Source organism: Sorex fumeus, unplaced genomic scaffold, assembly GCF_029834395.1.
Source record: "Sorex fumeus unplaced genomic scaffold, SorFum_2.1 ptg000081l, whole genome shotgun sequence".
NCBI lineage: Eukaryota > Metazoa > Chordata > Mammalia > Eulipotyphla > Soricidae > Sorex > Sorex fumeus.
In genome coordinates, this window is record NW_026606138.1 from 5,489,080 (window position 1) to 5,777,437 (window position 288,358).

Genomic DNA, 288,358 nt, shown 5'->3' on the forward strand with positions numbered 1-288,358 from the left:
GGAGAGAAAGGGGGTGCAATGGGGTGGGGAGAATACTAAAAATGAATGTAACTAAATGTATTTAAAATTTTTAATCTACAGGGGGAAAAGGGTGCTGTCCCTCCACCTGCTCCCCCTTGGTGGCTCGGTGGCCGCCATCCGCCAGAGGCCATTGGACAGTCAGGTTTGGGCCCACAGTGACGAGACATGCGGGGACTCACAGGATGAGGGTGGAGCCGGCCCTTTCTTCCCCACCCCAACAAGACCCCAGGTCACAGCCACCTATGGCCCCTCTGGCTCCTGATCAAGCTGCTTAATGACCATGATCCCAGAGACTCAGAAACAAATCTCAGAACCAAGCAGCTTTTGGCAGAAATGCATTCGAACCCCACGGTAGGTTACTGTCGCTGGGCCATTCCAGGGGGGACATGGTGCTGTCCCTCCACCTGCTCCCCCTAGGCAGCTCGGTGGCCACCAACCTCCAGAGGCCATTGGACAGTCAGGATCGGGCCCTCAGTGATGAAACACACAGGGCTCACAGGATGGGGGTGGAGCCGGCCTTTTCCTCCCCGTCCCAACGACCTCGAGTCACGGCCCATGAATAACCTTTCTGGCTCCTGATCAAGCTGCTTAACAGCCATGATCCAAGAGACTCAGGAACAAATCTCAAAACCCAGCAGGTTTTGGCAGAAATCCCTCCAGATTTAAGTGTTAAAATTTCAAAATTTCAAAATTGCAGTGCAGCCACGTGACATCATGTGTAATTCTTAACCAGAATAGAAAACAACTTGTCTACTGTTGCCTTTTCAGCAGATCTGAGCATTGGGGTAAAATCCCAAATTATAATGGTGGGTCTGGTGTCAAAATATTGAATGTAATCAAATAGAGAGTAATGTGGAAATCATCTGCTCCACAGGTAGGGGGAGGGTGTGGGTTGGGGGGCATACTGGGGTTTTTGGTGGTGGAGAATGGGCACTAGTGAAGGGACGGGTGTTTCATTGTATGATGGAGACTTAAACCCTAAAGCTTGGTAACTGCTTTCACGGTGATTCAATAAATAAAATTATAAAAAAATTTTTTAAAAAGGTGGAGTTCATGTCCAATTCAATCAGCTAATCAGTGGCTGAATAAATAGCAGTACTCCTACATTAAAAAAAAAATTCATCTAAGGTAGACTCCAGAGATATGAGTCAGTGAAGAGTGCCTGTCTGGCAGGAAGATGCCCAGTTCGCTCCGAGGCACCTCACCCAATGCCAAGTGTGATCCTCAGCACAACAAATGCAACCCATGGTGCACTACAACCAAGTGTACTCGTGCCAGCACAGTTAAATGTGACACCACCCCCTTCAGGTTCCTCACTAGCACATCTGTGAACACAACTAAAGGAGTGCAACACCACCCGTACCCCCCCCATGCACAAATAGGGACCCTAAATATCAGTAGAGAGAAGAGAGTATCAGAAAATAATTTTTAATTTCTTTTGCTTTTTGGGTGACCCCCAGCAATACTCAGGGATTACTCCTGGCTCTGCACTCAGGAATTATTCCTGGCGGTATTCAGGGAACCATATGGGATGCCAGGGATTGAACCCAGGTTGGCCACATGCAAGGCAAACACCCTACCCATTGTACTATCACTCTGGCCTCAGAAATAAATTACTAAGTATATAGGTCTTCGATGTGGTCTCTGAACTGAACATATAGACTTCCTGTCATTCCCTAAACATCTTAGCGACTCTTAATAACTCAGAAAACATATCAGGTAGGCAATTGCCTTGCATGCTGCTGACCAGAGTTCAATGCACAGCATCCAATATGTACCCCTGAGCTTTATCAGGAGTGATCGCTGAGTGTGGAGCCAGGAGTAAGCCCCAAGCACAGCAGGTGTGGCCTCAAAACAAAACAAAACAAAAAAATAGAGGAGTTGTGATGCACAGGGGTTACTCCTGGCTCTGCACTCTGGAATTCTCCTGGTGGTGAACAGGGAATCATACGGGATGCAGGGGCAGCTGCATGCAAGGCAAACACCTTACCTACTGTACTATCTATCTATTACTCCAGCCCCAGAAATTGCTTTCTTAAAAAAAAAAACCTTCATCTTAGTAACTCCTTACATAGCATTTAAGTTGTATTAGCCAAGTAATCTAAAAATAATTGAGAGGGAACCTGGGAGATCAAAAGTCTGACCCCTGGAATGCACTGCCTGAATATGCTAATTACAACAATAGTCTTGCATTTAAGTGTGACTCCAGAGAATGCCATAACCAACAGGTGACTTACAAGCACACCACAGCCAGGTATGAGTGTGATTCCTTGTCTTTACAACGAAGGGAAGGCAGAACGAAAAAAGGTACACGAAAAGATTTGTCACAGATGATAGGCACATACGATGACATTTAAGGGCTTTTAAGCATCAGTAGATTTTGGTACGGTGGGAGGTAATCTTGTACTGAGACTCTAAGGATACAATGTTAACTGCTTGCAGTACAGACAGTCACAGCCATCCAAAGAGAGAAACACTGGGGGCTGGAATGACAGTACAGCAGTAGGGCATTTGCCTTGCACGCGACCGACCCGGATTCGATTCCCAGCATCCCATATGGTCCCCTGAGCACCGCCAGGAATAATTCCTGAGTGCAGAGCCAGGAATAACCCCTGTGCATCGGCAGGTGTGACCCATAAAGCAAAAAACAAACAAACAAAAAAGAAAAACACTTCTAATTGCCCATTTGCCTACTTTAACAAAACTCATGAAATATCAGATGTTAAGATTCAATAATCTGGGGCTGGAGAGATAGCACAGCGGGTCAAACGCCTTGCACGCGGCCGACCCGGGTTCAATTCCCAGCATCCCATATGGTCCCAGGAGTAACTCCTGAGCGCAGAGCCAGGAGTAACCCCTGTGTATCACCGGGTGTGACCCAAAAAGAAAAAAAAAAGATTCAATAATCACATTCCTTGAACAATTGTTAAATATTTAATATATTCTTTATTTGCAGATCAGTTATACTAACCCTAAAAATTTAGACATCCAAAGTTACATTAGTAACGCACATAAACATGCTAAATGAGATTTGCAGTTTTGAGTGTTTTATAAATAGTATTACTGCATAACGTACCTTGATGTACATACAGAGTTTAGACATATATTCACAACTAATTCTCCTCAGAAAGATGGAGTCTGTTGAGTTCTGTTTTAAGTATTCTAAATCCCAAATTAATAAAACCTACTTTTAAGGACCATTCTATAGCTAAGGTACTGAGCCCTTCAGCCATGTTTCCTTTTTAAATATGCATATGTAGTAAAGTATATGGACCACTGCTTTTCTGGTTTAATACAATGAATTGTTAGTGACTGACACACAAACTTGCTGTGTAAAATCACCTCACAGTTCTAACATACACTTACCCCACAGATAAGCTGATTTTATGTCCTAACCTCAGTTTGTGTAATTATTAAATGAGCAAAAAACAATGGACCTAACATCAAAGTAGTTACTGTAGTGATTTTGCTAAATGTACATATTTAAGTATAAATCATAATGTAATCTATGCAGTGTGAAAGATATTTTAGAATCCTATGCTCTAAACCTATCGTTCTTAAAAGTGTGCATAATTTCTGGGCAATTTAGTTAGAAATTATTAATTTTCATTTAATTTAAAATGAAATATCCTGCTATACTTATTAGATTTTTTAAATTAATCTTTCTGGACACACTGGTTCCTAATACAGGCCTGAAAGTAAAGGTCTCAAATCTACATAAAACCAAATACAAAGTAACTCCAAGGTCTTCAGAATTATTTTTCTTTTCTTTTTCAAGAAATGATTCTATATTCTATATGCTAAAATTCGGTGTGAAAAATGGCCTAGTATACAGGGTAGACCTTTAGGACAATTCCACATTCTATTAAATGGAGACTTCAAGAAATATTGTGTTGTGGATAAATGGCTACTACTCTCAAAGACTTCTCAAAAGACACCACACCACCTCCAAGCCCTCACTCTGCCAAAGAGGTGGGAGAATGGCCACATTCTTATTTGCACAATATCAAATGAAACTACCAAATTCTTTTTTATCTGGAAAGGATATTTTAAGAGGTTCTGACTAAGAAGAGAAACTATGACTCAAAGGTTTAAAAGTATCTAACTATTAAATCTTTCACACAAACTTCTCCTTAGATGAGAGATATTAAAATAAGCTACATGTAAATTCTCATTTTTAGAAAAGGCGGAAACGTCTCAGGTAAAGTGGGAATTATTTAAAATATGAGGGCAGGAGTAACGTATTAGCTACATATTCAATTCAAAGTACATTAAAACCCAAACAGATTATAAACAGGTGACACTTTCATAAAACGTAGTATTTACTATTAGCTTTTCCAATGTAGGCAAATCACACAATGGAACTCTACATAGATTAAGATACTCTTTTAAATACATGTTAAAAAAATTTCATGTCTAAATTTTTAGGGTTATATAGTTAGAAATATATCATTCTACTTTTATAGACAAGTCAAGGAAAATAAGTTAGCACAATCATTTGAATTGGTTGTCGACATACTGGGCAGGGCTTATTCCTTTTCTTTAGTTTCTTTGCACAAGTAAAACACGCCATAAGATGTCCTGTTTTGCCATGGACAATGCAACCATTTTTGGGTCGACCCTGACATATCACACAAGGTTCAGTGGCATTAAGGGGAAAACTAGACTCCAAATTTTCTTCTTTGTCTTGTATTTCGTCCTTCTCAAGCTCTCTGACATCTTCTCGGCTACTATAAATTATACTATTAGAAGTTGATGGTTGAGAATAGTCCTCACTTTCTTGTGAATTAGAGGCTTGTGCAAGTTGATCATCATTTTCCTCACCACACGATTCTTTAGAATCATTCACCTTAGTTTTTTTACAATCAGGAACATCAAAGCCCTCTTCTACTTGTGTTGAGTTCTCTAGTTTGGCTTCCTCAGACATTTTCCCTTTATCTTTCCCTTTATCTTCAGGAAGCCAGTTCTCACGAAGAGCCCAACATCGGTTGCAATGTGATGGAAGGGGAGGATTCATTTCATTGCATGAAGTACACTTCCAGTAGTCCTTCAAGAAAACAAGACAGTTTCTGTAAACCTTAATAACTATTAGAAACTTCAATGACTAAGACAAAATGTATGAGTTTATGTTTTATATAAAATATACTGAGTGGCTTGGGAGGGGACCTTGAAACAATGCTGGAGGGAAGCAGATACTCTGGTGAAGGGGTTTTGTTACAATGTTGCATGCATGGAACTATTAAAGCAGTACTGTAAATAACAATACTTCAAACTTTTAAAAAATTCAGCACATCACTCTTTTCTGAAGAATTTTGTTTGGGAGCCACACTCATTGGTTTTCAGGGCTTACTCCTGGCTCTGGCTCACGAATCAATCCTGGGCAGTGATCAGGGGAACACATGGGGTGTAAAGCATCACACCTGGGCTGGTCATGTGCAAGCAAGTGCCCTACCAATTATATTCTCTCCCCATCCCCTCAAGTACAAGATTTTAAATATACATTTTATTTTCCCCAGCTAAACTGTGCTCAGAAATTCTTAAAAAGAACTTGATCATTATTTTACCCATTAACTATAGTTCCCTGAGGATACAAATATAGCGGGTTCATTTTGGTATAGCAAGTGCTGAGGTCTTTATACTGTAATGAGACCTATACCTACTACACTTACTTAAAGGCTCAACCCTAGATACAGAATACAGTGTTTAAGCAATGAATCTAGACAGAATTAGATCCCTCAGTGCCTGAAGCATGTGCTTTACATGCAGAGGTCTATGTATGATCCCTGGCAGTATACCGTTCCCTAAGCACTTCCAGGAGTCATCCCAGAGCAAAGACTCATCAGTCCCTAGGGGGTTAGGGAATACAGGGGTTTGGACAACTGCCTTGCACATAGCTCAACCAAGTTTAATCACTAGCATCACATAGGGTCCTGCATCTTGCCAGAAGTATTTCCTAAGTGCAGAACCAGTAGTAAGTCTTAAGCACAGCTCGTTGTAGCCCCCAACAAACAAAAAATAGAATTAGTAGTTCCTGAGCACTACTGGTGGAAGTGGACTTTGGATTTGGCCCAAGAAACAAAAACAAAATATGATTCACAGTCTGCCATTAACTAAGATTCCTAATTAAGTGTTCTAAACTCAGTGTTCTTTAACTTCATCTACAAAGGAAATAAAAACATTCTTAGCAATCAATGCCAGATATAACCTATCATCCTTGTCTCCACACTGTACGCCCTTTTGTGATCCTTTCCCATTTTCTCATTTTTGTTTCTCGTGTCTTCCTCATTTCAACTTAATCTCCCTTCCTACCATGCAACTTGAATAATAAACTTTGTGATCTTGTCATCTTCCTTTCTGAACTTATTTTTAGCTCCCTGCCCTAACTGAAACGAAATTTTTTCTGAAAACATGTTACATAATTTTCCCCTTTTAAAATTTTGTATCTGAATAATATTGCATCCAGCTCAAAAAATAAAAAAGAGACATCCTGATATAAACAGATCCCACCACAACTCCTGACCTTCTGCTTGCTGCTCCACCATTTCTGGTGAGGCTTGTCTCCAGCTGACATCACTAGACTTAACCCACAATGGGCGGTGAGACCCTCCCTTCCAGCTATCTTCCCTTCTGCAGTCTCCACACCAATTTGTAACACATCACAGCTCCTTAACTGATGGCCACTTACAAGGCATGCATATCTACTCAACAGATCACATGCTGCTCAGGTGTTCTTTCTATCACTTGGTGAAAATAGGCAAAGGAGAACCAGACCAACTCCAACCTAATCCCTACGCATCTTCCAGGGCATCTAACTACAAAACTCACTACCAGCACAGCAAGAACACTAGAAAAATCAATGGGGAAAACATAGAAACCCACCACACTCAATGAGTGAAAACAGTATCACCGAAGACATAAATATTAGTAATTCCTCAGACAATGTCTTCAGTAACACAATAACAAGGATGGTCAACAAGTTCAAAAAACAATAGCACGAATAGTCAGCAAAGCACAAGAAAGTGTAAGAGTCAACATGAAAATACTACAATCAGAAATGAGAGAAATGAAGACCATGGTAGGTGATACAAAAGTAAGTAGAAGCTGGGGCCAAAGCAGTAATACAGCAGGTTAGGTGCTTGCCTTGCATGTGGCTGACCTGGGTTCAATCCCTGGCCCCCACACATGGTCCCCTGAATCCCAAAAGAAGTGAGTGCTGAGTGTAGAACAGGAGTAAGTTCTGAACAATGCCAGGTGTGGCACCAAAACAAAACAAACAAAAAAAAGTCAAAAAAAGCTCTGAAAAGAATAAGAGAAGCTGGGGCTGGAGTAATAGCACAGCGGGTAGGGCATTTGCCCTGCATGCGGCCAACCCAGGTTCGATTCCCAGCATCCCATATGGTCCCCTGAGCACTGCCAGGGTTGATTCCTGAGTGCAGAGCCAGGAGTAAACCCTGTGCATCGCCAGGTGTGACCCAAAAGAAAAAACAAAACAAAACAAAAAACCAGGGAGTGGGAAATAAGTCTAAAATGAAATGAACAAGAATACTAAAGAATTATGGGATGAGTTCAAGATGAATATAAGACTCAGTGGAGTCCCAAAAGAACAGAAGGCAAATGTGATGAAGAAATAATAGTTAAAGAAATCATCAACAAGAGTTCCCCAATTTGGGGCTGAAGAGATAGCACAGCAGGTAGGGCGTTTGCCTTGCACACGGCCAACCAGGGTTCGAATCCCAGCATCCCATATGGTCCCCCGAGCACCGCCAGGAGTAATTCCTAAATGCATGAGCCAGGAGTAACCCCTGTGCAATGCTGGGTGTGACCCAAAAAGTGAAAAAAAAAAAAAGTTTCCCAGTGTTGAGAAATATAGGTACCAAAATCCAAGAGGCCCATTGGGTACCAGAGAAAACAGACTCAACTAGGGAAACTCCAAGATACAGTGTACTCAATATGACAAAAATCCGAAGATAGAGACAGAATACTGAAAGCAGCAAGATCAGAAAAGAAACTTATATACAAATGAAAGCTCCTAATGTACAGCGATCTAAAAAATGAAACCCTGTAAACCAGGACACTATGGAGGGATATAGTACAAAAACTCAATAAAAAGAACACCTCACCAAGAATACGCTATCCAGCTAGATTATCATACAGATTTTAAGGATGCTACAGAGATTCAGACCAGGCTACAGCTTAGGGAATTATAGCCTTGAAGTCAATTTTGCAAGAGCTTCTTTAAAGGACAGGACAACTCCATGGCCTGGAGGCCAGCCACACACTCTAGGAGTAAAGGCAGCTCAGATAGAGAAGGGAGCACCAAATAAAGGGTGTTGGGAAGATCCGCCCAGGATGGGAAACACATGCTGAAAGTAGACTATAGACCGAAATGATTGCCACTCAATTCCTCTTTTGCAAACTACAGCACCCAAAAAAAGAGATAGAGCAGAGGGGAGTGCCCTGCCACAGAGGCAGAGTGGGATGAGGGTGGGGGGTGGGAGGGATACAGGGATTAGTGGTGGTGGAGAGTGGGCACTGGTGGAGGGATGAGTGCTCGATCATTGTATGACTGAAACCCAAGCACAAAAATTTGTAAGTCTACAACTGTATCTCATGGTGTTTCACTAATAAAAATTTAAAAAATAAAATAAAATAAAATAAAGGACAGGACAAACTTCCCAAAACATGGTGTTGAATCAATGTCTTTGTAGCTAAAGGCATCTTCAAAGATGAAATACCACTGACCATATAAGTGGAAGCAAAAGTAAACAAATGGGACTACATTAAACTAAGAAGTTTCTGCATCTCAAAAGAAAAGGTGATCAAGATACAGAGACAGCCTGTGGAATGGGAAAGATTATTTACCCATCTAATAAGGGGTTAAAACCAAAAACATATAAAACACTGATAAAACTTTAGATGAAAAAGACATCCAACCGGATTTAAAAAAAAAATAGAGGAAATGGACAGAAACTTCCTCAAAAAAGAAATTCAAATGGTCAACACAAATCAAAACAACAATGAGGTATCACCTCACACCACAGAGACTGGTACACATCAAAAAGAACAAGAACAAGAAGTGTTGACACAGATGCAAAGAGAAAGGGACTCTCATCCATTGTTGGTGGAAATGCCAACTGGTCCAGCCTTCTTAAATAACAATATGGAAATTCCTCAAAAAACTAGAAATTGAGCTCCCATTTGACTCAGCAAAGGCACTTCTGAGAATATACCTTAGGAGCCCAAAAGCACACAGCAAAAATGTCATCTGCAGCACTATTCACAATATCCAGAATCTGAAAACAACCCAAGTGCCCTAGAACAGACCACTAGATAAAAAAATTATGGTACATCTATCTACACAGTGGAATACTACGCAGCCAACAGGAAAAATGAAGTAATGAAATTTGCTTATAAATGGATGGATATGAGAGTATCATGCTGAGTAATATGATTCAGAAGGAGAAGGGCAGACAGAATGACTGCACTCATTTGTGATATAAAAAAACATAGCATGAGACTAATATCCAAGTACAGAAAATACAGGGGCAAGGTACATGGGGGAAGAGGGCAGTTAGGATAGAGAAGAGACCACAATGACAGTAAGTTGGAAATCATCACTCTCAATAAGAACTGAGTGCTGAAAGGAGGTAAAGGGATATACATAATAATTTTTCAGTATCTGTATTGCCAACCATAGTACTCAAAGGGAAGAGAGATGAGAGAGAGGGAGGAGAGAGGGGGGAAGAGAGAGAGAGAGAACGCAAGCACACACACCCGCCATAAAGGCTACAGAGGTGGGAGAGGGGGGTCGGGAGGGAAACTAGGGACACTGGTGGTAGGAAATGTACACTGGTGAAGGAAAAGGTGTTGGAAACATTGTATAACTGAAATCCAATCATGTATCTCACAATGATTCAATTCAAAATAATAAATTAAGATATTGAAAAATAAACTCTCAGGACCAGAGACATGGACAGTGGACAGTGTGTTCGCCTTGATGCAGTCGATCCAGGTTCAATCCCAGGGACCCGTATCACCCCCTGGCTACCACCAGGAGTGATCCCTGAACAAAAAAGCCAGGAGCAAGCCCTGAGCACCAAGTGTGTTGTTTTAAACAACAGTTTAAAAAAAAAATTAAATGTAATAAAAGATCTTAATACTAGAAAAATTCTTTAAAAACAAAAATGTTAATTCTAAAAATTATCTCATGTCATAAAATAAACTTAACCTAAGTTTTCTAATCAATCTCAATGTTATTTTTGATTTCTTGAAAAAGGAGAATTTTTACTTACAGCCAATGAAATTTCAGGATCTTCTTCAAAGGAATCTGTATCACTTTCCCCTGTCTGGTACACAGTAACACGATATACCTAATAAAATTAATTCATTAATATCAATTCATCATCTTTTAACTTTAGCATGAAATTTTAAGTGTTAAGATTTAAAAAAAAAACGATTATATGAGATTTTCTAAGATAAAGACCAAATGAAATAGTATAGCGAGGGAATTAAAAAAAAAAAACAGTGAAATCCTCATCTACTATGCCAACAAATTTAAAATGAAGCAAAAAATTCAGTAATATTAAGAAGAAATATTAAGTAACATTGAAAAGCATTATAATGTTAAAGTCTGTCAACTCCAGGACATACAGAGGTAGTATGTGACTGTTTTTTACTTTGTATTTTTTGAAGGGGCCCTGGGGCCACTCCAGGTAATACTCCACCCACCCAGTTGCATGACTGAATGCTGAGTCCACCATAAAGTATGTTATTTAAACCCAACGATACTGGGAGCTGCCAAGATCAGACCTGGTGATGTTCTAAAGCCACCAGGGCTATACTGGATAATGTTCAGGGAGTTCACTTACTCCAGTATCACGTGGTGCCAAAGACAAAACCAAGGTTACATGTACCATAATCTCTATACTATTTCTTCAGCCCATATTTTTTTTTATACTGGTGCTAATGTTATTCACCACATCCTTGCCCGCCTTCCAATTATTTGACTGCAACTTTATGCAAGCTTTACTTTTATAAATATTAGGAGAAATAGTTCAATGGCAAAGTACATGCCTTACAGGTAAAAAGCTCTGGGCTTAATCCCTAGGACAACCCCGAAAAGGGTTAATATTAAAAGTGGAGAATTAAAATTTGCAAATGGAGGGCCCACATCTGACTATGCCGAGGGGCTATACTTCTGCCTCTGTGCACAGGGGTCACTCCTGGAGGTGCTCAGGAGGTCAAACCACGGTCAGTGATTCACAAGGCAAGCACCTTAATCCTTGTACTGCCTATCAGGTCCAGAACTGAAGAAACTATTAAAAGAATACTCATTCAAGCATACCGGTTTCTTGGCATAAGCTGCTATCTGAATGTAACCAGGCTTAATAAATAAACTACAAAAGCCAAATCTATAAAATAGTATTTTAATCTGAACAGATGAAGAGGCAAACCTTTCAGGTAAAATCTGAATATATTTCAGTCTCACCAGTCAATGAATATTAGAAATAGATAGCAATCTTGGAAAATAATGAGTAAAAACCTTTACCTCATCATCATCATCTGAGAGTTCTTGTCCTTCTTCACTAAGACTATAATCTTCTGAATCTAGAGACTCAACTTCAAATTCTACACTGAATTGATCTGAAACTGAATCCTGATCCAACCAATCACCCGAATGTTCACTTACACCAGTATCAAGATCCTGCATCAGGAGATAAAAAGAAAGAGTGACAATGAGCACCTACTGTTCTATTACAGTTTGTCCCAAGTCATCTCCTCATACTCATTCTGCATACTGTATCAATCGTATTATTTTTCCCTGTTCAAAAGCTTTTTTGCTAGTAGCTGCAATAAAGGCATTTTTAGGGCAGAGTGATAGTACAGGAGATAAGGCCGTTGCTTTGCACATGGCTAACCCTGGTTCAAATCCCTGGCACCAGATTCCCTGATTCCCACAGCATTGTCTAGAGGTCATTCCTAAGCAGAGCCAACTTCAACACAACCAAATGTGAAACAAATTCTTCCCTCTCCTCCAAGAAAAAGGTATTTTTAAACTTCAAGATAAATTTGCCTTAGAATCCCAAAATATTTGAATTAAACCAAATTTTTATTAGTTCCCCTCCCCACTTTTAAGAAGTAAAACTTCTAAATTCTCAGGTTATATATATTCCAATTGATTTTAATCTACGGTCCACAAAAATTAACAATATGCAAAGTGACATTAAGTATTAATTCTGCTAACACATCCGAAACAACTGCACTATCTTCTATCCTTCTCCCCAAATCTGGAGTTAGTAGATGGGGAAAGAATCTATAGTATCATTTGAAAGGAAAATTTACCAATGTGTTTTAGTAATCACCTATCATACATGTGCACTTTGTCTGAATGTTTTAGAACTGTTTGGTTTAAAATAAGATTACCGGATTCGATGGAGTTCCTGTCGATTCGTTGCTACTGCTTCTTTCACAACATATCTCCCTTATTACACACAGAGCAAGGCTTTCATCAAAAGAAAGGGAAATATTATCAGATTTGTGGCGTTTTCTTTGTCGGTCACCAGGTAATTCATCTGAATTTTCTTCTGGATACACAAGAAAAAAACAAGTTAATTAAAATGCTATTTTGCAATGTCTTTAAAATTAAACAGACTTGAATATTACTCACATACATACTAACACCATTCTAAGTCAACACTTTTCTTGGATCTGTTGTATCAAACATTATAAGAACACTATAAAAGCTTTTTATTTTCCAGTTTGTTTTTTTGGACCACACTCGAAAATGCTCAGGGCTTACTCTGGCTGGCTTTGCACACAGGGATCATTCCTGGTGGGGCTCAGGGGAGTATACTTGGTACCAGAGATCAAACCAGAGTTCCTTGCATGCAAAGTTAAGTGCCCTACTCACGGTGCTATGTCTCCAGCAAAAAAAATCTTTTTAAACTTTAAGAACTTTAGCTCCATGAAGTCACAATGTAATCATCTGAAGCTTTTATTAACCAATATTTTGCTCACCCTTTTATTTCCTTCTGTTAGCTTTCCTAGTCAGAAGTTAGCTCTCTTTTCTCTAAATTCCCAAAACAATTCTTAAGTGATAGCTATTTATCTCCATGACTAAATCACAAGGCTGTTCTGAGTTTTTTTCTTTTCTTGGATTTTTGGGCCACATTCAGTAGTTCTCAGGGCTTACTCATGATTCTGTGCTCAGGGGTCACTCTTGGAACTGCTCAGGTAACCATATGTAATGCAGGGAACTGAACTGGAGTCAGCCGCATTCAAGATAAGCTCTGTAATTACCGCGCTCTCTCTGATCCATAGATCACATATTCTTGACTTAAGTTCTATTAGACATGTTTGTATTCACTGTAAGAAAGATAAACGGGCCAAAGTGATAGTACAGCCTTGCATGCAGATGACCCACGTTTGATCCCTGGAATTCCATATGGTCCCCCATGCAAAATGACAGGAGTAATTCCTCAGTGCAGAGCTAGAAGTAACTCCTGAGCACAGCTGGGTGTGACCCCCCCCCCCCAAAAAAAAGGATGAAAATGGAAAGATAGCACAGGATTGGTAAAACTCTTGCCTTACATATAAGTAGTTGTGGTGGAATGTCCAGCACCATACAGAGTCCCTTAAGCACTGACCAGAGTCACTCCTGAGCAGAAACTCAAGGATAGCCCCCGAGTGCTAGCGGGTGTGACCCAAAAGCACAAAACAAACCAACTACCAACATAACCCCCCAAAAAGTGATCTCGGTTGAATAATGGAAACTACAAGTCTATACCCTATTGATTAATATTTTTTAATTTGAAACTTTATTCTAGTTTATTGAAGTACTCTATTACTCACAGCAAAACAACTTTCTTTTGAGGGAGTCACCCAGCAGTGCTCTGGGATTACTTCTGGCGGTTCTCAGGGAACTATGCAGTGCCGGGGATCAAAGTGAGGTCAGCAGCACTCAAATAATGTGTCTTAACCCCTAATCTATCTCTCCAATCACCCCCACACCCCAACACAGCAGAACCCTTTTTTATAAAGGAGGCATGATGAAGGGGCAGGGAGAAGGCTTAGTGACTAAAACACTGGCCTCACAATGGATGAGACCAATCCTCAGTGTGCTACATGTGTCAAGCCCATCCTGGCAGCTCTGCCATCCACATGATCCCTGGCATCCCTGTCACTCACCAGCCAGGAGTGGATGCAAGCACAACTAAAGGATGCAAAAAGTGCAATACCGGGGCTGGAGTGATAGCACAGTGGTAAGGCAACTGCCTTGCCCGTGGCCGACAAATGATTCGATTCCCAGCATCCCATATGGTCTCCTGAGCACCATCAGGAGTAATTCCTGAGTGCATGAGCCAGGAGTAACCTCTGTGCATTGCTGGGTGTGACCCAAAAAAGCAAAAAAAAAAAAAAAAAAAAAAAGAAAGAAGTGCAATACCCCTGGCCCCAATATGAAAGCTACATCCTGATTATGCATAAACACAACTAAGGAGTATGACCCCCAGGCCCACCAAGTGGGCCAAGTATCACAATCTGATGTATGATTCCCTGTCAAAATTCCCCCTCTTTCCCTGTTACTGTTATTACTTTGACTCTGGTGTTTGCACACTTAGCAAAGTTTGCCTGAGGTCACATTCTGATTCTCCAACACACTTGGTTTAGATATGCTACAGATTCCACATTTATAAATAAATAAAGGCGCAATGGATAGCGCACTGGACTTCCACATTTATGGTGCCAGCAATTTCAAAAGCCCCCGCGCCCCCCACACACACACCCTCCACACACACACATTTTTTTAATGTAAACCATCTGTAATGATGCCATTGATACCTACTCTTAATAATTTTCCAGTTCTTTAATTTCCTCTTTTTAAAGAACATAACTTGAGTCACACATGTACTATTCAGGCATGGCTTTTCCTTATTCTTTTTTTTTTGTTTTGGCAGGACCTGGAGACTACTCAAATGGTGCTTGGGTAACCACATAGTGCTGGGGATGAACCACAGGTCTCCTTCTTCAGGCAAAGTGTGTGCTCAAGCCTTTGAGTTACCTCTCCCTCTCTGACTCTCCAACTTAGTTTCATATACTGTTGACCAAAAATGAACAATCCAGTCAACTTTTTTTTTCTTTTTGGGTCACACCCGGCAATATACAGGGGTGTCACTCCTGGCTCTTTCACTCAGGAATTACTCCTGGCGGTGCTCGGGGGACCATATGGGATGCTGGGAATCGAACCCGGGTTGGCCACGTGCAAGGCAGACGCCCTACCCACTGTGCTATTGCTCCAGCCCCTAGTCAACAATTTTGAGCATCACTGTCAGGTGACAAAGAATATACTTACTCTCTACTACCCTAAATAATAGAGAATTAACTATATATTCCAGTGGGAGATGGGAGACAGAGGTCAACAGGTGGATGTGATTTGCAGGGGGAGGCTTATGTAGGATCCCTGCACTTCATGATCTCAGAACTACACATGGCTCAAAAATTTAAGCCTGAATGAATGACTGAATCCAGTGGAACACAGAAAACTGTGCCTGTTATAATCAACTACAAAGAAGTTGCTAAGAAAGCAATTTCTCAGGGGTATGGTGCTACTAGCAGGTCAATCTGTACCTGTGAGCAAGAGCATCAGCAGCCTGATGGCACCTTCAAACTTTCAGATACCCCAAAATTGCTACTGTGCCTTTGGCCAGATTCCAAAAACTTGGGGCAAAGTTTATCAGGAAAGTAAACGGCCAAAAGTTAGGTATGTGGGAGACACACCCACAAACCAGCTCCGGCTCAGCTATATAATTGGAGGCATGGCCTCTCTGGTTCCTGATCGAACTGCTTAATGGCCATGATCCCAGCAACTCAGAGACAAATCTCAGAACCCAGCGGCTTTTGACAGAGATGCATCCGGTCCCCACAATGGGTTACCAGTGCCGGGCCACGAAGGGGGAAAAGAATGTTGTCCCTCTGCATGTTCCCCCCTGGCGGCTCAGTGGCCGCCATCTGCCAGAGGCCAATGGACGGTCATATTTGGGCCTGCAGTGACAAGACACAGGGGACCTCATGGGATGGGGATGGGGATGCGGATGGAGCCAGCCCTTTCCTCCCCATCCTAATGAGACCGTGAGTTGTCGCCCACGAACAGCCTCTCTGGCTCCTGATCAAGCTGCCATGATCCCAGAAACTCAGAAACAAATCTCGAAACCCAGCGGCTTTTGGAAGAAATGTGTCCGAACCCCACAATAGATTACTGTCGCCAGGCCACTCCATGGGGGAAAGGGTGCTGTCCCTGCACCTGTCCCCCGCTTGGCGGCTCGGTGGCCGCCATCCTCCAGAGGCCATTGGACAGTCAGGCTTGGGTCCGCAGTGACGAGACACATGGGGTCTCGTGGGATGGAGTGGAGCCACCCCTTTCCTCCCCACCCTACTAAGAACCTTGAATGGCCTCTCTGGCTCCTGATCAAGCTGCTGGCCATGATCCCAAACACTCAGGGACAAATCTCAGAACCCAGCAGGTTTTGGCAGAAATCCCTCCAGATCTGATTGTTGGAATTTCGGAATTCCAAAATCGTGTGGCTACTACTGTGGCCACACAACATCATGTTATTCATGATCAGCAATAGAAAACAAATTGCCTACTGTTATCTTTTCAGCAGATCTGAGTGTTGGGGTAAAATCCCAAATTAAATAATGGTGGGTCTGGTGTTGAAATATTGAATGCAATCAAAGTAGAGAGAGAGTAATGTGGAAATCATCTGCCCCACAGGTAGGGGGAGGGGGTGCAATGGGGGTATACTGGGGTTTTTGGTGGTGGAAAATGGGTATTGGTGAAGGTACGGTTGTTTCATTGTATGACCGAGACTTAGACCCGAAAGCTTTGTAACTGCTCTTACGGTGATTCAATAAATAAAATTATGAAAAAGGAAAAAAAAAAGGTGGAGTTCATCCCCAATTCAATCACCCTAATTAATGGCTGAATAAATAGCAATACTCCTACATTAAAAAAAAAAAAAAAGCAAGCAATTTCTGCAGGGGTGCAGGGTTTGGGACACACCTGGCCATGTAAGCAGGCTTACTCCTGGCTGTGCTGGAGGACAACATGCATGCCAGGATTACACCTACGTCGGCTGCATGCAAGGCAAGTACCTTACCACTATAGTATCTTTCTGGCCTAAGAAAGCAATTTTAAACCAAAAAATACATAATAAGAAACACAAAAATTAATTTATCCAAATCAAAAAAAACAATTTCATTGAAGCTAAGTGTGCCAATTTCACTAGAAATGCATCACTGAAGGGTGGCTTGAAAAAACTTATTAAATATCCTATATACCTGTCTCACTCACTGCTCTCCTTCGAGATGAGGTAGATGGTCTAGAAACCAAGTCCGAAGATGAAGGCTTCTCTTCCTGTAGCTCTTGCACAGCTTCCTAAACATTACAGGGGAGAGAAGAACACCCACAAACTTAATTGTAACAGCAGGGAGCTAAAAATTATATGTTCTAGGGGCTGGAGAGATAGCACAGGGGTAGGGCGTTTGCCTTGCACGCAGCCGACCCGGGTTCGATTCCCAGCATCCCATATGGTCCCCTGAGCACCGCCAGGAGTAACTCTTGAGTGCAGAGCCAGGAGTAACCCCTGTGCTTTGCCAGGTGTGACCCAAAAAGCAAAATAAATAAATAAATAATAAAAATTATATGTTCTAAACACCCTTGCCAATTTTCAAAGACATCAAACTAGAATGAGTTAAAGATTACCTTTTCATCACTCTGATCTTCAAGGTGACACGTGGGTTCACTTAAAGATGAGCCTGAATCTGAGGTTTCTGACAGAAAACAAAGGCAAAGAATTACAACAACAAAACTATAAAAAAGTTACTCATATCTGAATCTGGAATATCCCTTACACACAATTTAACCTTTCAACAAGCATTAAATCTGTGTCTCCCAGCTGTCATCCCCATTCTAAAACTTGTCTACTGGAGAGACAAGTAAGATAAATTAATGGGGATAGAGAATATGAGGTAAGGCACTTGCATTACATGCAGCCGACAACAGTTTGAATCCCCAATACCTATCAACACTAGGGGTCACTACTGAGCTCAGAGGCAGTAGTAACCCCTGAGCACCACTAGGTGTTCCCACAACCACAAAAAAAGGAAAAAAAAATTTTTTTAAAGACAAATTAGTGAGGATGGAGCAATGAGCAATGATTATGTAGGTGTAGGGCATGAAGAACAGTTTTCATGGTTTCCTAATAGAACATATCAAAGTAGAACTAAAAAGGTAGCCCAGAGGGTTAAGGCCAGTAACAGAAGTGAATAGGCAAAGTGGACAGGATCATAAAGGACCCTGTGTGTCTTCCTGTGTGTCCAATGTAAGGATGTCAGCACTCAGGCCAGACAGCATAGTGGGTAGGGCACTTGAATTGCATGCAGTGCACCAATCTCCAGCAACCTCAATATTCCCTGGGCACTGACAGGAGTAAGACCTGAGCACTGCTGGGTACACCCACCTCCACCCCCACGCCCATTCTCCCCACAACAACAACAACAACAAAAAAAAAAAAGCAGTGTTCATGTACATGCCAACTCAGCTTCATAGCAGTTTTACCCCAATTGATACTAGAAAATCTTTCCTAAGGCACTTATAGCAACCATTCATCAATAAGGTATTATCGAAGAGTTAAAACTGACTTTCTGGTTTCACAAGAATTTCACTCAATCTTAATCAAAGGCTGAATAAATAGCAGTATTCCTATATTATTTTAAAAAAATTCTGAGATAAGGAATGGTCATCACAAGCAGAAAAGACCATGATCACTAGCAAATAGAAGAAAAAGTAGACAAAACTAGTATTAGAAAAGTAATGATTTAAAAAAAATGAAAGTAACATAGCTAAACTAACACACAGAAAAAAGATCAATTCTAAAGAAATAAAAAAGATAAAAATCAACCAATATTTAGTATCCAATATATTAAAGGAGGAGAAAGAAGTAAAGACAGATTGCGGGGCTCGTGCGATAGCACAGCAGGTAGGGTGTTTGTCTTGCACGCTGAAGACCCAAGTTCTATTCACAGCATCCCCTATGTTCCGCCAACCACCACCAAAATTCCTGAGTACAGAGCCAGGAGTAACCCCTGTGCATTGACAGATGTGACCCAAAAAGAAAAAGAGACGGATTTCAATATTACACCATATGTGAATAAATGGGTAGTATCACTCACCAAGAGAAACTTCAGAAAACCAAAGAACTTGTATGGGAAGAAAATAAATTTATGGGAATGAAACTCATGTATATATAGGAGGGTTTAGTTCCTAGTTAGGAATCTAGAATGTACAAATCTAGAGATCTATAATGTCAAAGTTTTGTGCTGCACAGATAGTTCAGAGGACCAGAGTGTGGGCCACGCAGATAAGGTCCCAAGTTAGCTCCCTGGCACCAGCATTGCATAACACCTAACAGTCCCAACGAGGTCACAACAGTGCCTCAATAATGGACCTGAGCACCAAACTGTTGGGCGCACAGAGTGGAGTCAAGTAACACAGGCGGTATTAGCCCTAGGCCCCTGAAAACTAAAAATCATCATTAATATCTTCAAGGGCTGGAGTTATAGCACAGCGGGTAGGGCATTTACCTTGCACACAGTCAACATGGCTGACCCAAGTTTGATTCCTCCCCGCTCTTGGCGAGCCCGGCAAGCTACCGAGAGTATCTCGCCCGCATGGCAAAGCCTAGCAAGCTACCTGTGATGTATATGATAGCCAAACACAGAAACAAGTCTCACAATGTTACTGGGCACACTCAAGCAAATCGATGAACAGGAGGACAATGACAGTGACAATATCTTCAAAGATGTCACGCCACTGGCCAAGCAAGTGAAAACAGAGATAGACAAATGGGACTGTCTTAAACTAAGAAGCTTCTGCACCTCAAAAGAAACAATGACCAAAATACAAAGACAGTCTACAGAATGGGAAAGGATATTCACCCAATACCCATCAGACAAGGGGTTGATATCAAGGATATACAAAGTACTGGATGAACTCCACAAGAAGAAAACATCCAACCCATCAAAAAGTGGGGTAACGAAATGAACAGAAACTTTCTCAAAGAAGGAATCTAAATGGCAAAGAGGCACATGAAAAAATGCTCTACATCATTAATCATCAGGGAGATGCAGATCAAAACCACAATGAGATATCATCTCACACCACAGAGAATGGTCACATCCAAAAGAACAAAAGCAACCGGTATTGGCATGGATATGGTGAAAAAGGGACCCTCCTTCACTGCTGGTGGGAATGCCAACTGGTTCAGTCCTTCTGGAAAACATTATAGACGATTCTCAAAAAATTAGAAATTGAGCTCCCATTTGACCCAGCAATACCACTCCTGGGAATATATCCCAGAAAGGCAAAAAAGTATAGTCGAAGTAACATCTGCACTTGTTTGTTCATTGCAGCACTCTTTACAACAGCCAGAATCTGGAAAAAACCTGAGTGCCCAAGAACAGATGACTGGTTAAAGAAACTCAGGTACATCTACACAATGTAGTACCATGTAGCTGTTAGAAAGGATGAAGTCAGGAAATTTACATACAAATGGTACTACATGGAAAGTATCATGCTAAGCAAAATGAGCCAGAAAGAGAGGGACAGATATAGAAAGACTGCATTCATCTGGGGAACATAAAGTAACAAAATAGGAGACTAACTTCCAAGTATAGCCGAGGTAAGTACCAGGAGGTTTACTCCATGGCTTGGAGGCCAGCTGCACGTGCTAGGGGAAAAGGCAGCTCAGATAGAGAAGGAAGCACCAAATAAAGGGTGTTGGGAGGATCCTCCCAGGATGGGAGATGCATGCTGAAAGTAGACTATAGACTGAACATGATTGCCACTCAATGCCTCTTTTGCAAAACACAGCACCCAAAAGGAGAGAGAGAGAACAAAAGGGAATTCCCTGCCACAGAGGCAGGGTGGGATGGGGGGGATGGGGAAGTGGGAGGGATACTGGGATTAGTGGTGGTGGAGAATGGGCACTGGTGGAGGTATGGATACTCAATCATGTATAACTGAAACCCAAGCACAAAATAAAGTTTACAACTGTACCTCATGGTGTTTCACTAATAAAATTTTTTTAAATAAATAAAAAAAAAACCACCATTAAATATTCTTTACCACTACTTTAAAAACAATTTCATTTTAGTAGTAAGGTCAGGCCTGAATATTAACTTTCGGAATTTTATGTGATATTGTTGTGTATTTCTTCTTTGTATTATAAGGCATTGATTTCAAGTCATACCTGTGAAATTCTGTTCTAGCATAACAAAAAGGATGCGAAAAAATGGATGTGATAAAAACAAAGTACTAGATGTTGCAAAACTAGCACTACTAATACAGGTGGTCTAATGTTTTCAATTCTACTAAAATAAAACCTGAACAAACTCAGAAATGAGATAAATAACCTACATGCAAGTAGATTAATAGTTTCCTAGTAGTTTACTAAGATTTGTTTAAATGAACAGGATAAATACTTCAGAGAACTCAAACTACTATTACAGGTATTATATTAACTACCATCATTTAATTTCATAAAAAAACTTTTTAAAAATAATAAAATACCATGTCATCATGGCATTTTCAAGGTGGTAGCCTTGCAAATATAATAAAAATATAATAATAATTACTTCTGGGACTTAAATACTAACTTTGGAAAATTAGCATTCAACACATTTATTTACTAAAAAATCCTAAAAATGCCTCAAAAATTCTGCACACAAGAAACCAAAATAACTACTAAGCAATCTAACAAAATCTAAATATGGAACAGAGGAAGCACAAAGGAATAGTCGATTTATTCTGGAATTAAACAAGCCTCTAAGAACAGATCTTAACTGTCAAGGATGAGTGTTAAAAGGTCTGTGGTGGGACAGCCATGTTGCTCAGCAGTAAAGCACTGGCCTTGCTTATGTGAAGGTCCTGGATTTGATACCTGAGAACATCAAAGAAACGTAAAATGTCTGTGGCTACCAACTTGCAAATCGTGTGCATCTCTCCCCAACTTCTTTAAAGGTTGAAAATAGGCATGACAGAGAAATGTTTACAACATGTAAACCAACACTCATTACAAATCAAGGCTTTCCCCCTGAAAAATGTATTTTTCTGTACTGTGTGTATTTTCCACACTGTGTGTATCTTTCTGGAATAAGAACACAGTCAGTACTTTCATCAGATTATCAAAAGGATCTGACCCCAAAATACCAGTTAAGTACAGGCCTAAAGGCAGGGAAGCAAAATGCCATTTATGTATCTAAATTGAGAAAGTCTGGGGCTGGAGCAATAGCAAAGTGGATAGGGCGTTTGCCTTGCACGCGGCTGACAAACGATTCGATTCCCCGCATTCCATATGGTCCCCTGAGCACCGCCAGGGGTAATTCCTGAGCGCAGAGGCAGGAGTAAGCCCTGTGCATAGCCAGGTGTGACCCAAAAAGCAAAATAAATAAATTGAGAAAGTCTGGTATTATGAACAAAATAAATCCATCTTCTTATGACATCCTACAGGTAGAAATTTGTGTTCTTAAAAGTCTTTCAATACAGGGGTCAGAGAAATTATAGTGGGTATGATGCTTGCTTTACATCCAGGTTCAATCCCTGGCATCACATATGGTTCAAGGAGAGATCACCATCAGGAGAGATCCCTCAGAGTACAGAGCCAGGAGTAACCTCTGAGCATTGCCAGATGTAACCACAAGCAAATAAACAAACAAAAAACCTTTCAGTACTTGCTTCAGTGCTTGATCATAACTCTAAGAAGCATGAACTCTTTCAAAACAAATTCTAACTCTAATATCCCAAGATCTAGAATATTTAACTCTACACATCATAAATCTGAATAAGAACCTTAGTATTATGCCATTTTCAGTTGACACACTCTTTCCTATTAAATTTAATAACTGTGTATCATAATTGCATAATTAAAACAACTTTTAAAAAGAATCATACTTATAAAATGACTGCATGGACACAAACTGTCTTTAGATATTTTAAGGCAAACTCTAGCAACATGTCAATGATCTCTAATTCAGGGGGCTTAATGGCTCCAAGAGGAGATTCAACAATTTCATACATTTTCCTCTAAGGAAACCTTTTTGGATCAATTTTTGTCGATTATTCATAACAAGTAATACAAAATAAATTATTTAGCATCTGCCTTTGGGGCAGGCTTGGGTGGTGGTGGGAAAACTCGAAATAAAGGTGATGGGAATGTGTAATGGTGCTGGAATTGGTGTTGAAACTTTGAACATATTCAATTATTGTGAACAACTCTAAGATAAAAATAGATAAATAAAAATTAAAACTAAATGTTTTATGGAAAGCAGAGTTCAGTGGGTAGGGCACTACTTGCCTTGCATACAGCTGACCTGGACTCAAGTCCTGCACCCCAATATAGTCCCCTGAGCCTCCCTACGAGTGATTCCTGAGTGCAGAGCCAGGAGTAAGCCCTGAGCAGTCAGGGTGGCCAAAATATTAAAAACTATTTTTATGAGCAGAGCTAACAATATAGTAGAGTGGAAAGCACTTGTCTTGCTGGCAAACAAACCCTGGTTTGGCATCACATATGGTACCCTGAGCGCAGAGCCAAGAGAAGCTCCTGAGCACCACTGGATATAGTCCAAAATCCCCAAGACAAATTATTATTCTTTTGGTATTCAAAATTAACTTACCCTGTGGGTTCACTACCACCAAATTTCTGTAGATCATTGTATATATTTTCCTTGTGGAGAAAAAAGAAAGTGTACATTTTTAAACTAAATGTACTAAAATACACTAAATCAGACTCTAAATGTGTATTAAATGAACTATTATACGCAAACAAGTATTAGACTGAACTCCAATTACATCTCTAGGAACTTCTAGAGATAAAGTATAATGGGGCTACAGACAAAGTACAGTAGAAAGTGTTTGTCTTGCACACAGCTGACCGAGTTTGATCCCAGGCACCCCATGTGGTTCCTAGAGCTCACCTAGGGGAGCAAAGAGCCACAAGTAAGTGCATCCCACCAGGTGCATCCCAAAACCAACTGTCACTGTCCTCCCGTTGTTCATCGATTTGTTCGAGCGGGCCCAGTAACGTCTCCACATGAGACTTTGTTGTTACTGTGTTTGGCATATCGAATACGTCACGGGGAGCTTGCCAGGCTTTGCCGTACGGGCAAGATATTCTTGGTAGCTTGCCGGGCTCTCCGAGAGGGGCGGAGGAATCGAACTCGGGTCGGCCATGTTGGCCGCTTGCAAGGCAAACACCCTACCCACTGTGCGGTAGGGCATTTGTCTTGTGCGCGCAGTCGGCCAACCCAAAACCAAAAATAATAAAAAATAATAAAAACCTCAATGGGACAGAAAAATAGCTCAAAAAGCAAGTGTCAATGTTTTGCATGCAGGAGTCCCATGTTCAATCCCAGCATCACATGGACAAACAAGCAACATACCACCAATAACCTCTGGTGGACAAGGCCCAAAATAAGTGAAACTACTCTTCACCAAAAAAAAGTAATTTCTCCTCCCCCCTTTTTAGTTTTTATCTAAATATTCAATAGTAAATTTATATTTCTATGAACTTATTTTAAATGTATAAACATCCTATTTAATTACCATCTTGCTAGCTAAATGTCAAATAGAATTTAGTTAACTGTTTCAAATGAGATATATTAAGAAACACACATATGGTTTCAGTGACTGTGTTAAACCAAATTAACAAGGAATTTCAAATACAAGACTGAAAAAAAAAGTCTGTAGTACCCAGCAGAATACTTCAAAAAATGTCATCAGAGTTTCATTCAGCTGATTATGTGCATTAATTGCACAGAACAAAGAAAATTATATCCAAAGTAACTAAGACTCAATCTTAAGTGTTTGAAAATCACTGTAATTACACAATATCTTTTAATACTGTGGCTAAGACTTGAATATTTTCTAAGTAACACACTAAGTTATATAGTTTCTTCATAACCTCAACTTGACCCCTAGTTTAACAAATAGGCTGGCAATAATATCACTAGTTCACAAACAGGAAACGAAGATTTAGAGGGCAAGTTAATTTACTTCATCACACATCTAGATAATGACTAAATTACATCTCAACCCACATTGGTCAGACTCCAGACTCAGACTCTCAACCAATATGCTATATGACTTTTGCATGCAAAAGTCCTGCATTCTATTCCTAAATGGCAAGCACCAAGAGCCATGATAAAGAATAGCATCTAAGCACCACTTGCTGTACTGGGGGCTGAGGAGATAGGCACTTGCCCTGCACACAACCAAACTGGGTCTGATCCCTGGTACTACATATAGTCCTCCAAGCCCCACCAGGACTAATCCCTGAACAGAGCCAGGAGTAAGCCCTAAGCACCATTAGTTGTGCACCCCCCCACCCCCCAAAGGAAAGAGCACCATCAGCTGTGGCCAAAAAAAAGGAAAAAATTGAATCTTTACACTGCAAATTTTTTCTGACAAAAAGAGAATTAAGGTAGGAGATGAACTGAAATGTCTGCCAAATGGCTTTTTACAATGAAGAAAACTGAAGAATTACCTATGTTCTTTCACAGAGAAGCTTGGTACTCCAAATAAATCCCCCAGAAGATCATTTGAACAATACACAATATGCTGTTGCTTCTCATCATATAATCGTTTAGCCATAATATATTGACCAAGATAAAATATAACCTGAAAGAGAAATAGGATTTCTTAGCACTAAAAAATAAATAAACGTTAACTCCAAGCACATTTAATATCACATTTATCTAACGCAACTATAATCACTACTATCAGGGCTTCTTAAAATTTTTTCCACTTACAACCCTTTGCACCAGAGAAATTATTCCATAACCCCAGGTATAGAGGTTATCAACAGGTATACAAATTCAATATTTATGGCTAATAAAGCAGGAAGTCAGAGAAAAAATAAAGTGGGTCAGGCTCTTGCCTTGCACACAGCTGACTCAGGTTTGATCCCCAGAATTATACCATTCATGCCAACAGTGCTGGGGGTGATCCCTGAGCACCAGCAGGTGTGGTCCAAAAAAGTAACCACCTAATAAATCAGAGAATTTTGCAGTGAGGGTTGCCAATCTTGCTCTGCTCAGGGTTTATTCATGGCTCTGTGCTCCAGGACCACTCCTGGTGATGCTCAGGGAACCATCTGATATCACATGGAATTGTAATCCAGAGTTTCGGAGGTTACAGATCAAAAGTTCCCAAACATATTTGGCCTACTGCCGCTTCTTATTTATTTTTTAAGTATGTGGTTTTTATCTGGGTATTCCCAAAAGTGTTGGGGGGTGGGGGAGGTACTCCAACAGTATTTGGGCGATCCCCTTTTAAGGAAAAAAACTTTACTCAGTACTCCCCAAGAAATCTACCTTCTTTAAATAAACAATAAAATATGACCTCTGCCTCCCACCCTGAACTGCAACAGAATCCCCCGGATCTTCCCAGTATCCTCCAGAAGCAATGATGGCCACTTTGAGAAATAACTTATAATAACTTATAATAACAATCATATAATACACTTTTTTTAAAAAAGGAAGCTGCTTTCAAATCTTTTTTTTATGGCAAGGGATGTAGCTCAGGAGCAGAGCACTTTGCTTTGCACTTATGATGCCCTGAGTTCAATAGTTGGCACTGCAAAAATAAGTCAGATCTTGGGCTGGAGAAATAGCTCAAAGGGCTAAACGCATGCTGTGCCTATAGGAAGCCAGGGCTGGAGACCTCAGCACCGCAAGACCCCCCACAAGCACTGATATAAGCAACCCCCAGCACAGAATTAGGAGTAGCCCCCAAGCACTGGTGGATGTGGCCTCCAAATTAAATATTTTCCTTCTGATTTAATGGAAGTAAAGAAACTGCTTTTCAATTAACCTAAACAAACCTAAATAACCTAACAAACCTAAACTTTTTAAAAAAAATTATCGATGATGAAATAATCAAGTGAATGACTATATGTTCTCAATAAAATGTGTCATTTTATTTTAACTTCACCCAGCTATCAAAGTGCAAAATTGTAAAACCTTTCATAGCACTAGTAACAGGATCAAAAACACTAAAGTTGGCAGAATCAAAAATACCAATTGAAATATAGCAGTGACCAGTAGATATTCAGGTACTGGAAAACAACTTCAAGCACCATACACTTTTGAGGTGGTCATGGATGAGCAGAACAGGAAAATGACCAGTCACATGTATTACACACACTTGGGATAATTTAGTGAATGAAATAAAATCTATACAACAATAAAATAATCTTGAATACTGCATACAGTTTACTTTCTGTGGTCCATTTAGTAGACAGTATATTTAACATACAAATTTGCAACACCTAAATGCATTCGTCTTATAGTTAATACTTATCACGAGTATTGTCTCATTCTCATTTAGTATTTCATAAACCATCCATATTAGAAACAAGGAAAATAACCCAGTTTTGACACCTAGCATAATGCTCCCTAATTCCTCATTCTAGTTTTCAACACTCTTTAATGTGCCACAAAATAAAAGTTTCTCCAACTGAAATCAAATAATATTTATTATTGTTAGGTGTGTTAATCCTAAACCTTCTCAGTCCTTTATGACCAATTTTATCATCTTTTTAAATTAATATTTTTAACTGAAATAACATTATTTTTAACTGAAATAAAATTGTTATTCATTATATATTTAACTTATAATAGTTTTAACAGTTAAGTTTATGGTACGGAAAAACAAAATTACTGCACCCCAACCACCACCAACGTGTCTAGGACCCTCCATTACTCCTTATGTTACCTCTGTTTTTCTCCTTCAATTTTTTCATTTCTATCTAGTTCTAACTTCATATATTGTTTCCTTAACTGACTATACAAAAAGAACGTATCTGAGTTAAGAGCCTAAAAACACATTATTTAACATTATTACTTCAGTGCGGTTAGCAGACTTGACTGCAGTGAAACACAGGTTTCAGATTAAAGAAATGGCTGACGGTGGGAAAGGAGAATCTGAACACCTACCAAAAACTTCAAGTTTATAACTGTGCATCTGGGAAAGAAAAAAAAGGAAGGTCCTCAATTTCTTCCTACCTAACTATTCAGATGTAGATAAGGCATTATTGTTTTGTTTTACTTTTGCTCCCCTTTTCAGGGCCACACCTGGCAGTGCCTGGATGTTGCTTCTAGCAGTAATCAGGGACACTGAGGTGCCAGGGCTAGAAGGAGGGGCTCTTTCAAGCAAAGCAGGAGTGCCGGTCCTCTGTATCATCTCAATGGCCCAGTGTTTTAATCAATCTGAACGCCATAAACCAAGGTAAAGAGGTAGAAAATTGGCACCGATCACTCAACTCTTATGAAGCCTATGGGGAAGACAGCTCAAAGGGCTAAAGCATATGTGAAAGCTGATGGTTTGATTCTCCAAACCAAATAAATCCTCCCCGAACTGCGCAGATTAGGCCCTAAGAACCACCAGGTGTGGCCCTAAAACAAAAATAAATTAAGAGCCTGAAAGACAGCTCAATGATCTGAACACATGCTTTGCAAGTAGGAGGCGCAGAATCAATCTTCTGTAACACATGGAGTAGTTGGAGTTCGATCCCCAGTACCACACATTGCCTGAAACAGCCATAGTACAGAGCTAGGAGCAGCCCCAGAGTATTACCAAGTGTAGCCCAAAAACCTAAACATGAAACAAAATTTTGTCCAAGATGGCATGATCTCTCACTAAAAATTATGTCTGCAGCTTTTTCTTTAATTATGGATGTAGGCAACAAATCATTAAGTATTAGCAACAGTAATTTTTGTCACAAAATAAAAATTCCCAAGTGTTTTTGTATATTACTAAGCTGGGTATTAATATCTTAAAATAATTTGATAATAATATTTACCTCACTACTTCAAAATTAGATCAGCTGCTAAATCTTACACATTAAATTAAAAAGCACATACAAGTTAACTGTTTTAATCATTGTATTTTAACATAATGTTTCATTTGTAGTCCTCGGTGTTTTATTTCATGAATTTAAAAATAGGATTCTGGAAGTGGAGAGACCGTACAGTGGATAAGGTGCCTGCCTTGCATGCACCAAACAAACAAACAAAAAAGTTAAATAGGGGAACCACAGCATGAGGCTAAGGGAACAATGGATAGGTAGGAGAGGAGTCCACAGGAAGGAAAAAGGCTGAGAAACACTGGTCTAAATTACCCTGTATGAGCCAGAGAGAATTCAGATTTGTTTGTTAGTTTGGTTTGGTTTTTGGTCCACACCCAACAAGCAAGCTCCTGGCTCAGGATTACTCCTGGTGGGGCTTGATGGACAATAACAGATGCTGCCAGGATCAAACCTGGGTCAGGCAGCAAGTGCAAGGTAAGTGCCCTACAGGCTGTACTATAGATCTGGCCGGAGCCAGAGTGAATTCAATAGGCTGGAGCACGTGTTTTGCATGCAAGAAGCCCAGATTTGATTCCCAGCAGAGCATGTTCACCTGAGCATCAAGAGACCCCCTGAGAACTGAACTGAGAACAGCCACTGAGCACTGGTGTATATGGTACCCCCCAAAAATAAAAAAGAGAATAACTGCCAGTTCTTAAGATTGCTGGTTATTAAAAAATCCCTCCACGACAAATTTCTACTCATGACCACACACACACACACACACACACACACACACACACACACACGCAAAATCTATATATATGGAGAGAAATTAGCTTAATTCAGCTTACCTCTTTCATAGTATAAGTGTCTTTTTGTGCACCAACAGACTTTAACAACTTCAAAAGTAATGGCTTTGGTCTAACCTGTAAGGAACAAAAAGTTGCTATTAAACTTTCAAAATTATTTCAGAACTAAAAGTCCCATAAGTAAGTATATTCATAAAGAAACTGAATAAAGGTAGAAGACATCAAAAATAAGTCGAATGAGTTTTTTTGGGTTACATTTTTTTGTTTTGTTTTGATGAGGGGGAGACCATACCAGGCAGTGCTCAGGGGTTACTTCTCCACACTCAGAAATTACTCAGGCATTGCTGGGGCACCACATGGGATGCTGGAAATCAATCCTAGTTGACTATGTGCAAGGTAAGCACACTACCCACTATACTACTGCTTCAGCAAGTCATATTTTTAATTAAGTGTAAGAGATTATAAACTCAGTGCCATAAACTCAGTTTACAGAACTAAGAAAAATACTAGGATTTAGTTATGGAGTAAATAATCACAAAATCATCCATATGTCATCTGTTGCAATCAATATTGATGTAAACGTAGTGAAAAAAAATTTTTTTTCTCCACCCATTCCCTCATGCCAGCTATTCATTTGCTTTACTGCCTCATAAGCCATATGTGATGGGGAGATACAGATAGTACAGTGGCTAGGGCACATGCCTACCATACACTGGACTGGGGTTCAATCACTGTGTACCACATGGTCCGCCAAGAATCATCAGCAGCCCCTCGAGGCCCCCAAGTACTGCTGGGATAGCCCAGGAATTCTTCAGCACCACAGAGCCTGAGCAGAAAGAAATCCCTAGGCCCTCACACTAAACCATTAGGAACTGAACAGAGAATCACTGGTGGAGTGCCTGGGGCCCTCCTGAGGACCAGCTGGGAAGCCCAAAAGTTTAAATCTTTACATGAATCCTTTTACCAATCTTTTTCTAAAGTTAGGTATCTATAACCAAGCTCCCAAGATTAATAAGAGATCTGAAACACAACTCATTTCCCTCATCTCCAATCCCAATATTTTCTTCATTTTCTTTCAGTCACATTGCTACTTTTAGTTGGTTTACATTTCAAAATCTACTAACATTTATGGGCTTCTATTATGCATCAGATAGTACTATGGGTTACCCCCCCCCCCAAAAAAAAAAGCACCTGTATCCAAGAGCCAGTCAACTAGCAATTTTTTTTCTGCAAAATGTCAGATAGCAAATATTGTATGCATTTCCCACTAAATGATCTGACTTAGAATATATTATATGTAAACTCATGGGCAAAGCAGCATCTCAATAAAAGTTTATTTACAGAAATAAGCAGCAAGTTGAATTTGGTCCTTGGACTGAGGCTTGCCTGAACTGGGCATTTCAAAAAAGTGACAAAGAAAATAACTGACATGGGGACAAGACTATAATGTGCTTATGCTCTTTCTCCTTATCTGTTTCTATACTGAAATTGTCGATCTTTACAGCTTGTCATTCCTAAGTCTAGTGTTGCTATCACTCTTTGACAAATTTAATAGGATCCAACTTGAGATCTCTCAAAAGTAAATTTAAGGGGATAATGTGCATGCCTTGCATGCCTATCCCCCATTAATTAACTGAATTATAAAATAGTATAAAAATTTAAATACACAATGAATGTAGTACTGAATCATTGCTCAGATCACACAATTTTTTTTTAAAAATACCTCATGCTGTTTAACAAAGTCAGAAAAGATAAAAGTATTCTTTTTCTTCTGAAGTGTTATTATATAACTATATTATTAAAATGCTGCACTGCACTGTAGCACTGTAGTCCTCCCGTTGTTCATTGATTTGCTTGAGCAGGCATCAGTAACGTCTCACAACAAATTGTGAGATTTGTTGTTACTGTTTTTGGCATATCGAATATGTCACAAGGAGTTTGCCAGGCTTTGCCATGCAGGTGAGATACTCTCAGTAGCTTGAGCGGCTCTCCAAGAGGGATGTAGGAATCGAACCCGGTCAGCCGCGTGCGAGGCCTTACCCACTGTGCTATCACTCCAGCCCATTAAAATGCTATTAACTTCAAGTTATATAAACAACTCTAAGTAAAAATACGTAATAAAAAGTCAAATTTTTTAAAAAAATCTGAACTTAGGGTTGGAGCAATAGTACAGCGGGCAGGGTGTTTGCGTTGCATACAGCCGACCCAGGTTAGATACCTGGCATCCCATATGGTCTCCCAAGCACTGCCAGGAGTGATTCCTGAATGCAAAGCCAGGAGTAACCCCTGAGCATCACTGGGTGTGACCCAAAAAGCCAAAAAAAAATAAGGGGGGTGGACTGAAAAGACAAGTATCAATTAAAAATAAAAACATTATAAAAAAGAACCATTCTTAGTAATATCTAAGAATCAGAATATAAGCTAGAAATAATGGAGGGTCAGTGCTTGGCTCGACAATAGTAAAGTGCATTCCTTGCATACATGACACTTGGAATCAACTCCCAGCACCATTAAAAAATAAAAATACATTTGCAATAATCTTAGAAGTTCTTGCAAAGTATAACGAAACTATAAATTTTATAAATCCAGGGTGAGAGAGAGATGATACAGCAGTGAAGACACTTTCCTTGCACACAGCAGACCAGTCAAATTCCCAGCACCACATATGGTCCCTCTGAGCCATCCAGGTGATTCCTGGGCACAAAGCCAAGAGCAAACCCTGAACATCTGGGTATGACTCAAAAAAAAGAAAGAAAAAAATCCTGGGTAAGGCTCAAGAGGACACAACACCCATGGTCAGAAGGATAGCGGAGGAAATAAGGTGTTTGCCTTACATCCAACCAACCAGGGTTTGAATTCCCGCACCATGAATGATCCCTCCTTGGAGAAAACACTGAGCACCAACAGGTGTAGCCCTAACTCACACACACACAGACACACACAAGACCCAGGAGTTCCACTTCTATAAAAACCTGTTTTTACAGAAATATCCCTGTAACATGGGCTATAATTATAGCAAAGCAGTACTCTTTGCCACACGGAAAAACTAAAGACAATTAAAATAAAGCTATCAGAGGGGCCAGGCATTCAGCTCAGTGCCATGGCATTTTTTTTTTTTGGACACAAGGTTCCATCCTTGGCACTGCATGTTCTCCAGCACTGCAAGGGCTACTCCAGACAGGGCCAGGGGTGGCCAACAACCAAACAAGAATTTTTAAATCAAGATTCCAAAAAAAAAGAAAACCCTAAAAGAAATAACAGTAAGCTAAACAGTGACAGCTCAAATTAGGGAAAAAAAAAAAAGCCTACAAAAAAGCCACATAACACTGGTAGAGGGAAGGGTACTAGATCATTGTATAACTGAAACCCAAACACAAAAATTTGTAAGTCTACAACTGTACCTCATGGTGCTTCACTGGTGTTAAAAAAAAAAAAAGCCACATATTAAGCATAAAACTTCGGTTTCCCGTGCTCGAAAACGGATCAAGCTATGGAACTTTCTATTAAAATGCAGTGTGGGACAGGGGGAAGAAAACACTATCCTTCCGGTACTCCTAAGCTTTCCAAGGAGCTCCGAGGAAATCGAGATCTTTGGGACTGAATCGATCAACGCCCCCCACGGAAACCAGTTTTCCGAAGTCACACTGTAGCACACCCCCCCTTCTCCCCACCACCCCCCCATTACCAACCAGGGTCTCCTGCTCCGAAGCTGGAATCTGTGAGGTGCTTACAGCACCGTCAGTAGACACAGACATGCTGGTATTGCACATTTGCCTACAAAGCAGGGATGGGGGAGAAAGAGGAAGAAAAAAAAAAGAGAAAAAACACACACGATAAAAACTTGCAACCAAACATTTGTGGAAAGACACAATCACGGGGGGGGGGGGGGGAAAGAGGGGAAGGGAGGGAGAGGGGAAAGAGAAAAAAAAAAAGACACAAAAGAAGAAGTGACCGACCTCGGTGGCTCCAGGCAGGGACGGTCCCCTTACCTGGCTGGGTGCGGGAAGCCGCGCATTTAAATAGCCGCGACCCGCAGGCAAGCCGGGGCTTAGCTCCCCGGCGCTCGCGCTCGGAACTTGTCCGAACTTGACCCGCCGGGGCGGAACAGCTGAGTCAACCTGCCCGGGGCCGCCCGCGCCCCACTCTCGTCCCCGACAGGCACCTGTCATTCTCCCGAGCCCGACGCCGCGCCCCGCGCCCCCCGCCCACGTGACTGCCCCCAGCGGCGCCGCCCCTCCCCGCGCGCCGCCGAAGCCCCCTCCCCTCCCCACCGAGCGCCGGCTCCCCCCCCCAAACCCCGCCCCCCGCCCGCCTGGGTGGCCACCGCGGAGCCACCCACGTGCCCGCCCCCCACCACCACCGCCACCGCCACTCGGACAAAGGCGAGGGCGCGCGCGGGCCACAGGCCGGGATGCCCCCCACCCCACCCCCGCCCGCCCGAGCCCTCGCGCCCCCCGACCGCGCGCGCCCCCAGCCCTACCTGCTCCCTCAGCCCGCGGAGCGTCGCCGTGTCCCGAGCGGAGGGCGGGGGTTTCCCTCGTCGCGTTCCCCTCACCACAGGCCGCGCGGAGGCCGGACGCCCTGGGCCGCGGCCATCGTCGGCGCCGGCGGGGCCCGGGCCGCGGGTTTGGGGCGCTGGAAGAGGCGCCCGGCGAACCGAAGCGGACGGATTCTCGGTCCCAGAGGGCCTAGAGATGACCCTCGGGCTCGGCTTCCGGCCCCATTCCCGCCCCCCGCCCGAGCCTCCGAGGCGCCCCAGAGGAAAAGAGGGAGAGGAAAAGAAAAAAAAAAAAAAAAAAAAAAAGGAGCTAACTCAGCCCGGCCGCCCGTTGCGCGCCCCCTATCGTCCGCGGAGCGCGCGCCGGAAGCCGCGACCCATCCGGGCAGCTGCGCGCACGCGCGCGCGCCGCCGGCTCAGCCAATGAGCGGAGGGAACTGGGCCCCGCCTCCGGGGCGCGCGCGGGAGGGCGGGGCGCGCAGCCGGCCTCCACCCCTCCCCCCATCCCTTCCATCCCCCCCCCCCCCCCCGGGGGCCGGGGTTTACTCCGGTGTGGGATTGGGCCAGACCCGCGACTTTTTCATTCCTTGTGCTGCGTGTGTGTGCTCACACACCCCTCCCCCGGGCCGCGGTGGAAACTGCAGGCAAATGCGTTTCTCGGTGTCGCGACCGAAACAAGAAACCCAAACCCACACCTGTGCTCTCCGAGGAAGCCCATCATGCCGCCAGCCTCTGAAGTTGTATATACGTGACTTCATCCAACGCTTTTATTTTCTTTCTTAATTCTTTTTCTAAAAGTACTTTTCTTAAGGCACCACGATTTACAAAGTTGTTCATAAGAGTTGTTTCGGGCACAGAGTGTTCCAACAACCCCTGCCCTCCAAAACCCCCAGGTTTCCCTTCCCCCCTGCGGGCTGGCCTGACGGCTTTGCAGACACGTAACAGAGTCATTCCATATAGCTGGCTCCAACCAAGCAAACGACGAATGGAAATTAGCAGAAAATAAATCAGTAAAAAGTCAATTTTTGATGATTGATTGCCTTATGAGTTTAACCTCCCATAACCTACTAGAGGGCAACCGTGAGTACCATGAGTGTCATACTCAATTCAAAGCTTATTTTTTAAAATACGGTTTAAAAGTAGCACAGTATTAGGAGCATTTCTCCTGGAATTGACTGGAACCCCGACTTGGGGTGTGTAATATCTTTTACTTTATGAGGTGCTCTCCTTTTCTCTCAGATTTCCTAATAAAACTATTTTACTTTTCTAAAAATGAAAGCAATGCCTAGAGCGTAGAAGAGTTAAGGAATTTTCCTATTGCAGTCGCAGGCAGAGAGATACGGGAAGATGGGGGGGGGGGGAAGGGGAGGGGCTGGTAATTTGTAATGGGAAAAACACCGTCTACTGCTTACAACAGACCAAAGACAAGGAGGCCTTTGAAACTGATGACCCTTTGGAGCAAAACCTTTAAAGCGAAGAATGAGGCACCCCAGAGAGTATAGTAAGGTGCTTGCCTTGCAGGAGGCTGACCCAGCTTCAGTCCCTGTCACCTGTATGTTCCCCCAAACCCTGCCAGGAGTGATTCCTGAGTTCCTGGGCAGAGTAAATCCTGAGCACCGCCAGGTGTGGTTCCCCAAACCGATAGCACAGTGGGTAGGGCGTTTGCCTTGCGTGGGCCGACCTGGCCAACAGGAGTTTGATTCCTCTGTCCCTCTCAGCGAGCCCAGCAAGCTACCAAGAGTATCCCGCCCACAGGCAGATCCTGGCAAGCTCCCCTTGTCATGGAGTATTCGATATGCCAAAAATAATAATAAGTCTCACAATGGAGACGTTACTAGTGCCCACTCCAGCAAATCCATGAGCAGCGGGAGGACAGACAGTGCTACAGAGAATGAGGGATTAGGAACGATCCTACAGCAGGGAGGGAGGGCACTTGCCTTGCCCCTTGTGGAGTTCGATCCCTGGCACCACGTAAGGTCCCCAGAGTGACGAGGAGTGACTCCTAAGCACAGAGCCAGGAGTAAGTCCTGAACATGGCTGCAAGTGGCAAAAAAAAAAAAGATGCACAATGCATGGCTCTCTCCTGCTGGTAGGAGTTTTCACTGCTGAGACCTGGCTAAGAATGAACGTCTAAGACCATCAAGAGCACCTAGCTTTCCCCTTGGCTACCCTAGCAATTGGGGGACATATTGGGAAACTATATAAACTAACTTGGCAAAGGAAAAGAAGCGTTTCCCCATCCTGGAGAAGTGTCCCATATCTCAACTTGAGATGTGTGTTCTCAGTTCTCTTCATGCTGTCTCTGGAGCAGGAAACTCTCTTCCCTTATTTTCCAAGTAACCTTTCTTTGTTTTTTTTTGTTTGTTTGTTTGTTTGGCAGGAATGGGGGGGGGACACGTAATCATACCTGACAGGGCTCAGGGCTGTTTGCTGGCAGGACTTAGAGGAACATATGTGTGTGTTGGGGGTGATAGGTGGGAGAGGTGGGGGGAATCGAACCCAAGTGGGCTGCTCACAAAGCTAGGGTCTTACCCTCTGTACTATCTCTCTGTACTATCATCTCAAATAAATGTCAGAAACACTGCTTCCTGAATTCTTTTCTTCAAGGGACCTGGATTGCCTGGGGAGAATTTTGGATGCTATTTTCCTTTCATGAAAATAGCAGTTCTTTGCTCCAGCCTGAGTGCCACGATTCCCCCAAGGAATCAAGTAGCAGAGATCATGTCTCAATTCAGGTAGAGCAGGTATGACTCAGATGCCAGCGGGAGTTGGTGAGACACTGTAAGGTCTGTAGCACGCACGTGCTCCTGCTTGGAGCAGAGTCTCAGCCATTCTAAACTTCCCCAGGTACTCCCCAGGAAGACCTAGGGGGATAAAGAGGAAAGGAGGCTTCCCTGAAGGATGCTGCCTCTTTCCTTCCCACTTCATGTAAGTTACCCCATGATACCGCCAGCCCGAACTGGATCACTGGCATCACCAAGCACTTCCAGGAGTGACCCCTGAATATTGCTGGGTCTTGCCTCAAAGTAGAAAATACAATTAAAAACAAAGATAATGTAATACATGTTTGTACAGGCATGGATACAAGTGTGCTAGCTGCACAAGAGTTATTTTTGCCTCTGTAATACTGATTAATATTGAAATAGTACAGAAGTTGATTTTCATTTTAAGTTTTTAAAATGTTTGAGTTTAGCAGGGATGTGGCTCATGATAGAAAGTCTGAATTTGTTTACTATCTATGTATCCATCCCCATTAAAAGTATGTAATTAGCTGGAGTGATAGTACAGCAGGTAAGGTGCTTGCCTCGCACACTATCAACCTGGGTTCAATTCCTGGCTCCCTCTCTGGTTCCCTGAGCCTGCCAGGAATAATTCCCTGAGTGCTGAGCGAGAAATAAACCCTGAGCACTGCTGGTGTGGCCCAAAGTATAAAATAAAATAAAACCAGTTTTTTAAGAGAGAGAGAGGGAGAGAGACAGAGACAGAGACAGAGACAGAGACAGAGTTTACTGGTCAGACTAAATCAGTGGGAGTCTCCAGAGAGAGACACCCTCTTACCCTCTTGATGCAGTTTGGGGAGTCTTATTGGATACCTCTGGGCTATGTATGGGGAAGCTTCAGCTTTCAACAGATTAATTCATTCTGGGTAAGCGGGAGACACACAGCCAATTCTGGGAAGGGAATGAGTGGAGTGCATATAAAATATTCCAAGCTGAGGGCTGGAGAAATAGTTCAGCGGGAAGGATGTCTGCTGCATGTGGCTGACCTGGGTTTTATCCCTGGCACCTTATATGTTCCCCCAAGTCCCCAAGTCCTCCAGGTGTGATCACTGAGTGCAGAGCCAGGAGTAAGCCCTGAGCACAGCTGGGTGTTGCCCCAAAACAAAACAAAACAAAATGTTCCAGGTCAATCATGGGAAGGGAGTAAGGTTGTAAAATAAATTGAACCTATTTCTGGAAGAAGAGACTGGGCCAATTCTAGGAAATAAGAAACAAAACTGAGTGACAGGGTGGCCCCTTGTATGTCTTGGGCGGAACTGATTATGTTGGTGGGAAAGCACAGCTGATGGAACTAGCCAGGGTGGTCTGAGCCTGTAAGGCATCTTAGACATGGGAACTAAATGAGGCGTCTTTTTAGGGGGTCATGCTAAGCCACTTCACATTGATTAAATTGTCTCTCTGGCCCTGGTTAGCTTTAAAAAAAATCAGATATTGTAAAGTGTCTGTTTATAAGAATCCAAGATTGATATAGGATAATAGAAAATCTCAAGAAGAAAATGAGTAGTGTAAAAATCTTGCATATATTAATTTATTAAGTGAACAAGGTCTTCACTGTAGGGGGTATGGCAATATTGCTTGTGAAGGCCTTGGCCATTCACCAAGGCTGAGGAGAGATCAGACAATTTTTACCTAGAAGAGTGATAGCTTCGGGCTAGCACAGTGGGTAGGACGTATGCCTTGCACTTCGATTCCCAGAATCCCATATGGTCCCCTGAGCACTGCCAGGAGTGATTCCTGAGTGCAGAGCCAGGAGTTAACCCCTGTGCATCACCCGGTGTGACCCAAAAAAAAGGGGAAAAAGAAGAATGATAACTTACCCCAAAAGTTCAGGAACCATAAATGGCTTTTGAGGAAAAATTTAAAAATCAGTTTAACTTAAATTTTAGAAAAAGAAAAAAAAATTAACTTGGGATTCCTAAATGCCAAATAAGAGTGTTTGGGTTTGAACAGAATTGGGCCGACTGAATGACAACTAATTTGTAGACTGAACTACAGACTGAACTACAACTACAACTAATTCAGCCCTGTCTGAACCAATTTGTCCCTTTCTCACTGGACATTTTGGTTGTTATTATTTGATTTGTTTGTTTGTTTGTTTTGTTTTGAGGATCATGCCCAGCAGTGATGCTGGCTCTTGGCTCAGTGCTCAGTCCTGGTAGGGCTAGAGGGACCATAGAGGATTCCTGGGATTGAAACCGGGTCAGCTGCATGTGAGGCAAATATCTTACCTTTTCCAGCCCCTGGACCTCTATTTTGAATAGAGAATGGGATGTTTTATCTTAGCAGAATTAGTGGAACAGAAACAAAAGACAGGACTGATAAAATGTGTCCTTTTCCTTCTTTTTTTTTTTTTTTTTTTTTTTTTGCAGGAGGAGTTGATCAGGGAGACTGTTGAGTCACATCTGGAGGTTTTCAGGAGTTACTCCTTGCTCTGTGCTCAAGAGTCATTCCTGGTGGTGCTTGGGGGACCGTATGTAATGCTGGGAATCTGCAAACTGCTGACAGCCATGAGCAAGGCACGTACTGTATCTGCTGTACTATTGCCCCAGCCAAATTCTTTTCTAATAAAAACAAGATAAAAAGAGACGAAGTAAGAGTATTTAGAGTGTTGAGGAAGCAAGACTTCTCTCACGGACTTGGTATTGAAAACCCAAGAGGCAAAGGAGATGGTTATACTCCTTGAGGTCAAAGAACTCAGCAAATGATTACATTTCTACCCAGTGAGAAAGATGATACTGGTGACAGAACGCCTAGAGGGAAAAGTTGAAAGGAGGCGGTACTCCAGAACATCCCGCATCCCATCTCCCTGTGCTCTAGAATGACCCGCATTCCAGTTCTGGGAGCATAATCTCTTCAACATTCGGCCCTGGGTTGCCCAGGTCTTTGAGGGCAGGAACTTCCTTTACTTTAAACCTTTCATCTCACTCATTGGAAAATCCCACATTCTCCTTGGTATTAACCTTCAGTAAGTATATTTTTACTTCCAAAAACACATTGCAAAGTAAAAGGTGGAGTGGTGGTTGTTGAGTTTGCGATGCTGATGCACCACAGGAATAAAAAAAAGTGTTAGAAAATGTGGAACTGAAACTCAGGCTAGAGACTGAGCTTTTTTTTTTTTTTGGTGGGGGGAGGGTGTCTGCAGGGGGCCTGAGGCGATCATTTGGGCTACAAGCAGTGGTGCTCAGGAGCTACTCCCACCTCACAGTTCACTACCTGCAATTAGTGGACCATGCAATGCCAGGATGGAGCTCCAGCCCCCAGCATGCAAACAAACCCTTAGCCTGTTGAACTAGCTCTCTAACCCCAACTAGTCTATTTTGTTGTTATTTATTGGTTTGGGGGTCACAGGAGCTACACAAACCTCTGAGCTTGAGGGTTGCTTCTGGGGGATGCTGGAGGAACCAAACAATGCCAGGGATCAAACACAGACCTCCTCCTTCAGGTAAAGCATGCTACCCAACTCCTTGAAACATCCCTCTGCCCCTGGAGAATGAGCTTTTGGAGTTCTGATTGGTTCAAGATTTAAGAACTAGTGGGATCAGATTAAGAGTAGAGAGGTTAAGGTATTTGCTATACTCAACCGATCTAGGTTTGGTCCCTAGCACCACATACAACCCCCGTGACCACCACCAGAAGTGACCCCTGAGTACAGAACCTGGTGAGAGCCCTGAGCACTGCTAGGTCCCAAACAGAAACAAAACAAAAGAGTTGAGAGCTAGCCTGGTCCCCAAAGGAAAGAGGAGAGCAGATTGTGATATGGGGCAGAAAACAGAAAACAAAACAAAACAAAACAGGAGAGGACTGACAAGACCAAGAAACACAGCCATATCGAAGCCAAAGGAGTTGGTAATGATATGACATGGAATACTGCCGAAGTCAAAGGAAACAAGAAGTGAGAAAACGCTGTGGTCTGCTTCCGGTCAAAGAGTTCCTCTTTTGTGACTTTACTATTACGAAGAAAAGAAAACCAAGACCAGCTGCTGTTGCTTTACTGCCTTCCAGCATTATCCCTGATGGAACACCTTTTTGCTTACTGGTGGCTCTTCTGGGGCAAACTTCTGTCCCTTTTGGGGCAGCATGGCAGTTAACATCCTCCTTTATTTTAAAAACCAGTGATCCCTTGAGCTTCTTTATATTCTTGGAGACCTAAACTCTGCAAATACAACCACTCGGGGCTTTCAACCTGGCCCCAGGATCACTTCGTAGTTGTATTAATGAAACCAAATTAATGTTTAAAGAATGGTGCAAAATAAACAAGATTTATCTCAGCAACAGCGTTGAGAATGTTTAGAATGCTGTGCCTTTCACAATGCTGGTGAGGTCATCTAGCATTACAGAAGTAGTTCAAATCCCATGTATGTTTCACAATATCCAGAGATGAATAGTGTTATTTAAAAAGGCAAAATCAGGGGCCATAGAGATAGTACAGCGGGTACGGCATTTGCCTTTCACGTGGCAACCTAGGTTCCATCTCCAGCACATCATATAGTCTCCTGAGTACTGCCAGGACTGATTCCTGAGTGCAGAGCCAGGACTAATCCCTGGGCATCACCAGGTGTAGCCCCCAAACAAACAAAAATTTAAAAATAAATAAATAGACAAAATCAGAACTGAAGAGATACTACAGGGGTTAAGAAACTTGCCTTGTATGTGACCAACCCTGGTTGACTTGATCTCCTGAGCATAGCTGGGAACCACCACTGAGCACAGAGCCTAGAGTAACCCCCAACTCCAACCAACCCAGCACTGCCAGGTGTGGCTCTAAAACCCAAAAATAAATAAATATTTTCTAAACTAAAAAGACAAAAAAATCAGCAAATGGTCAATGTAAAGCTTTCTGTTTATATTTTGTAGTAACTAACGGTTTTGACAAGATTAAAATATGAAGAAATGTTCACAGAGTAATTAGAGCATATTAACCATTGCCTATAATTCATATCTGTTTTAGATGTATATTTTAAAATTAAAGTCACAGGCTGGAGGGACAGTACTGAAGGGAAGGCATTAGGTTTGTGCTTTCTAGTTCCATGTTTCCTTTTTTTGAATAAACGCTTCTTGGTTATGCTGCAGTCTGATTATTTCTATGTGAACATACCTCTACCATGGAACCAGGAGAGATAGCTGGAACAGATTCTTCCCTAGAGCCTTTAGACGCAACACAGTCCTACCTGCACCTTCATTTCAGACTTCTGGCCTCCAAAAGTTGAATCGCTGTGATTGAGTACACGGTTACAAAGTTGTTCATGATTGGGTTTCAGTCACACCGTGTTTCAAGGACCATCCCTTCCTGTGTACATTTCCTGCCAACAGTGTTCCCAGTTTCCCTCTGCACCTCCCCCCTCATACTCTGTGACAGACACTTTTCTTCTCTGTCTCTCTTTGTCTCCCCCCAACCTCCCTTTCCTTTTAGGCACTGCAGTTTGCAATACTGTTGCTGAAAGGTTATCATGTATATCACTTTACCTCCTTTCAGCACTCAGTTCTTGTCCAGAGTGATCATTTCCAAATCTCATTGTCATAGTGGTCCTGTCTCTGTGCTAACTACACTTCTCCACAACTTGTGGCAAGCTTCCTACCATATACGTAGCTTCATACATATATATGTATATATATATACATACACACACACACATATATGTATCCCACATATGAGGGAGATCATTCTGTCTCTGATTCATTTCATTCTGTTTATATCTATTTTTTAATGTAGGAATACTGCTATTTATTTAGCCATTGATTAAGCTGATTGAATTGGGCATAAACTCCACATAGAAAACTTTATAATTGGGTTTCAGTCATACAATGATTCAGCACCCATTCCTCCACCAGTGTACATTTCCCACCACCAATGTCCCCTGTTTTCCTCCCATCATCCCCCAACACTCCACCCCATCCCCCAGCCTCCCTCTATGGGAGGCACTTTCCTTCTTGCTCTCTCTCTTCATTTCCTTTTGTGCATTATGGTTTGCAATGCAGGTGCTAAGAGGTCATGGTGTTTGTTCAGGGCATTTGGTATTTCAGTATTTTTATTGGGATGGTAAAGCTCAAGTAGCTTTCTTTTTTTGTGTGTTTTGGCTCACACCCAGCAATGGGCAGGGGTTAGTCCTGGCTCTGCACTCAGGAATTACTCCTGGTGGTGCTCAGGGGACCATATGGGATGCTGGGAATCGAACCCGGGTCGGTGGCATGCAAGGCAAACGCCCTCCCCGCTGTGTTATCGCTACAGCCCCTGGAGTAGCTTTTTAATTAGAGTGAAGCTGGGGGTATGGTGACGATTTTGGATTGTGGAAGCAAGCAGCTGCTGGGGCCTCTGCTTGGGTGAGCCCCAGGCCAATCTGCTCCCTCCAATTTACCCTGGTCTCTTCGGTCTTGTGCAGGTCTGAAATTAACTGTGGCTTTTGATCTCTTTCTAGATTTATTTATGGGGTCTCTGAAAGAAGGGCTGTCTGTCTATATTTTTATGTCAAGCACAATTTCAAAGCAGGTGCTTTAAGTCCCTGCACTATTCTTCAAGGTCCCTTGGTTCTTTTGATTTATATGTACACATTTTACGTGTGCTCTTTAGGGAACATACCACATTCTGTGGTGTCATTTATTTTCTTTTTCCATAAGAAGGTATCATAATGATATATAAGTAATTTGCTTTTTCACCAGAGAGTTTTCTGTGGAGACCTATTCCTGTTGGTCAGACCTACGCTAGTTTATATGTGTGCGTGTATGTATGTCTGCCAGAGACTGACCTAAGGCCTTAACCAAGCAAAGGTTGCACTCTACCACTGAGCCACATCTTTGGCCCTTACCTACTCTACCTTCCTTCCTTTTAGCACTGCCATCACTGAGGCTGACATAGATGAGAGAAAACACACACGCATTTGCCATTCTTCTTTTATTTTTTTTGAGCCACACCCAACTGTGCTCAGGGCTTACTCCTGGCTCATGGATCACTCCTGGTGTTGCTTGCAGGACCATCTAAGGTGCCAGTAATCAGACCTGGGTCAGTTGCATGCAAGGCAAACATCATACCTGCTGTGTTATTTGCCGTTCCTCTGTTTCATGGTTCAGTATTTCGAGTTTCCCTCTGAGGAACTCTGCAATAGACATGTTCAGACATATTTTCTAATGCACAGGTGCTAGTGTTTTTTAAAAGTACAGTGGTAGGGTGTTTGCCTTGTGCACAGCCAGCCCGGCCAAGCTGGGTTTGATTCCTCCACCCCTCTCAGAGAGCCCAGCAAGCTACCGAGAGTTTCTCACCCACACGGCAAAGCCTGGCAAGCTACCCGTGATGTATTCAATATGTCAGATACAGTAACAAGTCTCAAAATGGAGACGTTACTGGGCCCGCTCGAGCAAATCGGTGAACAACGGGAGGACAGTGACAGTGACATATTGTTATCTGAAAAATACTATTATCTGGAAATTTTTACTTATTAAAGGTAAAGGCCCTCCCGTTGATCGTCGATTTGCTCGAGCGGGCCCAGTAACGTCTCCATTGGAGACTTTGTTGTTACTGTGTCTGGCATATCGAATACTCTCGGTAGCTTGCCGGGCTCTCCGAGAGGGGCGGAGGAATCGAACTCGGGTCAGCCATGTTGGCCGCGTGTAAGGCGAATGCCCTACCCGCTGTGCTATCGCTCCATTATTGAATACATATCGCTACTTATTGAATACACTAATTTTTCTATTCCAATATTGCCAAGTTGTCCTTCAACACAGTGCATCCATTTTATATTCCCATACGCAGTATGTTTGCATGTTTTCTCTCAGCCACGTCAGTGCCTTTTATTAATGTGCTCAATTTTCACCAGTATAATGGTTAAAACTACCTCAGTGTTCAAAATATAATCAATTTTTCTTGGTAACTGGTGATGATCAGCTTCTATTTATATGCTCTTTAGCCAATTGTAGTTTTATATAAGTAATTAATTCTATTACTTTTTATGCTCCTATTAGTTTATTTGAACTTTCTTTTTTCATGTGTTAAAGAGTCCTTTATAAATATAATACTAATCTTTTGTGTTATGCATTTGGCAAGTATTATCTCCCAATCTGTCACTAATCTTTTAACTTTACTTAAACCTGTTCTACCTGTATTGAAATGTATCAGTTCTGTCATTTTTCATGCCATGCATTTCACCATCCTGAACTTTCACATGCTGTTCACATTAGGTCTTCCTCGTGATGATCAAGTATAAAGATGTCAATCTGTTCCTTAACCTCTTTTACAGTTAGGATTTGGTTTAGCTTGATTTCTGGTTTCCCAAAATAAAAAACATTCTTCTATATTTTCTTCTAATAGATTCACAGTTGATTTTTAAATCTTGGAATCAGTTGCCATTGTTTTGGGGGCCACACCTGGCTCTGCTCCGGGCAGCAGATGGAACCAGGGAAAGCCACATGCAAGGCAGGTCCACTGCAGATCTCTCCAGCCCTAATGTCTGAATCTTTAATTGCTCTAGAATTTATTCAGATGAATAGTGTTAAGTAGAAAATATAAATTATACTCCCTATTTTCTTGGAGGGGGAGGAACACCTGAAAATGACAGGACTGATAAATTTAAATACAGGTATAACAGGTTTAAGCAAAGTCAAAAGATTAGTGACAGATTAGAAGATAATAATGCTCATGGGTTATTACTGGTGCTGCTCCGAGGACCATGTGGTGGCAGATTGAAAAGTGTGTCCTTTGAGCTATCTCTCCAGCTCTCTAACTTTTCCCTCTCTTTTCTTTTTTTTTTTTTGTTTTTTGTTTAGGGGGGTCACAGCAGCAGTATTCAGGGATGACTCTTGGCTCTGTGCTCAGGGATGACTCCTGACTCTGCGCTCAGGGATCACTTCTAGTGGTGCAAAGGGGACTGTATGTGGTTCTGGTAATCACACCTCCTTTGTCCATGTGCAAGGCAAGTGCCCTACCCACTATACTAGCTCTTTGGCCCCTCCCTCATTTTTAATGTCTAGCTTTACTTTTGTTAAAACCTATGGTCAATTGTGCCAATGCTATTTACCTACTTGTTTTCAGAGAAGCACTTTTTCCACTGAATGGGAAATCCTTTATTTTGTTTATCTATTTCTTTTAGGGGCCACTCTCGGCAATGCTCAGGGCTTGCTCTGGGCTCTGCATCAGGGATCCTACCTGGTGAGTTTGGGGAACCATATGGGGTACCGGGGATCCAATCTGGGTCAGCTGCATGCAAGGCAAGTACCCTGCATACTATCACTATACTATCACTCTGGCTGGGAATCCATCTTTAGTTTTTTGTTTGGGGGGGGGGTCACTTCTGGCTGTGCTAAGGGCTGTACTCACGACTCTGCACTCGGGAATCACTCCTGCCACTGCTCAGGGAACCATATGAGGTGCTGGAGTTAGAACCAGAGGTCAGCCATGTGCAAGGTCAGCAACTTAACTCTGAAGTATCTCTCCAGCCCTAAGGGGATCTGTCTGTTTCATCCACAGCACCCTATAGCTCTCACTAATAAAGGCTACACATGCGCTGTTAAGATTAGACAAACAGGAGACTTATTTGAAGAGTAGGGCGTGTCCTTCAAATGAAACAGTTAGGGTAGAGCATGTGTGGAGCAGTTCATAGCAAAGGAGTGTGGACCCTTCAGTTAGGTGTTCAGGGCCAGTCATGCAGTGTTTTTTGCTGAGGCTTTTAGTGCTCAAGGCCACCAGGGCCAAACCCAGTGGTCCCTGGGAGGTCATGCCATGCTGAGATGGAATTCAGGGCCTCACACACGCAAGTATGCATTCCACCACTGGAGACATCACCCCAGCAGCACCTGGGTTAATGTTTTATTTTACATTTTTAATTTTTGGACTACCAGTCATGAGCACCCAATCCTTATTCTTGCTCAGAGACCATTCCTGGCAGTGCTCAGGGGGCCACATGCAGTGTATGTGTGTGGGGGGTCAGAGTTGGCTCCTTGGCAGTCAAGTGCCTTATTTCCTGTGCTGCTTCTCAGGCCCTGAGGTTAATACTTTAAAAGCTAGAAAGAAAAACCATTTCTCTACCCCCACTTCCAGTATTCTGTATAAAAGAATTTTTTTGAGAGAGGGAAACAGGCATACAGATTGAAATAGAAATGATCGTATTTAAGACAGATTACAATTTAGGGGTGGAGATAGCACGGCAGGTAAGGCACTTGCCTCGCACACAGCTGAGTCTGGTTTGATCCCCAGAATTCCATATGGTCTCCTGAGCACCACCAGAAGAACTTCTGAGAGCAGAGTCAGAAGTAACTCCTGAGCACTGCTGGGTATGGCCCCCAAACAGAACAAAAACAAACAAAAAAGACAGATTATAACTATCAGTAAACATTCTCTTTTTTGCCTCTGTTTTCTCTTATTTTGAGGTTGGAGGAACACATGGCAGTGTTCAGGGTTCACTCGTGACTCCATATTCAGGGATTACTCCTGGATTTTCTTGAGTGACCCTGTGTAGTGCCAGGGATCAAACCTTGGTAGGCCATGTGCAAGGCAAGTGCCTACTAGCTGTACTCTCTCTCCACCTCCCAGATTCTTTTTCTTTCTGACTAATGTTTTCTCACTCTGTGCCATACTCAGAAACTGCTGTGGTTTCACCTGTCTCCCAGTTAGTTCTTCAACTGGATGAGGCAAAAACTGAGTAACCCTAGAGAGGTAGAGGTTTAACATACCTTTCTGCTCCACATCACTGAAAATGGTCCCAAAAACAAATATCAGAAGCAAAACAAACAAATGAGGTGATATGTCATATACTTAAACTCAGTGAAAGGGAGAGGCACTTGCAATAGAAAATAGTTGGCAGTTCCACACAGCAAGTTGAAAACAGTAGAGAAATTTCACTGAATATAGTCAGAAATTAACTCTACAAATCACTGAAACTACAGGCCTCCTCCCACCAACTGACATTCAGGTTAATATCAGTTGAAAAGTGAAATTCCAGGCCTTTCTAGAAGACTGGGAAATCACACATTAGAAGGCCCAAACCCATTAAATACTTAGGTACTTTCCAATTTTTTTGCTATTTATCATCATCGGCAGAGAGCTAGGGCAACCCTCTGATGGTGTGCATTGACAAAAATACTGTCTGGAACCCAGACTAAAGACATGGAGGTCTTTGAAATATAGGATCCATCTGAGGAACTGGAAGGGCTCGGGAATGCAGAATTCCAGGCCCGCAAGGCTAGGTCTCTGCAAGGAGAGGACAAAGGCTGCTTTAAGAATATAAGACTACCAGAGAGCCGGCATAATAGTACAGCAGGTGGGGTGCTTGCTTTGCACACAGCCAACCCAGGTTTGATCCCCAGCATCCCAACTGGTGCCCCAAGCACCACCAGGAGTAATTCTTTACTGCAGATTTATCAGGAGTAACCCCTGAGCATTGCCAGGTATGGCCCTAAAACAAACAAACAAAAAATAATAATGAAAGTATATAAGACTACCAGAAGCTTGATGCTTTTGCCTAGGAAAAGTCTAATGAAATTGAGAACTCTAGCCACACTGGAGAAGCCCATGCTCTCCCTCGAGCAGGGAAACTCTCCTCCTTCCAAATAAACTCATCTATTTCACTATTCATCTCCTCCTGAAATTCTTTTCTGTGAGAGACAGCAATGTTCCCAGAAAACCTGGATAGCAGTTAGGACTGACTTTCTTTTCCTTGGTAAGCCATGTGCAAGGCAAGTGCCTACCCGCTATACTCTCTCTCTCCAGCTCCCAGATTATTTCTCTGGGAGGGTAGAACAGTGTGACTCAGGTGCATTTTGATGTCTGTGAAGCTGTACCGTGCAGATGCTTATTGACACTGCCCATATTTGACCTAGATATTCCAGATGCATAAATTAAACCTAAGAAAATTAAGATGTCCACAAGAATGCTTGCCCACAATTCTTTCAGTGTTATTAATAATGAAGGTGGCTTATGTGACTTAAGAGGGGAGGAGTGAGATGGCAGCCTCAAGAAGGGAGTCTACTGCTTCCTCCTGTGCCCACCTTGGTCACCCAGGGAAGTGCCCGGGGATGTTGAGGACTGAAGTAAATCTGCTCGGAGCATCCGGAGCATCCGCATGGTACAGACCTTACTGCTAACCAGCCCCACAAGATGGTCATCAAATGGCACCTGGGTTCTACCCAGGCTGGGAAATGGTCCCTGCCACCTGATTTATCAGGCAGCCCTGGAACCCAGGCTGGAGCAAGGAATTATTCTTTTTCAGGAAAGGAAAGTCAGTCCAAAATCTTTGGCTGAAGAGATAGTACTGTAGGTAAGGCACTTCCTTACACATGGTGACCCAGATTAGATCTCCAGCATCCTTTGGGCCCCCTGAGCACTAACAGGAGTAATTCCTGACTGCAGAGCCAGGAGTAACTCTTGAGCATCTTGAGGTGTGTCCCCAACTCAAATAATAATAATAATAATAAAAACCAACAACCAAAATCTTACCCAGGCTTTCCAGGAATGTCACCTTCCCTCATAAGAAAGAACTTCATGGGAAGATTAATAGTGAAGTAAGACAATTTTATTTGGTAAATAAGGAAAGAAAGTGTGTGTGTGTGTGGGGGGGGGGGGGGTTGGACAGACAGTCAGAGACACACACAGAGAGATGCTCAGGAAAGAACATGTGCCTCTCCAGAATGGTTTTGGGGAAAGGTTCCATATGTACATTTTCTGTAACTACTTTTGTCCCAAATTCTGTACACAACTGAGTTAATCCCCCCAAACTCATTCAACTTCTGGTGGTCCACTTGAAACAAGCAGGTAGACAGGGGTGCGCTGGGGGTGGCAATGAGGTCTCAGTAGGTAATAACAAAACCAAGATGAGTTTTACCAGCCTGGGTAGAACCCAGGTGCCATTTGATGACCGCCTTATGGGGCTGGTGAGCAGTAAGGTCTGTACCATGCAAATGCTCTGGATGCTCAGGCACTAGCCTTAAGAAGCCAAAGAACACTATGGCCAGACCCACTTTGTGGAGCTAGGACCTGAGGTCTGAGCCAGCACAGGCCTAGAGAAGGCTGGATCCCCCCCCCCCCCCCCAGAGAAACTCCAGCAGGAACAAAGGGCCATGATAGGACATGAAGATGGATACCGAAAGTTCCAAGCTCCTTCCCTTGATAATTCCATAGCAACAGACTCTCATCTCCACAGAAAGCCCCACACGGGCACCAGTTTGGGAGAAAAGCCTATAAAAACAACTCTGCAAAGATAAATAGGGTGTTTCCCATCCTGAGAGGTAGCTGCATCTCCACTGAGTTGTGTACTCTCAGCTGTCCCCTTAGGGTGAAGCCCCTCTTCTCGCTTGGATATGTGACTCTCTTTCTTTCCTTCCCTTCATCTCTGAGTACAATAACTGTTGGACTCGCTTTTCTTCTCCTCTTGAAATTCTTTCTTGTGAAGGAAGGTGACGGACCTGGAAGGTTGAGGAAAGATTTAGGACTGACTTTCCTTTCCTCCTGAGAGCAATTCCTCAGTCCGGCTTGGGTCCCACAACTCTCTGAGAGGCTGGGTGGTGGGCACCCCCCTCTCCTATTTTGGACCCAACTGGACCGCCCTGCAGGGTTGTTGAGACCCGAGGTCTGTACTGTGCAGGTGTTCACAGCAGACTCTCAGCAATCCTCAACCTCCCCAGGCGCTTTCCAGGTAACCAGGCGGGTAGAGAGGGAAGTGCTAGACTCTCCTCGCAAGGCTGCCTCCTCTCATCTCTGCACTTCACATACATCAACGCAACCCATTCTTGAATCCTGTCACATGCAGCCTCTGTTTGCAGACATTTGGCACTTGTGCTCCCAGGAATCCAGCGTCGCTCCTCTCAGGGACCCAGAGTGTCTCTCAGGAATGGCTCAATGCTTTCCCGGGCTCCTGAGGTGTGTGTCAGATGCTGACATGCCTTTGGACTGGCTTGAGTTCTGGGCTGTTTTTCCCAACACAGGCTACCCTTTCTCTCTCCCTGTCACAATACTGTTATTCAAACCTGCAGTTCTGTTTGTTACTTCTAGGCCACTCCTCGAGATGAAAGAGTTGGTGTGAGAAAAAGAGGTTTATTCAGGTGCTAGTAACATGAAAAGATGATAGTCTTCTCGTCCAAAGAAAAAATATCTCAGTCTGTGGGGTTTAGGACTTACAGAGGTGGGGGGAGGAAAATGGAGAGTGGAAATGAAGGCTGAGAAGCTCGCAGCTGTCTCAGAGGCTGGGTGGTGGGTGGCCTCTGGTAAAGGTTTTGAGGTAACAATCCTGGCCCCTAGGAGCTTAACCAGAGCCTCAGCTATCTCTTTCCAGAGAACCTGGTAATTGTCCTCTTCCATTCATCCATGACTCCCAGTTTAACATTAAGCACAATGTATGAAAACACTTCTTTGTATTAAGAAACAGACAAAGGCAGGGGCTGGAGAGATAGTACAGCTGGTAAGATCCTTGCCTTGCACATAGCTGACTCAAGTTTGATCCCCAGAACCCAATATGGTCCTCTGAGCCCCTTCAGGAGTTGATCCGGAACACAGAGCCAAAAGTAAGACCTGAGCACAGTCAGATGTGATAAGGAAGGAAGGAAGGAAGGAAGGAAGGAAGGAAGGAAGGAAGGAAGAGGCAAAGGGAATGAGAGATTATGAAAGCATATATGATGGAGCCCAGAGGATAGTACAGTGGGTAAGATGATGTGGTGTTTGTCTTGCATGCAACATACCTGGCTTTGATTCTGGTACCCCACATGGTTCTCTGAGCACCTCTAGAAATGATCCCTACGCATTAGAAGTGAGCCCTCAGCAACACTGAATATTCCCCAAAAGTACAAAAACAACAATAAAAAGGAAATATGAGATAGGACAGGAGGTAAGGTGTTTCTCTTGAATGCAAATAACCTGCTTCCAATCCCTGGCACCACCGAGCACAGAGCACAGCCAGGGGTAACTTCTGAGCACAGAGTCAAGAAAAGCCCCTGAGCACTTCTGGGAATGGTTTAAAAAAAAAAAGGTATACATAGAGAACAAGATGGAATCCCTAATGCTAGCTCACTTCCAATCCAACAAGATTATCCAGCGAGAAACTCAATGGGCTGGAACACATGCTTGGAATGCAGGAAGCTCAAATGCAATCCCTGATACCACATATGGTCCTGTGAGCACTTCCAGGAGTGAGTACTGCTTGAGCACCAAGCGATGAGTAGCCCCCTGAGTACCACTGGCTGTGGTCCAAAAAAAAAAAAAAGAGAGAGAGAGGGGTTGGAGCAATAGCACAGCAGGTAGGGCATTTGCCTTGCACACGGCCGACCAGGGTTCAATTCCCAGCATCCCATATGGTCCCCCAAGCACCTCCAGGGGTAATTCCTGAGTGCAGAGCCAGAAGTATCCCCTGAGCATCGCTGGGTATGATCCAAAAGAGCAAAAATAACAATAATAATAATAATTTAAAATTTTTTTAAAAAGGAGAGAAACAAAATCCCACAAAGAACAAAAATGATAAACGATTGAAAAAGAAATCAAGACAAAAAGAATAAAGACAAAAAGAGGGACCAGAGAGATATATGACAGATAAGGTGCTTGCCTTGCACATAACCAAGCCTGGTTCAATTCCTGGCATCCTGTAGGGTCCCCTGAGCCCTGTCAGGAGCGATTCCTGAGCGCAGGGGCAGGAATAATCATTAAGTACAACTGATTGTAACCCCTAGAACAAACAAAACAAAACAAAAAACCAAAGAGAACAAAAAAAGGAAAATGATGGAGAAACAAGAGATCGAACCATATACACTGCCTATGCTTGTCTATTTGTGTGAGTGTATGTGTGTGTGTGTGTGTGTGTATGTGTTTTCAGTTCAAACATTTAGTGCTGCAGTTTTCCTGCATTATTAGAGCAAATCAAAGATCAAGTGATTACTAGGGTCAAAAAGAGCATAGAATGGTGTGTATGAGTGTTGTGCATGTGTATGTGTGTTCCTTTCCTTAAAGCAAGCATTCATGTGTTGTAACTTTTTAAGTCACTACAATCTGGGGGCTCTAGCCTTCCGTTGTTACTCATCCCTTCCCTTTTCTTCCCCTTGAATCACACTCGGCAGTGCTCGGAGAGTACTTGTGGCTCAGCGCTTGGGGTCACTCCAGTCGTGCCTGGGGAATGAAGATTCAGGGTAGGAGAGGATGGAACCAAGGGTTCCCCCATACAAAGCATATTCTCCAGCCCTGTAATCACTTTCTTTAAAGAATTCCTCCCTAGTTTTCTAACTGGTCACAATGTTGTTCAGTTATATGTAGTTCCATATAATCCCCTTGATAAATCTAATATAAGTTCCAATTCCTTGGGAGGTTGAGTAACACCTGGCAATACTCAAGGCTTACTCTGGGCTCTGTGGTCTTGGATCACTGAGAGTAGGGTATGGGGCATCATATATGGTATTAGGGATCAAACCCAGGTCAGCCTCATGCAGTGCAAATGCTTTAACTACTGGACTATCTCTCCAGCTCCAGCTCTCTTCCTCACTTTGAAGTTATTTGAAGACCTAAGTCCGAGTAAAACACATAATAATAAGAACAATGAGTAATAGGGTTTTTTTTTTTTTTTGCTTTTTGGGTCACACCTGGCGATGCACAGGGGTTACTCCTGGCTCTGCACTCAGAAATTACTCCTGGCGGTGTTTAGGGGACCATATGGGATTCTGTGAATCGAACCCGGGTCAGCCGTGTGCAAGGCAAATGGCCTACCCGCTGTGCTATCTCTCCAGCCCAGTAATAGGGTATTTTTTGTTGATGTTGTTTTTTCCCTCTGACTGATGTCCCAGGCCCTATTACAGTAATTTTGTATATCTGTTTGGGTATTTTTGTTTGTTTTTGGCTATACCTGGCACAGCTCAGAAGCTATTCCTGGGTCTATGCTCAGAGTGACAACCCATGGTACTTCTGGAGACCATATGTGGTGCCAGGGATTTAACTGGGTTTAGCCATATGCAAGAAAAATAGCTTATCCCTACACTATCTCTCCAGTTCTAGAATAATTTTTTTTCCTTTTTGGGTTACACCCAGCGTTGCACAGGGGTTACTCCTGGCTCATGCACTCAGAAATTACTCCTGGCAGTGCTCGAGGAACCATATGGGATGCTGGGAATCAAACCCCAGTTGGCTGCATGCAAGGCAAACGCCCTACCCACTGTGTTATTGCTCCAGCCCTAGAATAATTTTTATAAGTAAATTGTAGTCTATCTTTATTTTTATTTATTTATTTATTGTTTGCGGGCCACACGCAGCAGTGTTTAGGTCCCATATGGTCCCCTAAACTCCTATTCTGTGCTTAGAGATCACTTCTGGTGAGGACCAGGCAACTGTATGTTGTACTAGGGATCAAACCCAGACCAGCTGTGTGCAAGGTAAACACCCTATCCCGCTGTACTATCTCTCTGACCTTTGTGGTCTATTTTTAAAAGTACAGCTGGTGGTGAAAGAATTGGGAAACTGGTCCAGGGTACAAACATGCAGTTAGGCAATAAGTGAATTATGGGAATATAATGTACAGCATTTGTGATTATAGTTAATAACAAGTGTTATATGCTTCAGAGTTAAGAAATGAGCTCTTAAGTGGTCTTACCTGCAAAAAGTGAAAAGATAATTATATGAGGTGGTGAAGATGCTTGCTATGCTAAAGTGGCAATCATAATAGAAGTGTATCAAATTAATATGTGTATCCACACTGTCCTTCTGTTGTTCATTGATTTGCTCGAGCGGGCCCAGTAACGTCTCCATTGTGAGACTTGTTACTGTGTTTGGCATATCGTGCGGGCAAGATACTCTCAGTAGCTTGCCTGGCTCTCCGAGAGGGGTGGAGGAATCGAACTCGGCTCAGCCGGGCTGGCTGCGTGCAAGGCAAACACCCTACCGCTGTGCTATCACTCCACCCAAATTAATATGTGTATACCTTAAACTTAATGCTATATGTTAATTATATGTCAAAAAGAGTAGAAAGTAAAATACAAGGTAAGCAATGAATATTTATATAACAGACTACAGATTTTCTTGCTTTTTTTTTAATTGGGGGGGCACAAACAGTGATGCTCAGAGGCTGCTCCCAGCCTTGTGCTCAGGGGACCCTGCCAGTATCAAATTGGAGCTGGCCACATGCAAGGTAAGAGTGCTTTAATCCCTAACTCTCCAGCCCAACTTCCTTGATTGCTGGGTGTTTTATAAATCAGTGAATATTTTATAAATTCATTCTTAAAATTTCATTAAATACAATATGTAAAAAATAATTTCAAAATTCAAAATGTGTAAATCATTTAAAATTAACGTATAGGGACCAGAGATATAGTTCAGGATGTAGTGCATTGCCTTGAATGCACTTGCATTGCTGCAATGCTGGTTCAAATCCCTGGTGCCTCGTATGGTCTCCTGAGAATCATCAGACCCAAGTATAGTACCTGAGTACTTCCAGGTGTGACCCCAGAACCCGCCCCCCCCCCGCAAAATAAATAAAATACTAACCAAACAAACAAAATGAACATATATATATATTTTCTTTTTGGGGGGGGTTCACACCCGGCGATGCGCAGGGGTTACTCCTGGCTCTGCACTCAGGAATTACTCCTGGCAGTGCTTAGGGGACCATATGGGATGCTGGGAATCAAACTGGGGTTGGCCATGTGGACGGCAAATGCCCTACCCGCTGTGCTATTGCTCTAGCCTCAGAACATATATATTTTAAAAGTCAGCTAGAATCAGGCTGGAGTGATAGCACAATGGGTAGGGTGTTTGCCTTGCATGCGGCCGACCTGGGTTCAATCCCCAGCATCCCATATGGTCCCCCGAGCACCGCCAGGAGTAATTCCTGAGTGCAGAGCCAGGAGTAACCCCTATGCATTGCTGGGTGTGACCCCCCCCAAAAAGAAGTTAGCTAGAATCTTTACCATAATTTAAAATAAATAATGAGGCCAGAGCGAAAGGACAGCAGGGAGAGTGTTTGCCTTGCATGCTGCCAACCTGAGTTCGATCCCTGGCATTCCACATAGTTCCCCTAGCATCGCCAGGAGTGATTCCTGAGTGCAGAGCCAGGAGTCACCCCTGAGCATCACCAGGTGTGACCCAAAAATAGATAAATAAAATAAAATTAAAAATAAAGAGATAAAATAAAACAAGATTTAAAAACAGTAAACTAGGGGCTAGAGAAATAGCTCCATAGATTAAGCACATGCTTTGCATATGGCAGACCCAGGTTTGATCCCTGGCACTGAATGATCCTGAGCGACCCCTGAGCACTTAGCTAGAGTAGTCCTCAGCAAACCAGGTGTGTTCTCCAAATCAAAATCATTTAAACAAAGAAACAAGCCAAAACACACTCCTGTGTCCACCAGAGGTCTCATCTGAGTATACCATCAGTTTCTTTTTATTTTGTTTTGGGGCTACACCTGGTGATTCCCAGGGCTTATTCCTGGCTCTGCACTCAGGGATCACTCCTGGTGGGGCTTAGGGAAACATATGGAGCACCAGGAATCCAAGACAAGAGAAACTCCCTAACCGCTGTACCATCATCTCTCTGGTCCCAGTTTCTCTCCTTTCTTTCCTTATTCCTTTCTTTTCTTTCTTTTTTCTCTTTCTTTCTTTCTTTCTTTCTTTCTTTCTTTCTTTCTTCCTTCCTTCCTTCCTTCCTTCCCTTCTCTTCTTTTTCTTTCTTTCCCTCCCCCCTTTCTTTCTCTTTCTTTCTCCTTTCTTCCTTCCTTTCTCCTTTTTTTCCTTCCCTCCCTCCCTCCCTTTCTTTCTTTCTTTCTTTCTTTCTTTCTTTCTTTCTTTCTTTCTTTCTCCTTTCTTTCTTCCTTCCTTTCTCTCCCTTCCTTCCTTCCTTCCTTCCTTCCTTCCTTCCTTCCTTCCTTCCTTCCTTCCTTCCCTTCCTTCCCTCTCTCTCTCTCTCTCTCTCTCTCTCTCTCTCTCTCTCTCTCTCTCTTTCTTTCTTTCTTTCATCAGGGCTTACTCCTGGCTCTACACTCTGGGATCACTCCTGGTAGTGCTAGGGGACCACATGTGTTGTCTGGGATTCAGAGCCAGCTGCATGCAAAGTGTTTTGTGTGTGTGTGTGTGTGTGTGTGTGTGTGTGTGTGTGTGTGTGTATGTCACACCCGGCAATGAGCAGGGGTTACTCCTGGCTCTGCACTCGGGAATTACTCCTGGCAGTGCTCAGGGGACCATAAGGGGTGCTGGAATTTGAACCTGGGTTGGCCGCATGCAAGGCAAACGCCCTACCCGCTGTGCTATTGCTCCAGCCCCAGCATGCAAAGTGTTTTAACCCTTGTGCTATCTCTCTGGTCCTAGCATCAGTTCTTCAATTACCACTTCAGTCCTTTCGGCTAACTATCAAAATACTTTTGGTGTTTTTTGTTTTGTTGTTTTGTTTTGCAGGATGTGGAGAAAGTCTCAGCTGAGCTCTGTGGCCCATGAGGTGCTGCTGAAGCTTCCACCTGTGAAGCACACACTGCAACACTTTGAGTTACAGTATTTTATGTAGTGATTTGGCCACAAACCTTAGTTCTTATAACTAAGAACTAAGTTATAAGAACTAAGTAACATACTTTATTGGCATAGTGCCAGGCATTTGGAAGTCAGCATGATCAAAACATGTAATCTTTACCCCTTTGGATCTGTAATACCGTAAAGAAGAAAGATAGGGAGGAAACATTTTCAAAAAGAACTGGGTTCTAGCAAGAGCATTTAACCCGAGAATAGACAGTCTTCCCAAGATTTGCAGGAAGAAAAATTAACCACAGGGAGGGAAAGCTTTGCTGGTTAACGGAAACTCTGAAACACCATGAGTAATGATCACTGGATTACTCAAACAGCTGCAGTGTTTTTGTATGGTTGTGGTGTGCTAAATGACACATAAATATATGTGTCATGGCAAAAAGAGTTTAATATTCGTTGTTCTCTGGCCTCTATATTGAGAACTCTGTGATGAAAGCAAATGTCTCTCATTTCTTTCCACTTTTCTCAGTCGAATGTAGTGTGCTGTAAAACAAAGACTCTCGATTAAGTATTTTCTTTAGTGTCAGAATACAGGGATTGAGACACTCACCTTGCATGAGGCTGAACCTGGTTTATCCCCAGCGCTGCAGATGATCGCCTGAGCACTACCGGGACTGATATCTGAGTACTAGCTAGGCGCAAGCCCCGAGCACTTCTGGTGTAACCAAAAGAAAAACACTACCTCCCCGCCCCCTGAAAAATGTGCTTTCTTTGAGGCTCCCAATTGGGAAAGTCCCCTTTGTTAAGTTGCTTAAGCCTTGGATTTTGTATTTCCAGCATCTTACAGAGCACTGACATAACCATGCTCAACACTCCTATGTCTGTTCCCAAGTGTCCATTTAAACAGCTCACTGAATCATTCATTCAATGCAAGCAGTATACTGGGGCTGTGCTCATGCTGGAACAGAAACAGATTAAGCTCTGCCCTCATGGAGCAAGCTCAGTACCTACCAGAAAAGTCAATTGTAGGATAGTGTATAAACGTATATTGTATCTTCTTTTTTCAGGAAGGGGGGTGGTTATATCCAGTGATGCTTGGGGGTGATTCCTGGCTCCGTGCTTGGGGGTTGCTCCCAGTGGTACTCAGGAGCCCATGCAGTGCTAGGGATCAAATAGGTGGGCTAAAGCTATCATTCTGGCTATTTTCTATTTAAAAATTATTTTAATTGTTGGGATTATTTTTAATGCATTATTCATAACAAGCCATACAAAGTGAATTATTTAGGACCTGCTATGGGGGGGGGGCAGATGGGTGATGGGAAAATTCAAAATAATGGTGGTAGGAAGGCATTTTGGTGGCAGGATTGGTATTGGTATATTGAATGTAATATTATAAGCAATGTTATTAAAATAAAATAAAATTTTAAAAATTATTATTTTTGTATTTGGTGCTCAGGATTCCTGGTTTTCTACTCAGGAATCACTTCTGGTAGGGCTTAGGGGACCGTATGTGATGCTAGGGATCAATTCAGATCAGCAGTGTGAAGGCAAGTACCTTACCCACTGTACGATTTCTCCAGCACCTATTAAAATTTTTTTATTATTTATTTTAAAAGTGCCACATCTAGCAGTTCTGGGGGTGAGTGGGGGGCGGAGACACAGTAACTGTGCCCATGTGAGGCCCGGGTTTGTAGCTTCTTTACTGTTAGGAGAGAAAGGACACCTTGATTTAAGCACATAACTTTAAAAAGATCAGAGGAGGGGATCTTGGTGAACAGAATTAAAGGCTCCTATTAGAACTGAGATGCAGACTATGAGTCTCTATGCTGGGGTATCTTTTATTAAGAAGCTGAGTTTGACTGCAGTTCAGACAACAGCCGGCTCACGAGCAGAAGGCTGACCGGAAGGGACGCCTACTTGTTGAGGAAATTTTGCTCCTTCACCCAGTCCTGCAGATAGGGGCAGGAGTGGGCCGAGAAGATGCAAAGTAGAAAAGATTCCACAAGGAGAAGATTAAAGAAATGCTGCTGGATCAGCACAAACATCTCAAGAATGTGACACGTCAAAACCAGAGAGCTGTCACCTCCTATCAGAGGGGTCTGTCATCAAGAAGACAAGAAATAAGAGTTTTCAAGAATATGGAGAGATTCTTTGGACATCATTGTGGGAATGTAAACTAGTGTAGTCACTATGGAAAACGGTATGAAGGTTCCTCAAAAAAAATTTTATCATATAATACAGCAATTCCATTCATTTTTGGATTCTCATCCAAAGAATAAAAAATATTAATAAAAACAAATACATGCATACCCTCATGCTTACTGAAGCATTATTTGCATACGTCAAGCTATGAAAACAAAGTACCCACAGACAGAATATGCATAAAGAAGATGTGATATAGAGAAACAATGAAACACTGCTCTGCTATTAAAAATAAAATGGGTGGGGGGCAGAGTGATAGTATAGTGGGTAGGGCGCTTGCCTTGTACATTGACAGTCTCGGTTTGATCCCTGCATCTACAAAATGTCTTCTGAGCAGCACAAGGAGTCACCCCCGAGCACAGAGTCCCGAGCACAGCTGAATATGGCCCCAAAATAAAAAGAAATAGGGTCAGAGAGATAGTATGGAGGTGAGGCACTTGCCTTGCATGCAGCTGTGTTGAGCGTGACCCTGGTTTGAATCCGCAGCACCACATATGATCTCCTGAGCATTGCCAGAGGTTACTTCTGTGTACAGAACCAGGAAAAGCCCCTGTGCACCATCCGGGTGACCCCCAAACCAAATAAATGGAATCTTGGAACTTAGGACAACATGGGTGAAACTCGAAGATTTTATGCTAAGTGAAATAAGTTAGACCAGTGTTTCCCCTGGGATTGGTAGTAGCCCTAATGCATTGGGGGGAGTGTATTCTGTTGTTCATTGTTTGTTTACTTTTAAAAGGGAGATTTCTGGGGCTGGAGCGAGAGCACAACTGTTGGGGCGTTTGCCTTGCATGCGGCTGAACTGGGTTCGATTCCCAGCATCCCATATGATCCCCTGCGCACTGCCAGGAGTAATTCCTGAGTGCAGAGCCAGGAGTAACCCCTGTGCATCGCCAGGTGTGACCCCAAAAAGCAAATAAATAAATAAATAATAAAAAGGGAGATTTCTGGGTAGATGTTATGAAAATAATATTTTTGCAAAAGGGGTGGTAGGTCAAATAACTTTGAGAACCTCTGAATTAGATAAGAAAGACAGATTTCACTCATTTATGAAAGATAATGAAAGAAAAGCAGCAAACAGAACCAAAGCAAACTTAGGTACAGATGAGGGATTGGAATTTAACAGGAGGGAAGAGGGTGCTGAATGAGAACTAGACTTTAGAAAAGAAAAAATTATTTTATCAAAGAACTGAATTCCTCGATATTCACCCTGGCCCTCTTAGAGTGTCCTGGAGCTCACAGAAGGTCATTTGGTTCTCTGTTGAGAAATGCTGTTTCAGGGAAGTTTGCTTTTCTCCTCTTAGGGAAAATTCCTGCTCATCCCAAGAGGCTTCAACTTGAGAACATTTAAAATTGGCAAGTGATTCCATCCCAGATACCCTACTTACAAATATGTTGCCAAAACAAACAAACAAACAAACAAATATGTTGTCAGATTTACAGTGAGAATGACTGAATTTTTATCCCTAGAGCGATAGCACAGCGGGTAGGGCGTTCGCCTTACAAGCGGCCAACATGGCCGACCCGAGTTCGATTCCTCCGCCCCTCTCGGAGAGCCCGGCAAGCTACTGAGAGTATTCGATATGCCAGACACAGTAACAACAAAGTCTCCAATGGAGACGTTACTGGGCCCGCTCGAGCAAATCGACGATCAACGGGAGGGCCTTTACCTTTACCTTAGACTTTTAAAAAAGAATGCTCTCTTAATTCTCAAGTCAATTAATTCTCTCTCACCGCCATCCAAAATACTCACTCCAGCCAGAGTTTAAACTGGACTTTTTGTTTGGGGGCCATATCCAGCAATTCCCGACTTACTCATTGCTCTGCACTGACTGGTCCCTCCTGGTGGGGCTCTTATATGGGAATCTAGGGATTGCTGAGTTCTCCACATGAAGGCAAGCACCCTCATCTGCTGTACTGTCTCTCTGGGCCCTAAAATTGGCTTTCTAGATAAGGGGTATGAGTTCAATGGGCTGGAGCACATGATTCGAATGCAGGAAACCTTGGTTCAACTGCCTGGTTCCTCAAATACTGCCAGGAATGATCCCAAAACAAAAAAAATAAACAAACCAACTAGAATTTCTCCCCTCCCTGTACGACTGTGAATATTCTGGGTCTGCTCACAGCCCGTCTGCTCCTGCTGAATCAGTGCTCTGTCTGAGAGGGTGAAGACAAGCCTCCTTTCCAAAGGCTAATGGCAGCAATCAGCATTCCTTCGACCTTAGATCTGATGGAGAAAATTCTCCAAATTAGGGAAAAAATAAGCCTCACAGCTTGGGGTGGGGGGCTGGCGTGGAGCCAGACCTTGCCTGTAGGAGCCCGGATTCAGCTTCTGGCACTTACTCATGATGCCCCAACACCACAAGGAGGGATCCTTAACCTCCCAGATGGGGATAGTGCCTGAGCATCGCCAGGGGCCACTGGGGTCAGCCCTTCAGACCCTGAACTGAAGACCAGGTGGGTCCAGAATTGCCAGGAGGGCCCCCCCAGGCCTCCTGAGTGACACACTGGAGAACTTTCCACCTCCAAAAGAGACTAAGATAAAATTCCAGAAAGTGTTTACATAAAAAGAGTCGCATTGTAGGACTATCAGCTGTCTTGTGCTGGGGACAATTTTCAAGAAAATGGGGCCAGAGAAGTGACTTGGGCTGAATATCCATTCACTCGTTCCTTCCTTCATCACGGCGCCCTCACTTTCTGAGAAGTGATGTAAATGGTTCAAGTTCGTCCTCTGAACTGTTTGTCTCTACTACATTCACATTCTCAGCATTGCTAAAAGGGTCTTGAACGCACAGAGCATGAGCTAAGTACTTTGAACCGTTTCTATAGAAGGAGGATGAGAAAAAAAATGGTATCTATAAGACAAGGCACTAAAGCGGGTCATGGAATGCACTCCCAGTGGATCAGAGGGGATTACTGTCATTAAACTTTGTGTATCTCTAAAGTCTTCATCTTTATCTATTTTGGTTTTGTTTTTGAGCCACAGCTGGCTGTACCCAGGGCTTACTCCTGTCTCTGTGCTCAAGGGTTTGAACTGGAGTCAGCCACTTGCAAGGCAAGTATCTTACCCCTGTGTTATCCCTCTGACCACTGAAGCCTGTCTTTAAATAGGCTAACAAGGGGCTGGAGCGATAGCACAGCGGGTAGGGTGTTTGCCTTGCACACAGCTGACCCGGGTTCGATTCCCAGCATCCCATCTGGTCCCCTGAGCACTGCCAGGAGTAATCCCTGAGTGCATGAGCCAAGAATAACCCCTGTGCATCGCCGGGTGTGACCCAAAAAGCAAAAATAAATAAATAAATAAGCTAACAATAATAGTAAAGTAAAGTAAAGTAAAGGCCCTCCCGTTGATCGTCGATTTTCTCGAGCGGGCCCAGTAACGTCTCCATTGGAGACTTTGTTGTTACTGTGTTTGGCATATCGAATACTCTCGGTAGCTTGCCCGGCTCTCCGAGAGGGGTGGAGGAATCGAACTCGAGTCAGCCATGTTGGCCGCTTGTAAGGCAAACGCCCTACCACTGTGCTATCGCTCCATGCAGTTATGATTATGGATACATTTGAATGTAATTGTATCACAACACTGTATATTTTCTCTTTGCTGAACTTTTTCTTTGCTTCCTTCAACGCTCCAATTTTTTCCAAGGGACACTACAATGCCTTACTCCAAATTTCTGCTCTGGAGGAGAAAACCCAGCCATTGTTGCTGGCATAAATGTACATCTTAAAAATAAATAAATAAGAGAACAGGAAGAGATAATACAGGAGGTACTGCATGCAGCAATTCTTGACATTTGGTCGGTCCCCTTCAAGACTCACTCTTGAGCACAGAGCTAGGGGCAGCTTCTGAGTACCACTACATGTGGTGGGCCTGAAAGTCATGAGAGGAAGGAAGGAAGGAAGGAAGGAAGGAAGGAAGGAAGGAAGGAAGGAAGGAAGAGAGGGAGGGAGGGAGGGAGGGATTGAAGAGATAGTACAGCGGTTAAGAGGCACTTGACTTGCACATGGCCAATCCCAGCTTGGCACCAGATACGGTCCCCACCCCCCATCAACCTCCCCCAGAAACTATCACTAAGCTCTGGGCATTGCCCAGTGGAGCCTAAACACCAAAAGCCAAAACAACAAAACAGGTTTTCATGGAGGCTTCATTACCTGGAACTGATTGCTAATTCACTGGTCATGGGAATTGATTCAGCCTCTAGCTTCCTTCCCCACTCTGGATGCCTGGGGGTGGAACTGGAAGTTCCAACCTCCTAATCACATGGTTGCTTTTCTTGGCAACCAGCTCCCTTCTTAAGGTACTTCCAAATGTCAACTGATTAAGAAGGAAAATTAATCAATCTCAACACTACGGATATTCCAAGGATTTGAGGACCTGTAAGTCTGGAACTGTGGATAAAAACCAAATTTCAAGAAATTGATTTGTTTTGGTCATGTGAATGATCAATTATTTATATATAAATTATATATTACATAAAAATATATAAATTATATATATTATATATAAAATATATACCAGAATATCAATCATATAGCTTTTGTTACAAACACAGTTTTGTGGTTGTAGGGCAGGGTGGAAATTTCAGAGTGCCGGAGTGTCAGTTCATCTGTTGGAACATAAAGATCACGCTTGGGGCTAGAGCAATAGTACAGAAGGAAGGGTGTTTGCCTTGCAAACTGGGTGGCTGACCTAAGTTTGATCCCCAGCATTCCTTATGCCCCCCCCACCTGCCCCCAGCACCACCAGGGGTAGAACCAGGAATAATCCCGGAGCATTATCAAGTGTGAGAAAGAAAGAAAAAAAGAAAGAGGGAAGGAGGGAGGGAGAGAGCGAGGGAGGGATGGCAAGGGAAAGAAAAGAAAGGAAAAGATCAGTCTAGAATGGGAGAGAAGATAGCTCAATCAACTGAACACAGGCTTTGTGTGCAGAAGTCCTGGGTTCGAGCCCCAGGACCACGTGGTTCTCTGAACACTGCCAGGAGCCACACCCAAGAAGAGTCAGAAGTAGCCCTTGGGGAACTGATACATGTGACCCAATAATACTGAAAGGGAAAAAAAAATACAAAACAACAAAGGTTAGGCTGTCTGAAAATTGTGATATATGAGGAAATCGTAAAAGGAAGTGAGTTAGCCACGACTCAGACCCTGGAGAAAGCTGCCCGGGCAAACTCCTTATGGTGGGATTACGCCTGGGAGCTCAAGAACAGCCTGTAGTCATGAAACATTTGTCAGTCCAGTGAGCCCTGGTAACTGAAACAAAGTCAGGAGACTGTCAAGGGCCTGACCCCAGGCATGCCCAGTCATGTGCAGGCATGTTCAGACATGCCTGCTTCCAGAAGAGAAAGCTTTACTAGAAATCTGCATGAAGCACTGATGGCATCATTGCTTTAGCAGCTCAATACTCTGGGGCAGGTTCTCCTCACTCTCCTTTCCTAATTACACATCATGTTAGCATTCCAGGCCTGAGTCAGCAGTACCACCCGCCACAGCCTCTCATCAGGAAAGCCCCAGAAATCCCTAGCAGATAGATGGCAATGGTGTTCACTGAGGAGGTTCACTGAGGTGTTATCTGACTGCCCCTGAGAGCAAGGCAAGACAGTAAAAAGATAATTCAGCCTTTCTAGTCTCTAGAGAAGAAGTGAACAAAGAATATGAATATGGGCATTTGCTTAGGAAACCAACCCTCTTCCACAGCATTTTGTCATCCCCCGCCCCCTTTTTTTTAGTTAAATAGCGTCAATGAGGCACTCCATTGGTTCTCTAACAACTCTAGAATAAACAGGCTTATCTTGATTCTAAACTCCCGGGAAGATCTAGAAAGCTTGGTAGTTTCTGAAGTAAATTTAAGCGCTTCTACCCAGGAGTGAGGCGGTGGAGGGACCCGCCCTGCATCAAACTGCTGGCTTTAATTTTACATTGAGAGAGACTGAGAAAACAAGAAACTGACTTTCATGAAGCGAATAATAGGAAAAAGAAAATTAAGACATTTTGTTGACATAGATTTTAAAAGAAAAAAGATCTCTTTTGGGCAACACAAATCAATTCAAAATTTAGGAAAGCATAAGATCATAAAACTGCTCTAGTTACAAAATCCTTTGAAAAAATAAACACATATTACTGACTGAAATAATTATGCAGGCCTATTCTTACAGTTATGTAGTATCATGGGACATTTATTTTCAGTTAAGTAGAAAAATATGAATGACTACTGCTTGAAAGATGTGCTATTTTCCAAATTGAAAAGAACACAGTGAGGGTCTGGAGAGAGAACAGCTATACTTGGAGTATCTATCACGCTTCACTCAAGTGAGAGAAAGAATCCGGAGTTCTGACCTCCACGGACAATCAAGAATCAGGGATGCTGTCTCATTTGCGAAGGCGTAGAAAATCAGATGGGCTGGACACATAATGCGATTTGGAGATGACCGCTGGACTAGAGCCATTATTGACAGGATTCAACGGGACATCAAAAGATCGCTGGCCACCCACCTACGAGATGGTCAGACTTCTTCGTCAAGACCCTGAGTGATCGGTTTGAGGCTCTTCGTGTTCCTAGAACGAGCAGATGCCATTGGACTACACTAGCATGCGAAAGGGACAAATGGAGACATTACTGGTGCTGCTCGAGCAAATCGATGAGTAACGGGATGTCAAGTGATCAAGTGATTAGTTGACATTAGTGTTGAATTGGCAATAACTCACCTTCCAAAGACTGCGTATGACATATAAAGTAGCTTTGAATTTCAAAATGGAAGTCTTCTGACACAATATGAAAACAAATATCATTTAATACTGTTGCATATATATTCTGAAATTAAAATTTTGTGAAAAAACAAATGTGTAAAAAACGTGAGCAGAATTTTGAGAAAGGATCACATCCAGCATTTCTCAAGGGTTACTCCTGGCAATGCTGGGGGAACATATGGGATGCCGAGAATTGAAGCACCCTACCCGCTGAAGTATAAGCAGAATTTTTTTTTTAAATTTTTATTAGTGAGACACCATGAGGTACAGTTGTAGACTTAAAAATTTTTGTGCTTGGGTTTCAATTATACAATGATCAAATACCCATCCCTCCACCAGTGCCCATTTCCCACCGCCACGGGTCCCAGTATCCCCCCCACCGCCCCAACCCCCATCCTACCCTGCCTCTGTGGCAGGGCATTTCCTTTTGTTCTCTCTCTCCTATTGGATGTTGTGGTTTGCAAAAGAGGCAATGGGTAGCAATCATGTTTGGTCTATAGTCTACTTTCAGCATGCTTCTCCCATCCTGGGAGGATCCTCCCAACACCCTTTATTTGGTGCTCCCTCCTCTATCTGAGCTGCCTTTTCGCCTGGCATGTGTGGCTGGCCTCCAAGCCATGGAGTAAAATTCCTGGTACTAATCTCGGCCATTCTTGGGTGTTAGTCTCCTATTTTGTTCCTTTATGTTCCCCAGATGAATGCAATCTTTCTATGTCTATTCCTTTCTTTCTGAGTCCTTTCTATAAGCAGAATTTTTATTAAAATTTTTTAGCGTTCTTAGCCAAAAGGCAGAAGAGTTGGCTTTTTCTGTTTTGGGGACACGTCTGGTAGAACCCAGGGCTTACTCTTAGCCATATGATCAGGGACCACTAGTGGTGCCAACAAGCAAAACCAGATCAAACCGGTGTGCACTGCCAGTGTCCTACCCGCTATACTACCTCTCCAGCCCAGTCTTCCCACCCCCCTCTTTAAAAAAAAAAAATCTTTGTAGCAACAGAAACAAGAAACTGATATCTTTAAATGGGGCTGCAAAAACTCTCTCAATGTATGCTGAGTTAGCAAAAGCAACTATAGATTTTATTAGTAACAAACAATATACAGTCATAGCAAAAAAATAAAACACCAAAACCAATCCACCCCCAAATGAAACACACCTTTTCAGACAAAAAGATCATCTCTATTTTAAGAAGCATATGTGTTTTCACCAGAGGTACACATGACAGAGCTTTATAATTATTGTTGGGATTCTGGATCACTCTGAGTGGTGCTCAGGAGATTCTTTGGGTGAGCTTTAGGGATCTTTAGGGATCATTCTTGGTCATGCTTCGGGAACATGCAGTACCAAGGATCAAACTTTGGTTTCCTTAGATTGAATGGAATATTATATTAGCAGGAGGCAAATATACTCATCTAGCTTTCTAAAGGCAAACAATTTTAAGCTGATATACATTATTGGTTAATACAATTTAGAAACAGAGAAGCAGTGCAGACATATGAGATGAAAACTTCTTTTTCAATAGATATGTATTGAACATATTTTAATTTAGAAGCATGCATAAATTATGCAATAAACCAATTATTTAATATGGGAGATAACGGGCTGGAGCGACACCACAGCAGGTAGGCCTTGCACGCGACCAACCCGGGTTCAATTCCTCCGCCCCTCTCGGAGAGCCCGGCAAGCTATCGAGAGTACCTTGCCCGCACAGCAGAGTCTGACAAGCTCCCCGTGACATATTCGATATGCCAAACACAGTAACAAGTTTCACAATGGAGACGTTACTGGTGCCCGCTCGAGCAAATTAATGAACAACGGGAGGACAGTGCTACAGTGCAAGAGATAATAAATTACTATTACAATAAGTTTTTCATTTTTAATCAATTTTATTGCAGTGTCATCATTTACAATAGTATTGAAGTTATTGTTTCATTGACTTTGCTGCCACACCAGTGCCTCCTGCACAGTCCCTCTGCCTCTTGGCCTACCCAGGGCCGTATTTTACCAGAAGAGTTTCAGATGCCAAAAAGCCTCTAGTCATGCCCCATATTCATTAAGGTGGTACTGCGAGTTGCAATAGCAACTGACTTGGCTGAGCTTTTGGGTTCCGTCCCCTTAGCTCTGGGTCTCGCCCTCTTCACTGTTTTTGTCTCCTCATCAGAGATACTGCAGTTAACTCCCAGTCTTTTTCTTTTGTTTTGGGGCCACTCCTGAAGACACTCAGGGCTCACGCCTGGCGGTGCTGGCCTACCATATGGGATGCCCGCAGTTAAACCCAGGTCGGCTGTGTGCAAGGCAAATGTCCTTCCTGCTGTATTATTGCTTTTGCCCAATCCCTTAGGCTTTATCTCCATTCTAAAAAATTTCCTGGGAGGTATGGTGCCACCCATCAGGTCAACCTGTACCTGCAGAGCAAGTGCATCAGCAGCCTGATGGTGCCTTCAGGCTTCCTGATACCCCAAAATTGCTGCTGTGCCTCTGGCGGGACCCCAACATCTTGGGATCAACTTTGTTCAGGAATTAAATGGCCAAAAGTTAGGTATGTGGGAGTCATGCCCACAAACACCTCCGGCTCAGCCATACAAGCTCATTTATCGACCCTGCTTCAGAGACCCACAAATAAATCTCGAAAGAGATCAAAAGGAGGCCATTTAAACGCATTAATGATTCAGTGGGCTGGAGCGATAGCACAGCGGGTAGGGCGTTCGCCTTACAAGTGACCAACATGGCCGACCCGAGTTCGATTCCTCCGCCCCTCTCGGAGAGCCCGGCAAGCTACGGAGAGTATTCGATAAGCCAGACACAGTAACAACAAAGTCTCCAATGGAGACGTTACTGGGCCCGCTCGAGCAAATCGAGCAATGATTCAGAGACTCACAAATGAATCTTGGAGAGCAGCACGCTGCAGAGATGTCTCCCTCCCCACTCAGGCCAGGCTGATTTCACCAGGGCACCTCAGAGGGGTCAGGTGTGTCCCTCGGTCTGCCCCATATGAACTCTGGCAGCCATAAATCTCCAGAACCCAATTGCTGCCAAGCTCATGGCCTACCTTCTCAGCCTCATCCCGACCCCCCTTCCCCCCCGCCGCCCCATACACACACATGCATCAGAACGAACCTGCTAAAAAACCCAAGTATGTGGTACCAGTGACTGAAAACTACAGGCTTCATGGCAATCTCCCCCCATCTCCCCACCATTCCGGTTCCCTGAATGTTGAGTATTAACGGCCATGATTCAGAGACTCACAAATGAATCTTGGAAGAGAGTAGCATGCTACAGATATGCCTCTAGACCCCAAATATTTAAAATTTTTAGAATTCCAGGAGCGCATGGTCACTTTCATGGCTGCGTGACACCTCATACTATTCATGGCAAGCAATACAAAGTAAATTATTTAGCATCTGCCTAAGGGGCAGGCTGGGGTTGTGGTGGGAAGATTCAAAGTAATGGTAGCAGGAAGGTGCAATGGCGGAGATTGGTGTAGAAATATTGAATGTAAACAATTACTGTGAACAACTTTATGAAAAATTAAAAATTTCCTGACTTCTGTGCTTTTCGTCTGATTATTTATCACCTTTAATAGGGTCTGGGGACCAATATGCCTACATGTGAGCTACAAAATCTTCCTCCTTCCCGTCTTTTTGTTTTCTATTTCAGGCAGTGGTACTTTTCGGGGGTGCTGAGCACTAAATCCAGAGACCAACATGTATGAGATATATGTATGCTACTGTTGAGTCATAGACCTGACCCTCAGACAATGGCTTGACTTCCTCCCTCACCTTCCATTTCCAGTTGATTCCATCTATTTAATCCTAGAGTTCACCCACTTTTTGTATCTCAAGGCCCCACCAAAACACCTCATTAGAGTTGTCTCCCTAAAAACCCACTAGTATCTATTTGGATCTTTCATTTGTTTTGTTGGCAGTGCTCAGGATCACTCCTGGAAGTGCTTGGGGGACCATGTGTGGTGCCAAGGATGAAAGTGGGATGGGTTTTGTGGAAAACAAGTGCCTTTATCCTTGCAATCTCTCTCTGTCCCATCTCATCCATTTATTGTGATATTCAAAACACGTCTTGCTTTTACCAGGATTTTAACATAGTTTACAAGGTCTTACCTTTCTTATTTCACATCATAACCTATCTCCTCACCTCCAAATAAAATCTCTAAGGTCTGGGCAGTAACACAGTGTGTAGGGCACTTGTCTTGCATGCAGCAGACATGGGTTCAATCCACAGCATCCCATATGGCCCCCTGAGCATCACCAGGTATGCTCCCCCAAAACAAAGCAAAACTAATAATCATTCTCTATACTTCAGGATTTTTATTTTTAAACTCATTGTAATTTCTATCACTAATGTGTCTGTATATTGGTAGTCACTCTTCCCAGAATGCAACCTGTTCCTTTTGCTTGGCTAACTTCATATATTGCAGTCATCCTCTCCCTGTGGGTACTTACTTGAGGTTGCTTTGATTTTTTTTGTTCACACCTGCAGCACAGAGTGATTATTTTTGGCTCCGTGCTCAGAGATCATTCCTAGAGGGAGTTGGGGGACCATATGGGTTGCTGGGAATCGAGCCCGGATCAGCTGTGCAAAGCAAGTGGCCTACCTGCTGTACTCTCTTGGGCTCCCTCATCTACCTGGACTGACAACCAACACTGTGAAACATTCTTTGTAATATACTCCCAGAGGCCATGTTCCTGATCTGTCAATGCAGACCATTCGCCTGCATTAGTGCTAATAAATACATCTTATTTTTATTTACTGTCTAGTTTTTTCTGCTATACTGATGTTTTTAAAGATCCTGGCAAACACAGGTTTGTCTTTCTTGGATATCTGCCATACAATGTTTTTTCTTGGGCCACACCAGGTAGGGCTGGAGTGGGGTGGGGTGGGTGGCAGCATGGGATGCCGGGAAAGCACCTGACCATTATGCTATCTCCAGTCCTGGCACACAAGATGTTTAATAAGCACGAATGAGGGCAATTACCACTGTATCCTGGAAGTCAGCAAGTTTAAATCTAATTCAGGCTTGGAAACTGAAATGCAAGACAGAATGTACCCACAGTAATCTGTTTTCCATTCTTTGAAACAGACTTTCACTTTTGGCCATTCTATGTACCCATTCACCCAACTATTTACTGGTGCGTCAATGCAAAGTGTTTAGTTTATGCTTTTGCTTTTAAATATTTTTTATTTTTGCTTTTTGGGTCACACCCAGCGATGCACAAGGGTTACTCCTGGCTCTGCACTCAGAAATTATCCCTGGCGGTGCTCAGGGGACCATATGGGATGCTGGGAATCGAACCCGGGTCAGCCGCATGCAAGGCAAATGCCCTATCTGCTGTGCTATTTCTCCAGCTCCTAAATATTTTTTTTAAAAATAAATGGTTATTTAAAACAGGTATAATTTTGTTGGTGGTGGTGTATGAAAGGCAAGTGCCTTACCTGCTGTCCTGTAATACCAGCCCCTCGTTATTTTGAAAGGAAATAGAAGAAATCCCACATTATTTCACAGAGAAAGATCTATCCTTTATGTTGTCAGAAGGGAGGTGAGGGTTCTGTTTCATGGGTTCCGGCAGATCTGGGATGGAGACAGGTCAGCAACGCCACATCTATACACAAAAGCCGGCTTTCTCCCCCCAATGTCATCCAAGCAGCATAAAAGTAAAAATATCAGGTTCTCTTTATTTGTAACAGACAAACCCTGAATTTTTCTCATCAAACACTGACTGAAAAACAAGTGCAGTTACATCCACAACAGACGTTGATCAAGTGTATGTCCGTAACACTTCTCCTGGACTTCTGTTTCATACTGGCTTTTTTTTTTCTTCTGAAGGAATTTTCTTTTCATTGGGATGATGATCTCCACAGCAAAAAAAAAAAAAAAAAAAAACAAAAAAAAAAAGCGTACCAGATTCTAGTTCTAGAAGTATGTATTTTACTCATTTCTATACACAATCTTCTTGCTGCATTCCTATTGATGTCAGTCATATATTATAACACCATCACCCTCATTTATACTAAGACTCCCACCCCTTTTACTTTTTTTTTGGTCACACACGGCTGTGCTTATGGCTGACTCCTGGCTCTCTGCTTAAGGATAACTCCCGGCAAGGTTTGTGGGGCCATATGTGGTGCCAAGGATTGAACCTGGGTCTTCTGTATGTAAGGCAAACACCTTATGCTCTGTTCCCTATTATAAACCCCTTCAAGCTGTTTTTACAATTAAGAATTTGCACATGGCACATACCAAACCCGCTAGTAAAGCAGACAAGTCCCATGATTCTCTCTGCACTGAAATACCTTCTTCCAGCTTTTGGGAAACAAGTATGTTGATTTAAGAGATACAGAAAACATTTTAGACCCCAGCACAATAAAATATATCGTTGAAAATGAAGAACCAAAGAATATTTGAAACAAAAACAGAAATTCACAATAATCACACAACAGATTAAAATCCTGTCAATGAGGCTTTTCAGAGAGTTTTTTAATTTCAAATATGCTGGAGGTGGGAGGAATAGAAATCCTAAAGGGCATATTTTATAAACATGTCTCTTTGTGCTTTTGTTTTGTTTTTGGATCACTCCTGGTGATGCTGAGGGTTACTCCTGGCTCTGCACTCAGGAACTGCTCCTGGCAGGGCTCAGGGGATCATATGGGATGCTGGGAATCGAACCCGGGCTGGCCGCATGCAAGGCAAACGCCCTACCCACTGTACTATTGCTCCAATCCCATCACTAACATTTTTTTAAAAGTGAATAATATGTTAAGAGGGATTATCTATTCAACTCAATGTATTGGAAAAGGGTATCAATAATTGCTTCTAATACTCAACTATTAAGAAGTCAAAGGGCTGGAGCTGAAGCAATAGCACAGTGGGTAGGCTGTTTGTCTTACATGCAGTCAGCCTGGGTTTGATCCCCAGCACCACACATGGTCCTCCATGCCTGCCATGAGTGATCCCAGAGCACAGAGCCAGGAGTAATCCCTGAAAACCTCTGGGTATGTCCCCCAACAGCACATACAAAAATGGCTGAAAGGCTGAAACACATTCTGTAAGTACATGTATGACAGTTTCTTAAGTGGAAACCAGGTATTCCCTTACAACTTAATTATCCCTTTAAAAATCATTAAATCCATTACATTATTTACTATTTTGCTACTTTGCTTCCATATTTGTACTTATATTTTCAAGGGGTTCTTCTTAGTGTTGGGCAGTATTTGTTCTTGCCTTGATGCCTAAGAACTCTTTCCAGACAGACACCTTGAAAAGGCTGGAAATAATTCACTCCAAATTCTCAAAAGCACAGATGCATCTTATGTGGGGAACAGCGTGGGAGCAGGGAGGTTGTGTTGAGAAATGACCTCCTCGGGGTGGGGTCTGCCTTGCTTGCAGTCGCCAAGCACCACAGATTCTGAGCACCACTGCGTGGGGGCCTTCGACAAAACTGAGTTGTCATTATAAGGACTGGAGTGCTGGCTCAAAGGGCTATAGTGCACGTGTTTCATGCAGGATCCCCCGGTTTAATCCCTGGCACCACACAGTCCCCGTAAGCACTGCCAAGTGTGGCACAAAAAAAAAAAAAAAAAGAAAGAAAGAAACAACAAGGAAATTACCAGCATGAAAGACTTTAAGAGGTCAGGAGAATAGTTATCCAATGTAACAGGAAATCTGTAAATTCAGTCTTTGCTTTGGGTCATTTGAGCAGAGAAGTTCCATCTTCTTCTTCTTCTTTTTTTTTTTCTTTTTGGGTCACACCCAGTGATGCTCTGGGGTTACTCCTGGCTCTGCACTAAGGAATTACTCCTGGCGGTGCTTGGGGGACCATATGAGATGCCAGGGAATGAACTCGGGTTGGTCGAGTGCAAGGCAAACGGCCTGCCCACTGTACTATCGCTCCAGCCCCCTAGAGTTCCTTCTTTTTTTGGACTTTACACTTAGTTTCTATAGTTCACTGAATGCTCAACAAAAGAATACTGACAGAAACTCTGGCTGCCCACAGAAACTATCACTTTTTTTGACACTGCATAATTTCTTTTATTTTCTACTAGAAAAGTATTTATAACTGGACTTTGTCTTTTCTTTTTCTTTATCTTGTTTTTGTTTCTGGGGGGCAAACCCAGGCATAGTTAGAGGCTATTCCTGACTCTGTGCTCATGAGTGACCCCTGGTGGTGATGGGGCCCATATGCGGCATGAGGGACAGGATTGAAGTCCGTGGCAGACAAAATAGCACCTTAATCCCAGTACATTCTCCAGCTCATATTTTGCCTTAGAGCCCATATTTTGTCATTTACTACACTATTTTCCATAAATAACATCTTGCTTCTTTATTTTTTTATTTTTTTTTTTTTTTGCTTTTTGGGTCACACCTGGCGATGCACAGGGGTTACTCCTGGCTCTGCACTCAGGAGTTACTCCTGGCAGTGCTCAGGGGACCATATGGGATGCTGGGAATCGAACCTGGGTCAGCTGCATGCAAGGCAAACGCCTTACTTGCTGTGCTATCTCTCCAGCCCCCATTTTGCTTCTTTAAATGAAATAAGTTCAAGTTACTTCTGAATAAAAATGAAATGCTAGAATCAGATTCCAACTTGCATGCTAAGATAAAATGATAATACCAGGACCTTGCTCATAACAACTATGAGCAAGGATGAGTCCCACGTGTCCCTCCTCAGCAAAGCACAAGCACTTAAAATCTGGAACTCATCTATAGGACATAGTATGAATTCCTTTGTCATCAGCCCAGAACTTTCATTTCCATACTTCACTTGCTATGAACAGACCATCCCATACACTTCGTACAATAGCCATGAAAAGCAGCACTTGTCTTTGTCTTAGAGAATTAAGCTTATGTTAAAAAAAAGGGTTTCTTGCCCTGCCACAGAGGCAGGGTGGGATGGGGGGATGGGGGGAGGGATACTGGGATTCGTGGTGGTGGAAAATGAGCACTGGTGGAGGGATGGGTATTTGATCATTGTATAATTGAAACCCAAGCACAAAAATTTGTAAGTCTACAACTGTACCTCATGGTGTTTCACTAATAAAAATTTAAAAAAAAAGGGTTTCTAAAAGAGGAAGCCATATATTTTTTATCAAATTTCCTTCGAGTTATTTCTTGCAGATCATCATGAATTTTGCTCAATTTTCTTTTTCTCCTTGGAAAGAAACTTGCACGCGGAGCTACTCTTCTTAAAAATAATCTTCTTGGGGCAACAGTCTTTTTCCCCACAAAAACACAATTAAGGACGCTGTACCAACTTACTCTTAGTTCCATCCTGTTCGCTGAGTTTAAAATGGGTATAGGCAAGAATGCCAAATAATGTACATAGCATGCCAAGACCCTGGTTAATTGACAGTGGATCCTTAAATAAAACATATCCTCCAAATAAAGTAATGCAGAACTTGAAGTGTCCAAACATGTTATAGCTGAGATTTTTAAGATAAGGAAAATAAAGAGTAACCAGGTAAAACTTTCTCCTTCCCACCTTCCCTCTCTCCCCTGCCCCCAGCCTGGTCTACTGTAGCACTGGGTGATTCTGAGGATATTGTGAGGAATAAGTAAGTTAATATAAGGAAAGCTTCTAGCATATATTGAGCACCATGTTTGTTACATTTAAATTACTCATGATTTGTTAAAAATATTATGCAGAGGGAAAGCACGTTTAAAACATTTTTTTTTTTTCCTGGACGAGGGGCAAACCCAGAGATGGTCAAAGCTTATTCCTGGCTCTGCAGTCAGCAATCACTCCTGGCGGTTCTCAGGGGACCATATAAGATGCTGGGGATCAAACTCAGGTTGGGAACATCTAAGGCAAGTGCCCTACTTGCTGTATTAACTCTCCAGCCCGTAAAGGCATTTTTTAATGTCTTAAAATTTTTGAGCCATCCCTAAGGTAAAGGTAAAGGTAAAGGCCTGAAAGGATCTGCTGTTATCAGGATTAACCACACCTCTACTTTATTGCTATGGATAACTGCTATCAATAACTAAGAAAAAAAAAAAAACCCTAAGAACTGACTGAAAAACATCCATCCCTTTATTCACTCAACAAATAATCATTTAACCCCATTATGCACAGACTGCTAAGGCTGACAAGGAAAAACACTGCTTTTTCTATTCCTTATGAAAATGCAGGAGCTGGCGAGCTCTGCAGGTAAGGTGCTTGCCTTGCACGCTGCTGACTCAGGTTCAATCTCTGGCACCTATAAGATTTCCCAAGCCCCACTAGGAGTGATGCCCGAGCTCAGAACCAGAAGTAAGTCCTGAATATTGCCAGGTGTGGCCCCCCAAGCCCCACCCCTCCCCCCAAAATTCATAAACATCATACAGAAAACTATGCCATTTCCCCAGTTTATACTTCTTTAAGTCTCTATGAACTCCAGTATGCAAGAAAATAGGAAACGATTAAAATAACTCACTCTACTCAATTTAGGCTATACAATTTAGAGCTCTCGAAAAAGGCATATAAGTTATAAAAGGATACGTGACTGGTGAAGTGTTCCCAATGATCCAATAAATCGATAAGTTCACCATGAAAGCTATTACTCCAGAGAGCAGCACCATAAGCTACAAATAAAATAAAAGACTCGTTAAGCGAAACAGCTGAAAGCATTAGGTATTTTTCAACTGAAATATTTAACACTAACCATTACAAACAGCAAGAACGGAGGACAAGAGAACAGAAGGAACAGTGACCAACCGACTCTCAACTTAGGGCAGAGTTGCTTCCTGAGAAGCCGGTGTAAACGGAAGTGCATAAAATAAAATATCTAACTTACCGAACAGCATAGGTTAGCTTTAGCCCACTTTAAACGTGCCCACTAGTCTTAGACTGGCCAAAATCATCTAACACAAAGCCCATTTTATAGTAAAGTGTTTACTGGCTCACACGTGGACTGCAGTTCTGAAGGGGAGAAACATTCTGCAGGCATCAGTCATTCAGACGTGGGACCTAGTGGCTGACTGGAAGACGCAGCTCACTAGCTGCAGCCCAATGTCACTAGCAAGTCTCATACCATATATCACTAGCCCCAAATACAAAGAAATCCAAAATAGTTTCCATTAAATGTGTATCACTCCTGCATCGTCATAAAGTCAAACAAACCAGTTATGTTGGCAGGCATAGGTATTCAGGAATTTAATTCTAGGGATCAGAGATAGCCCAGGAGTTACTGCATTGGCCTTGCGTGATTCTCACCCTTGCTTACTCCCTGCACCCCATCTGGGCCCCTGAGTATCACCAGGAGTGATCGCTGAGCACAGAGTCAGGAGTAAGACCTGAGCACTGCTGGGTGAGGCCTAAATCACCCTCCCACCCCTGCAAAAGGTAAATATGTTTACAAAGCCCAACGAACGGAAAATTCTACAGTATTATCCTGCTTCTGAAGGTAAATTTTCAGTTTCTTTTTTTCTTTTTTTCTTGGGCTAGATCAATAGCATAGCAGGTTGGGCTTTTGCCTTGCATGTGGCCAACCTGAGTAGATCCAGGTTCAATTCTTCTGCCCCTCTCCAAGAGCCCCACAAGCTACTGAAAGTATCCCGCCCACATGGCAAAGCCTGGCAAGCTCCCTGTGAGGTATTTGATATGCCAAAAACAGTAACAAGTCCCACAATGGAGATGTTACTGGGCCTGCTCGAGCAAATCGATGAATAACGAGAGGACAGTGCTACAGTGCTACATTTTTTCTTATCCAACTAGAAAAAAATCATTTTGCTAACAATCTTATTATAAAAGTCATGTATACCTACTGAAGAAAAAAGCAAATGAAATAATAAGGACAAAGAAAAAGAAATATAAAGAACTCTTGTAATCCCAAGCACTATTAATATTATTAAATATGTCCATTATTCACAGGTCTTATTGCTCTATAGCTCAGCCACATCCCTGACCACTCTAATTCATTTCTTTTTTTTGGGGGGGTGGGGAGTCACACCTGGCAGTGCTCAGGGATTATTGCTGGCTCTGTGCTTAGGGACTGTTCCTGGTGGGACTCAGGGGCCATATGGGATTCTGGGGATTGAATTCTGGGTGGCTGTGTACAAGGTTGGTTCCCTGACTGCTGTATAATGTCTCCAACCCCTCTAATTTATTCTTAATCACATCAATGTGCATTCATTGGATCCCCAGGTAATGAAACCAGGCCTTTAGGAACACATAGGTTCTTGTCCTCAGAGTTTGAAAATCATTTGAGAACATAATAAAAATCATAATAAGCACGGGTTAGATTTCAGAGTGCTCATCATTTGCCAAGAATTATTCAACATGCATTATTTACATGAACTCACGGAATCTCTCTGCTACTTCCGGAATTCCCATTGCTTATTCTCACTCTCTTATCTCTGACCACTCTATCGCCACATGTTATACACATTTCATATTTTCTCACATGCAAAACTGAGATGTCCTCAATTCTGTTTTTTGGCGCCACGTCTGGGGGTCAGTCCTGGCAGTTCTCAGGAAACCATGTGGTAATGAGGAACGAACCTGGGGCATCTACATGCAAAGCATACACCCCAACTCTCTATCACTCTGGTCCAAATACTGTTTTTTTACAAGACAAGAAGCACCTTCCCCGCTGTACTCTGTGGCCCTCAATCTGTTGGTGCTCGGGATACCATATGTGATGCTGGGGATTAAGCCTAGATCCAAAGTGTATATTCCTTCGGTTTTGTAGCATTTAATGACTTTTCCTTTACATGGCTTCAAGCTACTGGGACACTCCCACCCCCCACCTCCTTCACCTTCTCTCAGCAACAGGACTGAAGGATGAGGAAAGGCTGCTTCCCGAGCACGCCCATCCCCGCCACAGCACTGACGGCTTTATATATATCTTCAGGTGTCCACACAAAATGACTAGAAAGATTATTAAGAAGTAAATTTAAAGGGGCTGGAGAGATAGCACAGCGGGTAGGGCATTTGCCTTGCATGCGGCCAACCCGGGTTCGATCCCCAGCATCCCATAGGGTCCCCTGAGCACCGCCAGGAGTAACTCCTGAGTGCAGAGCCAGGAGTAACCCCTGTGCATCGCCAGGTGTGACCCAAAAAGAAAAAAAAAAACAGAAAAGTAAATTTAAGATGACCTTTTTAATGTATACAGACTAACAAAAGGAGAAATACAGCCTTAGATGAAATTTTGCCCTTGAGCAAATCTCCTAGCAGCATGAGATCTTTATCTCAGAAGACCTTCCCTGGAAGGAAGGGCTTTCACATGTTGACTGTACTACCTCACCTATGTGTAATTGCTATCTCCAATTCATGGTTCTCCATAACTGGGTGTGAGAGTGGGTTGGGGGAGAAGGAATATGGGCAGTGAGCGAGACTGGAAGGAGGCAGAGGAAGTCCAGATTAGAATAAATGGCAATTGATCACCAACCACCCTGGCAGTTTTCTCTTCCTTCTATCCACAGCTATCGGCCATGGGGGTGGGAAAACACAGCCTGACCACTGGACGCACGTGGCGGAAGCACGCACTTATCATGTGAGCGCACAGAGATCCATGAAATTATATTCACCAAAAAGGTAAAGGTGATCAATTACGATGGCAGGATTCCAGAGAAATAAAATTTTGCTTTCTTTATATTTCCATTTATGTTCAAAATCTATGCAATGAGCAGGTATTGATTTGGTATTAAAGCAAAACCAAAATTGGCCAGAGCAACAGTATAGCAATTTGGGCACTTGCCTTGCATGCAGTGGGCCCAGGGTTTTTTTTTTGCTTTTTGGGTCACACCCAGCAATGCTCAGGGGCTACTCCTGACTCTGCATTCAGGAATTACTCCTGGCAGTGCTTGGGGGACCATACGGGACGCCAGGGATTGAACCCAGATCAGCCGCATGCAAGGCAAAGGCCCTACCTTCTGTACTATCGCTCCGGCCCTGGGCCCAGGTTTGATTCCCAGCACCTCAAAAGGTTCCTGAACCCTCTGGAACTGATTCCTGAGCAGAGACCTAGGAATAAACTTTGAGTGCCAACAGGCATGGCTCCAAAATTAAAAAAATATATATATGTTTATAACAAAACAAAACAAATAACCCTATATTTGTATTGTAAGAGAAAAGAGAAAAATAAAATGCCTCAGGGTAGGAGAGCTAGCTCAATGTGCGAAGTACAAATTTTGTATGCTCAGGTTTGGTCCCCTAGCACAGCTGAGAGTAATCTGTAAAGGCAAAAATTCAGAAGGAACTCTCAGAACTACTGGGTGTGGCCCCCAAACCAAAATAAACACATGAAATTCATTGATGGTTAGAGTTACATGTGGACTATTGCTTAGGTAGTCAGAATAGTAACCAGGAGTCAGAAGACCTGTCCATAGTCCAGTTTTGTGAATCACTAGCTGTCCAATCCTAGGCAGTCCCTGAATCTTTATGAGATTTGGCTTTCTCATCTAAAAGGGAACCCTTACTTTGCCTTCCTTAAGGAGTGATCATGAAGATGACATGTAAGAGCAGATATGAGCAGCACTCTGAAAACACAAATACATTAACAGTGGATTATCATAATCTTGTCTCTTCAACACCAAAAGATCAGAACTTACCAGAGCAGACACTGACCAGGGACCAAAGAGTCCTCCTTCTCCAAAGACCGGCTCAAAAAAGGGCACAGCGACCAGCAACATGGCAGAAGACATCGGAGCCTGGTAGTACAGCAGCTGCATGGAGTTCACTTGCAATTCATGCTGCTTCGCTCCGACCCACTAAAATGAGACAAAAGGAGTGAGGCGGAAGCAAAGGTAATACATGAAAGATGCATCTCTCAGCCTAAACATGGGAACGTGATGCAGAGTGAGAAAAGGGAGTATCTACTTATCCTGGAAGTATCTACTTATCCTCAATGACCAATGGTATTAAAGTATCCTTCAAGCTCCTTGGAGGAAAGGGGCTTTGCAAGTTCAATTTCCAATCACCTACTTTCTTCTCGTCTACTTTTTATAAAAAAAAGAAAGCAAAAAAGAGAAAAAACAAGCAAACCTTCTCTCCTCCTAGTCCTCCTCCAAAAGCCACGGCCTATGGGGACCCACAAGCCTCAGATCTTAGAACAGGAAGGCAGGAGTGGAAACCTAAGCACTGTGTGGGAACAGAGATGCAGTGTCAGTTGTCTTTTTTTGTTTTTTTCCAGGACTACACCCTACAGTACTTGGGGGAACCTGTGGTGCAGGGGATCAAACTCAAGTCTCTTGAAAACAAAGTATGTGCCCTAATGTCTTTGAGCCATCTTCTCAGTCTTAGTCTTAAAATACTGCCCCGGCCCCCACCAAAAAAAAAAAAAAAGAGAGAGAGAGAGAGAGAGATTGGGGGGCAAAGCAGACTAGTTGGAGATTGAAAGAAAAAAAAAATCCCAATAGTTGCCAAAATGGATGACGAGAAAGGGGTATGAAATCCTTCAACTTACTTTAGAAAACTCAAATAAATGGTAGAAGAAATTTTCCACTTTGTGGAAAGTGAATTTCCCCTCTATACACTTCAGTGAATCAGATGACCACAAATCCTCACAATAATCAAGCATTCAGTAGGACCAACACCGCAAATCCCACCAACTCTCAAAATATCTTACAAATCAGAAAAAAGGGCCCTGACAGAAAGTCTGAGTGGACTGTTTGACTGTGGCGTGGCAAGACGCTAGGCTTTTGAATAACTGCTCCTATATAATTCTTTTCCCGGTAGGTCCAGGTATCCTGTTACATGAACTCCAGAGCTATAGAAATTCACGAAGGCAAAAATGAAGAACAAGCTCCTGAGATGAGAGGCTCCGGTGAATACGAAGGACAAAGAATCGATTCTTCTCTGCCTTCCACTCCGCACCTTTCCAGCTAGCTGCCAGCCACAGAATCGCCTGGAATGTTGGTAACTGCCAGGACCCCCATTTTCTTGGGTGTTGTCTCCTGGCTCCTGCCCAGCTGTCTGCTACTGAAACTGCTCTCCTGGGGGCTGGAGCGATAGTACAGTGGACAAGGCACTTGCCTTGCACAAGGCCAACACGAGTTTGATCCCCAGCATCCCATACGGTTCCCCGAGTGATTCCTGACTGCAGAACCAGGAGTAACCCCTGAGCATCATCAGGAGCGGTCCCCACACACAAAACAAACAAACAAAGAAACTGCTTTCCCAACAGCATGTCACCTCCATTAGCCACAGGCAGTGATTCCCCTCAGAGCTGAGTGCTCATCCCAAACACTTCTCCCATACACTTCTGGTTCCAACAGCTTCCTCTTCCTCCTCCTCCCTTTCAGAGTAGATTTCTGGCTGTCTCCTGTCCCCCAGCCTTCTACCAGCCTCTGACACAGACAGCTCTGACCTCCTTCCTGGGGCCTCCGGAGTCTCCTTAATTGAGCATTTACTAGCTGGCTTCATGTCAGCAACAGCAGGATGTTGAGCAACAAGCTTATGATTTCCTTCTTCTTCCAATTAGCTCCTCTGTGTCACTCCGGCATCCTTAGTGATACAGTCTCCTCCCAACGTCCAGCTTCTGCCTCTCCTCACACTCAGGCAAGTTGGACCAACTCTTGCTCTGAAAGATCTCTGGAAAATCATTTCTCTTCTCCAGAAACAGAAAAACAAAACAATTTCATTTTCATTACCACTGCCCTTGTTCAGAGCCTCCGTGTCTTCAGCAGAAACCTCCAAGAGGTTCCTGCAGCTCTACCTGTCCCCACCCCTTCCCTCTGGCCACCAATGTTTCTAGGACACAGTTCAGGTACATTTCCTTGGCATGGCCTTCAACACTCTGCTGTCTGGGCTCACCCACAAGGCTCCATCCTTCCAGGCAGTCACTATAGTTCGGCCTCACCAAAGAAACAAGTTCTCCTAACGTGCTTCATACTTCCACACACACAGCTCCCCGATGGCTAAGCAAGTGCTGCATCCTTCAGCTCATGCTGTCCGCTCTTCCAAAGTCTCCCTCACCAACCCTCTTTCGGAGTGGCCACTCCCCCCACAGTAGTCCCCAGAGCTTTGCTTACACCCTCTACACTTCCTCTGATGAGCTGTCTACACTGCTGCATTGCAGCTGCCTTTCATCTTTGTATCCTCACAGCAGATCCTAAAGCAGAAGAAAAGACTGTCGAATGAAAGTGTCAGCCCTTCCTGCTCAACAGTTGAGCACTCAACTTTTAACTTGTCCGAACACTTCTGCAGGATCGAAGATAACCCAGAGGCCGGGAGGACCGCTGAAAAGGCTCAGAGTGCTGCTGGGAGTGATACCCCCACCAAACTACGCGCAGGCTTGTGAGAAGCACCAGGTGTGCGCCGCGCCCCTCCTCCCCCGAAGAAAAGTAACTTAGAAATTATACCTGGGTGTAATGGGGAAATAGAACTTTCTTCAAAATAATTGAAGGCGGAGAGATGACTCACTCGTGTGAGCACATGCTTTGGAGGCCTCGGCTGGATTCCTGGCACAGCAGGGTCCCCTGGATGGAGAGTCCCTGAGCATCTCAGGGAATGGCCTCCAAACTAGCAAAGACGGGGCTGGAGAGATAGGACTGTGGGTAGGGTGCGTGCCTTTTCAACAGGCCGCCTGGGTTCAAGTGCCAGCACCAAAGATGGTCCCTCGAGCCCTGCAGGAGTGATCCCCAATTGCTGAACCAAGGAAGACCTGAGCACCACCAGGTGTGGTTCCCCCCAAAACAGACACACACTAGTAAAAACTTTGGTGAGCAAAAACATGAGCATTTCAGAAGGCTGGGGCGACAGTGTAGCAAGTTGGGCACTTGCTGACTCAGGTTTATCCACAGCACCCCACAGGGTACCTCAAGCCTGATCCCTGAGCAGTCAAGTGTGCCTTCCGCAGGTCCACTCTTGAAAAAAAGCAACCAAAGAAAAGTTGGTTCATATGCTAGTCTACAGTCATTCCTTGGATCAATTCCATCTCAAGTATTTAGCTGAGGACTACACAATCCTTTGCTACTAATCGAGACTTGTGTGAACAAAGGTGGACATACTGGTGTGGGCAATGAGCACTGTGAAGTGAAATATGTATGCGGAAATTCTCAGAATCAACCAATAATTCTTTTTCTATATCAGAACAAAAAATCCTGAACAAACAGTTCACTTAACAATTTGAATTCACTAAAGTATAACTAAATGCCTTTTAATTATTTTCAGTTAAGGGTCACACGTGGTGGTGCTCGGGGCTTACTCCTGGCTCTGCAGTCTGAGATCCCTCCTGCCTGGGGCTTACGAACCAAACGTGGTGCTGGGAATCAAACCTCGGTCCGCTGCATGCAAGGCCAAGTGTTCTACCCAATGTGTCCTATCTCATCAGTCCCTAAACCTTTTTAAAGGACCAATTTAAAAAAAAATAAAGAACCAATTTTTCTCTGGTACAGTCTTCTCTGGTTCTCTCTCTCTCTCTGTCTTTCTCTCTCCCCCCCCCCCCCCGTCAAAGGCAGAATATCTAAGAGCGAAGTGACAAAATTGACTGTTTTTTTTTTTTTATCCTTTCATGCCACTGGTCCCTGCTTTAAAATGCCTCTCCGAGTAAGAGGAAATGTGTCTGTCACAGAGGCAGGGGGAGTGTAGGGGTGGGGGTAGCGAGAGGGACACTGGGAACATTGGTGGTAGAGAATGGGCACTGGTGGAGGGATGGGTACTCGAACATTGTTCGCCTGAAATGTAATCATGAAAATTTGTAAGTCTGTAATTGTATCTCATGGTGATTCACTAAAATAAGAAAAAAAAAATTGAGACTTGCCCCCCCAAAAAGACCAAAAACATAGATATGCATAGGTATGCATCATACATATCTATATATATGTATGTTTATTTTAGAGTATATCATGCTTGAAACTTTCCCTAGAATATATAAGGGAAAAAAATCAAATATATTTAATCTTGAATAAATATTTCATTGTGTCATTAAAAAAAAGCCTCTCTGTCATTAAAAGTGTACTCACTCTCTGTCATTAAAAGTGTACTCAGTTCAGATCCGTCCCCCCACCTCCCATAATGTCCCTGAAGTGATCAGAACTAAAAAACTTAAGTTGCACAAGTTGTATTACTGAACTCCTAACACTCATTACAAGAATGACTTCATTTATAACCAGAGGATGTTTGTGAAAAAAGTAAAACTAGTCACACATTCTTGACTGTGTTTCCCCATAGACACACCCAGCGTTTCCAGGGCAAGGTTTGCAGTATAGAGAAAATACTATTTCACTGTACCCGAATGGAAGTTATTTTCTCCCCCACTATACAAGAAACAAAAACCTTATTTGTTCCTTACTGGTAATGAAGTGAACCCATGAACAAACTTTGAATGAATGCCTATTATAAGCAAGGTACTGTGGTAGTACAAGTGGAACACCACTGCTATAAAGTAGCACTATAGATAGACTATTACTAGAAGCTACCCAGTAAGTTGTAACACAGCTTATTTTTAAGCAGATTTATGGGTCTGGACATTTTCTTTCCTGTTCAACTTTTGGGAAGAGTATATACTCCCTTGCATTAATATTATAATTACAGAGCAAATAAAAATATGACAAGTGAACTCAGTCCTCAGGTGAAAAGCATCAGTCTTACTATTCATTTTGGAGAGATTTCCCAGGAAATACTAAAATGTAACCCCAAACTCAGACTATCACGCATGGGTATTATACACTTACAAACAGGAAGGAAGGTATTTGGTGAGCATCATACACCAAAGTTTCTCTGTCTCCTTTCTTTTCTTCACCTTGAGTCAGACAAGTTATGCAATTACGCTTTCTTCCCAACAGCCTATTGTCTCTATACTGTATTTTCTAAACCTTGGGATACAGCTTCAAAATTTACGAAATCTGCTAAAAAGGCACATAAGAAAAAAAAAGATTACCAACCACTTGATAAAGAGATGTAACTAAAACACCAAGAGCAGCAAACACCATTCCAAGGAAATTAAACTTCACATCGTAATAAGAATTTAGGATTACACCTAAGGTTATAGGAATCTGTAAAGAAAAAGAGTAAATGTTGTTCAGATTAAATCATAAGACAGACTTAATAATTCCTTTCATGGTGTTAAACACGGGTTAATCATCAAAGCATCGCTGGGAAACAACAACGAGCATAAAATGTTTTTCCACTTGAAAATCCTGTTAATCTTATTTGCTCAAAGTGAAATATAATTCTATATGTTCACATTTAATCCAATTAAAAATCTAGTTAAAATGAATTCATGTTCATTTTGCATGTGCATATAGAATTTAAAATTATAGAAGAAATATATATATACACACACAATCCTAGCGTTAAGATTTTTAAACATTGCAAGCTCAATATTGAGTGCAAATATTATTTTAATCCATCTCTTTTCAATGGAAAGATACAGAAATCTCTGCTAAACATGTCCCGGCAGACATAATGAGATATTTCTGTTCTGTGTTCCACCTTTACGGCTTTCAGGATTTAATCCCCCCTGGGGGAGGAGAAAGGCTTTTCAAGCTGGAGCTTTTGCAGACCTTCAGATCCAACTGAAACGGCACCAGCCCAACACAGACTTCTTGTCTTACCGACCCCAGCGCTTACTTAAGGAATCCCACCGAACAGTTAGCTAAAATCCACAAACACTCTCTCCTTGGCCAAGGGCCCAGAGTGACAAGATCCGTTTGGTCCCGCCTCCCCCAGACTAAAGTCCGCTCGCTCACAGATGAGTCACTCGTGGGTCCCAGGAGCCGGGAGAGCGCGGGGCGCGAGGTGGAAGCATTCGAATTTCCCGGGGAAGGGGGTGGCGGCGCGCCGGCCCCGCAGGACTCACCAGCGTGAGCTGTATCTTCGTGGAGAAGGTCTTCTTGTAGAAGAGGGTCTGGATGCCGATGATGACCGGCGTGGTCATGGCCTTGGCCAGCTGGTAGGTGCCGATGGTGTTGTTCTGCAGAGAGAGGTTGGTGAAAACCACGAAGCCGCAGAAGCTGAGCGCCAGCAGCAGCAGCCTGGAAGGGGGCAGGCTCTTGGGGGCGAAGATGTCCAGCTTCTGGCAGACGTACAAGCCCAGCCAGGTGACCACGAAGTGCACCAGGGTCAGGCTCATGTTGGGGAAGCCGTGGTGCACGTAGATCCATTTGTTGAGGAACACGATGCAGATGGACACCAGCAGGTTGAGCAGGAGTCCCGCGGCGATGCGCCCGTTGCTCCGCACGCGCTCGGCCAGCGACTCCATCGGTCCTCGCGGCGGCTCCCGGGGCAGCCCGGGCCCTGCGGCCGCCGCGCCGTACTGGCAGCTCGGGGCTTCACCCTCGAGTGTGGGGTGGGGGTGGGCGTGTACCCTGCGGGGCTCGCGCGAGCCGCAGGCTCCGCCGCGCACACGCGCCGCCGCCTCCGCCGCCCGGGCAGCGCGCGACGACGCGGCGGCTCCCGCGCGCCCCGCCCCGCCGCGGTCACGTGATGGGGCAGCCGGCGCTTCCGCCCGAGCAGGGGGCGGGGCGGGGCGGGGCGGTGGCCGCCTTGCGCAGGCGCGTTGAGCTCCGGGTCCTCAGGGGCTGTTTTCCTGCGCCGCTAGCCTTAGCCTTAGCCTTGGTCTAGTCCTTAACGCGGCAGGGGGTTCTTGGTGATGGACATTTCCAGCTGGTCCTGCCCTTGCGTTGATTGCACGTACTGGCCGGTTGACCTCCGGCGTGTGAGGTGGGATGCGCAGACTGTGGGGTTTGCTCTCCAGCGAGAGTTGGGTAAAAAGCATTGCTCCTTGAAGGTCTGTTTTATTTATTTTTTAAATTTTATTTGATTTTTATAAAGTAGTTCACAATATTTGATGACACTGAATATTCAAACACCAATCCCAACACCATTACACCTTCCCACCACCATAATTGGGATGTTTCCATCCCGAACCCCAATCGCTGCCCCAAAGCAAAACCGAAATATTTTGTATTGTTTGTTACGAATAAATCACCGAAAATGCTTCCCCAAAAGTTTCCTTAGAGGAAAGTGTGTGAAGATTGTTGTATTTCAGGAAGGCCTGTTTTAAAGCACTTTATGTTTCCAAATCCAAACTTAACAGAAAAGTAGGCAGTGCAGCGGACCCCCCATACTCATTATGGCTAGTATGGCTTGAACTATTGCTGACATGCTCTAACATACTTTGCTATTCTGCTGAAATGTTCTAACACACTTTGCTATTTGTATGTTTGTCGCAGGGGTGACTCCTGACTCTGCACTTAGGAATTACTCCTAGTGGGGTTTGGGGACCATATGGGATGCCAGGCATTGAACCCGTGTGGGCTGTGTGCAAGGCAAGAGCCCTACTGCTTATCACGCCAGCTCAATTACTGTTCAGAGAGTCCTTATTCCCTAAGGAGTCTGATGGTTCTAATTTTCTCTTTGACGGAAAATGATCATCTCTAAGCATCTGCTTTTTATTAGGCACTTGGGGATATAATGGCAAGTAAAATCAGACCAGATGATCTCTTTTCTGTAGAAGATGAAGAGAAGACTGGTTCTTCTTCTTTTTTTAAATTTTCATTTAGAAATAGAAAACACCTTGGAAGAGAAAAAGGAAAAGCACAAAATATATAGGGAATTTTTGCTCCGTGAACTTCTCAAAGTCTCATTTCTTCACCAGTCCCCAAGAGGAAAAACATTCTTCTGTTAAGGTATTCTGCCACCAACAATGTTGTTATTAAAGAGGTATGGATCAATTTTACCAAAAAAAGCCAATAAATCCCATTACAGAAAATCCAATTGCTCTTGCTCTGGCAATCTTCTGGAATTCTTTTTTTTTTAGGGGGGGTCGGGGACAGGGAGGCCACACACAGTGGTGCTCAACTCTGGCTCTGCAGGAATTACTCCAGGCAGTGCTCAGGGGACCATATATGGAATGGTAGGGATCGAACCTGGTTTTGGCACGTGAAGACAAATGCCCCACTCACTTCCTATCACACTGGCCCCTCTTCTGGAATTCTTCACAGACTGCCATCTTGGCTCAACAAACTGCATTTCCTGATCCATGATGCCTGTTACCAAACCAGGACTCATTGCACAACTAGGTCTATTTTTTAAGTCATTATAATTAGAACCATTAGAATATTCTGAAATGACAAAATATGGTCTTAGGAATATGTAAGAGAACCTGACCAAAACTCCTTAAGTACAACCAAACACTTTTGCAAAACTTGTTTTTATTTCTCTTGAGTAAATATGTAAGTGAAATTTCTGGGTGACTTCATAAGTCCAAACTTTCTCAAAAGTATTAATCACTTAATCACACTTAACTTCCCATTAGTCGTCGATTTGCTCGAGCAGGCGCCAGTAACGTCTCCATTTGTCCCTGTCGCATGCTAGTGTAGCCCAATGGCATCTCTTCGCTCCGGGAACATGAAGGGCCTCAAACCGATCGTTCATGATCTTGACGAAGAAGTCTGACCATCTGGTAGGTGGGCGGCCACACGGTCTTTTGACATCCCGTGGAATCCAATCAGTAACAGCTCTAGTCCAACGGTCGTCTTTAAATCTCATTACGTGACCAGCCCATCTGATTTTCGACACCTTGGCAAATGAGACAGCGTCCCTGATCCTTGATCGTCAATGGATATCAGAACTCCGGATTCGTTCTCTCATTTGAGTGAAACGTGATATTCCAAGCATAGCTCTTTCTATTCTTCTTTGGGAGACCTGAATAGCGTTCTCATCTTGTTTGCGTAGGGCCCAGGTCTCTGAGGCATATGTTAATGCAGGAAGAACAGTGGAATCAAAGAGATGTGCCCGGAGCCGGAGGTTCTTCGTCCTCTTAGCTATTTCTTCGACGTTCTTGAAGGCGTTCCAAGCCGCTCTCTTTCTCCTGCGCAGCTCGGGTGCCAGGTCATTTGTCATGTTGACCTCTCGACCTAGGTACACATAGCTGTTGCATTCGGAGATGGTCGTTCCATTGAGAGTGAATGGGGCGTCAGGAACAAGGCTGTTTCTCATAAACATTGTCTTCTTAAGATTCAGCTGTAGTCCTACCTTTCCACACTCACGGTCAAAGTCGGCCAGCATTTGTGCTGCTTGGCTGATGTTTGGTGTTATTAAAACAATGTCATCAGCAAAGCGGAGGTGGTGTAGTTGCCGACCATCTATCTTCACTCCCATTCCTTCCCATTCCAGTCATCGCATGATGTTCTTGAGGGTGGCACTGAAGAGTTTCGGTGAAATGGTATCACCCTGCCGCACCCCTCTCTTGACATCAACGATCACTTCTTTGTAGAATGGTGAGATCCTGGTAGTGAATCCGCAATACAGCTCACGAAGGATCCTGATGTATTGGGCTTGAATGCCCTGATTGGCTAGGGCTTCAGTGACCGCTTCCGTCTCAACAGAATCAAAGGCCTTCTTTAAATCAATGAACGTTAAACAGAGCGGCATCTTGAACTCCCGAGAAACCTCAATGAGCTTGGTTATCGTGTGGATATGGTCGATGGTGCTGAATCCTTTGCGGAACCCGGCTTGCTCGCATGGTTGTCCTTCATCTAGTGTTCTGCCAATCCTATTTAGGATGACTCGAGTGAACAACTTGTAGATGACAGACAATAGGCAGATCGGGCGATAGTTGCCAATGTCATGGATGTCTCCCTTCTTGAAGAGTAGTACGGTCCTGCTGGTTTTCCACTGAGACGGAACCTTGCATTCAGACAGGTAGCGAGTGAAGAGCCGAGCCAGTGTATTGATGAGTACTGACGGCAGGTTCTTCAGGTGTTCGGGTCTGACCTTGTCTGGGCCAGGTGCTGTTTGTTTCTTTACCGACGAAATGGCGTGTCGGATTTCGGAAGGGAGAACGTTGGGAACGACATATCCATCCTGTGGAATTTGGTATGTCGGCAAGTGGACATGGCTATCGAAGAGATTTGAGTAGAAGTCATGGATAATCTTCTCCATTGCCATTCTGGAGGATGTGATGGATCCATCAGGACGTCAGAGGGCAGTCATCTTGGTCTTATAGTTGGCGAAGGACAGGCGGGCGTTACGAATACTTTTCCCGGCTTCTGCCGCATCTACCAGTACTTCTGCTCTTCTCTCTTTGAGGTCTTCCTTGATCGCATCTCTGCACTGCTTTGCGAGCTCGGACGTTAGCTTGCGGTTGCCTGAGGCATGCGCCAAACCACGCTGGCGAATTAGCTCAAGAGTTTTCGAAGATAATTTCAAAGGCGATTTTTTGTGGCTATCTCTCTCTTGGCGTTCCTTGCACATTCATGGAGGTGCTGAACCAGTCGATCGTATTCCTCGTCAATGTTGTCAACAATGGCATCTTCCCATGTTGCCGCAATAGTACCAAAGAGTTCCCAGTTGGTGGTCATTCTGGGAGTTCTCTTTTTGAACTTTGCAGCCCTTTCTCCCCGCTCTGTGAAGTAGAATTTTGCACGAAGGAGACAGTGGTCCAATCCCGTTAGAAATTTTGGGACAACAGCGACATCGGTCAGGCAAAACCGTCGATTGAATATGATGTGGTCTATTTCGTTGTGGAATCGTCCACCGGGAGACTCCCATGTCCATCGTTTAGATTCTGCCTTCTGGAACTGTGAGTTACCATGAATGGTCTTGGTCGACACGATGAACTCAGACAGTCTCTCACCCTGTTCGTTCCATTCTAGGCCATGGGTCCCGATGTGAAGTTCTTCAGCTGATCTTCTCGGTCCTATCTTGGCATTAAAATCACCCACAATGATCTTGTAGAAGGTGTGGTCTTCTTTATAGAACTTCTCTAGCTCCATGTAGAACTTCTCGATTTCTCTTTCATCATAATGAGATGTTGGTGCGTAGACAACGAAGATAGAAACTGCAGGCAGTGAGCCACATCTATTCAAATGTAAACGTCTGATTCTGGTTGTTAGGCATTCGAATGAATCAATGCTCTTGGCCAAGTTTGTGTTGACAAGGACACCGACGCCTCCAACACCTCTTTTATCGCATGTTCCGAGGAACAATTCTTCTCCAGTATCGAAAACGGCATGGTGAGATTTGTGCCTTCTTGTCTCGGTCAGACCAATGATGTCGTACTTGATCATTCGCGCTTGTACCATCAGGTCCTCGATGGATGTATCTGATGCTAGCGTACGTGCATTGAAAGTACAGACGATCATTTTTGTCTTCCTTCGTTGCCACAACGAAGGAAGACAAAAATGATCGTCTCAAAAGTATTATTTTATATTAATGCCCAGCTGGAGACGTTACTGGGCCCGCTCGAACAAATCGATGATCAACGGGAGGGCCTTTACTTACTTACTTACTTAATGCCCAGCATTTTATTAGTTATTACCATAATACTCAAAAATGTTTATAGTTATTCTATTTTTTTAATCCCCTCTGTCCTCTCTGTTGTTGATGTTACCATATTAGAGATGGGGTGAGGGCCACATCAGATTGTAGTCTTTGACAGTAGGCCGTGGTCTCACTGAGGCGTACTCTCCTTTAGTTGTGCTGCTCAGCGAGGAGGTTGTAGGGGCTTGCTGAAGTTGCTGCGCTGTAGTTGATGCCCAGTAGGGGGCGCTCGTAGTGGCTCTGCTGTTAGCACAGTATTTTTTTGTTGTGAATCTCAACAAGACTCACACATCATTTTGTGATGCTCACACACACCAGGATGAACTGCAGCCAGAAATCACAGAGCACCAGGGATCAAGACAGTTGTGCACCCAGGCCCAAGGCGGGGTGGGGGGGGACTCCAGGGATTTGGATTTGAATTCATGTGACAATGTGACAAGGTTGATGTTCTAAGCCATTCTCCCAGCTCATTCTGATTTTAACTTGCTTTCCTCATTGACTTGAGCAGTTTTTTTCTTTTTGGGTGACACCCGGCAATGCACAGGGGTTCCTCCTGGCTTTTTACCCAGGAATTACTCCTGGCGGTGCTCAGGGGACCATATGGGATGCTGGAAATTCAACCCAGGTCAGCCGCATGAAAGGCAAACCCTAACCGCTCCAGCCCTGACTTGAGTAGTTAAAACAAATAAAAGATTTGTTTTGCGTTTTGTGGGGGGCTGGAGCAATAGCACAGCGGTAGGGCGTTTGCCCTGCACTCAGCCAACATGGCCGACCCAAGTTCGATTCCTCCGCCCCTCTCGGAGAGCCCGGCAAGCTACCAAGAGGATCTCGCCCGCACAGCAGAGCCTGGCAAGCTCCCCGTGACGTATTCGATATGCCAAACACAGTGACAACAAAGTCTCCAATGGAGACGTTACTGGGCCCGCTCAAGCAAATCGACGAACAACGGGAGGGTCTATTCACTATTCACTTTGTGGGGGACACAACCAGTGATGCTCAGGAATTACTCCTTGGGTCTGCATTCAGGAACTACTTCTGGTGGTGCTCAGCGGACCATATGGGATGCCAAGGATCAGACCCAGGTCGGCGGCTTGCAAGGCAAATGCTCTTCCTGCTGGACTAACGCTCTCGTCCTGACTTGAGTACTTTTTTGTTTTGGGGCTACACCTGGTGATGCTCAGGGGTTACTTCCTGGCTCTGTACTCAGCAATTACTCCTGGCATGTTCAGGGAACCATATGAACCCATCCGCTGGGAAGCAAACCCAGGTTGGCTATGTGCAAGGTGAGGGCCTTACCCCACCTACTATCTTCCCTGCCCCAATTTTTTATTTTTGGCCTTCTAAGAGGTGCTCTGGAGGCGTGGGTGTACCTGCTTGGATGATTCTCAGCTATGGAAGTCAGCCTCATGCAAGGCATGTGCCTATATCTTCAAGCCCGTACATCAGTTCTGCTCTGTGCTCAGGAGACCTGATGTGCTAGGATACAGCTATAGCATCCTTCATGCAGAGCATGTACTTGACCTTTTTTTTTCATTTTTTATTTATTTTTTTTGTAGGAGTACTGCTATTTATTCAGCCACTGATTAAGGTAAAAGGTAAATAGCCACTGATTAGCTGATTGAATTGTGCATGAACTCCACCTTACTTTTTTCCCCATTTTTTATAATCTTATTTATTGAATCACCGTGAGAGCAGTTACAAAGCTTTTGGGTCTAAGTCTCGGTCATACAATGAAACACCCTTCACCAGTGCCCATTCTCCACCACCAAAAACCCCAGTATACCCCCATCCCACACCCTCCCCCTACCTGTGGGGCAGATGATTTCCACATTACTCTCTCTCTACTTTGATCACATTCACTATTTCGACACCAAACCCACCATTATTTGAGATTTTACCCCAACATTCAAATCTGCTGAAAAGGCAACAATAGACAATTTGTGTTCTATTGCTGGTTATGAATATCATATGATGTTGTGTGGCTGCAGTAGGGCCATGTGGTTTTGAAATTCCGAAATTTTAACTTAAATCTGGAGGGATTTCTGCCAAAAGCCACTGGGTTTAGAGATCTGTTCCTGAGTCTCTGGGATCATGGCCGTTGAGCAGCTTGATGAGGAGCCAGAGAGGCTGTTTGTGGGCGATGACTTGGGGTCTCGTTGGAGTGGGGAGGACAGGCCCGGCTCCCCCACCTCCCCCCCCCATCCCATGAGGCCCAACAAGTTTCATCACTGCGGGTCCAAGCCTGACTGTCCAATGGCCTCTGGAGGATGACAGCCACCAAGTCGCCAAGAGGGAGCAGGCGGAGGGATAGCACCCATTCCCCCCTGGGGTGGCCCGGCGACAGTAACCTACTGCGGGGTCTGCCAAAAGCCGCTGGGTTTCGAGATTTGTTTCTGAGTCTCTGGGATCAAGGCCGTTGAGCAGCTTGATGAGGAGCCAGAGAGGCCGTTCGTGGGCGATGACTTGGGGTCTCGTTGGGGTGGGGGGCACAGGACTGGCTCCACTCCCATCCCATGAGGCCCTGCGTGTCTTGTCATTGGGGGCCCAAACCTGACTGTCCAGTGGCCTCTGAAGGATGGCAGCCACTGGGCCGCCGGGGGAAACAGGCTGCGGGGGGAAACAGGCCAACCCTATTCCCATCTGGGTTGGTCCAGCATCGGTAACCTACTGCAGGGACCGGACGCATTTCTGCCAAAAGACGCTGGTTTTCGAGATTTGTTTCTGAGTCTCTGGGATCATGGCCACTAAAGCAGTTCAATCAGGAACCAGAGAGGCCATGCCTCCAATTATATAGCTGAGCAGGAGGTGGTTTGTGGGTGTGTTTCCCACATACCTAACTTTTGGCTGTTTACTTTCTTGGTAAACTTTACCCCAAGTTTTTGGGGTCTGGTCAAAGGCGCAGCAGCAATTTTGGGGTATCTGGATGTCTGAAGGCGCCATCAGGCTGCTGATGCCCTTGCCTCACAGGTACAGATTGACCTGCTGGCGGCACCATACCCCCTTGTACTCGACCTTTAAGCTCTCTCTGGCTCACTTTTTCATTCATGGATTTTTATGATCATGTTTTGGTCTTTTACCCACTTTCCTTTTTTTTCTTTTTTTTGTTTGAGGACCACACCCAGTGGTGCACAGGGTTTATTCCTGGTTCTGCACCCAGGATCACTCCTGGTGATGCTCTGAGGACCATGTGGCGTGCCAGAGATTGAAAAGGGTCGACTGCATGCAAGCAAGTGACGTATAGATGCTATACTATCACTCCACTCACCACCCATTTTTTTTTTCTTTTTAAAATCTGGCATGTTTGTCTTTGTGCCCCAGGAATCAATTTTTGGCCTTACAAGGCATGTGCTCTGCCACAGTCCTACCCAGGCCTAGCCTTTATTATTGAGTTCAAAGAGCTTAACAATTCCGAATAAGGGGTTTTTAATGACTAGATGTAATTTTCAAGTATTTTCTCCCAGTCTGTGACCTTTTTGTTACTGTTGTCCAAGAGCTGCTTTGGGGCCTGCCCCATTCTGGTACTGGGAGAGGAAAGGGGCATGTGATACTGGGGGGGTCAAATCCAGTAAATGCTGTCACTAGAGCTACACCCTTACTCTTCATGAAGTCTTTATTTTTCCCACTCTGTTTTTGTAAAGTTGTTCACAATAATTTATTACATTCTGGGGCTGGAGTGATAGCACAGCGGGTAGGGCATTTGCCTTGCATGCGGCCGACCCGGGTTTCATTCCCAGCATCCCATATGGTTCCCCAAGCACCGCCAGGAGTAATTCTTGAGTGCAAAGCCAGGAGTAACCCCTGTGCATCGCTGGGTATGACCCAAAAAGAAAAAAAAATTATCACATTCAGTATTCCAACACCAATCCTGCCACCCTTACACCTTCCCACCACCATTATATCGAATTTTCCCACCACCCAAAAGCAGGTCCTAAATTATTTTGTATTGCTTGTTATGAATCCGCTAAAAATGATCCAGAAAATTTTCCTCAGAGGAAAGTGTGTGAAGATTGTTGTATCACACTCTGGAGCCATTAAGAACTTGTATAAGAGATTACTAACATGTCACAGGCTGAGCCTTGTTTTTATTTTTGCTTTTTGGGTCACACCCGGCGATGCACAGGGGTTACTCCTGGCTCTGTACTCAGGAATTTCTCCTGGTGGTGCTCAGGGGACCATATGGGATGCTGGGATTTGAACCCAGGTTGGCCGCGTGCAAGGCAAACGCCCTACTCACTGTGCTGTCACTCCAGCCTCAGCTAATATTTTCTTAATCAAGATTGGTTGCCTTCTACTTTACATCCCATCCAATGTGGTGTGCTACTCCTGGTACATCAAGGGTGTAACGTATGAGATGTCTCGCAACCGCCAATGTGGCTGTGCACTCCAGGAACTATAAAATTTTAAATAGGATGATACAGCTGGAGTTATGTTTTTAATTGGATAGTGACTTTGGAGTCCAGATCCATCATGCAGCGTGCTGCTCTCTTCCGAGATTTGTGAATCTCTGGATCATGGCTGGTTAATGAGTTTACATGGTGCCAGAGGCAGTGATTGCCAGGATCCCTGAAGAACAGGGAGGTGGGGGGAGGTTGCCTATTCTCGATTCTGTGAGAGCCTGGAGATTTTAGTCACAAGTCCTGCATACCTGGGTTTGAAAGCAGATTCACTCATGGATGAGGCTTGTCTGAGCCTGTGGAGATCAGTTGTGATCACGGCAGAGATTGAGTTCTGAAGGTTTTGGGCTGCTGGGGCTCTGTTGGGGCAAGTAAGTCCCATCACCTGCCTCCCTCCGGAATGCCCCGGATATGAGGTTTAGCCTGATACGGGGCCTGGAGGCATCTCTCATGAGGTCTTAGATGAGCCAAGTGTTCGTTTTCTTTTTTGGGTTTGTTTTGGGACCACACCCAGTGGTGCTCAAAGCTTACTTCTGGCTGTCCTCAGGGCTCACTCCCAGACACATGCTCAGGGGACCATATGGAGTACTAGGGATCAAAACTGTGTTGACCATGTTGCAAGGAAAGCACTTTACCTACTGTACTCTCTCCAGGCTTGAGCAAGTTTATTTCTTAATTGTAGAGTGCTGGAAACTGAACCATAGGCTCACACTGGACAAGGCATGCACTCGAATACTGAGTTACACCCATGGCCAGAAATGTACTTAAGTCTAATCAGTTTTTTTTTTAAATGGTTATTGCTTTTATAGAAAATCTTTGTCTACTTTCAGATATTATGAATACTGTTCAGGTCCAATTTCTTAAAAGCTTTACAGGTTTTTTTTTTGAGGAGGCCACACCCAAGGTGCTCAGGAGTTACTCCTGGCTCTGCAATCAGGGATTACTCCTGGTGGGGCTTGGGGGACCATATAGGATGCCAGGGATTGGACCAGGGATGGATGGCAGGTTTTTTTGGATATGCCCAGCAATGATCAGGGTTACTACTGGCTGTGCACTCAGGAATCATTCCTAGTGGTGCTTTGGGGACCATATTGGATGCCAGTGATGAAACAGGGTCAGCCTTGTACAAATGACCTACCTGCTCTACTATTGCTCTGGCCGACAAAATGTGTGATTTCTGCTGCCCTGAAATCGAGTGTGTGACCCCCTTACCCTCACTCATTGCAGCAACATCAAGCACAAAGAAAAGGAAAGGAAATTTTGTTTGGTGGGCGGCCACACCTGGCTGTGCTTGGGGCTTACTCCTGGCTGTGAACTCACGGATCACTCATGCTGGGGCTCGAAGGACCAAGGGGTTGAATTCAGTTCTCTACGACTTAATGTGTGTGTTCCTTATTGTTGAAATTTAATTCTATTGTGCAGCATCAACCATCAAAACTTAATTTTATAGTGTTCTCCCACAACTTACTGCTGACATTTAATTTTATTGGGGTAACATGGTCCACAATGTTAACACTTACACTTTGGACACAAAGTTATGGTAGCAGCAGCACCACCACAAAAGTGCCCAAAACTCCAGGGCTCTCATGTCACTTCTAGTCTACTCGCTCCCTCCCCAATCTCTGCTTGGTAACCTTGGTAACCTTGTCACAACACTGAGCCCCAAGTCTTATTCTGAAAATTTTAAATCTACAGAAAAGTTGCAACTTATACTGCTCCATCTGAACACTCCTGAGTCCTTTAGATAACCACTTATTAATATTTTGCCTTATTTGCTTCTTTATCGGGTTGCGCCCAGTGATATTCAGGGCTTGCTCCTGGCTCTGCACTCAGGGATCACTCCTGGTTGGGCTGTGGTCCCCTAAGCACTGCCCGGATGCCTAGTGCTGGGGATTGAACCCAGGGTGGCTGTGTACAAGGTGAGCACCGTACCAGCTGTATTATCATTCTGGCCCAGGTACATCTTCATTTTAAAGTGACACATTTCAAAGCACAACTTCGCCACCTTTCATTCCTTCATTTTTTGGATTGATAAAGAAGCCCCCATATCCAGCAGTGCTTGCAGGACCATATGGTCCCAGGACTGGACCAGGGTCAGCTGCATGCAAAGCAAGCACCTTACCCTCTGTACTATGTCCCTGGCCACTCCTTCCTATGTATTTTAGCAGGTACTTCCTAAGAATAAGGATACTCTCCCACCTAGCTACAATACCATCTTTAGACCTACAGGAATTAATTCTACCTGCTTCCCAGAGTCTTAGGAAGTACTGTTAAAACTGTGCCAATTTGGAAAGAACAATCATTTTTCACTATGTTGCGTCTTCCAATTACTGAACTCAATGTCTCCCCATTGCCTTCTTTCAATCAGCACCTTATGGCTTTCAACACAGATCCTGTGTATGTCTTATTAGAGTTGTACTTTTGCTCATACAAGTCCATTTCAATTTTGCAATGGATAGAGTAAGGTCTAAGAATCAAGAGATATTTTGGTTTATTTCATCGTATGATTATTTTTAGCTACCTTTAAGAAAAGCTTGAGATTGTCTATTGCTATATACCGCTTCCCAACTGCTGGATATCAAGACAGCCAATGGTACAGCAGGGAGGGCATTTGCCTCACACGTGAATGACCTGGATTCAATCCCCCACCCCATTTGGTTCACTGAATACGACCAGGAATGACCCCTGGGCACAGGGCCAAGAATAAGCCCCGAGCACGACAGGGTGCAACCCTGTTGGGTTTTTTGGAATTTGCCAAAAACAAACAAATCCCAACCAAACAAAAAACAAGCATGATCAACTGTAGCTGTCTGCTGTGGATTCAGAGTATGAATACCAACCTCTTATCTAAGCCACGTTGCACATGGAGCTCATTACAATTACCCAGGGCTTAATATACTTAGAAATACAATCCTATGATGTTCTGCAGACCTCTAGAGTCACACATTTTTTTTTTTTTTTTTTTTTTTGCTTTTTGGGTCACCTTCGGCAATGCTTAGGGGTTACTCTTGGCTTTGCACTCAGTGATTCTGAATCACTCCTGGTGGTATTCAGGGAACCATATGGGATGCTGGGATTCAAACCTGGGTCGGCTGTGTGCAAGGCAAACGCCCTATCCGCTGCAGAGTCACACATCTTTAATGGTATTATTTATAAAACAGAGTTAACAAATTCCTCAAGTGATTTAGAGAACTATAAAGCTCTAGGAGTTATAATGATTTGTTAGTAACATTCTCGCTTTTAGTTATTTCTCACTTCTAAATCCTACACTTTAAAAAATTTGACCTTACCTGCTATATTGTCTCTCCAGCCCAAGGCGCTTGCTTTGTACTAGGCAGACCTGGGTTCGATCCCCATCACCACATATGGTCCCGTGAACATGGCCAACAGTGATACACAGTAAGGTATGGCCCCCAAACCTGCAACCCCCGGCCCCCCAAAAAAGAATCTACTTCCCCCTCTCTTTATGAATTTAAGATATTGAAAGTACTTATGGTAACAAAGTAAAAGATAATACATTTAATTTTTGTTCCAGGACACATATGGAGTACTTAGGGGTACCTTTTGGTGGTGCTCCAGGAGCATGAGGTGCCAGGGCATAAATCTCGGCCTCCTGCATGCAAAGTATGGACTCAAAACCTTGAGCTGTCTCTCTGACTGAAGAAATTTAACTTGCTACTACAAAGAAATAAACAGATAATACTAGAAGTCTTAAGTACAGAACACTTTAATTTTTACATAATTTTATTTATAAACACAGGGAAATACTGATATAATACATTCATTTTTAAAGTGTCACCACTGTATTCTGAAAAGTACAAAAATTCTAATGTCTGAATTTTATAAATGTTTCAGCCCATGATAATGTAAAATAAAATCCTAGTAATTACAAATATGCACATTTACAACAACTCCATTTATCCTGACTAGTGAGATCACACAGTAGATGAATTATGACTGAATTTCATATCCTAAAGGATCAAGTCCTTGGTCGAGGAGCATCAGAGAGGATTCTCTTAACTTCTGTAGCAATTTTCTTAGTTCTTCCTTGGAAAATACCTAATTTTTCAAGAAGAGAACAAGAACGAAGAATATGAATTTCTTTATTAGGTTAACAAATAAACTGATTAGCTTACTACAAGAAATTCCTCTTTAGGGGCTGGGGCGATAGCACAGTGGGTAGGGTGTTTGCCTTGCACATGGTCGACCAGGGTTCAATTCCCAGCATACCATATGGTCCTCCAAGCACCGCCAGGAGAAATTCCTGAGTGCAGAGCCAGGAGGAACCCCTGAGCATTGCTGGGTATAACCCAAAAAGAAAAAAAAACCCTCTTTGGCTAGGTATGCAGCTCAGTAGTAGAGTAAATGCATTACTTTTAATGAAACACTGGGTTCAAACCCCAGCATCAAAAAACCCACCAAACTCCAACAGAATAAACAAGCTTTCTCTTGAAGATTTCTGTAGCCAGCTCTCGGTACTATTAGCAGGCTGCCTGCATCTCACTGCTTAAGAACATGTGCATATCTTGGAGGGGAAGCACAGGCAACTGGACGACTTTAAGAAAACCTAAGAGCTAAAAAGTGTCAACACATCTCACTAAGGCAAATTTACTACAGAGCTTATTTAATCACCAAAATTTAAAACTGCCCCCGCTCTGGAACTTACCAGGTATAGTTTGTGTCGTTCAGAGGATACCATATCTGCTAACTGGAGGCACTCCTGATACTGACCAGTACTATGTAATATAGTGTGAAGTAGAAAACAGAGCATTGGTAGACAAAGTTTCCTCAACAAAACCATCTGATGGGTTCTTTCAGGATCTTCTTCTGCATCCTACAGGTAGATATGAAAAAGTTCACTTTATAAGTTCAAACTAAACACTCTCATAAAGTACCGACTCAAAACCAAACACCAACATGTTCAAGCTAATGGATTTCACTAAATCTTTGTTTCTTCTAGTTTATGGGTTACATCTGGCAGTGCTCAAGGCCTACGCCTGGCTCTATATCCAGGTTTCACCGTTTGGGGGGGGGGGGGTGAAGGGACGATTGGGGGCAACATATGGGGTGGCAGAGATTGAACCAAGGTTGACTGGGTACACAAGTGCCCTACCTGCTATGCTATGTCTCTCAAGGAAAGTGCTTTACCTGACAAAAAGATTCTCTCAAAAAGATTCATGAAATCGTTCGTTTTGGGCCCACATCTAATGGTCCTCAAGGATCACCCCGGAAGGGACTTGGGGGACCATATGGGGTACTTGGGTTTGAACTGGGTGAGCTGAGTGCAAGCTGAGTGCCTTACCATTATGACCCCAAGATGTCAATTTTATTCTTTTTTGTTGTGTTTTTGTATTTTGGCCACAAAACCTAACAATGTTTAGGGGTTACTTCTGGGTCCGCACTCAGGAATCACTCCTGGCAGAGCTTGGGGGACATTATGGGATAGTGTGAATCAAACCTATTTTAGCCACGTGCAAGGCAAGCACATTATCCTCTGAGCTATCTCTCTGACCCCAGAACGTAAAATTTCTAAGCACCAAGGTTATATATTACGATCTGTAGGTAACTCTTATTCAGAGATAGAACATTTAAAAAAAAATATTTATTTTTTTAATTATTATTTTGCTTTTAGTTAGAAATAATGCATACAGCTTACTTCTCTAACATCCACCATCCATCCTCCATCAACAAACAATAAAACATTGTACATTTTCTCCTTCACATCAGCAGTCAGGGCATCCAAATGCCCTTTCCAAATATTGTAATCCATCTGCAAAATAAACATAAAGATAGCAATATAATGGGCTGAAAGCAGTAAGAAAAAAAAAAAGAATTGACATTCAGTGACTCAAATACGAAAATAAATTTTAACAGACAGAAGTTAAATGAAACACTACAATGCTAACTTTGTAAAAAACACTAATGTTACTGGCTAGCAAAGTAACCGATGGTCTTTTTACAAAGTAGAACATTAACAGAAAGGTGATTATTATAGCAGTAGGATGTCTGTTGAAAGAAATGATCCTTTATTTATTTATTTATTTTTGCCTTTCTTTTCTTTTTTTTTTGGTCAAACCCAGCGATGCTCAGGGGTTACTCCTGGTTCATGCACTTGGAATTACTCCTGGCAGTGCTTGGGGGACCATATGGGATGCTGGGAATCGAACCCGGGTTGGCCATGTGCAAGGCAAAAGCCCTACCAGCTGTGCTATGGCTCCAGCCCCAAGAAATGATCCTTTAAATATACATTGTTACCACAGCAGGCATGCACACTTGAGCACTTCAGAGCTGCGCGGCCCCTCCCCCCAGGCCCTGCTCCTCACCCCAGCCACCCTTCCCACAATAAATCTTGCTTCTTAACCAAAGAATAGATAAATACGCAGTACTGTTAAGATGAAACGGAGAACTTGTTTATATTAAACTTACTTCGTATTTCTTTTCTTTGTGTTCATGAGCCACTTTCTCAGTAAATGATGCTTGCGGTATCAAAGTGGGTTTTTGTGGAGCTGAATTCATATGCTTAAACCACTCATTAAACGTTTCATGGGCTTCCTAAAATGTAAAGTATAAAAACAAGTAAAGTTCTTGGCCTAGGGAGATAGCTCAATGGGCTGGAGTACATGCTATGGGTGCCGGAGCACTGGGTTTGATCCCCAGCACTGCCCGAAGTGACCCAAGAACTGGGCTGAGTAGCACAAGTACTGCCAAATATGGATCCAAAATAGAACAAGAAGTAAAAGTTCTCATATATGTTCAACTGAGATTTATGATTGCTCCACCCCTCTCGGAGAGCCCGGCAAGCTACCGAGAGTATCTCGCCCAAACGGCAGAGCCTGGCAAGCTCCCCGTGACATATTCGATATGCCAGACACAGTAACAACAAAGTCTCCAATGGAGACGTTACTGGGCCTGCTCGAGCAAATCGAGATTTAAAATTTAGTATGGCGATATGCTCAATGGTTAGAAATGTGCCTTTTATGTGTGAATACCTGGTTCAACTGACACTACAACAAAAGCAAAAAATAAACTTTTGAAGCCAGAGAGAAAAAGCAATGGTTTGAGCACATGCTTTGCATGCAGAAGGCCTGGGCTCAATTCTTTTTTTTTGGGGGGGGGGGGTTTGGGTCACACCCAGCGATACTCAGGGGTTACTCCTGGCTCTGCACTCAGGAATTACTCCTGGCAGTGCTCAGGGGACCATATGGGATGCTGGGAATCGAACCCGGGTCGGCCGCATGCAAGGCGAACGCCCTACCCGCTGTGCTATTGTTCCAGCTCCCTCGGCTCAATTCTTGGCACCTCATGGTTCCCTTAGAACTACCGGGAGTGACTCTTCACAGAAAGCTGGGAATTAGTCCTCGAGTACCATGAGGCATGATCCCTAACTAATACATAAAACAGTAGAATTTGGTCCTTAGAAATACTTTGCAGGTTGGGCCAGAAAAACAGTACAAGCAAGGTAGGGCATCTGCACAGGTTTAATCTTCACCCTACAAATGCCCTGCTAGGAATGTTCCCTGAGCAGAGCCAGGAGGAAGCCCTGAGCACCAAAAACAAACAAAACCAAATTTTTTTGCAGGCTCTAAGGAGGCACCTCAGGGTGGCCTTGGTCGCCAGCACTGATGGACCCTCATGGAACCATTTGGCATGGTTGGCAGGACCCAACATCTGAACTATTTGACAGTTACCAACTGTAACTGTTGGTGCTGGGAATAGTCCCTGGACCTCCAGAACATTGGTGAGAGCCCAAACTCCAAACTCCCCAACCCCATCCTACCCAAAATTGCCTCCTGCCCCACCCAAAATATAATTCTGTAGCATCAAGAAGTTCAGTGCTTTTTTGGCATTTGTTTTGGGTCATAACACCAGTGCTTATGGGGCCGCTCCTAACATTGCCGAGGGGTCACCCCACAGCACGGGATGCAACAGGGGCAGCTCTATACAAAGCATGCATGCCAGCCTGGCGAGTCATCTCCCCACACACAATGTTTACTTCTTACATAAAAATGTCACTGTGAATAAAGGTTCTGTCAAGCAAATGTACAGTATATAAATACATACAATATATAAAAACATATTTATACTTTTTTCTGGTATTTCTCATCAGCATTCTGGTTATAAATGCATGTTTTTTTGTGCTGTTTCCTCGAACAGCCTAAGGGCAGGGAAAAAACACAATTCCATATTGAGCTCCTGAGTACGGCCAGTGTGATGGGTTCCTTACTGCTTGTGAGAGGGACTCCAGGGAAGTGCTAGAGGCCCAGCAGCCCCGCCCAGCAATGCTTGGCCCAGTTAGCATAGGATGTGGTCCCAGGGCCGATAGGGCTGTGGTGTTCAGTGATGTTCAAATGGAGCCTGCGAATGAACCCAGAGCCTGATGCGTCAAGGCATGTGTTCCAGCCCTTTGAGCTATCCCCAGACCGTGTCTGATCAATGAAAAATCCTGGTACAAGCAGAAATAAAGTTTAGTCAAGCTTCAAAGAATTTCAAGAGAAAAAAAAAGTCTTAGATATGGCACACTCTCTCTCTGAGACTTTCTAAGCTGGTCAGCTAGATTAGAGGGCCCCACCACCACAGACCAGCCATGATTTTTGCACGCTCTGGTGGGTCAGTACCAAAGTCACAAGGGAGATAAGATAACAAGTTAATCACCCCTTCTGGATAAACAGTTCAAAGTCTCAGGAAGAATCAGAAAAACATGCCGCAAAGACAGACACATTCCATACTTTTCTTTACAGTCTCACCAAATATGCTCTAATGCACAAATGTTCCCGGATGGCATTATCATCCTCAGCAGGAAGTGGGCTGTCCATCCCTTGCTCTTCCCACTGATTATAAATTTCTGCTATGGAATCCTGAGGAATTTTCACAAACACTTCTTTTGCAGCTTCATGCTTTTTTGTTGCTGTGAAAAAGATACATAGTTTTTCAATATGCATGGATTCCTGTGGAATGTTCCACTAAGAGTCAAATCACTGATCTGTAACTTGTATTGAGAGCTGCGACCATGCCATGTCCCAGGGCTCATAACTTCAGATAAGCATTTCCCTGATCTTTCTGTTTCAAAGGACAGGACTCTTTGTTTCAGTATGATAGGCACAAAAGGATACAGACATATGCTTTTATATAATTCTGTCATTAAAAAAAAGTAATTACATTTTTCAAAATCTTGATATTACATTGCAAAATTACATTTCAAAATCTTGAGATTGCAAAATTGATTATAATATGAAAATTCACTGCAAAATATGTTGTTTCATAATACCATATTTGATAAATATAAAACTGGTTATTTTATTCCCCGGCCAATGGAAGGGTTAGAAAATCAACAAAATAATAAGTTCCAGTTTTTCTGGATTTGAACAAAAACTTTAAAAAGTAATTTAAAAATATAGCATACCCAGGAATTTTCTCATTATTGCATTGCCTTGCTTTAATGCTTCTGCCCTCTGTGCTGGATCAAATACCAACCAATCGATGACATCAATCTTTAAGCGGTCCTCCTATTCATGTAGAAGGGAAACAAAACATGGTGTTTGATTTTTTTTCTAAGAGGCGTTGCAAACTAGAATATATTTATATCTGCACTTACAGTGAAGTACACATTATTTTCCCTCAAGCTAGACAAAATTATAAGGCTTCCTTTAGGATGATACGACCATTAATAGTCCCTTCACAAAGCCTTAAATTTGTTACCAATTTTTATCATTTAAAAGGTCTGATGTGGGGGCTGGAGAGATAGCACAGCGGGTAGGGCATTTGCCTTACACGCAGCCGACCTGGGTTCGATTCCCAGCACCCCATATAGTTCCTTGAGCACCGCCAGGATTCCTGAGTGCAAAGCCAGGAGTAACACCTGAGCATCGCCGGGTGTGACCCAAAATGTAAAAAAAATGAAATAAAAGGTCTGATGTGGGGCTGAAGAGATAGTACAGTAGGATAGGGCGTTTGCCTTGCACACGGCCAAGCCGTATTCGATTCCCAGCATCCCATATGGCACCCCAAGCACCACCAGGAGTAATTCCTGATTGCAAAACCAGGAGTAACCCCTGAGCATCGCTGGGTATGGCCCCCAAAAGCAAAAAAAAAAAAAAAAAAAAAGTCTGATGTAACATGGAAATAAAAAAAACCCAAAATTCAGGGTATTTTATATCTTTCCTTTAATGGGGTAAGAGTGGGGTTGGATCATACCTTGAACTTACTCCCGGCTCTGTGTTCAAGGATCACTCCTGGCAGTACTTAGGGGAACCCTATGTGGTGCTCAGATTTTAAGTAGGATCAATGCAAGAACTTTAATCCTTATACTCTTTCTCCAGTCCAGAATCAGAGTATTTTGTTATTTATTTTTAGATTTTTATCAGTGAAACACCGTAAGGTAGAGTTGTAGATTTACAAATTTTTGTGCTTGGGTTTCAGTTATACAATGATCGAATACCCATCCCTCCACCAGTGCCCATTCTCCAACACCACTGATCCCAGTATCCCTCCCACCCACCCCGTCCCTCCCACCCCACCCCAGAGTCAGAGTATTTTAATGTTGAAAATTCCCCCAAGAATAGTAAGGATTACCAGACATCATACAGCATATCCCTTCTCTTCTCCTTACCTCAGTAGTTCCCGTATCGAGGGCTGGGGCCAGGTCGTGGTGACTGAATTCACCATTATCTCTCTTTCGAGTATTCTCAACTACAGTTTTTGTTATAGATGCTATATCCAAATCTAAAGAATTTTAGAAAAAAAATCATTAATTGTCCACACTATAATTTCTAAATATTCACAATGATTTTGTATAATTTGAGATAACAAGTCTTTAAAACTACAAAATGCAGACAATGTAAAAATCACTGTCACTGTCCCTGTTCTCCCGTTGTTCATCGATTTGCTCGAGCAGGCCTAGTAACGTCTCCATTGGAGACTTTGTTGTTACTGTGTTTGGCATATTGGATACATCACGGGTGATTTGCCAGGCTCTGCCGTGGGGGCGGGATACTCTCAGTAGCTTGCCGGGCTCTCCGAGAGGGGCGGAGGAATCGAACTCGGGTGGGCCATGTTGGCTGCGTGCAAGGCAAACGCCCTACCGCTGTGCTATCGCTCCAGCCCAATGTAAGAATAACATTACAAAATTAAGATATATTTCACATGATTTATAATAAGAACTTTTTTTCTTTCTTTATTTGGAGTTCTGGGCACACCCAGCTGTGCTGAGGGCTTACTCCTGGATCTGTGCTCTGGGATTACTTCTGGTGACAGTGCTGGGCCCAGGTTAGTTGGCTGTATCCAAGCTGAGTGTCTCCACCCCCTGTACAATCTTTCCAGCCCTATGGCCCCATGATGCTATTTCCTAAACAGAATTTCTTTGAACATATTTCTCTCTCTCTCTCTCTCTCTCTCTCTCTCTCTCTGTTTTTAGAGTTATACCAGGCGAAGCTCAGGGGTAACTCTTGGCTCTTCACTCAGGAATTACTCCTCCCAGTGCTCAAGGGACCACATGGGATGCTGGGGATCGAACCCAGGTCAGCTGTGTGCAAGGCAAATGCTCTACCTGTGATACTTTGGCCCTCTTTGAACATCTTTCCTTTTCCCCCCTCAAGAGCAACAAGATTTCATATAGAAAGATTAATGCTGCTAATCCTAAAACAGTAATCTGCTTATTACAATGCACATTAAGATGAAATTTTCAGTCATCTTTACCTGCTTCCTTAGCCAGTTCCAGGCAATGGTGACGCTGTTCAAATTCTGTAACACCTTCCAAAAACAGTGCATACTGAGCAATAGCTAAGTCTTGTGGCAAGTGACAAGTATAAAACGCTATGAGATTTGTATGTTTCTCATTTATTAAAAGCTAAGAAACAGAAAAAGAAAAAAGACTGTCAATAATAAATAAGATATAGATCAAGATTCAAATAGACATGGGTCTGCTAAACAAAATTATTTCAGATTTCTCCCAAGGTGGACTTATAATAATAAAGAGATCTCTTATGCATTCTGATTTTCCTTCCACTTGAGTGTTAAAAATAAAATAATTATCATTCTAACTTATGCCTTCGTTAAAATAGTGAAAAGAAAAAAATCATGATTTTACCTGTATGTATGTTTTTAAAACTTCAATGGAAACTTCTTCCTTCAGAGGAGAAAAAATTCAATTAAAAATTGTGTATGCGCAGCAAATATATCTAATAAAAATTCTACCATTAAACAACTCATAAAAATTTTGATATTTAATACTGAGTTATAATTTTATGCCAGACTAAATGCTTAGCAAAGTTCTTAACTTTAATAACCTGACTTAATCATGCCACAATTCTTTGTGGATAGTCTCTTAGAATTCACATGTTACAGTGGATGACACTAAAACCCATGAAAAAAATCCATGAAGGTTTTATCTACTTAGAAATACATTTACAAGCTAGAAGCCGATAAGGATATGAACCCTAGATCCTTATTCCTGAGCACAACTATCCATTGACTGTATTATTCTGACTTCTACAGGTAGCACTGGGAGAGCTACCATAGAAAAGAGGCTGGGGCACTGGAGTGATAGTACAGCGGGTAAGGTGCTTGCCTTGCACAACACCAACCTGGTTCGATCCCAGGCATTCCGTATGATCCCCCAAGCACCACCAGGAGTAAATTTTGAGTGAAGAACCAGGAGTAACCTTTGAGCATTGCTGGGTGCGTCCCTCCCCCGACACCACCCCGCAACCCCAAAATAAAAAGGAGGCTGGAAAGCCTTTGGTATTCTATCCTGGACAAGTCAGGAGACTAGCTGGAGGCAGAAGAATCCTATCATTCCCCTTGGCCCTCCACACAGATTAAGGTCAAGGGACAGATAAGAACCTGTGAGGAAAAAAGAAGGGAGAACTGGACTTAGTGGACCCATTAAAGATATGGTTCTTCTATGGTTCATATTGGAAGAGTCTGTCCCCATAATGTTTAGGTGAGATGTTTATCCTCATAAGATGAAATGTTGTCAAGGCAGAAAGAGAGTATTTCTTTTAAAGTTTTTGGATACATATGCTTTTTGCTTGAAATGTCTGCTTCTATCACTGACAATCTGTGGAATTTCAGGCAAGTTATTCAGACTTCTACAGGTACTCTGACCAAATTGTTTTCAAGAAAAAATTAAGAAGGTTTAAAAATTTCTTACAGAACTTAGTGTAGTTTAGTTAACTGGAGTGGTTGATTTGGAACTTATTACTGATGATGATTAAAGCTACAATTTTGCCAAAAACCAGGAAACCATCAAACCATCTACAACCACAGGTTAGAACCCTAACAGATCGCCCACATAGTGAGTTGCTGAATGACCATATTAACACTACAGACTTCTGACCTTTATCACCCATTTCTAAAAAACAGCAAAAAACTACAGTAGTGTTTTTGTCCTCCTGATGAAAGTTAGAAAGCATTCGTCTTACAGAGGAAGGTAAATCATTCATCTCTATTTACTTTTGTCTGCAGTCCCAGAGCACGGAAAAACAAAACGAGGTGAGTCATGAAGCGGAGGAGATGTGCAGGTAGATTATTTCTACTTTTGGAAAGCCATTTGCTAAATTCATCCATCAAACCTACACATAATAAGAGTAATGATCAAAAATACGGATGTAGTCAAAAGAAGAGAAATAAACATTACCAAGAACATTTATTACACTTTTATAATACTATTTAAATATTATGTTACTGCTCATAATCATTATATTTAAAAAAATCTGGATTACTGCTACACAATTAATCTCTTCAGAAACACCAAACTGTCGAAAATTCCAGGAACACTGGTTTTCAGGCTGAGAACTCTGGAGTCTTCTTGGGGTGGGGGTGGGCAGTTACACCTACCCCGTGCCAAAGTCCCACACCCACATCCCACAACTGCCACCATGTAAATTCATGGTCCAGTTTCATATCCACGAGTTTCTGGAGCCCACAATACCTCAAATTCTACAATACTGCCATCTAGTAGGAGCACACCAAATCAGATGGGAAGTAACAGAAGGTCAGCTGCGCTGAATAAACATTGAGCACAGAAGGCTCAACTGGCAATGAACAGCTTAGTAAACCCTCACGCAAGGACTTGATGACCCCACGGTGAGATACAATAATTTTCACAAATTTTCTCTTATTGAAGCATTTCTTTTATAATTCTATTAGTCATTTTAGTTGTAACAAGCAATATAAATTATTTTGTTCCTGCTAAAAGGGCAAACTTAGGGGGTGGTTGGAAAAATGGGACAATAATGCAGAAAAAGGTCACATTGCTGGTGGGACTGGTATTAGAATACTGAATGCCCGTAACAAATGTATAATGAGCAACTGTGTAAACCAGTGTTTAAATAAAAGGGAAAATTCATTCAAAAATTTTAAAATAACAAGTAAATAGCACATTCAAACAGGCTGATATTTATCAAGATTAAAAGATGTAACAGGCATTAATTTGATAAATTCACAAAATTTCTCTAAGAAGAAGAATTCAAACAGAAGAAAATCAAACAATATCTCACCATCAATGTCTCCCAGAATAAGGAATTTCTGAACTACATGATAATGTTCCTGATTCTCTTCCAGAACTCTCTGAAAAAAAAAAAAAGCATTTAATTTTCATAAATTATTTTTTATTTAATAAGCTTTTAGAAGGGCTGGAGCGATAGCACAGCGGTAGGGCGTTTGCCTTGCACGCAGCTAACATGGCCGACCCGAGTTCGATTCCTCCACCCCTCTCGGAGAGCCCGGCAAGCTGCCGAGAGTACCTCGCCCGCACGACAGAGCCTGGCAAGCTACCCGTGGCGTATTTGATATGCCAAACACGGTAACAACAAGTCTCATGATGGAGACGTTACTGGGCTCACTCGAGCAAATCAATGAACAATGGGAGGACAGTGACAGTGAAGCTTTTAGTAAAGATTCTATAGTATGAATTCACTGGTAATTAAAAGATGTCAATTTCTGAATATATACAAAGAAAAAGCTGCACATGAAGGGTTTGAAGAAATCTAAAAAATTAATTATCAAAAGAATATATACTTGGAGCTGGAGTGATAGCAGTGCAGTAGGGGGTTTGCCTTGCACACAGCTGACGCAGGTTCGATTCCCAGCATCCCATATGGTCCCCCAAGCATCTCCAGGAGTAATTCCTGAGTGCATGAGCCAGGAGTAACCCCTGTGTATTGCCAGGTATGACCCAAAAGAAGGAAAGGGAAAAAAAAAAAAAAGAGAAAAATGTTCATAATGTTCCTGGTGGGAGGCGGGGAAGTTTATGGGGAGAGAAGAAAAAAAAAAAAGGAGAGAAAAGGAAGAAAAAGGAAAAAAGAAAATTCTTAATTTTTTTGGTCAAATATATTTAAATTTTTATTTAGTTGTGTAAATTTTCTTCTATCATTTCTTTTTTATATTCAAGTCATCTCATTTGGAATTTATTTTAATACACAGCAAGAGGTATGAAACTATTGAGACTCCACCTCATGCCATGTGTGTACCATGGTATGAGATGAAATGAAATGAAAGGTCGCCTCTGCCAGGGAAAGGGCTGGTGCATGTGCTTCCCATGCAGGATCTCTAGCACTGTCTCAGCACGCAGTTTCATGGGCACTGCCAGAGCAACTTTTAAGCACTATCCCCAGAGTAGCACCATAGCACCTAAACAAACAAAATCCAACAAAAATTTTCCTTGCTGTTGTAGTACTTGGTTCTAAGATGGACTTTTGTGTTCCAGGAATCTTTATTTTCCTTTGTTTTGGGGTCACATTAACTAATGCTTAGAACTTACACCTGGCCCAGTGCTCAGGGATCACTTTTGGCAGGGTTTGGGTAACTACACCGAGTGTCGTGGATCAAACCTGCATCAGCTGTATGCAAGGCAAGTGACCTACCCGCTTTTCTATCTCTCTGGTCCCTCTACCAATCTTCTTATTCTTCCGACAAGTCCAGTTGTGTTTTTTAAAGCAAGTTTTTACTTATTTTTAATTAAGGCAGTTATACCCTTTTTACTCATTTTTTCCCAATTTTCTTGCCATTTTATTCAGAAATAGTGGCCACTGGGCTAGAGTGATAGGAGGGCAGGCAGGCCAGAGGGCGGGCGGGCAGGCAGGCGGGCAGGCGGGCAGGCAGGCAGGCAGGCAGGAAGAAGGGTACGTGGATTATAAAATACCTAGGTAATATCTTTTTGTTATTGTTTAAGAGTCTTGGCAATAATTCACCCTTAATATATTGATATAATAAAAAGATGGCACATTAAAAAAAATCTTGTAAAGCATCAGGGCCGTTTGTTAATTAAAAAAATTATTTTTGGATTTTGGGTCATACCAGAGGTTCTGATGGTTATACCCACCACCACTGGGTCCTGCAGTGCTCAGAACCATGTCATGCTGAGAACTGAAACTCAGGGCCTCACACATGTAAGTGCTCCAACACTGTGCCACAGCTTCAGCCTTCTATGCTAATTTTATTATTTAAAATTTTTTTGGGTTTTGAGGTTACACTCAGCAGTGCTCAGGGATCACTCCTGGTGGAGTCAGGGGACCATATATGGTACTAGGTATCAAACCAGGGTCAGCACTGTATAAGGCAAGCGCCTTAACCCCTGTGTTTTCTCTTCAACTCATTTACCTTTTTATCAGTAGCTTGAAGTTCTTCAAAAACTTTTTCTAAGGTCCAACTTGAAAAGAAAAACAGGAAAGGGGTAAAATAATGTTAATAATATAAACAAGGGCTACTTCACAAAGCGCTACAAACTGCTATGACTGAAATCAAACTCACTTTGCTTCCAGATATTCCCGAGGGAGCTCTTCGGTTTCATCCAGTGTTATTAGTGACGTTCGGATCTCCTGTTCTACCAGACTGTCCACCATCACCCGGAAGTAGGCCCACACTGTGTCTTCCCAGGTGTCACAAACTGGAAGCAGCTTTTCCCACATCCCCAAACAGAAATATGCAGTCAACAACAACAAAAAAGCAATGACGCCCACTGATATAAAATATGAAGTCACTATAATCATGAAACATTGTGCATAATAACATGTCACACATATAAAATAAACTGTCACATTCCTAACACATTTTATAAGTTTGACTTAAGTCTTTTCCATAATTATACAATTTTCCATAGTGATATAAGATGGTATTTTGAGTAATTTTTGTATCCTATAAACATAAGAATGGAGGGTTAAAAGCATAGGCATATGTAAAACAATCTAGTCACTCTGTCTTACTGGTATACTTCTGGATAAAGCACTAGATGTCATCAATAAATGTCATTATTAAATTTACAATTTTTAAGAAAGCAAAGTCAAATTTTATATATTAAAACATCTGGTACATAAAATTTATTTAAGTAGTTTAAATTACTGTTTCATTTCATGATTATTCACTATAATTCCTACTCAGGTAAATTTGTAAGAATGCCATATTCAATGATTAGAATTTATGTATCTGATTTTGTCCCACAGGAAAGAAACTGATTAAAATATTAAAATTGCATACCTGCTTGAGATTTCCACTTAAAGCTGCATAAATTGCTCTTTCATATTTATTAAAAAGTTCCTGAAACACAGAAAATGTAAACACGCTTGAAATATTTTCCTTAGCATCTTTTTTTTTTCATAATCTGAAATTTTGTAATCTATTTACTTCCTAGTTTCTAAACTGAATGAGAAATTTAGTGGAGCATTAACAAGGAAGAACCTCTTAGATATTGCAAATACTCACTGCTGAAATCTTCAGGGAAAGTTAAACATTTCATGTCAAATGTAAAAAAAGCAGATCCATCCTCAAAGGATTTGCTTAATTTATGATAATCACATTTTAGTCCAGAGCCAGAGATACCTCAATGGGTTGCATGTGTGCTTTACATGTAGGAATCCCATTTGATACCCAGCACCACAAGGTCCACAGAGCAAACTGCTAGGAGCACAGAAGCACAACCAAGCATAGCCTCAAAACAAAACAAACAAAAAGAAAAAAAGTACCAGATGGAACTGGTATTTTCTTCTACCAAGCTCCCAAATACCTAAAACTTCTGGATACTAATCAAAGAACAGTATTACAAAAAGGTGCTTGGAAGCTTTCACAAATCAGCTTACATCAAATTACTGAGAGTAATTAGATACCAAATTGCTCCATTCTACTTCCAGATTTTTTTAATAGCATTTTCAATTTTCTTATCAGCCAAACTAGAAAACAGAGTCTCCTATCTTCCGTTTTCAGTCACTGTCCTATTTATTCTGGGTCCTTTTTCACCTCCATCAACAATTAAAATCTACAATGGGATCATATTGTTTATTGTCTGAGTAATTCCGACAGCCTACCAACTAGTTTCCTTGTGATTAGTCCATGAGAGTTCATTCAACTTTAAGCTATTTTCTACTGCCACATGAATTTTTTTTTCAAATCCCGATGTCATGCAGCCTCAAGGTTTTAGTGGGTCACCACTATCTACGATACAAAGTTCTCAGTCCTTTCAACTGCACTAGGGCTTTATCAGGACTGAGTTCTTCATCTAACAGTTGTTGAAGTTAATAGGTTCAAGGTCAACTCTACCTTTAAATGACTTTTGCTACAATTTTTTTTGAATGCAAGTTTATCACAATGCAAATTGTAAAAGGAAGAAACTGAACTTAATGTAAGTTACTTGTGTGCTTATGCACCATTTGTCTATAAGGAACACTACATAGATGTACTATACTGGCTGAAACTAGCTGCTTAGAAATATACAAAAGTTACATATTTCAAACACCTACATTTATTATATGCTGTATTAGAAACTGAACAGATTCACATTGAGTGTTAATTTTTTTTTTTGGATCGACTCCTTCTACCACTTCCCAATAACTACAAGTTGCAAACTTCTATTACCCAATTCACAAGCAAACCACAGGGTTTTTTTTCAAGGTCAAATGGCCTATGTATTGTGACAATTGTAAATTTCCTAATCATCTAACTGTAAAACTGTGCAGCTGTTTTTAACCAAGTTTTTAAAAAATTTAATTATGTATTTTAAGTTGCTCACAAGAATTTATTACATTCAATATTCCAACAATAATCCTACCACCATTACACCTTCTCACCATTATTTTGAATTTCCATACCACCACACAAGCCTTCCCAAAAAGCAGGTATTGATCAAGTTTTTATCTTATATATCACTGATCACTGATGACTTTTGAGTATTAAAACTCTATTAACTCTATTTTCCCCCAAAAGGTCTCGTGGAGCTGAAGCTTAATTTTGCATGCCAGAGTGATTTCTGAAATTTATAGGTTGTGACATATACCTGTACATCCTACCTAGATTTTCCCTCTTCTCTCCTACTCCTTTCTAAAACTTCATCGAATCTCAAGCCCCTGGACAGGTCAGCTGAGAGAGTATGAGACTTTTAGAAGTTCATCAATTCTCTCTTCTGGAAAATCAACTCCTGTCCAAAACTTATATTTAAATTTGATTAATCTTAATTTTCTGCCTTATATTAGAGCTAAATTCTTTTTCTCTTTCTTGGCTTTTGGGCCTCACTTGGTGATGCATGGAGAGTATGTGGTGCCAGAAATCGAACACCAGATTAGAGCATGCAAAGCACATGCTCCAGCCTTTTGAGCCTTCTCCCTGGCTCCTCAGTGCTTAATTCTTACTATGTACATGTTTGAGTGACTCTGATTAGTACTCAAGCAAGCCCTGCACCTGCTATTTCTCAATTTGACTAGAAGCTCCATGAAAACAGAATTTTAGACTTATACTGTCCTGAACATTTCATGCACCTTCAGCAAGTCTTCACATTAAAGATCAGCATTATTAAAATAATTTATTATATCTTACATCCTCTGACATTCTCCAACAACTTATTTTCCAAATGCATCGATAAGGATTCCCTTCAACAGGCTCCAATTCTGTTCCTAAAAAAAAGTAAAAAATTTGTCTTAAAAAGAGATCTCATTTCAGTGATTTCTAAAAACAGAAGTTATACTTCATAAAGACTTTGGAATAAATATAGCTCCAACTCTCAGAGAATAAGTCACCAAACTACCTCCATTGATATTAGGGTCATGATACAGCTTCCAGCCTTCAAGTGTCGCAGCTCGCCATGCCTGACCACAACGCTTACACAGTCGCTGTGCCTTAAGAAACAACAAAGAAGTGTTATTCGTATCATTTCACAGTGAAGGCAAACCTCATTTTATTGTGCTTTGTGCATTCTCTCTCTCTCCGTCTGTCTCTGTCTCTCTCTCTCTCTCAAAAACAGATGGAAGCAAGCAAACCTATCAGTACCTTTTTTTCAATAGTACACACTCATTTTGAATGTCTAAATCTATTACATTTTAGCAAGGCATTTTATTCTTTCATAGACAAGTTATTGCACACTTAATAGACTATAGTACACTGCAGACAATAACCATCTAAGGACTGAGAAACACAGTCGGAGAGATAGTTCAGTGGGTAGGAGCTTGTGTTGACTGCGGCCAATCTGGGTTCGATCTCCAGCACCATATGCATATGGTCCCTAAGCCCACCAGGACTGATCCCTGAGCACAGAGCCAGGGGTAAGCCCTGAGCATGCTTACAAAAAGGGACTGGGAAACCAAAAATCCTTCTTTGACTCTCTATACTTATTTTAATGAGGTGGCCGGCAAATAAACTTTATGTAAAAATTGAAAATATGAGACTTGTTTTCCAAGTCTTCAGTAATAGGAAATTTAAAAGTTTTGTTTTCATTTTATGTATTTTTGGTTTGCTTTCTTAGGTCATATGTAGTGGTACTAAGGGCCCATTCCTTCTGGCTCTGTTGCTTTGTCAAACATATGTCGTGCTGGGATTTGAATCAGACGCACAGCTGCAGCCTAATGTTAGACAAATAACCTAACTGCTGTAGTAGTTTTCCAGCCATTTCCATTTTTAAACTATAACTTTGTTGGACTGGAGTGATAGCACAGCGGTAGGGCATTTGCCTTGCACGCAGCCAGCCAGGCTGAGCCAGGTTCGATTCCTCCGCCTCTCTCGGAGAGCGTGGCAAGCTACCAAAAGTATTCAATATGCCAAACACAGTAACAAGAAGTCTCACAATGGAGATGTTACTGGGCCCGCTCTAGCAAAAACTTTGTTGGGATGTGGCCCCACATTGTAAAGCACCCACCTTGCATGTATGATCTGGGTCTGATCCCCAGCGCTTAAAAAACAAATAAATAATCCCCTGCTCAGAGCCAGAGAGTTACAACAGGGTTAAAGCACTATCATTGCATGAGATGAAGCCAAGCCAGGTTCAATCCCTGGCACAGTGTATGGTCACCCCAACACAAGGGTGACCACTGAACCCAATACATGCTTGGCTCAAAACCAACCAACCAACCAACCAACCAACAAACCACAATCTTGTTAGCTGTTATGATTTTTCATCTTAAACATCACCTGACACAGTGGCCATGAGTGTCTGAGTATTGCCAGGTGTAGCCCCCTTCCCCACAAAAGAAATTTCTACAAATATGTGAGAGAAATTTTGTTTGGTTTTTTGGGCCACACCCGGCTTTGTTCAGGACTTACTCCTGGCTCTGTGCACGAGACCTACTGCTGCCAGGTTAGAGAAACCATATAGGATGCCAGGAACCCGGGTCAACTGCGTGCAAGGAACCAGTGATGAAAACTTAATTTAAAAGAATCATGAAAGGGCTAGCAGGCACCATGTCCAATAATGAAGACGGCAAGAAGAAGCCTCTAGAGTAGCTAAAAAATCAGATTAAGGAGATGGACCAGGAAGATCAGACGAAGAAGAAACAGAAAGGGTGGAAAAAACTGACCTAACAGCTTCCCCTCAGGGAAAAGGCACTGGCCACAGACGATATTAAGAAATCTCACAAAAAGTAAGCTATTCCTTATGCTTACGGCAATGGTGATCCTTCATTCCACTCCTGTTTAAAGATCGAGATACTCTGGTTAAACTCTTGTTGCCAACAACAGAACCAAGTGTTTTGGAAACTACTATACATTTAAGTATTTAAGAATAAACTTTTGTGAAAAATTTTAAAAAAAGCCGTGCTATATGGATGTGGTTCAAGTGGTAGAGGGTTCAAGTGGTAGAAGAGATGCCTTGTATGTGCATAGGAGTGGTCTGCGTTCCCAAGTTCCACCAGGCATGGCTCAAACCCTTTTCAAAAAGAAAAAAAAAATGATGCTTATAATCTACGACTTACTTCTCTAAGAAACATGTTATCAGCTTATAATACTGAACTAACATTTTTGCCCAAAGAATATCACCAAGCGCACTGCAAATCAGGTCTAACACCTGATGCTCCTACACCTCAGATGGCTTCAACTAAGAGTCAATATGGTAAGCTGTCTAAATGACACTCTTTAAACAAGATCATAAAGGAGGTGAACACTCAAGATGAAAAGGAAGATCTTGAGGGCCAACATAGTCTTCAAGTATATAAGTCGTGTCACCTAGAAGAGCAGTTAAGATCAGATTTATTCGCAACACTCAAAATCAGAACCAGAGGAAAAGATGGCCCAAGATGGCTGAACAGAGAGGACCTGTGTTTGCATCCTCCTATGACCACAGCAAATTCTGAAATAAAAGTTGAATTAAACTACTCAGACACACATCTGAAATCTCAACAAACAAAAGTTCCACAGAAAGAGACAGGAGAAAAGCCAAATGGTCAGGAGACACAAGATGCCTGCTCAAGAAATTTTGAACTCCAAGAGTGGCTATAATCTACAACCAGAGAAGAACCACCCATCCTTAGCCATACTCTGGTTTGTCTTTTTTTCTTTTTTTGGATGGGGCAACACCTAGTGATGTTCAGAGCTAACTCTCAGCTCTACATTCAAGAATTACTCCTGGCAATGCTCAGGGGACCACATGAGGTGCCCACAGTATAATCACTGGCTCTGGGGAGAGAATTTATAAGGTATGGAACTCATGCCCTGCAATCAGGGGTTCATGCTTAATACCCACCACCCCAATTGTATAGTTCTACACTTAGAGCACCGTAACCAGAGGCCAGAAGCCGGAGGCATGAAGAGGCAGTAGAATCGCCAGCAGGCATTGCTGAGAAGACCTCTCAGCAGGGCTGGTGGATGCCAAAGCGGATCACATTCCCAAGCAACAGACCCCAAGGCACTCCTGAAGGGAGCTACAGCACCCAGGTAAGAGCTCAGAAAACTGGCCTACGCCTAGCAAACACAGACACTGAAGCAACTGGGAGAGAAACCTCTGGTCAAAAAGTGCCGAGCATACCTCCCAAGGCATGACCAATTCTCCAGAGACCTAACAGTCTACCTGCTCTGCCCCAAAGGCCATACTCAGTGAGATCCAGCCTGCCACTCCCCACAGGCTATGGCTGACCTGGGCCTGGCAGGGACTGGCGACCTTGCCTCCAGGTCCTCTCTATCACGGTGCATGGACATCAGTAGGCACTAGTTATCTGGAACCCGGGCTGCTCATTGGAACTTGACTCACATGCATCCTTAGCCATACTCTGGTTCTCAGATTAGCACACAAATTGAACCCCAGATGACCCTTTATGCTTCTCTGAACTTGGCACATGTCCCAGGCACTGGTAATGTAAAGCTCAAGTGGACCTCCAGGGCTACACACACAGGTCTGACTGGAAGCTGGACCTGGAGCTTTAAGTCCCAACTCTGCACAAATTTGATGAACAGGTGACTTTGAACATCTGGTTCTAGCCCAGGCTTTTATCTTGGTGTCAGACCTGAAACCTCGTACCACAGGATGGGGCTGTCCCAGATTCCTTACCCTTGCAAGCTAGGGACCAGCAGGGGCTCACAGACATGAAATCTCCCAGCACCCACACAAGTTTGCCTGCTCATTACAACTGTGAACACGGAGTCTCTGTTCCGAAACAATAGACCCCAGTGTCATGGCTGCTACAGAACACTCATGACCACCCACTAACTCATGCTTACCAAGGCACACAAAAATTCATTAGTAGTGCCTGAAATCTGTGGCCCCAAGGCCTGCCTGAACATGGACCTGCATCTCTTGTCCTGGTGTAGCACCAGAAATAATAAGATATCACAGGACTTTACCTGTACTGATAGAAGAAAACAAAAGCCGGGAAGAACCAAGGCTATGTAAATTCCTTGGTAAAGACTTCAAAGTCAGTGCGGTATGGTGCTGCCAGCAGGTCAATCTGTACCCGTGGGTTGAGTACATTGGCAGCCTGACGGTACCTTCAGACTTCTAGATACCCCAAAATTGCTGCTGTGCCTTTGGCCTGACCCCAACAACTTAGGGCCAAGTGTACCAAGAAAGTCACTGTCACTGTCCTCCCGTTGTTCATCGATTTGCTCAAGCTGGCCCAGTAACGTCTCCTTTGTGACACTTGTTACTATGTTTGGCTTATCGAATACGTCACGGGGAGCTTGCCAGGCTTTACCGTGTGGGCGAGATACCCTCGGTAGTTTGCCAGGCTCTCTGAGAGGGGCGGAGGAATCTAACCTGGTTTGGCCAGGGCAGCCGTGTCCAAGGCAAACGCCCTACCCACTGTGCTATCACTCCAACCCAAGAAAGTAAAGGTAAAGGTAAAAGGCCCTCCCGTTGATCGTCGATTTGCTCGAGCGGGCCCAGTAACGTCTCCATTGGAGACTTTGTTGTTACTGTGTCTGGCATATCGAATACTCTCGGCAGCTTGCCAGGCTCTCCGAGAGGGGCGGAGGAATTGAACTCGGGTCGGCCATGTTGGCCGCGTGTAAGGCGAACGCCTTACCCGCTGAAAACTTAGGTATGTGGGAGACACACTGACAAACCACCTCCGGCTCAGAAGCAACGCCTCTCTGGTTCCTGATCAAATTGCTTAACGGCCATGATCCCAGAGACTCAGAAACAAATCTCAGAACCCAGCAGCTTTTGGCAGAAATGCATCCGGACTCCGCAGTAGGTTACCGACGCCGGGCCACCCCAAGGGGGAAAGGGTGCTGTCCCTCCGCCTGCTCCCTCTGGGCGGCTCGGTGGCTGCCATCCTCCAGAGGCCACTGGATGTCAGGTTTGGGCCCGCAGTGACGAGCCACATGGGGCCTCACAGGATGGGGGTGGAGCCAGCCCTTTACTCCCCGCCTCAACAAGACTCCGAGTTGCCACCCACAAATGATCTCTCTGGCTCCTGATCAAGCTGTTTAACAGCCATGATCCCAGAGACACAGGAACAAATCTTGGAACCCAGCAAGTTTTGGCAGAAATCCCTCCAAATTGTTAAAATTTCAGAATTTCAAAATCGCGCAGCCACTACTACGGCTACGCAACATCACATGTTATCCATAACCAGCAATAGAAAACAAATTGTCTACTGTTACCTTTTTGGCAGATCTGGGTGTTGGGGTAAAATCCCAAATAATAATGGTGGGGCTGGTGTCACCACTTGAATGTAATCAAAGCAGAGAGAGAGTAATGTGGAAATCATCTCCCCAACAGGTAGGGGGAAGATGTGGGATGGGGTGGGTATACTGGGGTTTTTGGTGGTGGAGAATGGGCACTGGTGAAGGGACGGGTATTTCATCATTGTATGACTGAGACCTAAACCCGAGAAATTTGTAACTGTTCTCATGGTGATTCAATAAATAAATTTATAAAAAAAAAAAAAAAGTAAGGTGGAGTTCGTGCCCAATTCAATCACCCTAATCAATGGCTGAATAAATAGCAATACTCCTACATAAAAAAAAAGTCTTCAAAGCCAACAATTTTAATGATACTTGCTGAAATGATATAAATGAAAGAGCTCTTCAATAAAAGCAAAGAAAATATAAGAAATCCAAACAGAAAGAATTCAACCAAAGCATACTGTAGCTGAACTAGCAAACACAACAGAAGGGCTCAACAGCACACAGAAACTGAAGAGCATGGCATATCAGTATTTTTTTGTTTTTGTATTTCCTTTTGGGTCACACCCAGCAATGCTCAGGGGTTACTCCTTGTTCTGCACTGAGGAATTACTCCTGGTGGTGCTCGGGGGAACCATATGGGGTGCTGGGAATTCAACCTGGGTTGGCCACGTGCAAAGCAAATGCCCTACCCGCTGTGCTATTGCTCCAGCCCCAAGCATGGCATATCAGTAAACTCAAAAACAAGACTGAGGAAGGTTCTGCAGAGAAACTCATAAAAGCAAAACGAAGGTCTGAAAAGAGAGTACAGAGATGAAACTTTACACCAGTGAGTATGGTCTATATCAAAGAGGAGAGAAAAAAACAAGAGCTGGAAGAAGTGTGGAGAAAAAGGAGACACCATTAATTGTTAAGAATATAAATAGGCTCAGCATGTGCATAAAACAGTATAGAGATTTCTTAAGAAAAAAAAGGAAAAAAATTTAAGATCTATATTATTATTCATTCCTTGGTTCCAACTAGGGAACAGGACAAATACCAATTCAAAATGATGTATGCATACCTACGTCCACTGCACGATTTACAAGACCTAGAAACATTCCAAGTGCCCCCACAATAGATGAGATAAAGAAAATGTAAACAATAGACTACTATTTTGCTATAAGGAAAGATGAAATCTTGCCCTTTGCTACAAAATGGGTGGAACTGGAAGGTTTCAAGCGAAGTGAAAAAGGTCAGAAGGAGAAAGACAAATACCAGATGCTTTCACTCAGATGTGTTACATTAGGAAATAAAGCAAGGAAACGGACAATGTGCTTGCCCAAGTGTAGAACTGAGGCCACCATGGAGTTGGCTGAAAGGTTCCAGTGGACTGCAGTGGGGGGATATTAGCTGTCTGGTGGTGTAGATGGTGTGGAAACACCATAGCTCTAAAACATATAAATGTTCAGTCTTGTAAATTAAAGCTGCCTCAACAAAAATTTGTTTTTAAAAAATCAGAACCAAAAATAGTGGAGATATGTCTAGATTACACAGTACAATACAGGGAGGCAAATGTAATTTTTTTCTTATGAAGAATTTTCTATTAAGTTGAACAAAGAGCACTGATTTGAAATAATATGTTTCTTATTACTGGAAATGGTCAAACAAGAGTTAGATGCAGAAACACTACTGAAGACATCAGGGCTGTGAGAAAGTGCACCAAGTTGCCACAGTGATCCGTCCCAACTTAAGTCTATGACTTTTGGAACCAGACAAGCAGGTTTACCTCTTCTGTCATTCCAGCACGAATTAGAGTGAACAGATATTTGAGTAATCTGATTTCATCTTCTCTATCCAGATCATCAAGAGGCATTTTCTGTCTTATGGGAGCATCAGGATCCTATTAACAAAGAAGAAATAACAAACAAGAAACACATGTACTACAAATTTCTTCTACCTACAAATATGTTTGGGGAGGGAACTGAACCAGATTTCAATGAGCTGTGTGCAAGGCAGCTTTCCTTTCCTTTCTTTCCAGCCGCTCTACCTACATATATTTTAAAATTCATGAAGAAATTATAAACCTCCCCAAATTATCATACTAAAGTAAACTGATCTATTTATTAACAAAAAGAATACCAGTATTATAAGCCGTCCAAACAGTCACATGTAACTATGTATTGTTGACTGGCAAAGGGTCATGCTTTAGGTCAGGCTGAGGCCCAGATCAGTTAGAAATCTCTCACAATTCAAGTTGATTTGAGCTTTATCCTGCTATAGCAACTACATGGCCAAGAAAATTCTATGCAGGGCCATATCAGTATAAACATTCAATTCATGTGGTTCCATCTATTACAAAGCTCTGTTCCTTATTTCCACTACGGGTAATAATTAAATTGCTGATCTTTCCAAACTGTTATTCCTATTACTCATATCCTAGTATGACCTATTTCAAGTTAATTCTCAGTTTTAGTTTTTTCTTCTTCCTGTTTTCTTCATAAAAGAACTTTCAGAGACAGTAGAGGGGTTAAGGTGCTAACCTTGCATGTGGTCAACCCTAGATGAATTCTCCGGAATCACAAATGGTTCCCTGAGCACAGAGCCAGGAATAAGCCCTGAGCACTGCAGGCTGTATTCCCACCACCTCAAAAAGGGAGAACTTTCCTAGGTCACCACATGGTAGCTGACAAGTAATATACCTTGCTACAGAGGCTATAGAGTCAACATTAAGTTGTTTCTTTTCTTTCCTGGTAGGCATACCCAGTGTTGGTTGGAGTCACCAAGTAGTGCTTAGGGTGCTAGGATCACACTAGGGCTCCATCATGCGCTCCAGGACTTTCAAGTCATTTCCTCTTCCATGGCCCAAGATTAGTTTTGATGACTGGTAAATCAGAAACTTTCATTTTCTTTTACAATTTGAAGGCCACACATATATTCAACTATATTACAATCTGTAACTGGAGCGATAGCACAGCAGATAGGGTGCTTGCCTTGCACGCTGCTGACCCGGGCGACCCAGGTTGGATTCCTCCGCCCCTCTTGAAGAGCCCAGCAAGCTACCGAGAGTATCCCCCCCACACACACACGGCAGAGCCTGGCAAGCTCCCCGTGGTATATTCGATATTCCAAAAACAGTAACAAGTCTCACAATGGAGACGTTACTGGTGCTCGCTTGAGCCAATCGATGAACAACAGGAGGACAGTTCTATATTACAATCATATCCAAATGTAACAGTAGCTGTTTATTAGCAACTCAATACCATGAGCAAACCTTCAGGAAACTATAATAGAGATAGCAAAATTGTCAGCTTTAGGAAAGAAAGTTAACTATTTGTCTATTTTAGGCCACAGCCAGCTTTGCCCAGGAGCCACTTAATCCTGGCTCTGTGCTTGGGGGTTGCTCCTGGTGATGTTTAGGGGACCACAGATGCCAGTAATACAGTAGGGCCTCCTTCAATAGAAGCATATGTTCAGCCCACTGAGCAACCTCTGCTCAGACCTTAGCTTTAAGGACAACTTTATTTCAAAGAACACTTACCAATTCAGTGACAAGAGGGCGGACACTTCCTATGAAAGACATCTGTCGCTGTTTCAAGCTATGCAGAGTATTCTCCCTGAAAGAAAAAGTACGTATTTTGTTTGGAGAAGAAATTTTAGTGTCTTTATTAAAAACAAAGCAAATCGAATGAAATTAAAGAGAACAACTTCAGAAAAAGTGGGTTAGAGAGAGCGCTTAATGGGCTGGAGTTGACCCAATACCACCATGATTCTCAGACACCCCAAGAGGAGCAACCCCTAAGCACTGTTGGGGTATAGTCCCTGCACTGTGCTGGGAGTGAGCCCTCCCTCACCAAGGGCATTTTAGATCAAATGACTATGGATGATGAACACTTTTTCATGTAAAAGGTATTTTGGGGGAAGTAAGGGGTATCCCACCAAGGACTGTGCACTGCCAGCACTGAACTCAGCTCCTGGTCTCAGTCCTGATGATCCACATCTGATTGTCACGTATAGTATAAGAGAGGTGCCAAGCCTAATAAATATTTGTACTCACAGGCATCCTATTTTTCTGTGTGGTTTGTTGAAAAGATGGTCCTTTTCCCATTGGATTGTTTTGACATCTTTGTTGAAATCAAAGGACCAAAAACTTTAGCAGAGTATTTTAGCCAAAAAAAAAAAAATTTATAAATTTCTTTTCCAGAAAAATCACAACCACTGGGCTGGAGTGAGGCTCCTCATGGCTCACTGTTCAGGGTCTCTATGGCAGTGTTCAGGGATCTAGCCTTGTTGGGATCAGACCTGGGCATGCACACCAGCACTATGAGACATCTCCTTAGTCCTTAAAGATTTCATTCTTAACAATTACTAAATTGTACAAGCTTCCTAGCTAAGCAACGATATAATTAGCTTACAGACCTTTTACATTCATAACACTACTTACTCTAATCACGGCAGAGCCTGGCAAGTTCCCTGTGGCGTATTTGATGTGCCAAAAACAGTAACAAGTCTCACAATGGAGATGTTACCGGTGTCCTCAATGAACAATGGGAGGACAGTGCTATAGTGCTTTTTAGTCTAATAGTAATATTCAGGTCTGGAACTAAAATGTCCCTTTTAGGGTAGAGAGACAGTACAACAGGCAGGGTGCTTCTCTGTGTGCAGCTCTCTCAGGTTTGATCTTGGCAACCTCATGGTCTCCTAGGCTCTGCCAGGAGTGGTCCCACAGAGCAGCGCCAGGGTAAGCCCTGAGAACAGCCAGGTATGGCTTCCTCAAAAAAACAAAAGCAAACACAAAAGTTCCTTTGACTTAGTAGTGCTTTCTAGCTTCAGAAATTACCATACTACTATGTTAATTGGTAAATATAAAAGGACCTGGGAAAAAGAAATTTTAAGTAAAACCCTAAGTAGCTAAGAACACGACAGAAGTATCTTTTTAATGATCAAATTATAATTATTTAAAAAATTAGCGAGTCTATTTGAAAACACAAATTGACAATGTCACTTCTTATTTGTTCTCAAATAAGGTTTCCCATCACATTAGAATCAAGTCCCAAAGCAGTAGCCTGTCCTGCCTGTTAAAATCCTGCAGTTGGTCTCTCTTCAGTCTCACTTTCAACCAGTCATCTGCTGTGTTCACGCTTGCTTCTTTACGCAAATACTTTACCATCTTGAGGTCTGAGTAACATTATGTGCTGAGAATACTTTCTTCCCAGACTTCTGCACAGCTTGCCTCCTTTATTACTTAAAAAAGCTTTCCCTTCTCACCCCCCAGCAGCAAATGGGAGGGGGTTGAGCCCCCATCAAGCAGTATGCTGTGGCCACTCCTGCCTCTGTATTCAGGGATTGCGACCAGCAGGGCTCAGGAGATATGTGGTGCCCAGGAACAAACCAGATTGAAAAGGAGCCTTCCTCCAGTGCTATCTCTTCGACCCTTAAAAATGTTTTACTTAGTTCGGCAAGCTACCAAGAGTGTCCCGACCGCACGGCAGAGCCTGGCAAGCTCCCTGTGGTGTATATGATATGCCAAAAACAGTAACAAGTCTCACAGTGGAGACGTTACTGATGCCCACTCGAGCAAATCGATGAACAATGGGAGGACAGTGCTACAGCGCTACATCACCTGATGCAGCGCTACATCACCCTGAACACCTGTCTTCTTTAAATCAATACCCATTTTCACTTTCTAACCGTCAACTAATGTTTCTTCAAAGCACTTGATACTCCAAAGGATGTTGAATCATTTTTATTTTTAAATTTTTAAACTTTCTTTTTTAATTTTTTATTGAATCACTGTGAGATAGACTCTTACGAAGTTGTTCATGATTAGGTTTCAGTCGGTGTTCTAACACCCATCCTTTCACCAGTGTACATTTCCCAGCACCAGTGCCCCCAGTTTCCCTCCCATCACCCCTCCACCCCCCACCCACAGCCAGTCTCTATGGCAGGATGGCAGAAATCTCTCTCTCTCTCTCTCTCCCCTCCCCTCTCCCCCTCCTTCCCTCCCTCCCTTCCTCTCCCTCTCCTGTTTGTTTCTATTCAGAGTAAGTTCTAAGAACTTCATAAGGAAGAATAAAATACTTGTTAAAAGACAAAGCAGGAGGGTATGGAGACACTGATAAAGGGAAGTTAAGAGTGGTGATAGGATAGATACCAGAAAACTGTATGCCTGAAACCCAACTATGAATAACTGTAAATTTCAGTGTCTAAAAACAAAAAAACAAAAATGACAAAACAATTATTAAGGAATATTAGGAATAAGTTTGGTGACTTACCAGTATACTGATTTTGCATAAAACTCAATATTATCAGAAAAATCTCCAATTTCATCTTTAGCAATACTTTCTAACCAATCTACCACCAGCTAGGGGGGAAAAAAAAGAACAAAAGCTATAAAATGTTTTATTTTTCTAAAGAGATACAACTCTTAACCTTAATTTAAGAAACAATTCTGATTAAGATATAGAAAGTATCAATTTTTTCAACCACTAATTTTATAAATTCTGTTGCAAAATTTTAGCACGCAATCCCCCAGAGAACAATGTTCTTTATTCTTTTTAATTATAAATTAAAAAAAAAATCAAAAAAGAAAAATTAACCTTTAAATTAGAAAGAAAAACTAGCTCTTTGTATGTCATTTACCCCTTTCTCCATGTTTCATGGAAAAGAAAAAAACCCTAAAAAGCATTTACGCATACCTGACTTTGTCGAACAAGTGAATCTCTCTGAAATAAACCTTCCACGATTGCTTTTTCACTGGCATTAAGAGACTGAAAAGAAGAGGAAAGAAATAAAGCAAAATTGAAACTTAATCACCCATAAACATTTTACTATATAACAAATCTGTATATTCATCTTTGAAATTTTTTTTCTCAAATAAGTTTCAACTTTCTAATACATTTATTGATCTTCTTGCTATGTTAATAGTAGTCACACTGTCCTGTTGTTCATCGATTTGCTCAAGCGGGCCCAGTAACGTCTCCATTGGAGACTTTGTTGTTACTGTGTCTGGCATATCGAATACGTCACGGGAGCTTGCCAGGCTCTGCCGTGCAGGCGAGATACTCTCGGCAGCTTGCCGGGCTCTCCGAGAGGGGCGGAGGAATCGAACTCGGGTGGGCCATGTTGGCTGCATGCAAGGCAAACGCCCTACCGCTGTGCTATCGCTCCAGCCTATGTTAATAATTTGGTTAAAATGGAATGTTTTATTATTTGCCTTGGGGGGGCCTCCAAAGTAGTGCTCAGAAAGTCTCGGGGGCTCCAGCAGCAATTCTCAGGCAAGCAGCCTAGCTGGGTAACCTGAGGTCCCCAGGCTGCGGGGCTGCTCAGGCTCTGTGGTGCTGGGACTACCTACAGTCGCACTGGAAATGCTCAGTTAGCACACAGTACCAGGGATGAAACGAGGGTCAGTCACAAGTGAAACAAGCGCCTTAACTATTTTGCTGTTTCACTGGCCCCTTTCTTTAAAGAAGTTGTTTTAGGGAGGAAAGAAAACAAAAGAATAAGGCTGCAATCAGCTGACATCTTGAAAAACACTTATAAACATTAAACTCTTATTTTCTTTTGTTTTGGGGCCATATCCTATGGCACTCAATGATCATTCCTGATAGGCTTGGTGCCATATATGGTGCCAGGGAGCAAAGCAGGGTTGGCCACATGAAAGGCACTCATCTTAACCTGTGTATTATCTCTTCAAATCACAAACATTAATTTTTTAAAATTAGCATCATTAAAACACTGTACACGGAAGTTGACGGGTGCTAAAACTTATTACTCCAAAGTAAGACTAAACAACTTGACAGAATTATAAAGAAGTAAAATTAAGTAGCATATTAAAAGGTAAATATACTAGAACCAATACAAGCATGGTTCAAAACTATTAATCCAGCTTACATAAAGGTTAAAGAAGTCAGTAAACATCTTAAAAGATGCTAAGATGTCATTCAATTGAAGTATCCTAAAACCAAGCAGTAGAAGTATCAAGACTTTGAGCTAGCTACAATATCAACTGTAGCACTATAGCACTATCCTCCTGTTGTTCATCAATTTGCTTGAGTGGGCCTAGTAACATCTCTGTTGTGAGACTTGTTGCTACTGTGTTTGGCATATCAATACACCTCAGGGAGCTTGCCAGGCTTTGCCTGTGCAAGCAAGATACTCTCAGTAGCTTGCCAGGCTCTCCAAGAGGGAGAATATCAACATTCAAAAATAATGTTGAATTACTATACACAAAGTAGACTGTAAGAAACAATTACGAAGTTGTTTATGACTGGATTTCTTTCATATGTTCATTATGATTAGCTGATAATACACTACCAGCAATATTTGGAAGGAAAAACACCAAAATAATAAACTTGTTTCTTGGGCCAGAGCAATAGTATAGTGGGTAGGGCATTTGCCTTGCATGTAGCCAACCGGGATTCGATGCCCTACATCCCATATGGTCCCCTGAGCACTGTCAGTAGTAATTCCTGAGTGCAGAGCCAGGAGTAACCCTTGAGCATTGCTGGGTATAACCCCAAAAGAAAAAAATGTATTTCTTGATGTTAGAGCTTTAAATACCTTTTCATTTTGTATACTGTTTTGTGTATTTCTATATAATTATTTTGCATCTATTTTAAACAAGGCTATCTTCTTATTCCTTTTTTCCATTTATTTTTTAAAATTAAATTGAGATACCATTAAAAAATAAAATATCCTCATAAATTAGACTATTTTGCTAAATAAGACTATCCAGTTCAAATTTATGGCACGTAATTACTTAACTATAAATTGAGACACTCCATTAAAATCCAGATGAAAAGAAAAATAAATTCTGTTAACTTTACTTTGAAAGTTGTAGTTAATACAAAAACAAGAAAATGAATAATAGAAAGTATGAGAAAAGAGTAAAAGTCACTATATAAAAAGCAAGACAATAATTGAAAAAACTATTAATATAGTAAGTAGGTTCAATGAATAGTCAAATATAAGGTATTATTTCAGAAGTCTGTTAGAATTAAGTATTTGTAGAGTAAAAGAATAGGTGAAAAGGTGAATAGGTGGAAAGATATTTCACCTATTTCAAAGAAAAAAACAGATTAGCAGATATATATGTATATATTTGAAATGATTTACTTAAATGTTTCACCTTTTGGGTGGTTATTTATGGTTGCTTTCTATGAGTCTATCATCATCAGAAAACAAAAAGTAATTAAACCCCCAAGAAGATCTGGTCTGAATAGTTTTAGAGGCATTTTTAATTAAGTCTTTAAAGGATGTGCCTTGACTATAAACTAACTATAGTTAGTACAGGAGAGTAATCGGATAGTACAGGAAGTAAGGTCTGTGCCCTGCTTGATGTTGACCCTGGTTTGCATCCCTGGCATACAGTCCCCTGGGCACCTCCAAGAGACATTCTTGAGCATAGTCGGAATAGCCTTTGAGCCTGTCCAGTGTGGCCACTAAACCAAATAATAATAAAAATAAAGTATATTCCTTGGGTCAGAAAGATAGTCAATGGGCTGAGCACAAGCTTTGGATGCAGGTGGCCCAGGTTCAGTCCCAAGCACCACACGGTTCCCTAAGTACCATCAGGAGCAGCCCCTGAGCACTGTCATACGTACACCCCCCGCCCCCCCGAGTTCTGTTTTTTAAAGAGAGCAGAATAAAATGAAATGTCATTGTTCTGGAGAGCTAGCACAATTCTAGATACCAAAACATACCACCTAAGTAATGACAAACACATGAAAATGAGACACCACCTTCCCTACAATTATCAAAATAAAACATTTTAATACACTTTGAGAGTGCAAGCCGATACATTACATTATGAAAGCAAGGACAATCTCTACCAAATCACTAACAATTTCACTTCCAGAATACAGGAAGTAATCAATTATGCATCTGAGTACAAAGCAGAATGCTCATCGCTTTATTGACAATTATAGCAAAAATACCAAAAATAATCAACAATGTCCACCAGTGTCTGCAAAAACTCCTAACATTTTTTCTCTGGCATACTATGAACAGGTAAAGGATGGGATGTGGCTGAGCAGCAGAGCACACACTTCACACATTTGATGTCCTGGGCTGTTCCCTAGCACAAGCACAGGTGATTGTAGCCCTGGTACGTCAAGCACTAACATGTGTGGTCCCTGTTGGTTAGAAAAAGCAACTAAAAAATAAACCTATATGAAATGAGATGAAGACAAATATAAAATACTGATAAAAATATTCTTATCATAATGTGTAAATAACACCAGACTATATATTAAAATGTTTGTATAGGGGCCAGAGCAAAAGTGCAGCAGGAACAGCACTTGCCCTTACACACAGCAGACCTGGGTTTGATTCCTATGACCCCATATGGCCCCCCCAAGCCCACAAGGTGTGATCCCTGAGTGTAGGGACAGGAGCAAGCCCTGTGCACTGCTGGGTGTGCACCCCCTCCCCCAAAGTTTGTACACATGCACAGAAAATCATCTAGTAGGATACATACCACATTGTTTAAGTAGTAAAATAGGACCATTTACTCCGTAACAGATGTTTGTGTTTGATTTTTAATGAGATTCTAGACTTTTACTGTAAACATTTTTAAATGAAACTCAAAATATGTAAAAAAAAAAATCCATTTTAGAAACAACTACTGAATTCTATTACTAAAGTTTTCTTTAATTTTTAAGCACTTAGGCGGGTAAAAAAATTTTTAAAACTTACAGCAGTTGCAAACATATTTTCATCTTCTAATGCACATTGTATTCTGTCTCTGGGGAGGAAAATATACATAAAAGTTTTATTTTACATAAATACAAAAAGATCACCTTTGCATAAACAAGATTAATTTATTATGAATTTAGCACCATATTTTAAAAACAAATTCCCAGTAGTAAATATTTTCTGAACTTGATATTGACAGATTTGCAAAATCTTTGCTAGCTAATAATACACACCTCTGTCTTTCTTTCTGCTTTTGGGCAACACCTAGTAGTGCTGCTGCTGGTCACTTCCAACAGTGTTTGGGGAACCATGTGTTGTGTGGAATGGAACCAGGGCTCCTGCACAAAGTCTTTTGAGCCTTTTCCCCAGTTCCGACACCTAACTCATTAACAGAACATTTTCACGTGCCAAAAGTAATTGGTATCATTTTCCTTGCAGATTTTTTTCTTGTTAGAATGAAAAAACAACAGTTAGCCCAAACCACTGAGCACTTAAGAGAAGGATAACTTGGCTAGCTTCTTTCCAGCTTCGATATTATAGTTGACCTTTCAGAATTCTTTTTTCTTGAACTAATCTCTTTAAGGGGCTGGAGCTATAGCACAGCAAGTAGGGCGTTTGCCTTGCACATGACCAACCTCGGTTCAATCCCCAGCATCCCATATGATCCCCTGAGCACTGACAGGAGTAACTCCTGAGTGCAGAGCAAGGAGTAACCCCTATGCATTACCCAGTGTGGCCCAAAAAGAAAGAAAGACAATCTCTTTAAGTTATGCAGCACTTTCAGTACCTTCCATAAGTCTGTAACATATCCCAAGGTAAGTCTGTAACATATCCCACCTTGTAACCAAATATTCCCCTGTCCCCGTCTTCCTCTGTCACTCCTAATAACCAAGTTTTTAGAAAAAGATGAGCATGGAAACCAGCAGGATTTTTTCCAAACACAACTTACTTTAACTTTGTAACCAATTTATCTACTTTGTTACAACTTTACCTATACAAAGAAGCCAACAGCCTCCAGGTGACCATCTCCTGCTGAAGAAGCCAGAGCATACTGGCTGTTTTTGAAAATTTCTGAAGTCCAGGTGTTGCTCTACTCACCACTTTATTCAAAATATTCACCTGAATTAAAGACAGAGTTACAAGACAATTAATTTTCTAGAATTTCCACTCAAAATTTATATTAAGCAGAAATTGTCTTAATTTGAAGGTGTGTGTTTGTGTGTGTCTATATACATCCATGCATATATATGTATACGCACACATACATACATACGGATTTCAGATGCAAGTCATGTGTTATTATTTTTTTACCATGTGTATTTATCCAGATGGTAAGCTATTTCAAAACTAAACCTAACAAAACCACAACAGGAACACAGTAGCAATGAAAATGAAATCTGAAAATTTTATACCATGTTACATTTTGAGAAAAATACTTTCCTAAAATTGATTTAAAAAACCACCGCCATTTCTAAACAAAACTTCAAGTCTCCACTAATTCTCAAATCATAGTTCTGGGGCTTAGAAAGATAGTCCAATGGTTAGAGCACATACCATGACACACGAGGTCCAAGTGCTGCCTGGCATAGCTGGAGGCAGTCCTTAAGCACCACCAGATGCAGCCCCAAAACCAAAATAAGTAAACAGACATGAAATAGTGGTTTTAACAATAGATTTTGTGACGGAGGAATGTGTGAAAAATCTAATGAAAGTCATGGTTAAATCTCCCCAGAAACATAAACTATTTTTCAAAAGTTATAAACCCTAGGTACTTCCTTATTTAGGGCCATTAAGATAAGATTTGGTCTCATTCAGAAAGAACATGAAGAATCATCACAACTGTTTACCCAAACTTGAGTAAGTAGCTGACCATTTAAAAAGAGGTTTAATTATTCTTAAAGGTAGTGGTTTTAGGTTTATTGCAAAACTGAGTGGAGAATACGGAGTTCTGATACCTTCTACTCTTACATACGTGCAACTTGCTTACCATCAGCAATTAATGTCTAGCACCAGAAAGTTAATTTGTTATAATGAACCTACTTTGACATGTCATTAGCACTCAAAATTCACAATTTATTTAAGGCTATATGCTCCTTTTTGTTTGTTCATTTTAACTTTGGTCTATACCCTGCAGTGCTCAGGGATTAGTCCTGACTCTGCAGCTAGGTGGGGGTCAGGAGACCATATGGGATCCCAGGCATGGGAACCAGGTCAGCTGCATGCAGGGACAAGAGCAATATACCATCTCTTTGGCCCCCAAGGGTATGCAGTTTTGCTGAGGTATTACAATTGGTTTTGACAAACGTACAAATGACCTATATCCATCATTACAGCATAATACGAAATAATTCCATTTTCCTAAAATGTGGCTATGCTCACCTTTTTCTTTGTTCTTTAGCCATGGCAACTACTGATCTTTTCACTCCAAGTTTTCCCTTTTTCAGATTGGTTTTATTATAGAATCATACAGTATATAAACTTTCAGATTTAGAATCTTCAATTGGTAATAAGCACTTAGGTTCATCTCTTAAAAGCTTATTTCTTTTTAGACCTGTCTGGATGTGCCAGTCTAAGCCTTTATTTAATGAAGGTTATCTTGGTTAATTTAAATTAAATTAACAAGTTTCCAAATTTTGACAATTACGAATAAAATTATAAACATCTTATGTGCAGGGTATATGTGTGTGATATGTGTGATATGTGTGTGTGTGTAAGAGACAGAGAGAGAGAGAGAGAGAGAGAGAGAGAGAGAGAAAATATTAAGTTTTCATCTCACTGGTAAAAATCAAGGAGTATGAATATGATAAGAGTATGATCTCCCATTCATACTCCAGATACATTACTCAGTGAAAAAATCATTCAAGCTTAAAAAGAGAAAAAAAGGGGGGCGCCAAGCTGCTACAGCCTTTTCCAACCATGCCACCTGTTACCATATACCCTGATCCTAAGAAAAATCCATTATATACAGCATGGAAATTGACAAGTTGTGCTGTCTAAAGAAATTTAAGAGGGGCCAGAGCAATAGTGCAGTGGGCAGGGCATTTGCCTTGCACACAGTCAATCTGGGTTCAATCCATGTCATCCCATATAGTTCCCTGAGCACTGCCAAGAGTGATTCCTGAGCACAGAGCAACGAATAAATCTTGAGTATCACCAGATAAGGTACAAAACTCCAACATCACCACCCCCCAAAAAGGGGGAAATTTAAGAGTACTGGGCCACAGAGACAGCACTGAGATTAAGGTGCTTGCCTTCTGTCTCACTTGATCCCACATTAAGTAACCCTGCTCCAGCACCAGGGCTCACACAGTCCGAACCCCCCAACATAAAGGTACAGAAACTTGACCAAAAATAAAATAACTTACCTGACTAGCACAAATGTTTTCATACTCTTCTACAAGGTCAAATATTGTCAATGAAGAGTGCTTCAAAAAAGATTGCAGAAAATCTGAAAACATACTCATGGAGGCTGAAATGCATGAAGCAAAGAAACAATGTAAACTTTATTTTTTATTTTTATAATGTAGGAGTACTGCTATTTACTCAGCCATGAAACAAGGTAAACTTATGTTCCTCTAGATAACTAACTCCTGGCTCTTCTTGAGACCCTGATGGGGTTTGGGGGACAGTATGTGGTGCCAGCAATCAATTTCAGGTTGGCAGCATGCAAGGCAAACACCCTACTGGCTGAACTATTGCTATGCTGCTTTATTTTTAAAAAATTGTAATTGTGGGAAAATACAGTAACATAAAATTTAGCATCATAACATTTTAAATATTTAATTCAGTGACATGAAGTACTTTGCTGATCATCATTCATCCATCTACCCACCCAAAGAAGTCACCTCGTTAAACTAGCCAAAGCAAATCTGACAAAGGATAAAGTTGGAAGTTACTTTAAGTCTTAATTTGAAACTTTATATGAAATATATATTACAAAGCTATAGTAATCCAAACAATTTGGTAATGCATAAACATGCAGATCAATGGAAAATAAAATGGAGCCCAAAATAAACTTCTACATATACAGTCAATAATTTGACATAGAAGCCAAAACACTAAATGGAGCAAGGACAGTCTCTTCAATCAAGTGTTGGAGGGATCGGAGAATAGTACAGCAGGCAGGGTGTTTGCCATGCATGCAGCCACCTGAGCAGGATTCCCAGCATCCCATACAGTCCCAGAGCACTGCCAGGAGTGATTTCTAAGAAGAGTCAGGAGTAAGCCCTGAGGACTGCTGAGTGTGGTACTCTGCCCCACAAAAAAAAAACAAAAAAGGAGTTTTCATCACAGCATAATTTGTAATAGTAAAGATATAAAAACAACCCAAGTGGCTGTTAATAATGACTGGATAAAGATGTAAGTAAAGTAAAAGTAAAGGCCCTCCCGTTGATCATCGATTTGCTCGAGCGGGCCCAGTAACGTCTCCATTGGAGACTTCTTGTTACTGTGTCTGGCATATCGAATACGTCACGGGGAGCTTGCCAGGCTCTGCCGTGCGGGCGAGATACTCTCGGTAGCTTGCCGGGCTCTCCGAGAGGGGCGGAGGAATCGAACTCGGGTTGGCCATATTGGCTGCGCGCAAGGCAAACGCCCTACCGCTGTGCTATCGCTCGGATAAAGATGAATTTATTTTATAATGGAAAACTAATCAACCACAACATAATTCTATTTGTGACAACATAATTGAATCCTAAGTATGCTAAATAAGACACGGACTGTATGATTATCACTTATCTATGCAACTACACTGTCAAACAAATACTGTCCTCCCGTTGTTCATCGATTTGCTCGAGCGGGCCCAGTAACGTCTCCATTTTGAGACTTGTTACTGTGTTTGGTATATTGAATATACTCTCGGTAGCTTGCCGGGCTCTCTTAGAGGGGCGGAGGAATCGAACCCGGCTCGGCCGGGCTGGCTGCGTGCAAGGCAAACGCCCTACTGCTGTGCTATCTCTCCAGCCCAACTGAAAAAAGTGAAATACTCAAACTGGAGCAGAATGGTGGTTACCAAGGAAAGGTTCTGAGGTCAGGGAGACGGTGGTCAAAGGAGATAAACCTGCAGCTAGAAAATAACTAAGTTCCGGAAATCTACTGCACAGTATTGTAACTAGTCATAAGTAAGTGTTAGAAGCTAAACATTATTACAGCAAAAAAAAAATAAATGATTAACAGTAAAACAGTGAACACATAACAGTAAATAAATGAATCACTAACTATAATGGAAAAGTAATAAATTGTAACTTCATAACTATTACAACGGTTATCATTTTAGACAGAACTGTTCCCCAAAGTCAACATGTACACTGACACAATGCTATATATCAATTACATCTCAATTCAAGTAAAACAAAGCTCTACACCTATAAAATAACCCTTCATTCCACTCATCTACCAGTCCCTAACAACTACGATTCCACTTTGATTCATTTGATTACTCTAGATTACATTTCAGTTTGATTCATTTGAGTAGAGCGTTTGCCTTGCACGCAGCCAACATGGCCGACCCGAGTTCGACTCCTCCGCCCCTCTCGGAGAGCCCGGCAAGCTACCGAGAGTATCTCGCCCGCACGGCAGAGCCTGGCAAGCTCCCCGTGACGTATTCGATATGCCAGACACAGTAACAACAAGTCTCATGATGGAGACGTTACTGGGCCCGCTCGAGCAAATCGATGAACAACGGGAGGACAGTGACACTGACCTCAAATAAGTGGACTCATGTAGTATTTGTATGTCCTGAAAGTTCATTTGCACCCTTCATTTCCTTCCCTTTAAAGTAGAATAAGCCACTTTAAATACTTAAATAACCCACTTTTTAAAAATTTTTAATTTCTTTTTTGTAGCACTGCACTGTCCTCCCTTTGTTCATCGGGGAGCTTGCCAGGCTCTGCCGTGTAGGCGAGATACTCTCGGTAGCTTGCTGGGCTCTTTAAGAGGGGCGTAGGAATTAAACCCAGGTCTGCCAGGTTAAAAATTTATTTTATTAAACCACTGTTAAGATACAGTTACAAAGTTTTTAAGTTTGATATTCAGTCATACAATGATCGAACACCCATCCCTTCACCAGAGCAACCTTTCCACCACCAATGTCCCCATTATCCCCCGCCTCCTCCAGTCTTCACCCTGCCTCTATGGCGGACAATTGCTCAGATATTCTCTATTTTGGGGTATTATATTTTGCTCAAATTTCCCCACCACCATTCAAGTCTGCCTTCCAGGGGTAGACGCTAATAATAATAATAATAATAATAATAATAATAATAATAATAAAGGCCCTCCCGTTGATCATCGATTTGCTCGAGTGGGCCCAGTAACGTCTCCATTGGAGACTTTGTTGTTACTGTGTCTGGCATATCGAATACATCACGGGAGCTTGCCAGGCTCTGCCGTGCGGGCGAGATACTCTCGGTAGCTTGCCGGGCTCTCCGAGAGGGGCGGAGGAATCAAACTCGGGTCGGCCGTGTTGGCTGCGTGCAAGGCAAACGCCCTACCCGCTGTGCTATTGCTCCAGCCCTGGGCGATATTCCCAGGATCCCATATGGCCCCCTGAGCACCACCAGGGGAAATTCCTGAGTGCAGAGCCAGGAGTAACCCCTGTGCATTGCCAGGTGTGACCCAAAAAGAAAAAAAATAAAGGGGTAGATGCTAGATCATTTATTTTCTATTGCTCATTTTGCATATCACTAAAGGTCGCATACTTCTGAAATTCTAAGATTATAAGTGGTTGGGTTCCACAGACATCTCTGTGGGGAGCTATTTTATTTTGGGATTCAATTGGGAGTTTCTGGGCCTGGGCTTTTGGGTATCAAGATGGTGCTGGGAGGTAGGTTGAACCACTTTTAAATAACCCACTTTAAATACTTCCCTTTAAAGTAGAGTAACAACCCACTGTATGGATGTACTACATGCACGGTATTTATGTCCTGCACATATACATGACTTGATCCATTTATCTTCAATGAACACCCCCACCTTTTGGCTATTAAGAATAAAGTTATTATGCACAAATCTTAGTAAAACTACAAGCAACTTTGTCATAAAGCTCAAAGCCTTTTTACCTGCTTCTCCAGGATCATCTTCCCTTAACATAACTGCGCTGAGAGTTACATCTTCCGTTATATTGTGGGCCTCTGTGTTTGGAAAGAGCCCTGAACGCTGGGATGAGAAAGCAGCAGCCCAATTCCCGTCATCCAGATTTGTTACCTGAGAAAAAGAAAACAGAGAGAAAAGTAATGGAGCCACTGTTATGAGTGAATCGAGAATTTCTCTTTAAAAACCTGGCATGTTTTTTCTCATTTTTAAAAGAAAGCCATATGAGTTTATATTATTAAGAATTTTAATTTTTTTTTTTTTGGTCTTAGGACTACTCTACACTGAAAACAGTCAATAAAAATTGCATCCTACATTATGACTGAAACTCAATCATGAACAACTTTGTGTGTGTCTCATTGTGATTCAATTAAAAAAATAAAATTTGCACCACATAAAATTTGAGCTGACAGTAATAGGGGAGATTTAACATTCAAAACTATTCATCAGAAAACATCTACTTTGGGGCGAGAGATTGAGAGAGTATATTGGGAAAGATGGCTAACCTAGGTTCGATTCCTGGTACTGCACATGGTTCCCTGAGCTTCACTAGAAGTAAACCCTAAGTAAACACTGGGTATGACCCAACCTCCACCCCCTCCCCCCCCGCCCACAAACAAAACAAACAATAGAAACTAATCAGAAAACATCTAATTTAGACAAAACTTCAAAATCTGTGCCCATTAACAAGAACAAAACAAAATACAGAGCAACTGTTTCTCTCTTCTTTCAGAATTAAATGTGGCATTACACTCTACTACTCAAAACAAAACTTTGTCAAGTTTGTGTTTCACTGCAGACCTTTCTTCTTCCCTCCCTCTCCTTTCCCCTCTTACCTCTCCCCATTTCTCTTTCTGTGCTGGGGATGGAAATTCCAGCACCTCATACGCACATACTGTACCCAAGGGACATATCTAGCCTTTATCAGGCATACTTACTATTAGATCAAGTCATTCTGCATCAAATTAAATATTAGTCTACAGTTTTAAATACTGTACCATAGTGATTTCTAAAGAATATCTTATCTACTTTCCCCCAAATTTTCTATTTTCTTTAACACCTTGTCTCTTACTTGGTGCTCTTGGCTTCCTACTCTTCTATGCTTCAAAACAGCAATCACAAAACAAAACAAAACATGACCATCAGCACCCAACCAAAGAACTTATTTCTTCATGTCGAAAGTTTTCAGATAAAAATATCTGCATTGAATGAAATGTTGCGGGGGTCAGAGTCACTATCTATAACACGAGATGCAGATGCTCAGGTTTCAGCATTTTGAAAGTGTCATAAAAAGTTATTTCAGGGGCTGGAGCGATAGCAAAGAGGGTAGGGCATTTGCCTTGCACGCGGCCGACCCAGGTTCGATTCCCAGCATCCATATGGTTCCCTGAGCACCACCAGAAGTAATTCCTGAGTGCAGAGCCAGGAGTAACCCCTGTGCATCGCCGGGTATGACCCAAAAAGCAAAAAAAAAAAAAAAAAAAAATTTTAACCCACACAACAGATATTTTTATGATAAATATGACTTCAATTCTCATTAAAAGGCTTTAAGCTAAATATTAAACTTATAAAAATAAGTGAAAATTTTAGATCCAGGAATATAGCTCAGCAGTAGAGCAATTGCCTAGCATGTCTGAGGTGGGTGATTTACTCAGACTGAAACAATAAAAGTGAGCTCCAATTTTCTACATACCATAGACAGATTTCCTAAGAACCCTGAAGATTGAGTAAATCGGGGAGATCTCCTTCCTGTTCCAAGAATGCATGAAATATCTGGTTGCCTTAAAAAGCTCCTGTTTGGTGGAGTCACTATAAACAAGAAATTAAAAAGAAAAAAAATCAAACCAAAATGCAGTGATAATAAAAACAAACAAGGAAACAATACGAAACAATTTTTAATTTGAGTCTACTCAAGTAACTCCTTTAAATATTAACATTTTTATGATATAAAGATTTAACTTATTCTTCTAAATTTTGAACTTTTGGTACTATCAAATCTATCAGAAAAATTTTTAATAGCAAGTAGATATACTTTCATTATGATATAGCTAAGTAGTATGGAAAAAAAAGACTAATGAAAAGAAAGACCCCATATTCCAATTTTTAAAAACAATTAGGGAGGCAGCTACACTGTACAGACCTGGGCTTTAAAGTCAAGGTCACTGGCTGAATGTTGACTCCATTACTTACATACAGATAGCTATATTACTAGCATTATTGAATTCTATATGTCTTTTAGTTTCTGGCAAAATAGAGAAAATACCTACAGCTTACTGTACACTCATATAAATGATAGTGCTTTTCACATAACAAATAATAACTGAAATCATTATTCTTAATAATTGATAATATACCAAAACATCATATTCATAATTGCTATTATTATTAATAAATGCTTTAAATCATAAAATCTTACAAGGTGGTCGAAATGAGCCAGGAGTTCGAGGAATAACCTGATTTCTTGGTGTGGTGTTAGCGAACAATTCATCTTGGGAAGCTCGGACTATAGAAAGGGTTAAGAAGTTTTCCATGGAAAGACACTGTAAAAATCAGAACTAACCATATTTACATTATACAAAATACATGAAGACATATTTAAAGAACAAGATATTATCATGGCGACTGTTTTTCTATACAAAGAATAGATCATTCCCTCCATTTAAATTTTCAGCTAATAGCACTTGATCACTTTTTAATCAAGAAAGGAACTGAGCTGTATGCTTGACTACAGTTCAATTTTATGCCCTATTACAAATAAATTTTATTTAAAATGACAAACAGGGCTGGAGTGATAGGACAACACATGGCCAACCAGTGTTAGATCCCCAGCAACCCATATGGTCCCCAAGCACTGCCAGGAGTAACTCCTGAGTGCAAAGCCAGGAGTAACCCTAGAATCAGCACTATAGCCCCAAAACAAAAACAACAAAACCGAGCTAGGGCTTGAGATAGTATAGGTATTTAGGTGCTTGCCTTTAAAAAAAAAAAAAGTGATGGTGGCTCAATGGGCTGGAGAGCATGCTTCGTGGGTTCGCCCCGTCTCTGAGGCATGGTCAGAAGTGACCTCTGAGTCCCAAACAAGGCACAGTCCCTGAGTACAACCTGGGTGTGGTCCACAAACAACAGAAAATACAACACAAAAACAAAACAATGATATCTGCAGAAGCTAAATATGAGGGCAACAAAATAAAACATCCATTTTAGGACCCAGAACTTGGCTAAGAGGTAGAGCATATGCCTTGCATGTAAGAGTCGGGGACACATACTGAGCCGATATCACCAGGAGGTCTAGATGGGGTAGGTCTTGTCTCCCCGCCTTCTCCAGATGAAATCCCAGCGACCATGAGCTTCTACCAGCATGGCTCCGGTATGCGGGTACCAGGACTATTTTCCGAACCGTGCGTGCAAAGTGATTAATGGAAAGTAAATGATCTAGCATTCGTCCCTGAAAAACTGGCTTGAATGGTGGTAGGAAAATCTGAGCAAAATATAATGCCCAACCGAAATGCATCTGGACTGTGCATTTAACTATGGTACTATGCCGCCCTGGGAGGGGAAGGGTGTCTGTCCCTCCACCTGTTCCCCCTTGCAGTGACAGCATGGTGGCCTGCATCTTTTAGAGCCTAATGAACAGCCTGGTATGAGACTGCATCGATGAGACACGTGGGGCCTCATGGGATGGGGGGGGTGGGATCGGTCCTGCTCCCCGCCAGCACAATGCTCCAGGTAGTCACCCTCAAATGCCTCCTCTGGCTTCTGAACGACCATGATCCCAGAGGCACACAAACCAATCTCAGAACCCAGGTGCTTTTGGCAGTATCCCTCTAGGTTTATTACCAAAATGTCAGAAAACCAAATTTGCGTGGCCCCTATATTGGCAACACGACATCATATGCTCTTCATAATCAGCAATAAAAAACAAATTATCTAATGATATCTTTTTGGCAGGTCTGAACGTTGGGGAAAATTCCAAATAATAATGTTATTATTTAATGTAATAATAATAATAATGTCCAAATAATTTTGTCGTAATATTGAATGTGATCAATGTAGAGAGAGAGAGAGAGTACAGTGGAAATCTGTCACACAGGCGGGGGTGGGTGGGAGGGGGGGTATACTGGGGTTCTTGGTTGTGGAAAATGTGCACCGGTGAAGGGACAAGTGTTTGATCATTGTATGACTGACCGAGACTTGAACTGAAAGGCTTTGTGACTGTTAAAAAAAGACTCAGGGACAGCAAAAACAAGTTAAAACGAAACTGGGGAGATGATTCAAAGGCATAGTGTTTATGTCTTCATACTGGAGCCCCAGGTTTGATCCCACCCACACTGGTTCCCCTGCACTGATGGAAATGGACCTCGAACATCCCTGGCATGAGCACCCCTCCATCAGCACTGCTTATGCTCCCTCCAAAAAATAAATTAGATGGAACATCCTTATTTTCCAGGAAACAGAAATCTTAATCTTATTGAATTTCAGCTTTATATATAGCAAATACCATTATCAGTGGAGTTTCAAAAGAGCATTTTTATCATTACAGCTAGTGTTTAAAACATCTTATAAAAAGAAAAGACAATAATCCCTACTGCGAATTTTATAATGATGATACTTAAAATGCAAAGGATACTTAAAACTCTTTTTTGAGCACTCTGCTTCTTTGCAGTCCGTGTCACCTCTGCCTCCCGGATCACAGGGGATGACATCTCTCCGAAGCCACCCCTAAAAGAGCACAATTAATCTCAAGTGACTGAAATGAGAATGTAGCATTTGCAATGAGCTTTACCATCATTACTGGAGCAAAGGACCCCATCAGTCAAGATATAAAACATTCCTGTAGATAACACCTTGATTTTTTTGTTGACAACGCCATTCCAGCTCCAAAGCTGGCTCAAATTTTGCCAGTGAAAGATTTCTTTCTAGACTTATTTAGTTTTTCTTCTTCCTCTCTCCTTTCATTTGTTTTGTGTTTTGGGCTACACCTGGCAGTGCTCAGGGAACCATGTGGGTGTCAGGCACTGAACCAGGGTTGGTGGTGTAAAAGGCAGAGGCCCTAATCATTGAAACCACTCTGGCCCCTCTTCTCTCATAAGAAACTATTTAACACTAGGAATGCATGCACTGCCTTAGATCATTGCTTTATGATGGCAAATTTTCCCATTAATGTGATACGTTCCCTAAAAGAGCACTCTATTAAACAAACAAACAAAAAAACTCCTATAAGCCTCAAAGTTCAGGGGCAGAGAACCTGCCTTGTGGACATCAAGTCACCAGTTTGATGCAGGCATCAGCCCACATAGGGAGTACAATGCTGGAGACCTGTCAGTATGTAATTCCCAGCTCTGAAGAAGTGCGTCATGTTAGCTTACTGCAGGCAAGCATGTGTGAGCACAACCACCAACTCTATGACCCCTAACAAGGAAAGGGAGGAAGGAAATTTGGAAAAACAAAATTAAAGACCAGAAAACCATGTAGTCTCCAAACACTTCAAACTATAACTATTATGATACAATCTGTTGTTTGAGATGGTGAGATGGTAAGTAAACTAAAAAAGAATTAAAGTAAACTGAAGCAAAAGGATCCCTCAAGTTATTTCTCTCCAAAGTATATCAGGGTGCCCTCTCTCCCAAATACTATCATAGTCAAAAAGTTCCAGATGGTCATTCTCAGCCACAGGTCTGGAGACTGAATTGTGTGAATAAGAGACTTGTACTTTCCTGAAAAGAACCTCAGTTGTACATTCTGTCACTTAAAACATTCAGAGAGGGGTTGGAGAGATAGTACAGTGGGGTAGGGCATTTGTCTTGCATGAAGCCGACTAGGGTTTAATTCCAAGCATCTATCTCATTTGGTCCCCACAGCCCAGCCAGGAGTGATTCCTGAGTGAAGAGCCAGTGGTAACTGGAGCATCACTAGTGTAGCCCCCAAACAAAAACAAAATAAAAAGCTGTTCAGAGAACTCGCTACAAAAGTAAACTCAAATTTCCTAGCATTGTTTTTACTAGCAGACCCCAACTTACTGCTTCATCCTTTAAGTCAGACACAAATCACCTCCACCTAAGTGGCCATCTAAGCTTACTGCATAACCAAATGGTTAAGTTACACGAAGCGTGCATTTTCACTGCCCACACTTGCTGTTCAAGGTGTTTTCCAGAAGCCTACAGTGATCCCCCCCCCCACTTTCCACCAGCTGAACATTGACAGGGCCCAGGATATGGCTCAGTGGCAAAGCTCATGCCTTGCATGCATAAGTCCTGGGTTGGATCCGGCCCAGACTTTATTATTTTTATTATCTCATCAAAGTGTCTCCTGCAGACTGGACATCCAGAGTGGCAATCTGATTCTTATTAGCTTCTAACTTTGACCACCTTAACCTTAGATCTCCAAGCCTGCTCGGATTGGGACTGAGCTTCCTCCACCAGATCTCCCATCTTCCAGTATGTAGGAGTTACACCCACCAACTGACCCCCTTCCCCCCTTCCGTAATCCCATCAACAGCCAAGACCCAGAGACTATAAAACCCAGCTCCCGGATGACATCTTATTATCTAGTTCTTACTCTGGAGAATCTGGCAGGCTACCAAAAGTATCCTGCCCACCCGGCTGAGTCTAGCAAACTCCCCGTGGTGTATTCAATATGCCATTAACCAGTAACAATGATGGGTCTCATTCTCCTGACTCTGAAAGAGCCTCGAATGTGGCACTTTCTAAAATCTCAGGACTGGGACGAAGGAGACGTTACTGATGCCTGCTTGAGGAAATCAATGAACAACAGGATGACAGTGATACAGTGAACCTCTCCTAGCCTGACCACACAGATTACAAAAATAAAGTTAGACAATGAGATAGTGCTGGAGTTAATGTGCCAGTGTTGCATGCTGCCCAACCTTGCTGGAATACCAACAAAGCACAAGGTACCCTGAACATTGTCAGGGGTTACTGCTCCGCAAAGAGGCAGGAATAGCCTCTGAGCACAGTCAGATGTGACCCACCCCTACCTCTTATCATCAAAGATTAAATCATGTACCACACATTTTAAACATTTAAAGCATCCAATTAATATTTTTTGGAGGGGGGTCCACACCCAGTGATGCTCAGGGAGCTACTCCTGGCACCGCTCTGGGGACCATGAGATGCCTGGGGTCAGGCACGAGCAAGGCAAGCGCGCTGTGCTATATTTCTGCGGCCTCTAGGCCCAGGTACTTTAACAAAATTTTTTTATTATTTTATTTACTGTCATTATTGAACCAACTCAACGGTTTTCAGGGATTAGTCCTGACTCTGTACTCAGAAATCACTCCTGGTGGTGCTCAGGAGGACCACACGGAACGCCGAGGGAGGATCGAACCCGTGTCAGCTGTGTGAAAGACAAGGGGCCAACTCGCTGTAGTATCCCTCCGGCCCCGCATCAATCAATCTTGGCTACTATTATTCCCCAAATCAGAAAGTCACCGCCGTTGCGAATTCCCGATACAGCTTTTCCCAACCATGCCTGCCACCTGTTACTATCCCCTGTTCCTAGGACAACTCTATTAAATACAGCATGGAAACTGAACAAGTTGTACTGGCTAAAGAAACTGAAGAGGGACCAGAGAAATAGCGCAGTGGGCAGGGCATTTGCTTTGCATGCGGCGGCCAAACCGGGTTCGATCCCCGGCATCCTTATCTAGTCCCCCCAAACACCGCCAGGAGTAATTCCTCGGCGCAGAGCCAGGAGTAATCCCTGAGCATCGTCGGGTATGGCTCAAAGAGTCAAAAAATTAAAAAGTCCCCGGTACCCTCATGACAGGGAGACTTTTAACAGGTACCTCAACCATCCCCCAGAACCCCCGAGCAGTATGTAAAAAAAAAAAGTTATCGCTCTTAACAACTCGGGCCTCTTCTCCACCGGGCGGGCTTCCCAAGGCCAAGGACCTGGACTAACCCATCTCTATCGCGCGCAGCGAGAACGATGCTGGGGTGGGAGCAAAGAACTCGGGGCGCCCTCGACCGGCCCGGCCAGCCCCCTGGAAGTGCGGGCTACGCCCCCGCGCGCCGTCACTGACAGGCTTTGTGATCCCCGCCCAGCCCGGGTGGAGAAAGGCGCGCCTGGCGGGGGGGGTGGGGGGGGAGGACACGCGGACCCCAGGGAGGACGTTCATCCCCACGGCTCCCAGCGAGGGAGGCCTTATATCCGCCGGCGGCGTGTTTCCAGCACGGGGACCGAGTCCCGGGCAGAGCACCCGCCCCCGGCCGCTGCCGCGGGGCCTCAAGGCCCGCCAACGAGCAAAACCGACGTGTCTCCAGACCCCAGATGGCACCCCGAACACTGACCTGTCCATCGCTTACGGGTTTCGCCGGGAAACCTCGCACAATCGCCTCCGATTGAACCCACCGCGTTTCAGCCTTCCCGCGCTCCGGAAGCACGCCCTTCGACCCGGAAACAACTCCTAGTTGGAAAAAACACACACACACACACACAAACCACCACCAAGGAGGAGAGCAAATTTTTTGGCGCGCGCATGCGCGGGGTCCTCCGCCTCGCTCTCTCCCCCGCCCTCCCAGCCGCAGCTTCCTAATACGCAGGCGCGGAGTTAAGCCTCGCGTGACGGCGCGGGACGGGGCGGGGCCGGGCCGGGTTTGTCCGAGACGTCAGGCCAGCTCGGCCTGATTGACATGTGTGGGTGTGGCCCACGCGCGGGTTCCCCTGACGGGTCCTTGACGTAGAGCTTTCTGCTGGTGTGAAGTCATTTCCGGGTATTCTCTGCCGAAGAGCTTGGGCACGGAACCTGGGTTTCAGAAAAACGGGTTCTGCCCTCTGTGTAGGGGCGTAGGGGGCTTCCGTCTCTCACTGTATCCTCCTTGTTTGAATTACAGTGTATACTGGATACAGGTTTTGAAATTTGTTTCCACGGCATCCTTTCTCTTCTTTACTTGGCTCTCGTCCCTGTTAAGGAGAAAAGGATCGCCTGTCTTTAAAATGTCAAAAAGCAGAGGCGAGTGTATAGGGGGTCAAAGCGCTTGCCTTGCACTGATCAGGTTAGATCCGGGGCACTGCGTATTGGCGACCCCCTTTCCTACCTTACAGGACCGCCAGGAGTGATCCTTGAGCACCGGGGCCAGGAGAAAGCCCTGAAAATCGCCTGTAGTGGGTCCAGCACCAGCCCCCTCCCTCCAAAAAAGTCGAAAAGCAGCATAAAATTACTATCGTATTGCCATCGTAAAATACATTTAGTCTCTTACTCCTGAGTCCACAGGGCATCATGAAAAAAGCCTGTCTGACTGGAATCCCTTGACCAGGAAGATTCCTCAACTTCAGAATGGAGTTAAGAACTGAATCCCTTGTTGTATAGGTATAAAAACCAAGAGATGAACGCTTCTTGTAGTAGGTCGTTGAAATGTTCATTTCACCCTCCAATAACTTACTTGATGAGGTCTTTCTTGTTCTCCCTATCTCCCATCACAAGTACAAGAGTGCACTTGTTTTCATTCAATAAAAACTGCCTTGCTTAATGGGGAGAAAAAAAAAAAACAAAATACTTTTGCTTCACTAAAAACAAAGCCAAACCAAAGTATGAGTCAGTGGTGACTCAGTTTCTCACCATGTCACTTGTCATGAATTCCAATGTATTTATTCATATAATATACTGGAAGTGAGAAAAAGGCACATGATAAAAAGGAGCAGTTTCGGTCCAAGGACTTGCCCAACATTGAGTTCCAAGGCAAAGAGAGAACAATCATTAAAATATTTTTTGGATTCACTTTTGACACATTCAAGTTAGAAGACATGAGGGACAAACTGCCCCCACAGATTTCATAAGACATCCATTTGATCGCCTTTGAACTACATGGAACAATAAACTTTTGTCATAAACTGGTTTATAATCTTTATTTATAGGTTTCCTTAATTCAATGGCAGAAATTCACTAAAGCAAAAATAAATTTACTAGAAAAATATCAGTTTAGAAAATTATGAAGAGCTGGAGAAATGGCCAAAGAGACAGCATACTGGAACACATATTTTGCTCCGCAAGGTGTGGAGCCCTGGGTCTGATCCCTGGTACTACATACTCCACCCCAGCATCACTGAGCAGTGCTCATGGCTTTCTCCTGCCTCTTTGCTCAGGGATCTTTCCTGGCAATGCTCCGGAGACCATATGTGGTGTTAGGAATCTATCTCAGTCTGCACAAGGCAAATCCCTCTATTATCTCTTTGGTCTGTGAAACTGATTTTTAGTTAAATAGACTCCATCTTGCCTCTTATTCAAAATTAGACTAGTAGGTAAAATGTAAACAGCCTCAGTAATCTTATTCATCTTCTTACTGGGGACTACTAAAATACTCCAACTCACTGATTTCTTCTCAATGCCAGGAAAGGACCTCACCATCTTGATCTCTCCTCTGGGAGATTGAGAAAGACACTAGGAGTTCATTTCTGCTGATTGTTACCCCAAAACTGCCCCTCACTGCAACATCTCTTTGAATATCCTTATTCATCTAATCCAAAAATTTCAAACATCTAGTTATAGTTCGAATCCTCCATGCCTCTTATTTACTTTTGTGTGTGTGTGTGTGTGTGTGTGTGTGAAGAATAGATTTTAATGCATAAGGCACAACATGAAGCTGAAATCAGGCGCCCTTAGGCCCCCTCAGACCCAAAGGGCCCAACAGGGTGAGAAAAGACACAGGGGCCTCCTCCTCATCGCTTGGCAGCCTGGAAAACCCTGGAAACAGGGAGTGGCATCCAGTCTTTGGCATGATGCCTTGAGGCAGGAAGTGACTAGCATGGTCCCCTTCTGGGGACAGGTCACTCAGGCCGCAGCTCTTTGGTCTGGAAACCAAAACAGTACAATGCCCTGGGGCTGAGTTCTGAGAGAGTTAAGGTAACACAGTGCCCCAGAGTTAGATGGTCTCTGGACAGTCCCCTCCTATCTCAGGGGCAACATGTAGGTTTCTCCTTGCTGGCAGTTAGATAGAGGTTGCTGTCATCACTGTTTATGCAGACAACATCTGCCATGCACCAGGTCCCCGATTTTTCCAGTTCAGCTAGCACGTTCGCTTTGAAGGTGGGTGCTGCAACACGAAAAATATGGAACGCTTCACGAATTTGCATGTCATCCTTGCTCAGGGGTCATGCTAATCTTCTCTGTATTGTTCCAATTTTAGTATATGTGCTGCCGAAGCGAGCACTATTTACTTTTTAAATTTAGGGTTGTATGTTTAATCCTTTAAAACTCTTCTATGCTCTCCCCTTATAAAACTCACTTTGGAACTCCTCTCTTATTTGTGTACCTGGATCATCATCCTGATTGCTTTTTGATGCGGAGGAGAGTTAGGCCACACCTTGCTGTGCTCAGGGCTTACTTCTGGCTCTGTGCTCAAGTTCACTCCTGGTAGCATTCAGGGAACCATATGTGAATCTGGCGATGGTACCTGGGCTGATTGCTTGCAAGGCAAGTGCCTTAACTCCTGTACTATCTATCTTGCCATGATACTTATTCTTCAATAAATGATTTCTTATATTATATTAAAGTCCGAGTATTTTTCAACAAAAATCTTGGCCATTCACCTCCAAGTACTTCAGAATGTAGCTCCTAAATCAAGGACATTCTCCTGCCTAATATAATGAACAATCAAAACATTTTCAAATTGACAGAATATCATAAATATCATTCAATCTACCACAATTGTCTCAATGATTTCCTTTTTAAACTGTCCACTCCGCTTGGGATCAGAAATAGTACAATGGGTAAGATAGATAGATCCCTTGCATCCATCTGACCTGGGACCAACCCCTGGTATCCCATATAGTCTCCTGAGCATCACCAGGTGTGATCCCTGAGCATAGAGCCAGGTATAAGCCCTGAGCACCACAGGGTGTCACCACCCCCCAAATTAAAACATTTCACTCCAATAAAGGATTCAGTGGATGATAATGTAATTAATTATCATGTCTCTTTAGTCCACTTTAGTATATTCTCCAAACATTTTTGTCTATGTGTGGTGTTAGGGATTGAACCAAGAGCCTCACATACGCAAGGCAAGTGTTCTAGTGCTGAGGTAAAATCCTCACCAAAACTTATTTTTCTTTTTTTTTTCAAGTGACTTATATGAAGTGGGGAGAGTTGTCCATCACCTTCCTTTATAAAAAATATTTAAACACTAATTTACATACTTGTTCATAATACAGTTGGTTCAGGCATTCAATGTTTCAACACCATCCCACCACTAGTATGACTTTCCCGTCAGCATCGTCTCCAGTTTCCCACCCACCCCCCAAGCCTTCTCACTTAACAGGAACAAACAAACTTACTTCATATTGCTTGTTATAACAAAATAGCAAATGGAATTATAAAAAAATATATCAATGCAGGTCAATTAGTGGTAATTGTTATAAAAGCCATTTTCTGAGGATTTACTGTGTTACTAAACACTGTGTTACTAAAGCCATTTTCTGAGGATTTACTGAGCTGATTGGTGCTAATTGAGACTTTTGTGTTACTGTCTTTATTCATTGAGATTGGTGTGCTTCTACATAACTTTCCCATCAAATTTGCTGTGCTCCTTCTGGGCTGTCAGTACTGTTAAATTTCAAAGTGTTGTAGAGCTGGGATGATTTGGTGGCTTGGCAGCTTGATATGGTTCAGTTGTAGAGCTGACCCTTTTATATGCCATAGGATATTGGGTGTGGGTGGGTGTTTCTGGGCCTTCTAGCAGTGAGGGGAATTTGCCCATCCCCTTCGAGAGGTCTCAAGTCCTCAGACTTGAGACTGGTCTACCTGGGATGATTCAGTGGTTTGGCCTCTTTTTAAGATCAGTTGTAGAGATATTTACATGCTGGAAAATGTGCATCACCTTTCTCTTTACCCAGTTCAATCACTGGGAAAAATATCCGTGGGGTGTTTATAATGGATAAAATCTGCTCTGAATCCTTCAAAGCATGGATGCGTGCATACCGCCAGTCCACAAAGAAATTGTCAAAATGTGCCTGAGTCCCTGATCTTTACAGCATAGGAATTAGTCCCACTCCCACCCTCAACACTAATTTCTTAGGGATCCCTGGTCTCAGGTTGGAATGAGGAATTTAAGCCTGGCAGGAAAAGGATAACTCAGTCCTAACCTCTGCCCAGGATTTCTCTGGTCTGGTGCCTGTCCACATAAAAGACAATTTCAGGGGCTGGAGCAATAGCACAGCAGGTAGGGCGTTTGCCTTGCTGACCTGGGTTCGATTCCCAGTATCCCATATGGTACCCTGAGCACCGCCAGGAGTAATTCCTGAGTGCATGAGCCAGGAGTAACCCCTGAGCATCGATGGGTGTGACACAAAAAGAAAAAGAAAAAAAATTTTCAGGAAGAAGACAAATAGTGCAGTAAGGCAAATTTATTTGGGAAAATAAAGGAAGAGAAAGAGAGTTACATACTCAAGAGAGAACATGAACTTCTCCAAACTGGAGAAAGTTATGTACACATCTCAGGCAAGAGATGTGGGCAACCTTCAGTAATGGAGAAATATACACCTTCTGTAAAGTTAGTTTTGTTTTGTAAGTTTTCCCCAGATTGCAACCCCCCCCCCACCTCCCACCCCAGTTTACTGGGATGTTGCCAAGGGAGAACTTGGATTATCATTACCATTCTTTGTTTTTTTTTTTAATTTTTATAATTTATTTATTTATTGAATCACTGTGGGAAAAGTTACAAAGCTTTCAGGTTTAGGTCTCAGTCATGCAAATATCAAACACCTTTCCCTTTACCATTACTTATTTTTTACCACGAAGAACCCCAATAAAACCCCACCCCCACCCCTGCCAATGCCTGGGAGGCAGATAAATTCTAGTTGACACTCTATCTGCTTTGATTAGATTCATTGTTGCAATAAAAGATGCACCACTATTATTTAGAGTTTACCCCCTCCCCCCAAATCAGACATGCTGAGAAAGCATTGTGAAGTGATTCGCTTTCTACAGCTGGGTTCAAGAATTAAATGTTGGTTTTGGATTTCCGCTATTTTGCTAATTAACCCTGGAAGTATTTCTACGGAGAGTCAGATAATTAAGAGATTGGTTTCTGTGCTCTGGAGTCGTGGCTGTGCCGGAGAGCCACTCGTGGGGGGCAACTGGTGGCCTTGGTAGGGCGTGAAGGACGGACCAGAACGCCCCCCTTCCCATGAGGTTTTAGTCGCCCCCACACCCCCGGCTCACACCTGCTCTCCACAAGGCACCCATGTGGCCGCCATCTTCTTTCCAGAGAGGAGAGGGCGAATGGGGCAACACCCTTTCCCCTCCGGGCAGACATGATGGCCTGGATTAACGCATAGTATGTTCACTTTTCTGCTCCAAGCTGCTGGGTTCTGCATTAAGTCCTTGTGCTTCTGGGGCCGTGGCCGTGCCGGAGAGCTGCTCGTGGGGGGCAACTGGTGACCTTGGTAGGGCGTGGAGGACGGACCAGAACACCCCCCTTCCCATGAGGTTTTTGTCGCCCCCGCACCCCCGGCTCATACCTGCTGTCCACAAGGCTTCCATGCGGCCGCCATCTTTCTTTCCAGAGGGAGGAGTGCGGAAGGGAGCAACACCCTTTCCCCTCCGGGCAGACATGATGGCCTGGATTAACGCATAGTACGTTCACTTTTCTGCTCCAAGCTGCTGGGTTCTGCATTAAGTCCTTGTGCTTCTGGGGCTGTGGCCGTGCTGGAGAGCCGCTCGTGGGGGGCAACTGGTGGCCTTGGTAGGGCATGAAGGACGGACCGGAACGGCCCCCTTCCCATAAGGTTTTAGTCGCCCCCGCACCCCCGGCTCATACCTGTTCTCCACAAGGCTCCCATGCGGCCGCCATCTTTCTTTCAAGAGAGGAGAGGGCGAATGGGGCAACACCCTTTCTCCTCCGGGCAGACATGATGGCCTGGATTAACGCATAGTCCGTTCACTTTTCTGCTCCAAGCTGCTGGGTTCTGCATTAAGTCCTTGTGCTTCTGGGGGCTGTGGCCGTGCTCCAAACTTAACACTGATTTTCAGGGAGAAACGTTGGGTGATTTACTTCCCATTGATCACTTTGTATATACAGAGATGTCGCGCAGCCGCGTAAGCGGCCGCGCGGTTTGGAGGAAAAGTCCTAGTTCCCGCATACTTGAGCTATGCTTGTGGAGGCTTCTGGTCGCTGGGGTTCCATCTGGGGGAGGCGGGAGGCGGCACCTACCCCACCTGGGACTTCCCGGTGATCTCGGCTCTTTTTGGAAGCTGGTGCCTTCTCCAGGAGCTGTGGAGCCAGCCCTCCATGTGGCCCTTCTCTGTGGCTGTATGCTGTAAATATGGCGCTGGGGGGCGGGCCGTGGGCGTGACTTCCGGGATCAGAGGTTATTTGGGGGCCAGGATGGTCCCGGCGGTTTGGAGGAAAAGTCCTAGTTCCCGCATACTCGAGCTATGCTTGTGGAGGCTTCTGGTCGCCGGGGTTCCATCTGGGGGAGGCGGGATGCAGCACCTACCCCATCTGGGACTTCCCGGTGATCTCGGCTCTTTTTGGAAGCTGGTGCCTTCGGGAGCTGTGGAGCCAGCCCTCCATGTGGCCCTTCTCTGCGACTGTATGCCTACCATTCTTTGTTTTTGCTGAAACTTTCTCCTCTAGGGGTATAGTTGATGCTCTGGCTTTGGAATTCTATCTCAAAGGCCTTCTGTTCTCCTATGTATTTTTTGTTTTGTTTAGGGGATGCACACCCAGATGTGCTCAGGGATTACTTCTGGCTCTGCACTCTGGTGTTCGGAGGATGGTGCTGGGTCAAGTACCTTACCCATTGTCCTATCTCTCTGGCCCTTCTCTGTATTTTCAAAGCCTAAGGTTGCTTAGAAAAACAGTGTCTTTCCCAGTCCACATTACCAGGGTTTCCCTGTCTTCTTGACTACTACACTTTTATATCATTAACATTTCCAAGAGTTCAGACTGACTTTGCAGAATATTTCTGAATTTAACTTTGATTATTTCTTCTTGGTTTAATATATATATATATATATATATACATATATATGTGTGTGTGTATGTTGGAAAGGACAGGCAGCAGGAATTTCTTAATCATATTAGATACACATGTTGTTATACCTAAGTTTGGGGTTTTTTGTTCACAGAGAGACTAGTTCCACTTGTGAAAATGCAAGAGCAAAGGACTTTTTTTATGGGGGGGGGTCACACCTGGCGATGCACAGGGTTTACTCGTGGCTCATGCACTCAGTAATTACTTCTGGCAGTGCTTGGGGGACCATATGGGATGCTGGGAATTGAATCTGGGGTCGGCCGTGTGCAAGGCAAACGCTCTACCCTCTGTGCTACCTTAGTCTAGTCTTCCACCTCCAAAGGTTGGGGGAGCAACTACCCACAGGTGAGGTAGCACAATTTACAATTTACATATGTAAAGCCCTTCCTTCCAGGGAAGCTCTTCTAAGACAAAGATTTCCTACTAGGAGATTTGCTCAAGGGTGTGTTTTTATCTATGGATATACTTCTCCTTAATCCATAAACAAACATCATTAAGATTTACTTACTTAATAATCTTTCTATTCATTTTTTATGGACAGAGTAAGAAATATAATAATCTTATAGGTCACTCTCCTGGGAACATCTCACTATAGATTCCAGACTACAGTGCTCAGGTCAGATCTTTCCTAACCCTAGCAGGATCCTCAGTTGTTACGTTTTGACAGAATTAGTTCATGACCATGCTCTTAACTTATAGTTAAGTATTATGGCTCTTGGTCTATCCTATTTCAATGTCAGAGTGGCTCACAGCTTATCCTGGGTCCATCCACACCCAATATCCTATGGCATATAAATGGGTCAGCTCTACAACTTTTTCTTTTTGTGTCACACCCAGCGATGCTCAGGGGTTACTCCTGGCTCATGCACTCAGGAATTACTCCTGGCGGTGCTCAGGGTACCATATGGGATACTGGGAATCCCATTCATTGGAACCAGGCTTTGGAGGTGCTAAGAACTAAGGGCACCTGAGACTTAAGTAAATATGACAGATCCCCAGGAGTAAATATTATTGAGAATCAATTAATTCCTAAATTACAAAAGCATAACATTAACTGTCTTCCTGTGTCTATACAAAAAGGACATTGCTCTAAGGTAAACTATGCAAAGGACACAAGGAAAAGAGAAAAGCAATATTTCACTTACAAATACAGAATTAAGAGTCCTTAGAAGAATCTGACCTTACAAGTTACAGGGTATGATTTGGGGATATAGATGATTTTAGGGGAAGCAAGAGCACAGAGAAGAGGTTAAAGATAAGCACAGAGGAACGGAAATGCCTCTGGAGCACTGTGAATGGTGTAACCCAATTAACCTAAGCTCCCTGGGGCAAGGGAGAAAGGACATAACAATGTTATACTACACACTTGAGGTCATTTTGTCTCCATTTCAAAAATATGCCTCATCTCCTTCCTCAAAAGAAAGCATCCTTCCATCTGGTACTTCTTTTTAGCTGTTATCGTTTCTTTTTTCTTCCCTTCCTAGTCAACTTTGTAAGTCATAGATAGTGGTTTAGTAGTTCTTACTACATTCCAGTACCTTTGACTAGTTCAGAAAGCTGGACGATACACACAATCTAATGAAGAAAATGAAAGAATCCTTGTGATTTTTATCAGCTAAATCTATGACACCCTCAAATAGAATCTTATTACCAGAGAGACAGTACAGAGGTTCGTAGCATGCCTTGCATGTGGCTGCTACTGTTGCAGTCCAAGCTCAATCCCAGCACCACATATACCTCTGAGCATCACTTGGGATCACTCCTGACACAGAGCCAGGAATAGCCCCTTGAGACCCCTCAATCTTCACACCTCCTGACCCAATTCCATAAAAGAATCAAGCTGAGTCTAGTTAACCCACATAACCAGGAAAGTTAATTTTTAAAATACTTCTTTTTGTTTTGTTTTTGTTTTTAGACCACACCTAGCAGTTCTCAGAGTCTACTCCTGATTCTACTCACTAAAGAATCACTCCTGGTGGTGCTGGGGAACTATACGGGATGCTGAGAGTAGAACCTGGGTAGGCTGTGTACAAGACAAACACCCTACCCACAATAATATTACTCTGACCCAAAAGTTAATATTTTTGATGCCACTATATTTTGGGCATTTGATTTGTTATATAGTAAAAGCTGGGACAAGTTCTCGCATTATATATTATGTCATATTATATATTTACAACATATATAAAATTATATCCACTGTACTATCTCGTCAACCCTTATTTTTAACTCATCATCTCTTCACTATAAGCCCTCCAATTTTTTTATGGTGCTGACTGTGATCTTCCAAAATTCTATTCACGTTACTCACCTTTCACTTTACTCATCCCAACTTGAACTCTAAACTATTTGACTAAGCCTTCAGGATCTCATTTGCTAGTCTGGTTTCACCTTGTTGGGCTGGAGCGATAGCACAGCGGTAGGGCATTTGCCTTACAAGCGGCCAACATGGCTGACCCGAGTTTGATTCCTCTGCTCCTCTCGGAGAGCCCAGCAAGCTACCGAGAGTATCTCGCCCACATGGCAGAGCCTGGCAAGCTACCCGTGACATATTCGATATGCCAAACACAGTAACAACAAGTCTCATGATGGAGACGTTATTGGTCCCGCTCGAGCAAATCGATGAACAACGGGAGGACCGTGACCGTGATTTTAGTCACAGATACTATAGTCCCTCAAACATTCTGTATAATTTGGTATGTTTCCCCATTCCTGTCAAAAAGAGGTAGAAAGGGAATAAACCAATGTCCATGTCATAGATTGATATGTGGTTATTGAAAGGATGTTTAGAGTGAGTTTATAATAAACTTGGAAATGTTTATGTCTTACTTAAATGAAGGAAGTTGGATGTCATAGTGTATAAACTAGTGTGCTCAGAAACAATGGATAGTTGCATAACAAAATACTGAATCAAGGTTTAGGGTGGTAATGGGGGATAAATAGCTGTAGTGCAGAGGTTTTTATTTTATTTTTTAGGATCACAAAAATATTCTGTAGAATATAGTGGTAGACACATTTCTTCAAACCCATAGAGTATACATGTAAACTATAGTCTTTGGATAATTATGACACGTTAATGGAGGTTTATACATAATAACAAATGTATCATTCTAGTGGGAAATGTTGAGAATGAGGAAGAGAATATGGAGGTCTTTCCATAATTGAATCTAAAACTTTTACAAATATTAAGTAATTGAATAAATGATGAATGAAGCTGCAGAGATAGTCATGGGGCTCTATGCATGTGTGAAGTCCTGCCTTCCATCTCCAGAAACCCGTCCTAATCCTGGTGGTCCTGAGCACTTCCCATTAGGCTCCCCAACCCCAAATATTGAAGATTCAACTAGATGTTAATTAAGATTTTCTTTGATGAGACTGAATACTTTTGCTTTTATTGTCTACCATATAGTTCTTTGCTAAATTTAAATATAAAAGCACTGCTGAGGGTCACCAGGGGTATCCCATGGTGCTCAAGAGGCCATGTGGTGCTAGGGGTTGAACGGGAAGCATGGCAAGGCATACACTGCAGCCCTTTGAATCATCTCCCCTGCCCTTAGTCTTTTCTTTTTAATTTCATATATTTATTTATTTATTTTTATGTAGGAGCACTGCTATTTATTCAGCCACTGATTAGCTGATTGAATTGGGCATGAACTCCACCTTACTTTTTTCCCCCCATTTTTTATTTATTAAATCACTGTGAGAGCAGTTACAAAGCTTTCGGGTTTAGGTCTTGGCCATACAAGGAAACACCTGTACCTTCACCAGTGTCCATTCTTCACCACCAAAAATCCCCAGTATACCTCCATCCCACACCCTCCCCCTACTTGTGGGGCAGATGATTTCCACATTACTCTCTCTCTACTTTGATTGCATTCAATATTTTGACACCAGACCCACCATTATTATTTGGGATTTTTACCCCAACACTCAGATCTGCTGAAAAGGCAACAGTAGACAACTTGTTTTCTATTACTGGTTATGAATAACATATGATGTTGCGTGGCTGCAGTAGAGGCTGCGCAATTTTGAAATTCTGAAATTTTAACAATTAAATCTGGAAGGATTTCTGCCAAAACCTGCTGGGTTCCAAGATTTGTTCCTGAGTCTCTTAGGGATGCTGTCTTGTTTGCCAAGGCATCGAAAATCAGATGGGCCGGACATGTAATGTGATTTAGAGATGACCCTTGGTCTAGAGCTGTTACTGACTGGATTCCATGGGATGTCAAAAGGACGCGTGGCCGCCCACCTATGAGATGGTCAGACTTCGTCAAAACCCTGAACAAATGGTTTGATGCTCTTTGTGTTCCTGGAGCAAGCAGATGCCATTGGGCTACACTAGCACGTGACAGGGATGGATGGAGACGTTACTGGCACCCGCTAGAGTAAATCGAAGATCCATAGGATGACAAGTGATATCAGTGATTATGGTCATAAATAAAGTTGTATTCTTGTTGTTTTTTTTAAAGGATCGCCTTGAGTGGTGCTTGGTTTGGGGGTTGCCTGGACCTCTCCCTGCTGGCAGCCCAGTGGTACAGATCCAACCATCAGTACTTAGTCTTAGTAGTACTTGGATGGTGCTCAGTTGCCACCAGGGTTACACTCTACAGTGCTGGGAAGGCAGAAGGTGCTGGTGATCAATTCAACCTCACACACGCTGGACATGTGCTTACTACCTGAGTTCTCTTCCTAGCTAGTTATTTAAGACATATTAAGAGATAACGCTATGACAAGTTGCACTATTCTGAGCTTGGTGCCTGGGGATCACTTCCAGCTGTGCTCAAGGAACTGTGTCATGCTGTATGACAATCCTTTAAACTATTTACTCAGTGCCATATAACTTATTTTTAAAAACTGAGCTAAATATACCTAACATTCATCACTCCATCCATTTTAAGGGTGCAATTCAGTGACATTAGGTCACTCTCATTACTAGGTAAAGCAATATTTTCTTCTTATACATGTGTATTTATGACATATTTATCACAGTCCTCCCATTGTTCATCGATTTGCTCGAGCGGGCCCAGTAACGTCTCCATTGGAGACTTTGTTGTTACTGTGTTTGGCATATCAAATACATCACGGGGAGCTTACCAGGCTCTGCCGTTCGGGCGAGATACTCTCGGTAGCTTGCCGGGCTCTCCGAGAGGGGCGGAGGAATCGAACTTGGGTCGGCCATGTTGGCTGCGTGCAAGGCAAACGCCCTACCGCTGTGCTATCACTCCAGCCCATGACATATTTATATGTACATATAAATATATATATATATATATATACACACACATAGTATATATGTGGTAACTTCATGCTAAAAATTTTTACAACAGAATTCTGAAAAATGTTTTACCTGGTGCAACATAAAGCATAAGTAGCAGTGATACTGAAAAGTAAATACAGTGATATGAAACAGAATAGAGCTATGAGAGAATTATAGGGGAAATCTGTGTGATACAAGTTTGACCCAGATAGCTCTGGCAGTAAAACTGGTGATAGAGGCGGGGGGGGGGGGGATATTAAACTTTAAGGGGACGTTCAAAAGTGAGGGAAAGAAATAGTCTTAAGTGTAGAGTTATAGCAATGTATTCCCTCAGAGATTTGTGTGTATTATTTGAACTTAAGTACAGGAGGTCTGTTTCTAGGAAATGATGTGGTTGTGGGACTGGTGGGAAGCTATTGATTGAGAACTTTATGTCTTTTCAGATGTGACTTTCCTCACTCGGTCAAAGGTGTGATGGTAATGGAACCTGAAGAAAAATGCTTTGCTCTGAGTTCAAATGTGGGCTGGAGTTTAATAGACCTATCTTCCCAGGGAGACAGTGTGGGCGAATGGTGAGATCTTGGGCCAGTTCACTTCTGATGTATGATTTCCTTTCTCTACCTTTGAGATAAGGGACTGGTGATGTAGCTCAATGGTAGAGCACTTGCCTTGTGTGTGAGCCCCAGGTTTTATCCCTACCACCACCACACACACACCCCCAAAAATCACAGCTAAAATCAAGATAAGAGGTCACGATCACGACCATCCTGTTATTCGCCGATTGCCTCGAGCAGGCCCCAGTAATGTCTCCTTCGTCCTAGCCCTGAGATTTTTTAAAAAAGTGCCATATTCAAGGCTCTTTCAGAGTTAGGAGAATGAGACCCATCATTGTTACTGGGATTTGGCATATTGGGTACACCACGGGGAGTTTGCCAGACTCTGCCATGTGGGCAGGTTACATTCGGTAGCCTGCCAGTTTGTCCAAAGTAGGAATGGGATAATAAGATGTCCGGGAGCTGGGTTTTATAGTCTCTGAGTCTTGGCTGCTGATGGGATTACACAGCACCAGGGGGCCAGTTGGTGGGTGTGACCCCTGCCTACTGGAATTTGGAGGATCTGGGTGGAGGATGCTCAGCCCCGATCCGAGCAGGCTTGGAGATCTCAGCCCTGGGACACACATGCCTTTGTTCCTCTACTGGTATCTTCTTGCGAGTGGAGAGTGGTCTCAGCATGGTGGTGGCTGGTTCTGGAGGTCTTCGGCTGCCGGAGCCCTGGTCGGGGCGGGGAGGGAAACTCAACCCACTCCCCTCCAAGGGGCCCCCAGCGAGGACAGCCAGGCGCGGGGGCAGGAGACTCTGATAAGAGGATTGTCCTCAAAAGTTCATCGGGTAGTTTCATTTATGTGGCAATTTAAGAGAAGGTGGAGAACACAGACTCCTGGGCTGAATCCTGGCTTTCTCAGTGGAGTCTTGGATAAATGACTCTGTGCCTCTGTATGACAGTAATGATAATACCTACCTCAGAGATTTACTGCGAGAGTAAATGAACTAATATATTTAAATCTCTTAGGACAGTGCTTGTTATAGAACAACTACTCAATAAACACTTGACTTATATTATAATGCACTGACCTTTATTATAATGAATATAGTAAATAATCAACACAAGTGTCTGTCTACACCCTTCCCCCTCCTGTTGTTTTAGTTCTAAGGAGGCAGGGACAGTGTCTGCTTTATTCATATCTTACATTGTTACTTAGTAAGTACCCAGATTTTTTTGAGCAAGTGAGTCATTTCTAATCATTACAACTGCATTTGATTTCTAAAAAAGAAGTAATGATTTCTATAATAAGATGGACTTTTGTATAATGAGATGGAATTTATTTTGATTTATATTTTATTATAGAGAAACTTCAGAGTACTCTACCACTTCAAAAGTCTCTTTTATCATCTTAATCTGGTGGAATTTGCAAACAGGAAGAACCCCTGCAGAATTTATCTTTAACAGATTCTCCCTTTATTCTTTTTAAATTGTGATCAGTTTAAAGGTTAAAACAGAAGGGTGAAATGTAAAACATTGTAATTTCAGGGACTTTATTAATGAATTGTGATTTTAAATACTGATGTCAGGGAGCATATCAATGTGAAATCATAAATATATAACTTCTGAAGATTTTAACTGTCAGGGCTAGCTTCATGTAGTTTGTTTTGTGGCTTGTTCTACCATCTTGTGAATAGAGTAGTGGCATTTTCAAGATAGTGGTGAATTTGCTGACAAAAAGTTTCCAGACAAAGAGATCAATTGCAGTGACTCTTCTTCAGACATGCTTAGGTCTCATCAATAGTGGATCTGATCTTGGGGGCAATGGAAAAACTAAAATCACTATTCCTGATTGACACAGGACATTTTCCACCTAAACTATAACACTTACATTGAGCCTTCTGCATTTTGCTTGGCTATTTTCACATACTTTTCTGTAAATCAAACATACATTCATGTTTATGATGAATGAATTTTTTAGGGTACTGGAGAGAGTATTGCTTTGCTGTTTCTTTTTTTTAAACTATGATTTATACTCAGTTTAGATTTTATTATGAAAAGAAGGTAGCTGGCATGAACCTTACCCCACAAATCCAACTGTGTAAGAAGTCACATTAGTATTTTTGGTTTTGGGGCGACACCCAGCAGTGTTCAGAGCTGACTCCTGGCTCTGTGCTCAGGTATCACTCCTGGCAGGGCTAAGGGGACCATATGGGGTTCTGGGATCAAATCCAGGTTGGCCACATGTGAGGCAAGGCTGCACTATCACTCTGCCCCAGAAGTCATATCAATTTTTCTTATTTGGTTTTTGTTCTGCCTGAGATATCTTCCTGTTCTTGTGGGGGTTGAAGGCAGGAAGTTCAGTACCACACATCACTGGTTTCTCTTCTCTGTGGTTTGTACAGGAGTCCAGAGGGGTTCTGGGGTAGAAAGAAACATTTCAGCTCTAGTCTGTGCTCCCTACTGAAGATTGGTGTCCAGAGCTCAGTGTTTGGCTGAAGATAGCAGTCACATCTTTTTATTGATTTATTGATTGATTGCTTTTTGAGTCACACCTGGTGATGCTCAGGGGTTATTCCTGGCTCTGCCCTCAGGAATTACTCCTGGCGGTGCTCGGGAGACCATATGTGATCCTGGGAATCGAATCCAGGTCGGCCACGTGCAAGGCAAATGCCCTACCCGCTGTGCTATCTCTTTAGTCCCAGCAGTCACATCTTGCTTAATTATTGAGTGAGGTGGAACAATGTGGGAGTGGAAGAGAAATCAGAGAAAATGAGCATAAATATCTGAATAAATAATACTCTTTTTAAAAAACAATGTAATGGAAAATTTGAGCTAATAACTATTATATGTACTGGTATCTTTGCCTATAAACAAGCATCTTGTAATTAGATCTGTCAAAATATCTTCTGAGGCGGATGCATCATGCATTCACCATGCTGTGCATATAAAATATTTTTAAGGTACTATTTTAATGACTGAAAATAAGCATGTTAGTTAATAAACCGAGAGCAGGGAATTGACTCTCAAGATACTTTGAATATATTTCGAGCTACAAACATATTGACATATAAAAGCAAAAGCAAACGTCGCAGGTTCTATAAATAGAAGTGCATTTAATAGCAGAAAAATGATAGAAGGTAAGTATTAGCAATGCAGCATGTCAATAAAAATGGTGTCCTTGAACACTGCCCTTGAAATTTTCTGGGAAGTTTAAATTCTGCTCAAGGGCATTAGGTAAATATGTGCCTGAAAATCCATTCTGGCTTCCTATTTATAATTTTTAAATGATTGAGTTTAATCTGCAGGAAGCTGCTTGCCATTCTAGCGGAGTTCTGCTTCTTTAGCAGTCACAAAACCAACTGAAGATGAACCAAAAAGATAATAAAAGTAAGCTAAACTCCTCTGGCTTTTTGAATGATGAATTTTTTTTTAACTTAAGAAGCTAATGAATTAATTATTTACATTTCTTTTCTTTTCTTTTCTTTTATTTTTTTGTTTGTTTGGGGCCACACGCGGCTGTGTTTAGGGCTTACTCCTGGCTCTGCACTCAGGGATCAATCCTGGCAGGACTCGGGGGACCATCTGGGATGCTGGGGATCGAATCCAGGTTAGCTGCATGCAAGGTAGACATCCTACCTACTGTACTGTATCTCTGGTTCCAAAGTGTGCATTTCTTATAGTTTATTTTTACTTCAAGATAGTGTAGTGGCACCATTCCATTTTTGGATTTTTAATTTCTTTTTTTATGGGTTTCCCTCTTTCATATTCTGTAAATTAAAATAATTTACTTAAAATATAAGTTATCTGAGTAATATGAAAGGAAAGAAAAAAATTAAAAAATACATTCATATAATTTAACTATAACTTTTAATTTTCAGGGTATTTTTTAATTCCTTTTTTTTTTTTTTTTTGGTTTTGGGATCGCACCTGGGTGTGCTCAGATTTTACTGCTTACTTCTGGTTCTGTGATCAGGGATCACTCCTGCCAGTGCTCAGTGGACCATATGTTGTTCAAACCTTCTTGTTCTGCCAATATAAAGCAGGTTATTTTACTGGATTCAATCCCTGTATCTAAGAATCCCTGCATCTAAGATTCAATCCCTGCATCTCAATTATTTCTTTAAAAAATTTGGGGGGGGGGGCTAGTAAGAGAGTACTGTGGGTAGGGCACTTACCTTGAACACAGAAGACCCAGCTTCGATTTCTGAAACTGCATATGGGCCCAGAGCTCAGACAGGAGTGACTGATGAGTGTCAAGCCAGGAGTAAGCCCTGAGCACAGCCAGGTATAGTTCAAGCATCAGAAAATTTAAAAAAAAAAAAATGTGTGTGTGTGGGAAATCCCCTTAACATAATCCCAACCCTAATCACTTCATGCTTATAATCAAAGTTGTTTGCAGGCTGACTGGGTTAATTATCTCAACCTGTGAAGCCATCCAAGTTTTAGTGGAGTGGCTTCCTAGTAACTGTTCCTTTTATACTGCACCATCTGATTATACACCATTTCTACTAAGGAAAAATACTCTTTTGTATCTCCTGCAGTCATGTAGTTCTGTTCTCAATCACTGGTTGATATACTCAAGAACCTTACACTGGCATGAGTAGAACCAAGTCTTTTTCATCATTGTACTGATAATGAAGAATGATGTTACTTGAGTTTCACTTATTTAAAACTTTTCTTTTTGGTTGTTTTTGGGCTGAACCCAGCAGTGTTCAGGGTTTACTCCTGGCTTTGGACTCAGGAATTACTCCTGGAGGGCTCAGGGAACCACACAGGATGCCAAGAATTGAACTAGGGTTGGCCAAATGCAAGGCCAACTGTATTGTACCTGTCGTCTTATCTCTCCGGCCCTTATTTAAAACTTTTGAAGGGTCTTTCTCACCATTGTTGTAAAAATTTTTAAAAAAATTTTGGGGGCTGGAGAGAGAACAGTGGGTAGGGTACAGTAGGTCGGTGCTGTAAAGCAGAAAATGCAGCAGAAAATGTTAAGCACCTTACCATTTATGCAGATACTCATTTGTCCCAAATATGGCACATTATATATACATCCAGAAGTCTGACAGCAAGTTTCCTGTTCTGAACTTAGTGTTCACAAGGGACAAAAACTACTACCACGATAAACATTCCAGGATTTTAACATACAATGGTCTCATTAAAACCATGCTAAGATCTCTTTGTGCTATGTATATTTTCAGGGAAAAATGTGAATTTTGGAGATTCACAAATGAATCTCAGAACCGAACAGCTCACTGCAGAGGTGCCTCAGACCTCCACCAGGCTGCTCTCACTGTGGTGCCTCAGATGGGAGCAGGTGTCATCCCTAGGAATCTTGGTGGCCACAAACCTCCAGAACTCAATGAAACACCCAGGTAAGCGGGACCAGTAACTGCAGACTCCAAGTCTCAAGGGATCGGGGACAGGCTGCTCCTTCCCATTTCCCCGGCCCATAGCTGTCACGTACGTGAACTGCCTCCAGGTACCATTTAAGTACATTAGCAACCATGATCCAGAGACTCTCAAATGAATCTTAGAACCGGGCAGCTTGTTGCAGAGATGTCTCTGGACCCCAATTATTTAAAATTTTAGAATTCCAGGAGTGCATGGCTGTGAAAGTGGCCACGCGACATCTCATGCTATTTTTAACAAGCAACACAAAATAAATCATTGAGCATCTGCCTGTGGGGCAGACTTGAGTGGTGGTGGGAAAATTTGAAATAATGGTGGTAGGATTGGTGTTGAAATATTGAATGTAATCAATTACTGTGAACAACTTTTAAATAAATAAATAAATAAATAGGGAGTTGTTTAAACAGATACCAAGGGGCAAGGGGGGGGGGGCTGGGGGAATGTGAATTTTGACCCAAATGTTGAATTTGGAGAATTCATTTTATGTCACTATATAAAAAGACTGGTTAACCTGGTATGTCAGTGTATCTATATCTATATAGATTGCTCCCCCCGAATTCTTTACATCCTTTCAGACAAATCAGCATAAACTGAATGCCTGTAAACAAAAGTTGTCCCAAATAAAAAGCTCTGAGAAGTCCAACAGGTTGTTACTAAGAAGGCTGTCTCTTCAACAATGTTTCATGGTGTAAGGGCACCCCACTGCACCCCTGACATAGTGAATGGAGACTGGAGCGTGGCTGGAATGTTGAGTATAGTTGCTGAGTCCTAGACACAAAAGATCAGGTGGCCAGCCCTAATTTTGGAGAAAAATTCTGTAGAAAGGGGTGGGGCTTGTGAAAAATGGAAATCGGACTTGAAGTGACATAGGGACAGTGGTGAGTCCTAGGCACTTGGTGGTGGTGGGGTGAAAAAACTTCAGTCGTCATGCTATTAAACTTTCACACAGTTGTGGCCATGTTACCTGAACTACAATAAAAATATTTAAAAATACTTGAGGGCACATCTGGAAGTGCTGAAGGACTATTCCTGGACGTGTTGGGGGACCATATGGAGTACTGAGGATCAAATCTGGGCCTCCTGCATATAAAGGATGCATTCTAAAAAAACCCGTTGATGGGTTTTTTTAAACCCTACTTCCCAAACTCCTAGAAGCACTGGCAGTCACCCCCCACGAACCAACTCCGGCGCCACCAGGTAAGCTCTACTACTGGCCTTGCCTCAGAGACCCATAAGTAAAATCTCAAGAGATCAAGTCTGTTAATCTTGGACTCGCACAAGGCTGGAGACTGGGGTAAATCGGAGGGGGGTGGGTTGGTCTGGTGCTTGCCCAGAGCCCCTGGCAGTCGCTTGTTCCCATAATCCAAAATCGACACCATACCCTCAGCCTGACTTCACCAACTCAGGACGAAACTCACCAAGATATAATGTGCTGAAAATTCTGGCATGTGGGTTTATGACTGAAATCTCCAGGCATTCCAGGGGTTGGGATGGGCTACCTCCCCTCCCACCACTCCCTGAACTTCCGGAAACCTCAGCAGTCACTTCCACACCCCAATGCTGCCAGCCAATTGAAAAGCTACTAGCCTTACCATCCCAATAAAAATACTGAACCCTGAACAAACACCACGACCTCTTAGCACCTGTATTACAAACCATAATGCACAAAAGGAAAAGGGGAGAGAGAGAGCAAGAAGGAAAGTGCCTCCCATAAAGGGAGGCTGGGGGTGGGGTGTTGGGGGATGGTGGTAGGGAAATGTACACTGGTGGAGGGATGGGTGCTGGATCATTGTATAACTAAAATCCAATTATAAACAGCTTTGTAATGGTCTATCTCATGGATATTCAGTTAAAAATGTAGCACTGTAGCACTGTCCTCCTGTTGTTCATTGATTTGCTCAAGTGGGCCCAGTAACATCTCCATTGTGAGACTTGTTACTGTGTTTGGCATATCAAATATATCACACGTAGCTTGCCAGACTTTGCTGCCGTGTGGGCCAGATACTCTCGGTAGCTTGTCGGGCTCTCTGAGAGGGGCAGAGGAATCAAACCCGGGTTGGCCGAGCTGGCCGCATGCAAGCCCTACCACTGTGCTATGGCTCCAGCCCAGTTAAAAACGTTAAAAAAAAAAAATGTGGAAAAAAAAAGAAATGTGGAGTTCATGCTTAATTCAATCAGCTTAATCAATGGTTGAATAAATACCAGTACTCCTACATTTAAAAGAAAAAAAAAGCCCATTGAGCTTTCTCTTTTATTCTGGCCAAAAAACCTTAATTCTTAAAGCTAGCAGTACGTAGGTCATTAACAAAGATGGTTTAAGGAAGCAAGATTGAAGTATATGCAACATGTGGAATCCTTTAAAACATGCATTTAGAAAACCTATTAAGGGCAAAAAGTATTTTATCCCTATCTTTCAGTCTTTTATTTTGTCGCCACACTTCTGGGTGCTACTCCTTGTGATGCTTGGAGGATCATGTGTCCCTTGCATCAAAGTTATGTTCAGTCCACTGAGCCTATGTCCGACCAGTTCGTTACCAAGCCTACCCATTCAGTAGCTCCTATTGACAATAGGCTAAATACCCTATCTTAACAGGTATATATAATTATTATATTCATGCATTTTTCAATGTCAGTTAAGGGAACATAAATTCAACTATCCTCAATGAATGAACTACTCTCTCAATCTACAATTCTTTTATGCATTGTTTCGGGGCCATGCTCGGCAGTGCTTAGGACTTACTCCTGGTTTTGCACTCAGAATTCACTCCTGACAGGCTCACGGGATCACACGAGGTGCTGAAACTGAAAGTCGGGCACATGCACCACAAGTACTCTGCCCACTGCACTAATTCTCTAGGCCCTCTCTTAGGTATTTTTTGTTGTTGTTTTGTTTTGGGGGGATAGGGGAAAGCTGAAGCAGGGACACACTCAGCAATACTTAGGGATCACTCCTGGTGGTGCTTAGGGGACCACATGGGATGCCGGGAATTGGAGCCCAGGTCGGCCATATGCAAGATAAGCAACTTGTGGTATCTCTGCCCCTTATTAGGCATTCTTAAAATTGCAAATACAGGGATGCACTGCCAACACATTACAGAACAATTGAAAATTTCTGATAATCTCTGGAGGGTATCCTCAGCAGTGCTGGGAGCCACCAGGGCTACACTGAGTGGTACCCGGAGAACTGTGAGGAGACAGGGATCAAACCTAGGACTGTGAATGCCAGGAAGGTGCCCCAGTTCTTTATGCTGTCTCAACCACACTTAAAAAGTAATGAATGTAACAGTTTGTTATGGCTTACATTGATGTTGTCAGTAAACACCAATATTTCTTAAATGAGCTTGTAGGAGTATTAAAGACATTAATTACTTCTTTCATTTCCCTTAAAGGAGATAGAATAAAAGATGGCAAATAAATTCATGAAAATTTGCTTGACTATTTCTAAACTAAAAAGCACTGCAATAATAAGTTTTGATTCTAGGTTTGTTGTCCAACATCTAAAGATGAGATCAAAAAGAAAAGTAAACAATTTCACGAATCTTAATTTCCAAATGTTCAACTCACATGTTCACAACTACTAATGATGATATAGTTAAAGAAAAACGTTTATAGGGCTGGATAAACAGTAGAGTGTGTAGGGTACTTGCCTTACACAATGCAGCTTGACCTGATTTTATCTCTGGCATTCTATATGGTCCCCTCAACCCATCAGCAGTGATCCTTGGGTGAAGATGCAGGAGTAAGTTCTAAGCTTCATTGGGAGTGGGCCCCAAACAAAACAAGATATAAAGGGGTTGGAGAGATAGTGCAGCGGATAGGGTGTTTGCCCTGCACATAGCCACCATGGATTTGATCCCTGGCATCTCATATGGTTCCTTGAGCACCATCAAAAGTGATCCTGGAGTGCAGAGCCAGGAATAAGCCCTGAGCACAGCCAGGTGTGGCCCACCCCCAAAAATGTTTAGGGGGCTACAGTGATAGATAGTACAGCAGGCAGGGTGCTTGTCTTACATGCAGCTGACATGGATTGGATCCTCAGAATCCTGTATGAGCTCTCTCCCCACCACCCCTCCACCATCCACACCCTCAGGCCAGCACTGCCAGGAGTATATTCTTGAGTGCAGACTCACGAGATACCCCTGAGCATGCTCGGATGTGCCCATGCCCCCTTCTAAAAGCGTTTAGTCAAAACGGAGATTTTATACTTTTTAGAAAACTGGCAAAATGTCAAGCTGGATACTGAAACAAAGGCCTGGGCCTCACCTCACATATTAGACAGGTGCTCTACCATTAAGCCACATCCTCTGTTGCTGTGACTTTTTTACTTAGTATTTTTTTTTAATTTAGCACTCAATTTACACATAATCTGTGTTAATTCTTAAATTGCAGTTATAATGACAGTAGTATGGGAAACAATAGAGCTTTCTGTCAAACCGCAGATTTAATTTGATTAAGCATTAGTCTTGGACCAGAGCACTAGTACAGTGGGTGCTTTGATCCCTGGTACTGCATAGGGTCACATACGGTCTCCCAAGCATCACCAGAAGCCCTGAGTACCACTGGGTGGCCACACACACACACACACACACACACACACACACACACACACAAAAAAAAAAAACCCAACAAAACAAAAAACCAGTGACCCGGAGGATGGTACTGGCATTTCCGTCATTTCATTCTCTAACTCCTATGAAACAGAATTATTGTTCCCTTTACATAAATAGGGAACTAGCACTATGTAACCAGTGTCCAAAAAGGCAGTGGCAAAGCTCGGATTAGAAATACAGAAAAAAGGAAGTGAAGGCGTTTGGCTGCGACATGTCACCCCACTGACGGTCAGGATTGATTCAGCTCATTTGGCTGGCTAGTGTCCTCTCTCACTGCTCAAAGAGGATGGCCTTCCCCAAATACAGATGGTCTGTTCTTCGGTAAAGGGTATACGAGTGGCTGTGCTTCTCTGCTAGAACCTCCAAACAAGCTCTCAGGAAATACAGAAAATGTGGTTTTAGAACCTAGAGTAATTTTTTTTGGGGGGTGGCGGGGCACATACCTGGCAGTACTCAGGGGGCCAGATAAGTTACTGGGGATTAAACCAGTGTTGTCAGCATGTAAGACAGTCACCTTAACCCCTACACTATCTCTCCAGACCCTAGAGCCCACAACCATATTCTGTATGATAAACTGTTTTGTACCCCTTACACACTTATCTATAATTTGTGTTATTTCCCTACCAGATCACTGGGATCTTCTAGATAGATTTTGCTTAACCCCCTTGCCTAAGTTTATCAATCCAACTCGAGGATTTTGCCCCTATCTGGAGACCGCTTCAGTGGTCATATTTGGGGTCAGAGGTGGTATTTCTGGCATCTAGTGGGTAAAGATAGGAGATGGCGTTAAAAACCAAATAATGCAGGTCTGGAGCAAGAAATATAGCAGGTAAGGCATTTGCCTTAAAAGTGGCTGACTCAGGTTCAATCCTTGGTACCCAATGTGGCCCCCTGAGCACTGAGTCAGGAATAAGCCCCGAGCAGTGCCCAGTGACATAAAAATAAAAAGTAACTCATCATCTAGTACAAAATGCTAACAGCTCTGGTTGAGATACCCTAAATTATAAATGATAAATTCTAGCAATTGATCTGTTTGTTACTATATCCTTAAACCTGCAACAATGCTTGACATGAGTAGTTAAATTTATTATTTTGAATAAATATTTATGTTTTTAAGAACCTGATACACAGCTGGTAGGCAACAAACATTTATTAAAGGAACTGAATTAATGAGGGTCCCCACAAAGGGGGGGGTCAGATGCATAAACAGGATATAGTAAATTAGTTTTAGTGCTCCACGTTTCACTTTGGCAGGTTTAATATTTTCCTAGAGAAGATAAATAAAACCATTTATATGCCAAAACAAATCTTCCAGTTAAATAGATTTCAGGGAAAACACTTTTTTTCTTCAGATATACACGCAGATTCCTTAAACGTGGAACTTTGGGTTTAAGCATGTAAGAAAAAAAAAGTCTTTAAATGTCCCATTCAAATAGCACATATTTGGGGGATTAGCAGGTGCCTTATATTATAGGAATCAATAATTAGTTGCAGGTATCCTCTAGTGGCTGGCAATTAGTTTGCGCAAACTTGAGTTGAAACTTGTTTATAACTTGTAAAAAAGAATGGAATTATAGCACACATAAGACAGACATATCTAATATCTAAAAAAAGTAATACTGAGTCCACTTCATTCAAATATTTTTATAGCCATAATATTCTAAGTAACTTCATCCTGTATTTTAAAAAAATCTGTAAGCATAACATTTGTCAAGGTATTTTCAATATTTCCTCCTTCACCTTAAAGAGCTACTGAATATTACCCAGAAGGCATATATTCATAAATAATATTGCTTGATTTACAAAATTCTTTCCCAAGAAGAAACTTTAAAAGAGACTAAGTGGATATTCCAACAGTATTAGTTTAAAACAAATAAGAAACAAAAAAACCCAACCAAAACGAACATCTTTCACTTATCATTCCTGTAATTAATGAGTCTGGCTTACCCAAAATGTTAAATTATGAAATTACACTGTGTAAAATGCACCTATTACATTTAAAAAGAAGTTAAACCCATATTTATTGACTAGCACTATTAAACATTACACAAACACATTCAAGTGGCAAGTAATTATAATGCAAGCCCTTGCATGGCAATCCAAATTTATTGAACTACTGATGCTAAGTTATACAAAATTGCACCACTTTAATTAAGGCTTTTAGTTTACATTTGGCCACCTCCAAGTAGTTGTAACATTAGGTTGGTCAATTTAAATACTGTGGCTCCCTGTTGGATAGACACACAATCTTTACACCCAAACGTTAATGCATACAAAGCAACAAGGCATTGTTAAATAAAACAGCAATAGATACTGCAACTTAGGCCTTGTAACCAATTACACATGATTAAAATTACTTCCCACATTCACATCCACAGTACTCTTCCACCATTTAACATCTCAACCAAAACGTTACACATGTGAAACAATCACTAACAGGCAAAAGTACTAAACCTGTATATTTGGTATTGCAAATACACTTATGCGTGAGCAAGCAAGGGATTCACAGTGAGAATCTACAGCTGCAGAAGCCTGAAAATGATTTACAAAAATTGTCAAATCATTAAAAAACTGTTTGAAAATATACACTTCTTGTTGTAGACCCCCACTGTACACACAACTATAAACATTGTTCCCTATGTAAACAAAAAAAGGAAACATATAATAAGAGATTTGAAAAGTCTGGACATTTCCTTCCCAACAGATATTAAAGGCAACGTCTTTAATCTAAGACATTATACTGAAAGGACTATCATATTTTAAAGACAAGATCACTGTCTCCACAGGTTTTTTAAAAATTAAAAAAACTATATAGCTGTGTTAATCAAAGCGCTTATTTGTACAATACAATGATAATGACCTTGAATTTCTTAAAAAAAATTACAATAAGCTACAAGTATCAAAGAAGCAAAGTTATCTGGAGTAGTCTATATAGGAGCTCTTTGGACTTTCTTTTATTATGCTAAAATAGTGGTGCTTTTAGGATTTACATTATTGTACTCTCCAATACAAAGTATGGGGCATGTTAAAGTATACAGTACACCATTTTCAGACATGTACAACATCGTTGGATGAAAAATGTCTCTTAGCAGTAATACTGGATTGTAGCCTCTGGTTTGACCAGTTGCATACTCTAGGACTATTATATAAGTAAAAATCTCTCTTGTGATACTGGAAAGTGATTAGAATGTGCAAACAGATGTAGATCCGCCTCTTAAAGGGTACCACCACAGGAAAGTCCATGTAAGATGTTGGTAGGTTTAATAAAGTTGGAATGCTGGCACTGTTGAATTGGGCAACAGTTCTTCAGACCTGTCAAAAGGAAAAGAGTTAACTGAGAACAGGTTTAAAACGCAAAACACAGACACAAAGCACTTTAAGGCAATGGTCAAAGTAACAGAAATGAATATAGGCTCTTGTCCCTGTTTCACTATTGATGACAAAGTACCACAGCATAGCCAACGTAGACAGTTCCATCTTTTTTGAGTAATTTCCTTTCAGTCAAAAAAGTATGACTTAATTTTTGGAAGTGATAACCAGCTGTGCACAGGGCTGAGGGGACCAAATGGGGTGCTAGGCACCAAATCCAGGTCAACCACATACAAGACAAACACCTTACTTGAGATACTATCTTTCCGGTCACCACAACAAAGTTTTAGATAAACCCTTTTGACTTTTACGCCCTCAATTAGTCTCAATGAGGTGCTGAATATTCTTCATCTAAGCAGAATGTAGCAAATTGAAAAGACCAGATGGATTATGTGAGCTCAGGCACATGTGTGCTACTAAGAACAGGCATGTGGTCAGGAATGAAAGGATTATCAGAAATTATAGAGGCTGTATCTCTAAAGAAAAAGCCTTAAGTCAGTGTTTCTCTAAGTAAGTGATACCATTCCACCTGAGGGGCACTAGAATGACCCAGAGGGTGGTAGTAACTTTGAATACAATGATTTTTGTTTTAAATAAAGGGGAGGTGCTATAGGGAGATTTAACATAAGAAGCAGAGAAATAGACACCTAAAGTTTCCAAGGATGAGAGAGCAATAAAATAATGGGTTAATGATAACGAAGTAGAATGTCATTGTTATTGCTAAACAGCAGGAAGGTTTACCATGTTTTAAGTATGAATTTAACTGCTTTTCAAGTATTAATGCAGTAAATTATTTTTTAAAATACTACGCAAAAATGTAGGGCCTGAGAGATAGTAAGTACAGGGGTTTAAGTCCCTCTTACACGCACTGCAAATGATCCCTGAGCATAGTCAGGTGAATCCCCCTCGTCCCCTCTGAAAAGTAGCAAGTTCAGTATTTTTTCCCACTGCTGCCTCATAGCTGGGCTGTATGGTCTCTCTGTCTGCTAACTCTCTATCCCCAATACTTATTCTTCAGATCACAGGTCTTGGTGTCTCTTACTCTGACTGGCTTTTCTTGAAATCACAGTTCACATCTGATAGCGAGTTGCTCCAGCTAAAACTTACAGTACTCCTAACAACATAGTGACTAAGCATGGACTTGGGGACAAGTATGCCTGGATTCATACTCTAGCCCTGCTATTTTCCATAGACCTGAATAAATAATAATATTTTTTATCATTTACTTAGTTCAGTTTCCTCAACTGTAATATGGAGTGACAATAGTTTAAAGCAATCAGAAAAGATTGGTATAGTTTATCATTGTATTGTTAATCAGGATCTCATGAGGCAATAGTATACATTAGATGAATTAAAATAATCACTTAGGTAACATATGTTCTGATGATGGCATGTTAGTAACATTCATAATTTTTTTTTTTTGGTGATACCTCACTGTGCTTTAAGGCTTACTTCTGGCTCTGTGCTCAGAGAGCACACTTGGTGTGGCTTGGGGGACTGTATGTGGTGCTGGGGATTGAACCAGCATCAGCAGTGTGCAATCCCCAGCATCAGCAGTGTGCAAAGCAAGTGCTTTATCTGCTTTCTCTCTGGCACAAAGCAATTATTTTAAAGAATAGTACATCACACTAACTCAAAAATATCTACAAAAGGCAGCATTTTTTTTTTTTAACAACAACATAAAATTCTATACTTGCTCTCTTGGCAATGTCTTTAATAAAGTTGTGGTTAAGAAAAAAATCTACAGGAAAAGGTAAATACACATACCTGGCTCAGAGCTACAATGCATTTCGTGTATTAAAGCAACTGACAGGAGGACTTTTTGCGGGCCTTCCCAGGCACTGGAGTTTTTCTGTTAATTTGCCGCACTAGGTCATAAAAGATCTGCAAACATATTGATTTTCAAAAATTTATAGGAGTAAAATTAAAGTAACAAAAATATAAAATTAAAACTGATTTCTATTGTTACATATGAACCCCAGAAAGCAAGTGTTCTGTACAGGTAAGGAGACAAGAGTTGAAATCATGTATTCTTCTAACTGCTAAGATCTTTTTCAGTTGCTTATTTTTTGAGAAAGCGAAAACTTCTTTGTAATTATTGTTTGAAGGAGTTGCAGGGATTTTATCCTAGTTTACTTAAATGTTTACCATCATCCAAACGAACTACTTTTTTTCAAAACTATGTATCTGGTTCTATAACATTAACATTACTTTAAGATCCTTTAAGCCAAGGATCATAGATGCCCTTTTCAATTTGTCTCGTCATTGACACAACATGCTTCTTATTCCGGAAGATAATGTCTTCTCCACCTATATATCATATTCTATCCAGTCTTATTCATAGTAAATTTCATTGTACCAGCATAAAAAGTAGGATCAATGCTTATCAATATGTATGTAGCTAATACAAGGTTTTGTTTTGCTTATAAAATCAACAAAACACCCAGAGTACAGATTAATTTGGGGCTGTGTTAATATAACCATCATTTTTCATTAATTCTGAATGTTAAATTCCCAATGAAGATTTCTTGAAAAACATATATCACCATACACCATACCTCATTAACATTTATTTTTGATTTTGCAGAGGACTCTAAGAATGCACAGTTGTTCCATTGTCTTGCTAGATTTTGACCTTGTTCCTTTCCTACAACTCTTTCATCTTCCAAGTCACACTTATTACCAACCAGAATCATTGGAACCTAAAAATAACATTTTGAAAAGGATAAATAGAAACGTACTATATGAATTAAAATAAAAAGCTATTCTAAGAGCCAAACCTCAGGACTTTTTTTTACATATTATATCAAGGTAAAAAACATATTAGTCACTTGTAACAAAGTTTTTAGATTTAAGAACCTGTTAGTTCTTAAATCTCATGAACTTTTCAGAAAAAAAATAAGATTTGCTTATGAGATTTAAAAAATACTTTAAAATCATCATGTCAATACATTTTTAACTTGTAAGAAAATCACAAAACCATTTAAGAAGGAAGTATAGGAGGTGTACTGGACAGAGTGTACAAGAAGTAAGGCACTTGGTCTCGCATGAAGCCTCTCTGGTCAACTCTGGTTTGATCCCCTGACACCACATATGGTCTCCTGAGCACTGCCAGATATCACTCCTAACCAAGAAACAGGAGTGGCCTCTGGCCATTGCAGGAAGTGGCCCACACTATCCAATACAGAAAAAGGACAGGGGTAAGGCACCTGATTTGCATGCAACCTACGCTAGTTCAGTACATGGTCCTCTCATTCTCATACAGCTTGGGAAGCCTTCCTCACAAAACTCATATCACCATTTTTAGAAGGTGCTACTGTGAAAAGCCAAAAATCTAAAATGTTTTTCCAGGGATGAGATGTAATTCCAACTTCACTGATTTCCTGGCATGCATTTATCAGATAATCATTCTCAATTTTGTAACATAACGAGAAATAAAGCTAGAGAGATAGTACAAGGGGCTTTCCTTGCATACAACCAACCCCAATCGATTTCCAGTATCATATACAGTCTCCCAGCACTGCCAGTAGAGACCCCGATGCTTAGGGCTAGGAATAAGCAGCCCTTAAGTACTGCTGGGTGTGGCACAAAAATTGGCCCCCCATTCTCCCTGAAAAAAAAGGGGAAAATCATGGAAAGCCTCAAAAGGAGTTTTTGGTTTCCCGAACAGTCTGTATTAAAAAGAAAGAGGGGCTGGAGCGATAGTACAGCTGGTAGGGCATTTGCCTTGCATGCGGCCAACCGGGGTTCAATTCCCAGCATCCCGCATGGTTCCCTGAGCACCGCCAGGAATGATTCCTGAGTGCAGAGCCAGGTGTGACCCAAAAAGCAAACAACAACAACAACAACAACAACAACAACAACAACAAAACCCAAAACCAAAACAAAACCAAGAAGAGACTGGAGATAGCATAGCTCAATAGATTCTATCCCTATGTGCTGAGTCAGGAACAGGAATAGCCCACAAACACAGACAAGCAAGCCAAAAATACAAAAGTCAGAAAATTAAATCATCTTAATTTACCAAAAAAGCTAGACTACTTATTAGTCATGTATTCGAACACATGTGATATTTTTAATTTCAAAAGGACAATATAGAGAAAAATGATACTTATTCTGCAAAACTCAAAATATCTTAGAGACTAACTCTTGAAAGCTTTTTGGTGAACACATCCAAACTGGAAGGAAAGTCAAGCATTTTCACTTTTTAAGGGAAAGACAGAGTACTTTGTTTAAGTATTGAAATAGAATAGAACTAGTAGAATATTGAAGTAGCAAAGACAGACCGCAGAAAAGAGATTCACTAAGAAAAGTTCATCGAGATTGCTGTATATATAATAGGGCCCCTTAAAATTCTCCTGATTTTGAAGAAAAGGAAATGGCAACATTTACTATAGGTATCCTTAAAATTTCAAAATATCTGCTATAGTTGATAGCACACCAACACAGACCAGAAACTTGTTAAAATTAGATTACTGGGTATGGAATTAGTACAAATGGTAGAGCATATTCTCAGCATGCACAAAGCTCTGTTTTCAATCAATTGTCCCTTACACTAACTACTGGATTTGATTCCTATTTGAAAAGAAAAAAAAAAATCTTGAGTTCTATCTCAAATGTACTGAGATTTAAAAATAAATGTCTCAGAAACTTTGGTGGTAGCTGGCAATCTGTTTTTATTAGTTCAATAGGTGATTCTGCTGCAAGATCAATCTTGAGAACAACTGCTACATAATGGATGATAAAAGAATCTTCTGATGTCTCTTATAAGAACTAAACTCCATTGTGGTATACTCCAAGGGGAAAATGAAATCAACATTAGATTATTTGTGGCTTCTTTTAAAAATCATAATCTTTTTCTGTCATAGTTGTCGGATATGTGTTCATATATGTGTTGGATTCTTAATTTAAAGGTCCTTAAGAGGCCACAATGATAGTATAGTGGGTAGGGTGCTTGCTTTGCATGTAGCAACCCAGATACTACATTTCCCCAAATCACTGCCAGGAGTGATTCCCGAGCATGGAATCAGGAACATGCCCTGGGCGCGGCCCAGAAACAAACAAAAGCTCTAAAATCTGTCAGAAGTAAGGTAAAGTATTATTTTTTATCAATTTGTATTATTTATTTGTTCATTTTCCCAACATCTATCCTTCCTTCCAGTCAAATGGATGATTTAAAACAGGGTGAGTACAAGCTTGCTCTTTAAACCTGTGTCTGTCCTTGGACATGTATCTTATTTGTCTGTTCTTATGTCTCTCTGCTTTTCCACTTTGGAGAAGCCCATGTTCATACTTCCTCTCTCTCCTTTCACATCTTTCTAAGTAAGTTTCAGTAAAAACGATCCTGCTTCATCAATAAAAATAGAGTGAGTATAAAAATGTATTTTACAAACATTAAAGTAAAAGGAGGGCATTTTCCACTTGCCACGTATGTTTAAAAAATAGCATGAATATTAAAGCTATCTTTTTACCTTCCAAGGAAAAAGCTTTTAAAACATGACCTCTCAATACATTAACTTTAAACTGAATTTAAATTCAAACTTTAAACTGGCTACCACTACAATAAATGTTAGAAATAAAGTTAGCTTACGTCATCAGTGTCTTTAACTCGAAGAATCTGTTCTCTCAGATCTTGTAAATCATTAAATGTAGACTGTGCTGTGATGGAATACACTAATGCAAAGCCTTGTCCATTTTTCATGTACAAATCCCTCATTGCTGTAAATTGTTCCTGTGGTAGAAAGAATCAATAAAACAGTATTTTGACAGATAATTTTATAATTAAAAAAACTACAATAGAGATTCCCAAACTTCACTGGTTTACCACCCCCTGTAGGAGTGGGGGAGAGAGAAAATCAAGCAAAAGCCCTCCTAGAAATCTACCTTCTTTAAGCAAACACAGAACTTAAGGCACCCAATATCTCTACTGCCCTCCAGTAAGAGATTTTTCTATTGCCCCTGGGGTAAGAGTATTTTCACCTATGTTGTGATCATTGCTGTAGAATTATAGATCAATGAATAGTAGTGATAATTTTAAAATGTAAGAAAACAGTACTTCAGACAAATGCATCTCAGAAGATGGCAGCTTGCCACAGAGATGCCCCCAGACCCCAAGCTGAGCTGATTTCACAGGGGTGACTCAGATGGAGCAGGTGTTCTCTCTCTCCGCCTACTCTAGATGAACCCTGGCGGCCAAAAACCTCCAGAAGAAAAACCCAGGTACAGGGGACCAGCGACTAAAAACTCCAGGCCATATGGAGGCAGATATGGGCCATTCCTCCCATCTCCCCATCCATCCGGTGTCCTGGCTGTCACACCCCCTATGATCTGCCTCTGGGTGCCATTTAAGCGCATTAATGGTCAAGATCCAGAGACTCACGAATGAATCTTAGAAGACGGCAGCTCACCACAGAGATGCCTTGGACCCCAATTATTTAAAGTTTTAGACATCCTATACTATTCATTAACAAGCAATACAAAATAAATTATTTAGCATCTGCCTGTCGGGCAGGCTTTAGTGGTGGTGAGAAAACTCAAAATAATGGTAGAGGGAAGGGGTAATGGTGGTGGAATTGGTGTTGAAATATTGAATGTAATCAATTACTGTGAACAATTTTATGCAAATAAAATTGGTAAAAAAGCAAAAACAAAGACAGTATTTCGTAAAATCACAGTTCATGGCAAGATGCTACTTGAAAAACTGGTATTAGATTTTGTTTAAAAGTTACGTAAAGAATAGCTTTTCCGGGGGGGGGGGTTGGAGGAACAAATCCGTGATAATGTAGTCACTTAAAATGAACCACCAAGTTATTCACAGCTAGCTCACAATGTGCTAGCTATAAGAGGTCTAAGATATTTCACTCATACCCTCTCACTTAACCACCTTTAATACATGTATAAAATTTAATATATTAATACATTGTATACATGAAGATAAGAACATAGTCCATGGAACAAAACATTATTAAATGAATGATACTAAAAAAAAATTTCCCCTTTTCTTCAAAGACTGAATAAAACGATGAAATTCTTCAAAGACATTCATTAAAATCACAAAGCACAAATAAAGGTAGCACTCAAGAAAATAACTCTTTTAGATTTCATGCAGCAATACTTTTAAGTAAGCTTAATTTGTATTTTCTTATTAACATCTACAAGACCAATTATATACAAATCGCGTACATAATTAGACACTTCAATTTACATACCGTTCCTGCAGTATCCAAGATTTCAAGCATACATTGTTGTGCATCTACTTCAACTTGCTGTGGGGGCGAGGGGGGAAGGGAGGAATTAAAATCAGTTTCATTTTTAAATGTATACAAGTCTATCCATAACAGAGACAAAAGCTAACACAGTATTTAAAAGAAATAGATTAGAACAGTTTTATAAGTGTTCTAAAACAGTACTTTAATACCAAGGTCTCCAAAATAGTTATCAGGTAAAAAATCTGGGTGTTCTGTTTTTTGGTTGTTGTTGTATTTAGATTACACCTGGTGATGGTCAGGGTTTATTCGTGGCTCTGTGCTCAGGGAGTAACATCTTATGGGTCTTAGGGGACCATATGGGGAGCCTGGGCTCAAACCTGAGTCTGCTGTGTCAAGGCAAACATCCTACCGGCTGTACTATTATTGTTCCTGCCCCAAATCCTATGTGTTCTTAATTCAACACAAGAATACCTATCAGTTCCAAGCTCAATATAAATTAATATAAATCTGGAGTTCAAAAACCTTGAAAAAAAAAAAGGTAAAAAAATTAAAGCTAATAATAGTTACAAAAATACCAGAAGTGATTTTATCTCAATTCTGCCATACTCTAGCAAAGAAGCAGTGAACTGCTATCAAATTATACACACTCTTGTTATTCCCCCTTTACCTAGTATTTTATAAAAAAAAAACAGATTTCATCTGGGCGTTGCAGACAAAGTAAAGTGTTTAAGTGTTTAAGTGTTAAAGTCTTGCATGTAGCAGGCCTATATCTGATTACTGAGCATCACTGGGTGTAGCCAAAAAAACCAAAGGGGAGGGAAAAAAAGGGCATGGGAAAGGGTTTGCAGAATTTCTTTTCCCCCAATAGCTTGTAGAGACGGAGCGGGAAATAAAAACAGTGTGTAAATAATGGCAGGGCCAAGTTAGTTAGAAGAGATAAACTCTGGAAAATTAAAAATGCCCGCATCATTAAGTTTTCTGTCATGAGTTCTTAATGAGACACTGAAACAAACTTTGCTATTGTGCGCAGGAACAATCTAATAAAAAAAAAAGTCTTAAGGAGGTTAAGTGAGGGAGTCTTCTACGCTATTTCTCCATATTACAAAGAAGAAACCGTGGGCATGCAGACTTGGGAACTGGGGTGTGAGGACCAGGAGTCAGAGGGTGGGGCACTGCATGGAGCGACTGCTTCACATCAAGTCTGAGCTATGAAGTTTCTGTGTGTCAAATGCAATTTAGATATCAGAACAAACTTGCAATTTTTTCAAAAAGAGACCTGGGGAGTGGGACTATGAAAGTGTTTAAGATACTCATAAACTGGCAAATACGTAATATAAATATCAGGTATGAAGTATTCCCATTAATTTTATAAAATGACTATGCTTTTTCAATCTACTTTGTATACAACATTCAATCATTATCAAGCAAAAAACAAGTCCTCATTTAAAGTACTTCTAAAGTAGCTTACCTTTCTATAAGAGTCTTCTATCGTAGGATCATATTTTTCAACAAAAATTCCTTGAACAAACTGTACAGTCTGAAATCAAATAACATATGATTATACTTCTACAAACAAAAGCATACTCAAATTTGGACACTTTAAACTATAATTTTGATATCAGAAGTTATGCCATTAATAACTATATTTAATTGTATACACTGGAGGAGATAGGGAGTGTCCCCTCATCAATCATGAATCAACATGCAATTAATTAGGTAATTTTAGATTTAGAGATTATAATTACATTGTTAAAGCTGTCTAATGGGGGGCAGAAATGGCTCAATGGGAGGGAATGCCAGCCTGTAGAAGACCCAGGTTAAACTGCCAAGCACAGAGAGGCATACCCACTATCTGGTGAAGCCCTCCCCCAAATCCTGAAACTTTCCTCTTTCAGTCTTAAGGGCTAAAATTTGGATTTTAATTAGTAGTAAGTGTCTAATTGTTATCTGTCACATATGTGCACACTCAAAATACTGGGCAGATTTACAAGTGAAAAAGCAGTTCATGTACACCATGTACTCACACTGTACACACGTCTCAAGTTAATGCAAGCACATTAAGTTCTGTGCTACGTGGCCACTAACGTATCAGGATGATCAATCTGTCTTGTTTTTGAGTCTTGCTAAACCCAGAACTATTCAAATTTATTTTCCAATGTTTTTTTTTTTCTCTTTCCACTACTCATGTCAAGAAGTATTTGAATTTTTTTTTCATCTTAATCCTAAATAGTGAAAACATAGTTGCTAAAACAAAATTAAAATGGTTTTCAGGGGTTGGAGAGTTAGTACAGCAGGTAGGGTGCTTGCCTTGCACGTGGTTAACCTGGGTTTGATCCCTGGGACCCCATATGTTCCCTTAACCACGTCAGAAGTGATACTTGTGAACAGAGCTAGGAGTAAGCCCTGAGCACCACAGGGTGTGGGTCAAAGGCACTGGTGGAGGGATGGGTATTCGATCATTGTATAACTGAAACCCAAGCACAAAAATTTGTAAATCTACAACTGTATCTCATGGTGTTTCACTAATAAAAATCTAAATAAAAAAAAATTAAAAAAAAAAAAGCCAAACAAAAAAACCCACAAAGACCAAAAAACAAAAATGTTTTTTGTAAGGCTTTATTTTTTGGGGGGGTGGGGTGGGAACAAATGGTGGGGGCATATCCGCCAATGCTCAGAGGTTACTCCAGGCTCCGCACTCAGGAACCACTCCTGGCAGTGCTTGGGGATCAAACCTAGGTTGGCTGCATGCAGTGCAAGAGCCCTACTCATGGTACCATTTCTGTGGCCCATTTTTCAAGTTCTATTGGTATTTTCTATAGTAGGATACACAGAACAAGACAAGTTACATCGAGAAAGTCCGAAATTAATTCCTATATAGTTTTGAAATGCAGATAAATATTTACATGCTCTTACCCTCTATGCTTACCCAAAACTATTCTGGAATCTTATGCCATGTGGAACCAAAGTTCTTGAAAGAAATTATTTGTCCTGCCAAAGGGCTGAAGATATAGTGCAGGGGCTTTGCACGTGACTGACCTGTTTGAATTCCTGGTTTAGCATAGGGGCTCTGAGCATCACCAAGGGAGCAAGTCCCGAGCAGAGTGGGGAATAGTCTGTAAGTACTACTACACATGCTACACATCCAAGTTATGCATCAAGGTATAACTAAAAGATGACTAAAATTACAAGAAAAACATTAAATTGTTCTATAATTACTATTGGATTTCACCAAAACAAATAAACCTACACTCAGAAAAATAACATGTGATAGAGCAATCATCTTAGATACAGAGTGACTTACCAGAGCAGATTTTCCTACGCCTCCTGAGCCGAGAACCACAAGCTTATATTCACGCATGGTGCAAATGTGTCAAATGCCAGTACCTTAATTAAAGAAAAAAAAGCCTTGTAATATCTTTGAATTCATATGCTACTACATATAATACATCAAATCAAGTAGATCTATTTAAAAGTTATTTTAAAATCAATAAAATATACAGCATTCTATAAATAACTTCTCTGGACATGACCTTCAACCTTATAAACTACATTAATACAGAAATATTTTTTGTAAAAAAAGGGGGTTGCAGTCGGGTAGGTGAGTGGCTAGATACATAGCAAGAAGGGGTATCCTACTGGTTACAAGATGGCACCCACCATTTCTTGAAAATCAACCCAAAACAGCAAACAACTGCAAACTTTCTATGAGCAATCTGTAATCTTCAGCCACAAGAAACTGAGTGCCTACTAAATACAGGGATATACAGAAGTTTTGCCTGTACTGCACTAGTAACTCAAAGATAAACTAAGCACCATAAGGCCACAAACAAATCCAGTGAACCACCTGTTTTTGTACATAAATTTTTATTGACTTTCCCAGTGCTTTCAGATGATCTCCAAGTATGAAGCAGCACTGTATTTTCTGATCCTGGGCCCCCGAGCAATGCGAGGGGCCATCCCCATGTTTTTACTTGAAATACTGCCATGCCCATTTACTTTTTAATATTGTCTGTGGTGGTACTTGTGCCATAATGGCAAAGGTAAAAAGCTATAAACAGAGATTATCTGCCATGAAGTCTAAAATAGTCTCTGGTATTTACAGAAAAAATATTTTTTGCCTACCCCTGAGATACATGAATAGCACAGGAGTTGGCAGAGCACGCAGACCAAATATTTATTCCTGAGGTGTGGGGAGGAATGAAGAGCCTGAAAATGGCCAGAATCAAAGGCAGAAAGAAAGAAAACTGTGAGTGGTCGAGTACTGTGAAAGAGCAGGAAGAGGATTAGTGGGTCTGGGGTTTTGGTATGAAGCAGCAGAACACATGCTTTAGGCATGTATGAGGGCCTAAGCTTGGTTTCTGGCACTGCACAGCTCCTCAATAGAACTGCTGGGATGGCCCTGGTGCCCTGCAGCACCACCCAGCCATGAACTCCAAAGCACTGACCCTAATTACTGAACAGTCAGGCCACCACCTGACCATACTACTGAGCTGAGTCTTCCGAGGTGAGTGGGGGTAGGGACTGTTGGAAGGAAGTAGATACTGGTGAAGAGATTGGTGTTGAAACATTGTATGCCTGAAATCCAATCATGAATAATTTTACAATTTCAGGATGACAAAATTAAAAACAAAAATACCCAAGACTTTGTAGGGCAAAAAAAGTCAGATTGTTGTTTAAGAAAAAATAAATAACAAATCCTGAAAAAAAAAATAGAGGTTACTTGGATGACAATTCTGTTATTAATGCAATGCAGACATTATCCAAAGGCACATATCTGCATTGATCTACATTATTTTCGCCCTACCCCCACCTTTTTGGGGGGGGGGGTGGCAAACCCAGTAGTGCTCAGGGCTTATACCTGGCTCTCGGAGGCCACAAGGGTATCAAGTTCAGACTGGTCAAGTTCAGACTGGTCATATACAAGGCAGGCACTTCACAAGCTGTACTCTATCAGCTATAAATCTCTTAAAATCCTCAAAGATAAGCAGTATTTGCTCAGCATGTGACCAACACAGGTTTTCCTTAAGACAGACTTCAGCTTTGTTGATTTTTTTACATCAACAAATTATTTGAAAGTTGATCTAAGACCCTCATTTTCTATTATTCCAAATTATTCTCTAAAAAAAAAAACAGGGCTTTGTGTTCAATTTGTTGTCTTAAATCTATCAATGATGCAATTTCTATTGGTTACAATGATAAACTTATTCTGTTATTCAAGCTTTGTTATACCAAGTAGGTCTGTGTAAAGAGAGTAGATCTTTAAGTTTTAGCTTGGAGGTGGACTAATTGGCAGCTATTTGTTTTGCTTTAGTTCATCTATTTGTGCCTATGTTTTACATAATCTCTTTCTTCTCTCTCATTCATCTATTTGTACCTTTGTTTTATGTAACATCTCTCCTCTCTCTCTCTCTCTCTCTCTCTCTCTCTCTCTCTCTCTCTCTCTCTCCCCCCTAAGTATCTCTTTTTGTCCCTACCATCTTACTTGGTACGAAGTATCTCACTTATATATCCTGTATTGTCTTGCTTCCAGTCATTAAAAAAAAAATGGAGACGTAGGCCTGATAAACCTCTAATCCAATTCATGAAAGAACTACATCCAATCCTAAGCACTTAATTTTATAAATGGTAACAGAGTGGCCAATTTAGCAAAAGTGAGGGACCAAACTTCACTGTGGGTCACTTACAAAATCTTCATGCAAGCACATTATAAGATCAGTAATTGTGAAATTATTATGCAACACCTTCCTATCCTCTGCTTTGTCAGGGAACCCCAAGAATTTGTTTACACACTACTTGTTAAAAATATTTTTTTAGTTTTATCTAGGAATACTTGAAATTCAGTAAGACAAATTATGAGCATTACAGCTAATGAGTTTTGGCATGTGTTGCATACCTCATATTCTTATAACCACATAACCACAAATACAGCCCAAGACTTAAAACACTTCTATCACCTAGAAAGTTTTCAACGTAACTCATCGCAGTTAATTACCCATTTTCTTGACTCTTAATGAGCTCCTTTTTTAAAAATTTTTTTTTATTAGTGAAACACCATGAGGTACAGTTATAGACTTACAAATTTTTGTGCTTGGGTTTCAGTTATACAATGATCAAGCACCCATCCCTCCACCGGCGCCCATCCTCTACCACCACGGGTCCCAGCATCCCTCCCACCCCCCATCTCCCCCATTCCACCCTGCCTCTGTGGCAGGGCATTCCCCCTAGTTTTCTCTCTTCTTTTGGGTCCTGTGTTTTGCAAGAGAGGCATTGAGTGGCAATCATGTTTGGTCTATAGTCTACTTTCAGCATGCTTCTCCCACCCTGGGAGGATCCTCACAACACCCTTTATTTGGTGCTCTCTTCTCTATCTGAGCTTCCTTTTCCCCTAGCACGTGTGGCTGGCCTCCAAGTCACGGAGCAAAATTCCTGGTACTAATCTCAGCCACTCCTGGGTGTTACTCTCCCATTTTGTTGCTTTATGTTCCCCAAGATGAATGCAATCTTTCTGTGTCTATCCCACTCTTTCTGACTCATTTCGCTTAACATGATACTTTCCATGTAGTACCACTTGTATGTAAATTTCATGACTTCATCTTTTCTAACAGCTACATAGTACTCCATTGTGTAAATGTACCAAAGTTTCTTTAACCAGTCATCTGTTCTCGGGCACTCAGATTTTTTCCAGATTCTGGCTATTGTAAAGAGTACTGCAATGAACAAACAATTGCAGATGTCACTTCGACTATACTTTTTTGCCTCTCTGGGATATATTCCCAGGAGTGGTATTGCTGGGTCAAATGGGAGCTCAATTTCTAATTTTTTGAGAATCGTCCATACTGTTTTCCAAAAGGGCTGGACCAATCGGCATTCCCACCAGCAGTGAAGGAGGGTCCCTTTCTCGCCACATTGGTGCCAGCACCGGTTGCTTTTGTTCTTGTGGATGTGGGCCAGTCTCTGTGGTGTGAAATATCAATGAGCTCCTTCTTAATTCTCAAAACTATTATCTTCTTTAGGAAGAACTTCTGTGTCTACAATCTATTTAGGAAATACTCTATTCCTGAAGTTTTTAGTAGAAGTGTGGAATTTGTTTTGCTTTAGATTTAAAATTATAAATAAAAGTGATTTGATAGGAACAAGACAAAAACTGACTTTAGGAAACCTAAAAATAAATCTAGCATCTGAGGCAGACACATCGTCTTCTATAAATGGGCTGATTCTAAAATAGTAAAATCAAGATGTAAACTTTAGTAATTTGGTAATCTTAATAATTTATTATCTCAGCATTTCCCAAAATCTTACGAAGTTAAGAAGTCAGGAAAAAAACTAAGTCAAATTTTTTTGTTCTAAGAAATGGGAACCTATGTATAAGGAAACTTGTATAACCCGCATTAAAAATATGTTCAGGGAAAAAGGCTAGGAACTAAGCCTTTTCACTGTCACTGTCCTCCCATTGTTCATCGATTTGCTCGAGCGGGCCCAGTAACGTCTCCATTGTGAGACTCACTGTTACTATGTTTGGCATATCGAATATGTCACGTCATGGGGAGCTTGCCAGGCTTTGCCTCGGGCGAGATACTCTCAGTAGCTTGCCGGGCTCTCCGAGAGGGGAGGAGGAATTGAACACGGGTCGGTCATGTTGATTCTCAAAATAAAAAAAAAAAATACTAGCATTATCTCTGGTCCTTACTATTATATAATATAAACCCAATGAGGTCTACTGTCCCTCAGATGATGCAAACTACTATTGGGGTGGGGTTTTGGCTCAGGGGCAGAACACTTGCCTTTCCTTTGTTAAGTCAAGACTTACTTGTGTGAGTGAGGAGTCAATCCTCAACACTACAACTCCCCCCTCTCCCCCCACCAGACTAACTTTAGTTTTGGCACTAGAGTACTTAGGGGAAAAAAAAAATCCTTTTTTCTTTTTTTTTCCTTTTGCTTTTTGAGTCACACCCGGTGATGCGCAGGGTTTACTCCTGGCTCATACACTCAGGATGCTGGGAATAGAACCCAGGTCGGCTGCGTGCAAGGCAAACGCCCTACCTGCTGTGCTTGCGCTCCAGCCCCCCCACCTTTTGAAATAAAAAATCTTAAGATAATGCAAAAATAAATTTTATTTCCCTTAAATATTAAATATGTAAATGATAAAGTGGGGTAATATTCCTTTTATTTTCCTTAGTTCTATAACCAAACCATTAACTTATAAAATAATTAAGTGAAACCAAAAAACTCAAAGTACTAGAGCAATTGTGGAATTGTCAATTTTTTGTTATTTGAATTTAAGAATATGATGGCCAGAGAGATAGTGCAGGAGTTAAGGCTCATTCTTTGCATGCAGCATCTGGAGGTCCCTGGTGATTCCTGGTGCACTGCAGAACCATATCCTTGGGTTCTTGCATTGAAGTACCAGCACAGTAGATCAAGAACTGTGAGGGAATCTGGGACACCTGAACACTGCTTGGGGGCTTCTTCCCTGCTGACAATCAATGGCATTTTAAAAAAGTGGCCACTACAAACTCGAATATACCAGTTTGGTCAGTCATTCAACTTATAATAAATTAATGATTATAAAATACTGATGTAATCAGAAAAAGGACTTTTCAGATAATGTATTAATGGTGATAGTGCATGATTAAAAGAAAACAGGCAATGGTAAAATGACCAATCAAAAATACTTCAATTCTATTTTTTGCTTTGTTTTTTGGGTCAAAGCCCTGGTGATGATCAGGGAGTACTCCTGGCTCTGCAGTCAAGGATTGTTCCTAATGGGCCACAAGCAAGCACCTCCTTGTTATATCATCCCTCTGGCCTATAATTCGTTTTATTTATTTTTTTAAAGTAGCATCTCTAATTAGATGATATCATGTGGAGTGAAGTAGAAGGAAAAGGACAGATACAGAAAATCTCTTTCATATATGGGATTTAAAGATACACAACAAGGTAGGAACCAAAAAAGGAACAAAGTACACAAAGGGGGAATTGATCCAAACAACTGAGCTGGGGATGGGGGTGAAAGAGAGGGACATTGTGATCCCTTGGGGAGGAAGGCGGGTATAATGGTGGGATATGGTGTAGGAATTATGTACAAGAGAAATTATCAATAATAAAAGTTAAAAAAAAACTAAACATAATTTAAGTGCATTACAAAAAAAGTATTTTTAAAATATTTTTTTCTTTTACATGAAAACACCGTTTGTCTTTATATTAACATGCTGGAAAGTCTACCTAGTATATGGTAAATAGGGAGGCAAAGGATGTAAATTCTTAAAAACATTAACTGGCATGCCACAGTAAATACAAACATAATTGAGAAGCCCCTCCCCCAAAACCAATAGAAAAAAAGAGCTAAGACAAAAACAAAAAACAAAAAAAACACCCAAACCTTATATATACACACATGTACACACATACAAAATAAAATTAGGATAGCTTATATTCAAATTATTAATATAGTACTGACTTTAAATGCTACTACATTTAAAGAAGTGGGATGAGGGATTAGAACTATTTTATAATTAATTTTAAAAAAGACCAAAAGATCTTAACACCTTTGAAGAAATTAAGGTCAACACCACTATTAGAAAATGTTATAGATGGGTCACTCAGAACACATGCCAAAAATCCTGGCTGAATGCTGCATCCCATGTTATGGTTCTACTCGTCATTATAAACATTTTAGTTTGAATTTTCAATACAGATGTTGCTGGTTTACGTTTTATAATCTCATGTCATTCCTTATTTTAAAAAAGCTTTATCTGTAAAAAAACAAAGGCAAGGCTGGAGCAAAAGTACTGCTGGTAAGACGCTTGCCTTGCATGTGGCAGGCCTGGGTTCGATCCTTGGCACCGCATATGGTTCTGAGTATCACCATCAGATGTGGCCCCAAAACCGAAAAACAAAATTAGATGCAGATTGAAAGTTATACTCAAAGAGAAATAAATTAGCAAAAATATAAAGAGGCTAATATGCAATTAACATTATTTGCACCAAACTTTATGATTCATCAATTAAATTATCTTATGGAGGGTCATTTTAAATCTTCACTTCTCTTTGATGAAACAAGTCAGAATACAACTTAAGTGAATTTCAGAATGTTATCAATAGTGGCACTTTCCACTTTGTGTTTCATCAGCAAAAAAGAGCAGAACAACTTCTACAAGGCACTTAATAGAACTATAAATTTGAAGAGTGATTCAAGAGTGATTGCTTTCCCTATAATCTAAAATTACAGATGAGGGCCAGAGCCATTGTACAGAGCAAGGGTCCTTGCTTTGCACATGGCTGACAGGGGTTTGATTTCTGGTATCCCATATGGTCCCCTGAGCACTGCCAGGAGTTAATTCTTGAGCCAGGAGTAACCTCTGAGCACTGCTGGGTGTGGCCCCAAAGCCAGGAAAATTACAGATGATAATAATCAAATTTATACAGGACTATCAAAACACTAGGGTCCAGGGACATAGCTTAGGAGCACCTGCATTACTTGAGTGAGGCTGTAAGCACCATCCTCAGTACCATCACACACGCCAAGTGTGAATACAATGACATCTGTGTTTACTGGAAGCACAACAGTGTGTGCTATCTGATGCATTACAGTCAAACATGGGTAAGCACTGGAATCAAAAGGTGTGCCAGGACTGCTAGTACCATAACTAAAGTGTATCATCCCTGGCTAACACAGCATGTGCGAGGAATACCAACCTAAAAACCCAGTCATCTCTATAACAAAAGGAAAGAAAAAAAAATTAAGTTACCTTTTCAAGAATTATGATTGAAAAATCCTACCAAAACATTGAAAATTGTACTACTCTTTAAAAAAAAAACCCTGGAAGTATTTATACTTTTATATAAGATGAGGCCCTCCCGTTGATCATCGATTTGCTCGAGCGGGCCCACTAACATCTCCATTGGAGACTTTGTTGTTACTGTGTTTGGCATATCGAATACGTCACGGGGAGCTTGCCAGACTCTGCCATGCGGGCGAGATACTCTTGGTAGCTTGCCGGGCTCTCCGAGAGGGGCGGAGGAATCGAACTCGGGTCGGCCATGTCGGCTGCGTGCAAGGCAAACGTCCTACCACTGTTCTATCGCTGCAGCCCACTTTTATATGCAGAAATATTCCTATTTATCTTGAATAAAATTAGTTTTGGTTCTGTGGGTCTCATCCAGCTGTTATCAGGTCTTACTTCTGGTTCTGTGCTCTGGGGTCACTCCTGTATGTGCTGGGGAACCATGAGGTGCTGTGATTGAACTTGGGTTGGCAATTTGCATGGCCAGCACCCTACCCACTGTACTATTTCTCTCACTCTTGAGTTGTACCCATAAATATTACTACTGCATCTTAGATAAATCACCTACATTTTAACTAACACCTGATCAAACAGCTCTTCACTTTGCTGAATTTGTTGCCAAAAAAAAAAAAAATCAAGCAACCCCCCCATTTTGGGTTACCTAGTCACTTTTTTTCCTTCCCTATATTGTAAGAATGTTTTACCCCAACTCCTACTTGTCCATTTTTACACTTCCCTTCTTGCTGCAATGACTGCAGAGGGGAGGATCACACAGCTGTGGTGATGGCATACTCATCTGGGTTACACATATTCCTGGCTACATTTTCTCTTTTTAAAGGTTTTAAAATTACCATCTTCTACAATATTACCCACTTGTTATACAGACTAGATTTTCTTTGCTGACACTGTTCCTTCTGCTCAATTTATGTCTCAGATATATTTTCTGCCAAGTCTATACAGGAGACCACATAAAACTATTTTATACTTATTCACACAAAAGAACATTACACACACATACACGACAGAATGTTCCTGACTAGCAAATAGCACGCAGTCCTCAGGACAATAGTGCCAATAAGATATCTCTCTCATATTTTCACATTATCTCAGGTCACAGTGATTATTCTTTTTTTTTTTTTAACAGGTTATATATACCCCAATACTTTAGGATTTATAAAACTATAAAAAAAAACCTGGATGTGAGGAGAAAGGGACTCTCCTTCACTGCTGGTGGGAATGCCAACTGGTTCAGCCCTTTTGGAAAACAGCATGGACATTTCTCAAAAAATTAGAAATTAAGCTCCCATTTGACCCAGCAATACCACTCCTGGGAATATATCCTTGAGAGGCAAAAAAGCATAGTCGAAATGATATCTGCACTTGTATGTCCATTGCTGCACTGTTCACAATAGCCAAAATCTGGAAAAAACCTAAGTGCCCAAGAACAGATGACTAGTTAAAGAAACTTTGGTACATCTACACAATGGAATACTATGCAGCTGTTAGAAATGATGAAGTCATGAAATTTGCAAACAAGTGGTTCTACATGGAAAGCATCATGCTAAGTGAAATGAGTCAGAAAGAGAGGGACAGACACAGAAAGACTGCACTCATCTGGGGAATATAAAGTAACAAAATGGGAGACGAACACCCAGGAATAGTTGAGATAAGTACCAAGAGGTCTGCTCCACGGCTGCTGAGGGAAAAGGCAGCTCAGACAGAGAAGGGAACACCAAGTAAAGATTGTTTGGAAGACTTGCTTGGGATGTGAGATGCGTGCTGAAAGAAGACTATAGACCAAAAATGATGGCCACTCAATACCTCTATTGCAAACCACAACACTCTAAAGGAAAGAGAGAGCAAAAGGGAATGCCCTGCCACAGAGCTGGGGCGGGGTGGGGGGGTAGGGGGGTGGGAGGGCTACTGGGTTCATTGGTGGTAGAGAATGGGCACTGGTGGAGGGATGGGTTCTTGATCATTATGTAACTGAAACCCAAGCTTGAAAGTTTGTAAGTCTACAACAGTACCTCATGGTGTTTCATTAAAAAAAAAAAAAAAACCCAAACCTCTATACTAATATATTTTAGTGTTTCCATGAAATAGGCAAAACCTACAAATGTAAAATTTAAGAGTAAAGAGAATTAAGAAGCTTTAAATGGGAAAATATGAATAATTCTGTAATAGTATAAAAGCATTTTATGCTAAGAGAATATTGGTTTTATATAAGGAAATATATTATAGATACTGCGAAGTGTCTGTTAATAAGTAAAAGATTACAATAAAAGATCTCTGAATCTAAAAATAACTTAGGTTATTTTTAGACATAGATAATAGAACAATCAATATCAGTTGTTCATTACTGAAAATGTATAGAATCCCTTAGCACGATGGAAGTAAATATACCTTTCTTAACTAGTACAGGGCAACTATATGCACTAGGAGAGAGTACCATAAGCAATTCCACTTGTCAGGAAGTTTGTTATGTCCTTTAAACAAGCTCTTTGAACTCTTCTTGCAAAACTGGTTTCAAGGCCAGGAATTCCCTAAGCTCTGTATTGTTCCTTCTAATTTGAATAATAATCTAGCTGGATAGTTTTCTTCATGAGGTGTTTATTTTGTTGAGTTTTTCTATTGTACTCTTCCATTCTCTCCTAGCTTGGAGAATCCATTTGATATATTTTATGGGCTTTCCTTTTTATGTAAGTTCCTTTTCTGATCTTGCCTCTACCATTGGCTTTTGTCATTCTGAATATAATGTGTCTTGGAGTTTTTCTAGTTGGGAGTCTATTTTCACTAGGACTCTTCAGGTCTCTTGGATCTTGGTGCCTATAATTCTCAACACTGAAAAAACATTTGTCATCGATTTCTTTATTGTTCCTTTATCACATCTGCCTTTCTGTTCTCCAGGGACTACAATGATTCTTGTATCATTCTTCTTGAGCTAATACATAGTTGTCTAGCATGCTCTTCATTTCTTTTCAGACTGTTTCCCACCTTCTACTGTTTTCTAGAGATTTCCTTCTTACCACCTTAGAACTCCCTGATCATTTACTCTACTGCTGTAAATCTGCTATTCAGAGCTTTTATTGAAGTTTTAAAATACCACCTACCATGCTCTTTATTTTGGTCATTTCTGACTGTTGTAGATTTTTCATTCCACATCTTGTACTTTCATGTACTTTGCTGATTACCTACTTTAGGACTTCTTACATACTCTGTTGTACTGATTTCAAGAAAAGACAACAAGCTGTAAAATGCAATGTTAAGATCTGCTTCTACTTTAAGTTGTATAATTTGACAGGACCAGAAAGACAGTATTAGGGAGGGGGTGTTATGGCACTTACCTTATATGCTGTCGAAACAGGTTTAACACTGACACTGCTTATGGTTCCTTGAGCACAAAGCCAGCCCCATGGGTGTGGCCCAATGCCTATGACGCTACTTCCACCCTCAACACTTCCCCCCAATTTATAGAATTTGAGATAAACACAGGCAGGCCTTATACATGGGTTGAAAGGTGTTAATATTAGGAAAGAGTATGGACCATGGCCAAAAAGAGTGAATGCTTACGAAGCTAAAATCACTCAAATTCTTAAAACTGTGGATAGCCAAAAGAAACTATTTGAAGAACAGATCTGAAATCTGGCCATCAGTTTTCTTTCTTTCCATTTTGAGCTTAGGGCTACATCCTGCAGTACTCAGATCAGGCAGTGTCAAAGTTAGAACCTGGAGAGTTTGCAAGCAAAGAATATACTCCAGCTCTTTAAGCTATCTCCCTGGCAGGTTATTTTTTACCCTTAAAACTTCTGAACTACACAATCTTCCAATTCTAAAATGTTTTGTTATAGTTTTGTTACATATACTATGTTTTTTGTTTTTGTCTGTACCTGGCAATGCTCAGGAAACTAAATGGGGCGCCAGGAGACTGAACCCAGGTTGGCAGCATGTAAAGCAAGCAACTTACCTGCTGGCCCTATATACTAGGTTTTTAAGAACATGGACAGAATTGTAAACATATTTTAAGTTTATATTCATCTTCTTTATTACTGTTACAAAATGTAACTATGTTTGTAGTAAATTTAATAATGCAAATATACTATTCTTAGCTTCATGATGAAGATCTGTTATTACAGATGATTTAGACTTACTATCTTTCAAATGTAACACATTTAAGGTTAAAGTAAAAGGCTGAAAGTAATATAGGGAAATTTCCCCCTTCACGAACTACTAACAACTGGGAAAAACCACTACTGGGCATTCACTTAAGGCAAGATGCAAAAGCCTTCCACAATTTTCTTTTTACTGGAAAGCCAGACCAAACTGTGTCATGCAATTCAAGTTTTTTAACTCAAGATTTAGGGTATAGGCACAAGGTCTACTTCTTGCCAACTACCACTGCAAATGAAGTCACAGACTGTACAGAGGATAATACACATTGGTATGGAGATTAAAACTGAAGTGTAAATGTAAATGACCGAAAAGTAAAATGTAAAAAGAAAAGTAAAATGTAAAAAGAAATGAGGTTGAAATGGAAGTCTCTACTTACACATGCAAAAAAAATGTGTGGGTATGGGGGCGGAGAGGGAGAGGAAGGGGAGGGAGGGGAGGGGGAGAGGGAGAGGGAGAGGGAGAGAGATTATATATATATATATATATATATATATGTATGTACAGGAGTTAAAGTGCTTGTCTTGTACATGGATGACACTCAGGAATATCCTGAGCATTGCTGGGTGTGGCTCAAACAGCACCCTCTACCTCCATCACCCAAAATGTGGCCTAGAGAACCACAAGTCACCAGGCTGCCAGTGAAGCATTAAAGTGAACACAAGATTATCTTTAAAGACTAAATTCTTTTTGGGGGGGTGGGAGTACCCACACCAGGTCAGGGGTACTCCTGGCTCTGAACTCAGGAACTACTCTAGGCAGTGTTTGGAGGCCCATATGAGGTACTGGGGATAAAACCCAGGTCCCCAGCATTCTAAGCACATATTCTATCCGCTGTACTATCTTTCTACCCACTAAAGACTTTAATTTCTAAATTGGATAAAATTATGAGACCAAAGAAAATATGATTACTAGGCTAGGGAAGTCGCTCAGCAGAACACTGGTCTTGAACATATGAAACCTGGGGTTCAACCCCTAATACTGCAAAATAAATAACTTTGCATTGACTAACAAAATACGAAAAAAGCCTGTATCACTATTCAAAAGCAAACAAATTTACTGATTTGGTTTATTTATTTTTCTTCTTTTTTATTGAATCACTGTGAGAACAGTTACAGAGCTTTCAGGTTTAAGTCTCGGTCACAGAATGATCAAAACACCCATCCTTTCTTATTTGGTTTTTGAAATGGACCTATGTTTAAATGCCAGAGAGCCAGATGGGAGTAGGCATTACACCTTTGCCTAGTCCAAATGAACTCTGGGGGCTCCAGAATCCAATCGCAGCCATCCTCACAGCCTATCTTCACAGGCTCTTCGTGAGCACCCTCTGCAACCCCACCCCCAAGAAAATGAATCCACTGAAAAACCCAGGTATGCAAGGCCAGTGACTGAAAACTCCAGACCTCAAGGAGCCAGGAACTGGCCACCCCTTCCCATCTTCCTGCCCTTTTGTGGTCCTGGCTGTTACGCCCATGAACTGCCTTCAGCTATTACTTAAGCACATTAATGGCCATGATCCTGAGACTTACAAATGAATCTCGGAATAGAACAGCTCACTGCAGAGATATCTCCAGACCCCAATTATTTAAAATTTTAGAATTTCAGAAGCACATAGTTTCCCCCCACCCCACTTTTAAATTGAATCACTGTGAGATAAAGACCCTTACAGACATTTCATACTATTCATAATAAGTAACATAAAATAATTTATCTAGCATCTGCCTGTGGAGCAGGCTTAAGTGGTGGGAAAATTCGAAATAATGATGGTGGGATTGATGTTAAAATACTGAACATAATCAATGATTGTGAACAACTCTACGAAAGTAAAATTTAAAAATTAAAAAAAAAGACAGTGCAACCCTATATAAAAAGATGAAACCAATTATCAACAGACAATTTTAGAGACTTTCTTTAATTAAATGTGGTCAGTTCAATATTAGTAAATGAAGAAGGCATGGGCTAAGTTTGAGGATCAAACTTTGTCCACTAGTTGGCTTAGAAATATTTCTTGAATTGGAAGAATAGGCTATAGACCAAGACTTCATTTCTTAAGAAGAAAAGAACTACTTAAGTTAAAAGGCAACCAACAAGTTAGTTGTTAGAGGTAACCTGGTACTTAAGTTCACATCAGTTATTGACATGTCACATATTCCAATGAAAGTGATCAATAGATTAGAGACAGCGTAAGGGTTTAGGAATTTGCATGCAGCTCTCTCTCTGGTTTCATCACTGGCACCACATATGAACCCCTAAGCACAGTCAGGAGTGATTCCTGAGCAGTCAGGTGTAGTGTGCTCCCCCCCCCCCCACCCCCCCCCCCCTGCCAGAAAGGAAGGAAAATGAACTACCTAGGGGACTGGGGAGAAAGCTCAAAGACCTAGAATACAAGCCTTGCATGAGGGAGTGGCTGAGGATGTAGTCAGCTATTACATATGTGAAGCAGTGAGTTTGATCCCAGATACCCCCCCCCAAAAAAAGCAAACAAATTGAGTTCTTATATATGCTTTATAGGGACTTAATTCCAATAGCCAGAAAAAATAATTGCTTTGGAACAGGAATAGTGTTGGGCAGCAAATCACCAATTTTCAGGTTCCAAAGACACCTGTTCTTAAATCCGTTATCTGATTTAGTTCTTAAATCAATTTCAGTAACATGGGAAAGTTAGTTTCGGTAAGAATATAATCCTAGAAAAGTAGTATGTGACATTTGAAAAGCATAATTCTTTTTTGTTAAAATATTATGTCAAAGGTCTACCAATAGCTAGATTGAAGTTTTCCAAAGCATCAAACAATTTTCCTATCCTTAAGTTGTTTAGCTATATCACACTTCACAAACAGCCAGTTTGAAATCCTGCGATCTTAAATTAAAAAGGGCTAAGTAAAAACACTTAAACACTGGTTCCTAAAGTCAAGTGACATCACTTCTCCCACTGAACACTTTTCGCAAGAGAATATACTTGATCTCTCCTTTCCGCCTCCAACTCCAAAAGTAGTATTTTAGCAGCTAATGAGGACTACTGTGTTCTCTTCTTATTCCCAAATAAAATCAACTATTTCAAATATCAAAAGAACTTGGTAATAATCTGATGAACACAATAATGTAATTCAAAACTTCTGAGCAGATTTATCAATTATTACTGGAGCAGGAGAAACAGTACAGTGGGTAGGTGCTTGCTTTCCACATGAGTGACCCAGGTTTAATCCCTGGCACCCCACATGGTCCTTCAAGCATCGCCAGGAGTGCTGGAGTGCAGAATCAGGAGAGTGGGGCCCCTAAATTTCCTGAGCATTGCCAAGAAAAAAGTTTTTTGTGGTTAAAAAAAAATTGGGGCTAAGACACTCTACTGGGGGCTGGAGAGAGAGTACAACAGGTGAGGCACTTGCCTGGGTAGAGAGACTGGATACAATTTATGGCATCCATATATATATAGTCCATGATCTCCAGAAGTGATCCCTGAATGCAGAGCCAGGAGTATGCCCTGAGCACTGCCAGGTGTGGCCCTAAACAAAAACCAAAGATAACCTACCAACTGGGAGAAGATATTCACACACAACACTTCAGATGAACTAATATAGTGCAAAACCTATAAAGTGCAAAACCTATAAAGCACTCACGTAGATAGGCAACAAAAGAACCAATAACATCAAAAATAAAATGGGGAGAACAGATGAACACACCTCCGGGAAGAGGATGTACTAGCAAGTAAGAATATTAAAATGTGTCCATTATCATTCAGTATCAGGGGAACACAGAGCCAACTAGCTTGTCACCTCAAACCAGTAAGAATGGTATATGTGGGGCTGGAGCAATAGCACAGCGAGTAGGGTGCTTGCCTTGCACGCTGCCAACCCAAGTTCAATTCCCAGCATTCCATATGGTCCCCTGATCACCGCCAGGGATAATTCCTGAGTGCAGAGCCAGGAGTTACCCCTGTGCATCACCAGGTGTGACCCCCCCCAAAAAAAAGAGGCATATGTGTGTATACCCGCCCCCCCAAAAAAACCCCAACAACAACAACAAAAAAAAAAAAAACAAATGAACACAAGTGTTTGTTGATAGGGATTTGGTAAAAAAAAAAAAGGAACTCTCATTCTCTCATCCACTACTTGTGGGAATGTCATCTGTTCCAACTTCTATTGAGAATATTGAGATTTGGGGGCGGTGGTGTAGAGGGAAAGGAATGGAGCTTCTATTTGACACAGTTATTTCACTTCTAGTGGCTACCCCCGAAATACAAAATACTATTTTAAAAAAATACTTGCACATCCACATTCACTGCAGCTCTTAGTACAATAGTCAACCCAAATGTCAAAAACGCAGATGAATGGATAAAGAAATTACAATATACATTCACAACAGAATATTACATATCCACAAGAAAAAAAATAAAATTACACGGTGTGTGGCAATTTGGAACTGAAGAGCATCAAGATGAGTCAAATTAGTCAGAGGCAGAAAGACAGATACAGGATGATCTCAATCATTTTCAATATAGAAACAAACGAGTAATGTCAGTATCAATCAATAATAAAATTTGGACACTGTACTACAGACCTGAGAGTATCAGTTTTAGGGTGGGGCGTGAAGTGAGACCATTAAACCAGACAGGGGATCCTAAATGGAACAGACCTATCTCACAAAGATATGACAGTAGTATCCTTTATTCTTTAAAGAGGTAAGAAAAAAACTGCTCACTATGTTCAAAGTTTCCAGGCATAGAACAAAATGAGCTTTGTAGCAAAGTTATTAAATGAAACATATATAAGTTTTTCATTCAATATTTCCAGTGTAGCACTGTCCCTCCCATTGTTCATCGATTTGCTCAAGAGGGCACCAGTAACGTCTCCACTGTGAGACTTGTTATTGTTTTTGGCATATCGAATATGCCACGGGGAGCTTGACAGGCTTTGCCGTGCAGGCGTGATACTCTCAGTAGATGGCCGGGTTCTTCGAGAGGGGCAGAGGAATTGAACCTGCCTCGGCCGTGTGCAAGGCAAATACCCTATCCACTATGCTATCGCTCGAGCCCATTTCTAGTGTATTACCCAAAAATACTTAGGTGATTATAAGTCTCAACTTGCTTTAAAATAGAGTTTTAATTGAACTTTGGCCATTTTATGGGAACTAGAAATATGGACAGAAAAAATACTGTAGAAAAGAAAAAACTTTTCCTTGAGTGTAAAACTCTCGGTGTACAATAAACCATAATGCAAAAACCACTTGATCACAGAGTGCCAAATAATTTGCTTGGATGGACTGCCTTTCTTCTAAAGTCTTTTATAAATAGGATAGTAAAGTATCACATAAATTTTTGGTTTCTCTCAGAAAAAGACAGTGCTCCCTATATCTGACAACATTGCCAGCGTTTTCTTCATGCTCTTTTAAGGTCTGGTCTTAAAAAAACAAAAACAAAAACAAAACAAAAACTAAAAATCAACAAAGATCATGACACAAAGTACAGATTCCCCTTCTCTTGTGAAAAGGACACCATTCTTTTGCAACGTTAAACTAAGTTTTTGTTTTGTTTTCTTGTCTTCTCAAATTTATTCATTGCTTAAAATATGATTTTTATACTTTTCCGTAGGAATATATTGATGGGCATATTAACTTTAGGCTTGAGTTTAAGTCCACCAGGAGTAATTCCTGAACCCAGAGCCAGGAGTAACCCTGAACATTGTCAGATGTGGCCCCAAAAACGGAAATGGTAGTAGTAGTAGTAATAGTAATAATAATAAAATTAAATAATTAAAGGAAAGAATAAAGGGGAGAGGAATGACAAGGTCTTAAAATTCCTTTTGGCACAATATACCATTATTATTATTTTTAATGAATCACTGAGAGATACAGGTACAAAATTGTTTTTGATTGGGTTTCAGCTATACAATGTTCCATCCCTTCACCAGTATACATTTACTACCACCAATGCCCCCAGTTTCCCTCCCACCCCACCCCCCAGGCTGCCTTTATGATAGACATTTTTCTTCTCTTTTTTCTTTCCTTTTATGCACTTCAGTCTGCAGTACTTTCACTGAAGGTTTACATGCACATCACTTTACCCACTTCCAGCACCCAGTTCTTGTTGTCCCTTCTCTATCCCAAATGCACTCCCCCTCTCTCTTTGTGGTATGCTTCCTACTCATGCACAAGTCCTCCTAGTCCTTGGTTCTATTGTCTTTGGGTATTATTTTTATGCTGGATTATTTTTTAAATAACCTGCAAATGAGTGTATCATCATTTTCGACTGCTTTTTCCTCAACAATATCACCACAATTTTATCTCCAAAACAGATCATGTGACAATTAGCTTACCCAATGAAAAAACTTGCAAGCTTTTGGTAGCCACTACTAGAGAGATCTCACCCATGAAGTTCTCTGATTTATGTAACATAAACACATATCAAGATAATTCTGTGGCTAAAGGATAGTTCAAAGTTGTTCATGCTTTGCATACAAAAGACCAGGCTCATTCCCTGGCATTGCATGGTACATAGGCCCAAAACAGACACAAAAGGTAATTCCAACAATGGAATGATTAGGCACAGAATAGCCTACACCTTTCTTTAGAAATAGAGTCCTTGAAATTTTATAACCAAAGTTTATAATCAATCAATAAGAAATGACTGGGAAAATTTCAGATTGCCCAAGATTTTATATATAACAGTACATTTAAATAAAGTATTAATCGCTTGGTAGGTAATGAATTAAAAAAGAAAAGCATCATCTTCTGATAAGCCCACCATGATGTCATATGCAAATATATCCCTAAATAGATGAGTGAACTAATCAGTTGTACTTATGGAAGAATATTAAAAAATAGAGCCCCGCAGTTCTGATTTGACATGATTAAATTTAGAAAATAAAAAATATGTGTCTAAGAAACAAAGGCTACTATATATATAATATGTATTTTTGGTAGGTGGAGTGATAGATAATACAGTGGAGTAGGGCATTTCCTTTGCACATAGCTGACCTGTGTTCAATCCCTTGCATCCCATAAGGTACCCAGTGCCCACCAAGAGTGACCCCAAGAGTCAGGAATGAGCCCTGAGCACCTCCAGATTACTTGTTCTCCCCCCAAAAAGGACAAAATATTTTTTCTTTTACTATTAATCTAGTTAAGATTAAATGACAAAGTCTAATGTTACTGCTCTCAAATGCACTTAAAACCACAAATAATGTCATGATTTTCAATCATGGATTCATAATTTGCAAGACTATAAAACATTCTAAATAAAATTCCAAGAGCAGGATATTTCTATTAAAAAATTCCCTAGTAAAGCTGTTCAAAGTTCAGATGATAAAAATTAACTAAACAAAAATATTTTGATCTAAGCATTTTATGCTAGTTGTTGAATACTATACTAAAATTTGCAGCAAAGTTTTATGAAGCTGTTTCTGACTGATTTAACACGGCAGAGTCTGGCCAACTCCCCGTGGCGTACCCAATATGCCAAATACCAGTAACAATGATGGGTCTCATTCTCCTAAAGAGCCTTGAATATAATCTCAGGGCTAGGATAAAGGAGATGTTACTGGGGCCTGCTCGAGGCAATTTAACAATATTTCCTATTATTCTCTACCTTTCAGTTCATTCAAGATGCTCTTAGAGCCCAGAGTGAAGACTCTATAGAAAAATAAAAGACATGCCACACTTCATTGGAAACAATAGTGCTTGATTTTTAGCTTTCCACATACATTGTTCCACCTATCTGCATAATTACTAGGTCAGCTGAGTGTTTTTAAAAAGTAGCTTTCAAAACATTTCTGACTTGGCAATTCTGTAAGATTCAGCATTTGTACTCTTTGGACATTATTATGTACTTAATGAATGAATAAACACAATAAACACTTAAGTTTGTTTATTAGGTTACTAGAAAAGCAGGGCATATGGGGAAAATATAAAAAGTAGGGAAGATACTTCCTATAATCAATTCTGAGTTTCAATGGAGCATTTTTGAATATTTACTTCCTTGTCAATACCAATGGCCTTACAAGCAATTTTTTTTAAAACTGATAGCCCTGGAATATTTCTATTCTAATCTTCTCAACTCTTCACAATTACAATTGAGGGACCGGTCAGATAGTAGTCTCCCAGCATTGCCAGGAGTAACTCCTGCATGCTGAGTCAAGAGTAACTCCTGAGCATTGCAGATTTGCCACCCCCCTCTCCCCCAGCAAAAACAACAACAACAACAACAACAAAAAAAACCCACAATTACAGTTGACCAGTGAACAACAGGAAGACTGGGGTATACTCCTCCCTCTTAAGCAGTAGAATATTTAATAGGTATTTCTGACTCTCCTCAATCTTAGTGCTCTGCTGATGACCAGAAATCAACAACATGAACAGTCAATATCTTTTTAAAAATTTAAGATTTTGGGTCATACCCAGAGGTGCTCAGGGCTTACTCCTGGCTTTGCACTCAGGGATCACTCCTGGCAGGGACCACATGGGGTGCCAGGGATTGAAACCAGGTTGGCCACATGCAAATTAAGCGCCCTATCCACTATACTGTCTCTCAGTACATTAACACATACTTTTAATATTATCAGCATTATATATTGTATTCTTGTTAGAAAAAAATAGTGCTTTAAAAAAGAAAATCTTATAGAGTATTAACTAGAACTCATCTGCCACACAGGAATTGGGAGGGGTGGGAGGTGGGGTTCTATTGGGGTTCACGGTTAAAAATAAGTATTGGTAAAGGGAAATGTGTTTGATACTTACATGACTGAGACCTACGCCCGAAAGCTCTGTAACTTTTCCCACAGTGATTCAATAAAGAAATAAATTATTTAAAAAAAAAAATCTTACTAAGAAAATCTAAAAAGCCCAGAGAGATAGTTCAATGGACTGCAGTACTTGCCTTGCATCCTTGAATTTGAACTGGTACTGAAAGGTCCACTCTACCCCCACCCCCTAGCACCTCTGGGAGCAACCTCCCTTCTGTCCACAGCTTCCTCCCAGCTTCAAGAATCAATCCAAGACCACCAGTGGGTCTGCTTCCCGCAAAGTAAACAAAACATAAGAAAAAGTGTATTTACAGAACTGTTCTGTATTTCTCATGGAAGAAAATTTATGCCACCTGTTCAACAAGAAAATCTGTGCATAAGTGGGATCAAGGTGAATTGTATATGTATTACATAATTATCAGACACCATAAAAATCACAAGGCAAAATGCACAATAGCTTAAGACATCTGAAAATGTAGAAAGAAAATTAGGAGTCAAAGTGATAGTACAGCAGGTAGGGTGTTTGCCTTGCACAAGGCCAACCTGGGTTAGATCCCAGAGCCCTGCCAGGAGTGATTCCTGAGGGTAGAGTCAGGAATAAAGCCCGAGCACTGCCAACCTATTGTTATTATTATTTTGGCCACCTTCAGAAGAGGTTTTACTTAAAAGGAAAGAAAGAAAGGGAAAGGGTAGAAAGTTTCCCACAGGATGGTAGGGAGTCCTAAGATTCCCTTGATCATGAACATTTTTCAACACTTTTCTAGGCATTAATTATATAGTGACAAACCTTTATTACTCTTTATTACTTCTCAATATTTAGCTGTTAAGTAATTAAATGGTTCTCCCATACCCTTAAATCAGTGTTTCCCAAAATGGGTAACAAGCCTCTGGGGGTTGTAGGGGTGCTGGAACTGGTGGTGGGGGGATGAGAGATGTTAGTTGCTTCAAGTACTACTGGCGGGTATCTTCTGTTTGTTCACTTAACGAAACTAGATTTCCAGAGGGCACTGGTTTTTGGTGTCTGTGGTCTCCTCCTCCTTCCCAGAAATGGAAGGAAGGCTAAAAGTGCTTGGAAACTTCTGTCTTGGAAGACTCACTTTTTTTCTAATTTTTTTTTTGCTTTTTGGGTCACACTGGTGATGCAGAGGGGTTACTCCTGGCTCTGCACTCAGGAGTTACACCTGGTGGTGCTCAGGGAACCATATGGGATGCTGGGAATTGAACCTGGGTCAGCCGCGTGCAAGGCAAATGCCCTACCCACTGTACTATCTCTCCAACCCCTGAAAGACTCACTTTCAAGTGAGTAATCAAAAAGAACTACTTCTAAATACAATCTTTCAGACTCAGCTGTCTCCCCCAAACAGGGAATAATTAAAAGCTTTTCCAACTTCAGACCTATTTATCATAAAAATGCTGAAATTCAAGAATCTCTGATATCTGAATTTCCCAACTAGTTTGATGGCAAAGCCTGGATTTAAGGTATCTTTTCCCATGAAGTAAAATGTTATAAACTTAAATATTAATGTACTTAGACTAGTTATAGCTATTTATAGATCATGTTTCAGTTTAGAAATTTGAATACTTATTTCAGTTTAGAAATAAGTTTGAATAAGTTTGAATATTTATTCAAAATTTCAAAATAAAATTTACCCCAAAGGGGCTGACCGGTGTTCGATCCTCAGCATCTTATATGGTCCCCTGAGTACTACCAGGAAAAGTTCTGAGTGCACAGCCAGGAAATTGCTGGGTGTGGGCCTAAAACGAAACAAAACATTTCCCCCCAAATTCTAAAATATCTGGCACCAAGAATTACAAATGAGAAATAACGGGCCATTTCACCAATACCTACAACAGCAAACTACTTCTTGGAATATACTTTGTACTTTTTCAGTTTGTTTTGCTCCCTAAGCTGATTCACTATTAGTTTAAGCTTTGAACTCTTTAGTATCATGTACAGCTTCCACTTCATTTTTAATTTCTTCTTGGACAACTGAAGTTTATGAGTTTTCACTTGTTCCTCTGATTCTATAAAGACTCATCCATATGATTCTTTTGGGTATTTTTATTATTGATTTACTTTATTTTGGTAGTCTTTGCTAAGAATCTTACATGGTAATTACTCAACTTATAACATGAAATGATTGAGAACAGTTCTCAATTCAGTGATATGAAAGTGTCCTCAAGAGACAGATGCCCTAAATACTGACGAATTATGGTTGGAAATAGATATAACACTTAAGCTAAATGTAGTAAGTCTGATAGGAATTGACAGTAAATGATTAAAGCCTTTCGTGTCTGGATTTTTGTCTTTTGAAGCAAGATAATTTGTATAGAAATTTTATTTAGAAAGATGTGAGGGAAGAGAACGAGAGACATACGTGTTTGATAAAGAATACAGGCTTCTCCAGAGTGGGAGTAAGTAAGCAGAGAAACAGAGACAAGTGTTCCAAGAAAGAAGAGGATTGAAGAGCAAGTCTTTAAATATTTGGGGGCCAGAGAGATAGTACAGGGGTTAAAAAAAAAAGCATTTGTCTTGCATGCAACCAACCCTGGTTTCAACACCGGTACCACAAATGATTCAGGAGTGAATATCACATAGAGCCAGGAATAAGCCCAGAGTACTGCTGGATATGGCTGTCCAAAACAAAAGTTAAAAAAAAAAATTTAAAATTGTGGGTGAAAGCTAGTAGCTTATTTATTTATTTTGCTTTTTGGGTCACACCTGGCAATGTATAAGGGTTACTCCTGACAGTGCTTAGGGGACCATACAGGATGCTGGGAATTGAACACGGGTTGGCCATGTGCAAGGCAAACGCCCTACCCGTTGTGCTATCTCTCCAGCCCCTAAAGCTAGTACTTTTAAAAGAGGGATGCTCCCTTTTATATAATGTCTTCAGGAAATCCTTTCTGTAAATTCAGATAAACTGGGATCACAGCAGGTGGGAGAGGGTTTGCTGGATCAAGATAAAGAGATCCAGGGTGGGAAGAATTTTTAGAGAACAATGAGAAAGAGGTAAAGCTGGGAAATAAGCAAGTACCCGTGGAACTGGTTTTTATTTTAAGCCAGACTTTAAGGGGAGAGGAGGTAGTACATGATCTGATTTATGTTTTTAAAATATGACTTTGTCTTCTACATGGAGACTGAAACAGTGGAGAAGGAAGAATTAGGAAGTTCCTGTATATGTCTAGAGAGGATATTTGAGGGGCTTAAATAAGGATATTATTTAAAAACACAGGATTTTAGAGCTCAGAAAGACTGTAATAGCCATTTAATCAAACTGTTTCTACATAAAGATACATCCTAAGAAACTTTGCTGAAGGTTCCAAGCTCAGTAGCAGAGAAAAGGAAACGTAGGTCATCCAGGTCACTATCACGTTTAACCAACAATGATATCAAAGGTTTAGTCACTGTCACTGTCCACCCATTGTTCATCAATTTGCTCGAGCGGGCCCAGTAACGTCTCCATTGGAGATTTTGTTGTTACTGTGTTTGGCATATCGAATACATCACGGGTGGCTTGCCAGGCTCTGCCGTGTGGGCGAGATACTCTTGGTAGCTTGGAATCGAACTCGGGTTGGCCATGTTGGCTGCATGCAAGGCAAACGCCCTACCGCTGTGCTATCGCTCCAGCCCCAAAGGTTTAGTAACGCCTCAAAATCTAGACATAATTTGTCAGATTATTTACATGCCCAAAAGAATCAGCTACAATTTCTAAAATGACATGTGTTCTTTTGTGTACCTTAAAGTACAGAGGAAGGGGCTTAACTGTAAAAACAGCACACGTACTATCAAGTCAAAATCTTAGTAATAAAAACACTTAACATCATAATCTCCAACTGATAAAGTACATTAATTTAGCTTCTAGAAAGAACTCTGGTGGACCAGCTCTTTCGCTAAAGCATCACAAGGTGGAGTTTATCGGTCCTGTTCAACTTTAAAGTGAGTAAGGTCTAAGAGCAGCCCTCTCACTAGAAAGAGAACCTCTGGCTCACCACTGGCATTCTCTGCTCTGCTCTGCTTGCTGCACATCCACCTCTTCATGCCTATTATCACCATCATTTATATATACATCAGAGGAAACTATTATCAAAATTTTTATGTCCTTGAAAAGTTTGTGAATTCTCTTCTCTCTTTGAAGGATGATTACTAAAGGCCATGGGGCTCTTGTATGGGGAATATGCTTTAAATAAAAAAAAGCTAAAGAAGAAATTTGTTATTTAAAAAAGTAACTAAATCTCAAAATAGTGGCATCTTATGACTAATTTGGATATCTAAATATAAAATATGTCTGTAGGTTTCCTATGCAGAACTGGAAACAACTGACCAGTTAATTATTTAATACAGGAGAACTAAACGCTTCCAATTAAATTCCGTCCCTCACAGTGGGATTAATTCCTGTAAGCAGGAGCTCTACAATGCTTAGTGCCTGAAGCTACCTCCAAGTTATGTTTTGTTTTTTTTTTTCACATTTCTTTTCAAACCACTCCACATGCCCTCCTCTCTCTCTTTTGTCAATTCTGGTCTTTGAAACAGTGGCATTCAAGCTCAGTATTCTCTTCATAGAACACACACCATTTTACTATCTTAATGAAAATAACTGGTGCTCAACTTTAAAGGAGTATAGCATAAACTACAATTTAGCTACCTCTGTTCTGTTTTATTTAAGAAACCCATTGCCATGTACCAAATGCAGATTAGTTTTAAAATCTTTTAAAATTAGAATTGTCCTAGAATGTGAAATTCGCATTAACAAGGATCATCATAATTGATCTTATACAAATGTGAAAAAGAGCCAGCCAGGTTTCTTAAGCCAGAGAAAGCTCAGAGGTAAAGACACTTGCCTTTCATGTAGCTGACCTGGGTTCAAACCCTGGCACCTCATATGGTCTTTGGAGCATGTTAGGAGTGATCCCTGAGTACAAGGCTAGGAGTTAGACTTGAACACAGTTGGATGTGCACCCAAAATACCAGGTTTCTTCTAGCAGGTCCTCCTGTTGCTCATCGATTTGTTCGAGTGGGCTCAGTAATGTCTCCATTGTGAGACTTGCTGTTACTGTGTTTGGCATATTGAATATGTCATGGGTAGCTTTCCAGGCTCTCCGAGAGGGGTGGAGGAATCGAACCTGGGATGACCAGGTCCGCTGCGTGCAAGGCAAACGCCCCACCCACTGTGCTATCACTCCAGCAGGTAAGAACATTATAATTTCTTTCGAAAAAAAGTATGTATTTGTGCCTTTCAGTGGCTGACCTGGGTTCGATCCCAAGCATTTCATATGGTCCCCTGAGCACTGCCAGTAGTAACTCCTGACTGCAGAGCCAGAAGTACCTCTGAGCATGGCCAGTTGTGACCCAAAAAGCCAAAAAAAAAAAAAAGGTACTTATTCAAGGTAGAAAGCAAACCAAATTTCAAAGAGACGATATTAAACTTGAAATGGGAAAAAAGTCCCATTGCTTCACTGTAGGAAAGCTACTAAATACTGCGGGCAGTATGCATGCCTTGCATGTAGCTGACCAGGGTTCAAACCCAGGCAGCCAGTACCATCGGCAGGAATTAATTCCAGAGTGCACAGGAAAGAGTAACCCCTGAGTATTGCAGGTGTTGCCCAAAATCCAAAAAACTGAAAATAAAATAGCTTGGTAAAGGTGCTTGCCTTACATATGGCTGACCTGGGTTTGATCCCAGGCATCCCATAAAATCCCCTGAGACCACCAGAAGTGATCCATGAACACAAAGTAAAGCCTGCCACACAGCTGGGTGTGGCCCCAATTCTAGCCACAATGAAGTGATCAGGTAACAAACACAGATCAGAAACAGACTGACCTGAGGGCCAGAGATGTCTCAGTGGCAGAGCAAAGGTCTCATAAGTATGAGGCTACTGGTTGATCCCATGCACAATAATAAAATAACTGCAATAATAATCATCATCATGTGACCTGTTAGGGTGACCAAAAATTGAAGGAACTGTTCAAAGGAGAAGAGGGCAAAGAAATAAAGCCTCAAATGATTATTTACTGATTTGTTTTGGGGAATTTTTTGGAGGGAGGGGAGGCACATCCGGCCATGCTCAGGAGTTTCTCCTGGCTCTGAACTCAGGAATTACAACTGGCAGTTCTCAGTTTTGCAAGGCAAGAGCCCTACACACTGTACTTCAGTCCTGAAACTGCGAATTTCTGTCATTTCTTTTTTTTTTTTATACATATATACTTCCCCCCCCCTTAAATTTTTATTAGTGAAACTCCATGAGGTACAGTTGTAGACTTACAAATTTTTGTGCTTGGGTTTCAGTTATACAATGAAGACCCATCCCTCCACCAATACCCATTCTCCACCACCACTGATCCCAGTCTTTTTTTTTTTTTTTAAAAAAACCTGAAAAATACATGCAGAGATAAGTGCTCTACCACTGAACTAACATTCCAGGCTCCAAGTCTGTCATTCTTTACCTTAAAGCCACAGGCTCAGTTTTATTTGTTTTGGGCCTAATATCTAAGTGTGAATAATCAGTTTGCCAGGATTTCCTTCATATAAAAATGACATGCCATGAAAAAAGTGGCTGATTCAGCCTGTAAGTCAATCACACAAATACTTTTCCTGGACACTAACACATTATTTCACTATGGTAGCAAAAAATGTCTTAAGCATGAATTTCTTGTTCTGTCGTAGAAGATTTAAATTCATTATAATTGATAAATAAGATTTGATCTTTTTAGTAGAGTTCACTTTTCATCAAGAACATTTGTTTAAAAGCTTTAAAAAAAACACGAATGCAGGGCAATAAAAAATTTACCATATGCAGTGGCAATGTTGTACTCTGACCTGATTTATTCTAAGGGATAGGAAACTTCATCCACCATTGGTTTTACTCCATCTACACAAACATCAACAAAGTAGAAAAGCAAAGAACATCTCATCGTTAATGTAAAAATAATCTTGCACTTGAAGGTGTGCGAAAAAGTCTAGGTAATCCCCAGGATTCCTTTGACCATACTTTAAAGATCACTGACCTGAGACAATTCATTATTAAACTGTCCACAATTATTCTTTTTTTAAAAAATAAATTTATTTTTGTCTTTTTGGGTCGCACCCTGTGGTGCTCAGAGGTTACCTCTGGTTCTGCTCCAGGAATCACTCCTGGCAATGCTGAAGAGGCAATATGGGATGTCAGGGATTGAACCCAGGTCGGCCAAGTGCAAGGCAAATGCCCGACACGTATACTATCGCTCTGGCCTCCTTCAGTTATTCTTTTTTTTTTTTTGCTTTTTGGGTCACTTCTGGCAATGCACAGGGGTTACTCCTAGCTCTGCACTCAGGAATTACTCGTGGCTGTGCTCAGGGGACCATATGGGATGCAGGGAATTGAATCCGGGTTGGCCGTGCGTAAGGCAAACGCCCTACCCGCTGTGCTATTGCTCCAGCCCCTCAGTTATTCTTTTTAAATCTCCACTCATACCTTAGTGAAGGAATGAAGGAATTCAATCCAATTTCAAATGGAAGCAATGTTATAGGAGTATAAAAGCTCTTTAAAATAGATTTCATTTAATTAAAATTCATTTAATTTTCAATGGCTCTATACAGTATATCTCTTTCCCATAGATATGTAAGGAGATGGGAAAGTTTCAAAAGGGAGAAATACAAATTTCACCTCAAAATTTCACTGCAGTGGTAGGATTATAAATAGTATTTTCTTCTTTATACTATTTTGTACTCAAAACTTGGGCAAGAAATTTAACAAATAACATACTGATATCCTAGCCAGTTATTAGTAATATAAATCCTGTGCATATCTAAGTGTAACAACAATTTTAAGAGCAACAGAATAGATTCACGTTTACATACCAGTTCCAGTGCTCTATTATTTGCACAGTTCAGAATTCCTGAGTTTTGTAATTATGAGACACAATGATATAATTTTTACAAGAAGTAGCTATAACACTGTTTGCAGGGCCAGAGAGCTAGCAGAGTTTAAGATGCAGGCCTTGTCTGTTGCCAACCATGATATGATCCCTGGCACTGCATAGACGCCTCCAAGCCAAAGCAGGAGTGATCCCTAAGCAGAGCAGAGCAGTTGTGGGCCCCTCCCACCCCACAGAATAATACTCTAAATGTAACCTTAAACATAAGTTGGATGTAATATGCATACCAAATTAACACCTAAAATCTATTAAGAAGCCTTTTTATAGTTTTTAAATTGATACCCTCAGTCCCATTAACAGAACTTCCAGAAGTCACAACCTTTGTTTTAGTATATAAAAAAACATGAATATAGTCTGAGGATACATTTTTAGAAAACACATAATTAGAAATTCATTTTATGTAATATTTTCCATTTCCTTTCCAGAAGTTTTTGCCAAAAACTGCTGCTATTAAATGGACAAAACAGATTCCCTTTAATCATTTTTCCCTTTCCACAAAATAAAAAAGAGGAAAGCTACAGGTAGAAATGATCCACCAATGAAGCAATAATTTTCTGTATATTTTCAAAATAAAAGTTATGCAACAAAATGCGGTCTTAAATGAGAGAAAAATATAGTAAGGTGGATATTTATTGATATAAAATCTTAAAGCAACAACTGAAAAACTTGGCAAGCAACTGTACATAAAAGTGATGATTGCAAAGAAATCAAAATTTAAAGTGATCAAAATTTTAATGGCTTTTTAATAAGTTCTCTTTCCTTAATATCTAATATCCTTAACTCATTCTACTTGTACAGTCATTTAGAAACATTCAACCAGATTACTTAACAACAAATCTCATGAGACTAGAAACCACTCTAAATTTTTGAAGGTCTCACTGGTATTAATTTAATTACAAAAGTATTAAGTTTTAGCAAACATCTCAAAATAAACTTTAAAATCAGAACATTAAATAATTATGCTCTGATTAAAATTAAGATTTTTAATTCAAAAGTGAATATTTCTAGTTTTAGTATTCAAGCACCTCCAATTTTAAGCACAGTGATATTCCTAATATTGTTCTGGATAATCAAAAAACAGATGAAAATCCTGCAACTCCTGCTAATTTTTTCTTTTGATATGTAACTTAAATATTACTTTAACACAAAGTATATGTCCCCTAAAGTTTCATCTTTTCCCCCTAAATTTTAAGATTAAAAAATGCTTAAAATTTTTTATCTTCTGGACACAGGAAAAAAATTCTTCCTATTTAACTATTGAAATAATGATTAATTCCTGTATTCTTCTCATTTGACCACCAAGAACAAACACATTAACACTAAGAAATTTGGAGATTTCTTTTTGCTAGTGGTGTATTTTAAAGTGTTTTTACTCAGAGACAGAGCACATGCTTCACATATCTGAGGCTCTGGGTTTGACCCCTAGAAACTTTGCCCACCCACAACATGTTGTTTTAAAGATAGCACAAACATTTCTCATTTTTTTCCTTAGAATAGAAATTTGATGAAAAAAGGTATTGGCTTAAAAAATTCAATACTGAACTAGATTCAAACAAAGTACAAAAAAATTACAAAGGAAGAGTCTTTACAAATGAACAGTAAAATTCATTCTTTGTAGCAACTGCTTCCACTGTGTTCAGGAGAATTCCAAAGGTTTAATAAACTAAAAGACTTAAGTTCTCAAATGATAATTAGAATCTTTCAGTACCATTGCAAAATATTCAAGAACACTGAAAAATTTTTATTAGAAAGTTTTTCCAATGTTACAATGAATCACTACATTTATCAAAATGTTCTTTTAGCTTGTTCTAAAAGCAATCATACTTTAAAGGCTAACAAAAGTTTAACATAATATCAGAGACTATGTATGGAGTTAAGGGGAAAACGCATTAGTAACTAATAGTCTTACCAAGTTGAATTATCTCTAAAACTTTTATCATGTTTTTTCCAACAGAGTAAATATGGTTGTCATAAAAATCAGTTTTGGAATATTTTCATAAATACTAAACTACTCTTCTCAGTGCAAGTCATTATCTACACAGGACAAATCAATACCCACCCTCTTTTATTAATACATGAACAGGCAGACAGTATTTTAAATCTAGGGAAGTGACATGTATCAGTAAGATCTAAATATTCAATATAAAGGGGGGGGAGGGGGAGGGGGAGGGTTACTGGGATCATTAGTGGTGAATGGGCACTGGTGGAGAGATGGGTACTTGATCATTGTATAACTGAAACCCAAGCATAAAAATTTGTAAGTCTACAACTATAGTTCATGGTGTTTCACTAATAAAAATGAAAAAAAAAAAAAGAAAAAAAATAATAAAGCCTGAGGGGGGGAAATAACACCTACATAAAGGTAAAAAAGGTAAAGGCCCTCCCGTTGATTGTCGATTTGCTCGAGTGGGCCCAGTAACGTCTCCATTGGAGACTTTTGTTGTTACTGTGTCTGGCATATCGAATGCTCTCGGTAGCTTGCCAGGCTCTCCGAGAGGGGCGGAGGAATCGAACTTGGGTCGGCCATGTTGGCCGCTTGTAAGGCAAACGCCCTACCGCTGTGCTATCGCTCCAGCCCTACATAAAATCAACCATATTCTCTTTGTACCTGATTACTTCACAGTCCCCAATAGTTATTTACCAAATACTTATAACTAAAGTCAAAGAAAACATAAACTTCTCATACAAATCTCTACATTAAAATTCTGTTTTGTTTGGAGCCACACTGGCAGTGTTTACGACTTACTCCTGGGTCTGCACTCAGGGATCATTGCTTGCTGGCTGGGGGACCATATGGGGTGTTGGCGTCTGAACCTGGATGGGTCATGTGCAAGGCAAGCACCCTACACGCTGTACTATCTCTCTGGCCCCCCCAAATCTCTACATTTAAAACATCATATATAATTAATTATATTATAAATCACTGCACAGGCCTACTATGAATCTTGGATTCCAGATATACTTGTACATGGATCATAATCATTTCTCTTTTCTTTTTTGGGTTTTGGGCATACCCAATTGCACTCAAGGTTAACTCCTGAGGTAACTCTGGGGACCATATATGTAAGGGATTGAACTTGGGTCAGCAATTTTCAAGACAAGAACCTTACCCACAGTACTATCTCTTTGCGCCTAAATCAAGGGATCTTTGGGGGGGGGGGGGGAGCGGGGGTCAAACACGACACTGCTCAAGGGCTCTGCACTCAGGCTCTTACTCCAGGCGGTGCTCAGGGGACCCATAGGATGCTGGGGATCAGACCCAGATTGGTTTCCGGCAAAGAAGGACCCCACCCACTGTACTATCACTCCAGCCCAAGGAATTTTGTTAAGTTCTTGGTTACACTTTCTAAACCTTTTTTTTTGCATGATGATTCCTTACAGTATGTCCTCACTTTCTCTTTAAGCAGCTCATTTACTCAAACAAGAATTGTTTTGAGTAAAATGATATTCCAAAACCAATGTGAAAAGGCTTCATTTTAAAGAAAGGCAAAATTGACTTTAAATATCTTTTCTTTAAATGTTCATCACAGCTAATTCCTAAACTGAAATGCTAAACATTTTGTGACTAAGCAAGGTTCTAGAAAGCAAGACTAGAGTCAGGAATGAACAGAGTCCTACCCTCATGGTGCTTACAGTGAACGAAATTGTGCAAGAAGCCAGGCAGTGATTAGGGGCCTCCAAAGAATATATCCTGTCCTTTACAATTTAGTGAAATAGAAAACAAAAATACATGTAATTATGACAGAGGGTAGGAAGTGCTATGTGTCATAGAAGAGAGATAACTTTCATGAGGGGGAGGGAGAAGAAGGCAAAAGACAAAGCAATCATTTTCACTAGCGCTACTATAATTTAAAAATAGGACAGCTTATACTGTGCTGGATCTTTAGTTGTTTTTCAATTGTATTCTTATAACTGGCACATTAAAACCAAACTGGCTACAAGTATTTCAAGTATTTACATCAGGGCTTCTCCAAATGAAGCAGATCACAATTTATTGTGAATACGAAGACAATGCAAAGGAGACCCTTTATATAATGCTGAGATTACAAGCACAGGCAAGGTTGAACCCAAATAAGTCTATTATTTTGGATTCTGTATCCCTAAATGAAGTTCTTTAACCTCCTCTCAACTTCCCCTTTTTAAAACATAGCAATGGTACTACCCCAGAGGTTCTCCTTTGCTATTTGCAGAACCCACCTCATTCTGAGTATTAATTTTAACTCACGACAAAAAATGTCTGACTTCTTTCTCAGGGGTTTCTATTAAGGAGACAACTGGGCTAAAAGTCCACAGGACCACTAACCAGTTATCCTTTCTAAGCCTATTTGCTCCTCCATAAAATGAGGGTGGGACCAAATCATCTAAAGAGTCCCTTCCGGCCTTAAAAAGTCCCATGACTCCATTATGACTCAAATACTACAGAAGAGACATCCAGCTTTGAGGAGTGGTTAGAAGCTTGAAGTTAAAGAAGTCTCCCTTCTAAAAAGTTACTTTTCGCCAACTGATTACATCTTAAACTCATCCCCCAAAGCCTCAAGAGCACAAAAGAGAGCGAAGGGGGGAGATCAAGAGTTAAAAATGAATTTACAACTTGAGTTTTCGCAAGTACTGAGTACTTGGCGAGGCTGCCAGCCTAACTACAAGGGAGGACCGATGAACTTTTTTAATATTAAAGATACAATCTTCGGTGTCAACTTTTCTACCCCACCAAAAAAAAAGTCACTTCTCTTCCCGCCACCTTAACACAGAATGGGCGACAGGGGGTGGGGTGGATGGGGAGGTCAGACAATGTTTTTCACCCTCCCCAACTCACGAAGAGGAGGGGGGTAGAAAGAAGGTCCAGCGGGCAGGGCGTTTTGCCTTGCATGACGCAGACCCGGGTTCGATCCCTGCCATCCCGTGTGGGTCCCCTGAGACCACCAAGAGGGATTGGAGCTCGGGTACTGGAATTAAGCCCTGAGCAATGCCGGGTGTGGCCCCCAAACAAAACAACATGAAAGTCACGGAGAGGGTCGGAAGGAAGCAGATCACCTTAAACTTAATATTTAAGTTGGATGAGCGCTTGTGCAAAAAGAAAGGAAGGAAGGAAAAGAAAACAACCCAACAATCAACCACAGGACGGGATTTTGGTTTCTTCACCCCGATCGAAGCAAAAAAAAAAAAAAAACCTCAAAAAATAAAAAGCCAAAAAGAAAAAAAAATCGGGGGTGGGGGTGCGGGTCTCCGGGTGCCGTTCGGCCCGGAACTCGGGGGGCGCTGACAGTTTTCAGACCAGAGACACATGGAGACGGCGCCGAGGCGACCAACTTCCCGGGCGTCCCCAAGCCGGCCGGGGCGGGGCGGGGGGGGGGGGGAGAGGCCCCTTTAACAGCGCGTTTCCCCCCCCCACACACACCCCACCCACCCCGCTCGGCGCCGGTGCGGTGCGGTGCGGTGCCGGGGTGGGTGGGGGCTCCCTCCGCAGCTCCCCTCTTACCCACTTCCCGCAACCAACGGGCGCAAACTCGCCCCGATTCCGGCAAACTTTTTCCCTGTCAGGCTCCGGCCCGCGGGGCGCCGGGGAGCGGCTGCCTCCCCCCCCGACACACACCCCCGCCCCGCGGAAACGCTGCTCCGCCCGGCCGGGCGCTCGGGGCCGGGGGAAGCCGGTGTCGGCCGACGACAACTTTCTGGTTTCCGCTCGAACTTCCACCCGCAGCCGGGGCGGGCGCGGCCCCCGGCCGGCCGGCGAGGGGCACCGGGGCGGGGCCCGCGCCTCCCGGGGGGTGAGGGGACGGACGGGCGGACGGGCGCGGCGGGCCGCGGCGGCCGCGGGCCGGAGGGCGCGGGCGGGTGTGTGTGTGTGGAGGGGGGGGGGGGGTCCTCGGGCTCTCACTTCCTCCGCCATATTTCAGACATTTGACCCCTTCCGCAAAGCGCGTCGCTCCCCCTGCTGAGGCTGAGGCTGAGGCGGCGGCGGCGGCTCGTCCGCGCCCGCCCGCCCGCCCGCCCGCTCGGGGCGCCTCGGCCTCGCCCCACCTGCCGCGCCCCGAGAGGCCGCCCTCGCCGGGGGCCCCCCGAGCCGGCCCGCGCCGCGCCCCACCCGCTCCCCGCGGCCGGCGCCCGGCCCCCGCCCTGCGCCGCCGCCGCCACCACCGCCGCCGCCGCCGCCGCCCCCCTCGGCAGCCACGCACGCACTCTGCGAACCTCTCACGCTGTCACCGGGTGCCCGCGGCCAGCGTCGCCCCGCGCCTCGCGCTGCCTCCGCGCCGCTGCTCCCGGCGCCACGGCGGTCCAGCCGCTGCTGCCGCCGCCGCCGCCGCCGCCACCGCCGCCGCTCGGGCTGGTTTACACGCCTGACTCTGGGCGAGGTTTGGCGGTGTCGCCTTGACGTCAGGCGTTCAGCCTCGCTCTCGCTTCCGTCCGCAGGCGGGGCGCGCGGGTGCGCGGCCCGGGAAGGGGCGGGGCCGCAGGGCGGGGCGGGGCGGGCGGGGGCGGGGCCGCGGGGCGGGGCGGAGCGGTGGGGGCGGGGCCGCGGGGAGTCGAGGGGCGGGGCCGTCCGCGCCGCGGCGCTTCCGCCTCTGCAGCCGTCACCGCCTCGGACGGTGGCTCCTCTGCTGACTGTCGTCTCGGGGCCGCCGCCTCCTGTCACCTTCCTTCCCGGCCGGGAGGGACGCGAAGGGTTTTTAAACCCGCCGAAATCCCCGATAGGTGCCGTGCATGGGAACTGTGCCCCGTTCGCCCCCCAGACTGTCGAAGTTCGCGCATTCCTTTGTGCCGGCAAAAAGTGACTGCAGAAAGTCATCGAGGCTTTTGCGGTCTCCACACCTAGAGGGGAGCCTAGGTCAGGACATAACAGACTCCTTTATCCTTGGAAGGGCTGAAAATGGCTTTTCTCCTGCATGCCCGAGTCACTTCTTCCTCCGTCCACCGTGTCTGAACTTTGGTGGAACCGTTGCAAATTTTCTTGCCCCAGACTCTTTAAATCGGTCATCCCAAATAACTGCATTCTGCGTAACCCGGCCCTGTGAATAGAATAGCCGGCGTGTTTAAATGCACGACTCGGGGCCCTTTAAAAGGTTACCCATAGGTAGGTTTATGATGTGATTGCTGGGCAACAGAAAGCGCTTTCTGTTCCAAAAAATGCCTTGATCCAAAAAGGGCGGGAACTTAGCAAGGGAATTTACTCGAGGAAAGCCTGAAAGTACAACGACTCTTACTACAAGACTTTGTCAGAGTTTTTTTAATCACCGGGATGTTGGTGGGCAAAGAGGATTCAGAGAGAGCCAAGTGCCAGAACTAGAAGGGGACTTGTGGGGAGAAGTGTCATTGAACATCTAGTTTTGCTGACTTCATTGTTCAACTGGGCCCTGTAAGAATTTAATTTCTGAAATAAATTTTCATTGAACTTTGATAAACTTGGAAGATAATTAATTTGGAAGAAATATTAATTCCCCCCTTTAAGAGTAATAGTAATTGCTAACTAATCTAAATGAATAAATAAGAATAAATTTTATCTTTTCAGTAGATTTTCGGTATATGCTTTCTAGGTGGTTTGCAATTTAAGTTGATTGTATGCATTTTAGTAATTTCTCTTTGGAAAAAAGTTTTTAAAATGAGAGTTTTAAGGCAAATTTCAGAACAATCTGTTAGAATTATAAATTTTGGAAGAATGAAATACTACTGGCTTTTCAATTATTGCATGAAACGGAGTCTAAAAGTCTGAGGTCATAGAAACAGATGTTGCCTGGTGTTTTTCTTTTCTTTTTTTTTTAACCTTTGGGTGATTGCTTTTTAAAAATCACAGCATTTTAGAACTCCTTGTGACAAATGCTAAGATTAGAACTAAGGCTATTTAGTTTGAGGGAATATGTGGAATAGTTTATTTTTTTTAAAAATGCATTTTTTCATTAGAAAATCATTGAGCCTGTATTAAACTATTAAAATATGCAAAGAGTGCTAGAATTTGCATCTTTCTGGGCATCGAACTTGTTTTTGAATTTGAGCCTTTTGTTCCTAGTTCCTTGAAATCTTCACCAGGATATTCCTCTCGCAGCTTGAATTGGTGATATGTTCAAACTGAGGCCATCATCTTTGTCACCAAACCAGTTTGTTCTTCTTTTCCTTTATTCATTGTATTGCCATCTTGTTTTTTTTTTTGTCGGGGGAGGAGGTTGGGGTTTGGTTTTTTTGGAGGGTCATAATTGGCAGTGCTCAGGGCTCAGTCTTCTGTGCTCAGGGACCACTTCTGGCAGGGCTCTGGGGACCATCTGGGATGCCTGTGATTGATCTCAGGTCAGCCACATGCAAAGCAAGTTCACTCTACCTGCTCTACTATCTCTTTATTTATTTATTTATTTATTTATTTATTTTTTGCTTTTGGGATCACACCCAGCGGTGCACAGGGGTTACTCCTGGTTCATGCACTCAGGAATTATTCCTGGCCATGCTCGAGGGACAATATGGGATGCTGGAAATCGAACCCGGGTCAGGCCATGTGCAAGGCAAAAGCCCTGCCTGCTGTGCTATCACTCCAGCCCCTCTACTATCTCTTTAGTCCTGTACTGCTACCTTTTAAATAACTATTTCTCTCTCCCCCCCCCCCCCCCCATTTGGTTATTTTGGCGGGGCGAGGGGCACATCAGTGGTGCTTACTCCTGGCTCTTCAGTTACTCCAGTCTTTTTTTGAGTCATCTGTCAATTTGAACATCGAGATAGTAATTCTTTTTACTAGTACCATACTTGTGAAGGTTGGCACTATTACTTCTAAACTCCTGGGTTTTAGTGAACCTTTCCCAACTTGCCCTGTGACTTCTGGTCTGTTCTTGCTGAGATTCATTCATAGGAGACAGGGACAGTTTGGACCACAAGGGGCTATGCTCAGGGTCTACTTCTGGGTTTGTGCTCTGCCATAACTACTGGCAGTGCTTGAGGGACCACATATTGTGTCCAGGATCCAACCAGGGTGAACAGACATGTAAGGAAAACACCTTACTTGCTGTACCATCTCTCAGGCCCTTACTGAGATTCATTCTTCACATTGTTGCCAGATTATCTTCAAAAATAATGAGCAACTCATTCTTTCTTCCTCAGAGCCTTGAGTTACTTTCCTGCCCTAACATCTTGTGTCTTCTCTTGAACCTGCCTAACTTGTATCTTACCCAAATACAATGTGTTCCCTTGTCTCTACTGTGCAAAGGTTATTGTCTATGCCCAAAAGACACCCACCCCAGCCCCATTCAAGGCTCTTTTACTTTCTCTATGAAAGAATTTAGCTTTTCTGATATTTCTAACTCAATGTGATTTATTCGCTTCAAATTCTCACTCTATTGCTTCTTTTTTTTTGTCACTTATTTTCTATCTTCCTTCCAGAATAGAAGTTTGTAAATATTTTCTATAAAGTATCAGTAAATTTTGAAGACTTTGTGAAATAAATAGTTTTTGTTTCAGCTCTATCTTTGTAGTGCAAAAATACTCAAAGGATGAGTGGACTGTATTCTAATAAAAATTTATTTATGCACACTACATGAATTTTTATTATACTATGATTTATTTTTTAACCATTAAAGATGAGAAAAATCATTCTTAGCTCATGGCTGTACAAATATCAGGCCTGCACTGAACTCTCAGGTCTGAACAAAGTGGTCAAACATCACAGGAATGGCCTCTGGCTCCTCTCAGTAATGCCAATGGTGGCCACTAGTTTTTGTGCTTGTGTGTGTGCTTAAGTAGTTAGCTGAATAGAATGCAAATTTTAATTCTGTCCACATAGTCATATTTTGCCTAATTATAATGGTCTTAAAACAAGCGGCATAATGCTGGCCGACTTTGACCGTGAGTGTGGAAAGGTAGGACTACAGCTGAATCTTACGAAGACAATGTTTATGAGAAACAGCCTCCTTCCTGATGCCCCATTTGCTCTCAATGGAACGACCATCTCCGAATGCAACAGCTATGTGTACCTAGGTCGAGAGGTCAACATGACAAATGACCTGGCACCCGAGCTGCGCAGGAGGAAGAGAGCGGCTTGGAACGCCTTCAAGAACGTCGAAGAAATAGCTAAGAGGACGAAGAACCTCCGGCTCCGGGCACATCTCTTTGATTCCACTGTTCTTCCTGCATTAACATATGCCTCAGAGACCTGGGCCCTAGGCAAACAAGATGAGAACGCTATTCAGGTCTCCCAAAGAAGAATAGAAAGAGCTATGCTTGGAATATCACGTTTCACTCAGATGAGAGAAAGAATCCGGAGTTCTGACATTCATCAACGATCAAGAATCAGGGACGCTGTCTCATTTGCCAAGGTGTCGAAAATCAGATGGGCTGGTCACGTAATGAGATTTAAAGACGACGACCGCTGGACTAGAGCTGTTACCAACTGGATTCCACGGGATGTCAAAAGACCGTGTGGCCGCCCACCTACCAGATGGTCAGACTTCTTCGTCAAGATCATGAACGATCGGTTTGAGGCCCTTCATGTTCCCGGAGCGAACAGATGCCATTGGGCTACACTAGCATGAGACAGGGACAAATGGAGATGTTACTGGCGCCCGCTCGAGCAAATCGACGACTAACAGGAAGTTAAGTGATTAAGTGATAATGGTCTTGGTCATTTGATTCCTTTTATCCTTAGCCTTCTCATCTATACAGTGGGTCATTAAAAGCTATCTCTTGGAATTTGGTAAATATTATTGAAATGTGTAATTTATATTCAGGTCTTGGGAATAACTAGAACTAGAAGCTAAAAATGGTCACTGTCACTGTCCTCCTGTTGTTCATTGATTTTCTCGAGCAGGCCCAGTAACATTGTGAGGCTTGTTAACTGTGTTTGGCGTATCAAATACGTCACAGGTAGCTTGCCAGGCTTTGCTGTGCGGGCAAGATACTCTCGGTAGCTTGCCAGATTCTCCTAGAGGGGTGGAGGAATCGAACCTGGGTTGGCCGGGTTGGCCCCGTGCAAGGCAGCCCTACCCACTGTACTATCGTTCCAGGTCTGATAATGCCTGAGTGGATGATAATTCTTGAGCATCCTCAAGTATCAAGTATTTGATTGGCAAACAACTCACATTCCAAAAGGCTTTTGAAGATTTTCTTTGAATTTACTTTTCCTTTATTCTTTTTTTTTTGGGCTATACCCAGCACTGCTTAGAAGTTAGTTCTGGCTCTGCACACAGGAATTACTCTTGGTTAGTGTTCAGGGGACCATATGGGACACCCGGGATGGAACCCAGGTTGACCTGTACAAGGAAAATGCCCTGCCAGCTGTACTATCACTCTGGCCCCTTCCTTTGAAAATTTCATGACAGGAGGCACTTTGTGAAGTTGTTTCTTCAAGTGATTGAATACAATTTTTTTCCTTTTTGTTTTTGGCCACACCCAGCAGTGCCCAGGGTTTACTCTAGGCTCTTGTGCTCAGGGATCACTCCTGGTGGGGCTTAAGGGGCCACAGGTGATAAGGGGATCAAACCCAGCTAGGCCTCAGGCAAGCAAGCTCCCAGACTCCCAAGGTTTTTTTGCTTTAACACTCACTTACTTGATAGTGCTGAGAATGTCATTTGCATTAGTATTGTTTTTCTTAGCTAGGAGTATCTCCCCCACATGGCAGAGCCTGGCAAGCTACTCCTGGTGTATTGGATATACGGAACACATTAACAATTGTCACAATGGAGACATTACTGGGCCTGCTCAAGCAAATCGATGGACAATGGGAGGACAGTGACAGTGACAGGGCTTAAGGAAGGGAGGGATTTTAAGTATATCTATCCTTTACTGCCTAGACATCAGCACTGACAAAAATGTAGAAGGGTTAGATTTATTTAATGTGGTGTAGGGAGGTTTGGCGGTCAAGCCGCCAACTACTGAAATAGGGTGCAGACAGGATTTGAAATATTATCTTGAGACAAATAAGCAGTCATTGTAGTTATTACATGAAGTAGAAACATGCCAAGTTGCCTCATTCTTCTTATATATAAGTACATGGTTTCCCCCAAACAGAGATCTTAGAGGCTCACAAACTACTTTAATAGCCTTTGTGTTCTGAGTTGTTTTTCTATAACAATAATGGTCTGTATGCTCTTACCTGCTCTCTCATGTGACTGAATGCTAAACTTTAAAAAATAACTGCATAGTATGAAATGCAGGTTTTTTTTTTTTTTTAAATAGGGTTCATCCCCTGATGGTGCTGTGGGGAGGGCACACAGGAGATACTACAGTGATGTGGGCATTTCAGTGTGTGGGACAGTGATGTGGCTCTTGGGCCATCAGGGCTACACTTAGTGGTGTACAGGGATTGTGAGCAGGGAGCACATATGATGCTAGGACCAATCTCAGGGCTGCGCACAGGCCAGGCCTCTAGCATGGACTCTACCCACTCTACCAGCTATTTCCCTGACCCCTGGAATGCAAACTTTGTGATCAAGAAAACAAAATGAGGATCAGAGAGATAGTACAGGGAGAAAGGCACACTAGCATACACTCACCCTGGTTTGATCTCAGGCAACTCACATGGTGCTCTGAATACTGCTAAGAGTGATCCCTGAGCACAGAATCGCAAGCCCTGAACACTGCGGCGTATGCCCTCCCTAGACACACCCCTATGCATGACTTTGTTTTAAAATTATTTATTAAAAACATTTTTTTTTTGCTCATGCATATTTTGTTTTTATTTTGTTTTGTGGCTACACTTGGCAGCACTCAGGGCTTACTCCTGGCTCATTCCTAAAGGTTGAATTCCTAGAGCTCTTCATTCCTGGGAGAACATATTGTTTGGTAGAGGATTGGAGGTAGGTGGAACATGTGGGTGTGGATATCTTGTTAATCCAATTGGTTGGATTCTCTGTGGTCAGATCACAGTAGATTTGTCAGCTCTGGCAAATACTTAATCATTTAAAGTCGCCCTCCCCTCATTTACTACTATTTTATTCCAGAAAATGTTCTATTATTTATATAATTAATATACATTTATTTTTAGTTACATTTGTAATGTGTTCTAATATTGAAAAATCATAAGATATAGAGATAGAAAATTCTCTGCCAGAATTTTCATATATTTTTGGATTAATTTTCACTGACTTATTAATTTGGAAATAGCAATTACTTGGTTAAGTGATTTTCTTTCCAAAAAGTGATGCACTTTAAAAGTTGAAAGATTAGGGCCTGAAGCAAGTATAGTAGCATGCACCCTATCTCCGTTATGTTTTCTTGAGCATTGCTGAGTGCATCCCTGGAGTCTCTTAGCAGCCCCTCCAAACCCTACTGCCCCCTCTCCACTGGCCTGGCTCTTGGCACTCCAGAGAGTGAGCAGTATCAGATCTTCAGGTTCTTGTACTGAACCACTGGCCAAGGGCTTTGTTGATTAAGAATCATGAGTGGGGTGTCCCAGCTTCCTGAAAACCTTTTCGGAGAGCCCCCATGAAAGTTGAAAATGTGTTAATTAGTTGAAAAAAAATTATTGGTTTGATAAAAAAATTATTGTCCTATTGCTAGAAATTCACTATTTTGTAAGAAAATTATAGTTTCATTTTTTTCCCTTTTAGTCTATTTTTCATTTGTTTTGGGCCATACCCAGTCATGCTCAGGATTATTTCTGGCTCAGTACTTGGGAATTATTCCTGGAGGTGCTCAGTGAACCATGTGGCATGCGGGGGTTCGAACCTCGGTCGGCCATGTGCAAAGCAAGCTCCTTACCAGCCTCCTCAAAGTTTCTTTTTCTTAATCTCTATAATGTACATAACAATGTCTAGAAAGTAGGGTTTAAAATAAATAAGGGTCCAGGGAATCAGGGCAGAATTAGATGCTTTGCAGGATAGAAACCTGGGTGCCAGCCCCAGTACTGCATGGCTCCCTTGAATGGAGCTGGAAGTGCCCCCTCCCCAGTGATAAAATGAGGGACCGAGTATCAAAGTGGAAGTAACACCAAGTAAGTGGTTGGTTCTGCTGTCAGACTGTGAGTATTCCAAACCAGTAAGTACCTGGGGGATTTTACTTCTAGTGCTTTAGATTCTTCATTTCTAAAATGAGCTTAGTAACAGAACCGACATTATGGAATTAGTGGGAGGATTATAAGTTAACAATGAAGGGACCAGATTGATAGTACAGAGGTTATAAAGCACTTGCATTGCATGCAGCCAAGGTTGGTTGAATCCTTGATACTGTATTTGATCCCTGAGCACCACTTGGAGTGATCGCTAAGTACTAAAGGGTATGCACCCCTGGACCTCCCCCACCAAAAAAAAAATACCCACACACACCTCAAAATACAAACAAACAAGAAAAGAGTTAACAAAGAGGGCTAGGTAGATAGCTCAAAGGGAAGCGCCTGCTTTGCATGCAGAAGGCTGAGGTTTTGAGTATCAGTGGTTCCTGAGTGCAATTAGGAGCAACAGCCAAGCACAGAGTCGCCTTTGTACAATGCCAGATATTGCCCTACGCGCACCCCGATTCAAAAGAGGTAACAACGAAAGTAGAATAGTACCCACCACAAAGTAATCACTCAATATATGTTAGCTATGTCATTTAAAAGATTCTCTTTAGGGGGCTGGATGATAATATAGCCAGTGGGCATTTGCCTTGCATGTGACTGGCCTGGGTTCTATCCCCAGCATCCCGTATGGTCCCCTGAGCACTACAAGGAGTAATTCCTGAGTGCAGATGCAGGAGTAACTCTGAGCAGCATCATAGGGTGTGACCCCAAAAGCAGAAAAAAATTCTCTTTAAGTTTTGGTTTCTTATCTGGCTTAATAAAACTTTAAGTATACAAGAATCCAATAAATATTTGCTAAACATTCTTTTTGATTTGCTTGTGACAGCTTTAATTAAGAGTTGGTTGTGTTCTAAGTTCATGTCAGGAGTTTGTAACTTAAACATATTTATGCAATGGAAACAATGCTATAACGTTTATAACATGGTTTCTTAAAATATGACTTGATGATTAGGGAAGCTTTAAAAAAAAGTCCCATTAACTGAAAGCAGTTTAAAAGTACTATTTCAACTATTCTTTCTCAGGACTTTTATCTTTTCTTGGTTCATCTCTTGTGGTTGCCCCTTCTTCATTCTGAGTGTTAGGGTCAAAATGCTTTAGCTTTTGGTCTGGGGACTTTTTTTTTTCTGTAGACTTTCTCCTGGGTATCCTTCAGCTGTTCTCAAGATTTTACATGCCATCTTAATGTCAGTGATTTATAGATCTGTATCTGCAGTTTAGACTTCTATGCCAAACTCCAGATGCATAGAGCCAATTGCCTACCGGAAAGTTTTCCTTGGTTGATCCTCCTCTAAAGCTGTTCCTCCCAAACTCCTCTTATCAATAAATAATCTGAACTTACAGATGTCTGACTCTTCTACTTTACTCCAAACACCAAAGTTTGGAGTACTTGGTGTTACCTAGACAAAGTTACCTAGTCCAGTGGAATCTACTTCTAAAATACATAACCACTTCTCTGCATTTCCATTGTTTGGTTGAGTCATATACTTTTATATTTATCCCCCCTTCCATCCACTCTCTAAATAGTGTTCTTAATTAAAAAGCAAAACTTTTTTTTTTTAAAAAAAAGACTCTGATGCTGTGACTCAGTGGTATAGCACTTCTGTGGTGGGTGAGTCTTAAAGTTGGACACCAAACTCTACCCACATCACTGAGTGTCACCCCCTCACCCCAAACATCACAAGCACTCTAGAGTGCTGAAACAATACAAGGTAAAGAAAATACATTAACAAACTTCTCTTTATAATGGGAAATTTCAACTCTACATGAATACAGTTTGTGAATCATCACAAACTCATCACTGTTTCAACATCTATTCTCATTTTTCTAATCTTGTACTTTATTTTACCTTCAACATCTCTTAAGAACATTCGAGATCAAAAGCACATGAAAAAATGCTCCACATTGCTAGCCATCAGGGAGATGCAAATCAAAACAATAATGAGATATCATCTCACACCACAGAGACTGGTACACATTCAAAAGAACAAAAGCAACCAGTGCTGGCATGGAAGTGGGGAAAAAGGGACACTCTTTCACTGTTGTTGGGAATGCCCACTAGTCCAGCCTTTCTGGAAAACAATATGGACAGTCCTTCAAAAACTAGAAATTCAGCTTCCATATGATCCTGCAATACCACTTCTGGGAATATATTCCGAGGATGCAAAAAAGCACAGTAGAAATGACATCTGTACCTGTATGTTCATTGCAGCACTGTTTACAATAGCCAAAATATGGAAACAACCCAAGTGCCCTAGAACAGATGACTGGTTAAAGAAACGTTGATACATCTACACAATGAAATGCTATGCAGCTGTCAGGAGAGATAAAGTCATGAACTTTGCTTATACATGGATAGACATGGAGAGTATCATGCTAAGTAAAGTGAGTCAGAAAGAGAGGGACAGACATAGAAGGACTGCACTCATTTGTGGAGTATAAAACAACATAACATGAGGCTGACACCTAAGGATAGTAGACACACGGGACAGATAGGTTGCTCCATAGCTGGAAGTCTGCCTCATGAGCAAAGGGGAGAAGGCAGCTGGATTAGAGAAGGGATCACTGAGAAAAAGATGGCTGGAGGAATTGGTCGGGATGTGTGCAGAAAGTAGATAAAGGACCAGACATGATAACCTCTCAGTGTCTGTATTGCAAACCATAATGCCCAAAAGTAGAGAGAGATTATGAGGAATCATGTCTGCCATGGAGGCAGGAGGAGGGTGGGAAAGGGAGGGGTATACTGGGGATATTGGTGGTGGGGAATGTGCTCTGGTGGGGAGATGGGTGTTTGATCATTGTGTGATTGTAACTCAAATATGAAAGCTTGTAACTATCTCACAGTGATTCAACAAAATTAAAAAAAAAAAAGAATAACATTTAAGATCTGGGAATAAGGGTCAGTGGTAGATTGTGTATGCTTTACATGGGTGAAGCCCTGGGTTCTGTTCCTAGTACCATGGGAAAAAAGCAAATATTGAACACAATTTAAATTTTTTTTTTTAATTTGAAATTCCAATTTATTACAAGTTTACCCTTTCGAGGGGCCCTTCCTCCTCAAAGACGATTTAAAAAACAAACAGCTCAGGTGTCACGAGGCGGGACTGCGATTCTTACTGCGACAAGAACAGGCAAGGAGAGGCCGGTGGGCGGGCGCGGCATGAGGCGGTCTAGTCAGTGCTCATCAGGCCCGCAGAGAAGGGGGTCGCTCGCCCCAGCAAGGGAAACGGGCCAACCCCGTCGTCCCGGTTAGGTTCTGGGTGAGAGGCTCCATTTATTCTCAGGGTTTGTGGATTTCTTAGAAAAATATAACACTCAATTCATAATTTAAATTTCTTTATTGTATCAAAAATGGCTTCTTACTGGGGCCTTGTTCAATTCAGCTTCTAAACAAGTCAAATGCTATATTTTATTGTTATGCCTCCTGAATCTCTTTTAATCTCATATAGTTCCTTTATTTTATTTAGTGAATGGCCCATTGTATTTTTTCTTTTTGATATGCCTTTCCTTATCTTTCAACTCCTGTGTAACTGCTATCACTTTTTGTCAACACTTTCAAAAGCTTTCTATGGTAAAAATGTATGTTTTTCTGTTATGCATCTCTTTCTATAAATTCAAGACTAAGAAAGTAAGGCCCTCCTTTTCACATATTTGCATTATATGAGGAAAACATGGAAGATTGAAAACTATCTGCAAATCCAAATAAAAAGGGCATGTATTTAGTAAATTCTTTTCATTAGAAATCTACTTTAGTTGATCCTTTAAGAAACTCTTTTCCTTGGGTATTTTATTTTAATTATTTTCAGTTTTTGTTTTGGGACACACATGATGGGACTGGGGTTTACTCCTCGCTCAGTGGCTGGGGATTTCTCCTGGCAATGTTTGGGAGACCATGTGGTGCTAGGGATTGAATCTGGGGCGTTCACAGACAAAGCTTATGATTTAACCATCTCCCTGACCCCTAAATGGCATTTTAATCCCTGTTTTGAGGTTAGGAAACAAATGGATGGGAAGTAAGGGATATGAGAGTATTAGACAGTTTGAAACTGTGCCAGGGTTGAAACCCAGGTCTTGCTTCCAAAGTGCTATATGTTCTCTTCTTCTGGCTTTGCTGCTCTAGCAATGGAAAATATAATGATGAAATAAAGGTGCAGTTTAATAGGGAAATTAGTTACCAAATGACAATTCTGTTAGATGCTTTACTGAGATTAAAAAAGGAGAGTCCTATCTGGGTATATATGAAGAGGAAGCGCATCACCTTGTTTTATAATAAATATATTGAATGGATAAATAGTACATAATAACACTAAGATACTTTTGTTGCGTGCAGCTGACCTTAGTTTGATTTCTGGAACTGCACGAACACCATCAGGAGTGACCCCCAAGCACAGAGCTGGAGTAAACCCTGAGTACCACTGTGTTTGGCTCCAATTCTTTTCAACACACACACACATACACAGAAGCACACAAACACATACACACACATATATACACTGAATATACTTGATATTTGAGACTATAAAACCAAGCTCCTGGAAGAGAACAAGGCAGAGTCTCCTGCCCCTGCGCCTGGCTGTCCTCACCGGGGCCCCTTGAAGGGGGGTGGGTTGAGTTTCCCTCTCCACCCTGAGCAGAGCCCCGACAGCTGAAGACCTCCGGGACCCAGGCAAAGCCATGCTGAGACCACTCTCCACACGCTTGGACGAGGAACCAGCAGAGGAACCCAGGTGTGCGGGACCCAGGGCTGAGATCTCCAAGCCTGCTCGGTTCGGGACTGGGACTCCTCCACCCAGCTCCCCCATTTTCCAGTAGCTAGACAGTTACACCCACCAACTGCCATGTAACCCCATCAATGGCCATCCAGAGACTATAAAACCAAGCTCCAGGAAGACGTCTTATTCTCTAGTTCTCACTCTCAGAGAACCCGGCAGGCTACTGAGATTATCATACCCGCCTATATGCCTGACTAGGAACACCTGTAAAGGTGATTAGAGGCTGCCCCCAAAGCCTCCATCTGTCTCGGAGAGCCCGGCAAGCTACTGAGAGTATCCCGCCCGCATGGCAGAGCCTGACAAGCTACCTGTGGCATACTCGATATGTCAAAAACAGTAACAATGAATGGTCCTTATTTCCCTGACCCTGAAGGAGGCCCCAATATGTCATCGGGCTAACTTGCACATGACAGGGATGAATGGAGATGTTACTGGGCCTGCTCGAGTGAATTGAAGAACAATGGGATAATAGTGATAGTGATAGTGATAGTGATACTTGATAAAATAGTTATTCAGGGTATTTCAGTGATAAGTCGTAAAGTTTAATTGAAGTTAAGCAATGGCTAAAGCACCTTCTAAGGGCATTTAGTTCTCAGATTCCGACTGCTCTAATCCTGTTCATATCTTATTTTTCTTTTAAAAATACATTCTTGCCTTTTTTAAAATTTTTTTCCCCTTTTGCCTTTTTAAAGACAGACTTTGACATCGTCAGTTTGCTTATATATTTCCTTCCTGCGTTTCAGTAGACCTCAGAACCACAACTTTTTTTTCACTAGAATCTCTTTCCCCTCTGACTATCACTATCTCAATTCTCCAGTGACTTGCCATGTCCTGATGCCTAAAAAAAGAAAGTCAAAAAGTCATGTTAGTCAAGGGAGAGAAGTGGTACATAAAATATATTTGACCTTAAAATTTTTGTCTGTTTCAACCGTCTGCCTGCATATGCTGACATTTACCCAAGGGATTCTCTATGCAACCAGTTTAAGATGACACAAAATCTTCCTAGATAATTGTGTATTTATAATGACTTCGTAAATAGGGACATACATGGGCACAGTCTCTAAATAATTAAAAGAAACTATAGACCAGATATTTGTTATAACAATGTTGACAGTAGCATTATTCACAAAAGCCAAGAAGTGGAAGCAATCTAAAGGTTCATTGGTGGATAAGTGGATAAACAAAACACAGTATTATTCTGTTTTAAAGATGAAGAAATTTCTACCTCATAGTACAACATGGATTTACCTTGAAGGTGTTCTGCTAAGTGAAATAAACCAGCCTCAAATGGAAATATACTATTTGAGTTCACTTATATGCGCTACCTACAGTCGTCAAATTCAGACAGATAGAAAGTACAATGGTGTACCGGGTTGGGTGTAGTGTTTAACGGATACGGAATTTCTACTTGGGAGGATGAAAATGTTCTTCACATGGTTGGTTCTGATGATGGTTCTGATGGATTGTTCTGATAATTCTTTGAAAAAATTTTTTATTAAATTTTTGGTTTTGGGGATCACACCTAGTGATGCCCAGGAGTAACTAGTGGCTCTACACTTAGGAATTACTTCTGGCTGAACTCTGGGGACCATATGGGAATCTGGGATTGAACCCAGGTTGACTATGTACATGGCAAGTGCCTTACCTGCTCTACTATATCTCTGGCTCCTCTGATAGTTCTGATGAACACCTCTGATGGATGGTTCCATGGGCAGTTCTGTAGGCTGGTTCTGATGATGATTCTGGTGAATGGTTTTGATGGATGGTATCACTGTCATCCCATTGTTCATTGATTGCTTTGAGCTGACACCAGTAACATCCCCATTCGTTCTAGCCCTGAGATTTTAGCAAGTGCCACATTGGAGGCTCTTTCAGGGTCAGGGAAATGAGATCCATCATTGTTACTGGGTTTTTGCATATAGAATACACCATGGGGAGCTTGCCAGACTCTGCTGTGCAGGCAGAATACTCTCGGTAGCCTGTGGGGTTGTCCGAAGGCGAGAACTAGACAATAAGAGGTCTTATTGAAAGGATAAGCCACATTCGTGGCCACGCTCTTCCTGGAGCTTGGTTTTAGTCTCTGGATCTTGGCCATTGATGGGATTACAAAGTGCCAGGAGCAGTTGGTGGATGTAATGCCTGGCTACTGGAAGATGGGGGATCTGGGTGGAGGAGGCCCAGTCCTGATCTGAGCAGCCTTGGAGACCTCAGCCCCGGGTCCCGCACACCTGGGTTCCTCTGCTGGTTCCTTCATGCATGAGGCTCATCCGAGCATGTGGAGAGTGATCTTAAGCATGGCTGTGGCTGGTTCTGGCAGTCTTCAGCTGCCAGGGCTCTGCTTGGGGTGGGGAGGGAAACCCAACCCGCCCCGCTCCAAGGGGCCCCATGAGGACAGCCAGGCATGGGGGCAGGAGACTCTGATGGATGGTAGCATTTTTTCCATGTTTTGCTGGTGGTGGTGCGGGGGGTGGATGCCATACCTGTCAATGCAGGGATTACTCCTGGCTCTGCACTCAGGAATGACTCCTGGCGGTGTTCTGAGGGACTGTATGGGATGCCAGGGATTGAACCACGTTGGCTGTACACAAGGCAAATGCCCTATCTGCTATACTAATGCTCTAGCTCCTTGATGGATATTTCTGATTTATGGTTCTAATGTTCTAATGATGGAAGATGCTGGCTAATTCTAATGGCAGCAGAATAATATAAATACAGTGAATATCACAAAACACACAGAGAGCTAAATTTACAAATTTTAGGTTGTGAATTTTACCACAGTGAAAAAATAGTGTCTTGGTTAAGGAGTTGGGCCTCGGTCAGTGCCACATGGTCTCTCAAGCACCACCAGGGACCAGACAGGAGAGTTGCCCTCTATCCCCCTACCCAAGCACTACCGGATATGGCTACAAAGCACTGTAGCACTGTCCTCCTGTTGTTCATTGACTTGCTCGAGCGGGGACCAGTAACATCTTCATTGTGAGACTTGTTACTGTTTTTGGTATATCAAGTATGTCACGGGGAGCTTGCCAGGCTTTGCCATATGGGCGGAATACTCTCGATAGCTTGCCGGGCTCTCTGAGAGGGGCAGAGGAATTGAACCCGGGTTGACCGTGTGCAAGGAAAACGCCCTACCTGCCACCTTGTTGCTCCGGCCCATGGCTACAAAACCAAAATAAATAAATAAATAAATAAATAAAAATATAAAAAGAAAGAAAGAACTTGGGCCGTGGCTCAGAAATCTTAGGTTCAAATTTCAATTTCATAACTTACTTATTGACTGCAAATACTCATGCTACTTTCACACCCTAAGTTTGAATTTCTTCAAAAAGTTTGAGATAATAGAAGTAGGAACTAAAATACATGAGAAGGAGACCAACTGTTTCTTATCAAAGCTCCATTCTCCATAAGTAGCACTTGACAGACATGTGAGGATTAAATTGAACAATCCATTAAGAATGTTTTACTCATTTTCTTGAACATAGACTCAATGCTCAATAAATGCTAGTGCCTATTGTTTTAGTATCATTTATTAACATCTAGAATCATTTGGGGTATGGTCCTCATACAATTCTTGACCAACTAGGCTGGAGTTTCAATGCTAGAAAGTGGTGCTGTTAAGCTCCACAGCATCAGGGATACCTACCCCAGTGGTGCTCATAGGCTGCCAGGGTCACATGAGGTGATGCTTGGGGGCCTCCAGGGCTGCACTTACAATATTCTGGAGACTTTTTTTTTTAATTTTTATTTTTATTAAGCGGACTGTTTGATGTTCAGGGATCAAACCCAGGTTGGCCATATGCAAGGCTGTGTCTTAATCCATGTAGTGTCTCTCAGGTCCCTAGACCCATTTTGTTTGTTCATTTTTGGCTCACAATCAGCAGGACTCAGGGCTACCATGCAAACTCCTTAACTCCCATGCTGTCTCTACATCCTTTAAAATCTTTTTCTTTTTCTTTTTTTTTTTTTTGCCACAATGGGCAGTGCTCAGGACTTATTCCTGGCTCTGCACACAGGGATCTGTTCTAGTGGGCTTGGGGAACTATACAGGGCCCTAGGGAATAGACCAGGGTTGGCTGTATGCAAGGCAAAAATCCTACTTGCTATACTACTGCTCCAGCCCCTGGAAGTCATTTTTGAAGATGAGCTAGGTAGATTGTCTTCTAGGTTTTTAGGTGTTTCCTCCAGATTTAGATCACTTAATTACATCTTCACAGGGGTTTGATGACAGAGTTCCCCTTCAAGTTACCTGATCCAAAATGAATAGCACTGTGTTTTGACTAGTTTGTGATGTTTGGTGGAAAAATGAAAGTATTGCAATAATTCTGAAAAGCATCTCTATGTTAATAATTCTAAAAAGCACTGATATTTGGAAAATGAAATTTTCATCCACATTCAATGTTAAAAAGCCAGTAGCAGGGGGAATAAAGTATATATATTATATACATATATTGCAACTATACAGAGTTTATATAACAATATACTTATATATCACAAATATATATACACATATATACATGTGTATATAGTTTTAGGGACACACTCAGCTGTGCCCAGGACTTACTCCTTGTTCTGCACTCTGGGATCATTACTGGTGGGGAACAGTGGAACACTTGGGGTACCAAGAATCAAACCTATGTTGGTTGCGTGCAGGGCAAGCACCTTAGCCACCATACTATTTCTCCAGCCCCATAGTTTCTAATGTTCCAAAACTTTAGTTTTCACTGTTTGGCAACATTTTCAACATTGGCAACATTTGCTGTATAATCCAGAAATATTCTCCAAAGTCCAATGACAGAGAATTTCCTCTATCCTAGATCTTGACTTTCCAGATAGTTGGCACCAAGTATATTACTCATGCTAGCATAAAAGTAAGTACAGAACCATAATTATGAATGTTTCTATTTTATTCAGAATTATGATTCTTTTGTGAATCAGTTTTGTGTCAGGGCATGTGTCAGAGAGAAACAATAGAAAGAAGTGTGGAGTTACTGCCTTTTTTGAAAAGGGTAACCTAAATAGTATAAAGGAGTCGGCATGCCAGGTTTTTTACAGATGAGTCCTCAACTCTTCAGTACTGCTGCTGTCACTGGCTGTCTCACGCCAAACATGTACTCCAGCCCTATGAGCTGTCTCCCTGCCCTCATCAGCTGTCTCTTCCAGCTGAGGAAATAGGCTCACAGAGGTGTGTGCAGTGAGCTACAGTCTGAGGCTAGGATAATCTGGCTTCAGGGCCCATGCCCTTTCACTCCAACCCATACTTGTCACTTGTTACTGTCACTGAAGCGAATGTCATTTTTTAGAACTGCTGCAGGTTGTGTGTGTGTGTGTGTGTGCGCGCTGCAGGTTGTGTGTGTGTGTGTGTGTGTGTGTGTGTGTGTGTGTGTGTGTATGGGTGTGGGTGGTGGGTGGCGAAACTTCTGAGTGTCAGGATACCCAGAAGCCACTCCCAGTGAGTTCAATGCTAGAGCCTGGCAGTTTGGTGCTGCTCAGGCCCAGTGGTTCTGGGGGTGGCAGTTGGCCTGTGGTGTCAGGGATTAAATTTGGGGCCACACTGAGCTTAGGAGACAGGCATATGCCTCTGTGCCTTGAACTATCTTTATGTCTTCTGCTATAGTGTATTTGGTGGTATGGGTGGTTTTCACACCTAACTGTACTCAGAAATTAGTCCTGAATAGGCCCCTTGGAGACCATATGAGGTTCCAGGGATCAAACTCAGGTTGGCTGCATGCAAGGCAAGCGTCTTTCCTTCTGCACTAGCACTCTGACCTCTGCTACAGCTTCCTTAGTCACCCTTTGGATCTGTAACCCGTATAATGTAGGGATGACATTTCAGCCCTGCTTACCAGTCTGCCCTCAGCGGGAGAAAAGAAGCTTCTGCTTAGAGGGAAGAATTGGACAGGATACAATACGGTCCCTATCACCCAGAAATATTCTTTTCCCTTTCTTATCTGTCCTGAAATGGTCACTGTTTAAGCCACTGTTGGTTTGGAAAACAAAAGTGCCCATTGTCCATTGTATTCAGAAGTCTGGGTTACCTGCTACTGGGAAGTATTGGGCCTTCTCGTCTCTGGGTCTCTCCATTAGCACAGTTTAGTCGATCAGATAAGCTAGTTGTCTCCTGGAAAGCCTAGAAAGAGATGGCAGGAAGACATCCTGGATAAACAAGTACCCCCAGTGGTGAGAGCCCTGAGATGGGTCTCAGATGACTCCTGAGACTCAAGTGTTGAAGGGGACCTGCAGACACTGGACAAAGTTCAGTCACTGCACCTGTGTTTGTGAACATTTGTGGGTTGCTAATCTAATCTGAACTACCTTAAGCAGAAAGGGAATTGGAAGAGCACAGATATAGCTCAGAGAACCATGGAGCTAGGGAACTGCTAGGTCTCAGGAAAGGAGGCACCAAGAGAAGTCCCACCACTGCAGAGGCAGCGGGGTGAGCCCCCTGTCTGGAGCACCACCGCCTGTGTGGCCCCCATTACTAGTGCTAACTAAGGGTGACAGTTGGAGTGAGAGATGTGCTGGGAGCAGCAGAGGTACCGTTCACTGCTGGTTTTAGCAGCAATAACTGTGCATGGGGAGGGAAGGGATTGTGCAAGTGGTAAATTCACACAACACAAACAGGAATCCTTCCTAGGGGGCAGACCAGGCAGATTCCAGAGAAGAGAGCCTTGGGTGACACTGTGAGACTCTCACCACATACCTACACAGAAATAAGTCTTATTTGAGGAGTCATTTTACAAGGGAAGTTGCTTAGTGTCTTAGCACAGTGGTTAAAAGAGCAGGTTTTGGTGCTAGATTGCTTGAACTCAAATCCCAGCTTTACTGTTTTCTGGGCAACTAACTTCATTCATCCATAAGTCTCTGCTCACCTCCAGAGAGGTAATAAAAATAATATTACTTATTATCAGAGTGCTTAATAGTGCCTACACACAATACATTCTTAATAAGTTGCTGTTATTATCTGGATTTGAGTCATCTTAATTTTATTAAAGTTTCCAAATGGGTTCACATTCCTTTAAAAATGTACATCCACTTAAAAGGCGCCCCCCAGCAGGGGATGGTTCAGTGACTGAGTACCCACCTGCCTCATAAACTTGAGAGGAGAATGCTATACCTGGCAGCATCCTATATTTTGAGTGTGATTTTTAGGGAACTGTTACTTGTGATCCCCTAGGTCACAACAAAAGTGTACCACTTCCAGTGCAATACTGATTGTGGATGAACAGCACCACAGCTAAGTGTGCAACCTTTGGTCATTGTAACAATAAAGGAAAGGGGACAATAAAATTTTTAAAAATAAATTATTTGATTAAAAATATATACCCGGCAACTCTTTCTATGTATACTTTTATGAAAGAGAAGTATAATCAAGCAAGAAATTCATTATTAAGTAACTATTTAGTTTAATTTAGGCATAAATATAGATGTACAAAATTTCAAAATAGGGGGCTGGAGTGATAGTAGAGCAGTAGGGCATTTGCCTTGTATGGGGCCGACCTGGGTTCAATCCCCGGCATCCCGTAAGGTCCCCTAAGCACCACCAGGAGTAATTCTTGAGTGCAGAGCCAGGAGTAACCCCTGAGCCTCGCTGGGTGTGACCCAAAAAGCAGAAAAAAATTTAAAATATATGGCTCTATGGGTTGGAGAGCTAGTACAGGGTTTAAGGTGCTTGTCTTGCATGCAGTCAACTCTGGGTCAATCCCCAACAGCACATGCAGTTCCCCCAGGCCTGCCAGGAGTAATCCCTGAATACAGAGCCAGAAGTAAGCCTTATTTTTTTTTCCTTTTTGGGTCACATCCAGCAATGCACAGGGGTTACCCCTGGTTCAAGCATTCAGGAATTACTCCTGGTGGTGCTGGGGGACCATATGGGATGCTGGGAATTTAACCTGGATTGGCCACGTGCAAGACAAATGCTCTACCCACGGTACCATCACTCCAGACCCTAAAATATTTTTATTCTTTACAAGATGCTATTAAGAGAATGAATGAACAGAGGCAATAGCTCAGTGGGTAAAGCTCTGGCACTTATACTACATGCAGGATCCCTTAGCACCAAATGGTAACCCAAGCACTGCTGGGTGTAGTACAAAACCAAAATCCAAACATTATATATATGTATATTATATACATATACACATATATTAATGGATATATGAGAGAGAAACTATACTCTCAAACAAGAGTCTGAGAGAAAATTTGTAAATCATGAATTTCAAAAAGGACTTGTATCAAAAAATAAAGAATAAAAACAATTTAGTAATAAGAAGACAACATGATTAGTGATGTAAAGTATTTTATATGCCTTTTGGCCATTTGAATTTCTTCTTTGAGAAAGTTTCTGTTCATTTCCTCTCCCCATTTTTTGATGGGGTTGGATTTTTTTCTTGTAAAGTTCTATCAGTGCATATTACATAACTTTGATATTAACCCTTTATCAGATGGGTAGCATTGTAGCACTGTCCACTGTCCTCCCGTTGGTCATAAATTTGCTCGAGCGGGCCAGTAATGTCTCCATTGTGAGACTTGTTACTGTGTTTGGCATATTAAATACGTCACGGGTAGCTTGCCAGGTTTTGCTATGCAGGCGAGATACTCTCGGTGGCTTGGGGGCTCTCTTTGATTATTAATAATCAAAGTAATAATAATAATCGAACCTGTGCGACCAGGTCAGCTGCGTGCAAGGCAAACGCCCTACCCGCTGTACTATCGCTCCTCCCCCATCAGATGGATATTGGGTAAATATTTTTTCCCATTCTGTGGGCTGTCTTTGTATCTTAGACACTGTTTCTTTTGAGGTGCAGAAGCTTCTTATTTTCATGTAGTCCCATTTGTTTATCTTTGCTTCCGCTTGCTTGTCAGTGATGCTTCATCTTTGAAGATGCCATTAGTTTTAATGTCATGGAGGGTTTTGCTTATGTTTTCTTCTATGTACCTTATGGATTCATGTCTGATGTTGAGATCTTTAATCCATTTTGATCTGATTTTTGTGCATGGTATTAGAAAGAGGTCTGAGTTCATTTTTTTACAGGTAGCTGCCCAGTTCTCTGAGCACCATTTGTTGAAGAGGTTTTCCTTGCTCCACTTCATATTTCTTGCTTACTTATCAAAGATTAAATGATCATATATTTGAGGATCTGTGTCAGGATATTCAACTCTATTCCACTGGTATACATATCAGTTTTTGTTCCAATACCATGCTATTTTAATTACTATCACTTTTGTAGTACAATTTGAAGTTGGGCAAGGTGATCCCTCTCATCTTCTTTTCCCCAAGGATTGCTTTGGTTATTCGTGGGGGTTTATTGTTCCATTTAAATTTCAGGAATGTTTGCTTTATTTCTTTGAAAAATCTAATGGGTATCCTGATAGGGACCACACTTAATCTATGTAATGCTTTAGGGAGTATTGCCATTTTGACAATGTTAATCCTTCCCATCCATGAGCAGGAAATGTGTCTCTATTTCTTGTCTCTTTTATTTCTTGGAGTGGTGTTTTGTAGTTTTTTTTTTTTAAAGTCCTTTACATCCTTAGTTAAGCTGGTTCTGAGGTACTGGATTTTCTGAGGCACAATTGTGAATGGGATTATTTTTTTAAATATATCTTTCTTCTCTTTCACTATTTGCATGTAGAAAAGCCATGAACTTTCTAGTATTGATTTTGTAACCTGCCACTCTACTGTATAAACCTACTGTTTCTAGGAGCTTGTTAGTAGTCTTTAGGATTCTCTAAGTGAGTATCATGTAATCTGCAAATAGAACTGGTTAAATTAAAGGTAACAGAATACAATGGAATAAGTCAGCAATAAGAAGCAAATTGTTGACATACGCATAACATAGATGACATCAAAACTATCAAAGGGAAAAAAGACACATAAAAGACTATCTTGTGTTATCATAAAAGACACATAAAAGACTATCTTGTGTTATCGTGTTTACATGAAAATAGAACAGTAATTGCCTGGGCTAGATGTAGGAGTGAGGATTGACTTCAAGTGGGAATGACAGAAATTTTGAGGGTTACCAAAACTTCTTGGGCTGGAGAGATAGCACAGTGGTAGGGCATTTGCCTTACATGTGGCTGGCCAGCCAACCCAGGTTCGATTCCTCCGCCCCTCTTGGAGAGCCTGGCAAGCTAACGAGAATATCTCGTCTGCATGCAAAGCCTGGCAAGCTACCCGATTCGATGTGATGTATTCGATTTGCCAAACTAAGTAACAAGTCTCACAATAGTTTACTAGACCTGCACGAGCAAATCGATGAACAATGGGAGGACAGTGCTACAGTGCTATCAAAACTTCTTAAAACTAAATCATAGTGATGATTGTATAACTTCATGGATTTACTAAATATTAAATTCTAAATATGCTTGTTAACAGGTAAAACTTATGGTCTATAAATTATTCCTCAATAAATATGCTTCACTTCTATATTTTGTCATTTACCAATAATTACTGTATAGCACTGTACTCCTGTGTTGTCAATTTGCTCGAGCTGGCCCAGTAATGTCTCCATCGTGAGACTTGTTGTTACTGTGTTTTGGCATATCGAATATGTTATGGGTAGCTTGCCAGGCTGTGCAATGAGGATGAGATACTCTCAGTAGCTTGCTGGGCTCTCAAACAGGGGTGGAGGAATCGAACCCGGGTCAGCCGGGCCGGCTGTGTGCCAGGCAAACGCCCTACCGCTGTGCTACTGCTCTAGCCCATCAATAATTGCTATAGATTAAAAAAATAACAAAAGGCTCCTGGTTCAATTTCAGAGCACATGCTGTGCAAGTGTGAGGCTTTGAGTTTGATTCTCAGAACTTTTCTACATAACTGAGTATGGTCCTCGTGGCAATACCACCGATGATCCCCAGCCTGCCAATCTGTATGAGATCTTTGCTGCACAAGAGCCAAGTGTGTAATTCATAGATGTTGTAACAACAAAGGGGAGGGAAGAGATGGGGAAGAATAAGAAAAGAGAAATTTCTGTGTTAATCCAACACTATCTGCTGAAATGAACCTCTTTTGATTTCATAATATTTTATGCCCAGTCTTGCCTCATCTCCATCACTGATATACCCCAGTGTAGAACATTCAATTATCAGGGCTGATAAATCATGCATAGACAATGGAGGAGTCTAAGTGTACTCAGCCGTGAGATGTTAGGTCGGGAAATCTTTGTGAACTGTCTTTCTAAAGCTCTAGTTATTCTCCTTTCTATTTACTACTGTACAGATCCAAGCATTACTGGATTGTAAGAAACAGTTCTCCAAGGAGAATTCATCAGTGCTGTTTTTTGCAGCTGCCGGCTTATACCCAGAAATTCATTAACTCCCTTCAATATGTACACTGTTCTCATCTTAACAGGAAGAAAACAACTTTCTGGTTGAGTGAAACATCAAAAAAGTCTTCCACTGCTACTAAAAAAAAAATCACTCACCTGATAGTTATTTCCTGTGTCAAATTATAAAACATTTCCTCGGAGTGCAGTCATCTAGGGTTTGGGGTGGGGGAGTGGTTGTTGTTTGCTTCATGCTAACATGGTAATACCAGGTACCCAGAGGGAAGAGTATCCATCCATCCATCCATCCATCCATCCATCCATCCATCCATCCATCCATCCAGCCTTTAATCTAGAAATACACCCATACATTATCCCATTCATCAATGATTCCTTGAGTTTTAAGCTTTTCATCATACCTTTGAGCGGTAGCACAGCGGTAGGGCGTTTGCCTTGCACACGGCCAGCCCGGAATATCATTGGATACCTAGGATATAGGTATGCAAAAATGTGTTTTAAAAAGGCTTGGTCCAACCCCCACTCAATTTAAAATTTTTTTTTTAATCAAAGCAAATAATCCACACTAAAGACATTTTTTTCACTTTTTAAGTTTTTTAGGAGCTAATCTTGTATCTTTTAGTGACTGTGCTAGTAGTATCCCCAGCATTGTGGGGACTCTGTGTCAGGTCTGATAATAGAAACAGGGAGCTCTTGGTTGTTGGTAATGGTTTTGATTGACAGCTGTCACTTTGGACGTCTTCAGAGGCATAGGCTTTGTAGCAGCTTTCTCCTTAATGCAGACGTTTCTAGGGTGGGTGTAAGAATTTTGACTATTGGGGGCTGGAGTGATAACAGAGCGGGTAAGGCGTTTGCCTTATATGTGGCCAACCCAGGTTCAATTCCCAGCATCCCATATGGTCCTTGAGCACCGCCAGGAGTATATACCTGAGTGCATGAACCAGGAGTAAGCCCTGTGCATCACTGGGTGTGACCCAAAAAGCAAAAAAAAAAAATTTTTTTTTTGACTGAGAGACTTGTGATTCTGCCTTGCCAGTGGTGAATTTAGCACCTCAGCAAATGAAACAGAAATCAAATGTAAATGATGAAACATGTCTCCTGCACTTGATTGGAAGCCCATCAGATTTTTAGGGGACAGATGAGAATTTGTTTCTCAAATATTTCATCTTTCTTGGAATATATAATAAATCAGAGTTCCTTTGAACTCTTTCAGTATTTTCAGTCCAGTGGTATGTGATAGCTAGGTAAGGCATCAGATTATGTTATTGTTTGAATGGCAAATTAAAAGTCATGTGTCCAGTGGTGTGCTACAGAGGAAAGAAGATGGTATGTAGGGTAAGTGTCAATTTTTAACTAGACCCAAAAGGATAAAATTTCAGGTAATAAAAATGTAAATGAACAGTGATTTATATAATATAAAGTAGATAAAAACCTTTTAAGAACATTGTTAGAGAGCATTTCTGGTCTGAACTGACAATGTGTATAGTGGAATAAGAGCTTTTTGAGTTACATAATGTGTGGACTACCCCATAGTGTAATCTACACGAATATGTCAGTCACAAGGGACTTTCCTCCTACTTCTCTGGAGACTCCTATCATTGAAAGTTCTTCCTTCCTGTGACACAGAACATGACAAATAGATGGCAGACATCCCCATGCCCCAAACACTACAGTTATGAAGAACCTGTTTCTCCACTAGACCTTAGCATACCAACCAGCCCAGCAGCCCTGGTCCCACCATCAATTAGTTGGAATGAACACATCAGATAAAACATACTTGTCAACCTTAGAATAAAGAATGAAAATGGGGGCATTAAGACTGAAAGTCTGAAAGTCTATACTGAAGTAAAAACATATATCATGGCAAAGCTGCATTGCTTTGTCTACCCAGTTACTGGGTTTTGAACTGGGAGAGTATCGGAGTGAGGAGCACATCAGATTGGCAGTGACTGTCTGGAAGCTAGAATGCCTGGCAGGCCAGAGCAGCACACAGAAGAATGGGAGATGAGAGAAAAGTCTAAAAGAGCCTGTTTCCAGTTGAGATGGGGGTGGGACTGATGTACCAGCTGAATCTTAGCTGTAGCCTGAGGAGTGTGAAGGAGAATGACTCAGAAAGAGGGCCACTAGCAGTGAGTCACCTGCCACTTCCTGAATTACCTGGATTTTCTGGAAGCTTTCCATTAAATACTGGTTTGAGCAGCCAGGTCCCATCCACCCCATGACAACTGACAACACAGTTCATGAGACAGGTCTGAGTATACAGAGTTGAACAGTGCAGTGTCAATCATTCCAGTGAAAATGGAAAGAAGGCTTTTTGTAGCCGCAGAGATACGGGATTAGGGCTTTAGGATGAATGGTCTGAAATCACATAAGTGTAGCCACTCCAGTCTGGACACTGCCCCTTAAAAGCTCTCTACTAAAAAACAAAATTAAGTAGATCATTTAATTTTTTTCCCAGGGGAAGGAGCCATATCCAGCAGCTCTCAGGATCTACTTTGGTTTTGAGATTAGAGATTTCTCCTGAGTAGGACTCAGGGGCCCATACCGGGTGATGGGAAATTGGACCGTGGATGGCTGCATACAAGGCAAGCACCTAGCCCATTATACTACCTCTGCAGTGCCTGAAGTAGATAATTTTATTGGCCAATTTAATAGAAAGATATAAAACATAAAAGCTACTAGAAAAATTGCTACTGTACTCTCTGTGTGACCTGGGAAAGCCTTGTTATATCTCTATCCTTTTTTTCTCTCTTTCGCAGGGGTTGGGAGGCATACCCATCAGTGTTCAGGGCTTCCTCTTGGTTCTGCACTCGGGTATCACTGCTGGAGGGCTCAGAGGATCATATATGGTGCCAGAGATGGAAACTGGCTTGCCTCTTTTGCAAAACAAGTGCCCTATGATCACTCAGACTATTTCTCTACTTCTTTATGTTAGGGCATTTATTTTAGAGAAAAAAATGATAGTAAAGTTAACTAAATATTTACTATCTGCAATACTTTGAGATTGGGAACTTTGTATTAATCAAAGGTGGAATTAAATATAGTGTTCTCAAGTTACTTGAATCATAACAAAGGAGAACAGACATGCAGAACTACGATAACACACATAAGAAAGGTCAGGAGATGGGTTTTAAGAGAAACGCAAGAATTGAAGCATGGGAAGATAGATCACCAACAGGTGTAATTTTACTTACTCAGGGTTGGAAAGGTGTCGAGCAAAAGTTGATACAAGTGTTTTTTCTGTTTTATTTCTTTTATCTGGTGGATAAATAAAAACCTGATTCCATTTATGTTTTTCCTCTGTGTTTTATTCATGGAATAAAGCATTAGGCTTGCAAATAGTGTGAAAGTAATATATTCAAGGGAATAGTATGTGCTTTAAAATGATAAAGAACTCAATTGCAATATTTTAACATTGAAAAGGTAAAGCCAGAGGCTTAGGAGCTGGTTATGGGACAGGACAAAGAACAAAGCACAAGTCTGTTGTCTTTGAATCAAATTTTCTGTTCCTTAGAACAAAGCTGTTGATGTGAAAGAAACTTTAAGCTTCTGTTACTTTAAAAGAGATAACAAAATCATTTATTTTTCTTTTCTTTCCAAGATGAAAGAAGCACAAGAAAATTTTATAGCAACAGCTAAAAATAAGCTAATCTTCTACAGTCTTCCCTCTTTCAGCAGTAGATTCTAACCCAATTAACAAAATGATTTAAATGAAAATAAAATTGTAATCAATTTGACGGCTTTCTTCTGTCTACCGTTGAAACTTACTGTAATTAGCATTTTTATTTTCTAAATATCTAACCTTAGTGAAGATAGCAAAATTGAGGAGGTGGGCTGTATAATTTCAAGAACTTTAATTTTTTTTTATTAACTCCTCCTCTCCCTCACTGGACTTCATAGTTCCAGAAGTTTACATTCTTTTTTTCCTAGAATATTAAGATAAATGAGAAGAGACTCTTTAGCAACGATTCTTTACTTTCATTTCTTTTATCTCAAGCGGGGAGAAAACTATCATATTTGAAACATGTATACTTAACTTTTAATTCATCTTAAACTCATGTAAGGCAAAAATCAAACAGAAATGGAAATAAATACATCACTAATATTTTTCCAATATTTCTCTAAATCAAGAATTTTAAGTGAACTATGCAGAATAATTGTGGTTGAACCAAAATTTCTAATGCATTGGAAGTTTGAATAATTTATTGTAAATCATGTAGTAACTTAAATAGCAGAATTGAAATAGAGCCCAGAACTGGTGATTTCTAACTTTCCTGCTATGTATGATGTTACATAACATTAATTGTCCAACACCTACAGACTCCTGCATTCATACTAAGTAATGTGGTTTATTTTTAATGACCCCATTAACTTCCTATTCTCATTTTATAGGAGAGATTGGTTCTCTCAATGTTTGAGCTACTGAATATACACCTTAATGTTAATATATCTGAACTGTATATTATTGTCTCAGTAAGATGTTTCATTAATTTTATCTTTAAAGAATTTGATGGGAATCTTTATTTTTTTAATCTTTTTTCTTCAAAATGTTTTTGCTTGTCAATCACATCCAGTTATGCTTAGGGAACTACTCTTGATCCTGTATTTGGGAGTCACTCCTAGGAGTGCTTCGAGACCAAACAGTGCTGGGGATAAGTTCCAGGCCTTCCTGCATAAAAAGCTTTACATAAACACAGCCCAGCTGAACTATCTTTTCAGTTCATTTCTCTTTCTTTCCTTATTTTTAATTTTTGACATAATCTATTATTGACTTGGACTTTTATGTTTCTTTCTTTTGTTTTCTTTCCTTTCATTTTCCTTCCTTCCTTACCCCTTTTTTTGTGGGACATATATATATATATACATATATATATATACACATATACATATGCATATGTATATATGTATACATATACATATGTATATATGTGTATATGTGTGTGTGTGTGTGTGTGTGTGTGTGTGTGTGTGATGCCAGGGATCCAACCCAGGTTTTACTCACCACTGAGTAAACTTCTGGTTTAATGCTATGGGGTCCTTCCCTGCTGTGCCTGGGGCCCGGGTGGTATTAGGGATAGAACCGAGGTTTACCAAATAGAAGGCATGCACTCAGTCTGTTGAGCTCTCTCTGTCTCTCAAGAGACATTTTAGAATCTTATACAACTTCAACAAAGTATTGTAAAGGGGCTGTAGAGATAGTTCAGGAGGTAAGGTCCTTGCCTTGCATACTGAGCATCTCGGTTTAAATTCCTGAGAGTGAGCACAGAGCCAGGAATAGCTCCTGAGGATTGCTGAGTATGGCACCAAAACAAAAGAAATGTGTCTATGTCTTAAAAAAATTATTGTAAAATTTTTTATGTTATGATAACATCATTCATGGGCATCATATCTGCCCTATAATGTATCCCAGGCACTTCCAAAACCTGACTCACTTAAGGAACCTATGAAGTACATACCATTGACCTTATTTCCAAGATTAAAAATCTGAGGTTCAGGACTCCCAAACTCAGCAGAATTGGAGTTCAGATTATCAGGCTATTATCTTCAAGCCACATTGTGATGCCTCCAAAATAATTTTGGATAATGGAAAGTGGTTTGATTTGAATCTATCTCAAATTTGTTTGTTTTGCTTTGCTTTTTGTTTGGTTTGGACTGATTTTATTTGGGGTCCATACGCAATAATGCTCAGGGCTTACTCCTGGTTCTGTGCTCAGGGATCAGTCCTGGAAGTTTTCAAGGGACCATATGTGATGCCAGGGATCAAAGCAAGACAAACACCCGAAACCCTGTACAATCTCTCCAGCCCCAAGTTTATCCCAAATTTGAAATGTACCTTGGCATTCATGTATGTTTATATGTGTCTTTTTTATTCTTCCCTTCTTCCCTTTTCCCCCATTTCTCCTTCTCCTTGTTTTTAAGCTTAATTGTTCTATCAGCACACTTTTTTAATAGTTTTTATAAAATATGATTATAAAATAACTGCAAATAAAATTTCTTCTATTAGAGTTAATGGGTTTCTGGAATAACTGATACATTCAAATTTATTGATCTATCCTAAAAGTCAAAAATAATATAGAAAATGTCCCCATAATGTTTTATAATTTGCTGTAATAGAGAATTCAGTGCATTGAGGTATATAAGCTTTGTAGCTAGATGAATGTGGTTCAAATAGCAATTCTGCTGATAAAAAGTTCTGTCAGTTCCTAAACTTCATCTGTTACACAAATGACTGCCTCACTGAAGGCTTTAAGGTGCTAACATAAGTGAAGGTAGCTGTAACAGCGAGAATTAATGATGGCTAAATGAAGCACTATACTAGATATAACAGTATATAGTAAATATACTAAATGTATTTTGCTCGATTTGCTCGAGCGGGCTCAGTAACGTCTCCATTGGAGACTTTGTTGTTACTGTGTCTGGCATATTGAATACTCTCGGTAGCTTGCCGGGCTCTCCGAGAGCGGCGGAGGAATCGAACTCGGGTCGGCCATGTTGGCCGCTTGTAAGGCGAACGCCCTACCCTCTGTGCTATCGCTCCATATAACTGTAACAGTGTGAATTAATGATGATTAATGAAGCATTATACTAAGTATTTTATTGTATTATCTAATCAATTCTCACAGGTATTCTCACTGAATTCTATCATTATCTCCATTTTATATGTGGCAGGTGACAAAACTTAGATATAGCAAATTTAATTCATTTGCTCAAGTCATGCAAATGGAAGATAGAAGATATAGATTTCAATCTAAGAAGTCTGTTTTTGGAGCCTAGACTAAAAGTAAGTTTACTGACATAGAGAAAACTTAATAAAGATACATTTCATTTCAGGAGTAAGGTGCTGCCAGCAGGTTAATCTGTACCTGTGAGGCGAGTGCATCATCAGCCTGATGCCACCGTCAGACTTTCAGATACCCCCAAATTGCTGCTGTGCCTTTGGCCAGACCCCAAAAGTTAGGGGCAAAGTTTACCAAGAAAGTAAGCGGCCAAAAGTTAGGTATGTGGGAGACACACCCACAAACCACCTCCGGCTCAGCTATGTAATTGGAAGCGTGGCCTCTCTGGTTCCTGATTGAACTGGTTAATGGCCATGATCCCAGAGACTCAGAAATGAATCTCAGAACTCAAAGGCTTTTAGCAGAAATACATCTGGACCGCATACAAGGGGGCCGCTGCCTCAGAACTTATAGGAAAGCCAGGTATGAGCTGGTGTTGACAGGACAACTGCAGTCTCATGGGAAGGGGGCAGTACCGGCTCGTCCTTTATGCCCTACCGAGGTCACAAGTTGCCCCGCCATGAGTGGCTCTCTGGTATGGCCATGGCTCCAGAGGCAAAAGGACTTAATCCAGAGCCCGGAAGCTTGTGGCAGAAAAGTGAATGGACCATGCATTAAACTGGCGCCATGCCTCCCTGGGCGGGAAAGGGTGTTGCTCCCTTCCACCTTTTCCCCCCTGGCAGCAGGGTGGCTGCCGCTTCAGAGCTTATAGGAAAGCCAGGCATGAGCCGGCGGTGACAGGGCAACTGCAGTCTCATGGGAAGAGGGGAAGTACCGGCTTGTCCTTCACGCCCTACTGAGGTCACGAGTTGCCCCCGCCCCCCCCCCCCCCACTAGCAGCTCTATGGCACAGCCATAACACCAGATGCACAGAAACCAATCTCGTAATTATCTGGTTCTTTGCAGAAATCCAAAATCATTATATGATTCTTATAACCAGCTATAGAAAACAAAGAATTTCACAATGCCTTTTGAGCAATTCTGATTGTTGGGGGGAGATTCTGAACAATAATGGTGCATCTTTTGTCAAAATAATGAATGTAATCAATGTAGAGAAAAGTTAAGTAGAGATCATCTGCCTCACAGGCACTGGGAGGGTTGGGAGGGGAATATATTGGGGTTCTTGGTGTTGAAAAATGAGTACTGGTGAAGGGAAAGGTGTTTGATCATTGTATGACTGAGACTTAAACCTGAAGCCTTTGTGACTTTTTCCAGTGATTCAATAAATAAATATAAGAAAAAAAAGATACATTTCATTTCATGTCTATACATTTTACAAAGATTTATAATTTAAAAAATGATCAATACATTGTTTTTTAAATTGTATTTTCATAAGGTTGTTCACATTAATTGGTTACATTCAATATTTCAACACCAGTCCCACTACCATTACACCTTCCCACCACCATTATTTCGAATTTTCCCACAGCCATTTAAGCCTGCCTCCTGGGGCAGATGCTAAATAATTTATTTTCTGTTGCTTACTATGAATATCATGAGAGGTCACACAGCCGCTAAAGCAGTCGTACACTTCTGGAATTCCAAAATTGTAAATGGTTGAGGTCCAGAGACATCTCTATAGGGAGCTAATCCATTTTGAGATTCATTTGGGAGTCTCAAGGCCATTGATATGCTGAGATGGCGCCCAGAAGCAGACAGTGTTTGACAGCCAGGACCCCAAGCAGGCGAGAAGACAGGAAGGGATAGCCCATCTCCTCTGCTGCCACATGGCCTGGAGTTTTAGTCCTTGAACCCTCATACTTGGGCTTTTCTTCTGAAAGCTCATGGCCACTGAGGTTTCTGGAGTGGGCAGAGAGGGTGGACTGCTCCATCTGAGGTGCCCCAGTGGAATTGGCTTGGTACGGGGTCTGGTCAACACATTATTGGATGCAGTAAATTTAATTTATAACTTAAGACTTTAATTTTGTAGGGACTATTGTATTTGAATTTTGAAAAGCACCGAGTGACCCATTTCAAACAGAGACATTTTTAATGAAGTTTGTTTTAAATAGCATACTGTAGAGTGTTCGCCACAATAATTGCCAATCAGGTATTAAGTGACGTGTGTGTGTGTGTGTGTGTGTGTGTGTGTGTGTGTGTGTGTGTGTGTGTTTGGGGGGAGAAAGAGAGGAAACAGATGAGAGAGGAAAAGGGCATATCACCCCCAGTTTATTCTTCTGACCTTTGGTAAATTGACATTTGCTATTATGTTTGTCTTTGATACCAAATAATTTAGTCTGAACTTGAGCTTCAATGCAATATGAATCAAGGTTAGTCACATTTAAAACAATAACTTTACATTGAAGACTCTTACTAGATTTCTAATATTTTGTTACTTGATTTTTTTCCGATTGACATAAATCTGGATGAACAAAGAGGCTCACCGTGCCTGGGGCCCAGCAGGGAGGGACCCCGTAGCATTAAACCAGAAGTAATACCACATCCCTGTTAGTGTAGCTCAAAAAACTAACAACCCCCCTCAACACATACCCTAGTATACATTGAGAAGTTCAATATTAGTGTTTCAGAATGTTGAGAAATTTTAGACATGGATGCTAAATCAGAGAGCTTTTTAGGTAGATTACTTGATGTTATATTGGAGGAAAGTGAAACTCAATGAGACTAAGAAAATTGCCCCAAATTACACAGCTAATTATAATTAGAGATGAGACTAGAACCTGGCCTTTTTATTAATGGTTTCTGTACTCTTTCTAAAGCTGAGAGGGAATGATCATATCATTTATGAATATTTATGAATAGTTTAGCATTCCAACTAAATAGCACTTAGAATATACAGTTAGACACTTAGTAATGGTGCAGATTATTGTTGTGCTTCATGATAACAAGACATAAGTGGTAAATAGGGCATATTATTTTGTATTCTTGCAATTATTTTCAAGCCTAGGAAGGGAAAAATAAAATAAAAAAGATCAAGACAGTTATGCCCAGGGCTTCTATGAAGATACAAGAAGCCAAGATACTTAAGTATCTTAGCCAAAAGGTTAAGAAGTGTTTTTGGTGGGGCTGGAGCAATAGCACAGCGAGTAGGGTTTTTGCCTTGGACGAGGCTGGCCTGGGTTCGATTCCCAGCACTGTCAGGAGTAATTCCTGTGTGCATGAGCCAGGAGTAACCCCTATGCATTGTTGGGTGTGAGCCAAAAAAGCAAAAAAAAAAGAAAAAGAAAGAAGTGTTTTTGGAAGGAGGTAGAACAAGAAATTCTCCTGATCTCCTCTTCCCTTGGGAAGAAGGACAAGTGATCACCTCCTTACCTGTAATTGGAGGAATCATCCAGTTGCTTGTCTTCTCCATCAGCTTCTTACTTGTATCTGGAAGTTTTAGCTGCCAGAATTCAGTTCCTGAAAACAATACCAGAGCAGACATAGATGAGCTTTGTGCTACACAAAACTATGGTCTGTTTTTTATCATCTGGTGCTTTGATTCCCAGCTCATTGTCGCCGTTGTGCTGAAGGCCTCAGAGGACACCTAGGCTGGAGCTCCCTCTGCCCAGCCCAGTGGGGACACACTTGGATGCACAATGAGCCTGAGGTTTCTGGAGGGTGAGATCCCTTCCTCAACTCCCCTCCAGAATTGCTCCAAGTTGTGACTGAGGGAAGGACTCTCAGCTCAATATTACTTTTCCTACAGGACTCACTTGGTTCTTTTCAAATGCTCTTTTGGAGGCATTCCTGAGCAAGCTACCTTTCATCTACACTTGAAACAGGTACCTTTAATCAGATCACTTTTCTAATGCTTCAACTGAGTCAAAAGGTCTTCTGATAGGGAAAGGGGGGAGGAAAAGTTGGATTTTTAGGGAAGAAGTCTTTAGAGGGAGATCTGGTTTTGAGCAGCCAGAGAGCAGGCGTGAATAAGAAAATTTGTTGAGGGGCTGGAGCCATAGCACAGCGGGTACGGTGTTTGCCTTGCACGCAGCTGACCTGGATTCGATTCCCAGCATCCCATATGGTCCCCTGAACACCGTCAGAAATAATTCCTGAGTGCAAAGCCAGGAGTATCCCTGTGCATTGCAGGGAGTGGCCCAAAAAGAAAAAAAAAATATGCTGAGCTAGTGGAGTATAAATTCCCAGAGGAGAAGAGATTCCAAACTTCCAGAGCTTTCTTTGGCCTCTCCTCTCTCTCTCTCCCTACTCTTCTGCAAAAAAAGTTGATATTTAAATCTCATCAAGTCCTCAATGCCTCTCATTCATGGTGGGATGAGACTGTACAAACTGCAAACTCCTCGATGATTCATAGGCAGTTCAATGGGCTGAACGGAAGCAGGAGGCTTGGGTTCAATGCCCTGTATTGCATAGCTCCCTGAGCACTGTGGGAGTAACCTCCAAACACAGAGCAAGTAGTAGCTCCCAAACATTGCTGGGTGTGGCCCCCCAAAACAAACAAATATACCTATGCAGAGACAGCCCCACCTATCTTTAAGAAGTGGGCGAATGTATTTCTTTAAGTGTGAGAATGTTTTCTGCCTGTATCAGGGTGCAGTTTATCTGAGACTCTGTTATCTAGTGACATTTCCCCAGCACCTTGCTACTTGGGACTAATTGGCATGTGAGCTCATTTATAGGTTTCTTCTTTATTAGGTCACCCAGGCGGTGCTTATGTATCTAAATGGGACAAAGAAGGTGGAGGTTGACATTCCCTGGAGCTCTGCTTCCTGGCCCTCCTCTAAGCTGCATTGCAAGGCAGCTAGCTTTCCCACAGCTGCAATTACTCTCCTGGTTACCGGGTTGCTTCTGTCACCTGGTTGCATTTTTGTTGCTGTTGCTTTATGTCCTTTTCATCCTGTTTTTCCCAGCAGCAGCACCAACACCCTTGTACTAGAGCAGCATTGTTGTTCTTTCTCAGCCCAAACAAGATACATTTGTTCCTGGGTGGTGAGACTTTGTCTATCAACCTAATCTCAAAACATTTTTGGCCACACCTGACTGTACTCAGGCTTACTCCTGGCTCTGTGCTCAGGGATCATTCCTAGTGGTACTAGGGATTTAATGGTGGTGACTGTAAGCAGGCAAATGCCTTAACCCTTGCACTATCTCTCTAGTTCCGGTGTCTATTTCTATCATGTGTCCAAAGATGGATGGTAAGTCCCAAACTTTTTTTTTAAGGCAGGAAAGGAATTCTCTCTGAGAAATAGCATTTTAGAGGTTTGAGTAGTAGTTCTGGGGATCAAGCCCAGGTCACACAAGCAGCAAGTGGTCTACCTCTGTGCCACACCCCTGGCTCCACAGGTTTTGTGGCCCTTTTCTTTTTTTTCTCTTTTAGTGCTGGAAATCAAACCTTGTCTTCTTGCATGCAACACACATGCCATTGAGTCACATCCCAGCCCCTTAGCAATAGCACCTTGATGAGAAGCTGTTATTCCTGGCATGGGTTTTATTTTGTACTAATACCATCACTGATATCCCAGACAAAACCAATAAATGCAAACCTTCATTCACATTAGCTAATAGCAAACCTACATTAATGTTAATACCAACATTAATTTCAATGTAAATAAAGGGTAAACTGAAAAACATTCTGATACAAATAAGTACTTAAGGAGCATTAATTATATGATGAAAACTATATAAAAATACTTTGTAGGTAGCAGCTGGAGAGATAGTGCAGTAGGTAAGGCACTTGCCTTGCACACAGCCGGCCTAGGTTTGATCCCTGGGCCCCCATATGGTCCCTTGAGCACATCCAGGATTCCTGACTATTAGGAGGGGCGGCCCCCAAACAAACAAAAACAAGAACCCATGAAAAAGACGTAAAATCTTTGTAGGTAATATTACAATTAATCTTCACATGAGTTTTTTTTTTATCATTTTTTTTTATTAGTGAAACACCATGAAGTACACTTATAGACTTATAAATTTTTGTGCTTGGGTTTCAGTTATACAATGATCAAGTATCCATCCCTCCACCAGTGCCCATCCTCCCCCACCACGGGTCCTAGCATCCCTCCCAGCCCCCAACCCCCCCCGCCCCGCCCCCATCCCACCCTGCCGCTGTGGCAGGGCATTCCTCCCTGTTCTCTCTCTCTTCTTTTGGGTACTGTGTTTTGCCAGAGAGGCATTGAGTGGCAGTCATGTTTGGTCTATAGACCACTTTTAGCATGTCTCTCCCACCCTGGGAGGGTCTTCACAACACCCTTTATTTGGTGCTCTCTTCTCTATCTGAGCTTCCTTCTCACCTAGCATATGTGGCTGGCCTTCAAGTCATTCACATGAGTTTTTGTTTTGTTTTGTTTTCTAGGTCACACATGGCAGTGGTCAGGGATTACTCCTGGCACTGTGCTCAGGGATCATTTCTAGTCGGGTTTGGGGGACCATATAGGGGTTGAACCCGGCTTGACCTCATATAAGGTCAGCATCCTACCCACTCTACTATCACTCTAGCCCATTAACAAGGGGTTTTGATGATAAAATATAAAATGTATATAATATATAATATATATATAAATAAAGGTAAAGGTAAAGGCCCTCCCGTTGTTCATCAATTTGCTCGAGCGGGCCCAGTAACGTCTCCATTGGAGACTTTGTTGTTACTGTGTCTGGCATATCGAATACTCTCGGTAGCTTGCCGGGCTCTCCGAGAGGGGCGGAGGAATTGAACTCGGGTCGGCCATGTTGGCTGCGTGCAAGGCAAACGCCCTACCGCTATGCTATATATAGAACCCGGGTCGGTTGGGTCAGCCACATGCAAGGCAAACACCCTACCTGCTGTGCTGGTGTTTGCCTTGCATGCAGCTGACCCAGCCGACCTGGGTTAGATTCCTCCAACCCTCTCGGAGAGCCCGGCAAGCTATCTAGAGTATCTCGCCCACTCAGCAAAGCCTGGCAAGCTACCTGTGGCGTATTCAGTATGCCAAAAACAGTAACAACAAATCTCACAATGGAGACGTTACTGGACCCACTCAAGCAAATCGATGAACAATGGGAGAACAGTGCTACAGACTGTTCTAGGTATTTTTCAGTTATTTGTTTAAGTCTCACTGAAACTCTAAGAGCCATTGGAATGATTATTCCAGTGGGGGAAGAAAATTGAGGGTCAGAGGAACTGATGACTTGCCGAAGTTCATGCATTCAAGTATGTGTCCAAATAAAGATTTAAAATAAGTCTCTCTGACTCAGTCTGGTTGTTGAGAGTGTTCGGGACATGTAGATTTCCATATGATGTCTGTGTTCCATATTGAAATTTCTGATAATAAACTATTTTAGCAGAGCTCTCCGTCCCCAACACGGCACCTGGTTTTCTTCCTCTCCCAGGTCAGTGAATAATTGGAACTGGGACGCCACTTGCCCCACCATGTAACCCCCCAACCAGGCACTCATAGGGGGCGTGGACGCTGCAAAAGTGGGCAAGGTCTATTTTGGAGGCAGCCGCAGTTATTTCCCCCCTTCCAGCATTCTGGACTCATATCTTCATCTTCATCACCTAACTCTGTGGAAAATACCCTGGCCATCTCAAACACTCTAGGCCAATAATCCAGTAGCTTCTTCCAAGTGTACCAAAATACTGGAGGTTACAAGAAGCTCTTTACACATCCCCTGAAAGTTTCACTAGAGACTTCATATAAGCTGCTGAGGAGCACCTGAGAGGAAGGTGAAACTCTAGAAGGGGGAGAAGGTAACCACCATCGGCCAAACTCATCTAGAGCCCTTTCTCACAACTTGAGGGGATTACTGATAGTGAACTGGAGGATCCCACCTAATGAGGGACCAGCTAATCACTTAAAACAACTGCTAAAAGATTTTAACAAGGGCATTGCTAGTAACACAGTAATAGTTGGAGACTTCAACACTGCCCTATCATCTCTAGATAGATCAACAAGATTAAAACTCAGCAAGGAAACACTGGCTTTGAAGGAAGAGATAGAAAAGAGAGGTCTAATAGATCTATACGGGGCTCTGCATCTCAAAAAGAAAGAATACACACTTTTTTTTCCCCAGTGCACATGGATCATTTTCCAAAATAGATCATGTTGTAGGTCACAGAACATATCTCAAAAGAATCAGGAAGATAGAAATTGTATCAACTATCTTTTCAGACCACAATGTACTGAAGATAGAAGTTAATCATGCACAGACACGGAGAACCAAATCAAACAAAATTAGAAATTGAGCTCCCATTTAACCCAGCAATACCATTTTTGGGAATATATCCTGGAGATGCAAAAAGGTATAGTAGAATTGACATCTGCACTTATATATGTTCATTGCAGCACCGTTTACAATAGCCAAAATCTGAGAAAAAAACCTAGAACAGATAACTGGTGAAGGAAACTTTGGTACATCTACACAATGGAATGCTATACAGCCGTTAAAAAAGATGAAGTCATGAAATTTGCATATAGGTCGTTCAACATGGAAGATATCATGTTGAGTGAAGTGAGTAAGAAAGAGAGGGACAGACATAGAAAGATTGCACTCATTTGTGGAATATAAGGTAACAGAATGGGAGACTAAGATATAAGAACAGTAGAGATATAATCAGGAGGATTACTCCACAGGCTAGAAGCTAGCCTTGCATGCTGGGGGAAAAGGCAGCTTAGATAGAGAAGGGACCACCAAGTAAAGGGTACTAGGAGGACCTGCTCGGGATGGGAGATGTGGGCTAAAAGTGGACTATGGACTGAACATGATAGCCACTTAATACCTCTATTGCAAACTACAACACCCAAAAGGAGAGAGAGAGCAAAAGGGAATGCCCTGCCACAGAGACGAGGTGGGGTGGGGGGTGGGGGATGGAGTGTGTGGGTGGGAGGGATACTGGGATCATTGGTGGTGGGGAATGGGCACTGGTGGAGGGATGGGTACTTGATCATTGTGTAACTGGAATGCAAGCATGAAAGTTTGTACCTCATGGTGTTTCACTAATAAAACAAAATTAAAAAAACAAAAACAAAAACAAAAACTATTTTGAGAATGCATCTTTTTGTTAAGAGATCATTTTCTTAAAATTGTTTTTAATTAAATCACTGTGAGATAGACCCTTACAAAGCTGTTTATGATTAGATTTCATCCATATATTTCCCAGCACCAATGTCCCCAGTTTTCCTCCATCACCTCCCACCCCAGCCTGCCTCTATGGCAGGCACTTTTATTCTCTTAAGAGACCATTTTTATCCTTAACATTTTTTCACTTACGAGGATACTGTAAAGGGGATATGACTCAGTTGTTAAGCGCAAAGACCTCGTTTTGATTCCCAGCATCACTAAAATCAAATAAATAAAAACTTTGATTAAGGATAATAATTTAGATCAGAAATTGAGAGCTATGCCTCTGAGCCCACGCCAGGGTGAGTCTCATCTGGGGCACCCGGGAGGTGGGTGGGTGAGCCCACCATCCACCCAAACAGAGTACCAGCAGCCAAAATCCTCCAGAACCCAATTGCCGCCATGCTCATGGCTGAACTCCACAGGCTTTTGAAAAACTCAAGTATGTGGGTTTTGTGATAGAAATTTCCAACCTTTCACAGAGTTGAGGATGGGTGACCTTCCCCCATCCGCTTGTTCTCCAGGAGCCTGGCAGTCATGCCCACAAACTGCCTCTGGCACCACATAAGCTCATTACCTTTATTTATGACACTCATAAATAAATCTTGGAAGAGATCAACAAGCTGCAGAAATGCCTCCGGAGCCCCAAAGTCACCATCCAGCTAAAAATATAACTTCAGCTGTATCATACTATTTAAAATTTTAGAATTCCTGGAGTGCATGGTCACATTTGCAGCCCTGTGACATCTCATATTTCATACCACTGATGTACCAGGAGTACCACTTCGGATGGGAGGTAAAGTAGAAGGCAACCAATCTTGATTAAGAAAATATTAGCACACAAAGCTCAACCTGTAACAACATGTTAGTAATCTCTTATAAGGTCTTAATGGCTCCAGGGTGAGATACAACAATCTTTACACACTTTCTTCTATGGAAATCTTTTTTGATCATTTTTAATGAATTATTCATAACAAACAAAACAAAATAAATTATTTAGGGACAGTTATTGGGGCAGATTGGGTGATAGTTGGGAAAATTGGAAATAATGGTGTTGGGAATGTGTAATAGTGGTGGGATTGGTATTGGAATATTGAGTAATAAAACGTTGTGAATAACTTTATAAAATTAAAAATATCAGGAATCAATTTTCAAGTTTTTTCCTTAACTTTACTCAATTTATTTAACTTTAAGAAAGTTAAAAATCTTCAAAATGATGCTAAGGTTGTTATAATCACATTAAAAGTTTGGGGGAGATTATTTTGAGGTGTTTAGCCATGCTCAACAGTTTTCAGGGTTTACTCCTGGCTCTGTGCTCAGAGATTATTCCTTGTGGTCCTCAGGAGACCATATGCCATGCCATGAGCGAGGATTGGCTGTGTGCAAGGCAAGCACCTTAACCCTTGTACTATTTTTCTGACCTGAGTTATAATCCAATTTTGTAAATAATAGTGAGGTTGTCTTTAAAAACATTTTAAGTTTCAAAGCACATTCTTTGTGATAAGTACTTCATATTTCACTTGTGCATGTCTCTTTACTGATAGAAAAAGATATAAAAACTGTTTATTTAAATTGTTCTTGCAAGCATCAAATTGGATTTTGGGGAGACCTTAGCACTTAATGCTCATGGGAAATTTTCAAAGGAATTTTATTTTTTTCTTAGCTTCATATTAGATTTTAGTGCTCAGAAGGATGTCTTAAATAAGGTCATAGAGATTGGTCTGTGGGTTTTAAAAAATCAGCAATTTTTGCCTGAAGCAATTTGTACAGAGTAAATGTCTGACCACTTTCTTGGGGCTCAGCCCTCACCAAAGAGATCCTCATGGGGATAGCTGCTAGTTCATTTTTATCTTTAAGCCATGCAATGGTCTGTAACTACAATCCGGTGTCATTTGTCATTTGCTATGGAATTAGCATTTTACTATGCAGACCTTCCTGAATAACAGTGACTAGAATCAGACATCCATATATTACAGTCTTTGCAAGGCTTTTGAATTGTGAAAGGTGCTAAAATCCAGGACCAATCCTGTCAGGCATCTAATCACCTCACAAGTCAGAGCTATTATGTGGGTTCTTATGGAATGCAAGAGTCACGTGGGTTCTTTCATGGTTTAAAGCAGGATTCTTAAATGGAGAATTATAGCCTCTCAAGGTATGTGTGTTTAGAATTGAGGAATCTATGAACTTGATGGAGAAAAATTCACACATTTGTTTTCACTATTCTCTAGCTGGGATTAGTATTTTCTTTCCTTATGAATATAAACCACAAGCCATAATAGTATTAGTTTTTCTTGTAATTCTGATCTAATAGGAATCTAGGTATTTTCATTTTTATATTATAGTTGCTACCAATATCATGGTCACGGTCATGGTTCTCCCGTTGTTCATCGATTTGCTCAAGCGGGCCCAGTAACGTCTCCATTGTGAGACTCAATTGTTACTGTATTTGGCATATCAAATACATCACAGGTAGCTTGCCAGGCTCTGCCGTGCAGGCGAGATACTCTCGGTAGCTTGCCGGGCTCTCCGAGAGGGGCGGAGGAATTGAACTCAGGTCAGCCATGTTGGCTGCGTGCAAGGCAAACGCCTTACCCGCTGTGCTATCACTCCCCCACAAAATAACATCTTCTTTATGCTTCAAAAACATGTAACAGATATATCATGACATCTTGAAATTTAATGCTTTAATAAACACACGTGTTACAGTGTTAAATATTGTCTTGCATGTGTAAGGCCTTGTGTTCAATCCTCAGTGCTGCAAAAAACAATCAAAGAAAACCGCTTGGGTCATTAGTATAAAGGTGTGTGGACCAAGGATACTCAGGTACTCTGTTCAAATATCGCCCAGGCTAAACTATCTTTGGTGCCCAGAGAACTTTAAAATGAGTTAGAGACTCTAATTTACTCTTCCACTTCTATCAAAGATGACTGATACTCAGATACACAGAGCTAAGAAAGACGCTAGCCTCAAGCCAAGAGGGTGAACAGGTCCCTGGGTCAACAGTTCACAGTGCTTCTGGCCACAATATGTAAAAATGGGTTGGTGTTCCTATGAATTGTACCAAGTAACTTCCCATATAATTTTTGCACATATTTTTTTAAAAAGTTTTATTAGTGACAAACCAAGAGATACAGTTGTAGACTTAGAAATTTCTGTGCTTCATGAGAAAATGCTCTACATCATTAATCATCAGGGAGATGCAGATCAAAACCACAATGAGATACCATCTCACACCTCAGAGACTGGCCCACATTCAAAAGAACAAAAGCAACCGATGCTGGCGTGGATGTGGCGAGAAAGGGACACTCCTTCACTGTTGGTGGGAATGTCCACTGGTTCAGCCCTTCTGGAAAACAGTATGGACGATTCTCAAAAAATTAGAAATTGAGCTCCCATTTGACCCAGCAATACCACTCCTGGGAATATATCCCAGAGAGGCAAAAATGTATAGTCGAAGTGACATCTGCACTTGTTTGTTCATTGCAGCCCTCTTTACAATAGCCAGAAACTGGAAGAAACCTGAATGCCCAAGAACAGATGACTGGTTAAAGAAACTTTGGTACATCTACACAATGGAGTACTATGTAGCTCTTAGAAAAGATGAAGTCATGAACTTTACATACAAGTGGTACAATATGGAAAGTATCATGCTAAGCGAAATGAGTCAGAAAGAGAGGGATAGACATAGAAAGATTGCATTCATCTGGGGGATATAAAGTAACAAAGTATGAGATTAATACCCAAGAATAGCTGAGATCAGCACCAGGAGGATTACTCCATAACTTAGAGGCCAGCCGGGTATCCTAGAGGAAAGGGCTATTCAGATAGAGAAGGGAGCACCAAATAAAGGATGTTTGGAGGATCCTCCCAGGAGGGGAGATGCATGTCGAAAGTAGACTATGGACTGAACATGTTTGCCACTCAATGCCTCTTTTGCAGACCACAACACCCAAAAGGAGAGAGAGAACACAGGGGATTGCCCTGCCACAGAAACAGGGGGGATGGGGGGATGGGGGTGGGAGGGATATTATCCATGGTGGTGGAAAATGGGCACTGGTGGAGGGATGGGTATCTGATCATTGTATAATTGAAACCAAAGCACAAAAAATTGTAAATCTACAACTTTAAAAAAAAATAAAATAAAATAAAGGGGAAAAAAAAAAAAAAAAAAAAAAAAAAAAAAGAAATTTCTGTGCTTGGGTTTCAATTATACAATGATTAAGTACCCATCCCTCCACCAGTGCCCATTTTCTACCATCACAGATCCCAGTATCCCTCCGCCCCTACCCGCCACCCCCCCCACAATCCCACCCTGCTTCTATGGCAGGGCATTCCCTTTTGTTCTCTCTCTCCTTTTGGGTGCTGTGGTTTGCAAAAGAGGCATTGAGTGGCAATCGTGTTCGGTCTATAGTCTACTTTCAGCATGCTTCTTCCATCCTGGGAGGATCCTCCCAATACCCTTTATTTGGTGCTCCCTTCTCTATCTGAGCTGCCTTTTCTCCTAGCATGTGTGACTGGCCTCCAAACCATGGAGTAAACTTCATGGTACTTATCTCTGCTATTCTTAGGTGTTAGTCTCCTATTTTGTTACTTTATGTTCCCCAGATGAATGCAATATTTCTATATCTATCCCTCTCTTTCTGACTCATTTCGCTTAGCATGATGCTTTTCATGTAGTACCACTTGTATGCAAATTTCATGACTTCATCTTTTCTAACAGCTACATAGTACTCCATTGTGTAGATGTACCAAAGTTTCTTTAACCAGTCGTCTATTCTCGGGCACTCAGGTTTTTTCCAGATTCTGGCTATTGTAAAGAGTTTTGCACCTATTTTTGCTAAATTACTTATTACCTATGCTGTTAAGTACTTCAATACTCAGTTTGAGAAAGATATGTAAAATATATATCACATTGGTTTAAGTCCTTTTTCTTAAAATTATATGCAGAAGAATCTAGCTTTCAATCTTTAGATTTTAATATGGATCTTACAGTGAATCCAGAGGTTGACTGCCACTTGGGACAGCTATTATCTTGAGACTCATTCCATTCTCGGGTTACTCATTGGTGAAAGCATTTATTTGGAAAACATAATCATAAAATAGAGATAATTTGAAGAGATGATGTGTGTCACCTAGGATTAAAATCTGCTGCATGTAATTGCAAGCTGCAAATCACAGTAACTAAAACAAAATAGATATTTATTTTCTCTAGTTAAAAAAAATGTCTGAAGATGAGAAGTCTAACAGCAGGACTTCTGATCCAGGATCCCTCTATCTTTATGCTATTCCATCCTTTGCATCTGACTTCTAGTTTTATGATTAAATATAGTTGTTCAAATTCTTGCTATTGCATCTGCTTTCACGTAGCAGGGAGGATTTGTAGAGGACATAATCAATTTGGCATACCTTCTGTGGTGCCTGCATATCCAAGGGAAAACTCTGGAAAATGATTAGAAATTCTGGTTCAGTGGTGGGATGGGGAGTACAGGACCAGGAACTGACTGTGTATAGAAGAATAGTAAAAGGCTGGAGTGATAATAAGGTGTCACCTGGTACACGGCTGGCCCAGGTTCTATCTCCAGTACTTATGGTCCCCTGAGTATGACCAGGTGTAAACCCTGAGGGCACAGTCAAGAATAAGTCCTGAACCTGAACAGCCGGTATGGTCCAAACACAAAAAAAATCATAAACAAAAGAACAGTCAGTAAAGCAAGGGATGTACATTAAAACAAATAAACATAAAAACAGCAATCAAGGAGCTGGAATCGTAGTACAATGGGTAGGGTATTTGTCATGCATGGGCCCGACCCGGGTTCGATCCCAGCATCCCATATGGTCTCCCAAACAATGCCAGGAGGAACTCCTGAGTGCAGAGGCAGGAGAAACCCTTGAGCATTGTCCGCTGCGACCCAAAAAGCCAGAAATAAAGCAAAACAAAACAAAACAAAACAACAACAACAACAACAAAAAGTCAAGAGAAGAATCTTGGAATTATTAACAAAATTTTTTTTTTTCAAACATAGAAGGATCACAGAGTTCCCCCCACCTCCAGGCTGATTTAAATATTTTTATTTGTTTGTTTTTGGGCCACACTCGGCAGCGCTCAGGGATTACACTCTTGTTTCTGCGCTCAGGAATAACTCCTGTTGGTTCTTGGGGGACCATCTGGGATCGAACCCGGGTCAGTCACGTGCAAGGCAAGTACCCTACCAGCTGTAATATTGCTCCATCCCCAATTTAATTTTTTTAAATTAAACTTTAAAAAAGTTATCAATTAGTCACTGTCACTGTGTTCCAGTGATGAATGAAAATTGTTCATCAATTTTCTCGAGTGGGCCCAGTAATGTCTCCATCGTGAGACTTGTTGTTACTGCGTTTGGCATATCGAATACGTCATGGGTAGCTTGCCAGGCTTTGCCATAATCAATAAGTAAACTTATTAATAAATAAGCCAAATATGCTTATATTTCATTGACCAGAATTTAGTCAGATGGCCTTAGTTAGGTTAAGAGAAGAATGGAAAATTGCATTCTCAAAATTAGGATATTGTTACATCCAATCAAATTGAGGTTCTATTTATAGAAAAGGAAAAAGAATATTTGTGGAAATCTGTAGTAAGACTGAAATGTTTACATGTGTGGAAACATGCTCAAGGAAGAGAGATGGACTAAGGAACAAATTCTTTGAGTATCAGTTCTGTCCCTAATCTTTATCTACAAAACTTTATTTATTTATTTATAACTTTTAATTGAATCACTGTGAGATAAACCCTTACAAAGTTGTTCATGATTGTATTTCAGTCGTACAGTATTCCAACACTCAGCCCTCCACCAGTGTACATTTCCCAGTACCAGTGTCCCCAGTTCCCTCTCATTACCCCCCACCCTCCAGCTTCTCTATAAAACTTTAAAACAGAATGCTAAGCTTCCTTGAGGTTCGCTTCTTTCATTTTTAATGTGGATGTGACCATTTTTTTCCTTCCTACATTCCAATTATTGTGAGCCTTGATTGAGACAATATTAGTGAAAGCACCTTTAAAACCTATAAGAGCCTGAAGCCAATAGTTTAGCAACTTGCCTTGCATTCTGCCCACCCCAGTTAAATCCACGGCACCACATAAGGTTCCCTGAGCACTGCCAGGAGACACTCCTTGAGCACAGAACAAATAATAGCCCCTGAGTAATTCTGGGTGTAATACAAGTTCTTCACTACAAATAAAACCAAACAGAGCATAGCCTAGATGCAAGGTGTATTGAATTTTTAGGAAGCCTAATAACTATCATTAGGGAAGGGTTGGTTTAATATATCTTTCAGCAACAAGTCACAAACCAGAACCTTGAACTAAAAACAATTTCCATCTCTACATAGACCTTTTAACTTTCAGTAATGAATTATAAATTTTTTTTATCTTAATATTTTGGCCATACCCAGCAATGTTTAAAGGCTGCTCTAGGCTCTGCATTCAGAAATGCACTCTGGGTACCACATGGCATGGCGGGGCCTTGGACTCTAGTTGGTCACATGCAAGGCAAGTGCCATACCTGCTATACAATTTCTCCAGCCCCTAATACACTATAAATTTAGGTGGCTGTTAAGTTGTCATTGGACCATTAATAATGCCAGTAATATATCTTACCACTATAAGTGGGTAAAGAAAGTTATTTTTCACTGACAGTATTTTGCTTGATGAATAGTATTTTAACTGGAATTCTTGGTCACTATTGGGAGGACAGAATCAATTTGAGCCTGCAGAAGCAGAATAGAAAGTACTATAGAATTTAAAAAGGTTTACAGAATCATTGGGGACGGAGAACTGCAGAAAAATCCCCCTAGGCTGAGCTTCTACGGCTAATTCCTGTTGTCCCTGAAGAATTACCCTGCTGCTTCTGAGATGATCCAGATGCCATCTGTTAAATCAGGAATCATGCTCGAGGTCATACTGCTGTAGCCTCAGTCAGATCCTTCCTGATCCAGACCAAAATGGTGCTTCATACTCCACTTAACTCCACGATTCAAACTAATTCCTATATGATTACATCTGATTGGTGATATAATCACTAGCCAGCTTCAATCAACCCAATGCCTATGCTTCAAGAGACTCTTAGAAATAGATCTTTGCCTTTACCACCTCTGATAAAAGCATGTGCACTGTAATCCACACTATCTGTCAGAATGAATTTTAGATGTATCAGCAAAGTGGAAATTGGGTACCGAGGCCCAAAAACACTGGCAACATGTTTTAGAAATGAAATGATTTCAATGCAACATAACATAAGCAGGGCAGAGGAAATACATTTAACTGAAATATGGATTAAATGAAGAGGCTGAAAGCAAAAGAAACATCCATGCATACATATTTATAATGAGTTATTTTTTTCTTTTCTTTTCTTTTTTTTTTTTGGCTTTTTTGGGTCATACCCGACGATGCACAGGGGTTACTCCTGGCTCATGCACTCAGAAATTACCCCTGGCGGTGCTCAAAGGACCATATAGGACGCTGGGAATCGAACCCGGGTTGGCTGCATGCAAGGCAAAAGCCCTAACCGCTGTGCTATCACTCCACCCCTCGTCACCCCTCGCCACCCCTCGTGTTATTTCTTAAATTAAAAAAAAAACATTTGTACCAACATCAGGGCCAAAGAGATAGTACATTGGGTTTTGCACTTGCCTTGCACATGCACCTGGGTTTAATCCCTCCACCCCATACGATCCCCAGCACTGCTAGGACTGATTTCTGAGCAGAGAGCTGAGTAAGCCCTGAGCACCACTGGTGTGCCCCCGAAACAAAACAAAGTATTTGTACCAACATCAAACCCAATTTAGGCATGTGGATGTTCCAGTAAGTATATTATTTATTCTTAAATATAAATTTTTGTTTACTTGCATTAATTAGGACCAGAATAATTTGCTGAATTTAATCTATACATCATGGCAAAAAGCAAAGCAATTGAAGTTCAAAATGTGCATAGAAATGATCTAATGAAATTTTATTGACTAGGAGTGGTCCCAATAATTATCTTTCTGCTTGAAGGACTTAGCTAATAAAACATAAGGCATACAAAAATAGAAATGTGCTAGAGTCACAGAAAATTGACCACAGTTCTTAATGTGTCTTAAAATAGTGTAGAAGAAAACTGTATCAATCAGAATGAGAAGTTAGTCTTGTTATAGGTCAGACCGGCTTCTTAAAGGGTTTACCAAGGTGGAGCTTGGGGTCTGTGTAGTACCTGCAACCCAGGGCCTTGCCTAGGAACTCTGTCACTTGTGCTGGCCTCTGGCCTCTCCTTTCAGCCTTCATGTTTTGATTCTGGTGCAACATTCATGGGTAATTTGAAAAAGTTTAGAGCATCAAATTATGCAACTCTTTCTAAGGCTGCCAAAATATATTATAGAATATTAAAAAGGTCACATTTGTTAATGTGACCTTTGATGTCATCAGAAAAGACTTTAAGCTTTTGAAAGCTTGTTAAGCTTATGAAACAGTTACAACATTTTCCAAAATTCTAGTTTTTATTTGAACCTTGGATTCTCTCACTGGCAATAAATATTGCTGGCTGTTTGTCTTGAAGTAACAGGTGGCTGATTTTGTTCTTTTTTTAAAAGAAGATGTCTGCCAAACACCCAGGTCTGAATTATTATGATTTGGTTTGGTTTTGGCTTTTGGGGCACACCCAGTATGCTCAGGGTTTAGTCCGGACTCTGCAATCAGGGATCACTCTTGGCAAGTTCGGAGGACCGCATGGGATGCTGAAGATTAAATCTGGGCAAGTTCTTTATCCACTGTACTAACTGACCTGAATCATGTTTCTTTGGTCATTTGTTCCTTTAAATAAAAAATCATGATGCACACATACACACATACATACATACACACAGCTTAGTACACAACTCAAATAATTGTGCAAAATGTTTTTTCTAGACATTTATTTTATATGAAAACACTTTATGAATGCTTATTTAATCACATAAAATGTATCTAGAGGTCAAGAGGTTAGAAGCTGATATATGTAATTTTTCACTGATTCACTAGGCAATTCATCTTTTTGCAGGGCAGGGTGTGTGTGTGTGTGTGTGTGTGTGTGTGTGTGTGTGTGTATGAACAGTACTCTGGTTCTATGCTCAGGAACTGCTTGGCTGAGTACAAGGCAAGTAACTTAACCTCTTAACTCCCATACTGCTCACCCCATTTTTTTTTTCAGATGGTGAATATTTTTTATTATCTGTTAGCTCACCATCTTTGTTGGTTTTTTTTTTTTTTTTGCTTTTTGGGGTCACACCCGGCGATGCACAGGGGTTACTCCTGGCTCTGCACTCAGGAATTACCCCTGGCGGTGCTAAGGGGACCATATGGGATGCTGGGAATCGAACCTGGGTTGGCTTTGTGCAAGGCAGATGCTTTATCCGCTCTGCTATTACTCCATCCCCACATCCCATTTTTTTGAGTGGCACACACAGTGATGCTTGGGGACTATTTATCGCTCTGTGCTCAGGCATAACCCTTGGCAGTGCTTGGGGGACCTTATGTGGCTGCGGATTCAAATCAGATTCAGCCATATGTGAGGCAAGCTCCTTCCTCCTTTAGAGTCTTTCTGGCCTCCACTATTATTAATTAAAACATTATTATTACTATTATTTTTCTGTGAATGTATGATGGTGAAGAATACCATCACAATTGTTGCTGTTGCCACCCTGCTTCTTGCTAAGTAGATAGCAGTCTTGTTTCTTATCATCGCAAATATCAACAGAACGAAAAAAAAACTACCTTCGTTTTCTCATGGAAATAAATTTGACCTCTTACACTCGCCAAATACTTCTGCAGTAATACTTTAATTGATGATCCCTAAGCAGGTCTCATAATGGGATATGTGGTAATTGATATGGGAAGGTTATGTGAGTTTGCAAGGAAGGTGGCAAAATCTTGTGCTAGCTCCAGTGCATACTATATTAAATAAAATGTTGACTATTACGTTCCATTAGCATCAATCAGGAATTGCTACCAGAGGAACCCTTCTCTGAACAAAATTCATTATCTTGAAAAATACTTAATTTTAGGGGATGAATTAATAGCTCAGAGTTTAAAGGTGCTTGCTTTGTGTGCTGCCTGTCCTGGCTGGGCCCCTGGGATGAGATATGGACTCTGGGCATCCTCCAGTTGTCACTCCTGAACACAGAGCCAAGTGTAGCTCCTGATGTATAGCCAAATGTGACCCCAAAGCCCTCCAAAAATTAAGAAAAAAAAAGGAAGGAAAGAAAGAAAAAATACCCAATTTTGCTAGGGCTTTCAAATTACTCTGCAAGTTCTTTCATTGAATCAGTATGCACTCTCCTGGATGGTCTTGTCAGTGGTTTCATCTTGTACATAGATGATGCCAGCTCCTGCACCTCCCACCTCTGAACTGGTCATTACAACCATTTTCTGGGCACTTTCCCCGACTGGTCTGCAGGTTCCTCGATCCACAGTCCTGCCACAATCCTAATTCTCAAATCTGCCCCTTTAACTAATTTGCTTGGTATGCAACCAGAAACTTGAAAGCAAACCTTAGATTTCTCTTCTCCCACAGCTCCATAACTGATACTGTTTTCTGCCTTTTGAGACATTCTGCTATCCTGAAGCTCCATGGTGATTCTCGGGACAAGAAGCTGCTACTAAGGTGACATAGCGATAATATAGCGAATAGGGCACTTGCCTTGCACATGACTGACCCAGCAATGCATATGGCCCCCTGAGTGCCACCAGGAATAATTCCTCCCTCAGTGCAGAGCTTTGGGCACAGCCGGGTGTGGCTCAAAAAAATTTTTGGGGTGGTGGGTCACACCTGTGATGCACAGGGGTTACTCCTGGTTTTGCACTCAGAAGTTACTCCTGGCAGTGCTCGGGGAACCATATAGGATCTGAAAATTGAACCCAGGTCAGCCGTGTGCAAGGCAAATGTCCTACCTGCTCTACTATCGTTCCAGCCCCCTCAATTTTTTTAAAGAAGAAGCTTCCACTAGTACCCTGACTGATTCCTCTTATTTTAGGTTTGACCTGCCCTAATCCATTTCTTTGTCCAAGTTTCTTTGCCTAAAGCAAAAATTAATTATCTGACTACTCTGCTAAATATTTTTTATTTAAACTCTTCAGCATCTGTGTCTACTCTGGACTCTTCTAGCCTTATTTTTCATGAGTCCCTTCCAATTCCAGCCACTACATTCTGCTTACAGTTTTCCTACCTTTGTGATATGCCGCTAGTATATTCCCACAATTCTCTGTATTTATTTCTAATGAGATATTTACTACACAATACACTTATAATTGATTTTCTTGTTGCCTTACTCTGCTTCCCAAGACACAATATTTTGTACAGCTTGTCATATAATGTTCACCTCTTTCTCCAGTGCCCATTATGGTATTGAACACGGAGATTTGCCATTAAGCTGGTCTTAGGAAAAGGAAAGATTCTACAAAGTGAAGCAGTTCTTTCCTCTCACCTATCTGGGAAGACCTATAGATAGCACTTACCTGGCAACCTAGGCATTCAAAATGGTCATGAGCCTAACTTTAGGTTGACTTTCATCCTTGATCATCTGAATGGTGTATGTCAAGAGGTAGACTTAGGGATTGTACCAGAGACTGATTGATGTGAAAGGAACATGTTTGGAAAAACTTCCTGGAGACTCAAAAAGAAAGTTGTTATATGTCCTTTAGGAGAATCATTAAAAGACTTTTAGAATTTCAGGTTTTCTCTTGTGAATTCTTAGAAACACACAGAAATTATTTCTTGAAAGTGAACTGTCTTCATCATTTCACAGATCAATGGTTAGAGTTTATTTTAGCAAGTTTCATTTATCCATGCAGACTTGTCCTTAAAAATAAAGGCCTTTCATGTGAAACAGAGAATGATTTGGTGTCAACAGTGTTTCTTAGTTATCACTGGGAGGGCCCTTTCTGTGTTGATTATAGGAATCTTTTGATATTTTTGGAAGCCTTCTTATCACAATCTTTTCTTTGGACTAGTTTCCATCTCTCCTCTTCCTTCAAACAAAACAAAACAAAATAAATCCTTGTTTAGATCCATTCTTCCTCTCTTTGTAATTTTAGTCACAGGATGACCAAAATATGTTTTGCTTGAATACACTATTTTACTCAAAGTTTATGCAGAGCTTTTACATAGTATATATTTAATTTTTATCCCCAGGATTTTTGAAAATTGGGCTCATCTCCTTTTCAAGGATTATACTTAATCTTTTTTTGTTTTTTATTTTCATACCTAGCAATGCTCAGGGTTTATTCCTGGCTCTTCACTCAGAAATAACTCCTCCTGGGGCTTGGGCAACTAAATGGGATGCTGGGGGTCAAATCTGGGTCAGCTCTGTGCAAGGCAAGAATGCTACCCACTATACTAACTCTCTGGCCAATATATTTCATCTTTAATTTTATGCAATAATATATACTAATTTCTAGTGAGACCTGGGAACAGTTATACATATATTCTTCACACATCTTTTTATAGATGCGCTAATAAATCTTAATTTTTGTTGTTATGGTGGTAGTGATGCTGAGGAGTGGTCTTACCTGGTGGTGCTGAGGATGAAGTGAGGAACCATGAAACGCCCAGGACTGAACCCAGGGCCTCAAATATGGAAAGTATATATTCTTCCACCTGAGCTATTCCCCCAACCCTCAATATTCATTTGATCAAATGTGTTTCCTAAGTTATGTCTCTACACCATTTTGGGATGATTTTTAATAAAACCTTTCTCTCTTTCTGTGCTATGTTCAGGGATGACTCCTGGCTCTGTGCTTAGGGCTTGGGGACTAAATGTGGTGCCAAAGATCTAATCCTGCCTGGTTGGCTGCATGTAAGGCAAATATCTTACCCACTATACTATCTCTTCAGGCCCTCAAATCTTTCTTTTAAAAATTTCAAAATTGTAGTTCATTTTTTTAAGGGGCACACCCAGAGATGCTCAGGGGTTATTCTTGGCTCTGCACTCAGGAATTACTCCTAGTGGTGCTCTGGGGATCATCTGGGTGCTGGGGATTAAACCTAGGTCGGCCGTGTGAAAGGCAAGTACTCTACCCTCTGTACTATCTCTCCAGTACCTGAATCTTTCCTGAAAAAGAAAAAAAAATACCCTAATTATAGATTTTTATTCTCTAACCATTTTGTTCTCAATATATACTTATATATCTCAAATTGTATTCTTTCTATATATTTTGTCAAGACCTTATGGCTATTAAATACAATGTGATCAAAGAATGCCATTGTCATCAGAGGAAATGCATAGAACCAGAGACTATCTGCATTTCATTATATTATTGATTTAATAGTAATGCCCGAGCTGTGCTACATTCCAAACTGACCACAAATATTGCTTCATATTTTTAAGCAGAGACACTGTCCTTAGGAAATGAGTACAGATAATTTTGAGAAAGGAGAGTCATTGTCAAATATGTTTTAGCCAGAAGCTAAAGCAAATAAAAGCTGCAAATGAACCGGTAAAAGAGAAAAAGTAAATCATTTTCAAAAATAAATCCTATGATGCACTTAGGGAATAAATATATGATATTTTCCCTTTGCTGGTGTAATGGAATATTATTTGGTTGACCAGCTGGCCAGCTAGCCCCTGAAGACTTTATATCCTGTTTTCTAATTATGGGTCTATAAATTAATGCATTGGCAGTGTTGAGTAATGATATTTTGGTTCATTTAACTAACTCCTTTGCACAGGATACCTTTATCAGAACCATAAATGTGAGACCAATAAAAGCATTTCGAGTCACTGTGAAGGGTAGCCTAATCAGCTGGTGAGTCATGAACTGATTCTTTCCCGTTGCTTGGCTTTTCTAGCAAAGCTGAAAGGTTGAGAAAAATGAAGCACACATCTTGTAAACAGATAAAGAAACATGGTGATAGGGTAGCACTGACAAATTGAGACTAGAATAGGAAATCATCAGTTCACTGTATTTTAGAATTAAGGAAACCAGAGACCCAATAATGAGGCTTCATTTTGTTCAATTGGGTAGGGTTATGATATGCACCAGTTGAAAATGTACTGAAAATCATTTGATGCCATAAAAATTCATAGGGTTGCTTTTTTCTTTCACACAGAAACTGGGTTATAGGCAGTTTATTTTATACATTCTTGTTTAGTATTTCAGTACTAAGAAAGGTAAGTTAGCTTATTCTGTTAATTTTTTTGTTGTTGTTGCTACTACCATAACATTTGATGATTGAGTATCATGAATCTGCTTCTGTTCTCTATCATTGGTAAAGCTAATGAGGGAAAAGCTTGCTCCTTTCTTTTCAGAGCCCTAATGATTGGGCTGGACACTATGGGAGAAATTACTACATACTTGGAAAATTATCCTGTATGGGATGATGCTTTGAAAGAAACTCAGACTCAAACTTTTTTACTCTAATATATAAATTGTGAAAGCGAAAATTCCAACTAAATTTACCATTTCTTTTCTTGTTCCCAAAAAAAAAAACCAAACCAAAAACAATCCCCTCCCCGCCCGCCCCCAGAAGTATTGTCTCATAGTAGTCATAGTAATAAGTCTGGGCTGGAGCGATAGCAGAGTGGGTAGGGTGTTTGCCTTGCACGCAGCCGACTTGCCGACCCGAGTTTGATTCCTCTGCCCCTCTCAGAGAGCCTGGCAAGCTACTGAGAGAAACTCGCCTGCACAGTAAAGCCTGGCAAGCTCCCTGTGACATATTCAATATGCCAAACACAGTAACAACAAGTCTCACAATGTTACTGGGCCCCCTGGAACAAATTGATGAACAACAGGAAGACAGTGCAATGCTACAGTGCAGTAATAAGTCACATACTTATTTTGGGCCATTTTCATTTGTCATTTCCAAATATGGTTATACAAAGTTTCAGTAACAAGATGCATTATACAAACTTTAAATGTGTATCTTTTTTGGGGGGGAGGTAACAGGGTTTGGTCACAGATGGGGGTGTTCAGGGCTTACTCCTAAACCTGTGCTCAGGGGACCAGATGTGGTATCAGGGATTGAAAGGTGGTCAGTTACGTGCAAAGCAAGTGCCTTAAGCCCTGTACTATCTCTCTGGCCCCAGATGGACATAGTGGACATAGGGAAACTATTCTATTGTCTTAGGTTATGCAACTAAATAACTATACCTATGCATAAAATAGACATTCATTTGGGTCCAAATGCTAACACAAATAATTTAAACAGCAACAAATCTTATGGTAGGCAAGTAGAGTGGATAACATTTCTTATAACTAGGTTAGAAAAAAGCTTAGCTTCAGCTTGTTGAGGTAGGAAAAGATTAAGAGGAAATTTGCTACTATTTTACAAACATGGGAAAGCTTTGTTCTTTTCCCCCTGATCTTTTTGCAATTGACCTGAATAATTATGAGAATGCTACAAAGAAAAATTAAAGATTCTTTCACTACAGAGGAATATTTATGCAGTACCTTTAATGTTAAACTAAAATTGAGGTAGATTCCAGATTGCATAGTGTTATTGACTTTCTTGGTGGTTTTATGTAAATGAATTAACTTTATTGCTCAATTTTGCTTTCAATTTTGTAGATATTTGCAATATATGGACAGACTATGGAAATGGAACTATTGACAAAATCTGTTGGAAATGTTTCTACAGTACTTTTTTCTTTTTTTTTTTTTTAATTTTTATTTATTTATTTTTTTACAGTTGTAGATTTACAATTTTTTTTTGTGCTTGGGTTTCAATTATACAATGATCAGATACCCATCCCTCCACCAGTGCCCGTTTTTCACCACCATGGATAATATCCCTCCCACCCCCATCCCCCCATCCCCCCCTGCCTCTGTGGCAGGACAATCCCCTGTGTTCTCTCTCTCCGTTTGGGTGTTGTGGTCTGCAAAAGAGGCATTGAGTGGCAAACATGTTCAGTCCATAGTCTACTTTCGACATGCATCTCCCCTCCTGGGAGGATCCTCCAAACATCCTTTATTTGGTGCTCCCTTCTCTATCTGAACTGCCCTTTCCTCTAAGATACCCGGCTGGCCTCTAAGTTATGGAGTAATCCTCCTGGTGCTGATCTCAGCTATTCTTGGGTATTAATCTCATACTTTGTTACTTTATATCCCCCAGATGAATGCAATCTTTCTATGTCTATCCCTCTCTTTCTGACTCATTTCGCTTAGCATGATACTTTCCATATTGTACCACTTTGTACCACTTGTATGTAAATTTCATGACTTCATCTTTTCTAACAGCTACATAGTACTCCATTGTGTAGATGTACCAAAATCTACAGTACTTTTTTCTTATCAACTAGGATCATACACTTTTTTGTTTATTTTTGGTCCACACCCAGTGATACTCAGGGATTACTTCTGTACTCAGGAATCACTTCTGGCAGTGCTCAGGGGACCATATGGGATACCAGGGATTGAACCTTATCAGCCCTATGCAAGGCAAGAAAATACCTGTTGTATTATCTCCCCAGATCCTAGGATCATGAATTACTATTGTGTAGATTATTCTGATAGAACTAAAGCATGTTTGTGGTTTAGAACTACACAAGATACTTCTAGTTAACTGAAATTAGATTTCAGTTTAGAACTACACAGATACTTCTAGTTAACTGAAATTAGATTAGACCCAGGCAATTCCAAGGAATTATATAAATTATAGACTTGTTATCACTGTGGTTCAACTTAGAACCAGTATTCAGTTTGAATATTCAGACTGCATTCAGACCTGGTTGCGACTTGCAATGGTATGTGGATGGAAAATATGTAATTGCACATTCTTCTAAATATGGACAAAATACATAAGGCTGGAACGGTAGTACAGAGGGTAGGGCACTTGCCTTGCATCCTAGGTTCAAAACCCAGGTTCAAAACCCAGCAGCATCCCCTATGGTCCCCAGAGCCCCATCAGGAGTGATTTCTGAGCACAGAGCCAATAGTAAGTCCTGAGCACTGCTGGGTGTGCCCAAAAACAAACCAACAAAATACAAAATACAACAAACCAACAAAAAAACCCAAAAAGAACAGAATACATGAACAATACCAATGACTGCTTGTAGGAAACAATTATTTTCCTCCCCCACACACATACTTTATTTTTGTAGGAACAAGTGACTGGCATTTAGTAGCAGGTTTATTAACTGAAAAAAAAAGAAATACTTGAATTAAACAATTTATTAAAATAAAAGCAAATTGAATAGAAAAAAATTAGTTCATCCTTTTTAAAGTCTAACAATAATATTTAACTCACAGAATATAGGCTGTATATAGGCACAGAATGTAGTGAGGAGCAGAAAAGCAGTCACTTAAGTCTTTTTTCAGTCAGGAGTCTTATGGCCCCCTGTGGGGCCTAGGATATTCGAAGGGGGCCACAGGTGAAAATCTTATAAACAGGGAGTCACAGCACAAGACTAGGGGGTTAATGGGTAGGATGGGGAGTGGGACATAGGAAAAAAATAAGTTGGTAGGGGGCCACTGGCAGTAAAAGGCTGACAAACACTGGTTTAAATGACCCAGTATAGGAGGATACATAAGGGTTTCACAGAGATTCTGTGATGCCCAATTTTGCTTGATTGTATTTTTACCTGCTTCTGAAAGGATGAAAGAGTATTTTGAGGTATAGGGAAGAATGAGAAAGCATCAGTTGCCCAGAAGCTGGCGTGGAAGCAACCATGGCTCTGTGAGATCCTTTAATAGCTCACAGCTTCATTTAAGGATCAGAAGCTGTTGACCTATGGATGACTTAGAGCAGCCAAACCGGTCCTAGCCTGTGTCTGATTTAACTTGTGGCATCATCTTGGTTTTTGTTTTGTTGTTTTCAGAGCCTGTATTTTCCTTCTGATTCTCTCAAAGCACTGTGTAAATATTTATTGATTTACCCAACCCCTGACAGAAGATACCAAAAGAAAACAGATTTCACATATCATCAGGAGGGTTGGGTATGCTAGGAAGGAACTTAATGATCTCTGGTGCGTTAGTCCTCAGTTCTCAGTAGACAGTGATGATGCCGTGTGATAACATAAGTAGAGTGTGATAGGACAAGAGCTTTGGTTTTTTAAATCTAGTTCTTTTGATTTATATCTCCATTCCAGACCAACCACTTACTTGTGGTATTGGCCATATTATTCAAACTTTCTGAACCTCAGTTTCTTCTGTAAAATGTACACAGGAGTATCAGTTTATTATACACATTAAAAGTGCATCATATAAAATATTTGGCACTTAGTAAATTCTCAACACTTAATAAAAATTGCAATAGTTCTTTTTATCTTAATTTTATTTATGTCACACAAAGAGGAAATGCCCACAAATTCTGCCCTGGGGTATTAGGTACTTGATGCTGTTAGTAAAATTCTTTGTTTATGCACAGAACATAACCCTGACTTTTTAAGACCCCCGGGGGCAAGGCATCTCTAGGAAAAACATTTTAATTTAATCTAGGATAGAGTTGCTAATCTGTGGTCAAACTCAGCCAGATCATTTACAACTGAAAGAAATCATGAAGCATTTATACTGAATCACTTATACTTCAAGACTCTTTGGAGGAAGCAACATCTGGAATTAACCTCCACACAGTTTATGACTTTTCAAAAAGCCAACAGATGACTCTTGCATGCACTCTCCCGATGCGACCTGATTCCAGCTGCGTGATGATAACCCTGGACCAGCTCCTCCCCACTCACAGCCTCCTCTGGTAAAACAGGTCCAGCTGACCTCTGCCGGGCTCCCTGGGGCGGGGCCCCTGCCTGGCCCTCTCTTGTTCTCTTCAGGGTATCTGGCCTGTCTGGCCTACTCCAGCTGCTTCCCATTCATTTCCTGACTTCATAGCTTGCAGAGGGCTTGGGAATTCTTCCCCACTGAAGCACTCATTCCCAGCTGGCCGCTCTCCTGCCAAATGGGAGTCTTCCTCCTCTTGCAGCACCCCCACCTACTTGCAGCTGAATTGCTTCAGGAGCATCGGAGGCAGCCAGAGCTCAGGGCACACACCCGAAGTGGAATTCCCACCCTGCGTTGGAGCCCCTCCCGCCGCCCAACAGACTGCATTCAGGGCCTGGGAAGTCCCCTAGCCTTGTCCGCCACCCCCACCTGAGGGAAAGCACCGTTCAGGCAGATTTCTATTGGTTCCTCTTCTGCCCCACTCCCATTTCCCCAAATGAGTGAACTAAGGAAGGTCAGCAAAGTTCAGAGTGGGCTACCAGGGTTCAATCATGGAAAACACCAGAAGTCCAGACAGGAAATAGGGACCAAGAGTACTTTCAGATAGTTGACAAAACATGCTTCAGTAGGTGGATGGAGCCAGCCAGGGCCTAATGTGATTTTTATGCTTCTGAACATATGTTGCTCGGGCCCCCCTTCCTACAGTGCCTGAAGCGCTAGTTCCTAGTTCAGCTTCCTCTTTCCAGTAAAAGCGGGGTGTGGTGCAGCATTTTCCAAAGAGTTCTGTGGAACACAATCCCCTGAGATGCTCCGTGAGGAAAGGTTTCCAAAGCTGAATAATGTGAGATGCTTCGTACTGCTGGGGTTCTCTTAAGAAGCCTCACGTGGTCCGCTGGTGGGAGAGGCGCTTAGATATTCTGCCTTACCCAGAGGCTCTGAGAGTTAATGGGCCACAGAATGCTTTTTCAAGACATACCTCATCACAGCCGGTGAAAGTGATGTTCACTTGAAGGAACAAATCGTTCCGTGAGCCTGCCAAGCACACACCTACCTGAGGGTCTCCCTTCTTGGGGTTTCCTTTGCCAGAATGGTGTTTCTTCACAGAGTCACAGGACTATCACTCTCACTGCATTCATGCTTCTCCTCAAGAGACTTCTTCCATGAATCATCTGTCTAAATGAAATTCCTCTCTCACTCTCCTCCAGTCATTTTCTATTTAGCAGCCTACTTTGCTTTATTATTATTTGTAGTAGTTTGGGTTTCAGGTCACACTTTGCAGTGCTCAAGGACTCCTCTTGGCTCAGTGCTCAGAGAGCTACTTTCAGCGGTGCTTGAGGGACTATGGCATGCAGAGGGGATCAAACTGCAGGTCGGGAAAGCGTGCACTCCAGTCCTTTGAATCTTTCTCTGGCCACTTTACTATCATTTTTTATAGTCCTCGCCATGTCACAAATGATTTGTTTGTTATTACATACGAATTAATTTATTTTTCATGTTTGTTGAAGTTGCATTGGAAGCTTCATGAGGGCAGAGATTTGGATTATTCTCAGATGTATGTCAGTTCTGAAATAGTGCCTGATACAAAGAGGATAATCAATAAGTAGTCTGACTAAACTGATGGACAGTGGAAGCACTTCAGTGCAGAAGACCTGGCATCTAGGCCCAATTCTGCTTCATCTTTTCTCGTGTGACTGAGCAAAGGTCCTTCATCTCTCTATTTTTTTGCTTTTTGGGGTCATACCTGGCGATGCTCAGGGGTTACTCCTAACTCTGTACGCAGTAATTACTCCTGGTGGTGCTCAGGGGACCATATGGAATGCTGGAGATCCAAACTGGGTCAGCCCATGTGCAAGGCAAGTGCCCTACACACTGTACTATCACTCTGACCCCGGTCCTTCTTTGATTTATTTATACAAAACGAAGAGAAATAATATTCATTCTGTCTAGAGAATCAAGAGTAGGATTCAACGAGAGCCAGTTCTGAAATCTCCCTTTCCCTAATCTCCCACCACCTTCCCATCGCTTTGTTGTTTCTGCAATGACTAGGTCTCAATCCCATTTGGTTATGAATCTACCATACTATTTTTTTTTTGTTTTGTTTTTAAGTTGTGGTGCTCATCAACGGTTGCACGTTTTAGATGTGGTGCTCTCTCACATACATTTTATTGCAAAAACATATCTCAGATCACAAATACTTTATTGTGATACTGGGGATTCCAAGCAGTGGCACCTCTAAGATGGTACTTAGGCACATTGAAGTGTTACCAAGGCTCAAAAGCTTCACACTTGCAAGGTAGGTGCTCTATAGTTGAGGAATACTTTGTAAACTTTCAGGGGCTGTCTATGATGTTCAGGCCTATAGTAAAAACACCACAGACTTTGGGGTGAGATATCTTATAAACAACAGAAATTTATTGATTTCTCACATTTTCCAAAGCTGGGAAGTCCCAGATCAAGTGTGGGGAGTTTCTGGTGAGAGCTGGTTTTCTGGGTCACGGATGGGGAAAATTTTCTTAGTTCTAATAGGGTAGAAAGGGTGATCTTTCTGAAATTTCTAGATAAAAAGAGGTCTCGCGGCCACGAATGCATGATACTAATTGAGAGAAACTTGAAAAGTGGGAAGAAGGCTCGCTGCTAGATTCATGATGTTTGCTTACCCTTGGTGTTTTGATTTTTAAAACAAAGTTATTTAACCCTTAGGTGATGTCTATGGAGTCAGTGTTGTCTAGGTTTTCTTTGTAAAACTGAGGCAGCAGGAGAGTTTCAATACTGTGTCAAAGGCTGTAGGGGCAGTGGCTGTCCAGCTCTCACTGCTGAGGTGAAGCCGCATAGCTCAGGGTCCACTCCCACAGAGCCCAGCGGGATCTGCTTCTTACCCCATTGGGAAGCGGTGCTCTTAAGAGCAAGTACAAGGGTCACAGGGCAACATCTGTTAGCCTCTTCCTGAACTCTGTTAGAGCCATAACCTACACACATTCGAAACCATTGGCAGCTCCAGCAAGATTGCTCCTTACTAGCGGGCACTAGCGGAAGGGAAGAGGTAGGTAGGAGGCGGGTCACATTTGTCTTGTTTTTGTTATAGGAAAAAAGGTATCCAATTGTTGAGACTGGGGACATGAAGACTCCTTCTGGCTCTGTTTTCATTTGTATTATTTTCTGTTGCCAGGGTTTATTTCTTCTCAGAGCTTTTTTTTTCTTTTCCTTATTATTTTTTAATCAGATGTTATCTTGTTTACATGAACTCAGTATCTCTGTGTTTCCATCTAGCTTAACCTAAAAAATCATTAAGGAAAGTCCCAGTAATCAATCTGGCAACGGAATCAATTGAATGATGTTAGATACTCTTCTATGTCTCACCAGAGTTTGCTTCATGAGGTTTATTTATTTATTTATTTACATATTAAATTCAAAGAATGACCTCCTCACCAGTTCTGCTCCTAGACCTGATGTATGGAACTCATCTTCATGGAAGATGCTGAAAATTTTGCTCTGAAAATAAAGGAACATGTAAAGTAAAGTAAAGCAAAGGCCCTCCCGTTGATCGTCGATTTGCTCGAGCGGGCCCAGTAACGTCTCCATTGGAGACTTTGTTGTTACTGTGTCTGGCATATCGAATACTCTCGGTAGCTTGCCGGGCTCTCCGAGAGGGGCGGAGGAATCGAACTCGGGTCGGCCATCTTGGCCGCTTTGTAAGGCGAACACCCTACCGCTGTGCTATTTTTGGAAACCAAATCTTGATAATTTTAGTATATGCAGTGCTCAAACTCTGTGGGGAAAAAATAAGCACAATGAACGTAGTTTATCTGCATGGAGCTCATTTTTTGTCTAAAAGTAATTGAAGTTGCTCAGGGATAGCTTAGTGGAAAAGCACCTGCCTGGCAGGCATGAGGCTGTGAGTTTGATCCCTGGCAACACCACACAATCCAAAAGTCAAGTGCAATCCTGGAGGCACTGAAGATTGGGGTCCCTGGTCCCACCCAGAGTTTGCACTCTTTCTTGTACGGCTGCTGAGGATGTGACGGCCAGCAAGCCTGTGTGTGAATACTGTACCAAGCATGCGGTCACAGATAGTTAAAACAAGAAAGAAAGAGGAATTAAAAAAAAAAAGTTGTCGAAGCGTAAGTCTGACTTCTTTGTTTTTTCTTTTTCTTTTCTTTTTTCTTTTTTGTCTTTTTGGGTCACACCTGGTGATGCACAGGGGTTTCTCCTGGCTCTGCACTCAGGAATTACCCTTGGCGGTGCTCAGAGGACCATGTGGGATGCTGGGAATTGAACCCGGTTTGACCATGTGCAAGGCAAATGCCCTACCTGCTGTGCTATTGCTCCAGTCCCTGGCTTCATTTTTAAGGTTGACAAATATAGCCGTTCTAAATTTTTCTAAATTTCTATCTCAGCTCTCTTCTTACCTGCCCCTCTGCTTTAGTACACTGGCTGGAATCTGACCCTGACATTATTACTTTCTTCTGCCCTTGGCCTATTTTTAACCTGTCTTGGTTTCTTTATCTGTAAATGGGTGCAGTTAATTGCACATTACATAAGATAATGCATGTGGAGCATCTGACACATGGTAAACACTCAGTAACTATTAGTCAGAGTTATTTTTACTATACGTTTCTTGAGGAAAAGAACAATTTTACTCATCTGGTGAATCTCATGATCCCTCATTTATAGTAGGTGTTGAATAACTGTCTAGAAACGGACAGAAAACACATTTTACCCCTGCTGAGTTCATCTTAGTAGACTCTGCGTTTCCTGAAAATGCACCTACTAGAATCAGCATGCTCCCTGTAGGTATTTTCAGGTGTCAAGTTGAGTGTTTGAAGCCTCCATTGCCCTAAAAATAAATCCATGCTCTATTCCTCAAAAGCATATGCTCCACATCTAAATGTCACCTTAGTTTTGAGCATGCTCTAGTTAGATTGTCTCCCGCTGTTCTTGCGGTCTTCCCTGAGAGTCTGACTTTTATGGAGCCAGTAGGAGTCCTGAGTGTATGAAGAGATTCACAGTTGTGCAAATCAGATGATTGAAGTTCAGAACAGCTCACCAAGAAAACAGTCTTTTCAGTTTCCTCTGTGTCACATTCTTTTGTTTTGTTTTGTTTTGGGTTACGCCTGCTGGTGTTCATGGCTTACTCTGACTCTGCACTCAGGGATCACTCCTGGTGAGCTGGGGGACCATAGTGAATGGCAGGGGTTGTTGCAAGTGCCCCATCTGGTGTACTATCACTCTCAGCTCTTATTACCAACTTTTCCATGAGGTGGTAAAAAAATAAAGGAGAAATTTAACTGGGCAATCATCACCCTCATCATCATTATTGTTACCGCTGAAATCCTTGTAAATTGGGCATTAGCTCTTTAAGAAGATCTGCTTTGTGAATAGCTCTCCATCTGTCTGGAACAAACAACTCTGTAATACTGACTGCAGAAATCATTCAGATCATATAGATTATTTCCTTAACACTGTTTCATTGCAGAAAGATGGCAAGCATTGCCTATCTTATTAAGAAGCACCCTAACACTAAAATTGATTAAAGTAACTCAGAAGAAATTATTAAACAGGGGCTGAGAGAATAAGTGGGGAATTTGATGAAGAATTCACAGGCCCAGTTGAATTAATTCTATAGACATTTGTTTATAATAATTTTGCATAAACGTTTGAAGAATACTCACACCTTAAAATTACGTGAATGTTATTCTTTTCAATTGCATAAAACGGTTTACATGACTATTATTCACTGAATCAAGGAACACGTGAATCCTAAAATTTCCATAAAAAATGAAAAATTTCCCTCATATTAACTTGTCAATTTCAAAAGTATCACATTTCAATATATCTATAAAGTACCCAAAAGCTCCTGCAGTTTCAGTGAGCTACCTTGTGGTGGCTTTCACACAACTATATTTCCTTTAGAAAAGCAAGTCTCACTAACTAACCTAAGAGGGTAGTTTGAAACATTAGAAACAAACATTAGAAACAACCTACAGGCTGTTTCTAATGAAACCAAGTTATTCCTGATGTCATCCTGTGTGTGTGGCAATCCTTGAATTAAGAAAAGAGGGACCAAGGAAACGCAAAACCTCATGGTAAGAGGGAGCAACAGACAAGAACGGATCAAAAGTTCATTATGCCTGGTCACAGTTTGCAGCAAAACACAATCCTGCAGAAAGTGAGAAGATCTGCGCTTTTATTTTTATTTTTTGTGATTTGACGTTGGAAGCCAGCGGCGACAAGCCACACATATCAACAGTCTCCCTTTTGAGCAAAAGTAGAAAACCACTTGTTAGTTCCTCTCCTCTAGCTACCCCTTCCTGTGACTCCACGTTGTTTTTTTAAGCTATATTATTTTTGGTAAAAGTTAAGCTTACCAAGCATTTGAAATACACGAACTCTCCTGCAGTTTATTCCAACCTTGGAAACAACCCCAGTATGAAAACTGGTGCCATCACTTGTAATAAGCCCGATTAACGATATTTTTATTACCAGTTGGCACAAGAATTCCTCACAGAAAGGGAAATGTATTTATTTTGAAAATTACCCTGATAAGGGCTAGGAGGGGGCGTTGGGGTGGGAAGATTAAGAAAGGCCCCCTGGGGCTAGGGTGTGGGCGGAATGTCTCCGAGACAAAGGGAGCAATTTGGCAACGACTTCCTAGCACTGAAGCAGCTTCAAGAGAGCAGAAGGCTGCAGCCAATGAGAGGGCGGAAAGCGCACCACGTGACCTCCTCCCCCCCTCCCGCACAATCTTTGCTGAAATTACTGAACTGACCAAATATTTGGTGGAAGTTTAAAAAAAAATTTTTTTTTCCCCATAGAGACTTGTGTAATGTTGGGCTTGTTGTCTAGATCCACTGAGTAGAATGGAGTTGACTTGTGTGGACAGAACAGAGTGGAAGCAGAGAAAGAGTTCTGTATATAAATATTAAAGAACATTTTTTTTTCCAGAAATTATTGGGAGGCCCCTAGGCACTTGGAGATTTTAAATGGGTTTTTGAAATATTTGAGGACCCTAGAGAACCCTTGATGGCATCTTGGTGAAACCAGCAACATTATGGGCAGAATCATTTCCTTATAATATTGTTGCTCTGTGGAAAGCTACTAGGTGTCTTAAATGACTTCATGGACAGTTACTTGGAAATATGACTCTATAAACATGAGGCATCGTAGTTGTTTTTGAAGTCTTTGAACTGGCCAGACTTCAAAACGATGTTAATTTAAGTGACTGATGGAAAGTGATCATGCTTTGGTAGAAAAATAAATCAAAACGCTTTAAGATCCTAGCCTGGTATTTTGTAAACACCCAACACCAATTTTTCAAAAGCAGTTTATAATTCTTTTGAATAAGTGAGAAATTCCCAATTCAACAAATTGGATATATGTTTTCCCAAAAGATCTTCATTAGTGGTGGTTAAGCATCTGAGACCAACCGGTGGATGGGACCCTTTGAACATGAACATCACATTTGTTTGAAGATCAAATCCGCAGGAAAACAGTGAAAACTAAAGGATGTACCTTTATTTGACAGTGGTTCACAGTGTTTTTGGAAAATAAAAATAAATAAAAATAAATGTAAAGGCCGACACTTAAAAAAAAGATTTTTCATTGTTTCTGCCATCTGCAGCACTCTGATCCAATTTAAGATTGCATTTGCCTACAGAGAACTTCCTTCTTTCTTTCTCTGCCATGCTCTAGGGGCTATACCAAACTGGGGATCAAATCCAGGGCTCCTAACGCAAAGCATGCACTACATGCCATGTAGCTTTCTCTCTAGCCCCAGCTGCTTTTTCAATCCACCCCTTACAAAGTCTTTCTTTGCATGTCACCCTTTGGACTTTTTCCATAATATTTATTACCACTGAAGAGATCCAGCTCATTTAATTTTTTTTTTTTTTTTTTTTTGCTTTTTGTCGTCACACCTGGCGATACACAGGGGTTACTCCTGGCTCTGCACTCAGGGGTTACTCCTGGTGGTCCTCAGGGGACCATATGGGATGCTGGGAATCGAACCCGGGTCTTCCACGTGCAAGGCAAATGCCCTACCCACTATGCTATCTCTCCAGCTCCCTCATTTAATTTTTAAAAACCATTTTCCCTCTTTGAATTACTGCAATATAAAGATCATGAAAACACTGAGCTTGAAGCTCCTTGTTCTTTGCTGCTGTTTCTCAATCTCTAACATAATGCCTGGCACATAGTCAGAACTCAACAAATATTTGCTTAATCATTTAATGAATTTCACTCAGCATCGAATCTGCAGAGATTATAAAAATCCTCACAGACCACTACAAATATAGAGTGGTTATTATTATAAAACAAGCACATACCAAAGGATTCTGTGACTAGTGTTTTGATCTAATTCCTTTTTATTATCATCCTAATCTTGGATCATGTAAATGATGATTATTTTATACCCATCAGGCTATTTGCAGGAAAGAAATTCAGAATTATAGTCTTTGCACTCAAAGTGAATCTAAGATTCAATTAAATGATAGAACAGTAGAGTTCAGTTTTCATACGGAAGAATGTTTTGATGTTCAATTTTAGTTTTAAGTTAATAGCATTATTGGATACATTCTTCAGTCATTGGAAGAATGGGTTCACTTTTCTTTAAATTAAAAAATGCAGTGTTGAAAGCTAGACAATAAAAGACATTTACAAAATTTAGCTAGATTTAGTATTAATTTAAAATTTTGCTGAAAATGTGACTGTGTCTAGGGATGATATAAATGTCTTCAAAATGAGAACAATATCAAAAGCATTCCTTAGCTCTGTATTATGGGTAATTAAAAAGGAAGACATTTCCAAAATACAGATGCATAGTTTTTAGAAAATGGAACTCTTTTTCTACTTTATACCTTGTAGCTTTGATCTTTTTTTCTTATGTCATAGAGGCCTTATATTATAATATGACTAGATTTGCTCGAGATGAATTATTTACTTAATTCTCTCTTCATTTTTAT

General features: G+C 41.7%; 4 protein-coding genes and 1 non-coding gene across 7 annotated transcripts; all 5 read right to left on the reverse strand.

The window, feature by feature from the left end:
- Positions 1–2,942: 2,942 nt before the first annotated feature.
- On the reverse strand, positions 2,943–34,947 carry MDM2 (MDM2 proto-oncogene). Of its 2 annotated transcripts, none has more exons than XM_056130774.1 (11): positions 34,925–34,947; positions 33,421–33,505; positions 29,774–29,848; positions 25,617–25,750; positions 23,749–23,798; positions 17,780–17,847; positions 17,356–17,452; positions 12,445–12,605; positions 11,570–11,725; positions 10,314–10,391; positions 2,943–5,068 (listed from the first exon to the last, which is right to left on the reverse strand). In XM_056130774.1, the coding sequence occupies exons 1-11, from the start codon at positions 34,945–34,947 to the stop codon at positions 4,493–4,495; spliced, it is 1,503 nt and encodes a 500-aa protein (XP_055986749.1). In that variant the 3' UTR covers positions 2,943–4,492. The 2 variants fall into 2 exon arrangements, with proteins under 2 accessions (XP_055986749.1, XP_055986750.1); XM_056130775.1 differs by lacking the exon at positions 34,925–34,947 and adding an exon at positions 34,212–34,437.
- A 40,581-nt stretch (positions 34,948–75,528) lies between these two features.
- SLC35E3 (solute carrier family 35 member E3) lies at positions 75,529–87,489 on the reverse strand. Its single transcript, XM_056130779.1, has 5 exons — positions 87,067–87,489; positions 86,150–86,260; positions 80,876–81,034; positions 76,824–76,906; positions 75,529–75,768 (listed from the first exon to the last, which is right to left on the reverse strand). The coding sequence occupies exons 1-5, from the start codon at positions 87,466–87,468 to the stop codon at positions 75,582–75,584; spliced, it is 942 nt and encodes a 313-aa protein (XP_055986754.1). The 5' UTR covers positions 87,469–87,489; the 3' UTR covers positions 75,529–75,581.
- A 13,148-nt stretch (positions 87,490–100,637) lies between these two features.
- Positions 100,638–148,400, reverse strand: NUP107 (nucleoporin 107). Its single transcript, XM_056130749.1, has 28 exons — positions 148,309–148,400; positions 144,627–144,718; positions 142,416–142,502; positions 141,693–141,808; positions 139,969–140,113; positions 136,276–136,379; positions 133,902–134,029; positions 132,911–132,959; positions 128,911–128,982; positions 128,488–128,576; positions 125,754–125,829; positions 124,002–124,115; positions 116,931–117,021; positions 116,723–116,799; positions 114,398–114,457; positions 113,675–113,820; positions 113,525–113,573; positions 111,424–111,493; positions 110,378–110,496; positions 109,011–109,049; positions 108,620–108,770; positions 107,535–107,647; positions 106,329–106,431; positions 105,673–105,833; positions 103,355–103,480; positions 102,585–102,698; positions 101,595–101,762; positions 100,638–100,987 (listed from the first exon to the last, which is right to left on the reverse strand). The coding sequence occupies exons 1-28, from the start codon at positions 148,314–148,316 to the stop codon at positions 100,880–100,882; spliced, it is 2,775 nt and encodes a 924-aa protein (XP_055986724.1). The 5' UTR covers positions 148,317–148,400; the 3' UTR covers positions 100,638–100,879.
- Positions 148,401–151,057: 2,657 nt separating this feature from the next.
- LOC130039014 (U6 spliceosomal RNA) lies at positions 151,058–151,164 on the reverse strand. The gene has a single exon (XR_008794815.1). It is a non-coding gene; the product is annotated as a U6 spliceosomal RNA (small nuclear RNA).
- A 22,265-nt stretch (positions 151,165–173,429) lies between these two features.
- RAP1B (RAP1B, member of RAS oncogene family) lies at positions 173,430–220,380 on the reverse strand. Of its 2 annotated transcripts, none has more exons than XM_056130776.1 (8): positions 220,167–220,380; positions 185,684–185,766; positions 183,851–183,919; positions 182,383–182,439; positions 180,765–180,905; positions 177,733–177,876; positions 176,942–177,058; positions 173,430–175,117 (listed from the first exon to the last, which is right to left on the reverse strand). In XM_056130776.1, the coding sequence occupies exons 2-7, from the start codon at positions 185,738–185,740 to the stop codon at positions 176,972–176,974; spliced, it is 555 nt and encodes a 184-aa protein (XP_055986751.1). In that variant the 5' UTR covers positions 185,741–185,766; positions 220,167–220,380; the 3' UTR covers positions 173,430–175,117; positions 176,942–176,971. The 2 variants fall into 2 exon arrangements, with proteins under 2 accessions (XP_055986751.1, XP_055986752.1); XM_056130777.1 differs by having other exon boundaries at positions 220,158–220,380.
- Positions 220,381–288,358: the final 67,978 nt, after the last annotated feature.

Excerpts from the sequence above, each read along its gene's own strand:
- RAP1B (XM_056130776.1), bottom strand. The coding sequence starts at position 185,740 with ATGCGTGAATATAAGCTTGTGGTTCTCGGCTCAGGAGGCGTAGGAAAA. Across the intron at positions 183,920-185,683 it reads GCGTAGGAAAATCTGCTCTG|ACTGTACAGTTTGTTCAAGG; the intron begins GTAAGTCACTCT and ends ATTTGATTTCAG. Across the intron at positions 182,440-183,850 it reads TAGAAGACTCTTATAGAAAG|CAAGTTGAAGTAGATGCACA; the intron begins GTAAGCTACTTT and ends TCGCCCCCACAG.
- NUP107 (XM_056130749.1), bottom strand. Across the intron at positions 140,114-141,692 it reads TCTTAGGAAATCTGTCTATG|GTAACAAATCTGGATGACGG; the intron begins GTATGTAGAAAA and ends TCTTTTTCTCAG. Across the intron at positions 101,763-102,584 it reads GGATGGTGGATGTTAGAGAA|GATGCAGAAGAAGATCCTGA; the intron begins GTAAGCTGTATG and ends ATCTACCTGTAG.
- SLC35E3 (XM_056130779.1), bottom strand. The coding sequence starts at position 87,468 with ATGGAGTCGCTGGCCGAGCGCGTGCGGAGCAACGGGCGCATCGCCGCG. Across the intron at positions 76,907-80,875 it reads CCTGGTCAGTGTCTGCTCTG|CTTATGGTGCTGCTCTCTGG; the intron begins GTAAGTTCTGAT and ends TTTTATTTGTAG. Across the intron at positions 75,769-76,823 it reads GGGAACACTTCACCAGTCAC|CTATAACATGTTTGGACACT; the intron begins GTATCCTTTTAT and ends TAAAAATCTCAG.
- MDM2 (XM_056130774.1), bottom strand. The coding sequence starts at position 34,947 with ATGGGCTTCCTCGGAGAGCACAG. Across the intron at positions 25,751-29,773 it reads ACACTTATACTATGAAAGAG|GTTATATTTTATCTTGGTCA; the intron begins GTAAGCTGAATT and ends TTTCTCTTTCAG. Across the intron at positions 10,392-11,569 it reads TCTCAGATGATGATGATGAG|GTATATCGTGTTACTGTGTA; the intron begins GTAAAGGTTTTT and ends TAATTTTATTAG.